The 283,408-nt window shown below is 51.9% G+C and overlaps 4 protein-coding genes and 4 long non-coding RNA genes across 27 annotated transcripts; 4 read left to right on the top strand and 4 right to left on the bottom strand.

Moving 5' to 3' along the window:
* The first annotated feature begins 10,707 nt into the window (after positions 1–10,707).
* On the top strand, positions 10,708–24,520 carry SLC25A29 (solute carrier family 25 member 29). Of its 6 annotated transcripts, XM_012099041.4 has the most exons (5): positions 10,708–11,000; positions 16,805–16,848; positions 19,766–19,835; positions 21,678–21,761; positions 22,470–24,520. In XM_012099041.4, exons 3-5 carry the CDS (start codon positions 19,806–19,808, stop codon positions 23,202–23,204), a joined length of 849 nt encoding a protein of 282 aa, XP_011954431.2. In that variant the 5' UTR covers positions 10,708–11,000; positions 16,805–16,848; positions 19,766–19,805; the 3' UTR covers positions 23,205–24,520. The 6 variants fall into 6 exon arrangements, 5 of the variants coding, with proteins under 5 accessions (XP_011954431.2, XP_011954430.2, XP_042091427.1 ...); XM_012099040.4 differs by lacking the exon at positions 19,766–19,835; XM_042235493.1 differs by having other exon boundaries at positions 18,255–21,761.
* Positions 24,521–34,281: 9,761 nt separating this feature from the next.
* On the bottom strand, positions 34,282–59,665 carry YY1 (YY1 transcription factor). Its single transcript, XM_027957397.3, has 5 exons — positions 58,889–59,665; positions 45,356–45,518; positions 38,224–38,284; positions 36,255–36,413; positions 34,282–35,451 (listed from the first exon to the last, which is right to left on the bottom strand). Exons 1-5 carry the CDS (start codon positions 59,568–59,570, stop codon positions 35,269–35,271), a joined length of 1,248 nt encoding a protein of 415 aa, XP_027813198.1. The 5' UTR covers positions 59,571–59,665; the 3' UTR covers positions 34,282–35,268.
* Positions 59,666–60,391: 726 nt separating this feature from the next.
* LOC121817131 (uncharacterized) lies at positions 60,392–73,957 on the top strand. 2 transcript variants are annotated; one of them, XR_006056922.2, is made up of 2 exons: positions 60,392–62,790; positions 67,979–73,957. It is a non-coding gene; the product is annotated as an uncharacterized LOC121817131 (long non-coding RNA). The 2 variants fall into 2 exon arrangements; XR_006056923.2 differs by having other exon boundaries at positions 60,392–67,068.
* A 2-nt stretch (positions 73,958–73,959) lies between these two features.
* On the bottom strand, positions 73,960–75,475 carry LOC114109078 (uncharacterized). Its single transcript, XR_003585767.3, has 2 exons — positions 74,899–75,475; positions 73,960–74,491 (listed from the first exon to the last, which is right to left on the bottom strand). It is a non-coding gene; the product is annotated as an uncharacterized LOC114109078 (long non-coding RNA).
* Positions 75,476–80,853: 5,378 nt separating this feature from the next.
* Positions 80,854–95,644, bottom strand: LOC132658138 (uncharacterized). The gene is made up of 3 exons (XR_009597275.1): positions 95,560–95,644; positions 92,275–92,611; positions 80,854–88,136 (listed from the first exon to the last, which is right to left on the bottom strand). It is a non-coding gene; the product is annotated as an uncharacterized LOC132658138 (long non-coding RNA).
* Positions 93,167–102,057, top strand: LOC114109134 (uncharacterized). Its single transcript, XR_009597273.1, has 4 exons — positions 93,167–93,779; positions 97,334–99,847; positions 100,883–100,995; positions 101,929–102,057. It is a non-coding gene; the product is annotated as an uncharacterized LOC114109134 (long non-coding RNA).
* Positions 102,058–117,046: 14,989 nt separating this feature from the next.
* DEGS2 (delta 4-desaturase, sphingolipid 2) lies at positions 117,047–138,306 on the top strand. 2 transcript variants are annotated; one of them, XM_015102049.4, is made up of 3 exons: positions 117,047–117,192; positions 133,157–133,899; positions 135,627–138,306. In XM_015102049.4, exons 1-3 carry the CDS (start codon positions 117,111–117,113, stop codon positions 135,771–135,773), a joined length of 972 nt encoding a protein of 323 aa, XP_014957535.3. In that variant the 5' UTR covers positions 117,047–117,110; the 3' UTR covers positions 135,774–138,306. The 2 variants fall into 2 exon arrangements, with proteins under 2 accessions (XP_014957535.3, XP_042091424.1); XM_042235490.2 differs by lacking the exon at positions 117,047–117,192 and adding an exon at positions 117,288–130,255.
* EVL (Enah/Vasp-like) lies at positions 137,659–281,912 on the bottom strand. Of its 13 annotated transcripts, XM_027957393.3 has the most exons (16): positions 281,384–281,912; positions 256,095–256,180; positions 242,016–250,150; positions 185,105–185,273; positions 175,399–175,576; positions 154,773–154,836; positions 152,102–152,166; positions 150,916–151,145; positions 150,154–150,275; positions 147,954–148,014; positions 145,325–145,391; positions 143,743–143,809; positions 143,582–143,647; positions 139,674–139,740; positions 139,275–139,332; positions 137,659–138,132 (listed from the first exon to the last, which is right to left on the bottom strand). In XM_027957393.3, exons 3-16 carry the CDS (start codon positions 242,036–242,038, stop codon positions 138,095–138,097), a joined length of 1,275 nt encoding a protein of 424 aa, XP_027813194.2. In that variant the 5' UTR covers positions 242,039–250,150; positions 256,095–256,180; positions 281,384–281,912; the 3' UTR covers positions 137,659–138,094. The 13 variants fall into 13 exon arrangements, 10 of the variants coding, with proteins under 10 accessions (XP_027813194.2, XP_027813192.2, XP_027813193.2 ...); XM_027957391.2 differs by lacking the exon at positions 242,016–250,150 and having other exon boundaries at positions 256,095–256,215; XM_027957392.2 differs by lacking the exons at positions 143,582–143,647; positions 242,016–250,150 and having other exon boundaries at positions 256,095–256,215.
* Positions 281,913–283,408: the final 1,496 nt, after the last annotated feature.

Genomic DNA, 283,408 nt, shown 5'->3' with positions numbered 1-283,408 from the left:
CCTCACCATCCCCCCATCCCCCAACCACCCCCAACCACCCCCCAACCGTACCCCCCAACCACCCTCCCAACCACCCCCCTAACCACCTCCCAACCATACCCCCCACCATCCCCCCAATCACCCTCGCAACCAACCCCTAACCACCCCCCAACCACACCCCAACCATCCACCCAACCATACCCCCCAACCACACCCCCAACCACCCCCCAACCATACCCCACAAACATGCCCCTCACCATCCCCCCATCCCCCAACCACCCCCATCCACCCTCCCAACCACCCCCAACCACCCCCCAACCATCCCCCCCAATCACCCCCCCAACCACACCCCCAACCACCCTCCCAACCACCCCCCTAACCACCTCCCAACCATACCCCCACCATCCCCCAACCACCCCCTCAACCACCCCCTAACCACCCAACTATACCCCCAACCACCCCCCACCATCCCCCCAATCACCCTCCCAACCAACCCCTAACCACCCCCCAACCACACCCCAACCATCCACCCAACCATACCCCCCAATCATACCCCCAACCACCCTCACAACCACCCCCCTAACCACCCCCCAACCATACCCTCAACCATACCCCCAACCACACCCCAACAACCCCCAACCATACCCCCAACCACCCCCCAACCATATCCCCAACCATACCCCAACCACCCCCCAGCCATACCCCCAACCATACCCCCAACCACCCTCTCAACCACCCCACTAACCACCCCCCAACCATACCCTCAACCACCCCCTAACCACCCCCCAAACATACCCCCAACCACACCCCAACCACCCCCCAGCCATACCCCCCAACCATACCCCCAACCACCCCCCAACCACGCCCCCACCATCCCCCCAAACCACACTCCCCAACCATACCCCTAACCACACCCCCATCCATACCCCCAAACACCTCCCAACCATGCCCCCAACCATCCCAACCACCCCCCAACTATCCCCCCAATCATCCCAAGAATCCCCCCAACCACCCCAACCCCCCCAGCCATCCCCCAACTACCCCCCGCCCGTACCTCCCCCCACGCCACACACACTTTGTGCCTACTGCATGCCACATCCTAGGCACCAGGCCACTTCCATAAACACAGCAGTAAACACAGGCAAAAGTCCCTTCCTTGTGGATCTTATGATTCGGGGGAGGAGACAGACAACCAACACAAAAAATAATCTAAATAATGAGCCTGCCAGAGAGCAGCCTGTGCCAGTCAGAGTCAGAGCCGGCGGGGCTGGGATGGGGCTGTGAGGGCAGCCCTGGAGGCGGCGTTTCAGACGAGCGTGCTTTCTCGGTCACTGTCGCCAAGTTTCACGCGCCCTTTGCCTCCTGAACAAACGTGTCCAAGCTACCTTCGCCTCCTCACTGTAAAGGCTGCCCCGTGCAGGTCTGAACATGCGCCTAGCTCCAAGCTGCTGACAGGCAGGGCTGTGCTGCATCTGTCTCTGAGCCCACAGTGCCCGGCCCGTGGTGGGCACCCTGGGGGGAAGTGGATGAATAAATGCGTGAAAAAAATGAGTCAGTGAGTGGATGGGTGGATGGACAGACAGATGGTCAGAAGGGCTGACGGACAGAACGACAGACAGAGGATGGGAACGTGGATGGATGGGTGGGTGGGTAGATGCTGGATGATGGCTGGACAGACAGATGGATGAGCCCAGGGCAGAGTCATCTGCTGGCACCTGACCCAGGACACAGCAAGGAAGCCCCCTGGTGGCAGGTGGGCAGGGGTTTGGGCTCAGGAGGGGTTGTGGCTCAACCCCCGCATGGTTTGGGGAAGACACTGGGCAGCCGGCTCAGCCTGGACTTGGCTCCTGGCTCCACCCCTCCCAGCTGTGTGCCCTTGGGCCAGTGGTGCGAGCTTTCTGAGTCTTGCGTGCATGGCAGGAGTCAGAGCCCAGGGCACCTGCTGGGGCCACCCCGAAGGGTCACTGTTCCAAGCAGCAAGGTCGGCTTTTCGCTTTCGGCTTCCTCCTCCAACAGCAAGGCCTCACCCCGCGCGGCCCCAGGAGGCCCAAGGAAGGAGTTCTGAGCCATCCTGTAGGGGGAAACAGACAGGGCACAGATACCAGGGGCCCCCGGGACAAGGGGAAGCGGGGCGCAGGCCTCACCGGACATGGTGGCGGGGGTTGGGGGGGAGCTGCAGGCCGAGGTGGTGCGGAGGAACCTGATATCCTAAAAGACGTGCTTATGCTTTATAACAAGAGGGATAACTTCAAGTTACTAAGAAGACAGCCAGACCAAAGAGACGCAGCCGGCATTGAGGCTAAGGCCCTGCCTCCTGGCAGGACGCAGGCAGACACCTCTTTTTTCACTATTTTGTGACTTGCTGCCTTTCCTTCTCAACCCGTCTGGGATGCCGTGCACCTGGGGACTCACTCCCCCTGTGCGTCCACAGTGCCCGTGGGGTGGACCAGGAGGCTGAGCCAGGCTGCCTGGGCATGGCCCTCACCCTGAGGGTCTCTCTGTGAGGTCCCCTGGGGACTTAGTATCCTTGTCTGTAAAATGGCAGCTCTGTTGCCATCCCCCCGTAAGGCTCTGGGAGGTCTAAAGGGTCAGCAGGCCCTGGGGTCCTGGAGCCACACCTGTAGCTCTGAGTATCATCGTTACGGGATTTCACGGGAGGCCCAGGGGTTAAGACTCCCTACGCAGGGTGGGCACAGGTTCTATCCCTGCTTAGGAAACGACCATCCCACATGCCGCATGGCGCAACCGAAATGAATAAATATCACTGTTACGACGTAACTTGCAGGCGATGTCAAGAACAGGCAAGTGGGACGCGCCTGTAAAATACAGAAAGTGCTCTAGGAATTATGCTTCGAGGTCTTTGTGTTTCAGTGGGTACGTTCTCAGAGCGGAGTTCTCTGGGTCAAACACCCCTGAATGATTCACATCTGTTTACTTCTTTTTGGCTGGCCTGGGTCTTTGCTGTTGAGCCCAGGCTTTCTCTAGTTGCGGCCTAGTAGGGGCGGCTCTCTCTGTGGGTGGCTTCTCTTGTTGCAGGGCACCGGCTCCAGGCACACAGGCTCCGTAGGTGTGGCTCACGGGCTTACTGCCCTGTGGCATGCGGGATCTTCCTGGACCAGGAACCTAACTCGGGTCCCCTGCATTGGCAGGCAGATTCTTAGCCACTAGACCACCAGGGAAATCCACCTGAACTATTTTTACCTATCATGCACTTTACCATTTTGGCAGGATTTGGAAGGGAAGGGGTGGGGGCAGTGGGACTTCCAGGCAATGAGTCCAGAGTGGGACACTGGGCCAGCTCCAGAGCGGGGCATTTCCAGAAAATGAGGCTCCTTGGCAAGACTTGGATGAGTTCAGGAGACTCCGGAGTCTTCCTGGCTCACTCTGTGACACTCTAAGCCTCCGTCTCTTCATCTGTAAAATGGGACAGGAGACCAATTTATACACTCAGGGGCTTGGCGCCTGCCACGCTCTACCTGCATCCCACAACCCCCCACTGGGTGCTGCAGACCACACAGCCACAGGCGGGAGCTGAGGCTGCACCCACCTTCAGGTGGGGGAGCATCTCTGGGGTGTGACTGGTTTGCAAGGTGGATGACCGCCCACCTCAGACCTCCCAGACACCCTGGCCTCCCTCTGACATCCTGAGGGGTTAGGGCCCTGGCTCCCAGGGTCTCAGGGTCACAAAGCATACAACAGGGCGTCCCCAGCCTGTGCCTCCACTGGGGCAACGGGGCCAACAGGAAGGGCTGCCCTCAGCTCCCCCGCCCCCATGCCCCCCAGGAGCAGTGTCTTCATCTCTGAGCTCAGCACAGAGCTCCAGGCCCCTGGAGCCATCCCCGTGTTACAGACGAGGATACTGCAGGCCAGAGAGCAGCAGTGACAATTAGGGGAAGACCTGGAATTTGAGCCCAGCGCTGCCACAGGGGCCACTGATTAACATGACCCCGAGACTCAGTTTTCCTATCTGCAAACAGGGACGACAGCCACCTGAAGCAGGGCTAACGCAGGTAAGGACTGTGGGGGCTCCCCGGCACTGGTCGTCTGACGGAGCAGAAGCGACCCTTGGAGTGCCAGCCAGCAGCCTCAGGCCTGGGCCAGCGGTCAGGTGCCTCCAGCCCTGCCCTGTCCCCATGCACTCCCTGGCCTGTCTCTTCCGTTCCCAGATGCCCAAGCCGTAACCTAAGCCCTTCCAGTTACTTCGTGCAGCCCCTCCTGTTTTCCAGGCCCCTGTGACCCCTTCAGCGATGCACAGGAGGCATCCTGGGGGCCCACTGGCTGGGAGGTTCTCCCCAGGACAAGGTAACCTCTGACACCACGAGACCCAAGGCCCCGGAGGGTGGAACTGAGGAATGAGGCTCTGGTCAAGGCAGGGCCCAAGGCCTATCCGACCTGCTGATCTGGGAAGGGGAGCTATTGACCGCTGTCAGTAATTCATTCCCTCATTCCAGCGCACACCTTCCTGTGCAAACCCCACACGGGGATCCAACGAAGATTCCGAGGCTTGCTCAGCCTCCCTGCAGCCCTGGCCTGCCTGGGGAGTACACTCTTTCTCTGGTACTGCCTGAGAAATTATCCCCATGCGGAGAAGCATCTGACACCAAACTCATCGTCTCACAAGTTCTGCGGGTCGGCACTCGGGACCAGCGTAGGCGTGTGGCTCTGGCTCAGGGTCTCTCATGCTGTGGCCATCTGAAGCCACCTGGGGGTGCTGGAGGAAGCCCCCTCCCGAGTGACGCACTCACAGGGCTGTCGGCCGGAGGCCTCAGTTCCTGGCCTCGTGAACCTCCCCACGGGACTACCCGCACATCTGCACAAGAGGCCCAACGTCCCCCACAGTCAGGGGTCCCAGAGAGAGCAAGGGGAAGGCCATCGGGCCTTCATGCAGCCATGGTGCTCCTGAAGGGGGAGACCCCAATCACAGGCAGAACTGGAGCGCCCGCCGGGGGGGTGGGGGGGCATTCCCAGCATGGCCAAGACCCGCAGGCGCGCGGCACCGGGTAAGGCTGAGTAGATTGTCGGGACTGGGGGAGGCGCCTGGAACACCCCGGCTAGAGCATGTGGACCTGGCTCATTGGCGCGGGCACGGCACGTCCAGCGGAAGCAGTGGCCCGGTGGGGCAGAGGCTGGGGAAGGATGGGAGGCTGGGACAAAGTGTCACGGAGCCAACTGGGAAGCAAAGACAGGCACTTCTTTTTTATCTTTTATTTTTTTTGCCACACCGTGCAGCATGAGGAATCTGTTTCCTGACCAGGGAGGGAACCCGGCACACTTTAACAGGAAGTGCCTGAGGGCAGGTTCACCAAGGACCAGCCCCTACACACACACCCACTGAAAGGGTTCATCTGGGAGGTGAGCCTGCCCCCGCCACCGACCCCCGCTGGGGGCAAGGCACAGGAACCAAGGGTCAGGCACCCAAGGGGCCCGAAGATGGGGCTGTGGTGGGGGCTCCAGGGGGCAGAGCCCAAAGCAACAGGACGGGAGATCGTGGCGGGGGCAGAGGGGTCCATGCCCCCTGCTGGGCCGCGGATGACTGCCCGAGGCTGGGCCGTCAGGACTGAGGAAGCCACAGGAGGAAGGAGGAACACAGGGCTAGCTAAGGCTCTGGAAGGGGAAGCTCGGGCTTGGATTCCAAGAACCACAGCAGGCTCCTGGGTTCCAGGAGGCCCTTCTCTCAGCCCTTTCTCTGTCCCCTCCAGCGCTCCCCAGGGCACCCGCCTGCCATCCCAACACACATTCCCTGCCCGGGGCAGCACCCCACCCACTCTCGCCCTGCTGCCAAATGCACCCACACAGCCTCACCCTGCCGCCCCAACCCTGGCCCGGGGCAGGGGCACACTGCCCTGGGTGCCAGCTCACGCTGCCCGACAGCCCCAGAGCATCTGCTGGTCCAGGCATCCCCCCACCATGACAGCGGGTACCCCCAGAGGGCACTGCCCCAGGGGCCTGACTCCATGAGGCCCGTGAGCAGCAAGCACACCCCGTGTCCGCGCTTGGCCAAGCCAACCCCAGCTGGGGTCCACCCCTGTGGCCTTCTGGGTCTGGGGCAGCCCGGGCAGATCCCTTTAACTCTATTTTTACACAGAAGCACTTGCGCATCTATTTTTGTCACGCCCCTTCTTGAGTTTCTGGCCATCTCTCCCTCTGGCTGGAGCCTCCCTCGCTCCGGCCTTTCGGCCCACCCCCTCCACGGCCAAGTGCATGCCGAGCGAGGCCACACCCACCCTGGGGACTCGGCCCCAGGGACCATGGTGACTGCGTCCAGCTGAATGAAGGTGCCAGAAACCCGCACGGCGTGGTGGCCCCTTTGGAGCTGACGAAACTCAACTGAGAGACATGAACTCTGCAAAATCCACCCAACAGGAAAACGCTGAGCATCTCAGACTCGGGAGGGGCCACCAGGACAGGGACTGGCTATCCCCAGGGGTCTCAGGCCCTCCCCGCTTTGAGGCACAGAGCCGACTCACTCACCAGGGAGGCTGAGTCACTCCCAGAGTGGACCATACCTGAGGTCGGAGGGACATCGAGACGGAAGACGTTTATCTGCCGGGAGAAAGACCCGTAGGGTGGAGCCAGCTCATCAGCACCTAGTGCTGGGTCCAAGTGGACCCCCTGGCACAAAGCCCCACCCCACCGTGTTCCTTGCAGGGTCTTCCACACAGCCAGGAGGGCTGCAAGTGGAGACGAAAGCAAAACTGAGCCAGAGATCCCTGAACCTGTCCTGGGAGACGGTCTCCATCCCTGAAGAGGCCAGTTTCAAAGTAGGTTTTACCCCCACCTGCTCCCTGAGACTGAGGTGGGGCCTTGAAATCTGCACTTTTAGCTGTCTCCTGGGAGACTCCAATCCCAGAGGTCTGGGAGGACCCGTGGCCACAGGGCAGGACAGTCCAGAGCCCAGGTCCCCTCACCCAGGGCTGCCTGCTCACCCCCTGCTGTGTGCCAGGCCCTGTTTAGCGTTACTTAAAGATGATAAGGTCCCGGCCTGGTGGAGCAAACATTCGAGAGTAAGAGAGGTTTTAAACATTTAGAGGAACAGGCCAAGTCATTCTAGGAGCTGGGGGAGAACAGGGCATGGGTTGGGGTGGGGGGCTCCGCAGCCAAGCCCCTTTTGAGGAAAAGCTGAGAGTTGAGCAGGTACTTGAGCCCTGGAGAGGACTATACCAGGCTGGGAAGAGGAGCGACCCCCTCCTCAGGGACACAGCCAGGGCAAAGGCCCTGGGGCAGAATGAGCTTGCAGTTGTGAGGGTTTGGCCAGGTACCTCGGGCTCTGAGCCTGGGTTTTATTCCAAGTGGGGGGTGTGGGAGGCAGTTAACAGCCCCACCCTCCCCACCGGTCTGTGCCCAGGAGCTTTGGAACCTGTTCCAGTGGCTCCCATCCTAAAACTACACCTGCCCTGGCGCCCAGGCCCGCCCTGCCCACCCTCCAGCTGAGCCCAACTCCCCACAAGGTCTACACAGTGGGTGCCTCAGACCACCCCCTACCCCACTGGCCCTGAGACATCTCGAACTCCAGCCTTGCTCCCCACCCAACCCCGGGGGCCAAATAACCTCCCACCATTGAATTCAGTAGATTCCAGGGTGAGAGACTGCTGTTACTAATTTTCCCACACCCAATCTGTCTTGTGTCAGGAATTACAAACACCCTGCAAAACAAAATCTCTGCCACATGCTCTCAGTGACCTGGCCTGACCCCTGGTGCCCTGTGGCATATTTCCCCTTCTTGCTGTCCCCCTACTGCTCTGGCCTTGGGCCCCTCCCACTTCTTAAAGGCAGGGGTCTGAGCACCCCCTGCAAGGTGGCCTCCCCTGGGAGGGTAGGAGGGTCCTGGGGCCCTGTGGAACGTGAGAAGTTTAAAAAAGCAGACTACTGTAATCTTCTCAGGAAATGAAGCAGAACAGATATGGACCCCAGCGGCTGATGTAATGACGCAGGCCCATTGCCTACAAACTCATTTCCTTGGCTAAGGCATCTTCACTTCTTTTGGGTCTCCCTGCCAGCTGCGTGGGAGGCCCTGGAGACCAGGGAGGTGGGTCTGCCCTGTGCCCCCTCCAGGTGCAGAGCACCACCCAAGTGAATGAATGATTCTCAGGCAGCAGGAATAACTTTTTTTAAATGCATGATTGTTTTTTTTAAGTTACTTGGTGGTGTCAGGTCCTAGTTGCAACTCTCGGGATCCTTGAGGCACACGGGCTCTCTAATTGCAGCGTGCCAACTTGCTTGGCCGTGGCATGTGGGATCTTAGTTCCCCCATCAGGGATCGAACCTGTGTCCCCTGGGTCACAAGGTGGATTTCTAACCAGTGGAACCACCAAGAAGTCCTTGCATGATTCTTTAGGGAGGGACGGCTTTCAGGGTAGTCTCGTGGTTTAGTAAGCCAGCAGTACACACATCCCAGTGACCCCAGCCCCTAGCAGTGCCTGCCTTCGCCCCTTCCTCACTGCCTCCCAAATGCTGTTTCCAGCAGACTCTGGGATGCACAGGCACCTGCCCTGGGGTGCTCCCGGTTGAAGGTCAACCCCCAGCACCCACCGTGGGCACACCTGCCCCAGAGCCCACCCCTCTACTGCTCACCACTTGCTGGACCTCTGTCCCCAAACCCAACAAGCCTCAGCCTGAACACTGGCTCCCCCAGTCCAGCCCCTCTCCAAGTCCTCCCTGCAGGGTGCACAGCTCACCGCCTGCCTGACCTGCAGGATCCAGGATCCATCCCACCGCTACCTCTGCGGATCCCCCACCTGGATGCCTGCAGTGTCTGCTCAAATGCAGCTTTCCCCAAGGAGCTTTCTAAATACTGAGTGCTTATTGCGTACCAGGCTGTTGGGCTGGCCCAAGGACAGGAGTCAGGGCTCACGCAAGCTGCCCTAAGCACAACATTAACTTAAAGGCACTTGCGTTCTCTTTGTCTCCTTATTAATCTGTCCATAAGAATTTTCTGACTTACTGCCCTGTTAAGGTTCTTGACTCTCCTCTCAAACCTCCAAAGACAGATACGGAGGCTGCAGGCATCTGTGCTTTCCCCCTTGAGGCCTCAGCAACCCAGGGACCCGTTCCTAGAGGTGAGTCACCCGGATGTAGGTTGTCCAGTTTAATCTCCATGACCTCGAGGCCTCTGGCCAACTCCCACCTGTGTTTTGGGTCTGGGCTTCTCCTAGGGCCCACACGCTTTCCTGGCTCATGAGTCTTGTCAGAGACTGGTGATATTCAAACCCAGGCCTCCAGACCCCTAGTTCAGGGCCCACCAGCCATCACAAGCACTGGACTAGGAGTCAGCAGACCTGGGTTTGGGTCTCAGATCAGTGGATGTTCTCTTTAGATTCTAAGAATAAAAGGACACCATGCAGGATCATTGGATTTAGAGTGGCCTCTGCTCACCACGATAGTTAATGCACCTGACAGGTATCCCCTAGTAGCAAGTATATATAATCTTTAAAACCTGTCCGTGAGGTATATATCCATGGTAACCTCCTTGTCGATTTCAGAAATAGTAACATGCAAATAAAAGAACTGTGAGATCTGCAACCCGGAAACACCGGACTGTGTGTCCTGATTGCAAGAGCATGAAGGAAGTTGGGCGAAGGCCTGAAGTTGTCATCTGACTCACGGTGAGGGAGAAAGCGCCCGGCCAAACCGAGTCCCAACCGGACAGTCCGGACTTCACGAGGAGCTGGAGAAGGGCAAGAGGGAGTCTCTGACCCGGACGCTCCCCAGGGAGGGGTCCCTGGACGCGGCCAATCCCAGGGATGGGGGAAAGCGGACGCAGAGCCGAGTTGGATTCTGCTCTTCCTTAATCCACCCCCACCTCCCGCCGCCCAGCTACCTGCGTAAAGCGAAGCCCAGCGCCCTCCCACTTGGCCTTCTCACATTCCCTCCCTTCCGCCAGGCGGACCAGGCCCCGAGGCCTTCCAGAGCCGCGGCTTCGTGACCGCCCCCTCTGGCCACACCGCGCCCGATCTGGCCTCTCGCCCCGCGGTTCCAGGACGAGTCCAGGAACCTCCCCTCCGCACAGCTTTCCACGGCTCCCGCAAGTTTGCGCCCCGAGGTCCTGACCACGCCCTTCGCGCCTTTGGCCAGGAGGCCGGGAGCCCCAGGCCCACCGGTCGGAGGGCGCACAGACAGGGGGCGTGGGGGTGAAGACTCCCCCGAAGGGGCGTTCCACCGCTCGAGGAGTGTTACAATTAGTGTTCCAGCCTGCAGGCCTAGGAGGGTCCCGGCGCTCCACCTCCGTTAACCGCGGCGCGTCCCCATTATGCAAGCAAGGACCCTGAGCTTGGGCGGTGGAGTTGGGATCTGAACCCAGGCCCCAAGGATCCCAGGCTTCCGGTCCAGAGCGAGGGCACGCCACCCGCCGCCCCGCTGATCCGCGTCACGCACGCCGGGAAGTTCCCAGGCCGCGCCGGCCCGGAGCTCCCCGCACGCACCGGTCCCACCGTCCCGCCGCGGCGGCACACGCCCGGCTTCCTCTCCGCCCGGGGCGGCGCGGGCGGGCGCACGAAGCGCATTCTTTGTCTGCAGCGCCTCCGCGCCTCCCCCCGCCGCCGGCCGGCTACGTGGCCCCGCCCCACCCCGCCCGCACCCTAGGTCCGCCCAGGTTCGCCCGGCCAATGAAGCGCCGCGGTGGCGCGCGGAGCCCGGGGCGTTGTCCGCTCCTCGCTCGCCCATTGGCTGAGCTCTGCGCCCCGCCCGAGCCCAGGCCGGCCGGCCCGAGGGGCGGGACGCGCGCCCCGAGGTGAGGGACCACGGGCGGCGCACGGATCGCAAAGGCCGGCGAGCCGGCCAACGAGGGACAAGCGCCCGGCAAGGAGTCGCGCGCTGAGCCGCCGCCGCCGCTGCCGCCAGACCCCAGCCTGCGCGGGGCTCCGTGCCAGAAGGCAGCGGACAGGCCAAGTCCCAGCCCAGCAAAGCAGGGAGGGCCCCCGACGGCGACCAGCCCGGCGAGGGGCCAGCGAAGGGGGACCCGGAGGAAGGCGGCTTCACCGGAGACCCGGCAATGGCGCTCGACTTTCTGGCTGGATGCGCTGGGGGTAAGGAATTGGGCGGGTCCTGCCCGGGCGCGCGCGGGGGCCGGGGACGCCCGGTGCCCGGGGACGAGGCGTCCGGCCTGGGAGGCCGGCTCACCTGCGACCTCTCGGCCCTGTGGCTTGCCCTGTGGCTGAGATTTCCTCCTCTGTAAGATGGGTTAGCTGTGCTCCTGTTTCACGGGATTCTTGTGGGCGTGAATTGACATCAGGCCCGGAGGGCCCCTAGGGCGCTGTCCACCAAGGCAACTGTCTTTTAAGTCTTTCGCAGCACGTTCGGACGAGCAATCTGGGGCTCGGGGATATTACCGTGGCTGCCAGGGGACCGCCAGAAGGATGCCCCACCACCCTCCTCGCCGAGGCCAGCGGACGGCGAGGCTCCGAGCCCATCTCCCTCACGCCGTTCCCCAGCCTGCGCCGACCCGGAGCAGGGTCCCCTCCCCGGGGCCAAGAAGTTTGAAACTGGCTCCACCCCGTCTCCCGCATCCTTGTGGGTGGGGTGGGGCCGGGAGCCACCGGACGACCCCCTAGTGAGATGGCCTAAAAGGCGTGGGCCTGACCCCAAGCGCCTAGTCACGCCTTGGCGCCCCGCCCCCTTCCTGCGCGGTTTTTCTGGGGAACAGACTGAGGCGGGGTGGGGGCGGGGAGCCGTGAAAGTGAAAGTCGCTCAGTCGTGTCCGACTCTTGGCAACCCCATGACCTATACAGTCCATGGGATTCTCCAGACCAGAACACTGGAGTGGGTAGCTTTTCCCTTCTCCAGGGGATCTTCCCAACCCAGGGATCGAACCCAGGTCTCCCACATTGCAGGCGGATTGTTTACCAGCAGCGCCACCAGGAAAGCCCCTGGGAGCGGGCAGAGTAGGCCCGAATCGTTGCAGGATCTAGGTCTTGGGCTCACGCGTGCATGTGCCCGATGTGGGGCACCTTCCCTGAGGCCGGGCTGCCCTGCAGCGCTGAAGCCCTGTGTCCCCCGCTGCGGACCTTGAGTCCGCGTTCTGTCTGGGCTGGCTGTGGCCTGCCTGTGGGCATCGGGCACTGGCACTTCCCTCTTTGGCCTTTAGTGTCTCTGTTTTTTCTTGGAGAGTTAATTTATTCAACAGGTATTCGCTGGGAGCCAGGTTTAGCTGTCAGGGACTCAGCAAGCTGACAGAAGTGCCAGAGGACTGGCTGAGTATCCCCAGGCCCTGCCCAGGCTGACACTGGGCGCTTGTCTCCTCCAGCAGGTCACCTACCCCTCGGTGACTCTAATAAAGCTCTCAGCTATCTGCCTGCCAGCGGCTCCCTGGAGGAAGAGGAGTGTGGAGAGCAGCCTTAGGCACATAAACCCCTGTGGTGCTAGCTTCCTGAGAGGAGGAGGCTGATGCAGAAAGGAGTGTGCTGGGAAGTGACCCAGACGGTTACCCAATCAGGCCTCCAGGCCCCAGAGCTTTCCTCACGTTTCTTCCAAGCCCACGTGCCAGAGGAGACAGGAGGGGCCGACCTCCGTGGACCAAGCTGTCAGTTTCGCCCTGTCCATTCCCCTCTCTGCTATTCCCTCCCCCCACCTCCAGGGACCTCCCCTTGTGTCCTGCCACCAGGCAGTGGGCTCCTCGGGGGTCGGGGGTGGGCAGACCCTTCTCTTCCCCACCCCCAGTGGGTGCTCAGTCCCAGGGCCAAGGCCCCTTCTCAGCTTCTTGAGGAGTGTGGGTTCTTACCCCAGAAAAGCAGGATCCCTTCTGTATTCACACAGGTGTACTGGGAGCCGCGGGGTTTGGGGCGGGAACACTCTTGGTAAAGTCAGACCCATCCCTCCAGACACACACGGTCAAGTCACCCTGGGCTGTTGCTCACCAGGGCCCCTGCCCATCCTCACCACGCCCACCTGGGAGAGATCCTAGCCGGGTCCTGGGTTGGGGAGCAGAGGGTACTCCACGGCCGCCAGACCTGTGGTTCTACCTGGGTCCAGGTGGACGCCTGGGGCTAGAGGTGTCTGTGCTTCCCCCGTGGTGTGCACGGAGATGGGCGAGGGTAGAAGGGACCCTCTCTCCTGGTGTTACTTGACCCAGGAGAAACCTAGGCCCTGAAAAGTGCAAGGGGGCCGCCAGGCTTGTCCCTTCCCCCAGCCTCAAGGCGCTAGGGACAGTGACCTGACTGTGTCCCAGGCTAAGCTTTCAGGGCAGAGGGGCCGTCCAGGAACCACGTCCGGGTGGCACCCTGAGCGTGGGCCCCAGAGGTTGCCTGGTTTCCTTGGGGTTGAGCTCCTCACCGGCTGGAAGCTCGGGGCAGGTGCAGGCTGTTTCTGTCCCTGGGAGTGGCTCTTAATTCAGCGTCCCGGGAGGAAGGAGGATAGAGCCCTTCTGATTGGCTGCGTGTGAACCACGTGTCCAACCTCGCCCTCTGGGAGGCACGGTGGGGTCTTGATTGACAGCAGCCCTGAGGCCTTGCAGGGGACTGGGTTAGAAGGGTCCCAGTACCCACTTCCACTCCCCCAAGAACTAGAATTTCAAATTCAGAAAATTTAAAACGTGAAATGAAAACGGGGGTGGGTCTCAAACGATCAAAACAAAGTGTGTCTTGAAGACCAGAAACACAAAGGTGGGAGAGCTGAGGGAAAAAAAAGACAGGCTTGTGGTATCTTTTCACCCACCTGCGAAAGTCAGGGGTTCCAGAAGGAGGAAGAGGTCTGGAGGCGATGAGTATGATGAATAAATAATAGTGGAAATTTTCTCTGATCAGGAGTCTGCTGAGTGAAAGGGCTGAGGGCGTACCAGGTAGAGTTCTTTAAAGAAAAAAAGACACACACTTGGTATCTCCTGGTGATATTCCCCAAATCTACAGATTAAAATCTCAGCAGCTCTCTGATAGAATAAATTATTGACAAAGGTGAACAGACAGGCTGCCTGGGGATTTCTCATCTGGGGTGCTGGAAACCACAAGATTCATGGCCGTGTCCAGAGGTAATGACCTGGGCTCTGTCCTCGCAAGAGCTCAGGACTGTCTTCCCTGATGGCATTAAAGAAACAGGTTTTGCAGATGAGCGGGAGTTCAGATGTGTTACATCTGAGGGTCATAATCAAGAGAGGCTCCAGCGATGAGTGTAGAGACCCCAAGATGGAATAGCCCTGTTAGGTTTTGGAGGTGAAGGTCAGTGGAAGATGGACAGGGTGGGAATGTGCTTGGGGGTAAGGTGGGGCAGTAGGGGGCAGAGAAGGCCTCCTACTCTCACCTTGTGGTGGGGCGCTGATAGTTCTTAACCCTGTTTCTACATGTGGGTTCCCTGATAGCTCAGTCGGTAAAGAATCTGCCTGCAATACAGGAGACCCTGGTTCAATTCCTGGTTTGGGAAGATCCCCTGGAGACGGGAAAGGCTACCCACTCTAGTATTCTAGCCTGGAAAATTCCATGAACTGTATAGTCCATGCCGTCACAGAGAGTTGGACACGATTGAGCAACTTTCGCTTTCACATGTAGGTTATGAGTGTTCCAAAGGAGAGGTCACTCTTAAACTTACAAGTGAACAAGCAGAAAGGAGATAAATAGTAGTTTGCCTAAACCCACAAAAATGTGCAGAGCAAAGGGGTCGTACCCATAAAATAGGACAGAACGGTGTCAGGTCTCTTGTCTTCTCAAAACCTCAAGCTGCTTCAGACCAGAGTAGAAACCAAAACCCAGCTCTAGTTTGTTTACGGAACGTCTAAAAGTGGTAAGACGGAGTCGAAAATTAGGAACGTCACCAAACTATACCGGATACTCGTGGCCAAAAGTAAAGCAGGATTGGCAAAGCTAGTATCAAATAAGGTGGACTTTAAGGTCTGAGGGCTTCCCTTGTGGCTCAGTTGGTAAAGACTCCGCCACAATGTGGGAGACCTGGGTTTGATCCCTGGGTTGGGAAGATCCCCTGGAGAAGGGAAAGACTACCCACTCTAGTATTCTGGCCTGGACAATTCCATGGACTGTATAGTCCACGAGGTCATAAAGAGTCGGACACGATTGAGTGACTTTCACTTTTAAGGTCTGAAGCATTAAACAAGGTGAAGACGACATTATATAAGGATTGAAAATACAATATGTGAAGGGGCATAATAGCTCCTATGTACTTGTGGACATCCACTAACGGGATAGCCAGCTCTGATGGGGAGCAGGAGATGAGCGGTTAAGAAGGAAGGCTCCAGGCCCAGAAAGTTTGGGTCCAGATCTCGGCTCCACCACTTACTGTGTGGGGTGGACATATATCACTTTTCTGTGCCTCAGTTTCCTCATCTGTAAAATGGGCTAATGGTCCTTTATATACATAAGAGGGAGAGTTGGTACACATACAAAGCTAAGAATAGTAACCAGCAGGTAGAAACATGACTGTGACTCAATGAATATTAGCCTGTTGAATTGCTATATTATACATTGAAATATAGCAATAAACACAGTAATGAATCACCAATGCAATGGACATTAACTCAGGCAAACTTCGGGAGATGGTGAGGGACAGGGAAGCCTGGCATGCTGCAGTCCATGGGGTCACAAAGAGTCAGACACGACTGGGCGACTGAACAACAACTTAGCAACAGAAGCAGCGCTGGCAGACGTACACATGTGCAGTTCCAGGGAGGACAGCGTGGGAGTCAGTGGGGCAGTTCCCTGACCTCTCAGCCTCACTGTCCTTCCGTGAAGTGGTCTAACAAGACTGTGATTCACGGGGATGTTTGTAGCCCACACAGCACACAGGACTCTGACAGGTGCTCGTAAGCCATTCGGGGTGGCGGAGGGGGGAGCTTGTCCGTTTTTGGGAGGGCGAATCTTTACAGGTCCTAGACTGATACATAAGCAAGCAAACAGAGTCATGGGCTGCCATCCTGGGCACAACGTGGCTCCCGTGCAGGGCAGGGGAGCGGTCAGCCAGCAGCTGCGATGCCTCATGTCCGGGTCAGCACTGTGGGACCGGGGGCAGCCCTGGGGAAGTTTAACTCTCAGTCCTGTACAAGTGCGGAGAGTAAGGCTCAGACGCTGTCTTTTGTGAGCTCAGCCAGCTGGTAAATGGCAGAGGGAAGATCCAAAGCTGGGTAAGGGGCTGACCCCAAGTCCAGAACCCCTGGAGCGCCCGACCACGCCAGGCATTTGGAGTGAAGGGAAAATTGAGAAATGGCATCGACAGCCTCCCAGGGGGCACCTTCTCTCTTTTTTTTAACTTTTTATTTTATGTTGGAGTATAGCTGATTAACAGTGTTGTGAGAGTATCACATGGACAGTGAAGGGACTCAGCCATACATATCCAGGTACCCATTCTCCCCCAAACCCCACTCCCATCCACGCTGCCCTATAACATTGAGCAAAGGTCCCTGTGCTCCACGGGCAGTCCTTGTTGGTTATCCATTTAAATACAGCAGTGTGTGTACACATCCACCCCAAACTCCCTAACCATCCCTTCTGCTCACCCTTTCCTCCAGCAACCCTAAGTGCATTCTCTAAGTCTGTGAGTCTGTTTTGTAAGGAAGTTTATTTGTATCATTTCCTTTGAGATTCCACACATAGGGGAAGTCATACAGTATTTTTCCTTCTCTGTCTTACTTCACTCAGTATGACCCTCTCTAGGTCCACCATGTTGCTGCTGCACCAAGGGGCACCTTCTGTTCCCGGCAATGGGCAGCCGGGTGGAGAGAGTCACCAGCTTTGAGTCTGACAGATCCTGTCTTGGCCTTGGGATGGCCACCCTCTCTTCACCCCACCCCAAGGATCAAGGGGCTCCCGGGATGTGGCAGGCACATCCTTGCTGGACCCATGCCCCACCTGGCGGTCTCTGGGGCGTCTGGGTCACAGGCTGTCCTTTCTCCCCCCAGGTGTGGCAGGCGTGCTGGTGGGACACCCGTTTGACACGGTCAAGGTGAGTCTCATCGCCATTTTATCCTCAGGCCGTGGTGGAGGTGCAGACATTGGAGGGAAGCTTGCAGGGTTGGGGTGGCGGCATACCCCTTTCTGGTGACCATCTCAGGAGCCCTTCAAGGTCCTCCCACAGGTCAGAAGGTAGAATCAGGCTTCTCCCTGATGCCCAGGTGAGCAGCGGCCTGTCCAGCCGGCCGGCCCGGCCTTTCCTCCGGGTCTGTTCCTCCGTCTCCCAGCTGGGACTGAACTTGGAGGTCCATCCTGACGCTTGATGGAGGGACCGCCCAGAACAGGGGCATCCACCCTGTCCTCACCCAGAACGCTTCCAGACTGCTTCCTGCAGGCAAGGATTGAGAGAGAATTACAGAGAAATCACACATCAGCCTTTCCCGTGACTGTGATCCCCCCAGAGTGGTGGGCCTCATGGCTGACATGTTGCCCAGGCATTTCCTGGGAGGCTGCAGAGTGCAGCTCCAGGGAGGCGCCCCGCTCCCCGCTCCGCGAGCCCATTCCTCCTCACAGTGTCGGTCCCGGGTTCCCTGATGTCTCAGTGGAAACCAAGAGAGTCCGCATTCCCAGTTAGAAACTCCCAAATAAGATCTGCCCTCTGTTGTTGGGGGTTTTATCCTTAAACTAGCCAAGTCGTGCCCCTTCCTTGCGGGCTTCCCTAGAGCCCGGTGAACTGCAAGCAGTGGGCCCTAGGCCAGACCCTGTAGCCCGCTAAACCCTGAACTTGGCTCCTCTTCCTTCAGGGGCGAAGGTGGAGCAAAGACAAGGATGTCACCTGTAGGCAGGTTTGAGAGACCGCCGTCTCCTCCTTTTTCAGGAACCCAGGTGTCCCTGGGCCGAGAACAGGTCCTGTGAAGTAGGGCTGCGTTTCCTCCAGCACAGGGGTGAGGGCCCTACCCTGAGCACTGTGCCCTGACCTTAGAAAGTTCTGTCCCGGGCACTCCTTGGTTGCCCAGTGGTTAGGACTCTGCGCTTTCACTGCTGTGGGCCGGGGCCCCATCCCTGACTGGGGAACTGAGATCCCCCAAGCCACTCCAAAAGCAAACAAAAAGAGGTCTCTCTCTGGGCCGTGCGCAGCTAGCTCCAGGCTCCCTGGCAGCCCACCTGCCGGTCACTTTACCCCCTGACCTGCACAGTCAGGGACTGGCGAGATTTCCCGAGGCCTTTGGGCCTGGCACTCAGCAGTATGGTTTGTGCTGGATTGAATTGTTAGTTCCGAAGGGCATGGGATTCCTTCTATCCCAGAAGGCAAGGCCAGGCTTTCTTGCCACGCAGTGGCCCCTGAGTCCCTCCAGGGCTGGGGGAGCCTGTCCCCACGGTGCCGTGGTCCTGTGCTGTGCGTGCCTCTCAAAGCTGCATCTAGCCCAGAAGTGTCTCTGATTGACTTCCTCTGCCCAGCTCTGCAGAGGCCTCTCTGAGCCTGGACTCGGCCAGGGCTTCTTGGAGCGCCGCCCCTCCTGTCCCGCCCCAGGTCAGTCCCTCCAGGCTGGGGACCACTTTGTTCTGGTGCCTCCAGCTCCCTCTGAGCTCCTGAGCCATGGCCAGCGCCCCAGGAGTAGCCTGAGCTCAGGAACCTCTCCACCGCCGGATTCCTGCCCTGCCCCACCTTACCTGGACCCTGGAGGTGGTCTTTGAGGAAATCCATTTGTAACTGTTTTTGTTTTTGCCACTGCGGCCCACCAGCCTCACCTCTGCGCAAACCTATCTTTAAAAAGCCCAGCCTTTTATTCCGAAGGGGGAAAAAAAACCACCCCTAGCAAGTCCCCACTGTCACTCAAGCTCCCTTGTGACCCTTCTTGTCCACAGCCCCCCATGCACTCAGACACTGTGACCTTGTTCTGATTGGAGGTAGAGATGCTCAGCTCATTTTCTTTTTCCTGGCTGTTCTGCATTATAAAAGTTAAGCATTCTTGGGACTTCCCCGGTGGTACAGAGGCTAAGCGTCTAACGCAAGGGGCCTGGGTTTGATCCCTGGTCAGGGAACTAGATCCCACATGCCACAACTAAGACCTGGCACAGCCAAATAAATAAATATTGAAAAATAATAATAAGCATTCTCAGTCAAAGAAAACTGGAAAACGCTGTGTTTTTTTTTTAATGTGTTTTAGTTAAAACACATACATACACACTTTTTTTGGTTGGCTTTCTATTACGAAAGTAATGTAGAGTATGAAAGAATGTTCACCATAACAGACACACATAAACAAACAAAACAAAAACAAAACCAGTCCTTTATGTAACCTTCCCCCCGACCCTTGTTAATGATTTCTACCAGAAAACAGACATGCGCACAGGCCCATGTATATTCCTGGTTTTTAGCAAAAGTGGGATTTACCTGCCAGTCTTGCAAGTGGTCCTGCCGCTGAAGCACACGCCTGGGAGGAGAAACGAGGCGCCCCCCACGGGAACCCCCTTCCTCTCCTAACACCTCCGGCCTCCCCTCTTCCAGGCGGCCAGCACCCTAACTCTCATCCACGGTCCAGTTTTCCCTCCTTATAAACCTCATGAACTTGGACCTGGGCTTCCGAACGCGTGAGGGGATGCCCACATTGCAGCTCCATCCACACCATCTCGTGACTGCGACCTTGGCAGTGTGTCCCCCCAGGTCCTTGGAACTGAAATTTGAGTCCAAAGCGTGGCACACCTCCGTGGCGCCCAGAACCGCAGCCACTGCCCTCGGACACAGCGCCTCCACACGCGTTTCTCTGGGCAGGTCGTCTTCTGGCCCGTGGACGACACTGGACGTGGCGGTCCCTAGGGGCGCGGCGTCTGAGCCCTCTCTCACCAGGGAGCAGCCGCCCCGGGCGGGGGCGGGGGCAGGGCGGCCGGGGGCTGGCCTCGGGGGTCCCGGGCCTGGATGTGATGTTGAAATTTTGTGTTGCTTTAACTGCCTTTACTTTCTGAGCTAGGGGCTGTCTCCGTCCATAGCAAAATGTAACTTTGTTGTAGATGAGCGTAAGCCTCATCCCGGAGAGCCTAGTAAGTACAGACCAGGTGAACCCAACACTTCTCTTCTCTGTCCAAACCAGGCCCCTGGCCTGGCCCCGCCCCACCATCCCACCCACCAGACTGCCCCCCGAGACTGGCCCGGGCAGGGAGGGTATGAAATGAACCTGGGTCCAAGCACAGGTCCCGGGGTGGGGGCCTGGGGGCTGGTTGAGAAAAAGTAGCCCCGTCTCGATCAGGGGTTCTTTATGTGGGATCTCCCAGCTCTGGTGGGGGGAAGCTAGGAGCTTCCTGGGGTTGGTGTGTAAATGACCAACTTTTCCAGGGGTGGGTCCGTCAATCCTCCAATGAGATCCTGCTACCCCCAAGTGTTAAAAACCTCAACTCTAGATTCTGTAAGACTCGGGCCACATTTTACCCCAGAATCCCAGATGGCGGGTGCCCATCCCAGCCCCCAGGGGTCAGACACAAAGGGGAGATCCCCTGCAGCCTCTTGTGGGACCCGAGTTGGCCCGAGCCTAGGCGTGAAAACAAGTCCAGCCTGATAAGATGTCACTGGGGTGTCTGAAAGTCTGACCCACAGAGGGCAGGGCCCAGCTCCATTTCACATCATCTCTGCTGACACGGCCTCCTTGATGCCGGTGTCAGGGGCCACAGGAGGAAAAGTCAGTCCTCCAGAGACCCCCGGATGTCGAAGGGGAAGTGGGAAACCTCCCATCACAGAAGCAAGCCGAGGCAGAGCTCATGGTGTTATGATGCCCTCGGTGTTCTTGAGTGGCTCTGCTTTTCTCCTCCGAGCTGGCAGCCAGGGTGGGGAGGGGTGCTGGGGTGGGCAGCAGCCTCTCAGAGTGGTGGCCGCCAGCGTTGAGGTCCCCGTGTCGACGTGAGGTTTCTTTTTTGCTTACATTTTTTTTTTCTGTAAGTGCATTAGCCAGCACCCTCAACCCCACCCTGGCCCTGACCAACACAGCCACTCATGTCCCTGGAGAGGACAGCCTTGACCGAGTTGCAGAATCTCTCTGAGCCTCAGCCTTCCCATCTTTGAAACAGGAGTGACCCCAACCCCACTTTGGCCAGTGATCACAACAGAGCCCCTCTCCACTGCCCTGCACAGAGGGGCGCTCACACCCCATCATGTCTGAGTCAGAGCTGAGCCCAGGGCTGAACCTAGCTCACCCACCTCCCCCAGACACAGGAAGATGCTCCCGCTCTGACCCTGGGGTATGATTATCAAGGACTGAGATAAGCTCTTTGTGGACAAAGAGTGCTTTCACAGTGAGGTTCTGGGCTGCTGGAGTCCGAGGGCCCCCGAGCTGCTGACGTGGTCCCAAGGAGGCGGCCAGCGGCTCTCCAGTCACTGCTTTGCTAACTCATGACCACTGCCCTCCCCAGGGGCCACCGGCAGAAACCAAGGGGAAGGCCCACAAGGCCCAAGGCTCCTCACTGATAGCACCCAGTGGGCATTCCCAGCCCCGACGCGGAGAGTGTGGTGAGGTGTTAAGCCTGGACACCCCGTGGGCATCAGCCAGGACTTGCTTCCGGGACAGTGGGAGGTCTCAGGAGATGCCTTAGGCCCCACTGTCAGTACCTCGTGCGGAGATAGTGAACAGGGGTCTTAAGGACCCCCACCCCTCTGCAGCTGGCTGTCTCCGTGACTATTTGTCCACGGACAGCCCTCCCTAAAAACAGCACAGACACCCAGCCTCCCTCCCTGGGATTCCAAAAGCCACAGAAAGCCCCCTGGCTCCCTGCCTCATGGGTCCAGCCTCAGCCCCCCTGGCGAGAGTCTCCCCGGGGGTTCTGCGTGCCGGCAGCAGAGAGCTGGGCACTCTGACTCCACGCGGCCATCTTACTTACACTGGGCCCTCCTTCCAGGTGCGGCTTCAGGTCCAGAGTGTGGATAAGCCCCAGTACCGAGGGACCTTGCACTGCTTCCAGGCCATCATCAAGCAGGAGAGCGTGAGTGCCTGGGGCCCGTGGAGGTGGGGTGGGGAGCCGGCCTCAGCATTGCCTCTTCCTTGCTGTGGGCCTGGACCACAGGGGGCTTCCCTGACAGCTCAGTTGGTAAAGAATCCGCCTGCAATGCTGGAAACCCCAGTTCGACCCCTGGGTCAGGAAGATCCGCTGGAGAAGGGAAAGGCTACCCACTCCAGGATTCTTGGGCTTCCCTGGTGACTCAGCTGGTAAAGAATCCACCTGCAATGCGGGAGACCTGGGTTTGACCCCTGGGTTGGGAAGATCCCCTGGAAAAGGGAACAGCTACCCACTCCAGTATTCCAGCCTGGAGAATTCCATGGACTGCAGTCCATGGGGTGGAAAAGAGTGGGACACGCCTGAGCCACTTTCACTTTCTTTCACTGGACCACAGGAGGTGGAGCAGGGCACACCGGCTCTGCGATGCTGTGCTCCCTGGAGCACAGAGCCGGGAGAAGCAGCGGTGGGCAACTCCGGGGCACATCCAGACTTTGGGAACAGGAGGGCGGGAGTGCCCGGGCCTCTCAGATTGAGAACCTGGGTTCTGATCAAATTCTGCTTGGTTCTCATGAGCAGCTGAGGTGGGCCCGGGCAGCCACCACCTGCATGGAGGGTCCCCCAGGGAGGTGGGCTTGGGCAGCTCTATAGACTCCAAGCGGGAGCGCACCTGACGCCTCTCTGTGCGCCCCGCAGGTGCTGGGCCTGTACCGAGGCCTGGGGTCGCCGCTCCTGGGGCTGACCTTCATCAACGCGCTGGTGTTCGGCATGCAGGGCAACACCCTGCGGGCGCTGGGCCGGGACTCGCCGCTGAACCAGTTCCTGGCGGGCGCGGCGGCCGGGGCCATCCAGTGCGTCATCTGCTGCCCCATGGAGCTGGCCAAGACGCGGCTACAGCTGCAGGAGGCGGGCCCGGCACGCACCTACCGCGGGCCCCTGGACTGCCTGGCGCAGATCTACCGGCAGGAGGGCCTGCGCGGCGTCAACCGGGGCATGGCGTCCACGCTGCTGCGCGAGACCCCCAGCTTCGGCGTCTACTTCCTCACCTACGACGTACTGACACGCGCACTGGGCTGTGAGCCGGGCGACCGCCTGCTGGTGCCCAAGCTGCTGCTGGCGGGTGGCACGTCAGGCATCGCGTCCTGGCTCTCCACCTACCCCGTGGATGTGATCAAGTCGCGGCTGCAGGCCGACGGGCTGCAGGGCGCGCCGCGCTACCGGGGCATCGTCGACTGCGTGCAGCAGAGCTACCGCGACGAGGGCTGGCGCGTGTTCACGCGGGGGCTGGCCTCCACGCTGCTGCGCGCCTTCCCCGTCAACGCGGCCACCTTCGCCACCGTCACCGTGGTGCTCAGCTACGCACGCGGCGAGGAGGCCCGGCTCGAGGGCGATGCTGGGTCCGCCACCCTGGCCCAGCCCTCCAGCCTGTGATGCCCCCCGCCCCACCTCCCCCGGGGCGGTTTTTCCAAAACGCAGCCCAGGCTCTTCCAGAACTGTAAATGGGTCCCCTGCCGACCGCCCTGCCCCAGACACCCAAGACCCCATGGACTGTGGGCTCAGTCAGACCTGGGTTGAATTTCACTCCTCAGCTGGGTGGGCCTTGGCTACAGTATTTGACCTCCTTGGTTTTTCTCCACTGCAAAATGGGGACCCTGTTCCCTGTGTTGTACTGTCGGGAAGCTCAGAGATGCTACCTGTGGGGCACCCAGCCTGGCACTGTTACTGGCTTCTGGACTCTTCCAGAAGCCCAGCCAACACTCCAACCCTTCCCTGGGATCCTGTCCACACCTGGGGGGGCGGGGCGAAGCGGGGGGCGGTCTCTGAAGACCCACCAATGGGCTTGCCAGGGACTCTTAACTCCGAACTCCTCCACCTGGCAGAGCTCCAGGGATACTTCTAGGCCACTGTCCGGTCTGCGTTAGGGACGGAGGGGCAACTCGGGGGCCTTCTGGGGTCCCAGAACCGAACCCTCTGCCAGCACACCCCAGCTTCTCCGAGCTGCAAGACTGGTAATACCGCTACTCCTGCCACTCCCACTGGAGGATAACCTGGGGACTACTAAAAAGCCATGGAACCTTCTGGAAGTTCCACATTAGCTTAGGAGCTGGGGTGGGGGAGCAGGCACAGGTCAGTGGAAGGGGAGATCTCCACAGTTAAACAGAGCCATGGCAAGGGGGAGTCTTTCCACTCTCTGGGCCTCAGGCTGCCCATCTGTGACGTCATGACGCAGCTGAGGTCTGCGGCTGAGGCCCACTGCCAACAGTCAGGGTTCCCCGAGGTTTGCAGAGGGGTCGGTAGGGAGAACCTGTGGGATCCCTGAGCCCTGGGAAATGGTGTCTTTCCCAGGCAGTCAGTCTCAATGCTGTGTTCCTGTGAGTCCAGGCAGGGCCTGTAAGTGGGCACAAGTCTGACCAGTTTGGGCCCCTCCAGGCCAAAGGACATCTGCACCCACATGACCGGGGCTGTCACTAGAAACCAGCCAATGGTGTGAGCTCTGGCAGCCTGGGTACAGCTGGCACATCTCGGCCGTGAGACCAGACAGGGAAGCGAATACTTTTGCACAAGCTGGAGGTGACTGTGGCCTCCACAGTGACTGGAGGTGACTGGCCCTACTCCCGGGAGGTGGGCTGTGCTCAAGGAAGCCAGGATGACCCTCCCCTCAATCCCTCCACCCCTACCCCACCCCCACGTGGCATCATGGTTGTACAGAAACCTCTGAGGGAATAAAGTGCTCTTTGTTTTTTTAAGAGAGTGAGGTTTCATTTGTGTATCACAGAAGAAGGGGGTTCACCCCCACCCCCTCACTGGAGTCAGAGAGGCCAGTTTGGTGGTTGGCCTGACCTGGGCCAGCGACAGGGCACCTCCAGACCCTCAGTTTCCTCATCTACAAAATGGGGCTAACGGAGGCGTGAGGGGTGGACTGAGTGAAGGCGTGAGGGGCTGGGTGCAGCCTCAGCCAGGCAGTGAGTGCGTCTCCGTGTCTGTTGTGACCCAGGGAGGGGAGGCAGGGCAGGAGCTGTGTGCCTTGAGCTCTCTGGAAGGACTGAGGTGGGAGGGCTCCAGGTACCCTAGCTGAGGGGCCAGAATCCGGAGGAGAGAAGGGTGGAGCAGAGCTCAGCGGGGAGGATGGACTTGTCCTTCTAAGCTTGGACCTAGACTAACCTAAGGATCCCTGAGGGCTTCCTGAAGGAGGCCTCGCTTGCCAGAGGGGTGTCTTCCTGTCCACCCACGCCCACCTCTGCTCAGCCTCCCAGATTCAATCTGGGCCACCCTGGGTCTCCACAGCTCTGAGCCTGGAGACTCCTTCCAACCGCTGAGCCAAAAACCTCTGCCCCCCAGCAGAGGAGAGAAGCGATCTGGAGAGAGAGGCCCAGCTTACCCCCAGGAGCGCTCCAGGGCTCCTTTGCCCTTACACCCCGCCAATCCCCCATACCAGCCTGTGACATCAGGCTCGTCTGCAGTCCCAGGACAGGAGGGCAGGGAGGAGCTGGCTGATGACCCCAGGCCGGGTGTCCTCAGACAGGTTAACCCAGGAGGGCCCCCACGCCCCAGTCCTCAGCAGCGGCTCCTTCCCCAGTGAGGTCCTGCTGCCTCTCATTTTTCTTTCCTCTGAAAGAGACCAGGCAGAGGCTAAAGGCAGGGTCCTCGCTCCCACCCTTGCTGCTGCTGCTACTGCTAAGTCGCTTCAGTCGTGTCCAACTCTGTGCGACCCTGTCGACGGCAGCCCACCAGCCTCCCCCATCTTTGGGATTCTCCAAGCAAGAACACTGGAGTGGGTTGCCATTTCCTTCTCCAATGGATGAAAGTGAGAAGTGAAAGTGAAGTCACTCAGCCGTGTCCGACTCTTAGTGACCTCATGGACTGCAGCCTACCAGACTCCATGGGTTTTTCCAGTACTGGAGTGGGGTGCCACTGCCTTTTCCACCCTTGCTGCCGATGATTAAACAGCAAGTCAGGCGAGAGGAGGGTTTAGGAGAGGTGTTGGGTTTACACCGGTCTTTTGACATTTTGTTTTCTCCCTGATCTGAATTTTATTTATTTCCTTACTAACGTGGTAAAAAGTAAAAAATGCAAGTGGAACCCAGGCTCTGCAGTGAGGAGGAAGACCTGGCTCCTGCCTCTCCCTGGCTGTTCGTCTCTCCCAGGGCATTTCAGGCAAGTCCCAGCACGCGGGAACATCCTCTCTCCTGGGGCAAAGCCTGGCCCAGGTCCTGACGGTTCCGTTCTTCACTGTCTTCAGCCAGCAGTTATCTTGGAGACTGGAGATTGTAGCAGTTTCAGTTTCCATGGCTGCCGTAACAATGGCCCACAGACCACGTGGCTAAAACAACAGGCATTTATTCTCTTAGCTTCTGGAGGCCAGAAGTGTGAAATTCAGGCGTCAGCAGTGTTGGTTGTTTCTGGAGGGCCTGAGCGGGAATCTCTCCTGGCCTCTTCCAGCACCTGGTGGCCGGCAGTCCTTGGCTTGTAGGTACGTTGCTGCAGTCTCCGCCTCCATCCTCAAGTCGCTTTTTCCCCTGTGGGTCTGTTGTCTTTTTTGTTGCTTTTTTGCCTGCACCACCTGGCTTGCAGAATCTTAGTTCCCTGACAGGGATTGAACCTGGGCACCCCAGCAGTGAAAGCCTGAAATCTTAACCAGTGGACTTCCAGAGAATTTCCCTGTCCTCTTTTCAGGAGGACATCAAGCGTTGGCTTAAGGACCCACCTACTCCAGGATGACCTAACTAATAACACCTGCAAAGACCATTGTCAAATAAGGTCACATTCACAGGCACCGGGGGTGAGGAGCTCACTGTGTCTTTCCTGGGGACTCAATTCAACCCACAACAGACATCTTTCCTTATCAGTGTGTTCCAGCTGGCCACGTTTTTGTTAACAGCTGCATGGCGTTTCATCCGGTGACCATTCCTTACTTTATTCTTCAGCTACAACAAAGGTCTGTCTAGTCAAAGCTATGGTTTTTCCAGTAGTCATGTGTGGATGTGAGAGTTGGACTATAAAGAAGGCTGAGCCCCGAAGAGTTGAAGCTTTTGAACTGTGGTGTTGGAGAAGACTCTTGAGAGTCCTTTGGACTGCAAGGAGATCAGTCCTGGGTGTTCACTGGAAGGACTGATGTTGAAGCTGAAACTCCCAATACTGTGGCTACCTGATGTGAAGAGCTGACTCATTTGAAAAGACTCTGATGCTGGGAAAGATTGAGGGCAGGAGGAGAGGGGGACGACAGAGGATGAGATGGTTGGGTGGCATCCTCGACTCAATGGACATGAGTTTGAGCAAGCTCAGAGAGTTGGTGATGGACAGGGAGGCCTGGCGTGCTGCAGTCCATGGGGTCCCAAAGAGTCGGACACCACTGAGCAACTGAACAACATGGGCAAAAGCCCCTTGTCCCACACAGAGCTAGCTGGGGCCCTCACGGCCCTTATGGGTGGGTTCTTGTGACTGCAGGGACAATAGGTCAGCCCTTGGCACACACACCCCCTTTAATGCTCCTAACAGCTCTTGGAAGTTGGCACTGGTGCCCTCATTTTGCAACAGAGGACACCATGTGGGGGGCCTGTCTAGAGTCAGGACACCAGGGGGTGCGGGGCCAGAGCCCCAAGGCCCTACAGGTCCACAGCCCCTACTGCGTCCCTGCCCCTGTCCGGGCCAGCCTCCACCCACCGGCGGGAGCTTCACAGGAGCCAGGAGCAGCCCGGGCTGTGCCCTGGCCTCTGATGGCCGACTCCTCGGTTCCGTGGCTGGAGTGGAGTTCAAGCCACAGAGGCGCCCGGGACAGGGCCAGCTTCACTCTGTGTCAGCCTTGGCCTCAAGTTCTGCCCTGCAGGGGCGCCCAGGCCTGGACCTCCTAACACCCACCTGTGTCCCCGGTCATAGTGTCCGTGATCAGGGCATAGCCCTGAAGGCCGTTGGGAATGGAGCCTAGGCAGACCCTCGCTCAGACCCTGGAACCTACCCTCTCCCCACCCCCACCCCCCACACATATACACACCAGGTTGGGTTTTTCTAGATGATGCAGGAGATAATGAAGCTCAGACATGGGGCTGAGAGGCTGGTGGTGATGGGTGATCTGCTGGGAGCCTGCAGGCTGAGGAAGTGACCATCACAGAGCAGGACCCCCAGGGGACAGCCCGGAGGGGGCAGGTGTCCGTGAAGACAAAGCCACTGGGGGGCAGCCACGGGCAGGGGTGGGGTCATCAGGAGGGAGCAGGCAAGGCACAGGCAGGCCAGATGGCGACAGACAGAGCATCCCGGGGCAGACGCCGAAACACTCGAGGCGGGTGACTGCCGCAGAGCGGGCTCGGGAAGGGATGAGCAGCCCACCCCCTGGCCTGGGGCTTTCTCCGCCCCCCTCACTGAAGCCTCCTCCTCTCCCACCCTCACAGTACCAGGTCCTGACCTCATCCAGGGTGATCTGGCTTCCTGGGGCCGCTGCTCCCCCTGCTGCACTCCATGGGCAGGTGTCCCCCATCCCTGATCTGGGGGCAGCCCCAGGCCTTGGCCCCTCCTGCATGCCTATGCTCCCCTCCAACCCAGGCAGCCCTACATGGGGTGTCCTCCTGGGGGACAGTCCAGCAGCCCCAGCCCCGCCTTTGGCCCCCCATTGGCAAGGGTCTCTTCTTCCTAAATTCTGTCTCTTCCTCCTAAATTCCCCGAGGTTGACTTCCGGCCCTCCTCCTGGCGGAGAGGTCCCCCATCTTCCGCTGAGGACAAGGAGGCTCCCAGGGCCAAGGTCATGTGCCCTTGGTTAGGCAGAATGCCCAGGCCTGTGCAACCAGGCTGCCCTCCCCTTGCGCCAGGCAGGGGTCCTCCTGCAGGCCGGGGGATCGGCCGCCGGCGGGACCGCTGGAGAAAGGGTGAGCACCCACACCCCTCACCCTGGACTTCGTGGGGTCCGCAGGCCGGCCCCGGAGGGCCAGCGCCTGCCCTGAGGCGGAGGGGCCCTAACTTGCTCCACCGTGATTGAGCCCCGGAAACCACCCTGCATCTCCACGGGGCGGTTGGTTTTCGAGGGTCCCAGCATCTCGACGCCGCGCATCTGCACGCACTCAGCCCAACCCTGCCCGCTGGAGTGACGAGGGCAGTGCCCCCCACCCCCTACCGCCCGCGGCTGGGATGCTCCCAGGCGGAGACGTAGAACTGAGCGAAGCCTGCGTGGGATGTGGGCCCAGAGCCGAGCTCTGCCAGAGCAGAGCCAGGAGGTGCGGTTAGTCAGTGAGCTGAACTGCAGCAGACAGGCTCTGGCCACCAGCTCCTGGGATGCTCGCTACACCGCAGGGCGGGAGGTGATGGAAGTGGCGATGTTGGACCAGATGGCAGGCCATTCCTCGGGGGCCTGCTCTGAGGCTGCGTTCCCTCCCGGCCCCTTCCTCTTTTCACAGTACGTCCCAGCTCTCTCTCCTGCCCTTTCCTCTACCAGATGTAATCCAAGTCCCGTTAGTGCCCTGCAGTCAGCACCTGACCCACCACGGTGTTCAGTGGCTGAGTGAGTAAACCTACCAATTTGACAGGGAAGCTTTGGAAACGAGAAACTCCAAGAGGGAGGGGAGGAGAGGGTGGAAAAGTAGGTCGAGGCTGGGGCTTAGGATTTTATCGGATTGGGTAGGAACAGGGAGTCCCAGTAGCTTCTGGTGAGGTGGCAACCCCCACCCTGGAGACTGGCATAGTTGCCCACAGCAGGCCAGAGGGGAGCGGCAGGGGCCAGACCTAGGAGCTGAAACCGCTGGCAGTGAGCCAGACCCAAGACCAGGATCTGCTCTAGAGCCAGAGAGGCTGATGAGCTGGAAGCCAGGAGGCCGTGGCGTCCCACCGCAGACAGGGACCAGGGATTCTTTTGAGAGGTGGGTGAAGATGAACTGTGGCAAGTAGAGTGCAGTGGAAGTCAGGTAGCCTGAGTCACTGACATTGCCAGTGACCCTCATCCATAGCACGAGTGATCTACGGAATTCCTCCAAGGGCAGTCTGGAGGAATTAACTGAAAAGGTGTTCACAGTGCCGGGTGTGGTCCTGAGCCCAGCCCTCAGTGTTATTACAGCCGGGTGGAGGTATGGGCCCAAGCAAAGGAGGGACGCACAGGAAGCAGCTCCAAAGCCCCAGCACCCCCAGGTCTTTCCTACCTCAAACCTGAAGATGCACACACTTTCACATGGCTGCTCCTCCAAACAGCTGGACTCAGACCTTCCCTCGGCAGTTCTGCGCCTCATGCGGGCCTGGACTCTCCCCCTCCAAAGAGGAGGCAAAGTCATGTGAATTAAGGGGTAACAATAAACCCTGATCTGCAGTCCAGCAGTCAACAGGACCCTAGCTGGACGAGGGTAGGGCTGAGTATTTTGTTCCCCTGCCCCCAAAGCCTATCAAGCTCTCTCTGTTTACCAAGCCTTAGAGTCTATCCCAGTTAGGAATAAGGTGGGGTTTTTTTTGTTTTTTGTTTTTTTTTGGCAGGGAGCTTCCAGAACTAACAGTGAAGGTCATGCAAATTTCATTTGGATGTGCTTTCTAAAAAGTGGGTGAGGGGGCTTCCCTGGTGGTCCAATGGTTAAGACGGGACCTTACAGCCACTTGTACTGTGTAATGAAACTCAGCAACAGACGGCTTAGAGATCCAGGAACAAACAAGAACCACAGGCATTGAAAAGCTTAACAACATTATGCGTTTATTATATTTTATAGAGCCATGTTACACATGCTTGGTGCTTCAAACTGAGTTATCATTAAATGTTTTTCTGGATGCAAAGCCATCTGATGCTTGATGCGGATGCCTTAAATACTATAATATTTCTGCATCTATGATCTATGAGCTAAGGAAAAACCAAGGACAATTCCAGAAATGGCAAACAACATTTAAGAAAAGGATGTACATGAGACGCAATGCCAAGTCCTTGAGCCAGGGCCCACAGAAGTTACCGGAAACTGAATAAAAACAGACTTGTTTTATGAAGATAGCTTGACCCATCACCATCTGTAGATAACAGAGCCTCATATCAGTTATGGATGTTATAGAAAAAAGCTGTTTGGTACTGATGCCCTTTCCACCTCCATACTGTATGCAGACAGTGAGCAAGCCCCCAGACAGATCAGCAGTCAGAATATAGCACAGCAGCCGGCCCCTTCCTGTGACATCCCAGTGCTCCTTCGGTCTTTAATGAATGAAAAGCAATCAATCTGATCAAACTTGACATTTTGCGGGAAATCAATCATCTTGCTTTAGATGGATGTGACGCCACCACTCACCTCCCTGCAGACTCCCCGAATGCGGGCTAAAGACACGAGGGCCAGGGCGACAAGTCTGGAGAGTTTGGCTTGCTGCCTGACCTAACGCCCAGGTTCTACTTCAACATTCCCTTCTGGTTGGAGAGGGGCGGATCAAGTGTGTGCATGGTACGCTGCCCGCCCCTCCCTTCAGGTCTCCATCAAACATCCTCTCGCACTCCGGGGGGTACTAGGCCTTCCGCGGAACACGCCCACTCGTGAAGGGCCCGCCCCTCCTGCCTGCTGCCTAAGCTCTTAAGGGCCCCGCACTGACTCGGCCTTCAGGCAACCCAGGAACCTAAGCACAGTCCACATGGTCCAAGCAGTTAACAAATCAAGGTGCATCAAGGTCGGGAAGCTAGGGTGCAGACCTAGCCAGCCATGCAGTCGAATGCTTCTATGCAGGCGCGAAGGTTTCCCTGGGCACGTTCTGGAAAGCGGAAGAGCAGACCGTGGAGCGCGTGACCTCGGCCGCGAGGAAGCACAGCTCCGGGGTTGAGCCTCCTCCGTGACCTCCTGGGGTCAAAGGAGCGCACCCCCGTGGTCCTGAGCTCCGACAGGTGCTGCAACGGGGCACCGAGGCCAAGGGGAGCCGGACAAAGGGCTCTGCGGTCCGACAGGCACCAGGGAAGCTAGGCGAAGGCCGCCCAGAGACGGGCTCGCGCAGTGGACAAGAGGCCTTGCAGGCACCGAGGGGGCCCCGGGGAGCCCTCTCGGCCCTCACCACCGCTCTGACTTCTGGGATCCTTGTTTCTGCGGTGGTCAGATGTCAAGAAGATGGAACTGAGGACCAATAATGTGGCCTTGCTAAGCATGCTGACCCCGAGATAAGAGGAAACAAGGTACAGGGAGCGATCCTCGTTCTCTGCCTGTAGCTGTCCTGGGGTGGATCACCAGGTTTCCAACTCAAAACCGGAGAGGGCCAGATCTTCCTGCGTCGCTGACACACATCCTGGGGCAAAGGTACAGTAGCTAAGTCTGGCTAAGGGCGAGCGGGCCGGAGTAAACCTATCGACAGCGCTTCAACGGCCTCGGTCTCTCGAGGCCTCTTGCTGAAGGACGGACTCTCCTCTGTTAAGGAGAAACCAACTAGAACTCGGCAACATCCACTCCGCAATATCCGCAGACCTCCAGCGGAGCATCCCAATGGTTTTCTTTTTACTCAAGTTTAACAAAATAATCGACATTTAAAAGAATGTACATGATAACCAAATTTAAAAAAAAAATCTCAATTTCCCTCAAATCCACAGGCCTTGAATCTAGGTACAGCACACAAACACCTATGAGACCAACAGTGAGCTCAAGGTCACCTTGGAAAATAGAGGTCACTCTGGGGCGACAGTTCTTCATACAAATACTATGCTTCCCCCTAAACCCCCACCACCAAAAAAGGGGGGAAAATAATATAAGAAATCCAAAAATAGAAAACAACATCTTGTTAAATGTAAACTTACCCTCTGAAGTTTTTATATTACATATGCTAGAAACATGCATTTATTTCAGCTCAGATGTAAGAAAATATGTATCAGAATTACTTATAAATCAGATTAATCAAGACAATCGACTGTTAGAACACCATTTCAAATTCCAGTAAATTACATCTTTAGCAAAACTATAAATTCTAACCACAAGCAGAATGGGTGTTGAGTTATACCCAATGAGAACTACCTCTATAAGCTGTCACTCACTCGTGTCCTACACTACAGTTTTAAATTGAGAGTGCTATGTCAAGGAGGAACTCGGGCGTTAAACTTTCTTTAAACGCCCAGTGAAATTCCTTTCAGAAATTAACTCTGCATCTTGAGAGAAAAACACGTGAAAACAGGGAAGAGTTAGCGGGAGCAATGGCTATTCCACTCAGAGACAGAAAGGGACAGAAGAGATGACGGAAGGCATCCCCAAGGGGTCAAGGCACAGAGGAAGAACCTCCCTCCAACTCAGGGTCACGGCACGGCTCTTGGGGCCGCTGGGAGATTTCCCCACGGCCTAAGTCTTGTCTCGCCGCGGGCCCTTGGGCAGGAGTCCTGAGGATGACGCCAAGACCAGGCTCCAGTGTGGCACAGCGCTGGGTGAGGGCGTGACCCCTAACACAGCCCCTCGGGGGGCTGCTGACCCGATGGTGGGGAGGGACGCACGGGCACTGAGTCGCGGGCAGCGGTGGAGGCCTCTGCCCCAGGCCTAGGCAAAGCAGCACAGGTTCGCGCTGGGGCGCTCAGCTTTGCAGGGACATCCACCGCAGGCTTACCTCTCTCCTGACCGCCAGATACAGCAAAGCCTGGCTTATCCAGAGAACAGCTGGGTCTTCTGATTAACTCAGTTCCATCAAACTACTCAATGGATAACAGATTCTGAACAAAAAAAACAAAAAAAAAAAGTGTCTCAAGTTAAATTTTTCATTTACGGTTCAGAAGGCACTTCAAAATTCCGGAGGGCCACAGGGTCCCTGTCATTAGATCGCCAATCCTCCTGGACAGGACCGATGGAGAAGCTGAGAGAGACAGGGCTGTGTTCTGGACCTGATGGTGTCCTGGACGTCTTGTACCTGAATCACCGGTATTAGCTAGTCTGTCAATTACTCTGCAGAGTCAAGCATACAGCACAAAGACATACAGGATGTTTGCATTTTGAATAAATGGGATTGCTGTATCATGGCAGTTTATAAAATAGTCTCACGAGTCTGATATTTGACTCTAAGTAAATTCCAAAATTATAATTGTACATTTAAGAGGTCACAACATGAGAGGTCAAGTACTCACTGAGTACAGTTTTCTTAATAACCAAATCACCTTGCCAATCTGCACTCACTATCCATTCAGAAGCACGGAAGGAAGGAAGCAGCTGGCGTTCAACTGCTACAATGTGCTGACGCTGGCAGAGCCCACTAGATGGAGGGACCAAGGCTCTCCAACCAAACAGCCAAAAGCCTTAGCGTTTCCTGTGAGACCAGGGAGGACCTGCAGGAGCTGCCCTGAAGGCGGCCTGAGCAGTGGCAATGCCTGGTCTCCCCTCTGCTTGCGCCCCCTGCCAGGTGACACCTTACCTTGAGACCACACACACAGGCCGGGCACAAGTGCTTCAGTCACGTGTTTGCTGGGGGGCTAAGACCAAAATCCTGTTACCAGCGGGCCCGGCGCAGGGTCCTCTGAGGTAGTTCCTTAACTCGGGGTGCCTGCTACCTACTCTTTCAAAATTCAGTACATGTGGGAAGTATTAAAGTATCCATGCATCGCTTTAATCACAAGTCACTGTAATTGAGTGCAAAATAAAGGAAACTTTAGTTGCTTTATTTAGCTTCCAATTTCTGGGAGGCTCAAGAACTGTAATTATTCTGGACAACAAAAGGAAATAAGACTGTGCTTACAGATCTTTTTCTGCCATATTCTTTCTGTAGGACTGCTGTTTATTGTTGCCCTTTCTGTTACATGGGATGTACACATCAGGTGTTAAAAGGTACAATACATTCTACGACTGAGCACCACTTTCTGTAACTGAACAGGCAAAGAAATTACACTGAACATCAGCATCTGGCAGTATTTTTCGGAAAAGAAAAAGTGACTAAAATGGGTTTAAATTGATTAACACTATTAAATCACATCTAATATTTGATACTACATGATTCAATACAGCTATACGATACAATTATACAAAATGTGTTAACATCAAAGAATACAACCAAAATTAAGATAGCAAACAAAACCTATATAACTTTTTTTTTTGTACAGGAAAAATACTTTTGAAGTATGCATGTAACTGCCCATTCTTTTAAAGAAAATCTACTGCAAGCAAAGTTATCAACCTCCAGAAAAATCACACATAGCATTACTAAGCATATCCCCAAAAAGTGTACAATATGCACACTTGGAAAATACAAAATTAAAAAAATTGTAAGCAACAGGTGAGCTTCATATTTATAAGAATGTGAAAAGAAGTCCCATTTTTAGCTGTTGTATAAAGAATTGTCTTTTGATGTGAAGTTCATGAATCGTCCTCCTGCTGGGACCACACTTTACAAAAACACTGTGTTTTTGAAACGAGATTACAGAGCAAGATAGAGCATCTTAGCAATGTCATCTTATTAAAGTTTTTTTTTTTTAATTTTTACTACTTTATCAAAACATGTCCCTTGGGTATGTAGGATTCATTTTTAAAATTCTTTTCTAGAAACAATATACAAAGGAGAGGCGTGTTTATTCCCAATCACACTCCTGGAAGATGCTTCCCGAGGCTGAGGAGGGTCTTCTCTCTTCTTCTCACTGGTTGTTTTTGGCCTTAGCATGTGTTAAGATGTGAGATTTCAGGTTAGTTGACTGAGCAAACTTCTTATTACAACCATCGAAGGGGCACACATAGGGCCTGTCTCCGGTATGGATTCGCACATGTGTGCGCAAATTGAAGTCCAGTGAAAAGCGTTTCCCGCAGCCTTCAAACGTGCACTGTCAAGGAAAAACCAGAGATTACCCGCTTAGCCTCATGGGGCCAGGAAGGGGGCAGCTCAAGGATGTGGGGAGGAGCCTGCTTCTTCTACCTCACTCCCTGCTGCCCTGCGCCAGGGCGGGTGGGGAGCTTTCTAGACACATTCTAGAAATAGGGGCAGGGAGCTCTAAGGCTGCCCGGACAGCTCCTAGAAGACCCGTGGAGAGCCCTCATGAATTGTTTAAATACAAAACATAAGAGAAACATTCAACAAAATAGCAAAAAATCTTTCTAAATCTTACATGAGGGTCCTAACACTTCTGTAAATATTTCAAATCATAAGAGACAAATGGTTAGGAAGGTTTCTGATATCAAGTACTAAAACAAAAAGAACCATGCTAGATTAACGGCATTGCTAATCCATTCACTTGTTCATGGGCTTCTAAAAACAAGGCAGAGAACAACTTTGGAAGTTACTCTCCTGATTAAAATTTCAGAAGCTCCCTGTCAATATTCTACAAAAAATATATTAATCACATCAAGCAAACTGCTTGAATCCCAACACACAGAAAGTGCTGTTTCAGGCTCGCTCTCAAGCAATCCTGTGTTTCTCCAGACATGAAGTCCAACCCAGAAGCACCTGCCATATCCTGTCTCTGGTGCCAGAGATACGAGTGGGTGCAGCTGAGAGCCAGGGCAGCCCCCAACTGAGTCCCCAACTGAGTCCCGGGGACCCCACCGAGAGACCCTGCAGTGGCCTCTCTGGGGGGCCGCCTTGCTTACACCTGCAGGCAGAGCGGAGGGGGAAGGGAACGGGCTCTACCTGAAAGGGCTTCTCTCCAGTATGAACCAGTTGGTGTCGTTTTAGTTTGGAGCTCTCAACAAAAGCTTTGCCACACTCTGCACAGACGTGGACTCTGGGGCCGTGGGTGTGCAGATGTTTTCTCATGGCAGAGTTATCCCTGAACATCTTTGTGCAGCCCTTTGAACAGAGAGAGAAGCTTAGTGGTTCACACTGCAAACTGTTACCCACGATTCGTCCACTTAACAGCCTTCACTTACACAGTACAACAAACCCCCACCCTCCCCACTTAAATGTTGCTTCATATCACAGCAGAAATAACTAAATTATTTAAGACAGAAACCAAAAAAACCCCAGCTGAGAAAGGCCTTATCCTGTAATGCAAACTTCTGTTTTACAGTGAGGAAACTGAGGCTCAGAGATGTCTTTAAGTAGACTTGCCCAAGGTCACGCTACTAACAGGAGCCAGGCTGGGAGTAGCAGCCGACCCCGGCTCCGTGCCGCACGGCTGCCTCTCCCAGCCGCACCCCAGATGGAGAGCAGCAGCCTGGGAGACGGAGCCACGGGGACGGCGGTCCACCGCCAGCTGGGCCGTGCTCTGCGCTTACAGCGGCGGGCTGACCCTCTCCATCGCCTGCCCCACCCCCCTGCCTCTCCCCCCTTCCTGACAGAGAAAGCACCCAGAGGGTCTCCAAGGGAGTGCAGAGGACTACAAGAAGAGAGGGTCTCCAAGGACTACAGAAGAGATGTATTTTGTGAGACACCGGGAAGAGCAGCAGGGCAACTGACAGCTGAGGGCGGGGGTGTGCAGGCTAGGGAAGACGGCCCAACGCCGCTTCTTCTGCAGCCGCTGCCCAACAACGGAGCGGGGGAACGATCAGACAAGGACACAGGGCAACTTCAACGGTAAGGGGTGAGTGGGCGGAGGCCAGCTTCCGAGATCCCTAGGCTGAGTTTCCACTCAGAAAACAGAATTTCAAGAAAACCCTAACTGGGAAAGAAATACACAAAGAAGGTAGAGAGATGATGAGCACTTAAGACAAAACTGTTTTCAAATGCGTATTGGTATTTGGCCTCAACAGAAACACCTTTACGTTTCAAAATTTCCACATTAACAACATTTAAAAAGACAAAGATAAATTTGTGGGAGCACAGTCATCAGAGGTGAGATGGTGAAACTAAATCTATCCTTCTTCAACTGTTGTTGTTTTTTAAAAATTAACTCCATTCAAAACCTCTCACCGTTTTTCTGTACCACCTACGTGATACTTTTGTCAGTTTTACCTCCAATTAATTTTAAAACCGGAGAAGGCAATGACAACCCACTCCAGTACTCTTGCCTGGAAAATCCCATGGGCAGAGGAGCCTGGTAGGCTGCAGTCCATGGGGTCACTAAGAGTCGGACACGTCTGAAGCGACTTAGCAGCAGCAGCAAGTTTAAAACAGACCCAATCCGTATCTCAAAGTACTTTAGGCTATCTTTAGAAACTAATAACTACATTTGAAAACAATTAAGTACCCCCTAGCAACAAAGAGCTAACAGGTAAATTAAAGAAAATGTGGAGGAAATGATGAAGCCTTAATAGGCTTACTCTAGCACTATGCAAAATCAAATTTCCATAAGGAGCCCACAGTCCTATAAAGGTCTGTGGGTGAGACACAGCCCAATGTCGTAAGATTAGACTTGTTTAACAACTCAAAAAGAAGAAGAAAAAAAGAAGAAACAAAATCCTAACAGAGTATATTGAATATACAGTGACAATAAAAACACTGGTGCCCTACAGTAATCCCATTTCAGAGTATGTAAATTTAAGTGGCCTTTAAGGAACAACAAAACTTTCATCACAAAATACAGTCTCTTGAATTTAGAACCCAGATTCTAGTTCCTCAGTGAGTCTCAATTATGAAGATGGAAATAAAAGCGCGACTTCTTACAAGCTCTCTACAGCTTCTTCCACAGAAATGAGCACTTTCCCCTAGCGTTACTTACTTTATGAGGGCAAGCTATTGTTCTTGGAGCGTCATCTTCTTTAATTTTTCTTGGCTTCATTCTTACCAAAGGGGGGAAAAAAGAGAGAGAGAGAAAGATTTGTAGGAATGGGTAGATTCATCTGGCATAAATCATATAGTCCCTAAAATGCTTTCCCTGTAAGTACAAAAACTAAGATTACAACATGCTGCCATGAGGGGGAAGGGAGGAGAAAATGCACGTCCACGGAGGACCTGTGACTGAAGCACTCTCCCACCTACAGGTAAGGATGCTTAAGCACAACACAAGGAAGGTGCTGCCTTCAGTCTCAAAGCTAATAAGCTGGTGCATCGTTAGGGTGGCACTGCGATCTGTGTGATTTAAGTATCTGCTCCTCCTTCCGGACTCTTCAGTAAGATATGGGAGGGTCTTAAGGAGGGTGTGCATCTTATGATGGCAGAAACTACCTGTAATAGACCATTTTTAAAGGGTTACAGAAAAGTCCATTTAAACAGAGAATTATCTATCTATATGTACCTTTTTTCACACTGCTTAATTTTTATCATACTATTAGTTGCGGTGGTGGTGGTGGAAGGGAGATAACAGTTTCAAGCACTTGGGCAGTGAAGGAGAGCCTTTCGTGGAGTGACTACCTGGAGCTTGCTTGGTAACTTACCTACCTGCTATTTTCACTGAACCAACCTTTGGTCTTTTGTCAAAATTTTCTCTCCAAAACTCCCTACAGATCTGTGTGTGGTAGAGGGGTGAGGAAATAAGAGCTTCTAGAAAAACTATATGAGGATGAACATTCAGTGAACAACTAAATGAGGGTGAACTCCTAAATGAGGATGAACATTCAGTGACCACTAAGCTGATGTCCTCTCGAGTAAGCTAGCTGACCCTCACTCTCCAGACGCAAGACTGCAAGACTGCTGCGGCCATCTTCAAGTCAGCAAAGGGCCTAACAATACCAGCCTTCTTCTCTCTTTATCTGAGCTCAGATACTCCCTTCCTCTGTCAAATCTGAACTTCAGAAATCATCTCATGAAACTTGCCACACCCCGGATGAGCAGAGGTGACACAATTTTATCTGCTAGCTATAACTTATCTCTAAGGAGTCTGTTCAAGATCATACACATTTCCTACTTGGAATTCTAAGAGAATGTTTTCAGTCTGGTACCCTCCCCAGGCCAACCCTGCGGATACTTGTTCGTTCTTGTACTTGGAAGATTACCACATCAGTCAGCAAACATTTTCTAAGTGCCCGTTGTTTACAGGGCTCTGAACTAGCCTTTGTTATCTTAAATACTATTAAGTCTTGAAGTCTGGATCTGAGTCACAGAACTAAATAGGGCAAAATTGGTGCCACTGCGCCACCTGGAGGTCACAGTAACAGAAAGTGTACACCAAGAACCAAGCGTCAACCTTCCCAACTGAGGTGTTTCCTCTTTGAAGACTCCACTCAAATGCTGTCCTGGCCGTGAAGGTAAATGCATGATTGTCCAAATTCACAGAACGGTACTAACCTCAGAGAGGACGAATTTCACTGTGTGCAAATTATCTCAAAGATGAACCGCTCTCGGCTCTGTGGGTATGAGCACGGGGACAATGGCAGTGAGACGCCAGCGTCAAAAGGACAGCAGGCGTCACCCAGTTACCTCAGCGGCCCCGACCCCACAAAAATGTTTAATTCCTAGGAACTTTTATTATGGAAAATTTCAAATATACCTAACAGTAGAGAACTCTTGATTTGCCATTCACCCAACTCTTCATCTTTTTTAATGTTATTAAGTGGCATTTTTTTTAAAATGTCATTTTCAAAATGTATGCTAGTATTTAGCAATATAATTAAGTTTAGAATGAGTGTTAAATGTATCTGGGCAAACACCCTTGGACTCAAGGAGGAAGCGAAGGTATTTAATTGCAGCCACTCTTAAGCTTGTTGGCAAGTCACTAGAGAGAGGCAAATGAGGCCGGTACCTTTTACATTATATTCTAATGCAAACACTGAAAAGGTCATTTTTCAAACAAGTATGCTTAGAATTAAAGTGTTCTGTTTTTGTGAGTAAAGACTAAAATTTCTGTGGCAACAACTGGTACATCAACCTACAAAATAAATTCTGAAAAAGATGAATTTTCTTACAAGACTACAAGACTTCTACTTAGAGGATCTTCTTGACCGGCCCAAATGAGCCAGCAACCACTAAGACCTGGGCTTCCCCTTGGCTGACTTGGGCCTGGAGGCACGACAGCAGCAGGCGCCACGAGTGAGCCAGGATGGGGTGTGTGGCTGGTGCCGCAGACCTTGAGCAAATCACTAAAGTCCCCAGCCTCAGTTTCTTATTCTGTAAAAAGGTGAAATGCTACCTGATCAGAGCTGCAAAGGTTAAAAAAGAGATGCTGTGTTAAGCTTTTGAGAAACAATGGCCATTATTACTGCCAGCCTGTGCTAAATGGGCTTAGCTAAAAATGAGTTTATTGCTTTAAAAAAAAATCACAGTTGTAGTCAACAACCCAGAAGGCACTGGGGCCTCCAAACCCCCGTCATCAACTCAAGAGCTGGAGTCTGAGAAACGACAGCAAAGGCAAAGCGGAAAGGGCCTCCATGTACTGGAAGTTTATGAACAAGCCCGGGAGCCATCAAGTCTCCTGTTCAATCAAAACTCTAGTCGTAGCAGCTTTCTCTCTGACGCCTGTGGCGTCCCTGCTGATTTCACACGATGTCATCCTGTGCACACTGTAAAGGCTGGATACCAGGACCACAAACTGCAGGAATTTCCTGGACAATTTTCAGCAGGGCATTAGGTAAACCAAAAGTTCCAACTTAGTTAAACATGCAAATATCCTAGGAGCTAAGAGGAAAGGTTTCTGAAGACTCTTCAGACTGGAGCCACCTGTGCTGACAGGACAGCGGGCCCTATGCAGCGGAGCTGCCATCCGCAAGCGCAGTTCACCTCCCTCTGCGTCAGCTGAGACAGACGAACCAAAGGGTCTAAGCCAGTTCTCTCTTGGGCAATGTACAGTCATTCATGAGATATTTAAGAGTTTCAAGGCACTTTCAGCTCCCCCATCACACCTTTGTATTAACCCAGTGAAAAAACCTCAGGGCGGGGGGCGGGGGAGGGGGTAGTAACTCAGGACTGACTATTGGTTTTTCTGCTCTTCCTGGACAGGTCTCCTAAGGGCTAAGGTTAATGAAAAACACACAAATTTAACCAGGAAACGATTCTCCAGGTCCCACCCACCATGCAATTTTTGAACTATTTACTGAGAGAACATTTCAAGGAAGAACAAAATCACCATAGTCCCACCTCCGCAATACCATGACTTCAAGTTACTATTTCTTATACCTGTCCACACGCTAAGTGACTTCCTAAGCAGTCTAGGCTCAGTGCAGCTGGGACCTGAGCGTTCTCCATTTCAAGTTCAGTCCAGAACCCATCACCCCAGTATATGGAGAAGAGGGAAAAAGCAGCTCACATGGCTCCTTAAGGCAAGAATTGAGCCACACGGTGGAGGTGGGTGGAAAAACGAGGCCAGCAGAACAAGCTCTGTGCATTTTTATCAGCCAAGAAGATGAGCTCTGGTCCCCAACAAGCTCGAAATTCAGTGCTTCTTTGTCCCAGTCACCAATTTTGGGGCCTCTTCTCAAAATGTGAAGACTGAACAGAAACAGGGCACCCCAGGCTCGGCTCTTCCTCCCCACCACTGCCCAACTAGCCACTTCGTTTTACATCATCTTTTCAAGAGCCCAGAGATACTGTGGAAAATGGAGGTGAGGATGAGCCCAACCGCACAGAACCCCAATCCCACGCCTTTACTTTGCGTATGTTGTCAAGAGGAGCAAGGTTTCATTCTATTCCATACACAAAACAAAGTCTTTAACTGATTGACTGTAACAGGAAAGAAACACACACCACATTCAGATAATTACATAAGTAATGCTTACTAAAGAATCTAACTGTGTGTAAAGATCACATTTCCTGCGCTCCAGGGCCAATACAGCAGCTTCAGTACCAAAGAACCAGTTTTATTAGTCAAGTCAAAGGAGTTTTCTCTCTCTAAACAATGTCAAAATAATGTTCCATTTTTAGGTTTTCGTAACCTGCCACCCTTGTCAGGACGTTTCTGATTATCCTTTCTTCTTTAGAAAACTCTTTCGGATACCACCACCATCTTCTATCCTCTTGATCATTCTATCTACTGCTGCATGAAATGGACTTTTCTTAAAGAAATTCTTACTACCCACTGACTGTGTATTCTAAATTGAAAGTTTTCCAGCCTGCTGCGGAGCTGTCTTCTTGATTTTCTTTAGGAAGTCTTCCAGCTGATACTCACCCTCACTCTACCAGAGCACACCCTTAAGTAACCTCTTCAGAGAGGGTGCACGCAACCTAAAACTAATCCTTCAGGCATCTGAAACTGCCATTGTTTTGCCCTTGTGTTGGACAGATAGCTTTGCTGGATCAAGAATCCTATGTTATAATAATTTTCCTCAGAAACTTCAGAACATTGCTCCTCTGTCTTCTAATTATCTATTGCTGTTGAAGAAAATTCTCATTCGGGTTTAATTATCATTCTTTTGTAGGTGACCTATCTTTTCTCCCTGGAAGCCTCAGGTTCATCCTCAGTGTTTCAAAATGTCCCAAATAGATTGATACCTGGTGTCCCTGGGTCCCTGTCCCTGTGGGTGGCCTCTTCCTAAGGAGTAGGGTCCAAGGCAGCCTGACGCAGGATGGAAAGGCCTCATGGGTGCCTCCTGAGCTCAGAGATGAAACATCCTAGAGTTTCTTTCAGAGGACTGAAGACAAGCTTTAAGATCAGCTGCCCCAGTTCTCCAGGAACATGAACACGCAAAAAGTCATCAACACCTAATTACTTCTACTGCTCACTGCCTAAAAGTCCCCGCCTCTCTGAAAACCTTGCCTCAGCCCTCTGCTCTTCCACCAAGGCCGCTTCATAGCATATAATTTAGAGGCATACTTCCCCTTCCCTCTCCTGGCCCGCCTGAATCTCCACTGGCCCTTGCAATGCTGCACTTTCTTCTCTTGAGCATGCTACACCAAACTCTGCCTCCCCTCCTGCACACCAGCACCCTCCCCACTTCCCTATCACCTAAGGAGCAAAGCCTTCAATATGCGTTAACAAAAAATAAGGCACAGCAAAGTGTGCATTTGGATGCCTCTTTTGCCCCCTCCCCAAGACAGTCAAGCTACTTCTCAATCTTCCATCATCTCCTGCCACCTCAGCACACTTCTTTACACCTACAGTCTGACCTCTAGCTCAGGCCTCCGTGAGCTCTTCTCCCACTTCCTGGCTGTGCCTGCACCCATCCAGCCTGGATACAGCTGAAAAGTATCTCTCATCACACAGCCCCCTTTCTCTGCTGCTCAAACCCTTCACCAGATGGCTGCTACATACAAAGAAGCACGGGTCCTGGCCCAGTTTTCAGACTCCAATGGCCTGGCTCACATTTACCTGAACTCAATCACTTCTCTGTTGCTGTTCAGTCGCGCAGTCGCCCCGGACTCTTTGCCGCCTCATGGACCGCAGCACTTCCCTGTAAGCATCCTAATCCACAGCGAAACTCGGCTTTTGTTTCCTGAACAGGTGCTGGACACTGAGTGCGCACCACGTGCAGCCTGCCCCGGCATGGAGGCCTCGCAGACACCCATCCACCCATCAGAACCCTTATGTTCCTCAAGGCCCAAAGCAAATGCTCCCCTCCCCAGGGCTCTCCTTGCCTCCGTGTTCCCCCTGTTTATCACTGGGACTGCAGCCCATGCCCTCAATACATCTGAGTACCATAAGAAAGTTACAACAAACTTTAACAACTCCGTGACAATGTCAAACACAGGTATGATATTTGGCTCAATCTGTCCAAAAACTCTTGGCCTCACTGCTGACTATGTATCCTACAGATTCCATTTTTAGTTGTGCTTTGGGGTGGGGTGGGGGCACAGCAGGGCACTTAGTTATCTAATTCACAGACCTATATTTAAAATATGAATAGCAATAAGAGCTGGAACACGATTCAGTAACAAGAGGATAGGGCTTTACCTTTTTTAAAGCCATGATAAATCAGAAATAAATTAATCTTTGTATTCCCTACCACACTACAGTTTCACTGGAAAGGAGAAAAGGGTACAGACTCTTATCAAAGCATAATAGGATTCTTATACCCACCTGACACGTAGAGAAACTAAGGTTTCAAATGGCTGGAGGCCACCCACCTTGACTCTGGCAGGCAGGGAGAAACCATGACACCCCAGGGTCTCCAGCTTTTCTCTATTCTGCTCTCCAGAAGAGGAGAGGGAAGAAGTGTCTACTGTTAGAACAGGCGTGCACAGACTTCTTTCTTACTCTACAACCCTGTCCTTGCCTCAATCTCCTGGGCTCTTCCAGGCTCTATCCAACCTCAAGCACGTCCAGGGAGACCACCTGCTCCAGACTTTACCAGTTCATTTCACTTAGAATCTTACGTCTCTGCGGGTTTTCTCCTGTCCTTATAAAAACTGCCAAGCAGTACTAGAAAATAATGTAAAAGGGGACCAAGGCTTCTCTAAGGACCCGGCTGGTTTCAGTCAAAACAAATAAACAGTCACTGGGTTCAGACCTGCCTTCCTGCTTCTTACCTTGGACAGTTGAGCACAGGGTCCTAGACCTAAATATGTGATCCCCTCCTGTCATGCCAGCTAAAAATCAACACAACACCAGGAGCCTAACTGATGATACGTCGAAATTGGAGCGTACGAAGTCCTTCCTATTGGTCAGCTGTACAAACCTAGCATAGACTCAGGGCTCCAGCAGCTTCAGACCAGGACAATACCCGCAAACTTAAAATGTAGACAAAGAAGCCAGGATGCAGTGTCAAGACATCCATTTCCAAACAAAATATTAAAAACGTGCAGCAAATGTGTTTATTCATAAGCCACATCAATTACAGAATTTAGAAGTATGTATTTGCTTCATCTCATTCAAATCTAAAACGGTGCCACTTAAAAGCAAAGTTACCACTGAAAATGAAAGCCAACCACTTTTGTTTCAGAAGCTTCCTGGGAGCAAGAACAAACCACTATTGTTATTTAGGCACCAAAAATCACAGCTGGCAACACTCAAGCACTTTCTCTAACCAGAAGGAAGGGTAACTTACCTAGCAAATTCTGCTAGTTGTTTGGGGTCTGAGAGGTCAATGCCAGGTATCCCTCCAGGAGGAAGTTTCTTTCCTGTCATATATTCTGAATAATCGGGCGGTGAGTTCTCTCCAATGATCTGTTCTTCAACCACCGTCTCATGGTCGATATCTTTTTTTTCATCTGAAAAGCATAAGATGGATCGTCTTAGCTGAGTGAAGTTATGTGAGCAAACACATTTTAAAAACTATAAAAAGTGCTTTCATCAGCAGCTTCTTAAACGGGGTGATTTACAGCCACTATCTCTTAACCACTCAGGCCAGTCTCCCCTCAATCTCTTAAAAGCCTGTTGCAGCCTGAAGGTCACCGAAAGTCTCAGGGCCAAAGTCAGCAGCTCTTTCCTGCGTTCCTTCTGAGCCTAGCGGGAAGAGCTGGCCATTATTAGTGGCGTCCTCAGCACCTAGCTCGCTCCTCCTACGCCCGCGCCTCTGGCTTACTCTCCGCTTCCCTGCTTCTCCTCCTCCCTTCTCGGAGTTCTGCTTTCTGTCCACCACACACACTTCCTGTGAACCACCAATTCTGCATGGCTGACTCAAATTCGATTTTCTGGCCTGCACCTCTTAGTGAGCCTCTTGCCTACCTATCCAGCTCCTCATTCTTCACTCCAGCTATACCGGCCTTTACCTCAAATGTACCTTGGACGATGCACCTCATGGCCTTTGCCCGTGCAATTTTTATTGACTACAATGTGCACTCATAGCTGTCTGATTTTCATCATCCACTTCCACTGGACTGCCAACTCTCTGAGGACAGGGATATGTCAGTTTTGATCCCCACGCAGCCTTCACAGCCTGGCTCAGAGCCTGCATACAGGTCTGCACGTGTGCTGAGTCGCTTCAGTCGTGTCTGACTCTTTGTGACCCCATGGACTGTAGCCCGCCAGGCTCCTCTGTCCGTGGGATTCTCCAGGCAAGAATACTGGAGTGGTTGCTATTCCCTTATCCAGAGGATCTTCCCAACCCAGGGATCAAACCCAGGTCTCCCACGCTGCAGGCAGATTCCTTGCTGCCTGAGCCACCAGGGAATGTTGGTTCTCAAATGTGTTCAAAGAATGTAGCACAACTCCACTCATACGTCTCACCACCGCCACATCTAACAGGTTAAAAAAAAAAAAGGAAGACGGACTCCCACAATCAATCTCCTATATTCCAAACACCAAGTCCTAATTATCATTCTAGATCCTAGGCTGTCTGATCTCACTTTACCATATCTAGTCTTCTATTTCTCCTTGGGTCAAATTCTCTCAGGGCTGGTTGATTCTGTCACTCCAGCCTCAAGAGTCTTACCCTGAACTCCTGGATTATTTATGAATAGTAACACTCACAAACTCTAAATCACGCTGTTTTGAACTTTTGTTGGCCTTGTCTCTCAAGTTAGAGTGAAGCACCTGGAGGGCAAAATCCCAGCCTCCTACTACGTCGGTGACTAAAGCAGAAAGCAGACTGTGCCCAACTCTCAGTGCCAACTGAGCTTGTGCTTCTCCATCGAACTGCTTCACCACGAAAACCACCGGAGACAACAGGCTCAGACTCTGCGTGCTTCTCCTTCCCCCACTCTTTACATTAGGGAGCATTTAAGTCATTACAAGGAACCACAGAACATCCCAGCAGCTGACACTTTATTCAGTGTTTACGAGAAGACACTATTTTAATCACCACACATATTACCCTATGAAGTGGGCAAATTAGCAAGTTCAGTTTACAGGAGAGAGACCTGAGGCACAGAGAGCTAAGTGACTTGTTCAGGGTTAACCAGCCACTAAGTGACAGGCTGAACTCGCGAAGTCTAAGACCCTAGCGCTGAGCTGTTAAACTCGGCCCACCTCTTGTTTGGAACTGGAACCAGACCGTGTATCCTGGGTTACCCCATGACATAGGAAGAGACCTAAGAGAAAGCAGCTGGCTGTATTAAGGACAGGAAGTGTAGTTACCGATCACCAGTTCCAAAGCTGGGACTGCACACTAACCAGATTCTTTCATTTCTTTTCTCAGGGCTGTGATAATTCTTATACCCTCTGATCTCTCCAACTGAGGCACAGCTACTAGGACATCAACCTTCTACTGGCACCAGAATGAACTGGTGTGTAGGGAGGCTATTCCCGCCCCCCCCCCCACTGAAGTTATTTTTCTTCTCATGAAGAAACACTCTTGTTTGTATCTTTTTCATACAAGAAAGATGGCAAGGTTGAGAATCACTGCTGCCCTGAGAGCCGCTGATAAGGATTACGGAAGAGTGCCGGGGCAGGATGGCGGCCAGGTGCTTGGCATGACGGAGTCGCAAGCTCAAGCACTATGGTGTTGGTGCAGCACATATGAACTCTCCTGGCACTGTTCTCAGCAACAGAGACAAAGCCAGGTCTCTGCCCTCACGGGACTTGCATTCCAGCGAGGGAAGTTGTCTCAGTTTAGGCTACTGTGAACAAAAATACTCTAGGGACTTCTCTGGCGGTCCAGTGGCTGAGAATCTAAATGGCAACACAGGGGGCATGAGTTCAACCCCTGGTTGGAGAGTTAAGATCCCACAGGCCACGGGGCAGCTAAGCCCTCACTGCAACTGTGAAGTCCGTGTACCATAACTAGAGAGAGGCCATGCGTTACAACCAGAGGCCCCATGGGCTGCAACTAAGGCCCAATGCAGCCGTCAACAATAAAGAAAGGTTTAAGGAACACTCCAGACTGGGCTGCTTAGAAAGAGATGGGTTCCTTACATTCCTGGATGTCAAGGTGCCAGCTCATTCAGTCCCGTCTTCGTCGTTCACCACCAGATGCCTCCTTGTTGTATCTTCACATACACATCGTTGTCTCGTTCCATTACGTAATTTCTGTCTCTTCTTGTAAGAGCACTAACCCATTCATGAAGGTTTCGCCCTCAAACCTAGTAACTTTCTAGAGGCCTCAACTCCTAATAACAGTGTATCAGGGATTGGGGCTTCAACACATGAATTCTGGGGTGACACTGAAGTCCAATGAGGGAATATCAGAGGAGTTATTGGTTCCAACAGTCAGCATAGGGTACCCAGAGAACAGTCAGATAATTAAGAATTAGAATATAAAATATGCATAAAATAAACCTAAAGTAGAGGCTGACAAGATTTTTATGTCTATTTTGGTAACACAGACATTACTTATCTTCTGAATCATCCATACTTCACAACTGAGCAGCATCAAGTATACTCATAATGTTGCGTAACTACTGAGCTTGCGCTTTAGCCACTCAGTCAGGTCTGACTCTTTGGGACCCCATGGACTGCAGCCCGCCAGGCTCCTCTGTCCATGGAATTCTCCAGGTAAGAATACTGGGGTGGGCTGCACTGTATCTCCAGGGCATCTTCCCAACCCAGGGATCAAATCCGAGTCTCCTGCATTGCAGGCATATTCTTTACCATCCGAGCCACCAGGAAGTCCATGTATAACTATTACCACTATCTATTTCCAAAACTTCATCATCCCCAATAGACACTTGCTACTCATTAACCAACCACCCTTCTTCCCCTCAGTCAGTGGTAACCTCTAGTGTACTTTCTGATTTCATGAATTTGCCTACTCCAGATAACTTTCCTAAGTGGAATCATATATTCTTTGTCCATCTGTACCTGGCTTGCCTCACTAAGCATGTTTTCAAGGTCCACTGTGTTGTAGCAAATATCAAAATTTCATTCCTTTTCACAGGTGAATAATATTCCTATACGGCACAATATGGCCTTTAGCCTATCCATTCATCTACTGAGGGCACTTGTGATGTTTCCACCTCTTGGCTACTGTGAACGATGCTGCTATGAATGAGGTTGTGCTCATATGCCATCGATTTTAGAAACACAGTTTTGCTGTAAACACAGCCACGCTCATTTGTGAATATCCTGTCTACGGCTGCTTCCCTGCTGCATGAACACATGGAGGTGCTCAGCTGCATCTGGACCCACAAAACCTGAACTCCTCCTCATCTAGCCCTTTACAGAGGAAGCCTGCTCACCTAAGCCCTTTACAGAGGAAGCCTGCTCATCTAGCCCTTTACAGAGGAAGCCTGCTCATCTCTGGCCTGTATGATGGGATTTCACTCAGAAAATGGGATTAAGCTATAGTGGAATTCCCCTCTTGGAAACAAGGAATGATTCCTGCAATCATCGGCATCAAGGAATCAATGATGGGATTTACTACCAAAAACGACACTTATCAACAGGTCTTTGAAAACTCCACAAAAACAAAGTTCTATTGGTCTAAGTTCTAAAGAACTGCTGTGGTTACTGTATAATTTCACAATATAATGTTTATAAATTTGTATATCTTACTTATTCCCTAACAGTGTATTTCATAGAAGTTAATTTAGAGAACTCCTTGAAGGCCAGTGCACAGAAACCATAAAACAGACAATTGTTAACTATTTAACAGCATTTAAGAAAATCAACTATTCACACAGGAAGAAAACCACATTTCAAAGACTGCTAGAAAAATGACAAAAGATGCTACTGCCAGAAGAAATCAAAGACATCATATGCCTCATTTACAGCAAGAACTGGACATGCACCACAGCAACAGATCACATTATGTCAATGTTTGCTATGATTTGGCCATTTTATCTGATTTTTGCAAAGAAAGTCATCAGATGCTTTTGCCAAACAGAAATTTACGATGCTCTAAAAAGAGAAAAGCTGCATTTACAAACCACATATACGTAAGCTTCCCTCTTCAAAAAGTGTAAGTAAAAGGGAATGAAAAAGAACAACAAGAAAAAAACCCAAAATACAAGTATTAACTCATGGTTTTTTTGTACGATTTTATTTAAATATGTTTTACTGTTATGTATTCAAACAATTTCACTGTTTGCAATGGCCATTATTATACCCCTTCCATTTCATAATTACTGCTGAAATAGATTCACTGTATAGTAGGGGAAGATGTTAACTGATCAGCTCTGAAACACATCTAAGCAAAGCCTGTTCATGAAGTGAAGTATCTAAATCTGCTTTAAAAAGTGTATATATTTATTCTTCTCTGGAGTCTTCCTTGAGGGCAGCACTCAGTCAATTGTCTCACTGTTTCAGGAGACAGGATTAATCCACAGCAGAAGCATCATCAAAGTCAGCTCCTATGCACCTGAATCCAACACAACACTGCAAATTAAAATGGAAACCAAGGCTCAGTGCTCTCGCTTGGAAAAAAGCTGAGAAAACAAGTCAGCGATTCAAAGAAGTGAGGTGGCAGGGGGAAATGTACTGGGAACTTCCAGACAAAACTGCGCGTTACATGATTCTTGTACTCACTAATACTCCTGCCAGAGGCAAATGATCAAAGCTAAATGGCTTAAGATGGAAGGTGTGGAAAAGCCAACTTTAGCCAATATCATCCAGGAATGGGGTGGCACACCTTGAGTTATTTCAGCAGAAACAGCTATTCTTTCATATTTTAAAGACAGTCTTTAGTTTCTAAGTTACCAAAGCGATAGCCCCCCCAGCCTAGTTTGAGAGACAGACTCAAAACATTTAGTCAAAAAGAAATGACTAAGGAGCTAAACCATGCCAGAGGCCCAGAAAACAGAATCAGAAGTCGAGCTTCACGTGCCCTCCATGCTCCAACCAAGCTGCTCTGCTTGCAGTGTTACTCAATGTCTCATAACACAACTTTCCTCTCCTTTCTTGCCCACCTCTCATCCCCAATCTGGCCTTTCCAAAGCCCACGTCAAGCTCTCTTTCCTTTAAGAGGCCTCTCACTCCTATCACTGACCCGTGTTTGGCTTCCTTAATTTATGAAAAGGTAGACCACCTAACTTATGTTGTTCTTCAGTCGCGGAGTCGTGTCTGACTCTTTGCGACCCCACGGACTGCAGCACGCCAGGCTTCTGCTAAAACAAGGTAACGAATTAAATGGCAACCAGTGTGTCTGCAAAGAGGTGTGTACCTTTATTCCAATAAACAAACCTTTATTCCCCTTTGCCCTCCCTCTTGGGCCTAAGGGGAAGAGTAGGTCTTATGGCTTAACAGTTTTTAAAGAATGTTGAATAAGCAAGTAAAGAAGCACCTTCAATTACATTGCTTAAATTTAAGCCTTCTGGCCTTTCAAAGACATGTGAACTCTGACACTACACTAGTTGGAATCGGTGCACTGCTCTCACTCATGGCTCCCTTCATATAGAAGATAGTTTATCTTAGAACTCAGTCTTGACTAAGAAAAGCTTGATTCCCCTAGAAGTCTATCCTGTCTTAGGATCAGCTGTCAGCAGTATGGTTTCCTCTTCTATCTTGATTGCCAAGAAGCTCATTAAGGTTGACACTAAGATTTCCTTTTTTTCTGTGATCCTGATTTTCTGTTTTCATCCATTTCATATATTTACCTATTTCTCTACTATTTGTGGGTCACCTGGGCTAGATTTTGTTTCTCCACATCTTCCATCTTAGGCCTTTAACTTTGGTTTGACCGTTCTAGGTAACCTTTGGCCATTATTTACTCACCACTGCCACCAACCCAAACTCCACCAAAATGCATGTGTGTGTCATGCTAAGGTGCTTCACTCATGTCTGACTCTTTATGACCCTATCAACTGTAGCCTGGCAGGCACTTCCATCCATGGGAATTCTCCAGGCAAGAATACTGCAGTGGGTTGCCACGCCCTCTTCCAGGGGATCTTTCCAACCCGGGGATTGAACCTGGGTCTGGTTCTAAAGAACCCGGCAGCAGGTGGGTTCTTTACCACTACCACCACCTGGGAAGCTCCAAAATGGAGCATAGCTATAACTGAGATTCATTGCCAAGCAACAAGCAAAAATCAGACACAGGCTGTTTTCCACATTTCTCCACTAACAGAGGCCTCAAGTAGGGACACTATCATTTACTGGGTACCTATTTCATGTCAGTAACTGTCACATTAATTCAAACAGAACCTTTATATTAACCTCTTGTTTCTGGCCAAAGAAATCAAGCCTCAGAAACGGGAAGTGGTAGGACTTCCCTGGTGGTCCAGTGGTGAAGACTCTGGCCCTGCCACTACCCGGGGCACAGGTTCGATACCTGGTGGGGGGACAGAGACCCCACATGCTGCCGCACTGCATGGCCAAAAAAAAAAAGGAAAAGAAGGGAAAACCAAAGAAATGCAAAGGAACGTACTCAAAGAAGCACAGTTAAGTGATAGATCCAGGATGTCAACCTAGAATCGATTAACATCCATGCCTTTTCTGACTCCGCGACCCCGTGCACTGTAGCCCGCCAGGTTCCTCCGTCCATGGGATTTTCCAGGCAAGAATACTGGAGTGGGCCGCCACTGCCTTCTCCAATGGCTGTAATAAATGCTACTTTACCCTCGCCTCACCCTCAACTATTCCTTTTCTCAAAGCAGCAATAAGAGGAGAGTGGCACTGTGGGCTCCAGGCCAGGACTCAGCCCGACAGCACAGCTTGCAAGCACTCACGCAGTTCTTTCCTGAGGCTCCTCTATGTGCCCCGGACCATCTGCAGGGTTTCAGCCCGAGACTCAGCACTTTACAGAAAGCAGACAGACAAGCGGCAAGCGAAAAGATAAACGCAAGACAACTTCAGACGGTGCTACAAAGAAAATAAAACGGGGTTAGGAGATAAGAGTCATAAGTGCTAATTTGAAAGGATGCAAGGGCAGGCCTCTCAGAGCTGAGACTTATGGACATCTGGGATCGGAGCACTGGACACAGAGGTGCTGCTTCCAGAGAACAAGTGCGAAGCGACAAGTTCAAGAAACTTAGGAAGGGTGGAGCATAATGGGAGCAGAGGGATAAGAAGCAAGTCTGGAAGGAAAGCAGGGGCCAAATCATGTGTGGCCTGGCAGGTTATGAGAAGTCTGGATTTTACTGAATGCAATAGTGTGCCTCTGGGATGTGTGTGTAGATATAAAACGTTAAGTTTACCAGTCTAAAATCATTTTTAAATTTACAGTTCAGTGGCGTTAAGTATATCCACACCTGCTGTATTTGTAGAATTTTTAGGCAAGGGAGTAAATTCATATAATTTAAATCCTAGAAATAAAATTCAAAAAGGAATACTGTGTGACCCAATCAGATCCCCAAAAGTGAAATCCACAGGTCTGTATTTGGTCCTTGTCAAGTCTATAAAAACGTATTCAGTCTAAGAATCACATGTAATACTACAAATTACAAGTGAGATACCGAAAAAATGCAAAATTCAAAACCAACTGTCAATTCGGAGTTGTGGCAGCAGTGTCCCTCCAGTTTTTTGGTGATGCTTAGAAGCGAGAAGAAAGGGGACAGAAGAGGGCTGAGCTGAGAACCGTAACCCTGTGGAGTGTCTGAAGAGTGTGCGACGCTTTGTGAGGCACTAGAAATTCTACCTGGAGCTTGTGGCTCTCCCAGAAGAGGAGACAGGTCCACCGCACAACAGCTTCCACAAAACACTGCCTCTCTCTCCCTGCCCCTCAGCTCTTACACTCACGGGGAATGATTTACACAATAAAGAAGAGTCCATCACAATCATTTACATTAGCTTAATGTTTAATCCTATCTGAAACCACAGTATAAGACTAAAGTAACTGAATAGTTAACAAAAATTTTGCCCTACAGAGTTCCCATTATCTCACCGTGTCATGTTAAAATTGGGTCGTTTTGCTTTAAGAAATTGAGTATATTGCTTCCTTTCCTCACAAAGGAATTCATAAGGTAGAATGTCTTTGCGGTAAAGGAAATGAAAAATGCCTTCACGGGTCCTCCTACCCCAACAGGGCGTTTTACAAAGACCCCAAGGGCAGAAGCTGAGACATGCCAAGGTCAGCTCTCTGGGCACTGCCCTCTAAAGGGAAATTTGATGCTACTACTAACAAGATTCTCAAAAACCACTGGGCTTGCTGTTATTGATAATTAATCACTAGGCTAAACACAATGGGACCTACTAACACAAGACCCTTCAGACTAAGAAACAGCTCCTCTCCCGACCTGTTCACCATAAACAGGAAGACACAAGTTTACACAATATAGTCAACTAGCTTCCAAGACCTCCCTGCATCTTCCTAACCATCTGCCAACAGTAAAGAAATACTTGTTTTTTTCAACGTCCAAGTGGTGTTGCAGATGCCAAATTTTGAAAATATTGAGTACAGTGAATGGTTAATACTGTAGAATACAACTCACTAGTAAATGTTCCAGATTTAAAAATTACAAACAGTTTTCGCTTTTACGCTTTTCCTATGGAAGTAGTAAGGGCAGTTTATAAACTGGTCACCAAATGTAGATCTTGAGAAATGTTCATTCTTAATTGCTTTTGCTAATAACCTGTTATGCCCTAAGTTTCCCAGCCTTAAAACAAACCGATCTTACTAAAGGAGACTTCAAAACAAATAGAAAGCCTTTTTGTAAATATTCACCCAGGAGTATAGCATATTAAAAAAAAATTATTCTTTATTTTCTCCCAAAAGCCTGAAATGTTAGTTTTAGGTAGGTCAGGAGTCCTGACCTTTCTGATATGGATTTTTCTTTTCCTACTGGAGGAGACAGCTGTTGACTAGGGGTGGGAGGGAGGTTAATAACCAGGAGACAAAAGTCTGACAGCAGAGGCTTGTAAGTAAGCCAGGCTTCCAGAGCCACTAGGTCAGGAAGCAGGATCTATGAGTCAGGCTGTCCTATGTAGGTCATGGGGGTGACTCGATTACTTTGGAGGGTTCTCTGGGCTTGGCTCCATGGGAGTTTACATTTACAGCTTCTTTCCGTAGTGATAAACAGCATGTTAAAAAAGGAAAAATAGCGGGTTGTCAGAACTAGTAATTTCTGGCAAACTTGAAACTTTCTGAATATATGAAAATGAGAAAAAATTTAATACTTTTTGACTCTCTTTCAATTTGCTGCTTTTAGTATCAATGGTTTTCTGGTCTTAGATGTTTTACTCAATCTAGCACAAAGCACTTCCATATTCTAACGGAAGATAATTAAAATACTTACAGCCTTGAGTGAAGGTCACATATTCTAACTACCTGAAACCTCAAGATTCAAAAGCCTTTTTGGTTCCTCTCAAAACTAAATGTTTTAAATACACAGCTTTTACTATTAGCTTTCCTACTCAACCCAGTGATTTTGTTAAGTGGTTTAGTTTTTAATAAATTCTACAAAATAGGATGTCCCTCCTAAACTATCATGATGAACATCTAGGGGGGGAAATACATAATACCATCCCTTAAATTTAGCAATAATTAAATGTTCATTAATTATACACTAGGAAAGATGCAAGAACAAATATGGGCCTTAACCAAAGGATTATGGATATTCAAAACACAGCTAAACTGTGATTAAATGCTAAAACAAGTTCGGTTGTAACTAGACCTTAATTTTCTCATCTGCAAAAATAAGCAGCTTCTGTGGCATAGTATTCAGCTGTAAAAAGTAACGAAGTACACTCTACAACTTGGAAGAACCTTGAAAACAGACTAAGAAAAAACAATATAGTGTATGATTTCACGTAAATGAAACGTCCAGAATAGGCAAATCCAGGGAAAAGGCAGATTAATGGCTGGGTGGGGGGAGTGGGGGAGAGGGAAATAGCAGCCAGTTTTTCTGGGGTGACAAAAATGTTCTAGAATTAGACAGTGGTGATGATTCCACAACCTGGTGAACAAACTAAAAAGCCACTGAACCAGGTACATGTGATGTTAATTAGTTAAAAAAGAAGGGGGGGCAGGTCTCTAGGGACCCTTTCAGAGCTAAAACCACTCTACTACAGGAATACTAGACTCCCCTCTGCCATCCCATTCAAAAGATGCCAACCACACAGTTCAGTTACTCTGTGGGAAATTTAAATGAAGATGGCATACAAGCAAAAGCAGCCCATAAAATCCAAGTGCTTTGTTTCTCATTACTTTTTTTTTTTAGCCAAGAGGTACTACCAATTAATAGAGCCCTGATATACCCTACGTGTATTGTTATTTTTTAAAAGCACTTTAGGTTAACTAAACTTGAGCTTAGACCAAGGGACTGTTTTAAAAATTCTCTTGCCTAGGATCAGATGTAATCAAGGACATGAAAGCACTGTGCATAATGCCTACCAGTCAACACACACAGAAATTAAGCCTAACAATTAACCTGCTTTGATTTCTTCATCTGTTATCAGTTATCCTATTTCATTTCTGAAGATGAAACTAAACACAGAATTTGAACTTGGGACATGTAGAGTTAATCACAAACTATTTCACTTCTCTTAGGTAAAAATTCCAAACCACAAGGACAAAGAAGAGGAATAGTTTACCACAAAACATGTAAGAGAAAACAAGCAATTCTATGTTAATCCCATCAAATGTTTATAACCACCTTTATGCTGGAGCAGGCAATGGCACCCCCACTCCAGTACTCTTGCCTGGAAAATCCCATGGACGGAGGAGCCTGGTAAGCTGCAGTCTATGGGGTCGCTAAGAGTCGGACACAACTGAGCGTCTTCACTTATGCAGGGTACTGCAACATGCCAAACAACTCTTTAAAGAAGGGGACTTTAAAATATCCCTGAAACTGTACAAGCCTGGAGCAATCACTTGCAGAGGAAGTAATGACTTTTAAGCTAACTTGATACATACCACTTCAAGTAAAGTCTACATTATCAAGCGTTCCTTCGGGTATGGAGAAGTGGGTTAGCAATTTGGTAAGATCAAATGCAGAATACATAAAGTATCCTGGTTTGCTAAATTACTTAAAGCCAACATGATTGTACTGTGAGAAAAAGTAAATATAGCTTCATGTGGTTAATGTTATCTTTACCTAAATACCTAATAATATCCTGAATTCAGCAAGTGGTGGTTTAAAACGTAACAATCGTGTCCAACTCTTTGCGACCCCATGGACTGTAACCTGCCAGGCTCTTCTATCCTTGGGGTTTATCCGTAGAATACTGGGATGGATTGCCATTTCGTTCTCCAGGGGAATCTTCCCCACCCAGGGATCGAGCCTGGGTCTCCTGCATTGCGATTGCAGGCGGATTCTTTACCAGCTGAGCCACCGGGGGAAGCTCTGAATTCAGCAAATTCATCAGTAACCAGCACAGCCTCCCATAATCCACTATTAATAATGGAAAAGTATGGCTTCTAGTTCCTACATGACCACTGTGCAATCATTCTGCACTACCAGAAGGTATACCGAAGGTATCTTTGGATAGCCTCTTAAATACTAAGATATGTCTCACTTAAATATACGGCTCCTGCGAAACTCTGAGAGTTCCACAAGGCCCTCAGAAACCCAGAGCAGCAGAGCTGTGAGCAAGTGCTATTACTGAGGGCACCTCCGCTCCGCTGCCAGTCCTGAGTCACAGATCCACAGAAACCTGGAGCTTTCACAGCAGATAGAACCAGACCTGCTTCAACCCAGTCTTTTTGCCTATTTCACTCGTTCTCGTGAATTTTAACAACCCTAAACACGCAACGTTCAGATTTCGAGGCTTCATCCAATTCTGAGAATATATATTAAACAGAGTGGGAGCAACTGTGGTGAAAAGGATTCTACCACTTTAATTATCCACGTACCAGATTATCTCGTTATGGCAGGATTATTCTCAACCTATTTACCATTTCAACCTAAATTTAACATGATAGCCTGTGGACAAGGTAATAAGATACAGACAGGAAAACACTACTTACAAAGTAAAATCAAAACAGATTACACATGCAGACAAGCCTTTTCTGCCCTTTTTTTCCTGGTCCTCGTTCAGAGCAGTGTTGAAGAGCAGAAAAGACCCTTTTCTAGAACCCCTTCTTTTCACTGGAAGTTTTCTAGCAAGACACGTGGAAACTTAAAAAAGACTCGATTTTACCAATTTAACGGCAAGCGCGCAGAACAAATAACTTAAGAAAACAAAACTCCCTCAAGGGCGAAGGAGTCGGTCCTCTGCAAAAACCCGAGACTCCTCACCAGGCGCCGCGGGGGGGAGCAGAGGCGAAGGCCCCGCCGCCGCGCGGTGACAGAAGCCCCGCCGCCGCCGAGCCCGCACACGCGAGCCCGACGCGCCGCCGAAGTCCCGCCCCGCGAGGCGAAGGGAGGCGAGCCGAGGGAGCGCCGCGCGGCCGGAGGGCGAGCGCAAGGCCGCGGAGCGCGCCTCCCGGGAGCCGCGGCGGCCCCGGGGCAGGAGCGGGGGGAGGCGGAGTCGGGCGCGCGCCGCCCCCCAGAGGAAGGCCGGGGAAGGGCGGCCCGGGCCGGGCGCGAGGGCCAGGCCGCGCCGCCCCGCCGCCGCCCCCGGGGGCCTCGAGGCGGGCGGGCGCCGCGGACAACGGGCCCCGGGCCGGCCGTTGGCCGAGCGCGCCCCGCCCCGCGCGCCCCGCCCCGCGCCGCGCCGCGCCGCGCAGAGCGGCCGCCCCGCCCGGGGAAACTACGCCATTGCGGCCTAGCGGGCGGCGCCGCGCCGCCGCCGCCATCTTCGCCGCGCCGCCGCCCGCCGCCCCCGCCATCTTTTGGGGCCGCCATACTTGCCCCGCGAAGAAGATGGCGGCGCCCATCACACACATAAAACATGGCTTCCCTTCAAAACAAAAACATCCCCGGGGCCGGCGCGCGCCGGCGCTCACCTGAGGACCACATGGTGACCGAGAACTCGCCCTCCAGGGTCTTGATCTGCACCTGCTTCTGCTCCCACTTCTTGTTGCCCGCGTCCGCGCCGCCCGCCGCCCCGGCCCCGCCGCCGAGGTAGCCCTTCTTGCCGCTCTTCTTGCCGCCGCCCTTCTTGACGCGGCCGCCGCCCGACGACGACGAGCCGCCGCCGCCGCCGCCGCTCTTGCCGGCCGCCGCCACGGTGACCAGCGTCTGCTCGATGTAGTCGTCGTCGCCGCCGGCCGGCGCGGGCACCGGGATGAGGATCTGGTCCTCGAAGCCGTCCTCGGCGCGCAGCCCGTCCGAGTCGTCGCCGCCCACCACCTCCTCGCGCGTCTGCACCAGGATCACCTCCTGGTGGTGGTGCACCTGGGTCGGGTCGTCGGTGACGAGCGGCTGCAGCGCGATCATGGGCGGGTGGTGGTGGTGGTGGTGATGGTGGTGGTGGTGGTGGCCCGCGTGCCCGTGGCCGCCCCCGCCGCCGTGGTCGCCGCCGCCGCCGTCCTCGTCGTCGTCGTCCTCCTCCTCCTCCTCGCCCACCACCGTGGTCTCGATGGTCTCTACGGGGATGGTCTCCACCTCGATCTCGTGCAGCTCCACGATCTCGGCCGGCATCTCCGAGCCGTCCGTGGCGATGTAGAGGGTGTCGCCCGAGGCCATGACTGAGGGCTCGGCCGCCACGGCCGCGGCGGCCTCAGCTCCGGGGCTGCGAGGAGGCGGCCGGCCGTGGGGAAGGAAGGCTGAGGGAGGAAGGCGGCGGGCGGGCGGGCGGGCGGGGGGGAGAGGGGGCGGGCGGCGGGGGGAAGGGGCGGGCGCGGCGGCGGCGGCGGCGGGCTTCCCCGCCTCCTCGCCTCGGTGCGCCCCGCGCTCGCTCGGCCGCTGCTCGCCCCGGCGCCCCGCCGCGCCGCGCCTCGGCCTCCCGCTCTGGCCGCGCCTCCTCCCGCCCTCCGGGGCCGGCGCTCTCCGCTTCCCCCTTTTCCTCCTGCGCCTCCGCCTCCTTCCACACAAATACCAACTCCTCACCCCGAGCCCAGATCTCGCCGCCGCCGCCGCCGCCACACTCCGCTCAGGCTCGGCCTCGCGAGACTTCCGTGCTGCCTTGGCCCGCCCCGCCGCCTCGTCCCTACTCGCCTGCTCGCCTGCTCGCTCCTCCTCCTGGGCCAATCGAACGGCCCGTGAGCCGCAGCGGCCCCGCCCACCCAGCCCGAGTTCCTCCCGGATTGGGGGCCGCCGGGACGGCTTCCCCCTCCCCTCCCCCCCCGCGCGCGCGCGCGCTGGATGGCCGCTGCGCGTGACGTCAGCGCGCCGCCGCCGCCGCCGCCTTCGCCGCTAGTCGTGCGGCTCCCGCCCTCCGCGGTGCAACGGCAGCGAAGCCCGCCGCCCCGGGGGGCCCCGGGCCGCCCTCTGGAGCGGGGTGTCGACGCTGCAGCCGCCGCCGCCGCCGCCTCGGGAGCCGGTGAGCCGTCCGCGCGGCCCCCCCGGCGCCGCGGGGGAGGGGGCCTGCGGGGCAGGGCCGGCCGAGCCGAACGCGGCGTCCCTGCCGGCGGGCCACGCGGGGGTAGATGGAGGCGCGCACGGGGCGCCCCCCAATAAAGTCTGGTTTGACGAGTAGCGCCTGTGCCTCGTTTCTCGCGTCAGGCGGCGTTTGCTCTTGACACCCGGCTCCGGGCCGGCGACGGCGGTCGAGTGAGGGGAGAACAGGGCCAGGCGAACAAAGGCGGGCGGCCAAGGGGAACGCCGGTGGGCGGCCGCGGGCCCACATTCTCGCCGCGAGCTCCGCGGTCGCGCGCCCTGCCGGGTCCCGGGCGGCTCGGGCGGGCGGAAGCGGCGCGCCGCGCCCCCGGGCCCGCCGTTGAGAGGATGTCCGTTATCCTTTCGTGACCCGCGGAAACCTGCGACTTAGCCGTTGGGTGCCTGCTTCCCCGTAGATCTTAGAACTGGCTGAAGGGTCCCGGCCGCCGGGCCGGTAGCTTGGCTTGTTGTGGCTTCAGAGCATTTCCTTCTCAGCTTCCCTTTCTTCGCTCTCCAGCCAGTCGTCGTTTCCCCTCGACCACCGTCTTCACCTCTTTCTCACCCGTGTAGACGCTTCTCACGCTCGCCAGGCTTTGCATTTATCTCCTTGTTGAAAATGCCGCAAATTTTCCCGCCCAGTTTTCCTTTATACCTGAAGCAGAGGTCCCCCCTCCTGGTTTTTTTTTCTTTTCCTGGCGCGAATTCTAGGCAAGTTAAACCTTCCTAAATAGCTATCTATGTTGCAGCGATGTGGTCCTGTCCTTGTTCGTTGTTTTGGTCGACCTGACTTTGGGTTTGAAGCAATAGAAATAAAAACTAGTTTTTAAGAAAGAAACTCACGAGAAACAGAGTGTCTTTTTTGTACTCCTTTTGCGGTGTGAATTTCTCAAATGTACATTCACTTTTACCTTGTCTTTCGGAGCGGTATTCTCGCAGTTGAACACCATGGTTATTCTGAACTGTAATACATCAACCTTAGATCCAACTTGTTAAAACAAGCAGGTGTCTTTTTAAAGAACCTTTAGAGGAAAGTTAGTGTATTCTGATTAAAAAGTGATTTTGTCAGTCTCATTTAGTCCCCAGTTATTTTGAAATGGCATGGACTTGAAAATGTTAGTGTGGGGAGTGAAAAATTAGATCATTCTGTTTTTGCATCTGAGTTTTAAATCCTGAGTAATTCCCTTTGGAGTGTTGCACCCACACAGTTTGAGAAAGTCATGTCTGTTGAAATAACTCATTTCTGGCTTCATAGCATATAAATTCCGCATAAATGGTTCATAAGTGAAAAACCAGTTGTGGGAGAATTTGTATGTGGCTTAATTAATTTCACTTTCCCCGCTCTCTAGTAATTGATGGAAGGGTGTCTTTGCAAGTAGTTGATAGTTCCCCATAGATACCAGAAATGGGGGAAGTACCCAGTTAGGTCACTTAGCTTCTGAGTCATGGGTCTGCAGAGTTCACAGTCAAGTGGAGGAGGCTGGAAGGGTTTAACTGTCAGGAATGGTGGTAGGTAGGAGACAACACCGAGAGGGCCCAGCTGTTCCCCTGCTGCATGAATAACTTTTAAAAATTGCCCTAGAGTATTAGTTTTCCTTGATGGGAGAGACTCTTGTTTTCTGCTCTTTAACTTATGAGTGGGCGTGCGGAGACGTGGCGCTGTGTTTGCTCTCGCCTGCTTCCATTGGCTGCTGAAGGTGAAAAACCCATTTAAAAGGACACGTTAAAGTGCAGTTCCAGAGCCACAGGCCTCTAAAGGTAGGGCTAATTTTATTGCTTTGCTTTTGTTCTGTTTGGGCAGAGTAAACTGAACCAGTAAGTGTTCTCTCTGAACGGCTGTGTGCTTAGTTGCTCAGTCATGTCCAGCTCTTTGCGACCCTATGAACTGTAGCCCACCAGGCCCCTTCTGTCCATGGGGATTCTCCAGGCAGGAATACTGGAGTGGGTTGCCATGCCCTTCTCCGGGGAATCTTCCTGACCGAGGGGTCAAACCCAGGTCTCCCACATTGCAGGCAGATTCTTTACCGTCTGAGCCAGAGTCCTGTTCTGTTGACGGCAAGAAAACTAGCTAGTGCCCCTAATTAAACTGGGTATTTTACAGCCACGTTTGCCTGCCTTTATTCTTCGGCTCGTGAGGACAAGACACCGTGGCTGGGTCCGTCGACAGCTTAATGCCTTGTGCGTGGAATGGTGGTTTGCTTTTTGGTTCATCGAAAGACGAAGGCACCGTGACAGAGGACTTGGGTGTGAAAATGCTTGACTATTTTCGTGTCTTAAGAACTCCAATGAAACTTCCTGTCCACCGTGAAAATGAGTGTCAGCAGCTACATAAGAAGGCAGAAGACTGGAACACTCACGAGAGGCGTGTGAAGTGAGTCCGAGCTCACCAGTGGCCAAGGAGGTGTGGCAACAGACAGCCTGCCGGGAGTGTGTGTCCCTTGGCGGGACGGCACCAGACAAAAAGTGCGAGTGTGACACCCAGCCCTGTGGATGTCACCGCCCCTCCCTCGGCCTCATGGCTCCCTTCCCGCAACCTCCATTAGGTCTCCAACTGGGCCGCAAAACCACGGGGGTTAGGGACACGTGCGGAGAGGGTAGAGGGTGGGAGAACAAAGGATATGACTCGAAAGACACCGATATCTCTTTTTCTCTTTTTTTCAGAGTATCTTCTCATTTATTAATTATAGGGAGCCTAACAAATCTGATTTTACCTTATTTCTATTTCTAAAAGATCGGAAACAGTTCAGGCAGTGAACTCATGCTAAGTTAACCTCCCTTACCGCAAGCTAGTTTGGCTGCCCCATGAAGTTGCTCTTTGGTTACGTCTAACGTTAGTTCTTTTGGAGTTGGCATTCTGCATCAGTAACAGTATCATTGTTAAGTTGTCCTACTCTTCAGTTCAGTTCAGTCGCTCAGTCGTGCCCGACTCTTTGCGACCCCGTGAATCGCAGCACGCCAGGCCTCCCTGTCCATCACCAACTCCCGGAGATCACTCAGACTCACATCCATCGAGTCGGTGATGCCATCCAGCCATCTCATCCTCTGTCGTCCCCTTCTCCTCCTGCCCCCAATCCCTCCCAGCATCAGAATCTTTTCCAGTGAGTCAACTCTGCATGAGATGGCCAAAGTACCTACTCTTAGGACCCGATAAACTGCAGCATTCCAAATCCCCTGTCCTTCTTTATCTCCCGGAGCCTGCTCAAACTCACGTCCATTGAGTCAGTGATGCCATCCAACCATCTCATCCTCTGTCGTCCCCTTCTTCTCCTGCCTTCAGTCTTTCCCAACGTCAGGGTCTTTTCCTGTGAGTTGGCTTTTCACATCAGGTGACCAGAGTATCGGAGCTTCAGCTTCAGCATCAGTCCTTAAGTGAATATTCAGGTGACAGTGTGGAGAACACTAGCTCTGAGCACTGCTAGCCCAGTCCCTTTTGCCCCTAAGGAAACTAGCCAAGAGAGGAGCTGTTGAAGGTCGCGTTGCAAGGTGTGGTGATAGGGCTGTAGCCAGAGCTGGAATGTTTGCCTTTTGTTAGGCCGCGGAGCCTTTGTAAATTTGGGGGTCGAACCCTGTTTCAGCCAAACTAAGTTGCCAATGAAATATTTAGAAAAAAATCAGGATGAAAGTTTGTATTTAAGCATCTAGTTAGGCCTAGCTTGTTTGTTGTGGGGTTTTATGTTTTTGGAGAAGGAAGGAGTGGCTTTATTACTTTGCCGCACAAAGGGGGACCACAGTAGGCTAGTACCTCAAGTACTGTGCCCCCCTTTCTGGTGAGCAGGGGGAGGTCATATAGTCAGGCAGAGGTACGGGACAGTAACAGTCTGTTCCTTCTGCAAAGTTGCTAAAGGGTGGGTTGCTGGCAAGACTAGGGTGTGTGCAGGGTCTTAGATGGTACCAGGAGCTTCTCTGGTCCCCTGCCTGCGGTGGGTCACCCCTCGTGTGAATCAGTGCAAGTTAAATAAAACTGTCGGTGTATACGGGCTTCCCTGGGGGCTCGGCGGTAAAGAGTCCGCCTGCCAATGCTAGAGACACAGGTTTGGGAAGATACCCCCTGGAGAAGGAAATGGCAACCCCCTCCAGTATTCACGCCTGGGAAATCCCATGGACAGAGGAGCCTGGTGGGCTACAGTCCATGGGGTTGCAGAGTCAGACACGACTTAGGGACTAAAGCAACAACGTAGGTAACGTACATGTTTTTCTTAATCATCAAATGTACAGTGTATTCTTGATTGTGGAATCTTTGAAACTGGGCCTGTTCAAGGGACCCTCCTCCCTATACCCAAAATCAGTGCATATATTAGATTTGGAGCTTAAACTGTGGTGATAGATCCTAATTGCCCACATCTATAAAGCTGACACCATTGATGCAACATTTTATGTTCTAGAGTTTTATAAGGTCTTAGACTTTTTCTGGGGCTTCCCAGGTGGCGCTAGTGGTAAAGAACCTGCCTGCCAGTGCAGGAGACATAGGAGAAGCGGGTTCGATCCCTGGGTCTGGAAGATCCCCTGGAGGAGGTCATGGCAGCCCACTCCAGTATTCTTGCCTGAAGAATCCCATGGACGTCAGAGAAGCCTGGTGGGCTACAGTCCGTGGGGTCGCAAAGAGTCGGTCACGACTGAGTGACTTCACTTACTTACTTACTTAGACTTTTTCTGAGGCTAAGTGGTTTAGTCCAGAAACGAATCTGGTTATTGCCCATGAATCTAAGGAAGGTTGAAGTCGCTAGTGATGGTAGCTCTGATAGGCACACTTGTCGCACAGCACACTTACTGCAGGGTAGAAATACAAGAAGCCAGCCCCCTCCTGCATCAGTGTGAGAGGCCCGTCAGTGCTGGAACGAGGAGCTCGGTGAGAGTGGGCTGAGCTGCCGTGTCTGAGCAGGACTTTCTCCCTTCGCTAAAAGGCAGTGACGTAGCAGATGAGATGAGCCCAGCTGTTCATCCCCCTTTGTCAAGCACCTGCTCTATGAGGCCAGAAGACAAGATGATGTGCCCAGACAGGAGGCAGGCCATGACTAGCGAGCTCAAGATACTGGTCTCACTTCCTCTTGGCCATCCTGGCAGCAAGTGGAGAGTCTGGGGATAAGAGGACCCTAGCCCAAGCTGGTCAGATAATGGCCTTCCTGGGGAGGGGACATTTCACCTGGGTCTTGAGAGTTAACCACCCAGTGCCCAGGACAGCATTTGGTTTCAAACTAGCCTTTAAAAAAAAAAAAAAAAAGTTAATTTCTAAGTGAAAAGGCAGTAGATAAAATAAATTGGATGATAAATTTGTAAATATTTGTGATAAAGTCATACCGAGTATTCAGGGGGCTTCCCAGGTGGCGCTAGTGGTAAAGAACCTGCCTGCCAGTGCAGGAGACATAGGAGAAGCGGGTTCGATCCCTGGGTCTGGAAGATCCCCTGGAGGAGGTCGTGGCAGCCCACTCCAGTATTCTTGCCTGGAGAATCCCAGAGGAGCTTGGTGGGCTACAGTCCATGGGGTCACAAAGAGTCAGACCCAAGTGAAGCAGCTTAGCTTGCACTCACAGCACTCAGTGTAAAAGAGCTATAATTTTGCCTTGGGAATTCATCAAATTACCAAATGAATCCCCTGGAACTGCTATTGAGATGCCTGAGGTTTTTCTCAGTACTTCGCTACTGACATCATGTCCTACTTTTTTCTTTTTATCGTTTTTCATGAGCCATTCCTTGTTCAGAGTTTCCACTTGAACTTAATAGCAGAAATGGGTTTGGAGTTCCAGGCTTTGGAAGGTACACCAGCTATAAAGGTACTTAGGCCGGCAGAACTGAGGCGTGGCAAGAGTCATCCTAACTGGTGAGGGCCTGACCGTGCCCTTTGTCATGCAGGAGACCTCCTGAGGCCTTGAAGCCTTTTAACTCTTCATTTCCTTGGCTGTAAATCAGGCTTAGCAATGCCAGTCTTCAGACAAACAGGAATCAACTGTGGTGATAGGTGAACCGCGTGAAGTGTTGACGCTCCCCAGGACTGTTACACGTCCGTCCTGCCCACTCATTCTAAGTGAACACGCCTCCTCCACTCATCTCTCCGATTCTGGGCTGGTTTGGGTTATTGTTCAGTCGCTCAGTCACGTCTGACTCTGCAACCCCGTGGGCTGCAGCACGCCAGGCTCCCTTGTCCATCACTATCTTTGCTTAAACTCATGTGCATTGAGTCTGTGATGCCATCCAGCCGTCTTATCCTCTGTCGTCCCCTTCTCCTGACCCCACCGTGACCACACAGTCCACGAGCCCTGCTCGGTTTACCCTTCCCAGCCAAAGCATCTCTGTGTCCCAAGAGGAAACGTGACGACGGTAAGACACGAGCAGCTGGGCTCCAACGTAGACACACTTCCAAGAGGAGCTCCTGTGTTGAAAACCTGAGTTCTGGTTGACAGAAAACACAAAAAGAGTTGCTTTATCCTACTTTTAACGGACAGTAATCCACTCCGGAGAGACTCAAAACTTAACCGCTGATAATGGCAGATGTCTTTAAGAAAAGTCTGGCTAACAAATGAATTCTTACGTGTGCAGGTAAGCACGGGGTCTGGCTACCTGATGCGAAGAGCCGCTTCACTGGAAAAGACCCTGATGCCGGGAAAGATTGAAGGCTGGAGGAGAAGGGGACTACAAAGCATAAGATGGTTGAATGGTATTACCAACTCAGTGGACATGAGTTCGAGCAAGCTGTGGTGGGGTCAGCAGCTCCCACTCGGAAATGGCTGTCCCGGGGGGCCCCTGCCTCCACATCCCAGGATAAAGTTGCCTGCGAACTCCCTTAGCGCTCACAGACAGCTTTAAGGGGTGACGCAGAGGAAGGACTAGCGTGTTCTAAACCGTCCCTTCCTCTTACTCCCCGAGGAATGGGCTGGGTGTGTCCTTGCACTGTTGTGAGTAAACAGAGGCGCCCTTGTGGCAAGAATGCAGTTGAGGATTGCCTGCCTCCTTCCTTAGTGACCGTCTGACCAAGTCCTACCTAAGGCAGCGCTGGCTCTGAGGCTGAAGCCATCACCCCATGATGGTCTCTGCTCACCCTGCCCCGTGCTCATTGAAGGCTCGGCTCTTAAACTCCTCTCTCCCACCCAGGCCGCTCCAACCTGCATCATCTCAGTCGCGGCAGCCTCTTTATACCTTGGCCTCCAAAACCCCAGTCACCTTCCCTCCCACCTCTTCAGCCACCACATCCGGGTCCACGTTATCCCTGGGAAGCGGGGCCACCCTTGGCATCTCAGACTCCCAGCATCCTCTTGTCTCCAGCTCTCGCCCCCTCTTCCCTGTCACCCCTTTGTTTCAGCCTCAGCCCTCCTGTTCTCTAACCCCTCTTTTCCATCCCAGCCCAGAACCCCACGAGCAGTTACCAGTGTCCTCTGGTTCCCCTGGCTTCCCCGGTGGCCCAGACGGTAAAGCGTCGGCCTGCGCTGCAGGAGACCCGGGTTCAGCCCCTGGGTCGAGAAGATCCCCTGGCGAATTCCATGGACTGAGGAGCCTGGTGGGCTACAGTCCATGGGGTCGCAAAGAGTCAGACACGACTGAGCGGTTTTCACCTTGACTTTTTCTTCCAGGTTCCCTTACTGCTTACGGCCCATGGAACGTCCCTGTTGGGTCCACTCACTTCCAACCCTGTGCTTCTGAGATGCTGGGATCTTCCGGGGACAACACCGCTCACGAGTGTAGATTTCTGCCATGACTTGCAGTCCCAGCATAGCCTGAGCGTTCGATGCCACTTGACCCTTCTTTTCCCTTGCTCTGGCCCTGCACCACCATTTTGCTCAGCAGATTCTCGAAATGACTTTTCTCAAAGCTCATAAGAAACCTGCCTGTGTCCTCTCCATTCCCTCGCCTCCCCACAGTGGCCCAGGTTTGTTCGCTCAGACGCCTGGGGTGCCCTCGTGGCTGCTCCTGGCTGAGCCCGCGTTCCCGTCTCCACCTGCGCTCCCCCTCCCCCCATCCTGGGGACCTGCCCTGAGCCCCGGGCTCTCTTCCCGTGGCAACGTCTCTCCCTGTCTTTAGAAACAGGGCTGTCTCTTGACCCCATGTCCCCCAGGAGTCGCTGCTCGTCTCCTTGCAGTCCCAGCCAAGCCGTGAGAGCAGGTGTGCGCTGACCGTCTCCCCGCAGGTACCGCATCATCGCCTGCAGTGGAGCGCGCACAGGTGAGGCCTTTCTGACCTCGCTTTCTCATCCCCACGCTCAGGAGGTTCCCAGACCCCCTCCTCAGCTCTGCCACCCTGTTCATCCACCTGGTCCGTCTTCTGGCCTCTGGCTTTCCCTCCTCTGGCCCGTCCCCTCCTCCTGCCTGCTGCCCTGTGTCCCCCTGAGCGGCCCGTCCTCGTGGCCTCCACAGCCGCGGGCAGCCAACAATTCTCAGCTGCCTGTGGCTCTCCCTGGAGCTCTAGATCCGCATGCTCCGTCCCGCGGGGTCCGTCCCTGCGCCTGCCCGCTCACCCGTCACACCCACGTGCCCGGGACCGACACCTGGAAAGCATCTTCGACTGCCCTGGCTCCGTAACCCGACCGACAGCCATCAGGTTCTGCTAAATCTTTCTCACACCAGCTTTTCTCTTTCCGCACCGTCCCTGCTATGCTGCGGGCCCTTTGCAACCAGCTGCGCTACCTGCTCCAGCCCTCCTTTCCCAAGGCTCTCCGGAGGTTTCCTAACCTGCAGCTGGAACCACATCATTCCAGTCGAAACTCAGGTTTGGAGCCGCTCCTCCACCAGGCGTTTCAAACACGCAGCCTCGTTTTTCCACCCCTTCCGCCTCCCCCAGCTCCAGTGGTTCAGACCTTTGTTTTCAGGCTGGCCATTCTCTGCATAGAGACCCTTTCTCCCCACCTTCGACGTTCCTCCTCTTCCAAAGCAGCTCAGGTGGCATCTCGAAGAAGCCTTCCTTGGAAGGGCATTTCCGTAGCATTCCACCCAAATTGCTGTCATCCTCCTCACCATGAAAGTGACCTGTTAACCTTCCTGCTTGTCCACCAAGCTGCGCCTTCTCGGAGGGCAGGGACAGTTTCTCTTCTGCCTCCAGCCTCAGAGTGGACCAGGGCCAGCCCAATGCAGGACGCACAGTCGGCCCCGTCCGAGCAGAAACGCGCGGCACTGCCCCTCCCGGCGTTGTCCTCCACCCCCACCGCCTATGGAGCGCAGAATAGTTGCATGCCGCGTATAACTGAATCACCTTGCTGTACACCTGGAAACTGCCTCCACACTGTTAACCAGCTATCCTCCAGGATGAAATAAAAAGTTCTCTAAAAAGGCCTAGCTCTTTAGCTGGGCTAAAAGGGAAATGTGGCATAATAGGGGGAGAAAAAAAGAAGTTTCCATGAGACAGACCCAGATTTTAATATCGGTTCCACCACTCAATGGTTCAGTGACCTCAGGTGAGTTTTTTCACTCTCTGGGTCAGTTTCTTTTAAGTCTTCCTTGTTTATCCGAAATTCTAATTTAACTAGGTGTCCTATATTTTGTCTGGCAGCCTCATCGTGGAATAATACCCCACTTTTCAGTCCTCTTCTTTTTTCCTCTGTTACGTTTCTTTTTTTCCTTGTTTTTAAATTTCTTTTTTCAGAGGGTGGGGGTTGGGGGAGAAGGGGCCACGTTGCTCAGTTTCCCCAGCAGGTTTTGGCCCTGGCATTGAAAGCCCAGAATCCTAACCACTAGGCTACCAGGAAACTCCTTCTGGGCCAGTATCTTGATCTGTAAGATCAGAATATTACTATTCAGGATTGTTGGAATGTTTGAAATAGTACGTACAGTGCTCCTGGCGTGTGTGTGTTAGTCACTTAGTCGTGTCGGACTCTTTGCGACCCTATGAACTGTAGCCTGCCAGGCTCCTCTGTCCATGAGATTCTCCAGGCATGAATCCTGGAGTGGGCTGCCATTTCCTTCTCCAGGGGATCTTCGCAACCAGGGATTGAACCCAGGTCTTTTGAGTTGCAGGCAGCTTCTTTACCTTCTCAGCCACCAGGGAAGCCCCCTGGCATGTGATAGGCACTAACTAAATCTCATCTATGACTGCTTTTCTCTCTCCCTTCTGCTCCATCCCGAGCCCCTCCCCCACACAGCCTCACAGGTGTGTCTTTGCTGATGAAAATGCCCCTTCATTTTCCACACTTTCGTTCACTCTCACTTCATTGAGGAGTGCCTTCCTACATCTCCCAACCTCTCTGCTCAGTTCCAATCTTGCCTCCAGGCCTCCCAGGCCCTCCAGTTGCAAATGACCCCCTCCCTGCTCTTCTGTTTCCCCAGAGCACGCAAAAGTCCCAGCCTGGTGTGCTGTTCAGTTAGCTGGCTTTCACTTTAATTCCTCGTAGACAGTTCCTGAGTTGGAAGCTTCTGGAAGGCAACGATGTTTCTTTTGCTTTTTTGTGGCTGTTCATGCTCAGAGTGCTCAGAGCCTGGAACATCCTAAGTGTTAGATAAACAGTGGTTTACTCGGATGGGAGATGGGAGGGGACAGGAAAATGCTGCTTCATGGGCTCAGCAGTGTGGCAGAGTCTTAGCGTAATCAAACTCTCAGGGAGAGTTAGCGTAATCAAACTCCTTCTCTTGCCCTTAATCTTTCCCAGCATCAGGGTCCTTTCCAGTGACTTGGCTCTTTGCATCAGGTGGCCAAAGTATTGGAGCTTCAGCATCAGTCATTCCAGTGAATATTCAGGCTTAATTTCCTTTAGGATTGACTGGTTTGATCTCCTTGCAGTCCAAGGGACTCTAAAGAATCTTCTCCAGCACCACAGTTTGAAAGCATCAGTTTTTTGGCTCTCAGCCTTCTTTATGGTCCAGCTCTCACATCCGTACACGACTACTGGAAAAACCATAGCTTTTACTATACAGACCTTTGTTAGCTAACTTGTCCTTGAGATTTTTTGAGTACTATGAATTTCCATACATGGAAGCAAGTAAAAACAGTGTCTGGAAATTAGATGTTCTTGGAAGTTCAACCCATGAAAAATCATTAGTTTATTATGTGAAAAAAGTAAAGACTATATATAGCTTGTCCCAAACTGTTGATTCAGCAAAAACAATTGTTCAGGTTTTTCTGTAACACCTTAACAGAAGACCAGAACGAACTTTTTCGCCAACCCAATACCCGAAAGTGTATATTTCTAGTTATTTCTCAAAAGCATATTCAAACATGAAACCCTTTAAGGAGACTGTGCTTTGGGAAAAAATAGCCTTATTTTGACCTGCCGGGTGGAAGCTCATACAATCTTTCCTCCAGCCCTCTCAAAGCAAAGCCCTGGTGCAACTGCCACAACAAGGAATCCACACAGACCATTTCCTGTCGAAGTAAATGCCTTATTGATTTGTGTATTAACTCAGCGGTCAGCAAGTGACAATGCTGCATGCATCACAGGCGGACAGAGGTGTTTTATAGATCTGCTCACATGCCTCTCTCCAGCCGTTGAGTAGTAGCTTCCCTTGGATGCAATGCTGCTCATCTTTTTTCTTTCCCCTCCAAACCACTGAATTCTAGATGCAGAGGCTACTGGATGGGAGACTCAAGCCCGACCACTTCCGGCTCCACCCAAAGTGGGCGCAGCCACGTTCAGCTGTGACTTCACGGTGTCAAGCGTTACCAGGACTCCTCCCTGTCTGTGTTCAGAGCTGCCAGCCAGCCCCTGTTTGCTTGCACGTGTGTGCATCTCTTAAGTCGCCTTTCCCCACCCCCTGTTCAAACTGGGTGTTTTTTAGGATCCAAATGTAGTCACTTACCTATTACGGACCAAAAGTAATAGTTAAGTCTTCATCTGATCGGCTGTGTCTGTCACAGGAGCCTATGGAGATGGGAGGCGTCTGGACTGTTATCCATCACGTTATTGCGCCAGCTCGATATTAGCAGCTGACTCACGTAGGCTTTACATAAACTGGGGTTGTACATCGGAAATCCCTTCCAGAAACATCCTCGAGGAGTACTTGAACACGTGGCTGTATGTCACACAAACGTACCGGTGTGCATTTGTTTAGCAGAAGACATTGGGTTCCCCTGGCGTCCACTCTGGTGAGGGCTGGCAGCCAGCCTCCTCCCAGACCCCGTGCCCTGCCCTTTCAGAGCCCCAGTAGCTTCCTTCAGGTAACAGAAATCTGATCTTTTGGGATAAGGGGGTGGAACGACCTTAGCTTGGGGGTTAAGTTATGATCGGCTAAACAGTTTTACTTCCTGTAGCCTGTGATGGGTCTGAGGCATTGGGGAGAGGGAGAATGTGTCCCAGGTCTGGCCGATGAAATGTCTGGGGAAATATGTGTCATTAGAGAGGCTCCTCTTCCCTAATAGAAAGGCAAAGCCCCAAGAAACAGCCCCTCTTCTTCCTGCCTGCCCCAAAACTGGCGTGATGGCTGGGACTGTGTCTTCATTTCATGGCTGTGAAGAAAAGGCGAAGGGGATTGCAGAGTCAGTGGTCAGGAGGCCCTGTGGAGCCCTGAACCCACAGCGCTCACTGGACTTCTTGTGTAAACCCTTGTCCTGGGGTTCGAGGACCTTGCAGGGGCCTGTTCCTGACCTGCTGTCGCCAAGGAGACTAAGTCATTCCCTTGGGGAGCAAGAGACGGGGAATGGGATCAAAGGAGGTGTTACTCTCTGGGTGTCTAAATTGTTATCTCTAGCGGGAGGTGGGAGGAATTGGGAGATTGGGGTTGACAAGCATACACTATCGATATACCATGTACAAAATGGATAAGTAATGAGAACCTGCTATATGTGTTATTCTTTTAGTGATTTCAAGGTCCATCCGTGTGGAGCCCACGGAATATTATTAAACCACAGATTTTGTATGGATGGATTTTTTAAATTTTATAGATGCTTTTAATATGAAAAATGCTATGATATAATAATCAAAAACGTAGCACATTTATGTACATACTATAACCCGAACTTTTAGAAAAAGTGGCAAGTAAACATGTCAAAACAGTGTCGTTTGCTTCTGGGAAGGAGGATTTTGGCCCGTTTTTATTGTGTTTGTGTTTTGTTTTTTTTTTTACTTGGTGTGCCGTCATCACGTATGTGTTTGTACTTTTAGACTGTTTCTTTACTGTGGTAAAAAGGCACAGAATTTACCGTCTTCGCCGTTTTTATGTGTGCGGTTCACTGTGCAGCCACGCATCCATCACCGCTGTCCTTCCCCCAGGCTCTTTTTCATCTTGCCAAACTGAAGCTCTCCTCCTGTTGAACAGTAACCCCCGACTCGGACTCCCCACAGCCCGCCCCTGACACCCGCCATCCCCTTTCCGTCTCTGTGACCTTGCCTGTTCCAGACAACGTCATTCGTGTAAGTGAATCGTGCAGTGTTCGTCCTTTTATGTCTGGCTTGTTTCAGTTCACAGAGTGTCCTCAGTATCCATCCACGTCATAATGCATGTCAGAATTCCCTTCCTCTCTAAGGCTGAATAATGACCCATTGTGTCCATACATACATACACATACACACATCACATTTTACTAATCCATTCATCCCCTCAGTGGAGAATCGAGTTTCTTCCACATTTTAGGTGTTGTGAATAATGCTGCTGTGAACATGGGTGTTCAAATAAACACGTATTTTATAAGCATGTTTTGTTTTTCCTTTTTTAATAGCAGATGAAGGAAAGCTTATGAGAGCCAAATCATCTATTGAATTTATGCTTGAATTTTTCACTTGGTATCAGATCTCTTGAATATTTTAGCCAGCCATAACTTTTCCCTATCAGGAGGAAAAGTGATGGCTGGGAGCTTTCTCCTCATTTAAAAACCAAAGAATAGTGAAGTGGTTAACCATTTTCAAGCATTCTACCTACGACCTCCTTCCGTCGTAGTTGAAGAGTAAGTCCTTTGACTTCTCACCACCTGAAAATGCTCCCCTAATGCATGCTAGCCCCCCGCCCCCCCCAGACTGTCCCTGGAGAGTCACTCGCTGTCCCCACACCCCTGGGTGTTGCTCTGGCTGTTCACCAGGCACAGTGGGGTCATCAGTTCCCCAGCAGACTACACAGAAGACGAGAAAACAGCAAGTCCAGGTCACTAGGAGGTCCTGGGTTCCATCCGCAGTGGAGTGTCCGCAGGGTGTGTCTTAGGCTTCCCTGGTAGCTCAGCAGTAAAGAATCGGCCTGCAATGCAGGAGACCCCGCTTCATTTCCTGGCTCTGGACCCCTGGAGAAGGGATACCCCCTCCATATTCTTGGACTTCCCCAGTGGCTCAGCTGGTAAAAAATCTGCCTCCAATGCAGGATACCTGGGTTCGATCCCTGGGTTGGGAAGATCCCCTGGAGAAGGGAATGGCTACCCACTCCAGTATTCCGGCCTGGAGAACTCCATGGACTGCATGGTCCAGGGTGGGTCCCAAAGAATCGGACATGACTGAGCAACTTTCACTTTCAGGTCACTAGATCAAATGCTCCCACGTGGCAGCCACCCACCCTGTTAAGCACCAGGGGGTCAGGGAAGGACAGGCCCAGAGGGTACCAGATGCTGTCCGGGGACCCTCTCATTTCAGGCGGTGTTAGAATTCACTCACTTGGTCAGAGTTGCAGAATTTGAGTCCAGAGAGGACGTCCTGGAGGCTATTGATTAGAGTTCCAGGCTTCAGTCGCTGGTCCTCAGGCATCTAAGATCCTGCAAGCTTCATGGAGCAACCAAAACAAACAAAAAAAGACTTTGAGTCCAGAGACCCTAGAACTGATTTCGTCCAACTACTTGAGGCATTCAGGCAGTAGAAAGGGCTTTTTCAGCGCTCGTCCTGGTTAATGGCCATCCTCCGTGAGCTCTGATCATCAGGCCGACCCAAGTCACCCCCGGCCCTGACCTCCTCTACACACAACCCTCCCCTCAGCCCCACACCTCTGCTCCAAGAAGCTCTGCAGTTATGTCAGAGGTGCCCTGCCCCTCCCCAAGCTCCATCTCTGCGCCCTGGACCCTTCAACCTCCCCTCAAAGGCCAGCGCCAGCAATCCAGCAGGAGGGAACCCCTCCACTCTGATCAGCGTGCTGTTTAGGTTAAGTGCAGCCGCAGGCTCGGGGTTGTGTATCTGTGGAATGCTCCCCTTCCTCCCTCCCTCCTGCTCTCCGTCCCATCCCCCCCACCACATCGACAGAGACAATCTCTGTTATGTGAGCATGAAGAGGAACAGGGAGTACACATTAGTGATGGTTACCTTAGGCGAGGCAAGGGAGAGCCTAAAGAATTGGAAACAAGCTTATCTACTGAACTCTGAGCAAGTGGGAAGATAAGAGGCAACACACATCTAGGGCACCGGGAAGCGGGGTGAGAAGCCAGTGCTTCCAGGCTCTTCCCGCCGGATATGGGTTACATCAGCCACTCGGAGCTGAGTGGGAGCCTGCTTCCAGAAGCTTGGCCTATCTCTTATATTCACTGCAAAGGAAATAGAGTTCTTATTTATGGGAGAACGAACCCAGCCCTCCCTTTCGCACTCCGGCCGCTCGCTGCCCGAGCAGGGCTATGACCCCATCGCCCGCCGCTCCGACTCGGCACCAGCTTTCCATCCTCGGTCCCTTCCTCTCTGCCTCTGTCTCCCTGGCTTCTTCCCCTGCTTTCCTCTCCTCGTTTGCCATCTTCCCTTTTCCTGTCCCCATATGTTGTCCCCTCACCCTCCCCTGCTTCACTCCTTTCCCCACTCCTCAGCATAATGTACACACTTCACACTTGTCCTATTTATCGGCTGTGGCTTTGTGTGTTATTAATAGAGCAGTAGATGAGCTATGGCTTGGAGCTTTTCTTCTCACTAGAAAAATTCCAGCCCAAGTTATTTTTTCAGTCAATGGGCTTTAATTGATTTTTCTCCCCTGGATCAATGGTCTACAGGAAAGCTCCCCACCGCCCTGGGAGATACAGGCCTGGGAAGGGGACCCAGAAGCTCTGAGCTCTGCAGGAGCTGAACTCTGCCCCCACTGCCCACCCTTGGCACCAACGGGTCTTCTCCCTCCCCACCCAGCCCCTAGACCAGCAGCAGTGGGTCTTTGGGGAGCCTTTCTCCTCCCTCCAGCCTCGGTGCTGGAAGGGAGGATGGACTGGGAGCCTCCTTTCTTGCTTCCCAGACTCCCTGGGGGCTGGGCTTCTGAGTGATAACTGATGCTCAAGTTTGGAAGGCGGAAGTGTCAGCTTCGGTGTGTGCAGCCATATGCAATGTGTGAATGACACGCTGAGTTTAAAGTAGGAGGGGGCAGTGCAGTTAGGTGGTTAGTGGGCTTGTCCTTTTGTTTATTCTACCCCCTCCATGACGCTGAGGGCCGTTTTGCTCTGGGAGTTGGAAAGACAGGTTCCGGATGGAGATCATGTCCAGTCTGCTTCCCATATTAAGCACTCCCTCCCCCGTGTCCCTCCAGCACCACCCTCCCACCCCCTCCTCCGCTCAGTGGAAGCCTTCCAGGAGTTGGTTTCCTGGCACCCAGATCACAGAGACACCAGCGAGTCTGGGTCCTTGTCTCCATTTCCTTGGTGCTGGAGGCAGCAGTCACCGTGCTTCCCGACCCCTGGGTCACCTCCCTGCTAGGTCACCTCCCCGATGCACACCCTTGAACAGTGCCGGTGGTGGCCTCCCAACTCCCCACGGTCCTGGTCTGGGCCCTTGTTGGTGGGTCCCCCAGTCATGGATTTCTGGTCCATTGCTTTCGGTCCATCAAGTGATTTTGTAAACTAATTCCCTGTATCAAGCCCTGTCAGTTTAAAATGCCACCACTGCAGAGAACCTGCTAAGGAATAACTATTTCCCTGAACAAAATCCATGTGCTGAAATCTGGTCTCCAGTGTGCTGGGAAAGCCTGAGGGCAGGAGGAGAAGGGGACGACGGAGGACAAGATGGTTGGAGGGCATCATGGAGTTTCAGCAGGCTCTAAGACATGGTGAAGGACAGGGACGCCTGGTATGCTGCAGTCCATGGGGTCGCAAAGACTCAGACGTGACTGAGGGACTGAACAACAACGCGCTGGTGTTAAGACTTCGGGGAGGTGATTAGGCGAGGAGGGTGGAGCCCTCCCGAATGGGATTAGTGTCCTAATGGGCCCCAGGGAGCCCCTCTGCCCCTTCCTCACCTTCTGCCCTTCTAGGACAGAGAGGAAACAGGCATCTATCTGCAGCTTGGAAGAGAGCTCTCAGAACCCGACCACGCCAGCACCCTGATCTCAGACTTCCGGCTTCCAGAACTGTGGGAAACGAGTATCTGTTGTTTACAAGCCACCGGCCTACGGGACTGTCAAAGTGGCCAGGACTGATGGAAACACTAACTGTCCACGTGGGGCAGCCCTCGCCTCCCCAGTACTCCTCTCCCCTCCCCCAGGGTCACAGGGTGCAGTTCTGTGCCGCCTTGGGTACCGGCTGTTTCTCTTTCCTCCTTCCATTGTTAGCAGACGGTGAGTTTCCCATGCTTTGCACTGGGCCCTCAGCATCGGGGAAGAGGGAGAACTAACTAACCAGTTGGTCACTTACCGCTTTAAACTCAGCCGATCAGTTACATGCTGCACATGACGGTGGGTGGTTGAAGCTGGCCGGGCCCCTCCCTTGAGCCTACTTGCTGGTTGGTTTTATGAGGCTCTGATCCCACTTGCACCCAAGCCCTTGGAGGAATTCTAGCAGGACCTGAGTCACAGGTGTGGCTCTGTCCTCAGGGCAGGTTTTAGGTCAACCTCGGACAAACAAACTCCTCCTTTGCCTTAAATGAGGCTGGAATCTGTATCAGCCCCAAAGCTGTCAAACAAACAGGAGCTATTTCTGGAACGGAACAACTGCCTCGAGATGCAGGTGAGGGATGCTCTCCCAGATTTACAGGAGAGCCAAGTGGGGCCAACGGGGAGGGAGGCGACTTCCTGGAGCTACTTCACCAGGCAGCCCTTCCACTGGGAACCTGCACAGTTTTGAGCTTTGAAACCACCTTACAGCCTGTGATCCAGGCACAGGAGTTAACTGGGACAGAGGGTGGGAGGGCCAGGGGAAAAGAGGCCGAGGGGGCCAAGCTGCCAGTCTGAGTGGGCTCGGGCCTGCCTGACTTCTGGTGGGGGAGGGGAGTGCTGCACCAGCTGTGCTTTTCTTTTAGTTGAACAAAAAAGCATAAATATTAACATGGGCTTTGGGGATCTTAGTTCCCCAACCACGGATCAAACTAGGCTCTTGGCAGTGAAAGCGCTGAGTCCTAACCACTGAAACTCCAGGGAAGTTGTTCAGTCACTAAATTATGTCCAGCTCTTTGTGACCCACATGAACCCCAGGCTCCTTCACTATCTTCCAGTGTTTGCTCAATTCATGTCCATCGAGCGGGTGATGCCATCCAATCATCTCCTCCTCTGCTGCCCCCTCCTCCTGCCTTCAATCTTGCCCAGCATCAGTGTCTTTTCCAGTGAGTCGGCTCTTCACATCAGGTGGCCAAAATATTTGAGCTTCAACTTCAGCATCCGTCCTTCCAATGAATATTTAGGGTCGATTTCCTTTAGGATTGACAGGTATGATCTTCTTGTTGTCCAAACTTTATTAATAGATACCTAAATATAGTATGTTTTTTTTTAATGAAATGTGTATGGTGTTGTATTCCTAAAGCACCCTCATCAAAAGCTACACATTAAGAGCAAATCCCCATACAAATGGAGATAGTCCTCTGAACTCCACATTGTATCACCCATCAGAAACTGAAGCTCTTTACCTTAGATTGGGACTTGAACCCACATGGCTGGGACTTGAACCTAGCCAAAACCCAGCTTGGGATCTAACCCACATGACTTAGACTCAAACCCAGCCAAAACCCACAGTACCTGGTTTTAGGACCTAATGAGGCCCAGGTTCTTGAGGTCTCATTGCAGAAAGAATTCAATGAGAAACAAAGTGATAGGTTAGAAGTGGACTCATCTAGAGAGAAACAGACTCCACAAACAAGAGTGTGGGCCAACACAGAGGGCAGGTCTGGTGGCCTCAGTATCTGGTGTGGTTAGCTTTTATGGGCTGGGTGATTTCACAGGCTAATGAGTGGGAGGATTGTTCCAACTATTTTGGGGAAGGGGTGGAGATTTCCAGGAACTGGGCTACCACCCACTTTTTGGTCTTTTGATGGTGCCTTGGAACTGTCATGGTGCCTCTGGGTGTCTCATTTAGCTTGCTGATTGAGGATTAAGGTCTAGTGAAGTTGACTTGCTTTTTCCATGATCCAGCGGATGTTGGCAATTTGATCTCTGGTTCCTCTGCCTTTTCTAAAACCAGCTTGAACATCAGGAAGTTCACGGTTCATGTATAGCTGAAGCCTGGCTTGGAGAATTTTGAGCATTACTTTACTAGCTGGTGAGATGAGTGCAATTGTGCGGTAGTTAAGAGATGGGAATAGCAGACCACTGACCTGTCTCTTGAGAAATCTGTATGCAGGTCAGGAAGCAACAGTTAGACCTGGACATGGAACAACAGACTGGTTCCAAATAGGAAAAGGAGTATGTCAAGGCTGTATATTGTCACCCTGCTTATTTAACTTCTATGCAGAGTACATCATGAGAAACGCTGGGCTGGAAGAAACACAAGCTGGAATCAAGACTGCCGGGAGAAATATCAATAACTTCAGATGTGCAGATGACACCACCCTTATGGCAGAAAGTGAAGAGGAACTAAAAGCCTCTTGATGAAAGTGAAAGAGGAGAGTGAAAAAGTTGGCTTAAAGCTCAACATTCAGAAAACGAAGATCATGGCATCCGGTCCCATCACTTCATGGGAAATAGATGGGAAACAGTGGAAACAGTGTCAGACTTTATTTTTTGGGGCTCCAAAATCACTGCAGATGGTGATTGCAGCCATGAAATTAAAAGACGCTTAGTCCTTGGAAGAAAAGTTATGACCAACCTAGATAGCATATTCAAAAGCAGAGACATTACTTTGCCGACTAAGGTCTAGTCAAGGCTATGGTTTTTCCAGTAGTCATGTATGGATGTGAGAGTTGGACTGTGAAGAAGGCTGAGGGCCAAAGAATTGATGCTTTTGAACTGTGGTGTTAGAGAAGACTCTTGAGAGTCCCTTGGACTGCAAGGAGATCCAACCAGTCCATTCTGAAAGAGATCAGCCCTGGGATTTCTTTTGGAAGGAATGATGCTAAAGCTGAAACTCCAGTACTTTGGCCACCTCATGCGAAGAGTTGACTCATTGGAAAAGACTCTGATGCTGGGAGGGATTGGGGGCAGGAGGAGAAGGGGACGACCGAGGATGAGATGGCTGGATGGCATCACGGACTCGATGGACATGAGTCTGAGTGAACTCCAGGAGTTGGTTATGGACAGGGAGGCCTGGCATGCTGCGACTCATGGGGTCGCAAAGAGTCAGACACGACTGAGCGACTGAACTGAACTGAACTGAAGTTGACTTTTCTGTCATCTTGCACCCATTTGATTATAACTGGTTTATGTTGTATCCTTGGGCTATATCATTCTCTCAAAAGTTGTGCCCTGCCCCCTTCCTTCCTGTTTCAAAACCACCAATCTTTTAGTCCTTCTCTTGTACATTATTCTTTTTTTTTTTTTTTTTTTTACTGCTCTGCATGGCTTGGATGGCATCACCGATTCCAAGAACATGAATTTGAGCAAGCTCTGGGAGATGGTAAAGGACAGGGAAGCCTGGCATGCTGCAGTCCACGGGGTAATAGAGTCGGACACGACTGAGCGACTGAACAACGATGGCTTGTGGGATCCTAGTTCCCCAAGCAGGACTGAACTTGGGCCTCAGCAGTGAGAGCTTGGAGTCTTAACCCACTGGACCACGAGGGAAGTCCCTTGGATAATTCTGTATTGATACACCCATTCAGCCTCCAGCTCCTCAGACAGTTTTGAAGTGAGTATTAAGTCGTATATTATCTCACATTTGTTGTTGATTGGGTGCTCAGTCATGTCTGATTCTGTGACCCCCACAGACTGTGTTACGCCAGGCTGCCATGTCTGTCACCATCTCCCAGAGCTTGCTCAAACTCATGTCCATCAAGTCGATGATGCCAGCCAACCATCTCACCTCTGTCATCCCCTTCTCCTGTGTTGAATCTTTCCCAGCCTCAGGGTCTTTTCTAATGAGTCAGCTCTTCGCATCAGGTGGACAAAGTATTGGAGCTTCAGCTTTAGCATCAGTCCTTCAAGGAATATTCAGGATTGATTACCTTTAGGATTGACTGGTTTGATCTCCTTGCAGTCCAAGGGACTCTCCAGAGTCTTCTCCAATACCACAGTTCAAAAGCATCAATTCTTCAGCACTCAGCCTTCTTTACGGTCCCAACTCTCACATCCGTACATGACTACTGAAAAAACCACAGCTTTGTTGGCAAAGTAACGTCTCTGCTTTTTAATACACTGTCTAGGTTTTTTATTGTATTAAAATGTTTCTGCTTTTTAAGACACTGTCATAGCTTTTCTTCCAAGGAGCAAGTGTCTTTTAATTTCATGGCTGTGGTCACCATCTGCAGTGACTTTGGAGCCCAAGAAAATAGTTTCTCACTGTTTCCATTGTTTTCCCACCTCTTTGCCATGAACTGATGGGACCAGATGCCATGATCTTCATTTTTTGAATGTTGAGTTTTAAGCCAGGTTTTCACTCTCCTCTTTCACCTTCATCAAGAGACTCTTTAGTTCCTCTTCGCTTTCTGCCATAAGGGTGGTGTCACCTGCATATCTGAGGTTATTGATCTTTCTCCTGGCAATCTTGATTCCAGCTTGTGCTTCATCTAGCCTGGCATTTCCCATGATGTACTCTGCATATAAATGATTATCTCATATAATCATTTCTAAAAACTTACTCCCACTGCTCTGTAGAGACTAGATTGCTGAGGGGTTCAAATGGTAGTGAAACGGGAAGGGGGCAGGGCGCAATTTTTGAAAGAATAACATAGCCCAAGAACACAGCATAAACCAGTTGCAATCAAATGGGTCCAGGATGGCAGACAAGTCACCTTCGACTAGGCCTTGATCCACAATCAGCAAGCTAAATGACACACCCAGAAGTGCCATGACAGTTCCAAGGCACCATCAAAAGACCAAAAAGTGGCTGGTGGCCCAGTTCCTGGAAATTTCCAGCCCTTCCCCAAAATAGCTAGAAAAATCTTCCCACTCATTACCCTATGAAATTACCCGCCCATAAAAACGAACCAGGCCACATTTCACATGTACTAGCCCTCTGCAATGGCCCACACTGCGTCTATGGAGTGTGTTCTCTCTGAATACATCCATGTCTTACCTATCACTTCTGTCTCTTTCTGAATTCTTTCTAGGATGAGACGTCAAGAACCTGAGATTCATTGGCTCTTGAAACCAGGACTGGGATCTCAGTTGGTAGACTGTGGGTTTTGGCTGGGTTCGAGTTCCAGCACATTGGTTCAAGTCCCAATCTAAGATAATCAGTTTCAGAAGCAGGGAATGGAGGGGCACGCTACTGCAGTAGTCCACAGAGGGAAGATGAGCTGCCCCGCTGAGGGAGTGGAAATGGTGAAGAGTAGTCAAATTGGGGACTTCCTAGGTGGCTCAGTACTAAGGAATCCACCTGCCAGTGTAGGAGATGCAGGAGACGGAGACACAGGTTCGATCCCTGAGTCAGGAAGACCCCCTGAGGAGGAAATGGCAACCCACTCCAGTATTCTTGCCTGGAAATCCCACGGACAGAGGAGCCTAGTGGGCTACAGTTCATGGGGTCGCCAAGAATCAGACAGGACTGAGTGAGCACCATGAGTCAAATCAGTGTATTTCAGACATAGGACTCACAGGACTGCTGACAAATTGGATATGAAAGATGAGGGAAAGTGAGGCCTACCAGATTTTTGGTACTAGCAGCTGGGCGTTTGGGGCGCCTTTCCGCAAGGCGGGGGAGGCCAGCGGGAGGTGCTGGGCGTGCAGCCGAGGGCGCAGCTCTCCCTTGTCCATTCTCCCGTGTCCAGGTTCTCTGCTGGACTTCACTCCGTCTTCTGCGGGACGTTCTCAGCAGACGTCTCTCACGGGCTGCTGCTTTGAGGACTGAACGTTCTGGGTGTCCACTGTTGTCCCCTTGTAGCATGGAGGACCTTGTCTGTGCCTCCCAACAGATTCCAGCTCGCCTCTGCATCCTGCTGGGCTTTGACCACAGACGAGCTGGACTTCTCCAGAGTCCGCCCCATCCAGCTCAGAACTGCTGTACTTCTGTGGCTGAGTCCTAAATGCAACCCAAGCTAGAAACTAAAGAAGAACAGAGCAGCCCTTGCTTCGTCACTCCTTACTGAGTAGCTGTGTGACCTTGGACAAGGGACAGAACCTCTCTGAGCCCAGTGGGAAAATAGTCCTGGCTTTCAGGGCAGTTGTAAGAATGAAGTGAAGTTCCTTATGTAAAGCACCTTAGCTTGGAGCTAGGGGGCAGAGGGGGTGAGCCCTAGCCCACAGTCAGATACCAGGCTTCTATTTATCTCTGCTGGTAACTCCATGTGACCTTGGGTAAGTCTCCTCTGAGTTGAAATGGACTTATTCTGTGATATCTAGGGAAAATATCCAAAAAAGAAAAGTCCCAGTGTGACCCATTCTGCTAGTTCCTACATGGCCTTCTGTCACTTCGCAATAGCATCCAGGGGCTCAGCATGCAGGGCGTGGAGACTGCAGACCAAGGAGCAGTCCTCAGCAGGGCCAGGCCCGGCTCTTAGACCGGGGGCCTCTGTGGTGGGTGGGCCCAGCTGTCCATGGAGGCCATCCTCGTGGCAGACAGACACCAGCCCGGAGGCTGCTCACTGACTTACCCAGGAATTCACGAGCCCAGAGGCCAGGGGTCACCTCTCTGTCACCAAGTCGGCCAGAGCACAGGAAATGCCCAAAATGGTAGTTGATCCAAACAGACATGAGTGACAGTGGGCGGGCGGGCAGCTGCGCCAAAGCCAGAGCTAGCCCAGGGCCAGCAGGTGTGTGAGCAGGTGCTGAGCTGTGGCCAGGTGCTGCCGTCTGCTTGGGCAAGCTGTGGCAGCTGGATCTGGCTGGAGCACATAGGTGAGTGCTTGGGAATCGGAAGTGGATGGTAGAACAGAGCTAGGGTGCAGGAAGCTGGGTCGGGGGTTGAAGGGGGGAGAGAAGCACGGAGCAGAGCAAAATGGGGATGGAGGGGCTTTGGGGCCATGGGGACATTGTCTCCAGGGCACCTGGGCTGGCTGCCCAGCCCACCTGGTGGCATCAACCTCTGGAGAGCCATTCCCCAGGAGCACAAAACGTGCTTACTCTAAAAAGGCTTCAGGGGGCTGCTGGCTGGGTGCCAGGTATCTTGCAGTCATCCCAAGGGCTGGGCACCATTTCCTCCACTGCATGCAGGAGGGAACGGAAAGCCAGAGAAGAGGGGTTTGCCTGATGTCAAGTAGCTAGTAAGTGGCAGAGCCAGAAATCCAACCGCATGGTTGGATATTGAGGGGCTTTTTCCTCCCAGTTTTCAGTATTATTAATAAAAATAACATTAGAAAGAAAGAAAGTGAAGTTGCTCAGTCATGTCCAACTCTTTGCCACCCCATGGACTGTAGCCTACCAGGCTCCTCTGTCGATGGAATTTTCCAGGCAAGAGTACTAGAGTGGGTTGCCTTTTCCTTCTCCAGGGGGTCTTCCCGACCCAGGGATCAAACCTGGGTCTTCAGCATTGCAGGCAGATGCTTAACATTGGTAAGGAATAAATTACATTTTTTTCTTTTGGATTATTCTCAGGAGAGCAATTACAGGGTCAAAGAATTAGAGCGTTTTCATAGAGCATGATATATGAAATTTTACCCGCAAAGAGATGCATCAATTTACAAGCCCAATAGCAATGGACCAGTTTCACCTGAAAATGATCCCAGAGCCCCTCCCCACTCAAACACTGCTGAATCCCAGAAGCTGTGACCTGTCCTGACCACAACCCTCCCTTCTCCCAGGAGTAAGCCCAGTGCAGAGTTCTGTGATACAGCCCATTGAGGTTTTAACTGGGATGGCATTGAACTCATATATCACGAGGGGAGAGCAGACCTCTTTATAATGTTGTTTTCCAATCTATGGACATGGTATAGCTCACCACTTACTGAAGCCTTTTTATCTGAGTCTTATGATTTCCTCCAAAGAGAAAGCCTGCGTGCAGCAGTGAAGACCCAGCACAACCATAAGTAAATAAACAAAATTTTTTAAAATTAAAAGGTTAGGGGTATACAAATCCATTTTCAATTATGTTAGAAAGAAATGATGGAGGAAAAACTCATTAAGTGGGTGCCCTTAGGCTTGTGGGTTGACGTAGCTGTAGCTGATTCATCAGACTGTTGAGTTCTCTCTACTTTTGTGGATGTTTGAAACTGCTTATAATAAAAATTTTAAAATATACCTGAACCATTCAATGGTATTTATCAACGAAGGCCTGTCCTTCGTTATTGAGCACCCGCCATGGGCCACGCACTGTGTGAGTGTTTCTAGGATCCAGGAGGTCATACTAGGCTCACACCAGGCCTGAGGAGACAGCACCTGTTACAGGTGAGAGAGACCCAAAGGGCCATGATCGCCTTGGGAGGACAGAGCAGGGGAACAAGCGTGGGCGTGTCAGGGTCTAACAGAAACAGGTCCTCATCTTTCAGCAGCAGGCAGTCATTGGATTCTATCTGCTGCTGCTGCTAGGTCGCTTCAGTTGTGTCCGACTCTGTGCGACCCCACAGACGGCAGCCCACTAGGCTCCTCTGTCCCTGGGATTCTCCAGGCAAGAATACTGGAGTGGGTTGCCATTTCCTTCTCCAATGCCGCATGCGTGCTGAGTCGCTTCAGTCGTGTCCGACTCTTTGCGACCCCAAGGACAGCAGCCCACCAGGCTCCTCTGTCCACGGGATTCTCTAGGCAAGAATACTGGAGTGGGTTGCCATTGGATTCTATCTAAAAGTGAAAAATCAATCATTGTCAGTACAAGCCTATCACACAGAAAGAGGTGAGAGTCAGAAAAAACAGCTAGCTCATACATCTGCCTCTAAGGGGAGGACCTGGGGTGGGATGGGGTCAGGAAACTGCCATTTTTTCATTATAAGCCTTGTAGTTCTGTTTGTCCTTAAAAAATGTGTACCTGTTACTAACTTCATTGAAAATAAAACTTAAAAGGAGAAACAAAACAGAGGATCAAAGAGTTGAAATCAGTTTCCCAAGGTCACACAGGATGCAGAGCTGAGCCAGAGTTCAGACTTGAGATGGTGGTGAGCCCCACGGCCCCCGGGGCTGCTGCTGAGGATAGGCAGAAGGCCATGTGGTCAGGGCGACCCGACTCACGCTGAAGACTGGTTCTTTTCACTATCAGATGGTGCTGAAGTTTGAGCCTAACAGAGAATGTTAATAAGTCCCTAATGAACCTCTTTTCACGTGTCTGACCTTGCAGGGAGGGCAGCGGAGGTTCAACGTCCACCAAGCAGCCCCAGCTCATGCTGGCAAATCAGCAGCGTTCTCCCAAAGCAGGCTGCACTGTTTTGCAAGCACACCGATGGGCTGATCTCCCAGGGCGGCCACAGATGTGTCCGTTAGAGGGCTGGGTTTGAACTCAAGGCTCCGCATCTGGGGTTCCTCAGGGCAGTGGTGGGGGTCAGATCTGAGCCACTGGAGTCCGGGGAAGTAAGGCCTGTTCTTGATCACATGACGGGGGGTGGGGCTGTGGACCCCGGAGGCGGCGGCGAGCGCCAAATTCCCCCCGGGGCCTTGATCTGGGAGTTGGCCGGCTGCGCGGAGCTGGGGAGGGTGGGGTGGGGAGGGCAGCTGCAGCAGAGGAGAGACGGGGGCTGGAGAAGGCGGAGGGGGAGTGGCGGGGGAGGACTGCCTAGGCCCGGGGCGCAGGCTGGGCCAAAGCCCGGGGCAAGGGGGCGGAGCGGCAGAAGGCCAGGATGGCTGGGGCGGAGGGGCGGGAGGGGAAGAGGAGGGGTGAGGCCGGGAGGCCGCAGGGCTCGGGTCCCAGCGAGGATTTGTGTCCTTATCCCCCCAAAAAAGCCACTGATGAGTCTGGAAAGCTTGCTCCGTCGCCAAGTGAGGAAGAAAAGGCGGGAGCTGCAGCTCCAGGGTGCCGGCGTCTGAAACCCGGGGGCGCAGGGAGGGGCGGAACTAACTGCTGCGTCGCCCCGCCCACAGCCCCGCCCAGCCTGAGGCGCAACGCGAGACCCCGCCTCCTCCGCTGGTTGGCTTGGGATGTGGGCACGTGACCCGGAGCGGCCAATCCCCGAGCTGGCCGCGCCCCGGGACCCGGGCGGTTCGCGAGTTCTGCCGTGAGGAGAGGCGCGGACAGATCGGCCGGCAGGGGGCGGCAAAGGGGCGGCTCGGGACTTCGGGGAACTCACTAGTGTGGCCGGTCGCGGGTTGACCGTCAGCCATTCTCCGGACGTCCACTTGGCCAGATGACCCATTTCTGTGAACTTACTCTGACTCGTGTGTTGGCCGAGGCGGCCCGGCGTCCACGGACAGTGGTCGTCTCTCGTGTGGTCTATCAGGGTGTCCCTTATGCAACCCTGCTCTGCTGGGCCCGAGTTCCAAGGCGCTGAGGGTGGGAGTGTAGGGTTCTATGGGGGCCTTTGGAATTACAAGTCCTCTGTCCTCTCCCTTAACACTCACCCTGCGCCTTTGCGAGGTCTGGGACTTCTGAGTCTCAGCGTCGTGCTCGCCGCCTCCTCTAGGAAGCCTTCCCTGAAGCCCCATGGCTAGACTCCCTGGGGCTCCCCAGGTCTCTGCGCTTTCCTCTTCTGGAAGCATCCTTATTTGGGGAGGTTTCTTCCGGCTCAGCTGGTAAAGAATCCGCCTGCAATGCGGGGAGACCTGGGTCCGATCCCTGGGTTGGGAAGATCCCCTGGAAAAAGGAAAGGCTACTCACTCCAGTATTCTGGCCTGGAGAATTCCATGGACTGAACAGTTGGAAAGAGTCGGACTTGACTGAGCGACTGTCACATTTTCATTTACAGGGAAAATGAAAATGAAGGGGTCCTTCCCCAGCCAGGGCCTCAGGCTGGTTGAGGGGGAGGGGGGCTCCTTGAAGGCGAAGTAAAGGGCTAAAGTTTTGCTGTTCAGTTGCTCAGTCGTGTCTGACTCTTTGCAACCCCATGAACTGCAGACGCCCGGCCTCCCTGTCCATCACCAACTGCCAGAGTCTACCCAAACCCATATCCATTGAGTCGGTGATGCCAATCCAACCATCTCATCGTGTGTCCCCTTCTCCTCCCGCCTTCAATCTTTCCCAGCATCAGGGTCTTCTCAAATGAGTCAGCTCTTCGCATCACGTGGCCAAAGTATTGGAGTTTCAGCTTCAGCATCAGTCCTTCCAATGAACACCCAGGACTGATCTCCTTTAGGTTGGATCTCCTTGTAGTCCAAGGGACTCTCAAGAGTCTTAAGGGCTGAAGTTGGCCCACTGGCAACTGACTGGGAGGAGATGCAGACAGGGAAGCCCCTTCCAGGGGAGTGGTGTCTTGTGAGGGCTGGGAAAACGGCTGTCTCCTCTGACCCCTCTGAACCCCCATCCGGACCAATGACTGGTTACGCAGGGGGACCAGTGACTGGCCTCAACCTGTCAGGCGGCCCCAGGGTAAGGAAGATGTTCCTTAGAAAGCATCCAAGGGAGGATTCTCTGTACTCAGTATTCATCCTGTGAAAACGGCAGGCAGCGTTTGAGAATCAAAACTAAGGAAAGCGCAAGGCAAAGCTTGGCTTGTTCTGCTGCAGAGGCCACTCACCCCAGTGGGAGCAACGCCTTTGCCAAAACACAACACAAAAATTGATCGTTGCTGAGTTGTCTCACTGTGGCCTGTCTCCAGGCAAAAGGGTAGCTCTGAAGTCGCCAAGGTGGCCCTAGTGTAAAGAACCACCTGCAGATGTAGGAGACGTAAGAGACGCAGGTTACAACCCTGGGTCAGGAAGATCCCCTGGAGGAGGGCATGGCAACCACGCCAGTACTCTTGCCTGGAGAATCCCATGGACAGAGGAGCCTGGTGGGCTGCAGTCCATGGGGTCGCAGAGTCTGACACGACTGAGATGGACTTAGCACACACGCAAAGGCACCAGAACATGTGCAGTGAACAATTTATCTCCACTTAATCACCCTCTGTAGTGCTTTTGTGCTTTATTCCTATCTTTTCTTGACTAGATCAACTACTGATTTAAGCTGTTTTCGCTCATGTGGGATCTTAGTTCCCTGATCAGGACTTAAACCTCGGGCCCTCTGCAGTGACAGCCTCCATTTCTAACCCCTGGACTGCCAGGGAATTCCTATTTTCAATTAAGAAAAAATTATTTCTACTGGATTTATTTTACTTGAAGTAGTTCTACTGGTTTTTTTTTCTTCAAAATCATTTTACACTTTTATCTTTATTTCTGTCCTTCTATTTCTATTGGGACTTTGTTGGTAGTGGTGTTTTTTAACCTCTAGCGTGAGTTAGATGCTTAGTTCATTAATTTCTGTTCATCTTTCTTAATAGAAATATTTAAACATATGTATACCTATGGCTGATTCATGTTGCTGTATGGCAGAAACCAACACAATATTGTAAAGCAATTATTTTTCCATTAAAAATAAGTTTAAAATATAAAAAGAAGTATTTAAAGCTATGAGTTTCCCTCTGAGTACTCATTTAGCTGTAGGTTCTTAGGTTCTCATAGGCAGTGTTTCAATTATAATTGTTTTCTAGATATTCCAAAATTTTGACCTGATTTTATTTTGTAAGAACAATTTGAGGGTTTTAAATTTTATAGGTAGTAACACCTTTTTGTTTTGTAGTTTGGTTATAATTTCTACTTCTATTTACATTGTGATTGGAGAATGTTGTCTGGTTTATATTTACTTTTTGGACTGTATTGTTTTTTTCAGAAATGTGGTCTAACATGTGGTCAGGCTTTGTGAATGTTCAGATGTCCATTTGCAAAGCAGCAGCCTGGTTTTAAAGCACAGTTTTATATAAATTAAATCTTTCTTAATAATTACATTATTGTCTTCTTTAGTCTTAATTTTTTGTCATGTATCTGTGTGAGATGAATTAAAATTTCCTGCTACTGGTGTTCATTTTACTCTTTCCCCTTTTATTTCTTTTATTGTATGAATGCGGACTCTGTGTTGCTTGATGCCGGATTATTCATGAATGCAGTTTTGTGCCTATTAGATATGTGGTATCTTCACTGGGACTCGCACTCTTTCTCATTATAAGATGCGCCTCTTGACCCATTTAACATTTTGCCTTGAACTTGACCCCTGCTTTCTGTTTGTTTGCATTTGCTTGTTATGCCTTGCACCTTCCTTTTATTTGCATTCTTTCTGAGTCTTCCAGTTTGGGAGTCACTTTTACCTCCAGCTTAGAGTTGAATGTGAACTATCTTGACAGCCATGTCCCTTTCCAGATGAGTTTATATATTGATGTGATGCATCTTAGATTCAATGAAGTCATCTTATTTTATGTTTTCTATTTTTGTAGTTTATAAAATATTTGCTTAATTTAAGTGCAAGCGTTTCTTCTGATATTTTGGAAATTTTGTAGCTGTGTACATGTGATTACCTCTGTAAATGTATATAACACACTAATCCTTTATTTCTCTAAGGAGATCTATTGACTCCCAGCTATGAATAATGATGACATTTACAATTTTTATTTAGTTAGTTATTTGGCTTCGCCAGGTCTAAGTTGCCGCATGTAGGGTTTTTCAGTTGCAGCATTCAAACTCTTCCCTGATAGCTCAGTTGGTAAAGAATCTGCCTGCAGTGCAGGAGACGTGGGTTCGATCCCTGGGTTGGGAAGATCCCCTGGAGAAGGGAAAGGCTACCCACTCCAGTATTCTGGCCTAGATAATTCAATGGACTGTATAGTCCTTGGGGTTGAAAAGAGTCAGACATGACTGAGCGACTTTCACTCATGCAAGCTGTTACTTGCAGCATGTGGGATCTCGTTCCCTGACCAGGGATCAAACCCAGGCACCCTGTTGGGAGTTTGGAGTCTTAGCCACTGGACCATCAGGAAAGTCCAGCGATGACACTATTATGTCTTTCCTTTCTCCTTCCTTCTCTCCCCATCCTTATCACAATATAATTTTAAATGAAAACAAATATCAGGATAAACACTTCAATTTATACCATATACAGGTGTAGAATGGGCTTCCCTAGTGGCTCAGATGGTACAGAATCTGCCGGCAATGCAGGAGACCAGGGTTCGATCCTTGGGTAGGGAAGAATTCCTGGAGAAGGAAATGGCAAGCCACTCCAGTATTTTTGCCTGGAGAATTGCATGGACAGAGGAGCCTGTTGGGCTACAGTCCATGGGGTCACAAAGAGTAGGAACATGACTGAATGACTAACACAACAGCAACAACACTGTGTCGAACGTGTCATGGATCTTAAATCAAAACAAAAGCTTTCAGATCAAAACAAAACTCTTTCCTATCCCACAGTCCCAGTGGTCACGCCCCAGATGGACTTCAAGGGCATCTTGATTTTTTTTCAATTTTCCCTCTGAACCATAAGTCCTTGCTGGGGCTGCCAACAGACTCCCTGTCCTCTCTGGGGCCTGTTGGAGGAGGTGTCCCGTGTCCTTGCCAGTGATCACAGCAGGAGCCGCTTGGGTGGAGCAGTGCTGGTGTGTCGCCTGGATTCCAGGCACACAAAGCTCCGTGTCGGTGTGGGGCTGGGGGGGTGGGGTAGTGGAGAGAGGGGGTAACATCATCCTGCCTTGGTGCCCCTCTTTCTCCAACCTCTTCTGTGCATCTGGGTGTGGCTGACACTAGCTCCAAACAAATCCCGTTTGATAACATCTTATTAAGGCCTTCTGGAAGGTTCTCAGGACCCCGGATTTCCCAGAAGTTCCCAATGCAGGGGCCCCGGGTTCAATCCCTGGTCAGCGTCCTCGGTCAGGGACCTAGATCCCACATGCAGCAAGTAAGACCTGTGCCACCAACTAAGTAAATAAATAAAAATAAATATTAACCATAAAATAAAAATGGAAAATAAACCTCACCACTGGTCTGAACGCTCAGCCTGAACATCACCTCCTCCTGGAAGCATGAGTCCTCCTCTCCTCTGGGCCCCTGCAGCCTGACCGGGCAGGCGGGGGTACCAGGCCACTGGAAGCCCAGACTCCATCGTCGGACCCGGGTCTCTGCCACCCTTCCTAGGGCGGCAGTGGCCACAGAGCTTCCTGAGAAGAGCGCTGGACTCAGACAAGGCCCACGTCCACCCAACTGCAGTCTCCATGGTTGTAGAAGTTGTGAAGACGAACGGAGAGTCGTTGCCAGGCAGCTCCCCTATGCTGGGTAGCGAGGAGTCATTGGTGGAGACAGTCCTGCCTGCCAGCCCTGGAAGGGGCTCAAAAACGGAAACGAGCATCAGTGTTTTCTATACTGTTATTATGTTAGCTTTATTGGTGTATTTAGATTAAAGTGTAAAATCTTAAGTGAGCGGTCAGATGAATTCTCCCACATGTCCACGCTGTGATTCCACACCAATCAAGTTAAAGTACATTTCAGCCCCAAAAGTCCAGCAAGAGCAAATGCTATTCTGACTTTTACCACCATAGATTAATTTCCCCTGCTTTTTGCACTTTATATCAATGGAATCACACAGTCAGTGCTCTCTTGGGTCGGGCTTCTTTCACTCAACATTATTATGTTATCCATATGTTATTATGGGGCTTCCCTGGTGACTCAGATGGTAAAGAATTTGCCTGCAATACCGGAGGCCCAGGTTCGATCCCTGGGTCAGGAAGATTCCCTGGAGAAGGGAATGGCAACCCACTCCAGTATTCTTGCCTGGAGAATCCCATGGACAGAGGAGCCTGGCGGGCTACAGTCCATGGGGTCCCAAAGGGTCGGACGCGACTGAGCGACTCATACTTTCAAACTTATGTTATTGTACTAATAACAATAACAACAACAGGGGGGCTTCCCTGGTGGTCCAGCGGCTAGAGGACTCTAGAGCTCCCAATGCAGGGGGCCCTAGTTCGATCCCTGGTCGGGGAACTAGAGCTCACAGGCCACAACTAAGACTCAGAGCAGCCAAAAAATATATATTTTTAAAACAACAACACCAACAATAAGGATTGTACCCGCCTCCCCTGGGGCCTGGCACATGGCATGTGATTAGTTAATAGTGAGTCTTGGTTGAGGGAACTTGACCCATTCTGGGTTTGTTTTTATTTTTTATTTTTTGTAGGAGAAGGTGACCTGACTCAACTCCATTGTTGGCAGCTGCTCTGAAAGTGGAAATCAGGACAGCAGAGGACGTCAGGGAGTTCATCTCACTGGTCGCTGGTGTCTGCGGCTTGGCTTGGCTGTTTATAAATGCCCCTAGCAGCATCCTCGGCTCTCCCCACACCCGTGCCTTCTGTTGCCTCCTGGAGTCCCAGGGCCCTGCCCCGCCACACCCGCTCCTGTTCCGCCCAGGTCACCGAGTCTGCTCCCTGCCTGCCCTTGGTGTCCAGGACTCTGCTCTCCTCCCCTGCGGTTCGGGGTAGATGCTCAGGAGGTGAGACGTGCAAGGTGCCCCTGGGCTTGGCTTTTTTTTTATTAATAATAGTTTTGTTCATTTATCCATGGCCATGCCGGGCCTCCATGCTGCGTGGGCTCTTCTCTGGTTGCGGCGAGCGGGAGCTCCTTTCTCATGTAGTGTGCAGGCTTCTCGTTGCGGTGGCCCCTTTTTGTTGTGGAGCGTGGGCTCTAGGCTGCGCGGGATTCGGTAACAGCGGGGCACGGGCTCGGTCGTTGTGACGCACAGGCTCAGTTGCCCCTCAGCACGTGGGATCTTCCCGGATCAGGGATCAAACCCGTGTCTCCTGCCTTGGCAGGTGGATTCTTTACCACTGACCCTTTACCAGGGCAGCCCTGGGCTTTGTTTTGATGTGGGGAAACATTCCGCCGTTCTACTCTAGAGTCCCCACGTCGAAATCTCCGGGCTGGTGTCTCAGCCCCTGGGCTTCTTGGTAGTCCTGAAGTCTCTCCTGGAGGGACAGACCATGCCTCTTTTTCCCAAGATCCCTTCCACAGATGGGAGACTGAGGCTCCAAGTGCAGACCAAGTCTTCATTCAGGTAGTGGATGAGAAATGCACTCAGCCAGCACCTATTAGGCAACTGCTGTATACCCCATGTAGGCACTGAGGACCCAGAGATGAGCTGACCTGTCCAGGCCAAGGAGAGCCCGGCTCCAGGTAGGGGTCTAGGGAAGCTTCAACAAGGGATTGGCCTCAGACAGGTCAAGGGGACTTTGACCGGATCGAAGTGAGGGTATTCTAGGCAAAGGGAACCGCCAGAGCAAAGGCTTGGCATTGGAGGGTGTTCAGGGCCCGCCATGGGCGGCGGCTGGATGATAGAGGCAGTCTGCTATCGAGCCCTGGAGACTCCTTTTGGAGCAGGTGCAGGACGTGAGCTCTGGGCCTTCCGTCCACCACAGCGAGACCCTGTGCTGACTCCTGAGTAAATCTCTCCAAGTCTCTCCCTGTGGCAGAGAGATGAACAGAGCAAGGGTCAGCAAATCCGGGAATGGGGCTTGAGACCCACAGTCCATGCCAGGGAGGCAGGGAGGGCTGAGTGAGCCAGGGCCCAGGGCTGACGAACTCAGCACAACTCTTGGTTCTACTAGTCATGCTTGCTGCTCTTGCCTCCTCAAGCAGGCCATTCCTGTGCTCCGCTGGTGACGGGGCAAACTCAGCTTCTCTGGCAGGGCCACCCGGAGGCTTGACCACCTCCCCTGATTCAGCCATTGACGGGCTTGCTGGGTGCGCTTGTCTCCTTCAAGGTCCCAGGTGCCGCCCCCTTTGCTCTTTGCTGAAGTGCGGGTGTCCCTGTTTCAGCCCCTACGGAGCTGGCCCCGGGAGCAGGGGCCCAAGAAGAAACGGTGATGGGGGATTCACTCTTGAATGGATTCCTGTTGTGATTCAGTCGCTAAGCTGCACCCGACTCTTTGGGACCTCGCGGACTGCAGCACGCCAGGGTTCCCTGCCCTTCACTGTCTCCTGGAGTTTGCTCAAACTCGTGGCCATTGTTTTGACATTCCTGTTTTCACCACTTTTCTGCCGGCCCATCTGTCCTCACGTGGGGGAAGGGGACCAGAGGCCCCTCCCTGGGACATGCTCAGGGCCCTCAGCTCTCCAGGCCCCAGTCAAGCAGATGGGGAGAGGGGCCCCCAAAGCAAATTTTCTCTCTTCCTGCAGCACCCTCCTCCCCCACCAGTACCCCTACCCTTCTACCCCTTCGCCTACTCCCCAGCTATGCACCACACCAGGGACTCTGCCCTCTGGAGCCTTCTTACCTCTGGCTGCTTGCCTGTGGGAAGGTAGGATGGGGGGCCCTCCCCGCAGGGAAGACCCCAGGTGAGGAGCCGGCGAGGAAAGGACAAAGGTTCCAGGCAGGGCCAGGGCTGGGTTGCCTCGGTGCAGGGGCAAAGGCCAGGGTCCATGATGACCCAGCGAGAGCAGGGGAGGCCGGTTGCCTTTCCGACCAGTGTGGGGGTGCAGGCGGGCCTTGGGGGTGAAGAAGGGCGAGCCTCAGCCCTGGCTTTTTTTTTTTTTTTTTTCAGCCCTGGCTTTGAAACATTCAATTAGATGACAGCTGAAAAAAATACAAAACCTAAAGGTTGAGGATTATGTTTTATAGCATGGGAGATAACTCAGTGCCTCTCAATTATACGATATAATTATATATAAAAATATATATAATAAATGTATTGTGCATATAACGAATATAAATAATATATGTAATTATGCATTATAGCCTCAGATAGCCCCAAGGAACTGTTCCAAAGGGGTAAGGGAGAAGCCAGGCTATATAGGAGTTTTTAAAATAAAATAGAAATAAAAGAAATAAAAATGAAAATTTTTAATGTGAAAATTTTATTTTCAGATTTTATTTGTGAAAATAAAAATGTAGTCGAACATCAAAAGATTACTGCTAGTAACAAAAACCAGGCATCCCAAGTTAATGATTTTAGTGCCTTTCTGTGTATAGGAAGGTGCAGCAGTCTGGGCCCAATGAGATTATTCCTTTGATACGCATCTTGACTACCTCAGGCCAGTATCCAGTTTTCTCTATCTTGAATCCCCTCAAGGTGCATTGGATGGCGGCTGCCTGGGTGGATCGCTTAACGGTGGGCAACATCCCTTGTCAGGGGCTTCTCAGTTGGCACTAGTTGGAAAGAATCTACCTGACAACAGAGGAGACATTAGAGACATGGGTTCCATTCCTGGTCTGGGAAGATCCCCTGGAAGAGGAAATGGCCACCCGCTCCAGGAGAATCCCATGAATAGAAAGAGCCAGACATGACCAAGCACTGAGATTCTTTGTTTACTGAAAAGGCTGGCAACATTTAGCCCATATAGATTTTTTTAAATGTTTTATTTCAATTGTATTGAGATATAACTGACATACAGTATTGTATAATGATTTGACTTACATCATGAAATAAACATCTATTCTCTCATAAAGATGCAAAATTAAAGAAATAGAAAAAAATCTTTCCCTTGTGATGAGAACTCTTAGGATTTATTCTTAAAAACTTTCATATATAACATGTTGTTGTTTAGTCCCTAAGCTGTGTCCAATTCTGGGATCCCATGGATTGTAGCCAACCAGGCTCCTCTGTCCACGGGATTTTCCAGGCAAGAATACTGGAATGGGTTGCCCTTTCCTTCTCCAAGGCATATAGATACTTTTTATCGTTTCACCTGATCTGCTTTTGTAAAATTCAGGGCAGAAGCATTAAAATAACAATCCTGGAACCACAGCCCCTCCTCCCGGAAGTGATCCCAGCCCTCTGCTCTTGGAGAACATCCTTCCAGCCCTTCTCCAGAGCATTCGCTTATGCAAGGACATAGACACAGACACAGACACACACACACACACACCCCCAGCAAGATGCCAGGCTCCCAGATGCACTCAGAGATACACATTCACCAGGACACGCAGGGACACACCGACACGGGAACTCTTGGCACACGTAGAGAGGTTGATCAGAACACTCTCTGGTGTGGGCGTATTTAGGCAGACACGTCTCTAGCAATGAATCTAAATACGTTTTATTTTTACAGGTTTGGCATAAGAAACTTCGCCTCCTTTTCCGGTCCTCTTCCTGCCACGCCGACAACAGGCATTTCACGTTTCCAGCCCATCTTCACACTGTGGGTGAGGCCAGCTGCTAGGCGCAAGGTGGCCCATGTCTAAACTCTTCACAGCTGATGACACATTGCCTGGGCTGTTTGGGTGGTGGTGATGGGGTGCCCTGGGTGTGGGCATGGGGTTCAGATTCAGGAGGATGTCCTGGGAGTGAGGGCAATGTCAGAGGCCAATGGCTGGCCTGTAGGTCTTGACCTTTTTTAGGGACATGTCTGAGGCCTTGGGGACTCTTTGGATTTGTGTGGGCCGCAAACATTGATTGACCTCTGAAAACCAACCATGTTGAGCTGCAGATAGGCCCTGGAGAAACCCCTAAGGAGAGTGCTCTCCCACACTCAGGGTTTGAGGTCTGCCTGTGTGCATGGGGGCCCAGCCACTCTGCCTCCAATTCCACCGTTACCCCCACTCTGTTGAATGCTAGAAAGTTCTCTTCAAAGCCACTCTACCCCAGTGGGGGTGGTCCCAGCCTCAGCAGAGCCTGCGGGGGCCTGACTGGTTGACACTGACTTCTGCAGTCTGCAGGTGGGTGTGTTGTTGGGGGGAAGCATCGCGACCCCCAGCTGCAGGCCCAGCTCGGAAGGTGTTCCTGTTGGGTGGCGCTGGCAGTGGACCTCGCGGCTCATCTTGGAGTTTGCATCCAGCCAAAGCCCAGAGAGGGGCTTGAGCCCACAGTCCTTTAGTTAAAATCGCATACCTGGTATCAGGACTGAATGAAGCCCAGCGTCTTTATGTTTTGTCACGGAAAGAATTCAGTGTGAGACAAAGTGGTAAGTGCATTTAGAGAGATACACATTCCATAGACAGAAAGCGATCCGTCTCAAAGAGCAAGATGGGCCTTGGGAGAAACACAAACCACGGAGTGTGGGCCATCTCAGAAGGCAAGAGGCCCCGGAAAGTGGGCTGGTTAGTTTTTTATAAGCTGGATAATTAGCAGGAAGCTTCCCAGGTGGCTCAGTGGTAAAGAATCTACCTGTCAATGCAGGAGACCTGGGTTTGATCCCTGGGTTGGGAAGACCCCCTGGAGAAGGAAATGGCAACCCACTACAGTGTCCTTGTCTAGGAAATCTCATGGACAGAGGAGCCTGGTGGGCTTCAGGCCATGGGGTCGCAAGAGTCGGACACGACTTAGTGACTAAACAACAACAGCGAGTCGGAGGTTTATTCCAACTATTTTGGAAAGGGGACAGAGACTTTTAGGAATTGGGCCACTGCTCACTTTTTGGCCTTTTATGCCCGGCCTCTGGACCGTCAGGATGCCCCTGGCCATGCCGTGTAGATAAGAGCCACAATAAGCGTATAAGGAGGCTCAAGGTCCTCTGGAAGTTGAATCTTCCACCATCTTGGACCCAGTTGGTTCTAACCGGTTTATGTCCTATCATCAAGGGCTCTGTCGTTGTCTCAGAGGCTGGGCCCTGCCCCCTTCTCTCCTTTTCAAAGGCATTTAGAGGCCTCAGGCCCTGAATAAGATCTGACCTTCAGAGCTACCAGCTTCCCTGGTAGCTTGGACGGTAAAGCGTCTGCCTACGATGTGGGAGACCTGGGCCCGATCCCTGGGTCGGGAAGACCCCCTGGAGAAGGAAATGGCAACCCACTCCAGTATTCATGCCTGGAAAATCCCGTGGACCAAGGAGCCTGGTGGGCTACAGTCCATGGGGTCGCAAAGAGTCGGACACGACTGAGCGAATTCTCTTCTCTTCTCTCTTCTCTTCAGAAGGCATCTCTGCAGGCTGTCAGCTCCGAGAGCAGGTGAGCCCTGCAGAGAGACCCAAACAGGACACACAGACAGGTGTGGATGGAGACAGGAGAGGACTCCCTGGGCTGCCCCCGCACCTGGCTGCCAACCTGTCACAACTGAGCCTGGGCTGAGGATCTGGCCCTGGAGATCAAGAACCTTCCAGACCTTCGATTAGAAGCCTCATCCCCGTGGAGCGTACACAAGCCGTACAGGCGTGGGCCAGAGCTCATGTCTCTGCTGCACCAAGCCCATTTCCTCAGCTGTCCCGAGGTGGCAAGGTGTTTGTTATCGGCTCCTGGGAGGCACCGCCGTGGCCTGGGGCAGACTCTGACTTCTGGTTCTGAGTTGACTCAGGCCGGAGGGACTGGCACTCCCTCCCAAGTCCCAAGCATCTGTCCACCCTGATAGGGCTCGTTTGTGTGTCTGATGGGGCTGGTTTGTGTGTGGTTGGAACCCTCCCCCTGCTGAATCAGGGCAGACGTCTCCAAGGGTTTTATTTTTATCCTTCAGCCGCATGTGTCTGAAACCACCGAATCAGGAAGGTGTCATAAATTAAATCTCTACAGCAGTCCCTGCGGCCTGGCTCCCTGCCCAGAATGCCGAGGGCCCCAGGAGGAGGCTTCTGCCAGTTCCGTGAGCAGCCTGGCTCTCCCAGCTGACGGGTGCTGCCCACGGAGGGTCTACGAGGTGCCAGGTGAGGTCTTGGGTGCTTCCCACACAGGTTCCCACCTATAGCCATGGAGTAGCTATCCCCACTTTACAGATGGGGAAACCGAGGCTGGGAGGTGAGGCTTGTCCCAGGTCACCCTGCAGGTGAGAGGCAGAGCTGCCACCCCAGCTGGGTCTGCCTGTGTCCAGAGGCTGTGCCGCCCCTTGCGCAGAGCGGAAAAGACAGAGACCCCAAAGGTCACTGTTGCTGAGTCTTACTCCCTGCTGCAGGACAGGCCAATAAATGGGAGATGAGCTGCTGGGGCAAAGAATAGCAATTACTTTGGACAGCCAGCACACCAAGAAGGTGGTGGATTTGTGTCCCAGAGAACCATCTTCCCTGAGCTAGAGTTCAGGCTTCTTTTCCTTCTTTTTTATTTTCTGGCTGTGTTGGGTCTTAGGGGCAGCATGTGGGATTCTCGTGGCATCCTACAGACCTTTCATTAAGGCCCATGGACTCTCTAGTTCAGGCACAAGTGCTCAGTTGTTCCGCGTTCCGTGCAATCTTAGTTCCCTGACCAGGGATCAAGCCCACGTCCCCTGCATTGCAAGGTGGATTCTTAACCACTGGACCACCAGGAAGGTCCCTTCAGGCTTCTCTCATACTGAAACAGGAGAGCTAAAGTCCTGGTTTCCGCCAGATGCTGGAGGGGACGTGTTCCTTTCTTCCCTCCTGCAGCCATTCACTGGTGGGCCTGATCAGGAGGTTTCCTGTGAGCTGAGCAAAAGTCTTTTAGCTTAACTCGCATTACCTTGGAAGCAGGGTTCCTAGAGATGGGCCGTCGTGTATCATTTAAGCGGACAGGTATCATCCCTTTTGTGGTTAACTTGTGCACGCGTGCGTGCTAAGTCAGTTCAGTCGTGCCCGACTCTGTGACCCTATGGGCTGTAACCCACCAGGCTCCTCTGTCCATGAGATTTTCCCGACAAGAATATTGGGGTGGGTTGCTAATTTCTCCTCCAGGGGATCTTCCTGACCCAGGGACTGAAACTGCACCTCTTATATCTCCTGCCTTGGCAGGCGGGTTCTTGACCTCTAGCGCCACCTGAGAAGACCCAGTTAACTTGTAATCAGATACAAAGTTCTTTTCTACTCTATCGTGACCACTGCTGCGGGAGGAGAGTGCAAGAGAGGTGAGCCTCCAGCTCAGGCTCACAGATCCAGCAGCTTCTGGAGGAGGTGATGCTTGGGCTTGGCATGAGGGGTTTGGAGAGAGATGGGGAAGGCACGTAAGGTGAGGGATGTGGCGGGGGGGGGCAGGATATGGCTGGGGCGGGTATTGTGGGGCAGGCATTGTGGGGCGGCCGGAGGAGGGGCTCAGACTTAGCTGTGTGGGCAAAGCTGGCCTGGTCTGAGCACGCTGGGTGGGTGAGGAGTGCCCTGAGGTGGGAGAGGCCCAAAGGGGTGGGCACAGCAGCTGCTCTAGGACTTCCTCTGCAGTGTTGCTGAGCAGTCTGTGGCCAGGCTGACTCGGGTTCTTTTATAGGCAGTATCTTTTCTGTCTCTTCTTGGACGCTTTTGGCATTTTTCTCTTCATCGTGACTGTTCAGAAATTTCTTGATGGTGATGTCTGGCTTTTCTGTTGTAACTATTTCCTCTTGTGTTCACTTTTTAATTCAAATGTGACATATATTAAATGCAAACATTTTCAGAGTACAGCCCCAGGAATTTTCACAGTCGTCTACACTTGTGTGACCCCCCACCTGGTCCAAATGCTGACCACTCACTTCCGGCCTCCACTGGGCTTCTTAGCACCCCCAAAGGAAGCCGCTATTCTGACCACCAGCCCCACTGATTGTTTCTGCCTATTCTTTTTTTTAAATCTATGATTTTATGTATTTGTGTTTGGTGGTGCTGGGTCTGCTGCGGTGCACAGGCTTTTCTCTAGTTGTGGCGAATGGGGGCTGCTCTTCATTGTGCTGCATGAGCTTCTCGTTTCCGGGGCTCCTCTTGTTGGGGAGCATGGGCTCGAGGGCCCTTGGCTCAGTGGTTCTGGCGCATGGGCTTAGTTGCCCCACAGCATCTTCCCAGATCAGGGATCAAACCCGTGTCTGCTTCATCGGCAGGTGGAGTCTTAATCCCTGGACCACCTGGGAAGCCCAGTTTTGCCTATTGAACGTCACATCAGTGGAAACATATAGTCTGTATGCTTTTGTGTATTTTCTTCTAAATAAACTTTAAAAATTTTAGAACAATTTTGGATTTACAGTTACTGGGAGGAGAGCCCAGAGAGTTCTCCTGTAGTCGTGCTCATTAATGTGGTAGATTCGTTACAGTTAGTGATCACACAGAGAAATTTTATTACTAACTAGAATGCATACCTTGGAGAAGGCAATGGCACCCCACTCCAGTGCTCTTGCCTGGAAAATCCCATGGATGGAGGAGCCTGGCAGGCTGCAGTCCATGGGGTCGCTGAGGTCGGACACAACTGAGCGACTTCACTTTCACTTTTCACTTTCCTGCATTGGAGAAGGAAATGGCAACCCACTCCAGTGTTCTTGCCTGGAGAATCCCAGGGACGGGGGAGCCTGGCGGGCTGCCGTCTATGGGGTCGCACAGAGTCGGACACGACTGACGCGACTTAGCAGCAGCAGCAGCATGCATATCTTATGCGGATTTCCTCTATTTCTCCCTGATGTCATTTAAACAATTTATTTATTTGGCTGCACTGGGTCTTAGTTACAGCAGGTGACTGCTCAGCTGTTGCATCTGGGGTCTAGTTCCCTGACCAGGGATGGAACCAGACCCCCTGCGTTGGGAGCCTGGAGTCTTAGCCACTGGACCACCAGGGAAGTCCCCCGATGTCATTTTTTCTGTCCCAGAAGTCCTCCCAGGACACCACGTTATGTTCAGTTGTCGTGTCTCTTTAGGCTCCTCTTGGCCAAGACAGTTTCTTAGACTTTCCTTGTTTTTGATGGCCTCGGCAATTTTTTTAAAATGTGGACCATTTCTAAAGTCTTTATTGAAGTTGTCACAATATTGTTTCAGTTTTATGTCTGACTTTTTTGGCCGTGGGGCATGTGAAATCTAACCTCTCCAACCAGGGATTGAACCTGCGCCCTCTGTATTGGAGGGCAAAGTCTTAACTACTGGACCACCAGACAAGTCCCCTTGGCAGTTTTAAGTAAAGTCAGGCATTTTGTACTTATATCATATTTCTCAGTTGGGGTTTATCCGACATTTTTCTCATGATTAGACTCAAGTTATAGGTTTGGGAGGAAGACCACAGAGGTGAAATGTCATTTCCTCACATCAAGGGCACATGTAACCAGCGAGGGTCATCGCTGCTGATTTGACCTTGATCACCCGGCCAGGGTGTGTCTGCCGGGGGTCTCTTCCGTGAAGTGACTCTTCCCCTCCCCTCCATACTGTCCTCTCTGGAAGGAATTCATGGAACAGCCGACGCTTGAGGAGTGCGGGGTCCCTGACGGTGGGGCATCCTTAAGGAATTCTAAACTCCTCGGAATTCTTCCCCATGGGAGATTTGTCTCTTCTCCTCCATTTAGTTACTTCCTTAATCATTTATTCATATCAATATGGATGCATGGATATTTATTTAATGCTCTGGGCTATAATCCAATGCCATTTTGTTTTTCTTTCTTCTTCTGAAATATAGTTGATTTACAAGGTTTATTAGTTTCTGGTGTATAGCACGGTGAAAAAGAATGGATACATATTCTTTTTAAGATTCTCTTCCATAATTGTTTATTACAGGATATTGAATAAAGTGCCTGGTGCTATACAATAGGACATTGTTCCTTGTTTTATGTATAGTAGTCTGTGTCTGCTAATCCCAAACTTCTAACTTTTCTCTCCCTCACTGGCTTCCCCCTTTGGCAACCATAGGTTTATTTTCTATGTCTCTGGGTCTGTTTCTGTTCTGTAAATAAGTCCATTTATCTCATATTTTAGATTCCACGTATAAGCGGTACCATATGTAGTTTGTCTTTCTCTGACTTAGTGTGATCATCTCTCGGTCCACGCATGTTGCTGCAGATGGCATTGTTTTCTTCTGTTTTATGACAGAGTAATGCTCTTTATCCACTCGTCCGTCAATGGACAGTTAGCTTGCCCCCATGTCCTGGCAACTGTGAACAGTGATGCTGTGAATACTGGGGTGCAATTAGAATTTTCATCTTTTCTGGATCTATGGCCCGGAGTGGGATTGCTGGGTCATATGGTAACTCCAAGTTTAATTTTTTAAGGAGCTTCCATACCGTTTTCCACAGTGGCTGCACCAATTTGCATTCCCACTAACAGTGTAGGGGGGTTTCCTTTCCTCTGAACCCTCTCCAGCATTTGTTATTTGTGGAATTTCTGATGATGGCCATTCTGAACAGTGTGAGGTGATACCTCATTGTAGTTTTGATTTGGATTTTTGCATTTCTCTAATATTCAATGCTCCTTTATTTTGTTGCTCAAATTGTCTGCGCTTTGGCCATTGGGAACTCTTGCAGTGGCTCCTGGGTCTCTGTCATGCCCCATCGCGGTGTTGTGTGTGTGTTGAGCACTTCCTTACTTTCTGTAACTTCAGGACGCTCCCGGTTCATCTTGTATAGTTCTTACCCTAGTCTTGCTGCTGCTGCTAAGTCGCTTCAGTCGTGTCCAACTCTGTGCAACCCCAGAGACGGCAGCCCACCAGGCTCCCCCGTCCCTGGGATTCTCCAGGCAAGAACACTGGAGTGGGTTGCCATTTCCTTCTCCAATGCATGTAAGTGAGAAGTGAAAGTGAAGTCGCTCAGTCGTGTCCGACCCTCAGAGACCCCATGGACTGCAGCCCACCAGGCTCCTCCATCCATGGCTCCTCCTCCCTCCAGGCAAGAGCACTAGAGTGGGGTGCCATTGCCCTCTCCGCACCCTAGTCTTACCATCTGCCATTTCTCCAAAGAGCACCAATTATTTTACTGAAGAAGGATATTAGAAATCAAAATCAATTGTGATCGTAGTTACTGCCGTGTCCTTGTTCATACTAGGTGTTCTCAGCTAACAAAGCAAGCCGATCTATTTGTGTATAAGTTAAGCTAAACGTAAGTTTAGCCTGATCAGAATCAGTTACTGCATGGAATGTTTCAGCCTCTTGCCCTTGTTTATCTCAACCTCCCTCCCCAACAGCAAGAAACCTGGCTCTCACCATCGGCCGCCTGTTTTCCTGCCTGTTCAGTTCTGGGATACCTCTAGAGTGGTTCTAGAACTGTTAGCACCTGTCCCCGTGGGAAACTGTTAACTAGACCACAGTCCTTTTTTTTTTAAAATCTTATTGTTGGCTGCACTGGGTCTAGTTATGGCATTCGGGACCCTCGTTGTGGTCTGCAAGATCTTTCCTTGTGGTCTGGGGGCTTCTCTCTAGTTGCAGCGCAGGCTCAGTCATTGTGGCTTGTGGGCTGAGTAGTCCCGAGAAGTGTGGGATCCTAGTACCCGACCTGGGATCGAACCCTCCTGCTCCACAGCCTTGTCTAACTTAGTGAAATTGGCCATGCTGTGTGGGGCCACCCAAGATGGACGGGTCACGGTGGAGAGGTCTGACAGAATGTGGTCCACTGGAGAAGGGAATGGCAAACCACTTTAGTATTCTTGCTTTGAAAACCCCACGAACAGTGTGGAAAGGCAAAAAGATAGCACACTGACAGACGACATGAGTCTCGGTAGGCTCCGGGAGTTGGTGATGGACAGGGAGGCCTGGCGGGCTGCAGTCCATGGGGTCGCAGAGAGTCGGACACGACGGAGCGACTGAACTGAACTGTATGGATGTAGCAGTTTCTGTTGCCCCACATCCTTGCCCAGTTTATTATCTCCAGGAACTGGCTTCCCAGGTAGTGCTAGTGGTAAAGTACTCATCTGCTAATGAGGAGACGTGAGAGATGCTGGTTCAATCCCTAGGTCAGGAAGATCCCCTGGAGGAGGGCATGGCAACCTGCTCCAGTATTCCTGCCTGGAGAATTCCGTGGACAGAGGAGCCTGGTGGCCTACGGCCCATGGGGTTGCAAAGAGTCGGACATGACTGAAGCAAGTCAGCACAGGAACTGGCTGCCATGGCAGGAGTAGTCTCTTCAATGTCAACAGGACCCCAAGATGTCAGAGCATCAGAAGTATGGAAAACAAATAGCTGTGAATAATACAACTGGCCCTGTGATGTTGTGACGTCATTTTAAGGACTCCTTGGGAGTAATGATAGAGGAGGCTTTTAGAGTAGGGCATACGTTTCCCTAAAGAGCATGGAAAACATTTTATTGTGAGAATAGGAAGGAAAGGGCATAGGTAGCAAGTATTAGGTGTCCTGAAACCGTGTACTCCTGACTGGGACTTGAACTTGAACATGGCCTTTTAACTGAGGTCATACACCTGGCCTTAGTACTTAATGAAGTTCAAGTTCTCGATGTCTCATCGCAGAAAGAATCCAGTGAAAGACAAAGTGATAGGTAAGAAGTGGATTTATGTAGAGGGAAACACACTCCACAGAGAGAGTGTGGGCCATTCCAGAAGGTGAGAACAGCCCTGGGATGTGGGGTTAGCTTTTAATAGGGGTGGGTAATTCCTTAGGCTAATGAGTGGAGGGAATATTCCAGCTACTTTGGGGAAGGGGAGGGGATAGCATGGGCTTCCCAGGTGGCACTAGCAGGAGACGTAAGAGACTTGGGTTCCATCCCTGGGTCGGGAAGATCTCCTGGAAGAGGGCCTGGCAACCTACTCTAGTATTCTTGCCTGGAGATTCCCGTGGACAGAGGAGCCTGGTGGGCTGCAGTCCATGCGGTCACAAAAAGTCAGACACGACTTGGCGACTGAACAACAGTAACACCCAGTAAACCAGATCTGAAATTTCCAGTGTCTCTAACAGTATCTCCGTGGAATTCCACAGTGTGTCAAAAATCCGAGAGATGCATATGTTTTTGCTGCTGCTGTTGTCTGTTTTTTAATGATACAATCTCGGTGTGTTTTGGGGGCAGTTACCTTACCAGGGGCACGAGCTGATGGTCAGATAAAGTCTGTGTGAAGGAGGTGAGCGGGACTGGTGTTATGTGTAATCAAGAGAAGAGGCAGTCGTCATGGTCCTGCTCGGCAGCTGGAGGGCATAGAAGTGTTGCAGGGAGAAGCCCGTTCTGACTCCATGCTGGAACTCTTTCTTTCTTTCTTTTTTAATATTTGTTTATTTATTTGGCTGGATCTCTTTGCAGTCCAAGGGACTCTCAAGAGTCTTCTCCAACACCACAGTTCAGAAGCATCAATTCTTCAGCGCTCAGCTTTCTTTATGGTCCAACTCTCATATTCGTACAAGACTCCTGGAAAAACCATAGCTTTGACTAGATGGACCTTTGTTGGCCAAGTAATGTCTCTGCTTTTTAATATGCTGTCTAGGTTGGTCATAGCTTTTCCTCCAAGGAGCAACCGTCTTTTAATTTCATGGCTGCAGTCACCATCTGCAGCGATTTTGGAGCTGCCTCTTGAGAAACCTATATGCAGGTCAGGAAGCAACAGTTAGAACTGGACCTGGAAAAACAGACTTGTTCCAAATAGGGAAAGAAGTACGTCAAGGCTGTATATTGTCACCCTGCTTATTTAACTTATATGCCGAGTACATCATGAGAAACCCTGGGCTGGAGGAAGCACAAGCTTTAATGATTGCCTGTCTACCTTCTCATTAATTTAAATTATTTTCAAACAAAGTTCAGTTTAAAAGGCTGTTAGGAATGTTTTATATGTGCCATAAATAAAAGAGGTAATATAATTTGAGCTCATTTATCATAATTATGAGCTGACACTTGTCCATGACTTGCTTAAGTACATGAGATATCAGATATGCAGATGACACCACCCCTATGGCAGAAAGTGAGGAAGGACTAAAGAGCGTCTTGATGAAAGTGAAAGAGGAGAGTGAAAAGTTGGCTTAAAGCTCAACATTCAGAAAATGAAGATCATGGCATCTGGTCCCATCACTTCATGGCAAATAGATGGGGAAACAGTGGAAACAGTGGCTGACTTTATTTTTCTGGGCTCCAAAATCATTGCAGATGGTGATTGCAGCCATGAAATTAAAAGATGCTTACTCCTTGGAAGGAAAGTTATGACCAACCTAGACAGCATATTAAAAAGCAGAGACATTACTTTGTCAACAAAGGTCCATCTGGTCAAGCCTATGGTTTTTCCAGTGGTCATGTATGGATTTGAGAGTTGGACTATAAAGAAAGCTGAGCACCGAAGAATTGATGCTTTTGGACTGTGGTGTTGGAGAAGACTCTTGAGAGTCCCTTGGACTGCAAGGAGATCCAACCAGTCCATGCTAAAGGAGATCAGTCCTGGGTGTTCATTGGAAGGACTGAGGTTGAAGCTGAAACTCCAATACTTTGGCCACCTGATGCAAAGAGCTGACTCATTGGAAAAGACCCTGATGCTGGGAAAGATTGAGGGCAGGAGAAGAGGGAGACAACAGAGGATAAGATGGTTGGATGGCATGACTGACTCAATGGACATGAGTTTGGGTGGACTGCCGGAGTTGGTGATGGACAGGGAGGCTTGGCATGCTGCGGTTCATGGGGTCGCAAATAGTCAGACACGACTGAGCGACTGAACTGAACTGAAGAAATAGTCTGCTCCAACTTGCATTGGGTCATATTAACTATTTTAATTGAGGGTCTGTGGGTTCCCATTTTATCAAATCAGTTTGTAGATGAAAAAGACTTATTTTAATTTAATTTTATTATTAATAATGTTAGAGCATCTTTGCCCAATATGGGATATTTTAGGGCAAAGAGTACTATGACCATGGGAAATTTACATAAGGCTAATGTTAAAGTGAATTATATCTGTCTCCTCTCTATTTTATATTCAGTTTCTTCCCTAAGATTATAGGGGTCACAGTGCTCAAAGTTGGTGGGATTCCCAGGTATGACAATCTTTTGAGCCCCAGTAGTAAGTCCCATGAAGTTTTGTCAGGGGATGATGTTATTAATAGCAAATACTAAAGCTAATTTAGAACCTGGGGCTTCTCTGGAAGCTCAACTGGTAAAGACTCTGCCTGCAGTACGGAGACCCAGGTTCAATTCCTGGGTCAGGAAGATCTGCTAGAGAAGGGATGGGCTACCCGCTCCAGTGTTCTTGGGTGTCCATGGTGGCTCAGACAGTAAAGAATCTGCCTGCAGTGCGGGACGCCTGAGTTCGATCCCTGGGTTGGGAAGATCCCCTGGAGAAGGGAATGGCTACCCACTCCAGCAATTTAGAACATATGTAATGGAATCATGCATGCATGCTTAGTCCTTAAGTCATGTCCGACTCTTTGTGACCCTGTGGGCTATAGCCCTCCAGGCTCCTCTGTCCATGGGATTTCCCAGGGAAGAATACGGGATTATAGCAGCACAAAAGCTAACTGGTGCGTTTTAAATCTTTTTGTTAGATAAATTCTATGGTGTTTTGTTAGTATAGTTTTATATATATATATATATATATATATATAAAATTTATTACTTTCTAAATTTTGTACCTCCAATTGGGTGAAACTATGACTTTTAATTAAATTATATATGTAAAAGTTATTATATATTTTATAAATTATTAAAATATTTTAAATATACACTTTATGTAAATTTATCACATTTTATGGATATGTATAGACTATATAATCTATTATTCACCTTTTGCTTTCTCCCCCTGTATCTAGGGCTTTGGTGTTTCTTCCTTTTTTTCCCTCTTCTCTACCCTCCTCTTTTTCTTTTCCTTGAGGCTTTTATTCTGGTTCACTCTGTGATTTTTAGTTTCTGGTTTGGGCTGATAGGAATAAGGAGGGGCAGCAACAAGGGCCCAGTGGTCACCATCAAGGCTGCAGCCCCTACCTCGGGTGGTTCTTTAGGGCCCCCCCTCCCCTTCCTCCCATGTCTCCACCAGTGTGGGCTTCTCCTATTCTGCTGAGTCGGTGGGCGGGGGAGGGGGGGAGGGGGTGTGGAAATAGGACTGCAGCAAGGCCAACCACACAGCTACGGCCCTGCCCCCAGGCCCTGCTGGCTGTCGTGGTCACTGGGGTGGGTGCGCTGGTAGGGCGATTCTGAAGAGGCCTCCCCTGCTCGGAGGGCCAGGCTGAAAGGCAGAGGACCTTCCAGGGCACCTCGGTCTGCCCACATGCATCAGGGCTGCCAGGTTGGGCCCGCGGCCACAGCACTTGGAGGGAAGTCACATCTCTATATTTTAGGCCACAGCCCTTGGGGGCTTTTGGAAACTTAGCTGGTTAACCAAGAATAAGGGAGACCCCAGGGAACGTCCTCTGGCCTCTGGGCAAGAGTTCAGACTCAAAACAGCAGCGACACCGACGCACGTTTGCCAGCAGGTGGCGCCACGTTCCCGGACAGCCAGTGCCCTCTGGTGGGACCAGTGAGTCCGCGAAGAGCACCTCCTTCCGTCGGAGGCCCAACCACCCGCTTCAAAATGTAGGTTTTATCATCATTCAGGTTCGGTGAAGCCAGCAGATCAGGGAGCCACTGTCCTGAATGAGACAGTCGTCCCGCGTAGTTTGCAAGAGCAGGGGCAGGCCACCAGGGCAGGTTCAAGAGCAAAGGGTGTGAGCGCGGAGCAGGGCCGGAGCCTTTATTGTGGTTTCCAGGAAGGAACGGGTGAGGCATGGTCCTCATGCTTAGGATTAGTTAGTTTGAATAATTTTTTAAAAGTGTTTGTATTTGTTTCCTTTTGGCTGCGCTGGGTCTTCCTCGCCGCACGCCTGCTCTCACTAGCTGGGCGAACAGGGGCTCCGCTTCCCTGGGGTGTGAAGGCTTCTCGTTGCGGTGACTTCTCTTGTTGCCGAGCGCGGGCTCGACGTGTGCTGGCTTCGCAGTCGTGGCTCCTGGGCTTTGGAGCACAGGCTCAGTAGCTGTGGCTCTGGGGTTTGGTTGCTCCGGGGCATGTGGAATCTTCCCAGACCAGGGATCGAACCTGTTTCCCCTGCATTGGCAGGAGGATTCTCATTGGCTGTACCACCAGGGAAGTCCACTTTGAATAACTTCTAAGCTATTTTAAATTTTATTTTATTTTTTATTTATTTTTATTATTTGGCTGTGCCAGGCAGCGTGTGAGATCTTAGTTCCCCAGCCAGGAACTGAATCCGTGCACTGGAAGCCTGGAGTCTAAACCATCGGACCGCCAGGGAAGTCCTCCTTTGAAGAGTTTTATTCAGGCTGTTATGTCGAGTGGTCTGGTATCTGGCCTTGGGGTGATCCGGGCAGGGGAACGCTGGCCCTGAGGACAGAGCAGGCAGGCCCCATATACCTGAGTTTGCCCTATAGGAAGGGGGCTCCCCTGGTGGTTCAGACCATAGAGTCTGTCTGCAATGCGGGAGACCGGGGTTCAATCCCTGGGTTAGGAAGATCCCCTGGAGGAGGAAATGGCAACCCACTCCAGTATTCTTGCCGGGAGAATCCCATGGACAGAGGAGCCTGGCGGGCTACAGTCCATGGGTTGCAAAGAGTCGGCCACGACTGAGCGACTCACATTGGCCCTATAGGAAAGGCATGCTCCTGGGCTAGGCTTTCACCATCTTTAGGAACTGGCTAGCCCTGGAGGGTGGTCTCTTCAGGGTCAGCAATGCCCCAGGATGTCAAAACATCAGAAATACAGAAAATCGGGACCCCCCCCCCACCCCCCGCCCCCGCGGTGGTACAGTGGATAAGAATCCACCTGCTAGTGTAGGGGACAGAGGCTTGATCCCTGGTCTGGGAAGATCTCACATGCCTCGGAGTAACGAAGCCGCTGCACCACAGTGAACCCGCCCGTGAGCCGAAATGACTACATCGGCGCTTAGAGCCCGTGCTCTACAGCAAGAACTGCCACTGCCATGAGACGCCCACATACGGCAATGAAGAGTAGCCCCCGCTCGCTGTGATGGGAGAATAATCCGCGCAGCCGCAAAGACCCAGTGCAACCGAAACATAAAAAGAATTGCCACGGCCACGAAACGCCCGGACACGGCAATGAAGAGTAGCCCCCCGCTCATATTAAGTAAGCCCCCCGAAACATATTAAGTAAATCAAATATAAAATAAAAAGCGTTATAAAAAAGAAAAACAAAAAATACAAAGCTCGGGTGAGACACACGTTGGTGTAAGTCTCGGTGCTGTGGTTTCATCTCCTCACACCTTCCAGCAGGTGAATTGGCCCTGAGCCCTCTGTCTGTTCTCCCGTGGTTGGAGGCTGGGGTTGTCTGCAGGACTGGGCTCCTGCCGGTAAAGCTGCTATGAACATCCCAGCACCCGTCTTTGGTGAATGTCATTTCCGTTTCTTTGCACGATGTCCCCAGGCGTGAAAGTCCCCCCATCAGGATGGTGGTTGAACTTCGGTAGATTTTGCGGCAGAGTTTGCCAAACTGGCTGAACCAAGCTTTCCTCTTGTCGACACCCTCTTCAGTCTGAAAACTCACGTCTTTCCTTGGTTCTGGGGAAATTTATCACATGTTTGATGTGACTCATTCATTCTTTCATTTAACAAATTGTTATTAAGGTCATCTCCTATGCTAGAAACTCTTTTGGGCATTAGGGGTGAAGAGTTGCACCACAGGGAGCAAGACGCTCTAGAGGAGGGAGCAGATAATAAGCAAATCTGCACAGGATGTAACAATGTATGTCAGGCTGGCAGAACCGTCCATACATACAATCACGTTACAATTGCAGTGGGAGGTTATTTCTTCCAAGAAGAAAAGGCAGGGGAAGAGTCAATGTCACCTCTCCTTCATTCTCGCTCTCCTTCTAGAAATCTCATTAGGAGGATGTGGGGTTTCTATTCCTGCTCTTCAGTTCTCTTCTTTTACATGCCTTCATTTCAACAGAGGTTTCCCTCCGCACATGTGGCTGTGCTGTTGGGCATGTGAGGTTTTAGTTCCCCAGCCAGGGCTGGAACTCTGCAGTAGAAGCACAGATTCTTAACCCCTGGCCTGTGGGGGAGGGCCTGAGATTGGCTGCTGCTTGCTTTTTTCTTCTTAAAGAAGCAATTTGCACCTACCCATCTCCTGTGTGTTTATTTATTTTAACAGGTTGGAATAGACCTTTATGTTTCCTGGGAGACATTACTCTCATTCCTCAATCCAGTTCTCTTCCCCCACCTGGCTCTGTTTCCCCAGGTGTGAAGTTCCTCCCATTCTTGGGGTGAAAAGGGAAAGTGTTAGTCGCTCAGTCCTGTCGACTCTTTGTGACCCAATGGACTGTAGCCCAGTTTTCTCTGTCCATGGAATTCTCCAGGCAAGAATATTTGAGTGGGTAGTCATTCCCTTCTCTAGGGGATCTTCCTGCCCCAGGAATCCAATCTGGGTCTCCTGGATTACAGGCAGATTCCTTACCATCTGAGCCACCAGGAAAGCCCCTGGTTGCCCTTTTTTCATGGGGTTATTTCCCTCCGGTGTTGGCTGGCTCCGTGTCACAGGCTGATAGACTGCTGGCTTTGGGGAGGGCGGGGAGGTGCAGTGTGGAATGCATTCTGGCCTGTTTTTTGCAAACATGGGGTGGGAGAGGACTTCTGCTGGGGCAGCAAGCACTGTGTTAAGACTTATGGGCACAGGTGCTTCCTGCTTCTCACAGGCAGCTGAAGATGCCAGAGCACCCTGACTAAGCCTCTGGTCAGGGTCCCTCCTGGGGGTCAGTGAGCCCCCCTACTGGGGCTGGCGCCCAGCTTAGAGGAAGTGGGGGCTGAAGGAGGTGCAGGAGTCCTGGAAGAGTGGCTGGCCTTGTTGGCTTCCTTTCAGTTACCATCCGCAAAAGTCTCTGTTTTCCAATGCTGTTAGGGATTTAACAACAACAATTACATATATATGCATATGTATGTGCGTATCTGTATATGTAGGTATGTATAGGTATATGTGTATATGTATATTTTATATACTTCATTTTTATTTTAATTAACTATCTAATTTTTTCCCCACACTGTGTGCCATGCAATCTCTTAGTTCCCCAGCCAAGGGCTGAACCTGTTTTCCCTGCAGAGGAAGAGAGGAGTCCTAACCACTAGCACCAGCAAGGTCCCTATGCTTCATTTTTAAATAAACTTTAACACCTGGTTTAGATTTACAGAAAACTGTGAAGATAGTATTGATGGTTCCATAGCCTCTACACCCAATTCTATTTATAAGATATTAATATAATCTAATGAATAAGAAAAATGAACATTTTTAATGTTAATACATTATCATCAACTGAAGTCCATACTTTATTCAGATTCCTTTAGTTTTTACCTAATTCCCATTTTCTGGTTCAGGATCCCACGTAGGATACCACATTGCAAGCAGATATGCAGTTTCTTTCATTTCCAGGACCTGAGACGTGGTGGGGAGGCTAGGGCATGTGTTCTGAGTGGGTTCACTGTCTTGAAGCTGAGTCTCTGTGGTCCAAGCTGACCTTGGGGAACTGGGGATTACTCAGGAATGGAAAAACCTGGTTTAAAATTCAACATTCAGAAAATAAAGATCATGTCATCTGGTCCCATCACTTCATCACAAATAGATGGGGGAAAAGTGGAAAGAGTGGTAGATTTTATATTTGGGGGCTCCAAAATCACTGCAGACTGTGACTGCAGCCAGCCACGAAATTAAAAGATGCTTGCTCCTTGGCAGAAAAACTATACAAACCTAGACAGCATATTAAAAAGCAGAGACATCACTTTGCCAACAAAGATCCATATAGTCAAAGCTATGGTTTTTCCAGTAGTCATGTAGGGATGTAAGAGTTGGATCATAAAGAAGGCTGAGTGATGCAGAACTGATGCTTTTGTGGTGTTGGAGAAGACTCTTGAGAGTCTCTAACAGCAAGGAGATCAAACTAGTCAATCCTAAAGGAAATCAACCCTGAATATTCATTGGAAGGACTGATGCTGAAGCTGAAGCTCTAATCCTTTGTCCACCTGATGCGAAGAACTGACTCATTGGAAAAGACCCTGATTCTGGGAAAGACTGAAGGCAGGAGGAGAAGGGGACGACAGAGGATGAGATGGCTGGATGGCATCACTGACTCAATAGACATGAGTTTGAACAAGATGGTGAAGGACAGGGAAGCCTGGCGTGCTGCAGCCCATGGGATCACAAAGAGTTGGACATGACTTAGCAACTGAACAAGATTGAAAGTCATGAACTTTTATTACACTCCCAGGTGTCTCTCCAGTCTGTCCTTTGACTTGTCCCCTTTTCGGCCTCAATTTTCTCATCTGTAAAATGAAGCCATTGGGCAAGTGTCAACTGGACAGGCGGAGTCCTGGGGTCCATCTGTGAGTGGTTTTCTGATCTCTGTCCTGGGAATAGGGAGCTGGCAGGCATGGTGGTGCCCAGAGGGCAGAGCTGGGACCCAGATCTCACTGGTTGTAACATGGGGCCGACATTCTGACTTTGGCCTTTAAAGTCGAAGGTCAGGGGCGTGTCCCAGCTTTCCTGCTTATTCTGAAAAGTGCAAGAAAGTAAAAGTGTTCATTGCTCACTGGTGTCCGAGTCTTTGCGATCCCCATGAACTGCAGCCCACCAGACTACTCGGTCCATGGAATTGTCCAGGCAAGAACACTGGAGTGTGTTGACATTCCCTTCTCCAGGGGATCTTCCCCACCCAGGGGTTGAACCTAGTCTCCTGCATTGCAAGAAGATTCTTTACTGTCTGAGTCATCAGGGAAGCTTATTTTGAGGGTCTCTTTATCTCTGAACCTCAGTTTACCCATCTGAAAGTGGCCGCTGTTGGGATGACTGCTATGGCTCCCTCTGGCTGTGAGCAGAGCAGGTTGCCCTGGGAGATGCCGAGCTCTCCGTTTCCAGAGGCGTGCAAGCCAAGAAGATGACACTGTTGGGTGGTGCAGGGGGTGGTGGTGACCCAAGGCTCTAAGCATGTCCCTTTTGGACAGGGAAGCCAGCCTCCGCACTGGCCCATTTTCCTACCCTTGACTCTGGGGCAGGTGGCTGGCTGCCACGGTGTGCCCACATATTTGCTTCCCGTGTCATCTCATGCCAGGACTGCCTCTGGCCCTAGGCTGAGGGTGGTCTGCCAAATGTACCACACCCGTGGCCACAGACTTGCAGGAGAATGGGGGCGATGCTCACCATCATTTCCTGCCTGCCTTGTGGTACCTCTGACTTCCAGGTCAGTCTGCTTCCCCAGGCAGCTCCTGCAGGTCGGGCTCTAATACACAGGGCACACCATGCAAAGCCCCAAAGGAGCAAGAGGAGGATGGGGGGGGACCCCTGGGAAGGAGGAAAATGAGGAGCCCTGTGCCCCGACTCCCCCCAAACCAGACTCTATTCTGACAAGGTTTGGGTTCTTCCAAGTCCCAGCCTTTGCATCTTCCATTGGCTCTACCGCCGATGCCCTTGGCCTTCTTCAGCTGTTGAACTCCTACTCACCCTTTGAGACCTAAGACAAAAACCCCTGGACTGTGCCCTGGCTGTCCCAGGACCTACCTGTGTCCGGGCACGTATCATCCTGAGTCGTAACCAGCCTCTTCCGTGCCCATGTTCCTGTCCCTGGCCTTCCCTGAAGGCGGGGATGGGGCTGACTCATCTCCCTGAAGCTGCAGACGCCTCATCCCCTGCCCTCTGCTAATCGCAAGAAAGGAGTGGGTAGGGGCAGGGCGGATCGCTGTGACGAATCTTTCCCCAGCTCCTTCTGTTTTTGTTTGTTCGTTCTGGCTGCAAGGCGGGGCATGCGGGCATGCGGGATTGCCTCCACGCCTTCTGCAGTGGAACCGCGGAGTCTTAACCGCTGGACCGCCAGGGAAGCCTCCCCTTCTTTTCATCTGCACAACGCAGCCGTCTAATCCCTACCCTCCAACCCCTGCTCCGGGCCGCGGGGCGGGGCGAGGGGGGACGCACCTCACTGGCGGGTCCGTCGGGGCAGGGGCGGCGCGAGCGCGAGTGGCTCTGGGCCGCTGAGAGAACAGGCGCCCCGCCGCGATGGGGCCTCCGGGAAGCCGGGGGCACGGGCGTCCCCGCACACCCCGCGGCCCAGGGACTCTCCCGGGGTCACACTGACAGTCCATTTTCCAACCCGAGGCAACTGAGGCGCCCGGAGGCCCGGGGACTCACCTCCGCCCAGCCCGAGGCCCCGCCCCCGAGGGCCTGCCCCTCCGACTGGCACCGGCGCCCCGGCCCCGCCCTGAGGCTCCGCCCCCAAGACCCCGCCCCTCCCGGTGGCCCAGGCGCTCGAAGCCCCGCCCCCGCCCCGCCCCCGAGCCCCGAACTGGTCCTCGTGCGGCGCAGGACGACAGGTGCCGCGGAGCCGAGCCCTGCGCAGCAGCTGGGCGCTCAGAGCCGCGCTCCCAGCCCCACCATGGGCAACAGCGCGGGCCGCAGCGACTTCGAGTGGGTCTACACGGACCAGCCTCACACGCAGCGGCGCAAAGAGATGCTCGGTGAGCGCGGGCCCCAAGTGGGGACAGCCCTGGGGCCGTGTGGTGTCCCAGGTCAGCCCGAGCCCGGGGAGGCGTCGCTCCTGCGCGGCCCGGATGCCCAGCAGGCCTTCCCCGACCTCTGCTTCGAGGGTGGGGGCTCCACTCCCCGTCCGGCAGCTTCCCCGGCCCAGGGTCCCCAGCTCCGGTCTGAGACTCCCTTCGCGTCTCTGCCTCTGTCCCGGGACTGGGGACCCGAGGACCCGAGCCCAGATCCGTACGTCGGGGGAGCGCGTCTCGGCTACTCCATCCCGGCTGTGGGACAGGAGCCCCTCCCGGGACTCGAGGCGCACAGGTCAGCCCCAAGGACTGTCTTTGTGAGGGATGCGCCGCCCCCGCCCCGCGAAGGCAGCTCCGTGGGTACCTGTCGTCCGCCGCACCCTGGGCTCCCCTGTGCGCCAAGCGCCAGGTCCCAGCGGCCCCGCCCGAGAGGCCCCAAGCCCAGCCCCAAAACCGGGCTTTAGGGCAGAATGAACGCCTGGAAGGAAGCAAAGCTGAACGAGAGACAACTTATCTGAAAACAAACAACAAACAGAGGTTTACCAGAGTCTGTCCTTTAATTTTGTAGCCCAGTGTCTGGTGGCCCCTCTCTGTTATGTAGTGTCCTGGAAAGTCATTTTTACTTACACGGTCACCCGTCCTGTGGACTCACCCACCCTGCGGGCTCCATCAGCCTCTCAGAAGGACCCAGAATGTACGGTTCCTTCTCCCACGATAAGGGGTTCAAGGACTCGCACCTGCAGAGCAGCTTCTGCTCGGTGCCACCAAGTCGCCTTTGCAGCCGGCTTCCAGGTGAACACGGTCCCCCTCCCTAAAGTCGGTCACCATTCCACACTCTCACCCACACCTGCAGTTGGCAAAAGTCTTTAATCTTTGCCAAACAGGTTGACAAAACAATACTATTTCATTACGACTTTAACGTTTGATTTGATGATTGCTTTCAATGTCTAATTGGTCATTTAAATTTGTGTTTTGCTTTCTTTTGGGTTGGAGTTTTGCTTGTTGGGTTGTTAGAACTCTTTGTATCGAAGTTTTTAACCCTTAGTCGTAAATACAATGCATTGCAAATCTTTTTCCCTTTATAATCACAAGAGCTTTTTTTTTTTTTAATGCATTTGAATAGATTGGATTTTTTTCTTCAGATTTTTCTCTTTTGTGTCTTCCTGCTCCACCCCAAGACTAGGGAAGTATCTTCCTATTCCTTTTAAACCTTTCAGACACCGGATGCACTGAGTGGTTAATGCAGGGCTCTGCCCTGCTGTTGCTGGGGTTCCAGGGCCTGGAGACCCCTGGGTGGGTCTGTGGGTCTGTGGTTTTCTCCTGTGAGGTGAGCGATAACCCTGCACTGTGTGTGGCCTCAGCGGGGGCAGCATCGTCTGCTGCACTTGCGAACTTCCTGCAGGTGGCTCAGAGGGTCCTGCTGGGCTGTGTCTCCTTCCCCTTCCTGGGCTCTCCCCGCTGCCCACCCCCCTTACAGGACTCAATGCACACCTGGCCCCAGGTGGAGAAGGCTGGGAGATGTAGCCTGGCCCACAGAGCTGCTTGTAGGGATGCAGACACTCTGGACTACAGCCTTACTTCCCCAGTCTGCATAATGGGCACAGTCATCCTTTCTGGCAGAGTGGGTATGAGGATAAAAGGAGATGTTGAGTGAGAAGGTGCTCCAGTGTGTTACCCAGCAAGCCAGGACGTGGAGAAGAACTCCTCTCTGAAGAGAGAAGCCACAGGCCCTGGAACCAATCCAGGAAGCATCCTGGACAGGATGGCTGGGAACCCTGGAAGACCTAGAGAAGAGGGCGGCCACTTGGGCCAGGGCGGGGACAGCACAAGTTCTCAAGGGCTGACTCTCCAGGGCGCTTTGCAGATTCCCATTCTGCAGTAGGTGCTGCGGGTTCCTCCCCACAGAGCCAGTTTTGAGCTAACGAACTTGGAATGTGTCTTCCTCCCTCCCTCCCAGGCATTGCACTCACGGTTCCTGCCTGCCCTATTCGCTCAAGCTCAGCTCTCCCTCCTGCAGGAACAGCCCCCTCCCGGCCTGGGTTGGGGGAGGGTGTTCCCGTGGGATTCCCCTTCCAGCCCATCAGGTCTTTATCTCTTGGAGGCAGGTTTCCAGACCTAGAAGGTTTGTAGACCTTGATTTTGAGCCAGGACCACACCCAGTCATCAGCTTTGTGTCGCTGGGTGGGTCAATAAGCAGATGAAGAAACTGAGGTCTGATTGAGTTAAACGGGTTCATCATAGTGCTTCCTTTGTGGAGATGTTGTGCAGATTACATGAGGTGGGGGGAAGTGTTTTGCCACCACTCAATCAGAAAGGCTCCGTGATTTCCCCAAGGACCGGGAGTGAGTGCTCTTCCTTCTCTGTTTTCCTCTTTTCTTCCATCTGCTGTTTCCCAGCCTGAGAAAAACCCTACATTTAACTGTCAGCCTGTCTTTACAGGGGAGGCCCCAGAGTGGGGCTCAGAGAGGGGAAGTGACTTGCCCAGGGCTACACAGCTTAGAGGCCACAGAGGCCAAATTGGTGTTCAGGCAGGGATGTGCCCCAGGCCTAGCCAGCTCCCTGGGGGCCACTGGATGCTCCTAAAGAGCCTCACCTCTTGGAGTCAGTAGTGCGTGCATGCTAAGTCACTTCAGTCTGTCTGACTCTTGGCAACCCCATGGACTGTGGCCCACCAGGCTCCTTGGTCCATGGGATTCTCCAGGCAAGAATACTGGGATGAGTTGCAGTTTCCTCCTCTAAGGGATCTTCCCAACTCAGACGTCTCTTATATCTACTTGCATTGGCGGGCGGGTTCTTTCCCACTAGGGAAGCTCAATCCTGGAGTCGGAACCCAGGAAGTCCCTGCGTAGAACTTTGTGCAGTACCAAAGTCCACCTCCAGATCCTGCCTGGACGAAGGAGACATGCCTCTCAGGTCAGGGCTGAGGTTCCACGAGCTTCGAGGGCAGGAGCAGAGAGCCAGTGGGGTTCTGTCCTGTTGGAGATCAGAGCCCAAGCCAGGCACGCCCAGAGGAGTAAGAGGCAGCGTTTGAATTTGTCTTTTCCAAAACAAATAGCTTTGTGATTTTTTTTTTGTTTTTGAGTTTTATTTATGAAAGTGCACACACATAGTTAAAAAAAATCAAATAATCAAAAAATAATCCAAGGAAGTAAGGCTCCGGCAATTGTTGGCTTATTTGCTTAGGAAAAGCCTTTGCTGGGGCTCTCTCAGTGGCAAGTGGCTAAGCCCAAAACTGAACTGGCTGACAAGCTCAAGGGAATTCATGGAGACCACAAGAGAGGAGGGCAGGCTGGCCACAGGGCTCTTCTCTCTGCCCTAATCCTGCCTGACCCGGGCTGCAGCCTGCGTCCACCCAGCTCCGAGATCCCACAGAGGGAGCAGGTGCCTCCCTCCCATTCTGCCCTGAGCAGTGCGTCCTCCCCTTGAGCCAGCTCACCTCTGGCCAGAGCTGTGAGTCCTCTGATCAGCCAGTGGGCAGGGGCTGTGATGATGGGCAAGCCACACAGCATCACATTGTGAGGGCGGAGGGAAGGGGTGTTGCGCTCCAGCGAAGTTGGCTGGGGAGGGAGGGGCGCTTGGGTACAGGACCACACAGACAGTGAGTGATCCCTAGGGCCCTGTTTGACCTAACTGTGTCCTTCCTGGCTCGAATCCTCCAAGGCAGCGGTCCCCAACCTTTTCAGTACCAGGGAACGAGTTTCGTGAAAGACAGTTTGTGGTTGTACCTGGGGTGGGGTGGGGTTTGGGGATGATTCACGCGCGTGACATTTCTTGTGCACTTCAGTGCTTTTATTATGACATCAGCTCCACCTCAGATCATCAGGCATTAGATCCTAGAGGTTGGGGGCCTCTGCTCCAAGGGTTTCCCTTCCTAAAAATCTCATCTCTGCGTCGACACCCCAGTACTCTGGTACCCTTTCTCCCTAGCCCCTGCTCTCTGACCACTCAGTGGAATAGAGCTAGCCCTCCATCTGCCCGTCTCGTGGTTTTTGCAAACGCTGCGTCCTCTGCTTGAATTCTCTTTCCTACTCCACCTACTTCTAGGATTCCTTCAAGTCTCAGACTAGACGTCCCTTTCTCAGAAACAGTGGCTGATAGTACGTGTGCACACACATTTCGTTTGGAAATAAATCATCAGTTAACTGGGGGAAACGAAAGTCCCTGATTTGCGAATTGGCACTTGTCAGTGTTTGTAACTATTTCCATCATGGCCAGTTTCAAACTGCCAACAGGCATCGCTGCCCACGTTGCTGGGGAGACAGGAGCTTACTTTGGGTGTGACAGAGTCAGGCGTGGGCTGGTGGTCTACAGCACAGTCTACCCCACCCTTGCTTCCCAGCTACCCCTCCCTTGTCCTGCCTTGGAGTACTGTGCACTCTTACCTCAGGACCTTTGCTCCCATCTGTAAATCTGCTTTGGCTTGTGGGGTGATAGCTTTAATTGTCCCACTCTTCCACTCAACTCTGAGCTTCCCGAGGGCAGGGCAGGGTCAGCCCACCTCCCCCTGTGCCTGTCCCAGCGAGGCTGCAGGAGGCAACAGGGACCTACGAAATCTTGAGCCATCTCTAGTCCCACCTGCCAGGACCATCCGGGGGCTTTATCCCCTTTCCAGCAATGCCCAGGTGGCGCTGTGGTAGAGAACCCACCTGCCAGTGCAGGAGACATAAGAGACACTGGTTCGGTCCCTGGGTTGGGAAGATCCCCTGGAGGAGAGCTTGGCAACCCACTCCAGTGTTCTTGCCTGGAGAATCCCATGGACAGAGGAGCCTGGCGAGCTACACAGTCCATAGAGTCTCAAAGAGTCAGACAGGGCTGAAGGGACTTAGCCCACAGCTGTGCCAGGGAACACAGGGCATACAGCTTAATCCTTGCCCCTGGGGAGCAGGAAGCCCTGTCTTTTCCCTTAGGACATTTTTTTCATTCTTTTCTCTCCTCCTCCCCACTTTTTAAAATTTAATCTTACAGACATTTGCATCTTTTTTGCATTTTTTTTTTTTTTTATGCAGGGCGGGACCCTGGGAGGTTAGGCACCCTGCCCAAGGTCTCCCAGCCAGCCAGGGCTGGGCTTAGGACAAGCCTCTAGCCTGGGGACACAGCCCACATCTCTGTCCCACCCTCTTCTCCACCCAGGACCTGAGAAGAGGCTGTCCCCCGTCCAGTCCCTGGCACGTGACTCGTGGGCAGGCTCCAGCTCACGTGGCCCCTTCCTCTCATTCTTTGACCTCTGTACCGATGTATGTGCTGTGCCTTCCTGCCTGGCCTGCTTCTAACCCGCATTCTTTAATTTGTACCCACTTTTATGAGGCATGATTTACATGCCATAAAATTCGCTCATTATAAAGACACAGTCCAGCTATTTTTAGTGAGGTTACAGAGAGCTGATCGAGTTTAGAGCGCTCCCCTCACCCCGGAGGGCCCAGGACCACTTGCAGTCACTATCCTGGACCCAAATCCCAATTCCTGTCCTTCGAGTTCCCGCCTGAGGGTCACGGGGCCTGGTGTGCGTCCTCTCCTGGCACACCCTCCTCGGGACACACTGTGCCCCCCGACGTGCGACGCCTAGCCTGGCTCAGCCCAGGAGCCTCTCCTGCCTCGGGATCTGGGGCCTGGCTCATCCCGGAGCTTTGGCAAATATTTGTCAATGAATCAGGAGCAGGTTCAGCGGGAGGCAGGTGAGGGGGTGGGGTCGTGACTCAATGGAGTTGCTCTGGGCCCCTGTCCTCCCCCCGACCCCCAGTGCCTCCCACACTGACCAGACCAGACAGGCCTGGCTTTGCCTTTTGGCTCCGAAACCGAAACCCAGGTGGGAGAGACAGGGCTGGGGGTGGGGGGATGGCTTAACAGAGCTGCAGAGAAGCCGTGCAGGAGGGAGAGGTGGAGAGGGCTGGGGCACCTTTGTCTGAGAAGCCTTCAGAAGCAGGACCGCTTGGCTCTGTGTGTGTGTGTGTGTGTGTGTGTGTGTGTGTGTGTGTGTGTGTGTGGAGTGGGGGAGGGAAGGCACCACTCCCGGAGCAGCGTGTTGGGGGGCAGCAGGGAATTGACAGACATCAGGGAATGTTCGAGACCCGGTGGGGAAGGGACCCCTCCACCCCGAGCTAGTGGGACCGTCGTGGCACTTGACATCCCTGGGGGAAGCGGTCTGTCAGGGAGAAGACCTCTCAGCCGGCCAGTCAGCAGGGCCGAGGTGGGGGCCTGGGGACCACCCTCGTTGCCCACCCCCGGTGCCCACAGAGGGTGAGGACCTGGCAGCCTTCCCTGCCCGCCCGCTGCCACCTGGCACAGCAGGGTTCGTCAGGAAAGCTTCTGGGAACAGCCAGGTGGGTATCCACGGGAGACTGCTCTGTGGGGTTGCAGTGGACCCCGGGCCCAACTGGGCCCTCCCTTCCCACAGGCTGCTCCTCCGCTGGGCCCTCGGGGCCTTGTGAACAAGTCCGCCATGCATGTACACGTATGTAACACGTGCAAGTTCCCATCACCGGCTCCCCGACACCTCAGGGCCTGCGGCCTCCTCCCTCTTGCACACTTGTGGCCCCTTTGCCGCGGGGAAGACCCCCACCCCTGGGTGCTTATAGCCCGGGACTGTCAGAGCAGGCACCTTAGGGATGGAGAGTGAGGAAGCTGGCCCAGAGAGGGACAGGGGCTTGCCCCAGGGCGCACAGCAGCTGGGCTGAGTCAGGCTGCTGTGCTGCTCTCCTGAATGCGGACCTGGGTTTATCTCTGGGCACTGGGTCCTGATGACTGCAGCCCAGCTTCAGAAAACAGCTCCTCTGGGACTGAGGGGTCCTTGGGGACAATGAAGGAGACAGAGAAAATCAGCTGTGGTGGAACCTCTGTGTGCCCGTCTCTAAGGTGGGGGCCCGGTGCCCTCCGCGGCGGACTGGTGAGGCCCGAGTGAGTAAGTGTGTGTCGGACGCTGAGCACGGTTCACCTGCCGAGGTCCGGTTCCACACCCAGGCCCTGGCTCGCATCCAGCAGGTCCAAAGTCAGGGGTCCTGAGGTCAAGTCTCACTCTGTTGGTCTTGCCCCGCCTTGCCCGGACCCTTCCCTGGGCCCCCATCCCTCCTCCTGTGTCGTGCCTGGACAGTGTGACTTCCAGCAGTGACTGCTGTTCGTGGCCCACCGCCTTGGGCCCCGCCTGAGCCGCTGCTGGAAAGCCATTGCATGGGTCTGGTTCCAGGTGGCAGTCCGTGCCCAGCTCCAGGCTGCCCGACTGGACCAGAGAACCCTGAGGCACGTGTGTCCTTAGCCAGCTTCTGCAGTGCTCCGCGCTGGAGGCCCGGGTGGGCAGGTTTCCCCTGCTGTCAGCTGAGATCGCCCGGGGTGGTGGGGGCGGGCAAAGCCTGGTCAGGCTGGGCCAGGGCTCTGCTTTGGGGGCTGCTGGACGCTGTTGTCCTCCTCCTCAGGCTTCACTCCTCTCCTGGGACCTGGAGAGATGGAGCCAGTGTCTCTCCCCTCCCCAGCCGCACCCCTGAGCCCTGGAAGAGGAACCCCTCGGTCAAGCCAGCTCCCCTACCCCAGCCTTCTCCATGACCTCGCCCCGCACCTCCATCCCCTCTTTCGGCCATCACCCCGCCCCCCTCTCCCCCATCTCAACCCCGCAGCCAGCCCTCTCCCCCCTTGCCCTCACTCGGCCTCACCTTCTCACCTTGCTTCCTGCCCACACAGCTCCTGCTGTGGTCCCCAGGGGGCCTTGCTAAGTCCAGCAGGCGGCTGTCCTGCCTTCCTTTCTCTGACCGTCTTTGACCCCCACAGTGGGACACCCCAAGCCCACAGCTACAGCTATCCAGAATCTGACTGTGCCCAGTGACCTCGTTAGGCCTGCGTGGCTGGAGGTCCCCAGAACATCTTCTCGGGGAGGACTCCAAGCCTCCCAAGCTCCCCTGGGGCCCAGAAGCCCTGGCATTGAACAAGTTTAATGTTTGCCGTTCCACCTGTCCAGCAGGCAGTAGATGGTGAGTGAACCAGCGTGACCCGCTCACCAGTGCTCTGCAGGTTGGTCCAGAGTTGCTGCAGTTCAGTTGCTCAGCTGTGTCCGACTCTGTGACTCCATGGACTGCAGCACGTCAGGCTTCCCTGTACATCACCAACTCCCGGAGCTTGCTCACACTCATGTCCATCGAGTCAGTGATGCCATCCAACCATCTCATCCTCTGTTGTCCCTTTCTTCTCCCGCCTTCAATCTTTCCCAGCATCAGGGTCTTTTCCAATGAGTCAGTTCTTCGCATCAGGTGGCCAAAGTATTGGAGCTTCAGCTTCAACATCAGTCCTCCCAGTGAATATTCAGGATTGATTTCCTTTAGGACGGACTTGTTGGATGTCCTTGTTGTCCAAGGGACTCTCCAGAGTGGCCCCACTTAGATGGTGACTTTCTGGGGTCTTTACTGAAGGCTGAGTCTGTTCAGTGAGGCCTCCCAACTGTGCCACCCTTGGAATCTGCTGCCCGCCCGCCCCCAGCCGCTCTGAACCCTCACAGGGTCTCGCAGGGTCCCCCTTGGGCTGGAGCATTTGCTCCGCCCATCCCCCCATCTCTGTGGTCTGGGTGGGGCTCTGGGCAGCGGGAGGTGATCTGGAGCTTGGCCCCTTCCCAGATTGCCCCTGAGCTGCCCAGCATCTAGCTTGTGCATTGACCCTTTTCCATCACTTCCGGCAGGACGGCCAGGCCCAGTGGTGCAGTGGCCTGGGAGGCTGCGGCCTGTTCTCACAGGTTAAAGCAAGTCTGGGGCCAGATCGGCTTCCACCATCAGCCCATGGCCCTAAGGGTCAGAAATGGGACGTTTTTACTCAGGTCTGGAAACTGTTTAATAACAACAGTAGTAACAGCTCCTGGGACTCTGAGCTGTCATCCCGGGCTCGCCTCAGTCTGGATGCGGGGGGCGGTGGGGAGCAGGCATCACCCCCATTTCCTGGATGCGGAGACCTAGGCCGGGGCAGTGTGCGTCCAGGACTTGGTTGGCCAGGGTCGGGGGCTGGGGACCGGGCACTCCCGCCCATGTTGGGGCCGCGGCCAAGCTGAGGGCAGCTGGGTCCTTGGAGAACTGTCAGGAAAGCAAGAAGAGGGTGCTAGGCCGGGCTGGGGGGACCCCCAGGGCGCTCCCCTTTGTTCCACCCATGCAGGACTTACTGGCCTTGTTTGACAGACGGGGCACTGGAGGCTCCCCATTCAAGGTCACAGCCCTGGCCTCTGAGCGGCACAGGAGTGGCCTGTTCGTGGGCCTGGATCCCTGAGCTGGGGTTTTGGTCCCTGCTGGCCCAGAACTTGCCAGGCTGTGCTTACCTGGAACAGGTGTGGCCTGCCCCGCCCTGCCCCGGGCCTGGCCTCCTTCCAAGGGGAACAGCGGCCGGGGGCGGGGGGGGGGGGGCGGCCCTGTAGAGGCTGGTGGCCTCTGGCTACCTGAGTCAGCTCCCAGGTGTGCGCAGGCAGGTAAGGGCCCAGTCCCTGCTTGCTCAAGGAGGGAGGCTGGTGCCCAGAGACCCACCCCTGCTGGTCGGGAGACTGAGGGAGCCCAGCGGGGCCTGTGGTCCAAGCCTGACATCCGGGTACGCAAAGGCCGGGGACCTTGCATTTGATGAAATGCAGGCCTGGCTGCAGGTGAGAGGTCGCGGGCGTGTCCTTCTGGCCCCGCCTGTCACGCAGATGCCTCTTCCTCCCCTGCTCCACCCCGCCGTGGCTGCTGGGTCCCCTCCCCAGGCCTCTCACCGGAGGCACTCATCTTCCTGGGGAACACTGAGGCCCACCCTCTGACATGTCCCTGCTCACCCTGACCCCCTCTCAGGGCTGGAACGAGCTGGAACGAGGCCTGCCCCCTGTACCCCCTCCTGAGTGGGTCTCACACCCCAGCTCCCACCCCCTGGCCGGGTCCTTGGTCTCACTGGCCCTGCTTGGCAGGGTGATGCTGGGCCCATGCCATGCTGGCTGGTCCGCCTTGGCCAAGGCGGGCGGGCCGTGCAGCCCTCAGTGGACAGGGGCAAGCGTGCATGGCCGCTGTGCCCAGCGCCAGGCCGGGCAAAGGTGGGCCCCCAGGCCGTGAGGGCTGCTGGAGCCCCGGGCTTTCTTCATCCGCCGTCCAGCTGCTGCGAGTCTCCTAGGGCTGCAGACACACTTGTCCTCTCAAGGTCCTGGAGGTCCGACGCCTGACCCGGGCCTCGTGGGGCTGCAGTTTCCTCCGTGGTCGCTGGTCAGGGAATCTGTCTCCCAGCCTTTTGAGCTCCCAGAGCCGCCTGTTTCCCTTGACTCACGGCCCCTCCGTCGTCACAGCTAGAGAGGGAGATGGAGACCTTGAGCATCCCCGAACCTCCTCTCCTGAAGGCTTCCCCGCTGTCCCTAGCCTGGCGTGACGTTGAGCCGCTGGGATAACCCAGACGCTCCTTGCTGTCGTGAGGTCCACAGACCTCACGTGGAAGTGGGGAGTAGGAGGTGGGCATCTTTGGGGGCGCTGTTCTCTGCCCTCCCAGTTGCCAGTCTCCCCCTCCACCTTGGGAGCTGGTTTCAGGCGGCAGGGCCTTGCTCTCCTGTGCTGCCCCTTCTTCTGCCCGCCCGGGACAGCAGGCATCACATGGGGGCCTCTGGCCTTCCTGGGGAAGCCAAGTGGCCTCCCACAACAGGGGGACGACTCATGTGGCTGCCGCTGGGCCACGTGGGCAGGCCTGGGAGGAAGGGCCCACTGGCCTAATCCCACCAACCCCATCCCCGGCATCCCCGTCTGCGGGCAGCACCCTGGTTGTTGGCCTGTTAAACCTGCCGGGTCTCCACGTGTTGGCTGCACGTCACACAGATTAATCTGGGTGCCTGCTCCCAGCCAGTCAGCCCAAGCCTCCGTGCCTTATCTATCCATCCTCCCAGTGGCCTGTTTATGGTTCAGAAACAAACCCTTGGAGCTGAGGTAACCTGCTTGGAGCTGGGATTTTTTTTTTTTTAACTTTTTTTATATTGTGGAAAGCTATAACACAGAATTCGCCATTCTAGCCACGTGTGCTTGCTTAGTAACTCAGTCGTGTCCGACTCTTTGTGACCCCATGGACTGTAGCCGGCCAGGCTCCTCTGTCCATGGGATTCTCCAGGCAAGAACACTGCAGTGGGGAGTCCATCTCTTCTCCAGGGGATCTTCCTGATCCAGGAATGGAACGAGGGTCTCCTGCATCACAGGCGGATTCTTTACCAGCTGAGCCACCAGGGAAGCCCCGCTTTAACTCTGTGTAACGCGTGTGATTTGGTGGCGTGAATTCACAGTGTGGTGTTGCCATCACTCCTATTTCCAAACCTTTTTCCTGACTCCAGACAGAGACACTACACCCCTTCCCGGTCACGGCCCGTCCCCCTGCGCCCACCCGCCCTGGCAGCCTCTGCTTTCTGGCTCTGTGAACTTGCCTATTCTATTTCACTTAGGTGGAATCATACAGTTTGTGGCCTTTGGTTGCTTTCACTCTGCGTAATGTCTTCAAAGTTTATCCATGTTGTAAGTCGCCTGGGTCAGTCCTTTATTCCTGTGTTTGGAGGAGGACGTGGTGGTAGTTTATTCGGGAATCAATTCCCAGGAGCAGGATTCAGGACGCTGACATTGTGAAGTGGGGAAGTGGGAAAGTCAATATAAGGACTTTTTATTTTCCCGTAGCCCCCAACTTTACTATTTGAATATTTGCAACTCTGACTCTATACATAAGTTTTAATTTCTTACAAAACTCTACATTCCATATTGCTAGGCCACTTTGCTCTCCATCTTCCATCACATTTTCATCAAGAGGTATTTCCCCAAATGACAACCAGCCTGACTGTTGTTGTTCACTTGCTAAGTTGTGTCTGACTCTTTCGACCCCATGGACGGTCACCCACCAGGCTCCTCTGTCCATGGGATCTCCCAGGCAAGAATACTGGAGTGGGTTGCCATTTCCTTCTCCATGTAAGGATTTTTTAAATTGAAGTATAACTGACCTATAACATTATATTAGCTTCAGGTGTACAACATAATGATTAAAAAAACTTTCTAAATGGAAATATAGTTGATTTATAATGTGTTAGTTTCATGGATACAGTAAAATGGTTCAGTTCTATACATATACATGTATATAAATATATACATATTATTTTTTTACATTCTCTTCCATTATAGATTATTACAAGATATTGAGTATAGTTCCTTGTGCTGCACAGTAGGTCCTTGTTGATTATCTATTTTATATATAGTAATGTGGATATTTTAATCCTAAACACCTAATTTATCCCTCCCCCGAACACAATGATTTCGTATATTCCAAAATGACTCCCATAAGTCTAGTTAACATCTGTCATTTTATAGTGTTACAATTTTTTATCTTGATGAGTTCTTGGATAACAAGTTCTTTTTTTCCAGTTTTGAGATGTAATTCACAGATAGCATCTTATAAGTCTAAAGTGTGCAACATGATGGTTTGATATGTGTTTATAGTGCAAAATGATTACCATAGTAAGTTTAGTCACATGGGATGACAAGTTCTTGATGAGAACTTTCAAGACCTGCTTCTGTGACAGCTTAGAAGGCTGTAATGCAGTATGACTAACTGTAATCAGCATTCTGGGGGTTACATTCCTACGTCCTGCTTGTTTTAGAACTGGAAGTTTCATTCCGCCCTGAGGCCGAATAATACTATCGTGTGGCTGGACCTCGTTTTTGTTTATCTGCTCGTCAGTTAATGGACACTTGGGTTGTTCTTACTCTCTGGCTGTTGTGAACAGTTCTCTGAACATGGGTGTGCAAGTATCTATTTGTGTCCCTGAATTTGAATTCTTTAGGAGTGGAACTGCTTGGTCGTATGGTTAATTCCATTTTTTTTTATTAAAAAAAAAATTTTGTTTTTGACCGAGTTATGCAGCATGTGGGATCTTAATCTCCAGCCAGGGACTGAACCTGGGCCCCTGCAATGGGAGCGTAGAGTCCCAGCCACTGGAGCACCGGGGAAGTCCCTGGTTGATTCCATTTTCGACCGCACTGAGGTGCTGGCGGCACCCCTGGTGACTGACGATGTTGAGCATCTTCTCGCGTGCTTAGAGGACCAGGTACACATCTTTGGAGAAATGTCTGTTCAGGTTCCTTTGCCCATTTTTCACTGGGGCTGTTTGTCTTTTTGTTTGGGGTTGAATGAGACCTTTATATATTCTGGTTATTAAGGCCTCTTTCCAGAGCTGGAATTTGAATGTGTTATGAACACTGCTCCCTTCCAACCCTACCTGGGGATGCTGCGGTCCTTGGGGGCCCGTTAAGCAGGGCTGAGATTTATCGTCCGTCCTGGGCTTGCTTGTGCTTTCCCAGGTTCAGCTTGGACACTGGGCTGTGACCACCATTCTTTTGGACCTGATGAGGTGGTGTCCTTGGCGGATTCAGGGAGAGCTCTCTGGGTCAAAGGACCCAGGCAGTAGTGCAAGGTTTGGAAGCGGCCAGAATAAGAACAGGGGTTGGGGCAGGAGGGCTTCCCTGGGGCTCAGTGGTAAAAAAGTAAGTGAAGGCCCCGCAGTAGTGTCCAACTCTGCGATTCCGTGCACCATAGCCCGCCAGGCTCCCCTGTCCATGGGATTCTCCAGGCCAGAATACTGGAGTGGGTAGCCGTTCCCTTCTCCAGGGGATCTTCTCAGCCCAGGGATCGAACCCAGGTCTCTCACACTGCAGGTGGGTTCTCTTAGCATCTGAGCCACCAGGGAAGCCCAAGAACACTGGAGTGAGCAGCTTATGCCTTCTCCAGGGGATCTTCCTGACCCAGTGATCGGACTGGGGTCTCCTGCACTGCAGGCGGACTTTTTATCAGCTGAGCTATCGGGGAAGCCCCAGTGGTAAAGACTCTGCCTGCCAATACAAGAGATATGAGTTCAGTCCCTGGTCCCGGAAGATGGTACACGCCGTGGAGCAACTAAGGCTGCGCACCCCAAGTACTGGACCTCTGCTCTAGAGCGCACAAACCGCAACCACGGAGCCCGCGCTCTGCAAAGAGAAGCCGCCGCAATGAGAAGCCTGGCACCACGACCAGAGGGCAGCCCCTGTTGATCCAATTAGAGAAAAGGCCTCGTAGCAACGAAGACCCAGCACAGCCCCAAATAAGTAGAATTGTATATTAAAAAAAATAACAGGGGGCAAGGGTATGATATTCAGACCCCACCCTGGCCCCCGGCCAGCTGTCTTGAGGCCGAGTGTAGCGTGACTGCTCACTTGCCTGGAGCCCAAACCACTAGTTGCTGGGTGAGGTGACAGCTCGGTGGGAGTGTTGCTGTGTAGGCAGCGGGGGTATAAGTGCTGCCAGGGGGATTCTGTGGGCTTCCTGGGCAGACGTTCCAGGACATGGGGACCCCAACAGCCCCCCTCAGCATCTCCAGCCAATGCGAGCTGGCCTGCCATCAGGAGCCAGGACCAGTCTGGGGGATACATACCCTGCAAGGCACATCCGGCCCATGCGTGTCCCTCTGAGACTCGGAGGCCTAGGGAGGGTGGCACCATGGCCACCCAGCGAGATCAGGGCCGATCTCGAGACGGGCTTGTGGCGCCACTGCAGCTCGGGCAGGGTGACTTGGAGCGAGCTTCCCCCTTGATTGGACAGAATTCCTTGGCTCTTGTGTGTTTCACCTTGCATACCCCCAGGCACAGGCAGCTCACCGCCTCTAAAACAGTTGATTCCATTGCTGAGTGGCTCTGACAGGAAGTGCTCAAGGAAGGAGGAGCTGTCACCTGCTTCCCATTCTGAGCGCAAAAGGGAAGCGACTACCTGGGTCACTCGGAGGGATGAGCAGGCCAGGATCTGACACTGGCCTGGCCAGTTCGAGTCAGGGCCCGGCCTCTGCTGCAGCATCTACTGCAGCCTGAGGCCGCCCAGCTGCTGGCTGGGCAGGCGGGGTGGACACTGGGCACGCGGGAGTCGGGCACTGACTGTCGGAAGGGCGCCTGCGTCCTCACTGGCCTCAATCCCCACCCGTGTGCCCCGGCACTAGCCCCACCTGAGGAACCCAGGGACAGAGCAGACCTGTGGGAGAGTGACTGTCCCCTCGAGCGCGTGTCGCCCCTCCCGTCCCTCCCGGACTCTGGACACAGCGCCAGGCAGCTCGGCAGCCTTGCGCCTGGCCCTGCCCGCCCTCCAGCCAAGCAGAGGTTTCCAGCAGGCGCTGCCCTCTAGACCTAAGGGCCCCGACTCCACCCTTTTCTCTCCCGGCTACTCCTGAAGGCCCTCCCCTGCTTGGGCAACCCCCACTGCATTGTGTTTTCCCTTTTCTGTTAAACAAAATACAGAAAAGTATAAATGGCATGGTAACAAACACCCACCACCCCACCCCAATAGGCATATCCAGCGCTTTATCATGTTTCCTTCAGATCTTGTTTAAAAGGACTGAAGCACAAAGCCAGAGCCCTCCACGTTCCCCTCCCCCAGCTCCCCCAGCTCCGCTGCCCCTTCCCAGGGCCCAGACAGTCTGCTGGTGGCCCCCCCTTGAAGACCCAACCACGCACAGCACCGCAGCTCCTGGCAGCTGCTTTGATATCGGGTATCACGTTTCTGTGACCCAGGCTGACACCTGCTCTTTACTGAGGCTGGTGACCAAGACCCGCCACTCTGGGAAGTCTCCCCAGAGCCCCCTTGGGGTGGGGGGTGGAGGTGGATCTGCAGGTGCACAGAGCTTGCAGGACGCTCTGCGTCACTGCCTGGGGGCATGATGGTGGAGGGGAGAGGTGGGGGGGCGGGGCTAGGAAGGGGGCAGGAAAAATGGGAGGAAGAAGGGGGCGGGGGAGGGAGAAGGGGGAGGGGAGGGGGAGGAGAGGAAGGACGGGGAGAGGGGAGAGTGGAAGGAGGGGAAGGGGAGGAGGGAGAGAGGAAGCAGGGGGAGGGGAGGGCCGGCGGGGGGAGGGGAAGCAGGGGGAGGGGAAGCACAGGTTTGGGACCCAGGCGGCCAGTGCCCACCTCACCTTCTCCCCTGTCCCCCCTGCAGCCAAGTACCCGGCCATCAAGGCTCTGATGCGGCCGGACCCCCACATCAAGTGGACGGTAACGGGAATGGTGCTGGTGCAGCTGCTGGCCTGCTGGCTGGCTCGGGGGCTGGCATGGCGCTGGCTCTTCTTCTGGGCCTACGCCTTCGGGGGCTGTGTGAACCACTCGCTGACGCTGGCCATCCATGACATCTCGCACAACACCGCCTTTGGCACGGGCCGTGCTGCCTGCAACCGCTGGTTTGCCATCTTCGCCAACCTGCCCATAGGCCTGCCCTACGCCGCCTCCTTCAAGAAGTATCACGTGGACCACCACCGCTACCTGGGCGGCGACGGGCTGGATGTGGATGTGCCCACGCGCTTCGAGGGCTGGCTCTTCTGCACGCCGGCCCGCAAGCTGCTCTGGCTGGTCCTGCAGCCATTCTTCTACTCACTGCGGCCGCTCTGCGTGCACCCCAAGGCCGTGACCCGCATGGAGCTGTGCAACGCCCTGGTGCAGCTGGCGGCTGACGCCACCATCTATGCCCTCTGGGGGCTCAAGCCCATGGTCTACCTGCTGGCCAGCTCCCTGCTGGGCCTGGGCCTGCACCCCATCTCGGGCCACTTTGTGGCTGAGCACTACATGTTCCTCAAGGGCCATGAGACCTACTCCTACTACGGGCCCCTCAACTGGATCACCTTCAACGTGGGCTACCACATGGAACATCATGACTTCCCCAGCATCCCCGGCTGCAACCTGCCCCTGGTAGGTGGGGTCAGGGCAACGGCAGGCACCGGTGGGTGCGGGGGGCGCGAGGCGGGGAGGTGCAGGGAGGGTTTGGGGCTGCATTGTGGCCTCTTTTTCTCTCTTGCCGATCACGGGATGGCCACATTCTCCCTTGTGGTCTCCAGGGCAGGAGGAAAGGCCACAAGGCACACGGAGTGCCTGGCTGGAGAACAAGAAGGTGAATTCACGGTGGGCAGGGGCTTGAGGGGCATGTTACAGTTCAGGCCTCTTGGTTTACTGCAACCCTGTTTGAGCACAGCGGTGACGGTCACGGGCTGGCTGTGTGTCTTGGGCCCACCCGCTGGCCCTCTCTGTGCCTCAGAGGGTGCCTGCAGCAGTGGCACTGGTTCGAGTGAAGCAACCCGCCTTTTGACCCCCTCCCTTCTCAGTTCTTGTCCCTGCCCTGTGACCCTCCAGGGCCCCCTCATGGCACAAAGAGGACAGAGAGCCTTGCCCTTTGTGACCCAAGGGGTCTGACCTGAGCTGTCTCAGAGCGAAGCCTCCGGCCTGGGCTGGTGCCTCTGTCCTGGAGACCTGGGGCTGGAGAATGTCTAAAGGAGCAAGAGGGAGGCGGGAGGGGGAGGCCTTCTGCTCTGCTGCTGGCTGGTTAGAGCAGAGATGCCGGTGCCCAGGGAGGCTGGAGGTTGCTGTGGTGGGAAGAGTGAGTGTGCGAGTCTGTGTGTGTGTCCCTGTGTGTTCACGTGGTTAGGTGTGCCTGTCTGGGTGTGCAGGTGTTTGGACCGTGCCCACCCAGTGGCTCCTCCACGGCACCGAGGTCCTGCTCTGTGCTGAGCACTGTCTCACCACAAGCCTGTGAGACATTTCAAGGTCATCATGCCCATTTCGTGGATGAGAAGGCAGAGGCTCAGGTTGGGGGGTGGTTCCCTGCTCCCAGGAAGCAGCAGAGCCAGACTCTCGACCCAAGACGCTCACAGGAGCATCTGGTGTCAGCTGTGACCCTTTACTCCTCCCAAACAAAGTCAAGGGCTCCCAGCTCCCGCCTTGCGGGTCCCCTCATACCCCGGAGGGCGCCCTCCTCCCCGCTCCCGTCCCATCTTGGGCTCTAAAGCAGGTCCTGCGCACCTGGCGCGTCCTAGGTGGGGGAAGGGGAGGCCTTTCCCGTGGTTGGCAAGCAGGGGAGGTGCTGGTGTGGCTGTAGCTGCTGAGGCTGGAGCACTTCCTGGAGGAGGCTGGCTGAGGGTGTCAGATGCAGAGATGGGTAGGGAGCTGGAGTGGGAAATGACAGGTACTGAGGCCAGAGAGGAGGGTGATGGGGGGAGGGCGTGGTGGGAGCCGAGGTCAGAGGAGAATCTGCAGGTTCACGAGGGCATCTTGTGCCGGCACGGAGGCGCGGGGACAGACCGTGGTTCAGCAGGACTCAGAACTCCGGCCCACCCCGGGGCTCCTGGATCGGAGACTTTGTGTGTGGGCCCCCGGGAAGGAGGGGAGTATGCATTTTAATTCCTCACCCTACTTGGGGCCGGGGGCTGGGAGAGGTCGGAGCTCAGCGCCTCCTGGTGCCAATGGCCCCTTCGCCTTCGTGCAGCGCCTGAGGCCTGCTGCTTGACTCAGCTGGAGGACACGGGTACCCTCAGCGTTGACAGGGCTGTGCGCGCGTGCATGTGCTCACGTGGTCTGTGTGCTCGCTCGTGTCTGCGTGCGTGCGTGCGTGCGCGCGGCCTGACCCGCCCGTCCCTCCCCTGCAGGTACGGAAGATCGCGCCCGAGTACTACGACCACCTGCCCCAGCACCACTCGTGGGTGAAGGTGCTCTGGGATTTTGTGTTCGACGACTCCCTGGGGCCCTTCGCGCGGGTGAAGCGGGTGTGCAAGCTGGCGGAGAACCGCCTGTGAGCCCGACGGCCGGCCGGCGCCCTGGGGCCGTGCGCTCCGCTGCTGCCCCGCCCCGGCCGCTGGATGCAGGGCTGGGGTCACCATCCCACGGCCTAGCGCCCAGAACTGGTTTGGCTGCATTTGGTTCCCGCGCCCTGAGCCACTGCTCTTTTCCCCCGGGGCCCAGAGACAACACCTGGCGGCAGCGGGCATGGATGGCGGCTCGGGTTGTACGTGGACTGGTGACCTCAGGTCGGCCCTCCTTTTCAGGGCTGGGCCTGACCCTGCCCTGGGCACTCTGTGTCTAGGGAGCAGTACTCCGGCGTCCCCATGCCCTAAATTAAATCCAGCAGTGGTTTTCAAGTCCCCAGAGCCTGCTTCCCTGGGCAGGGCCTGCTCTGTGCCCCCTGGTGGGGACCACACTGAGGCAGCATCCTGGCTGGCCCCAGGCATGGGCCAAGGTCCATGTGGTCCTTGGCCCATGCTCTTGCCTCAACCCGTCCCCCGCCCAGGTCCGCCTCATTCCTGCTCCAGCCTGAGCCCACACCCTCACCAGCTCAGGTGTGAAGCTGGAGAAGGGGTACCACGGGCTGGGGAGATGGCGGGTGGACTGGTGGCCAGACCGAGGGGTGACAGCCCACGTGAAGGGCAGCTCTGATGGTATCTCTAGGACGTGGGGCACAGCCTGTCCTGGCTAAGCCAAGGGCTGATGGCACAGGTGACGGGGGAGGTGTCAGCAGCCCCTGGCCCAGGGAGGGGCTGTGTTGGGATAGGGGTCTGGGTCTCCCAGAGGCAGGCAGGCAGCAGGAGGGTGCCTGGGTGAGGGAAATACAGCCCCCCTTGGAGATGTGAGGCTGGGGAGGCCGAGGACCACCCTGGGGGCAGGTGTGGTGGGGCTGGGAGTGGCACCGAGTGGCCTGACCACTGGGATGGCTCCGGGGAGGAGACCCCTGCGCTCAATGCCAGAGAGGAGCGCCAATCGGCAAGCTCCGAGCCCAGCTTAGCCCTCCCAGTTGCCAGGCGTATATCTGACCCCGCCCTGAGCCCAGGGTTGTTAACCTTCCTGGGAGGCGGCAGCCCAGCAACTGGGAACACCCTGTGGACACCTGCCAGCCCCCCTCCCCATGGCCCCAGGATTCCTGGACTGTGGGAGGTGGGAGGAGCTGCAGAGTGCCTCTTGGAACTGTGGGTTAAAGCCACTCCCCTTGTGACATGCAGAGCAGGCTTCCTGTCTCTCAGTTGCTGGGAGAATGCATGGAGATGGACTATGTCCAGCCTGGCCAGCAAGTGGTCCCGTTTCCTGAGCCAGACTGGGGGGTTGTAGTGGGGGGCTCCTCCCACAGCCCCCAGAGTACGGCTGGGCCAGGGCCAGGGCACACTGCTGTCCTGGAGGCTGGTCACAGGATTTAAAAGCTTTCCTACTAGCTGGGGCCACTCTGGGCACTGGGGCAGCAGTGGGCAGCGCTGAGGGCCAGGCCCTTTGTGGTTTAGTCCTGCATGGTCTGAGACGTGGCCTCTGATGGGCACAGGGGCTGCAGGGCAGAGGCCACGCCTGCTTGCCTTGCCTTCCTGTCTGGCTGAGCCCAAGTCACAGGGCCCCATCTGGGAGGTGGGGATGGGGATTTGAGCAGGTACACCCTCCTGGTCCCCTTTGATGCTCCTCCTGCGTGGGCCCCACACAGGGCCCAGCTCCCTGGAGGGGGCTGGCCTGGGAGCAGCCCCAGGACTCCCGCTGGAAGTGCCTGAGCTGGCGGCTCACACCCCGTCCTTTCTTGCTTCACTCCCAAGGGCCCTGTCTTGGCCCCCCCTACTCCTGGCACCACTCTGCAGGCCCTCCCCCAAGAAGAGGCCTCCCCAGCCAGGCACGACCAGGAGCTGGTGCTGAGTGAACAAGCCGGAGCCAGAGTGTAGACAGTAAGCGTTTATTACCACGTGGACACAGACGGCTTGGTGTGTGGACGGACCCTCGCCGCCAGGATGCAGGGAGGAGCCGTGTGGTAGCGGCCGCCGCTCCCGGGGGCACCTAGAAGAAAACTTGAGACCTTCTAACGAGGCGCGTGACTTGGGGTGTCTTCTCTATGAACCCAAAGAAACGTACACTTAAATAGGCATATATAAAATACAAAAAAAGGCGGCAGGCCTGGTGTTCTGTCAGGTTGAATCTAAAAAAATCGAGGAACTGAACTTTTCTCATTTTAATATTTTATCACAGGTTAAGACTTTTAAACGAAGCACGTCCTAGCTTCAGCGCGTGCTGAGTGTGCCAGAGGCCTGGGCGCTGGGCTCCGTGGGGTCCCCGCCGTCAGGTGGCCCGGGTTGTGGGCGGCGTCGGGGGTTCTGGCCTACGACGTGCTGATCCCGCTCAGCTCCTGCCTGATGGCTGGGGGACAGGGCGGGAAAGAGGCTCAGTCCCAGCTGCCCACCAGAGGGGCCGCGTCCACTGCGGCTGCCACAGCAGGTGGAGACCAAGGTGCCCCCTGCCCCCGCCCCGACCCCTCTGGCCCATGGCCTCCCGAGGCAGGGGCACCCAGCAATAAAGTGGGGTTAACAGCTGGCCTCTGTCTTTTTTTTGGCTCCCGCTCTGTCTCCCCTCTTCATTCATTAACTCCTTATCTGCCCATCCCAGCCTGGTAGGGGACTGGACCAACAGGAAGTTGAGCGCTCTCTGTTGGATCAAGGACAGGGCGTGGCTGATCACCCAGCCCTGGGCAGGAGTCCGGCTCCGCTGGCTCCCAGCCGCTCTCCTCTCTCTAGAGTCCCCCAGGAGTGATGGCGAGGGAAGGGGGGGCGCCTGGACTGCGCCTCCCTGCTCTGTGGGCTTAGCTAGCTCGGCCCACGCCTTTCCTTTTCCTCTGGCCCCAGATCTGAGCCGGCCGTTTCAAAGGCTCCGGTGGGGAGTGGACGGATGGATGTGATTCACTGCGACGAGGCCCTGCTCTCTGGAGCCGCACACAGCTCCCCAGGCCAGCAGCGCCCAGCAGGCTGTGGACTCGGTCAGGCCCTTAGGTAGTTCTGTGGCTTCTGGGGCCCTCTAGCCTCTGGGAAGGTAGCAGCTGCCCTTGTAGCCCCAAGCTCGGGGATCGGAAGCAGCAGAATAAAGACAGTGATCTAAGTCCATGGGATACTAAGATAAAGAACAGATGGTTCAAAGCTGCTCTGGACTGGTGAAAGTACCCTTCCCACCACCGGCTCACCCAGGAGGGAGCCTGGGGAGGTCAGACCGAGGTGCAGACCACGAGCACGTGCTCCCACTTGGACAAGCTCCTTAATCTGTCTGAGCCGCCTCACTCTGCCCAACCAGAGAACTGGGAGGCTGGTGTGGGCTGCGGGGAGGAAGAACGAACCCCCTGAGCGCAAACCCTCAGCCTCCCGGCCCAGAACGGCCTCACTGGCTGGGCCCTCCTGGCCCCTGGCTTGCAGCCCTGGGCACAGGCACCGGTGCCCTCCCCGAGGACCCTTGGCGTGAGCCTGGCTGGGCGCCGCCCCGTGGAGGGGGTCGGGGTGGGGGTCCCTGCCACTCACCGTCGATGATTTCGTCCTTCACTCTGTGAAGCTCCCGGACCACCTCCTCCAGGATCTCCTGTTGGGAGCAGGGCCTCGGGGTGAGGGTGGCCGTGGTCACGGGCAGGGAGGCCGGGCTCCCTTCAGAGCCACGTCCCTCTGTGTTCTCAGCGGCCTGCCACCCCGCACTGGGGAAGGGTGTGTGTGACGGGGGATGGGACACCCTGTGATGCCTCAGAAATACTTGGGAGAAGCCAGGGCGGCCCCCCCAAGAGGCAGGCTGGGAGGGCCCGGGGCCCTTTCCTGGTGAAGATGCATGTGGCTTCCTGCCCCCTTCCTCCCCGCCAGCTGCCACCCTCGCAGCCCCGAGAAGCCCCCAGGCCCGGCTCCTTCACAGCCCCTCTGGACAGACACACTCACCTGTTTCATCCGGTCCAAATCTAAGGCATCCAGGGCCACATCGTTGACACTCCCTGCCGGCTTCATCCTGGGGAGAGGGTGGCGCGGTGTGGTTGGGTGGGCATTGGGGGGCCGAGCTCGACAGGCAAGTGGGTGCCCAGTGCTTGCCCGCTGAGGGCCTGGCTCTGCCCTCTTCAAATGCTGCTGCTTTGGCACTTCAGAAAGGACTCTCACGCCCTGTCTCCACCTTGAGCGGGCCTCCTGGATACCATGACTGTATTTCCCAACCCAAGCGTCAGGACCTGGGGTCTCCCGACTTGACAGTGCTCACACGGAAGCGCCCATGCATGTGGATGGCATTCTGAGCCACACGCTCCTCCCCTGCCCAACCCTGGGAAGAGGATGCTGATAAGCTGGTTCTCAGAGTGAGGGCTCTGATCCCGGCTAGACCACGGCCTGGGGAGAACCCGTGATGCTGGCATTAAACAGGAGACAACTGCTCAGCCCAGAGGCACCCATGTCTGACAAGAGCCAGCGGCCCTGGTGCTGGGGACCAGCTCTGCGTGTGGTTTTGGGTTTTGTTCTTCTCAGGCAGAGGGTTCAGTTTTGGGGACTGTCCTTCTCTGACGTTTCTGAACTAAGCTTAGTTGGCTTGAAATTTAATGTTTCCTGCACATGAATCCTCCCTGGGAAGTCTCGACAGAGGCTTCCCTGGAGGTCCGGTGGTTAGGACTCAGTGTTTTCACTGCCAGGGCCCAGGTTCGATCCCTGGTCAGGGAACTAAGATCCCACAAGTGGCACAGCGTGGTCAAAAAAAAGAAAATTTTGACAGATGCTTTCACCTGGCCTTTCAAAGGAGAATCATGGTGCCGAGGGAGCACTATCTGGATTCAGTTTCTCTCCCCACATGGAGAGAGAGGCAGGTTCAGGGAAATGATGTGGTCAGAGCCGCCTACAGGGATCATGGACGTGACAGCTGGTGGACACACACCTGAAGCCAGTGGACACGTGAGAGCTGGCGGACACACGCGGACTGGGGGAGTGGACATGTGACAACCAGCAGACACACACCGGGGGGACTGGCACGATGCCAGGCGTCACCATACAGATCAGGTCCGGCTGGCGTCCTCCGCAGCGGAGAACCGGCAGGACGCTGAAGCGCTGGTGCGGCTGAGACGGAGAACAGAGTGGAGGAGCCTCCACGTGGGCCAGCAATCCCCCTTCTGGGGATGCAGCCAGAGGGAACAAGCTCGCTGCTCCCCGCAGACGGCCGCACCCCACGTCCGCCGTGGCGCTGTTCACAACTGCCACGACACGGAGACCCCCTGAGTGTCCACTGGCCGATGAGTGGATGAAGATGACGTCCTATCTGTATCTACGTGGGTGTGTATGCACACACGTGTACGTGTATAGGTACACGTCACACACACTTATATAATGAAGTATTCCACGATGAGAACGAAGGAAGTCCTGCTGTTTGTGACAACATGGACATGGTGCTGAGTGAATAAGCCAGAGAAAGATAAATGCTGCGTGATCTCACTTATACGTAAAATCCAGAGAAGCCCGTATTTAAAATGGGTGAACAACAGGGTCCTCCTGTGCAGCACAGGGAACTCTGCTCAGGGCCATGTGGTAGCCTGGATGAGAGGGGAGTTTGGGGGAGAATGGATACAAGCAAAGGTATGGCTGAGTCCCCTTGCTGTGCAGCTGAAACTGTCACAACGTTTCTTGTTAATCGGCTATACTCCAACACAAAATAAACAAATCTCGAAAAGCCAAACTTATGGAAACAGACTGGCCTGGTGGCTGCCAGGGGTGGGGGTGGGGGTGGCTGGTGAGGCTGCCGAGGGGCGCGAGGCTGCAGTAGCAAGGCGGGCAGGCCGCGGGGCTGAGTGCACAGCATGGTGGCCGTGGCTGGAGGTGCTGCGTTGCGCACTTGGGAGGAGCGCAGCAAGGAGGTCTGCGAGTTCTCACCGCATACACAGAGGAAGGTGCCTGTGCGAGGTCACGGATGTTTTAACCTGCCTGCCCGAGGTAATCATTTACAGCATCTAACACATGAAGTCACCGTGCCAGGCACCTTGAACTCACACAACGTTAGATGTCAATTATATCTCAGGAAAGCTGGGTTGAAAAACCACGGAATGCCATGTAAATAAAATTTTAGTGGTCCAGTGCACATACCCGGATTAAAAAAGAAAAAAATAAAAAAGAAAAAAATAAAGTGCTCCTGCACATCTCTGGACGAACTCAGTAAAGAGGCCAAACGTGGTCCTGAGTAAGTAATTTTGGATCCTGGTGGGGAAAGAGGTCCCCTGCCCTGCTGTAGGTTCATAGTCCTTGTTTCAAGAGCAATTTTCCGGGGCACCCGGACAAACCACGTCACCTCTCTGGGCCCAGGTCCTCCCCTCTGGACAGCCCCCCAACCCCGACAGTGACCCCGACATCTCTGTGGGCCCTGTGAGTCTAGGAAGCACTCCAGCTCGGAGCTGGAGAACTTGCTTTCCCAGTGAGAACACCCTGGACAGTGTTCTCACCCTGAGAGGGACGCTTGGCTGCTTGGAACTTGGCAGTCTGTCCTTGCTCCACCAGCAGGAAGCAGCCAGCTCTGCCGAGGGCTGCAGGCCGGCCCTGCCCGCCTCGCCTCCTGGGCCCTGATCTGGCTCCCGCCTGACGGGTTCACCTCCTGCCTCCAGCCAGGCGAGCGGCCCAGAGGCACTGCATTATGGCGCCCTGGCCCAGGGTGCATGGACCGCGGCCTGTGCGCGGGACAAACCCACGCCTTTCCCCTCAGTGTGCCTTGCTCCGCCCTCCCCACGTCCTACGCTTGTCAGCCATGCTGCTCTGCTTTCTGCTCTGAGTTCACCAGGCTGGCAGCAGGCTCGGGGCCTCAGCACTCGCTGCTCCTTCAGACCGCAAGTCCGCTCCCCCTACTTTCTGTAGGGCAGGCTCCCCTCCTCTGTGTCTGTTCAAACACCGCCTCTGAGAAGCCCCCTTGCTGAAGCCCCTCTGTGCCCGGCACTGCCCACCACAGAACCCTTGGTGTCTTCCCCTGAGCACCCATGGGAACGCATGGTTGTCTTGTCTGTGGGTCTTTGCACGCGGAGACGAGCTCTGTGCAGGCAGGGACCTCACGCCTGGCCGAAAAGCTGGCCGACTCGGGACCCCCACAAGCCCTGGCTGACACCGGGACAGCCCTCCCTGAGCACCCGTGTCTGTCCTCACCGCTCCTGCGGAGCTGGCCAGAGCTCTCTCTTGGCTGACTCAGCCAGACCAGGACCAAGCGCCACCTGCTCTGGGCTGTTTCCCTCCGATTGGTGACGGGCGTTGGAGACACCCCTTAGTGCGGGCTCTAGAACCCTGCACATTCAGGCCACGCTCGGCCTGTGGTTACTATCTGATTGCCTGAGGTTTTTTTTTGAGCAACCTCCGTTGCAAACAACCCATCCTGTTATCACCTCAGCTTTTGGTTTCGGAAACGTGGCCAGCATCTCCCTGGGAAGACGCAGAGGAAGCGGAGGAGGGCAGTGAGGGGCCAGCCCCGGGACTGTAGGCCGCGGGGCACAGCGAGCGCTGGTGAGGGGTACCTGCTGTGTGCGGCTGCCGTCCACACTCCACCACGCTGCGGGGGGGTGGGGGGGGTGGGGGAGGCTGCAGAGGGCCCCTGGCTAGCCCGGTGTCCTGGCTGGCGAGCCCAGAGCTGGGACTGCACCTCCGCAGCTCCCCAAGGCCTCTCTGGACAGTCACACCCCCCGGGCCTCAGGGCCCCCCATCGATGAGGGTGAGGAGGACCCGGCCTGCCCTGTCCCTCACGACGCACAGCCCGCCCTCTCCCAGAGATAGCGGTTAGATGACAACGCGGCAGGGGCCGAGGTGTTAGTTGCGGGAGGGGACAGAGGCGGCCCCAGAGGCGGGCAGTGCGGTACCTAGTAGAGTGAGGCTGCGCCTGCAGGGGGTTCTTAGCTTCCGGGCTCTTGGCCACAGACGGGGTTCTACGCGGTGGGTGGAATGGAGCAGAGGTGAGTTGGCACCGAGGCCCGCCTGGGCCCCCGCCCCGGGTGCAGCGTGGGCTTCTGGGGCGGCTCACCTGGACAGCGAGGAGGACATGGGCTTCTCTGCTGAGCCGCTCCGCTCCCAGGGCTTCCGGCTGGCCTCTGTCGGTGGATGAAGCGCCTCAGGGCTGGGAGTGTGCCGTGGCCCAGCGCCCCGCAGCATCCCAGGCAGACGGCCCCGCCCCGCCTCCCGTGGCCCAGGCGGCCCTTGCAGGCCTGCCACTTGCGTCTCCCCAACTCAGGACGGGAGCCCCCGCTCCCGCAACTCGGTTGACCTGGTTTCAAGTCCTCTCCCCATGGCTAGGGCTTTCCTGGGAATGCGCCGGCTGGGCAGGGAAGCTCTGAACCAGGACCTCCAGAAGCAGCCTGTGCCCCCAGCAGTGGGCCGGGGGGGCACAGGAAGCCCCCCGCCTGCACCCTCAGCGCACCCCACACCCGCCTTTGGGAGCCAGTGCCCCCGCCGTCCCCGGCTCCGTGGCTCTCCCCACACAATGCTGCTGGCTCTTTCCCGACCTGGCCTTGGAAGCTGATTAGTCTTTCCTTTTCCAAGTGCTCTTTAACCGCATTTCACGTTACTACGAGAGGTCCACTGAACTGAGTGAGTTCCCTGACTTGGCAGGATGAGCAGAGAGGCAGAAGGGAAAGCTCCCTGGGGCAGCAGGCGCCAGCTGCTCTGAGCTGAGCCTGGAGGCCGCGGGCTGACCCTCGCTGAGCCTGCAGGGTGGACCCGGGAGCAGTGGCCCGGGGCACACTGCTTACAAGCACTGAGCTTCTAACTAGCAACTTGCAGCCCCTCTGCTGGGACGTGAGGCGTTCACGCGGTCACTCACCAAGAATCGTGGCACTGCCTGAGGAGAGGCCACAGACCCCAGCCTCATAGGGAGGCTGACAAGCCAGCAGAAGGGCAGGACGTGAGGCCCAGGTGGCCACAGAGCCGTGCCCCAGCGAGCTGCCAAGAGCGGGCATGAGCCTCTCGCCACAGGCTTCCTGTTTTCTCTCTGTCCCCCCCGGCCCACCACACGCTCAGGAGCACAGGCCTGGCTCAGAGCAGACCCCGAGACGTTTGCTGAATGACTGAGGGACCAGATGCCGTGGCGTCTTCCCACCACACAGCCTGAAGGCGCTCTTCTGACCACACCCGTTCAGAGCTCGGACCAGGTTAGGTTAGGGGCCGTCTGCTTTGCAGGCCTCATCTGGCTGACTGCTCAGCGAGCAAGGCTCCCTGGTGGTGACCATAACATCCTGGTGTTTCACAAGGAGCACCCTGGCGTTTTGACTGCGGTATTTACATGCTCCTGTTCAGAGCAGGGCCCAAGGCCAGGAAGCTGAGCCTCCGGTCCCATCTTCCCCACCCCTCCTAGGTGTGGGCAGGCCCGCTGGGGAAACAGCTGGACGGGGGCGCTCTCTCCCCCAGGATGCCCTGCACATGTTCAGGCTCCGACTGCAGGCGGTCGCTAACAGGGGTCGGGGGAGCTTCCTTGTAAGACGGCAGGGAGCCCCGCCAGTGCAGCCTCTGCTCATCCACCAAGTGAGGCCATGGGGGTCAGATCATCTTCCTGTGAGAGCCCCTCCCACTCTAGGACCCCATGCCTGGTGCAGGCAGGGTGGGCTCCTTACCTGATGGGTTGGGGGGCTGCTGGCTGGCTGCTCGGGTCCCCGGAGATGGAGAGGTGCTGGGCTCCTCCTGAAACGGAAGAGAAAGGCTCTGCTGCTGATCTGGTTAGGAAGGCCGGCTGGGTGGGGACTTTTGGGCCAGGTCATCTAGGAGACTGCAGTTTTCCAAATTATCCAGTGAACGAGTGTTCCTTTTACAGTGAGACCACCATGGTGTTTCACTAATGAAAACCCCAGGTTTCCACCCCATGGCAGTTGGGGAAGAAGGCTGCAGGGAGACACAGCGGAGAGCCAGGACAATTGCTCACCCCTGGCCTCCGCACCGAGCACTGACCTCGTGACTGTCAGGAACCCCCACCCCGTATTTGTGGGGTGCGTGAAGAGAGTTCTCGGAGTCGCTGATTCAGGGGCAAAAGAATGTGCTAGGCTGTGGGTCTCCAGAGGAAGACCCACAGGAAGACCCTAGGAAGATCTCCTGAGGCCTCTCGCTGTGAGAGAGTGGAGTTAATGAAATTATGGAAATCAACACGTGTGCCTGGGGACCAGGACCCAAAGGAAACAGGCCAGAGTGGGAGATATTATGGGTGAAATTAGAGTAACTGGAAAATAAACCAGAAAAATTTTTTAACATCATCCTATTATTTCAAAAATAACTAATAAGACTGCTCCCTATATAAAGGGAAGTCCGGCTTCAGCTGCAAGCCGGGAAGAGCCTCCCTACCCCCGCAGACCCCTTCGCCAGCCGCCTCGCAGCCTGGGGGCTGTGCTCTTCATGCCTGGGACACATCCTTAGAGCCCCGTGGCCAGCAAGGGGCAGTAGCCCTGCCCAAGCCACCTGACTTCACATTCGGGAGTGTGGAGTTCTCCCGAATGTGGAGGGCTCCACATTTCCTTCTTGAAACTTTGTACATGTTTGGTGAAGATCTGGAAAACACTGAAAAGTATAGAAATGAAAAAGCCAGGGACTCCCCTGGAGGTCTAGCGGTTAGGACTGACTGCTTTCACTGCTGAGGGCCCAGGTTCGATCCCTGGTTGGGGAACTACGATCCCCAAGCTGCGCAGTACAGCCAAATAAAAGAAAAAAGAAAGGCCAGCCGCCAGTGTCCCTGGCCACATTGTACTCGCTGTGCTGTGCGGGACTGTCCCAGCCCTGGAAGAGGCTGCTCCCATGTGGGCGGGGCCTCCCGGCCGCATGCAACCAAGCCTAGAGACCTACAGAGAAAGGGGAGTCAGAGGAGGAAAACTCTACCCTTGGGGTCAAAGATTTCTCCTGGGTCCCTACTCTTTTCCTAGTGGCTCAGACAGTAAAGCATCTGCCTATAATGCCAGAGACCTAGGTTCAGTTCCTGGCTTGGGAAGATCTCCTGGAGAAGGGCATGGCAACCCACTCCAGTGTTCTCGCCTGGAGAATCCCATGGACACAGGGGCCTGGTGGGCTACAGTCCATGGGGTCGCGAAGAGTCGGACACGACGGAACACTTCCACTCCTTCTCTTCCAAGAGCCCAGGGAGCTGGGGCTGGCAGTGCTGGCTGGAACCCGCCAGCCTTTGGAAGCCTGTGACTACCCCAGGCTCCTGGCCACACAGGCCTCTGCACTTGGAGGCATTCAGGCAGAGCCAGCTGGATGGGCTCCACACCTGGTGCAAGGCATGCGGGCAGGGGAACGTGCACGCGTGGTCCTCGCAGGGCTCACATTCCGGCAGCAAGGGGCGAGGAGACGAGACACATGTGTGTGCTGAGAGCCGAGCAGAAGCACAGCAGGGAGAGGCGCCCGGGGACCAAGCTGCAGGGAGCCTTACCTAGTCTGGGGTCTGGGAGCCCATTTCTCAGGGAGCAATGCTTATGCAGAGACGTCCAGACTGGGGAGGAGTCAGCTGTGGGGGCCGAGGGGGCTGCACGTGCCTAGGCTGGGGTGAGGGGGTGGGAGGGCAGCTGGCAGGGCCGGAGCCCTGGGCTTCGCCTGGCGAGCCTCACCCAGTGGCACGGAAGTGCGCGTGCCCTGGCATTTCTGTCACTGAGATGCAACCTGTATGCTGTCTGCAATTAAGGTCTAAACTTAGTGGTTTTAGCAGGAATCTGTTTTTACAGGGAAAGCTTAACACACAGGACAAAAGCATTAGCCGCACTAGGTGGAGGCAGGCACGTGGAGTTCTGGGTGGACAGACGGGACTCCAGGATCCTGATCCGGACAAGCGCCTGAGGCTCGGGGTCCTTTGCCCAGCTCATCCGAGGCTCTGCTGGAATCGATGGACTCGAGTGACATCTTTCAGGAGTAGAAATAAATAGGAACGGCCCTGGTCTTGAAGCAGACACCCCCTACCGTGATTGCACCCGAGTCTGTCGAGGAGACCTGTTCGTGTGTCTGAGCTCCCCAGGCTCCAGGTCCTCTCGTCGCGACACTCCCGACTGGACCCTGCTTCTGCCTCCCACCTGCCTCTCCCACGAGGCTGCCAGACGCTCAGTGAGTGCAGACCTGCCCCGTGGTGCAGGGGGATGGACAGGAGTGCCCCTGCCCTCCTACAATCACCCAGTGAAGGATCTATCATGTGATTGTCCAACCCCCGGCACCGCGGGGCCTGGTGTGTCCACACGGCACGGGAAGCCGGGGCAGGCTGGCGGTGGGTGCACTTACTGTTTGGCTTTCGTCTTCCTTCTTGTCAGCCGGCTTGTCTGTCTGGGAGGCTGCTTTTCTCCTAACACAGAAGGGAGAAGACACACCATCAGCCCCGGAGGTTTCCACACTGACCGGATGCCTCTTCTGTGCAGACGTGGTCCTAAGAAGCCCCTTGCTGGGGTCTAACCCGTTTTGTGTGGAGGAGGTAACTTGTCCAGGCACCTATCTGGCCTGGGGTGATGCCTGAGTGAGTGTGCAGGCCTTCTGTGCTGGTCCCAGGACCCTGGATGCCAAATTGGTCTGGCAGGGGAAATGGGGACACTCGCATCTGTCTGCAGCACCTGAGGGGCAGGAGGCTGGTCCACACCCCGCCCCAGTCAGAAGAGCTGGGTACAGCTATGGCCTCAGAACACCCAGGCCTGGCTGCGAGGGGCAAGACAGCCCCCAGCCCACAGGTCACGCTGCGGACATCCCACCTGCGGGCCACCTGCAGGAGAAGGAAGCCTGCCTGTCTCCCTGAAGTCCCCTGCCTCGGAGCTCAGCAGCCACGCCCTCTCAACCCGGATGCCGCCAAGAGCTGCTCAGGAAGGAAAGGCTCCAACAGACGCCTCTGGTCACTGACAGCACCCCCCAGGGATGAGCCCCTGCTCAAACACACTGAAAACCCCCTGCTCTCTGCTGGCCACACTGGGCACCGACATTTGGCTAATTCTCAAACCCACACACAGCAGCCTCTCTGAAGCTGCCAGAACACACAGTGCTCAAGAGCTCACAAGTGAACTGCCCATCAAGGGGGAAACTGGCCTGATGGGGGGGAACGGCCACCAGTGGGCTGTCCCCGTCGAGGGACCAGCCCACGCTGCAGCCTTCTCAGTCACACTGGGGCCCCTTCTTCGTTGGCTCATCCCGGGAAGGATGGGTCCTCCCAGAAACCTGGGAATCGTCCCCGACATCTTCTTCCTGACACCATGCCCGCTCAGTCCTGCCTCTGCATTTGTTTCTGGGCTGGCTGTCCTGTCTTTATTTCCAAAGCTGGGTGCAAGCACCCCGGCTCCTCCCTGGCCAGCCACTGTGCCCATGACATTGCGCCTGCCCAGAGCCAGGTTCAGTCTTCCAAGAAAACACAGCAGACCAGGCCCCTCCAGTTCCGTGGAGACTTCCTGCGCCGGGCACCTGTGGACAAGATGCCCCCGCCTGGGAAAGGGTGTGGGGCAGCCCTTCGAGGGAGGAGCCAGCAACTCTGCCAGGACCTTCATTCAAAGAAACAGCCCATGAGGGCATCTCATTGGCTCCACTTGACAGCCAATGTCGAGCGGGGCTTCATGGGGCAGTGTGACGGCTCCTTGCCGGTCGTGTGGGGTTTGTGTTAACTGCGGGCCCAGCTCTGCCACAAGCCATCTGGCGTCTCCCTGGCTCCTGGCTCACTGGCCTTTTCCTGTTCTCAGAAACTTCCTCTCCGTTTGGTCTAAACCATCAAGGCAAAGCTGTTACTATGAATGCACTGGCGTCGGACTTGGAGTGACTGTGCATGTATTGTTTTTAAAGAAAATCTTCTATTTTTAACGTGGGGCTCCCCTGGAATGGAATCCAACCTGCCTGCATGACGAGGCTTGCTCCCCGGTCCTCCGGTGCTCGGGTGAGCCAGGGCGCAGGGCCCCGTCAGCGTACCCCTGCGACCCTCCTCCAGAGGAGGCTGACTGATCGCTCCACCTGCTTGGGATTCAGCTGGGGACCAAACAAGTGTGGATGGGAGTGGAGGCCCGGGCCCCGGAACCGACCAGGACATGGGGGCACTACTGCTCCGTCCCTGGGGGCTCCGGCCACCCGGTCACTCCTCCTGGGGGCCCTGTAACCACCCCCAAAGGACACGCCCCATCATCACCCATTCCCCAGGGGGAATAGTTTTCTTTTTCCCTGAGAATTTATCTCCGAAATTATCTTCAAGTTTCTCTCTGCTCAGGACAAGGCTGGGACATGGCAGATACTTTGAGACGAACACTTGTTAAACATAAATGAGGCAGGCTTTAGACTTGAGAGGACTCCTTTTGGCTCGAGAAGGGAAAACCTGAGTGACAGTGCCCCTGCTTGGCTAAAGCCAGGGGCACAGTGGCTGCTGGTTGGGGAGGGTGGTGCTGTCCACCTCCTGCACCCCCAGGCCAGGCACTGGGAGCGGGAGCCTGAGGCAAGTGGCTGAGCTGGGGTCAGTCGACACACCCACCTCTTGGCCAACAGCTTGTTCATCTCTTCCATGAGGCCTCCTCCGCCACCCCCACTGCTGGCCCGGTTGGCGTCAGACTTCGAGGACCCGCTGGGACTGGAGCCTCCGGATGCATCTTCTGGCTAAGGGGAGAGGGCGCTTCAGGCCGGTGACTTGAGGGAAAAGGGGCTGGGTGTGACAGCAGAGCGTGAGAGGCCAGGCCAGGCCAGGCCCTCTGGTCCCATCTCCCCAGCCCCACCCACTGGCGACAGAGTCCAGAGGGCGCCGTCGACTGGAGGTCACTGTTCGCAGACACGCCCTGGTCCACTGGCTCACGGTCAGCGGCCTTGACGAGGCCGGTGTGACCTGAGGGGCGAGGGGGCACTACTCTGTATCAGAGGTGCCCTTTAGCACGCACGCACGGCCTTCTTCCAGAAGCTCCTCCTGCCAGGACACTGGGGAAGGCTGGGGAGCACCCGCTGAGCCTGAGGAAGCTGATGGATAGAAACTCAGCAGACCCAGGGCCTGAGTCCAAGCTGCCGCTGGTGACCTGCGTGCTCCGGACGAGCTGTTCACAAGCCCGGCCCTGGGTTTCCTCGTCTAGGAGGGTGGCAGCTCCAGCCTCACGCAGTGCCACCCCAGCTCTCTCGAGAACCAGGGAGCCGGGACCGAGGTGGCAGGAGGTGCTGTCTGGTTGGGGAGGGTGGTGCTGCTCCCCCCGGCAGGGAAGGGTCCCCCAGCCTCGTCCTCCCCCAACCCGCCCCTGGGGCCCACGACGCTCACCCGCTGGACTCGTCTCAGCTTGGCCCCAGCCAGGGCGGCGGCCAGGCCGGACACGGAGCTCTCGTCGTGGCTGGTGCCCTGGGCTCCTCCGGCCGGCAGTGGGGGCGGGGGCGGGGGTGTGGCTCCCGTGGGTGGCGGTGGGACAGGGGGTGGGGGTGGGGGTGGAGGGCCGCTACATGAGAGGGGGGCGCAGGCTGCAGAGGACGGGTGCCCTGGCTGGAGGCTGGGTCCTGAAACACAAGAGGTGAGCTCAGTGAGTGCCCAGGCCCAGCTGGAGCCTCCTGGGGCGCTCTTCTGCGTACGAGGAATGGCTCAGGGTCACCTCTTCCAAGAAGCCCCTCAGGAGGCGCCTGCTACTGTCAGTCTCTCCCGACACCTGGGGCCTGGCTGGACCCAGTGTCACATGTTGGCTTTGCACCTGCGCGCTCCACTGACTTCCTGTTGCTCAGCGGTGGTCTTCCAGGGGAGAGGAAGCCCTCTGGTGCCCAAATGGTATCTCTTTTTCCCCCTCTGTTCCCCCTCGGTACTCAGCACCCTCCTAGGCACTGGCAGCAGTCAGTCCCCGAGATGCAACGGGGACCCGCCCCCTTGGCCTCGGGGGATGGCGGCAGGGCCGATGGGGGCATGTGTCCAGGAGCGGCGCCGTGGGCTGGGCAGTCCTGTCCCCGACCCCCGTCCACCACCCAAGTCTCTGTTGCCTGCCGGGCCCTGTGCAGGGCGCTGGGGACCAGTAACCGCGGGCTCCGTGCTCTCAGAGCTCACGGCCTGGTGGGCAGCAGTGAGCCAATCACACGACTACACGTCGGTCACTGCGGAGGGTGACAAGTGCCGCCAGGAGCAGGCACACAGTCCTACCCTGGCTTCTGAGGAGGGGCTCCAGCTGGCCAGGAGCCCACGGAAAGCTTCCTTAGGGAAGGAACAACCATGCTGGGACAGCAGTGAGGTCTGGTGAAGGGGGCACGGGTGCGAGGGAGGCGGCGGCCCCGGAGGAAGTGAAGGAGCTGCAGGAGGGCTGATGGGCCTGCAGGGACCGGGCCTGCGCACCTGGAGGCCGGGCAGGGAGCCCGGGTTGTTCAGCGTGAAGGGGAAGAGCTGACACGGCGACAGGGTCAGATCCGAGTTAGAAATGCGGGGTGTGGTCGGCACCGTCCGGGGCGGGGTGGCCCTGTAGAGAGGATGCTCTCACCTGGGGCCGAGGCTCTTCTCTCGAGAGACTCCTGGCGCTGCTGGTGCTGGTGCTCCATCACTTGTCTGAGAAGCGGCCACAGCGGAAGGAGAACAAGTCTGAGTCAGAGCCTGGGCTGCAGAGTCAGGCTTCCTGGTGCCCCCGGGGCTCAGCAGCAAGCCCGCCTCGTCCCACCCTGGGCTCTGGCTGCCGGGCCTGCAGTCCCCGCTTACACAGGCTGAGCTGTGACCAGCCCAGGTCCCCACCCAGGGCAGTGCCAGCAGCCCATGGACGCTGACACCTGGGCAGGGAGCCCCTCACGAGGCTGAAGTGACCATCTGGTTGAGTGACCAAGCTTCCCCCAGGCTGGACGAGCTTGCCTGGTGTCTGGAGGCCTCAGCAGACACGACCTCAGGGCCACCCACGCCCACTGCACCTGGCTTAGCTCCCTAAGCCCACGGGAGGATGTGTGGCTGTGCCGGGTGACCTCAGCAGGGACAACCTCCTGGCTCCTGACAGGAGGGGCCCTGGGTTGCTCTTCAAGGCTGGCTGAGTGAAGACACGGGCCCACAAGCACGTGCACAGTCTGGGGCTGCCACGCCAGTGCGGGAGGGGCTCAGGAGTCATGTGGGCTGTGGGTGGCAGCACGGCTTGAACTGCCGACGCTGAAGGCCCGTCTCAGGGCGCGGGGCCCAGGACTGCTCTGAGGGCTACTGTGCTCCTGGGCGGGAGGCAGCAGGGCACCCGCAGAGAGAGGCCGCGGCCATGCCTCTGCACCACCGGTTCCCAGCGCGCGGGCGTTGGGCTGGCTGCTCCGGGTGTGCTTGGTGGGGACTAAGCACGTGGGGCTGCCAGCGCGTTCACCTTGGAGGAAGGACAGGCGACACGCGGGTGCTCACTGCGCAGCCACTGAGCAGCAGAATGCTTTCCGGTCCCCACTCTGGGAGTCGTCACGGGAGAGCTTTTCCCCTTTCTTGGGCCTAGATGCCTCTCCATAAATAACACGTGTCATGGGTTCTTGGAAGGATTGTGCCCAATATCTAACAAATATTGAAAAAGGCCCTTCTGACACTAAAGATGTTTGAAAAACTCCCAGCAGCATCTGCATTAAGCTTCTCCATCCAAACTGCCTAAACATCACCCCCAACTCCAGCCGCTCCAGCAGGATCCACGTGCCCCAAATCCCTCCACGAGAGGAATCGGTCTTCTGTGGACATAGGCTGCTGGTGGTGAGAAGACAGGATGGCTCCGTGCTGGGCTCACTGCGTCTCTCGTGGGCACCACGCAACCTCTCCTGGCCTCCCTCCGTCCTGACCAGCAGGTCCCTGCTCTAGAGTCTGATGCCTGCGGTCACAGGATGACCTCCAGGGGTCAGACAAAAGTGAACCGCCCTCTGCAGCCAGTGGCCCTGGACGCTGGACTTGGCAGTGGTGATTCTCCAGCTCTGAGAGCCCGAGTGCAGGCCGTGTGGGACCTCCGTCCCTCTCAAGGAGGCGGCCTGGGAGCTGGCAGAGGGCTGGGCCGGGGCCAGTCCTGGTTCTGCTCCTAACTTCTGCTCCCCTTCTCTTCTCTCGCCTTCAGTGGCTCACATGAGAAACAGCAGGGTAATGATAACCCCTGAGGGCTAACGTGAGCGTTAAAATGAGACAAGGTATGCAAAAGCCCTAGTAAGCCACACAGTATTCTTCTGAGAAGCTAGGGATGAATAAATGGGAGCCTCTGTGACCTGAGTCTAGGAGGCATGTGCCCGTCTTTCCCTGGCTAACGCTGCCATCTGCCAACAGGAGGCTAAGGCCCAGGGTCACGAAGTCCACTGTGGGGGCCGAAGGCTCTCAGGGCAGCGGACAGGCTCCAGGCGAGGACCCCGACGCCTCAGCCAGGGGAGGGCCTCCCAGCCCGGACCTCGGGCTCTGCCTGAGCCTGGCCACAGGCCCAGCAGTCAAGTCCTCTTCCTCTCCCCTTGAGAGGATGTGGCCCAAGCCTGCCTCCTGGCACGGCTCCACAGAGCTGGGGTGCCAGGCCCTTAAGATGCAGAGCCCCTGCCCAGCAGGACAGGCTCACGGCCTGGCCCTGTTCTCTGGCACAGGGACTGGGGAGGCGGTGGCTCCTTAGCCACCGCGACGTCTCCTGTAACTTCACAACAACAGCGCTGCCCGAGACACTCAAGACGCCCCGCCCTACCCCACGGGAGCGGCCTCCTCCGCAGGCCGGCCCCACGAGGATGAGGACACAGCCTGGCCTGACCACCCATGGGCAGCTGTAGCCCAGAGCGCCCTCGCGGCCTCTGTCTGCTTCAACCCCCGCTGCAGAGGCCATGCAGGGCACCAGCCAAGGCCTCCAACGAGAGACCAGGGCTCACAAGGCCTCCAGACAGATACGAGATGGGGGCCTAGCACGAGCTCAGTCAGACTGGCCCGGCAGGTCGCATGCGGCCCTGGCCACATCCCCAGGTCCTGGATGACAACCTCCTAATACACCTGGGAGGGAGATCATAAGTGGATGGGCCGGGACTCTTGCCAGGCTGACGGTGAGGCTCCAGAGTCAGCCGGTGCCCTTGCTCTGTGGAACCACATGCTCATGTTGTCGCTGGCAAAGTGGCAACCAGCTGCCTCCTCTTCCTCTCTGGTCAGGCCTGTGCTCACGCCCCTCGCCTGGGTGTGCCCTCCACGCCGGCCCTGCTGGGGGGAGTTACCTCCTCTGGATGTCCATCTCGTCGGGAGAGGGGCCATTCTGCACCTGACGCTGGCTGGAGGGGCCTGTGGGGAAGAGAAGCACAGAGGCACGGGGGTTACCGGGGAGAGAACCCCGGGGGCTGGCCCCGCCTCTGCCCCCTACCCCCCAGGAGACGGTTTCAGGCTGGCTCTCGGCCTCGCGACGCCCCGGCCCACCCCATCCTCTCATCAGCCCTCTGTCCCCTTTCTTGTGGGTCTTCCCGTGGAGCCACTTCACAGGGTTCAAGGTCATCCCTTCTCGTGTTGACCCCTCTCTCCTTCCCCTCAAACGGCACGTGCGGCTGCCACTTCGCCCTCAATCCCCTAACCTCGAACTACAGTCCCTCCACTTCCCACAAGGCCGTTCCAACTTGGAATTGCCAACCCAGTGGGTCCATTTTATTCCGCCTTGTGAGCAGGGGAGCGACCTCCCAGCAGGAAGAGTCGGGGCGGGGATTTCAGCCCGTTGCCCTCCCCACGGCGGGATGCCCTCCTGCCTGCACCCAGGAGCCTGGAGGTGACGGGGGCGGCAGAGGACGAGTGAGCGGCCTTGACCCTGAAGGCAGGGGCCCGGCAAGGGCTGCCACGCATGCCTCGTGTTCAGACAGGGGCTGCTGCTGTGTTACATTTACAACAAAATCGGGCTTTGGCTCCAATCTGAGAAAGAGCCGACTCTTCCTTCTTTCGGCCGGCTCAGGTGTCACCGGGGAACTGCAGGCAGTCAGAGCAGCGGGGGAGGGACCAAGGCAAGCTGGCCTCACGCCTCGCTGCCGAGATGGGGAAGGGGCGTCATCTCCAACCTAGGATGAGGGGCCAGCAACGCTCAAGAGCAAGACAAAATCCACAATGGGCAGAAGGCCTGTCCCACAAGGCGCTTCAAGCAGCTGGGAGGTTAGCCGTGTGTCCCCTGGAGCGGGGCACGGCAGGACACAGGGTAACAGAATCCCCAAGCTGAAACAGGTCACCCCCTGCCCCACACCAGAGCCCTTGGTGCCTCCAGGCCGCTCTCTCGGGGACGGAGGCCTGACCTGCCAAGGGAGCGGGTTCCTTCCGACACGGAGGCCCCACCCTACCCACACCCACGAAGGCCTGATTCCCACCCCTAGGGGTGATGACACGGGTGGAATCTTGTTCTGTTTTTCTATACTTGACAGCCCGTTCTGTGCCGGAAGCTTGCTTCCATACTCGGCAATACCCAGCCCTGGGCCCTGCCATGTGCTTCTGTCAAGTTTTCTGCAAGCCTTGTCTACTGCTTCCTGGACCGTGTGGATGCTTTGGCTGCAAAAGAGGAGGGTCCAGGCAGAGGGCAGTGGGCCAGCTGCCTGATGGCAGGAAGCCCACCCAGCACTGTGGGAACATTCCTCCCCGGGAGACCCTGCCTTGCTGGGCACCCACTGCTGCACCCGCTCGGGCAGGAGATAAGACGCCTGAGGGCTCTCTACAGAGGTGACTGCGTACACGTGCATATCTGGTGACACACAGAAGTGAAAGAAACACTAGTTTTCTCTGTCTTTAAACACCCTTTTCCTGCTCTATTTATTCAACATTCAATAATTTTGCTCCTTTTAAAAACCAGTTTGTCAATATGTTCAGTATAGGTGTTGGGAGAATTTTTAAAGATTAATAAAGAAAGAAACAGTCCCAATTAAAAAAAAAAATCTGCGGTGGAGAGGAGGTCTTTTTCTCTCCTATTCCATGAGTCCCAGGCCTGAGGGCTCCTCTCCTCCTTGTTCTCAGGAAACCAGAGCCAGAATATGAGAACAGTGCTTTACCGTGGCATCAAGGCACTTTTCTTAATTTAACTTACATTTACTTTAATTCTCACAATCCCAGCAGACAGTTCCCAAGATTTGTAACAGGTGTGGGAACGGCCCAGCAAAGGTTAAGTGACAGAGCTGTCAGCAGCAGAGCCTGGCCCAGACTATCTGAGAAATGCCACTTCCTTTCTTAAATTCAGCTGCAGAATGTCTACTGAGACTGGCCTCAAGGATGAGGCGTGCAGAGGGCAGCCTGGCCGGAAGGGCCCTGGGCGAGGGGTGCAGCCCCCAGACAGTGCCCGGGCGCTGCCTGGCGTCCACGTGGCGGGCAGTGCTGCCCACTCAGCCTGGTGTTTGGGGATCAGGGCTGATGCCCGGGCTCCTGCCGAGTCCTGGCCTCAGCTGCCGGGCCTGGATCGGCCCGTGTCTGAGCCCGTGCTCTGGAGACCCTGCCTGGCTGGGGCCAGCCCCGCCACGCCAGGACCCCGGCTGGCAGCGAGATGCCGTGGAGGTTCGGGGCGTGCACCCCTCGCTCTCACGGCGCCACAGCTGGGCCTTTAGACACTACGGAGCAGGGAGCGATGCCTCTGGCTGGGTACGGCCTTCGTTCCTCTTAACCGCTGGACACGTAGGTTGGTTCTGAGCTGCGAGGGTCCTTTGCATTGGGACGCACACGCCCTGTCTCAGGGCGAGGGGTCTGTCCAGGGTCACACGGGGCGCGTCTCCGTCTTGCGGGTCCATTCCACTCGCTGGCCACGTGCCCTGCGGCAGAGGCGCGAGGATGGGGAGGAGGCGCTGCCCTCCAGAAGGTCTAGGGCCCTTGGGACGCTCGGGCAGAGCCGCCCGCAGTGCTTCCTGCTTTGAAACCTCAGGGTGGGAGTGCTCGGTGGCTGTCACCACTTCCGACTGGCCAGGGTCCTGTGTCACTTCCCGGTGGTGCAATTAGAAGCCAGGGTGCAGGCCCGCGTGAGTCTCCCCTGCCCCAGAGCCGTCTCAGGCCAGCCATGCCCCTGCCTCTGGGATCCAGGTGGGGACACTCCCCCCTCAGATCCCAGCAGGGCCCACACACCCCTCCCTCCCCTCGTGGCTGCCTCAGCCTCTCTCCTGGACCCTTGCCACTGTCAACCGAGGGGCCCTCAGCCTCTACCCTCTTCCCTTTCTCCACGTTCATCTTCCACCCGACACAGGAAGACACAAGCCTGACCCTTACGGGTCCAGGTCAAGCCCATCCCCACGGTCACTGCTCCTGGAGAGCACCCCCCGCCCCCAGTAGGCCCTGGGTACCCGCTCACTAAGCCCGCACCGCCTTCGGTGCGCCCCTCTCCGACTCTGTCGGCCCCCCGTTACCCCCAGGCACCTTCCTCACTGCCAAGTGTTCAAGGCCCAGCTTTGCAGCTGCCCATCCAGGAAGCCTGTCAAGATCCGCCTGTCCCCCACCGCTTGATGCCCAGGGCCTATCTTACAACACCGCTTTCTAACTGATACCACCCGGACCAGACGGCCAGTCTCCTCTCCCTCCGAGACCCTGAGCTTCCTGAGGGCAGGGCGAGTGTGCCTCTCACTTGGTGCTCAAGGCCGGCTCACGTCAGGTGCTTGGTGTGCTTTATTGAACTGAGTTGGGGAGGTCCCGGGGAACGTGTGCTCACCAAGCCCAGGGAGAAAGCCCAGGGGAAGGAACGGGGCTGAGCTTCTCGGATGAAAATAAGACCGACCGAGAGGTGAGCCACAGGAACACAGGGCTCCCCACAGCCATGCCTGCTCAGAGAAGACGCCAACCGAGGTGCGGGGCCCAGGCTCACCACTCCCCGCTGGGAGTGGGTGCTGGCGGCTCTGAGGGGCAGGGGACCTGCCCCAGGCCGCGGGGCTCAGGCAGCTGGCCAAGTCTGGGAGCTCCAGATGGCCCTCGCCCTTCTCTCTCACTTTAAACAAGTTTTGCGAAGTCATAATCAAGACCCTGACTCGCACTGCAGACACGTGAGAGGAAAGTGTGACGGGGGACAGGGACCCAGCGTCGGGAGAGGCAGGGGCCTGTTTCTGGCGTCCTGTGGGTCCCGCCCACGGCAGCAGGGCTCACACCCTGATGAGCCCAGGCGGTGGCGACTGCACACAGAGCAGGGCCGGCTCGGCCTAAGTCCTGAGGACAGAGGGAAGCAGTGGACTTCCGGCCCAGAGGCCCACGTTCCAGCCTCAGGTGGAAGGCACGTCAGACGCCCACTCCTGCAAGCTGCTGGCCTGGACGACACCCTTCCACCCCTGGGTCACGAGCTGTGGGAACACGGAGGAGAAGCAGAGCTGGAGGCGGGGAGGCTGGCCAGTCTCGGGGCACCAGCCCGCCCAGGAAGCGGCCACAGGGGAGTGGAGGCGCCGGAGGGGTGGGAGCTGATGGCTCTACAGCGAGTCGTGTGAGTGACCGAGGGTCCTGCCGCAGGCTAGACTGGCGGGGAGGGCGAGGCCGGAGGTCTGAGGTCAGACGTCAGACTTGGGGAAGGCCCTCAGCCCCTCACCTGTGAGCAGGGTGAGCGACCCCCGCCCTCCACAGGGAGCAGGGCAGCTGGCGGGTCGGGTGAGAGCGCCTGGTGTGGTGTCCCTGGCCTTGTGGCTGATACTCCAGGGTGAGGTGTGACCGCCAGGGACGCTGCCCCGGTTCAGCAGAAAGGCGCAGGGGGAGCAGATGGCTGAAAAGCTGGATGCACAGGATCAGGCTTCCGGGAGAAGGAACAAAGGGGCTGACCCTGCAGCCCGCCCCAGCCTTGCTGAGGGGGCAGGGGACAGGCAGGGCAGAGGTCACGCTCCATGGTGCAGGGGGTACAGCCCGGGCCCCTTGTCCCCGAGGACATGGAGACATGACATGCGCCTGCATGTGCAGGACCCTGGCGCACAGCCGTCGAACTTCACCTCCAGGAACGTAACTGTCGGGTTCTCGTTCCCAGTGCTTACTGCAGTTCTTGGCACCCGGTCGACACTCGACAAATATTTATTGAATAAATGAAAGACTGGGCCCCAGGCAAACTGTCTCACGATCAACAACTAGAGACAGAGTGGGTGGCTCCTTCTAGAGCCCTCCCTCCGGCTAGAAAACTGTTCTGGGCCAAGCTGGGGGCACGCCGCTCACGAGGCAAACACGCGACCGACCAGGGGGCCTGTGGTCACCAGCAGCGGAGGCACTGGGCATGCACGAGGTGGTGGGACACAGGGAGACAGGACTCGGGCATATGCAGCAGCCGCCAGGGTGCTAAGCCAGCCACCCAGATGCCACTCACGTCACCCTCAGCTCATCCCCGGAGCCGGGCACGCTTCCGCATCCTACCCTAAGCAAGCTGAGAGGAGAGGACGCCAGGACTGCCCTCCGTCCGCAGGGACTTAGTGCCCGCAGACATTCGCCACCTCCCGGGGAAAGGAGGGTGGGGGACCAGACAGGAGGAGGGGGCAGAGGGTCCTGAAGAGTGTGGGACGCGCTGAGCAGAGAAACAGCCTGGGCAGGAGCGTGAGCGGGCCAAGAGGCAGGGTGGTGGCCAGGCGGGCAGAGGGGCCTGCCCTGGTGCCCTGGTCGCCCTTCTCAGCAGGCACCTGCCCTGCGCAGCCTCTCAGCACCAGTGTCCTCGGGGAGGGAGACAGCGGGTCGGCCTGCCTGCTGCCATCCTCCCGACCACGCGCAGGTGCCCTGCACACGCAGTACTTGGGCAAGGTGTGGGCAAACCAGCCCACCTGACCCAGCAGGCAAATGTGGACCCCAGGCTCTCAGGTGTGCAGACCCTGAAGGGATCGAGGGAGGAGAAACCCCAGAGGCAGCCCTGGGTTCCCCTGCAGCGAGCACTGCTCCCGGCAATCCTGGTTGGAACCAGACACTGGCCTGGATGGTGGACAGCGAGGCTCTGCTTCCCCCGCAGCCCCTCTCGGCCCCCACTCCTGTTTTCCAGCCCCTTCCCATTCCTGGCTGGCCTCTCTGGACCGTTTCAAATCGTACAATCCCCTCTGGAGCGAACCTGGAGCCGGGAGACCCAGCTTCCTGCCGGAGTGCAGTGCTCTCTAGTTAAGCCTCTCACCTTCCAGGATTCTACAGGTGAGAAGGATGGGACCGAGGATCGCCCCGCTCTTGTTCGCTGCAGTTTCAAAGGACAGGATGTTCACAGAGGCCATCCCGGGGCTGTGGGATCCTCTCCCTCCTTCTGAACTTCTATGTACCAGCAGGCCGCACCACCTCGTAATAGAGTCCCCACAGGGGGGACAAGTGCTCAGCTGCGACTCCTCTCCGAGTCTGGCTGTGCAGAGCAAGGCAGGCCTCACGGCTCCTGCCCCAGGTACTGCACTTCTGGTTGCCCAGCCAAGGTGGGCGGACGAACCGAGGCAACGCTGACGTGCCTCCTCCCGAGAAGGATCATCCTCCAGAGACCTGTTAACATGCGTGGGGCCCCAGGACACCCACCCAGCTGCTGGGACACAGGGAGGGGCTAGGTTCCAGGCGGCCTCTACTTGCAATCCCCTGGGCCTCCAGAGAGGATGGAACCCGAGACCCCAGCAGCGCCAGGAACCACGGACGCAGCACCTGCTCAGTGGCGCTGATGGAATTCCTGGCCAGCGAGCAACAGCCACCTGGCCCGCATTGGGCAGAGACCCAAGCCCCCCCAGACTCCCCACCTCTCTGCAGGCTCATTCTCTTGTTTCCCGAGGCACCTCTGTCCTGCACGGGCCCAGAGCCAGTGAGCTCTGAGATGGGGTGCAGCCTTCCCCTCTGGTGTTGAGGCTCCTCCTGCCAAGCAAGTGGGAGTCCTCGCTGGAGCGGGGCCTTGATCTGGGCTGGCCATGGTCTTCAGAGCCACCCTGCCAAGGCCCCACAGAGCTGGGACCAGCGCCTAGCACAAGTGTCAGCAGCCCAGGGCTCTGTGCACACCAGCACGCTGATGCCCAGCCCTGCTTAGACCGACAGACAGACAGACAGCTAGCTGCCTTGTCCCCTGTGCTCACGAAGCCTGGGGGGTGGGAGGCTTGCCCCACTTCCCGAGCTTGGCTCAACAGCAGACAAATCCTGACTGCCGCCACCCTGCCACTCTGCTTCTTGCTTAAAGTCAGCCTGGTGTACTTTTCAGCCCACTCCTTACCAGTGAAATTAGGCTCGGAGGAGCAGCTGATACGTGGGGCAGCTGGCTTTGTTTTCCTTAGGTCACAGAGCCAGACGATTTATCACTGCATTGATAAATTAATGGTTTATCACAGACGATAATGACCCCTCCTCTGGGTCATTTTCCACTGCAAGCCTCTAGCATGCCCTCAACCCTTGGCCCGCCAGTTACGGCTTGACCCCAGGGTAACCAGCAGTTAAAGCTATGTCTAAGCGGCCAGTGTCAAAACGACCTGTAGACCCAGAAGGTCAGCGTGGGCAGATACACAGGCTGCAGCTCAGAGAGGGGCAGGCTGCCCAGGACCACACAGTGAGAAGCAACCCCTAGCCTCGCAACTAAGCACCAGTAAGTACCCCCGCCCCGGAGGGGACAGGCCCCTTCACTCTGACTGTGATGGCAGGAGGCCCGTGTGCCAGCGAGGAATGTCCCCTCTCCTGGTGTAGAAGGGTCCTGAGGTGGGGCAAAGGGAGAGACCTGCTTGAGAACACATCTGAACTGGGACAAATGGAGCTGGAACCCAGGCCTCCCAGCTTCCAGGCCAGGACGCCGTCAACCAGCCTGCTCAGTCCCACTCAGCGCGGTGCTCGGGACAATTACTGCCCGAGTAAGACATTTTTTTTCTCCTTTTCTTAATAAGCTCCATTCAGGACTTCAACAAACCTCGAAAAGAATCTCAAACAGGATAACGTGCAATAAAATTGGTCAGGTTTATCATGCAAAGGACCTCTGCGCCATTTCCGTGATTAAGCTGCTCAACTGTTCAGGGCGGAGCCTGCCGGACCTGTGTCACAGATGGAGGGAAACTGAGGCTTGGAAATGGTGAGTGACTTCCTAAGGCCACAGGTGCCCCATGCAGACGGGGCTGCTGGGACAGGAGCCCACACTGACCACCGCCGAGCCTGCTACCTGCCGTGGTGGCCCGCCCCTCCTGCAAGGCCTTAGCCAGAACAGCACCTCAACCCTCCAACCGTGGGTGAAGGGACTTGGTCCCAGGACCCAGGGCTCTGCCCCTGCCCCCACCCCCACCCCAGCAGCCGGGAGTGAAGCGGGAGGGCCGGGGAGGGGCTCCCGTCACCTACAGTGCACTCTGCAGAGGATGGTGCAGCGGCAGTGGCAGAGGCAGGAGCAGTGGAAGGTCCACTCCCTGCTGACCATTTCGGGGCCCCGGGGAGCCGTCCGGGAGGCGCCGCTCGCCTCCTGCCCACTCACCTCTCCTTCCTCCGCCGCTGGCCTGGGCTCTGGGAAACCGATACGCCGGCAGCCGTCTGATGGGCTTCACCGCGTCAATCTTTAATGAGGCTTCCCAGCCAACCTATCAGAACCCTCCTGTCCACCTGATTCCAGAAAGCTCGGGGGCCCATGGAGGAGGGGCCCGACCCCTGGTGGGGCCAGCCCGCGGACCCCGCTGACACCACGTGTCTTCCAGAAGCCTCTCCTGTCTCCTGGGGACTGTGGGGAGGGACTGGGTGGGTGTGGATCCAGAGAGATCAGGTGACCGACCGAAGGACGAGCCCTGGGCACTGCTCTGCGTGGCCGCCCACTCCCCTCAGGTGCCTCTCGCGGTCACTCCCCTCGGGTCCCAGCCAGCCTGCCTGTCCTGTCTTCTGTTGCGGCCCAACCAACAGCCTGGACTCTTCCACTGCTCGGACCCCTTTCTGGGCACCTATGGCACAGGGGCTGTTCCTTCCGCCGTGAAGGCTCCTTTGCCCTCCCCGGCTGACAGAGGCCCGGGGCCCTCCAAGCCCTGGCTGAGAAGGTCTCTGACCCCATGCCGCCTCCCCCAGCTCCTTGGCTGGCAGGAGGGCTGGTTCCTCCCCTCTCTTGGTCTCAGACTCTTCCCTTGAGTTTCCACATGAAACAGCAGAAAGCTGAGCCCTTCTCTGCTGGTCCCTGCGCAAGCAGCACCGTTTCCGCAGGTCCTGTGGGAAATGCTTCCTTTGGGACACGAGCGAGGCCTCTTACAGGCTAACCTGCTTCCCCAGCCTCCTCTCTCCCCACCGGCGACCTGTGCAGCTCAGGCACCACCTCCCTTACCACATTCCCTCGTGGATAAGACGCAGATATGTATGAATCTGTGAAGCACCACGCTAGACTTTGAAGGAATCTCAGATCCCCCAGACTTGCTGCCTAGGAGGGGCTTAAGGCTGGCGCCTCCCCAGCCCCACCCGTTTCCTCCTTGACCCGGGGCTCACAAAGCCTTGCCTTTCAAATCTTTCCCTGGATGATGAACACGTGGATTCTACCGGGCTTTGGGGCCTGGGGCGGCAGGTCGTCTTCCCTCTTTGGGACTTAATCTTCCCATCTGAAGGGCTGAGCCAGAGGAGGTGTCAAGGGGCTGGGAGCAGTACCCCACTTCTCAAAGCGTTTACCACATGCCTGGCACTGTTCTGAGAGCACGGGCCTGGAGCTACCTGGAGCTAAATTTGAGTCCTGGCTCTGTCCTCTGACCCTGGGCATGCTCCTGAAGGGCTTGCCAGGTGGCGCAGTGGTAAAGAATCCGCCTGCCAATGCAGGAGTCAGGGGTTCAGCCCCTGGGTGGGGAAGAATCCCTGGAGGAGGAAAAGGCAACCCACTCCAGTATTCTTCGCTGGAGAATCCCATGGACAGAGGAGCCTGGGAGGATACAGTCCATGGGGTCTCACAGAGCCGGACACGACTGAAGCTCTTCGACCCCGGTTTCCGGTCTGAAATGCCCGAGAGCATCGCTTGTCTGGGCTGTGGATTTTCAACGCGGCCTAGAGTCTGACACAGCGCAACTCAGCCCTGCCAGAGCCCCCTCCTCTTAGGTAATCCTGAGTGACCATCATTTCATGTCGGTGTTAAATTCTCATAACACATCCCAGGAGCGGAACTGTCATTACCCCATCAGGCCAGGGATGCCCAGAGAGATGAGAAGCTTGCCTGCGGCGAGTGAGTGACACAGTCAGAACCAGAACCCAAACAACCCGCAACCAAACCCCCACCCCCACGGCTTATAAGCCCGGGCGGTGCCTGTCCACACGTTGTCTCTTCTCTCTTCAACAAGGATTTATTCCAAGTTTTCTGCTCCCACGGAGAGAAGGTATTTCTAGATGACATCAGGTAAGTTATCCGCCAGTTATCTGCGGTCTGGCTGGCCTTCAGCCGTGCCTGAGTCCCTGAGATCACAAGGCAGGGCCGCTCCTGCACTCTGTGGCGGAGGCCAAGCCACGCTGCACAGCCGACCTGGAGAGGCCCCGTGCCCTTGGCAGACCCTTCCACCGCTCGGTGGTACTGAGATATATGCAGAAACAAGAGGGCACGGATCACCCTCTGGAGCATCGGTTTTACTGAAGGGGAAGTAACTCCAAACAGGCAAGGAGGGACGGATATGTAAAATGGGCATGGGCTTTTACGACACACGGGCCAAGACTTGAAGGACTGAGACTGCAAGTCGCCTGCGGCTCCACCGTGCACCAGCCCAGGACAGGGGCATCCTGACCGCACCCAAGGCCCTGTGACCGGCTCTCCTAACCTCTGCTCTACCACAGAGGTCCTGCGTCCTCCAGATGTGCCTTGTCTTTCCCACCTTTCTCTGGCGCTTCCTCTGCCTGTGGTGTGGCCCGTTCCCGCCTCTGCCCCACCGGCCTGCCACCCCGAGGCCTGCCCGGGGCCCTGGTGAAGCCCTGGCTGCCAGGCCCCAGGCCGCTTTTTAGAACATTTGGTAGGTGTCTGTGTGCACCCCTGCTGGAGGGCGAGCACTTTGAGCAGGGACATACCCCACGTTTATGCCTCTGCATCGCTGCGTGTACTTCCCCAGAACACCTGACAGGCTCTTATCAGTACCTCATGCAACAGGTCAGGACACAGTTGGAGGCCCGAAGTCGCCCACCTTGGCGGTGGCTGAGCTGAATTTCTTCAGCAATGCCTGTCTGCGTTGTGCTCCCCTGAAGCTGGGAGACAGACAGGGGGCACCCAGGCCGGCCGGCCGGGCAAACCATTGCTAAGTCTACTTAGGAGCCGCGGGCGGCAGCCACTACTGCATAGTAGCTGAGAGGCAGCGCCTGAGGCCCTCGGGTCCCAGCAGGCAGCTAGGAACCTGCAAGGACCCTCCCCCTAAGCCCTGGAAAGAGACAGGCTCCAGGGCAGGGTATCAGGATGCAATATTTCACCTCTGAAGTTACCTGATGCCAAGAGCTGACTCACTGAAAAAGATCCTGATGCTGGGAAAGATCGAGGGCAGGAGGAGAAGTGGGTGGCAAAGGATGAGACAGCTGGATGGCATCATTGACTCAATGGACACAAGTTTGAGAAAACTCTGGGAAATGGTGAAGGACAAGGAAGCCTGGTGTGTTGCAGTCCATGGGGTCACAAAGAGTCGGACACAACTGAGTGACTAGACTGACCAACTTTCGTAAACCTCACCGATAGATTCCCCCTACACCCACCTGGATGGGAACTGCTCTTGTGAGCTCAATGCAGAGAAGTTTCTGTGTCTCTGCTGGGCAGCTTCTCTCAACTGCCCTCTCTCTCCTCCACCTGGTAAACTCCTCGCCATCCTTTAAGCTCTGGAAAGGTCCCCACGGGCCAGGCCTCTTCCCTCTCTGCCCCGGCACTGGCCATGCTGTGCCTTCTAGGCTCTCCTCCCCGCCTGACTGAGCTCTGAAGTCCCCTCTGGGTGCTGGTGCACGGCCCGGAACGGTACAGGCCCGATGCACGCCTGTACTGGTTCTTCCTCCATCACAAAAGCGGCACTGGGGAGGCAGCCGTGGACACGACGGTTGCCCTGGACCCAGGTTCTCTAGAGGAGAGACAGGCAACATGTAACAGGCAGACCGCAGCAGGAAAGAGCTGACAGGCCAGGTGTGGCGGTGCCGCCTCCCTGATGGGGTGTCGCGAGCAGAGGCACCAGGGAAGGAGCCACAGCTACCTGGAGGGAAGAGCGGTCTGGGCGGAGGGCCTGCAGGGTAAAGAAGCACGTAGCACAATCAGGGCGGAGGCCAGGAGGCCCCTGCAATTGGAAGTAGGTCCGTGGGAGAGGGAATGGGGTGGAAGTGCTTGAGCAACGCAGCCAGGGCCAGCGAGGCCCAGGCTAGCCTCAGTCAGGGTTTGGATTTGATGCTGGGTAAGACTGTAAGTCCCTGTAGAGGCCTGAGCAAGGCTGAACCGGCCTGACCGAAATGTGCAAAGATCAATCTGCTTGTGTGTGGAGAACAGACTTTCTCAGCTAAGTGCAGAAGCAGGTAAATCACGTTGGTGTCCGCTGTGAGAACCCAGGTGTCTGCTGAATGAATAAGTCATGAATGAAGGCAGGCAGCTGACAAGCAAGCAGGGGGCGGGGCCTCCAGTGCTCACACCCTGTCTACTCTAGGAGCCGCAGGTTGCATCCAAGTTCTGAGCTCCGGTTCATGAGTCTCTGGGATGGTCACTTACGAAAATATCTGAGCTGGCTCTTATCCAATGTGAGCTAAAGTTGGTAGAACACTGACCTGTGAAATCATCATTCTTTAGGGAAGGTATTAAGCATGCCAGGTGAGAAAAAAGAAAACGGATGCTATCTAATTTTTAACTTATATCAGAAGATGTAAGTATCTGGCTATAAAGATAGGCCAGGTTAAATGTCCATAATAACCCACGGGGACATCCCTCGTGGTCCAGAGGGTCAAGAATCCGCCTTCCAATGCAGGAGACGAGGATCTGATCCCTGGTCCAGGAACTAAGATCCCACATGCTACAGGGCACCTAAGCCTGTGCACTGCAACCAGAGAGAAGCCTGCGCGCTGCCAAGGAAGTTCCACACACTGCAACCAAGGTCCAGTGACTCAGTCTACAGTCGAGCTGGGTTATGACTCAGAAAACACGGAGGCCACCAGCTCACTGGGGTCTCTGTCACTCACGAGGGTGGCCTCGGGCGCATCACTGCTGTGAACCTTCAACCTGCAGGCAGGGACAAGAATTCCTAAGGTGTCCCTGACAGTCCCGAGGCTGCCGTGGGGACCCAGTGAGATGGGGTGGGGCAGGCACAAAAGAGGACATGTGGGCCGGCCCCACGGTGCCCCGGCTTCTTCCCGCCCCAGCGAGGGCTGAGACCTAGGAGGATGTCTTGGGACAGGGCTGCTCCAGGAACAAGCATGACAATTTGTATTCTCAGGCTGCGTCACAGCTTACAAATCACATTCCGTCTACGCCACAATTCAAGTCTTACAGCAACTTTGCAGGCAGTTCCACATCTACTTTGAAGATCAGGAAACTGAATCTTGGGGTGATGAAATGACTTGCTCAAGTTTTCACAGGCTCTTTGTGTGACAGGGGATCAGGGCATGGGACTGGCACCTCATCCCTGCCCCCGGAGTCTGTGTCACTTATCAGTCACCACACCTCAACTCAACAAGTACTAGGCGGGTGGGCACCTATGAGGCAGCCTCTGTAATGGACCCTTTTCGAGTCCTAACTGGGCTTGTGGTACCCAGGCCAGATCTATGAAAAAACGAAAAGCCCCAAAGAAACCCCTCCAGTGGTGTCAGGGAGACAACCCCGGGGCTGGTGGAATGGGTCCTCCTCCTCCAAGGTGGGAGCTGTGCACAGACAGGAATTCCTAACAGGAAAGAGATGGCCACTGGGGGCTCAGACATGGGGGGCCTGCGAGGGCAATGAAGTCCTGCCTGGAGCAGAGGGAGACCCTGGGGTCAGACGAGCTTCTCCTCGGACCCTTGAGTGGACTCACCACCCCAGCCCGTGCTGCCCCGCCCCACCCCGTACCTCCCAAGGCATCACTACAGACCTTGATACATTGGTTAGTGAGCTTTTCAAACATTAAAAAAAGAATGAAGAGTGACTTCAAGTTGTTAGTCATCGTCAAGTGACAAGAAACTTGCACAGACAACACCTCAGGCCATTCTCTCAACAGCCCTGTGAGGTGGGCGCCGTAAACCCATCGTACAGACGGACAACCTGAGTCTCAGGGAGGCCCAACGACTTGCCCGAGGGTTACCTGCAGCACAGTGCTGGAACCCAGCCCCATCTGACTCCACGTCCGATGCGCGGGCACAGGCCACAGGCCACAGCAGCTGGAGGTCGGTGAGGACGTGGCTGCCGGCTGGGAAGATGCCTCCGCCGTCCGTCTGCGTGGTGCAAGGCGGGCCGAGGAGATGGGTGCGATTTCTGTGTGAGACAGTTCCATTTGCCGTGTCCTCAACCACAGATAGCACCCCTCGCCTCGTGCCCGGTTCCACAGGCTGCTGGTCCAGCGATGGCGTCTAGTTCGGCAGAGGATGGCGTGGCGGCAGGAAGGGCCCGTGGGGCACAGACAGGCAGGCAGACAGACAGGTGCCACAAGCCCACCCTCCTCTGGGACCCATCGGCCCTGCTTCAGGGCTCCTGCCCTTGATGGGCTCACAGTCTACATGAACCAATCTCGGGCTCAAAACAAGCACACCAATGCAGGTCAACAAGCGGGAGGCAGCCCCAGGAAGAGAGGGGAGGGGAGGGGAAGTGAGAGAACTCACGGAAGCCTGGGGGTCTCTAGACCAGCAAGACCCCGGGTGTGCTCACCTAACCTGGTGGGTGCAGCCACAGCCTGTCAGCTAAGACGGTGGGCTGGGTTTGAGGGTCAGAGACAAACAGGACACGGCAGGGGGCGCTACCTATCACGACGGAGTGCAGGGGAGGACAGGGAACCCTGCCATGATGGCTGGAAACAGCTCTGTCAGCAGAGCAAGGTTCCCAGAGGACGGGTGGGGCTGGATGTGTGGGGACAGGAGGGGACGCCAGGCGGGGATCTGGGGAAGGCGCCCCGCTGAGTCACTGTGGGTGTGGGCGGTAGGACGCCCTGGGTGGCTGGTGCGCGGGAGGTGGCCGCCAGGGGGCAGTAAGGAGCAGGCATGGGGAGCTGCCAGGAGGGAGTGGGTGTCCCCAGCGATCCTTGGGGTAGGGTGCGGATAGAAAGTGCCCACGGCTTCCGCAGGAAGGAGAGAAAGAGAGCTCAGTATTTCTTTTACTTTAGATAATTTTCAGAAGAAAAGAGGTTTATAAAAAGCAGGATCCAGCCCCACTCCAAGAAGCTAAGAGGTGGGACACAGGAGGAAGGGGCTCTGGGCCTCACTCTTTGGGAGAGGCCCCGGCCTGGGCGCTTGCCCACTGGGAGTGATGCCACGCTGGGCATCAGTTAAGGACACGGACATTGGAAAGACTAAGAGAATGTCCATCACCAGCTTGAAAGGTACCAGTGACGTCACATGGAGCAAACCAGGTAAGAAAAGGCTGCAGCGCTAGGTTCTGAGAGATGTGCTTAAACTCAGCCAACGTGGAGGTACACCATGCCCCCAGGGGTTTCTCTTCCTTTTCTGCAGAGGCCCAAGAGATAAAGTGGAGCTGTTCTGGCTATGTCAGGCAAGGGCCGGGACGTGCCTGGTGAGCCCCGGAACTTCACAACATACCCTGTTTGAGAGTGCCTGTGCTCAACCCTTAACTGGAAACAGCTGCCTCCAACAGGGAAGCTCCTGCCCCTCAACAGCAGCAGCCACCAACCCCACGAGGCACCCCTGCGTCTCAGCCTGCGCCAAGGCCCTCAGGATGCTCTTCTCTCACCCTGAGCCGGGGGGTGCCAAGGTGCCACCTCCTGCTCGAGACAGGCCAGCCAGTGTTCACAACTCCTGCCACGCACACCACGCTTTGCTGTGCACCCCCGTGTGGGCTTCCCTGATGGCTCAGAGGTCTGCCTGCAATGCAGGAGACCTGGGTTTGATCCCAGGGTCGGGAAGATCCCCTGGAGAAGAAAATGGCAACCCACTCCAGTACTCTTACTTGGAAAATCCCATGGATGGAGAAGCTTGGTAGGCTACAGTCCATGGGGTCGCAAAGAGTCGCAGACGACTAAGCAACTTCACTTCTCAGGATCCCATCTAAGACCAGCCTGGCCGCCTATTTTACAGGCGGAGAAGCTAAGGCTAGGGGAGTCCTAACTGAGGTCTGATGGCCTATCTGTGGGGGGAGCTGCTCCTGACCTCTCCCCTGTGAACACAACTCCAAGTGTGGAATTTTTTGTGTGCTCGTTGGCATTTTCTATTTTTCAATAATAAACAAGGACTGTGGGTGATGAGGGAACCTGTCTCTCGAGGTGCTAGGTCCTCCGGGAGGTAGAGAGGGACATTTCGTCATTCCAGTTTCTTCTCCGGGCTCTCCCTGCTCTGAGCATCGGCCACGGGGACACATCTGTAAGGAGTGAGCTGGCATGCACTCTGTCCAGATAGTGCGCCTAAAACCTAAACCAGGAGCGTGAGAAGGACTTGCAGAGATCTTAACCAAGTCGGTACCCCTATTTTCAGAGATGGGGAGACCGGGGTCCCCGAGAAGTGGCCTGTTTAAGGTCAGAAACAGGCTCACATGGACGCACACAGAAGCAGTTGCCTTTATCAGGGTTGTAACTCTAACCCTAAACTGATGTCTGCACAGAGAATGAACTGAGAAAGGAAGGGAAGCCCAGACTGGCGGCCAAGTACAGCCCCAAAACATGGCTCCCCTGGCTGATAACAGGCAGCTTTAAGCAGACGGTGGTGGGCGCCCACGGAGGGTGGCAGCAGAGGAAGCCAGGTAAGGGTACTGGCACTGTGGGACGATGAAGACCCCCGACACTGAGACCCACGACCGTGGTCCTTTGTCTGCAGTGGCGGGAACGTGCCACGAGCCAGGCTGACCACCCTGCCCAAGCCCTTGTGGTCCCCAAAGGGAGACCACCGCCCAGAGCTGCAGGGTCAGGCTGGGCCCACGGCTGGCTGACCCTCCTCTCTGACCTCCTGAGGCAGCGCCGAGTTGTAGAAAAAACACTGGATTTCAAATCAGGGGCCCTAAATACGAGTGTCAGTTTCACCGCAGGGCTGCTGCAGACATGTCCCCCGTTAGCCCCCACTCGCCGTCTTGGTAAACGTGTGTCACAGAAGCTGGCCTGACACCTGCAGGGAAAAAAAAGGGGGGCATTCGGGAGCATCTCCTCGGGCAGCGAAGGCCTGCCCCCAGGCTGCCCGGTTAGCGGGAGTCTGTGCCCAAGTAGCGGCTGGAAGGAGCACGCGGGACACGATTCTGGGCTGTGAGGAGAAAGTGCAGATGCTCTTACTACCATAATCATTATCTCCGCCATCCGCCAGTCACAAGGAGCCCCGCTCTGAACCCCCCAGCACACCCGTCACACGGAAACCCAGAAACACTGAGCCCGGCACCACGCGAGGGCGCGCTGGCGGCGCCGCTCACGCACAGGGCCACGCCTCACGCACAAGGGCACGCCGGCGTCCCTCACGCACAGGGCCACGCCTCACGCACAAGGGCACGCCGGCGTCCCTCACGCACAGGGCCGCGCCTCACGCAAAAGGGCACGCCGGCGTCACTCACGCTCGCGCAGTGGCGCCCCTCACGCACAAGCGTGGGGGTGGGAGATGCTGCTGGACCCTGAGGCTCAGAGAGTCCACGGTCTAAGAGCCCGGGCCCCGGACGCCCGGCTCGTAATAGGACACACCAGTGAGGACTGGAAGGGGCAGAGGTGGTTGATTACCAGATGCCCGGCCCTGCGCTAGGCAACTGAATCCTCTCCTCCACCCTCTTAAGTGGGACTTCTGACCCCATTTTACAAACAAGGATGCGGAAACCTAAAGACAAGCAAATTCAGCAAGACCGGAGGTGGAAAGAAGAATCAGTATTATTCACACTCTTATCACATATGAGCCACTCCATGCTAAGTGCTTTATAAACACTTACACTGAATCTTCATGTCAGTCCTAGGAAGTAGGGTTTATTATCCGAGGGCCACAGGTGGTAGAGTGAAGACTCGATACAAGACCTTGGGGCCTCCAAGCATACGCTTTTCTCACCACGGCTGACCCCTGAGCACAATGGGGGTCGGGCTCTGGTCTGCAGAGGTCAGAACCTGCGTGTAACCAACCACACAGTCGGCTCCACACCTGCAGAGAGGACCAGCCGCGGATGACGCAGAGCCGGAGATGTACTCCTGGAAAAGCAGCCGCGCGTCAGTGGACACCCAGTTCAGAACTGTGCTGTTCAAGGGTCCCCAGCACTGCGAACGGCACCCACCGAGGACGACGGAACAGCACTTCCCAATGCAGGGCATTTGATAGAAACGTCGCAATTATCTGCAGCGGGAGGCTGCCTGGGTCCTGCCCGGGCTCCAGGGGCTGCACGACTAGGCAGGGAGGCACAGCCACACCCCGGAGCACGCTCCACAGGGACAGGGCTGGCCGCGGACACACATGGGTCAGGGGGCGGGTGCCTCAGATGTGAGGTCAAAGATAAGAATCAGACCCCGACGTCCGCACTGTACGATCCATTTACATTAAGTTCAAACACAGGTAAAGGTGCTCTGTTGTCACAGAACCTGAAGCCCTGGTTGGGCTGGGAGGGGTGGACGGGTGTGGTCTCTGTCGGGGTCCTTTGTACAAGCTCATGGAGCTCACGCTTCAGGCGTCTGTAAGGTACAGCAGGCTCTGTCTGCAGGGGCCCAGCTCTCAGCCTCCAAAGGCCAGTGAGCCAGGAGGGACGACTACTCACGGGCAGAGTCTCAGGTTAGGCCCCCATCAAGTGAGCACATACCCACCCACCCTGGCAAGGACAGCGTTCCACCCAGGGGGACTGGGGTTCCAAGGTGACTTACTACCTGACAACAGTTATTTTTTTATACTGGTCACAGATCTCTATCTGAAAATGAGGCTCGGATTAGCTGATTTCTTTGTGATTCTACCATGAGGTTAATAAAGTCAATAGTAGTTGCTTTGAGCCAGCCATCTGATTAAATGAAAACCTTTTCCCCACCTTAATGTATCTATATATATAGATAAAGCTAAACTCTCTCGTCCTGGGGCAAGTGAGGAGGCTCAGATCGGAAACCTTAAACTCAGCTCCTTCCTTGAGGCTCAAGGCTCTTGGGTGGAAAAAAGACAGTTTAATGAATGTTTATTTGGGGCCTCCAATGTTTCAGGCGCTGCACTCCTCACTCAGCAACGCTGTGGTCCCTCACCATGCAGCCCCCGGTTCTCAGCAGAGGATCCACAAACCTTGCAGTCTTTTCACAGTGGGGAAAGAACTCTACAAGTGCTGGTTCTGCGTATGACCTGCAGGAAGCATGCTCTAAACACGTTCACTATTTAAAAAACAAACAAACAAACTTCTCTGAGGGTTTAAGTTAGGTCTCAAAGCTTGGATCTATAAGGCAAAACAGTTATTTAAAAGGCATCTCCCTGCAGCTTCTAAGTACCATGGCTCCCCACTTCCTGCCTTAATTCTGGCAGCAGCAGCAGCAGCAATGACAGAAACAATACTCACAAACAGTGATACTGGGAGATTAACACATGTCAGGCGGCCCACTAACATCTTATATTTGAATTCATTTAAACATAGAATCAGGCTTCCCAGGTTGCTCAATGGGTAAAGAATCTGCCTGCAATGCAGGAGATGCCAGAGACAAGGGTTCAATCCCTGAGTTGGGAAGATCCCCTGGAGGAGGAAATGGGAACCCACTCATTTTCTTGCCTGGAGAATCCCATGGACAGAGGAGCCTGGCGGACTACAGTCCCTGGGGTCGCAAAGAGACACGACCGAAGGTTCTGAGCACACACACATAAAAGCAACTCCTCACCCACCTTACAGAAAAGAAACCCAGACACAGAGAGACTAAGTGACGTGCGCTGGCCTCAAGGCCAGCAGGGCGCCTCGGGCCCAGCCCCACGCCGCCATGCCCACCGAGGCTGAGTCCTCCAGCCAAGCGCTGGACGTCGCTGGCCTCCAAGATGCTGACACCCTGGAAGGCCCCGTCCTTCTGCGGAAGCGGACGCTGCAGACTGCCCGAAGAGCCACCTGTGCTTCTGCGTCTCTGCTTTGCCCGCCCTGCAAACGCTCCTGCTGGCCCCTCTCCCCGCCCCCACCCCGCTGTCTACACCACGAGTCTCCCAGGTTAGCTGAAGCCTCTCCTTGTGCGATCCCTGCCACCTTCCAGTTCCACGTCCAGCCTCCTTCCTTTGGCACGGTGGGCCCCAGAGACACTGCTCGCTCTCCTGCACGCACAGGTTGGGCTTTCAGGCCCAGGAGCCTTTGTATCTGCCGTTCCCTCTGCCTGGGATGCCCACTCCCCCATCTCATGAGCTCCCTGCAGGTCAAAACTCCAGCTCAAGTGTTGCCACCGCTTGAAGTCCAGCTGGGCAGTCCCTCCTTTTCCTTTCCATGCTCCTGAAGCCCCTGCCCTGCTCAAACCTTATCAAAGCCCTTATTGCAACACGTTATCACTAGCAGTTCACAGGCCCATCCTTCTTCTCTTGGATACCAAATGCCATGAGTCAATGGGCTCCATCGATTCACTTCCGACCTATTTTGCCCCAGACAGTTTGCAACACGCAGAAGTGTTCAGGAACAGTATGTTAAACTTGGGAATAACTGAATCCAAGAATACAGTTTTGTTTGTTCCCTCAAAACTCTGCCAAATATGTGCTGAGAAAGTGGAAAGAAGGACGACACAGGCAACACACATCTGGACGCCCCATTTCAGGCACACAGTACAGCTCTCTCCAGCTCACAAAGGGCGGAAACGATGCCAAGGTCTCTCTTCTCGCTTAAACTGCTAATAGTGCTTTCTATCTAGAGTTAGGCAGCAGTTTTCTCTGTGAATCCAACAGACGTCAGCTCAGCACAGCTGCAGTCGAGGACGCCCCGGGGGCCAGAGCCGTGGAAGGGCGGAGGGAGGGGAGGGAGGGTCTGGGCGCCAGGCCAGACAAAGCCCCACTTACCGCCTTCCTGGGAATTCATGATGTTCAGGGCAAACAGCATGGCATTGGAGAACGTGGTTGCCTCTTCCTTACTTGCAAAGTTTAAACCGTAGACCTGGCGGGCATCTCGCCACTGGTGGAAGGTTGGCGTTGCCTGATTGTACTTCAGCCCTTTCACGATTGAATAATTGATCACAACCTGAAAGGGAAAAGAGAGAGAAATACGCGTAAATAAATAAAAGGTAAGTGAGCTGGAGAGAGCTGCTCTGGGGCAAGGACTCTGGGGCAAGGACACCGTGTCCCTGGGGCTACCAGGGGACAGGGGGATGTGGATGCATCAGAAGAAGGGGTAGCTTGGCCAGGCAGCTCTTCAACAGGACCAGCGGAACAGTGAGGGTCTGAAAACCAGTTACTTCATTTAACTGATAAAGCTGTGTGGTCACGGCCTGAGCTGGGAGTCGGGTTCCCGGGTCCTGGCCCTGTCACCCCAGGCAGCACCCCCGGGCTCAGTTTCTCCAGCTGTGAAACGGGGATAGTCATCCTGGCTCGACCGACCTAATGGGGTTACTGCAGAGGTCACGGTGTGACACATATCTCATCAAGACTTCTAGATATAAAGATTCTTAAGGGCGAGTCTTTTCTAATTCGTATTTATGCTCCCGTAGTTCTCTGCAGAGTCTAGAATGCGTTAACCAAAGGGTTGTTAGTTGAAAGGACGACTCCTCACTCTTTCCCATTTGGCTATTCAGCTTTCTCGGCACCGTTAATTGAACAGGATGCCCTTTCCCCGCTGTATGTTCTTGACTCCTTTTGTCATAAACTAATAAACCGTATCTGTGTGGGTTTATGACCGGGTTCTCTATACTGCTCCACTGATTTCTGCTTTAATGTCAATCTCATGCTGTTTAAATTACTACAGTTTTGTAATATAGTTTGAAATGAGGGCTTGTGATGCCTCCAGCTTTGTTGTTCTTTCTCAAGATCGCTTTTGCCATGGGGGTCTTCTGTGGTTCCGTATAAACTGTAGTATTATCGTGCTAGTCCTATGGAAAATGCCATTGGAATTCTGATAAGGATTGCACTGAGTCTCTTGACTGCTCTGAGTAAGTATGGACATTCTAACCTGAACACAGAGTCCTCTCTCTTTTTCTTTGGTGAGTCTGGCTAAAGGCTGGTCAGTTTTATCTTTTGAAAGAACCAGTTCTTAGTCTCACTGCTCTTCTCTATGGTCTTTTTAGTCTCTCTTTCTGCTCTAATCATCGTCGCTCCCTTCATTCTACCAACTTCGGGCTTGTTTTGCTCATCTTTTCCCGGTGCCCTGAGTGTAGAGCAAGGCTGTTTGAGACTTTCCTTGCTTCTTGAGGGAGGCCTTTACCGCTAAGAACTTAGCAGTAGCACTGAGAACTGCCTCTGCTGCATCTCACAAGTTCTGTTAGGTTATGCTCCCATTTCTGCTTGTGTCCAGGCGTTTAAAAGTCTCTCTCGATCTGTCCTTCAATTCACCTTAGCAGCATGTTGTATACTCTCCATATTCCTGTGATCTGAAACCATAAGGCTCCTAGAAGAGAATCTAAGTGATAAGCTCCTTGACACGGGTCTTGATGGTGATTTTTTTGAATCTGATACCAAAAACAAGAGCAACAAAAGCAAAGCAAAACAAGTGGGACTATATCAAACTAAAAAGCTACATGCAAAGGACGCCATCGACAGAATGAGAAGGCAATCTGCTGAGTGGGAGAAAGTGATTCAACTCATATATCTGATAAGGGACTAATATGGCTAACAGATACATAAAAAGATGTTAAACACTAGCAGTGATCAGGGAAATACAAATCAAAACCACAGGGGTTATCATCTCACACACGTCAGATTGGCTATCATCTAAGAGATAAGAAATAGAGTTTGGCGAGGACGCGGAGCAGAAGGAAGCCTTGCTCACTGATGGTAGGAACGCGATTGGTACAGCCACTATTAGAGGGCAGCACAGAGGTTCCGCAGAAAGTTAACAATAGAACTATCACATGATCCTGCCATTTCACTTTTGGGTATTTACCCCAAGAAAACGAAAATACTATTCTCACCTGGGAAATGCCACGGACAGAGGAGCCCGGCAGCTACAATCCATGGAGTCACAAGAGTCGGACACGACTTAGCGACCGAGCCGCCACCACCAAGTCAAACACACAGACGTGCCCCTCGTTCACAGGAGCAGCATTTAAAACTAGCCAAGATGCAGAATAACCCAAGCGTCCACTGACGCACGGACAGATGCAGAACTGTGGTATACTGTATACACAATGAAATATTATTTAGCCATAGAAAGAAACCTCGCCATTTATGACAACATGGATGGGTCTCACGGGCATTATGCTAAGGAAAAGAAGTCAGAGAAAGACAAATACCATACGCTCTATCTCGTACGTTCTCATGGATACAGAGAACAGATGGATGGTTGCCAGAGGAGGGCCGTAGGAAGTGGGGGGCAATTATGCACATGAAGCCGCTTAACACAGCTGCTACCACACAGCAAGCTGCCAGCAAGTGTTAACTGAGAAATATTCAGTCCTGAGAGATGGAAGCATGCAAGTGGCGTCTGGATGGGGCTGAACGGCCTGCTGTCAGTGATGCGATGGAAAGGATCCCGCTTTAGGAGGGATACGAGATGGCTCCTCTGGCTGTGAGGCTCCAGAGTCTGTGATCTGAGACTGGAGGCAGCTCAGTCTACTGTCGCTCAGTCGTGCCCAGCTCTGCAGGATTCTCCAGGCCGGAATACTGCAGTGGGCAGCCTTTCCCTTCTCCAGGGGATCTTCCCAACCCAGGGATCGAACCCAGGTCTCCAGCATTGCAGGCGGATTCTTTACCTGCTAAGCCACAAGGGAAGCCTGCCTCTGGTCAGGAAGGTGAGCTCAGGAAGATTCAGAGATGTGAAGGGACACCCTGCACGTTGCTGGGGCGCTAAGATGAGAGCTCGGGTTTAGTGCCCCACCCTGCTGTGCTGCTGGGTAAAGCAAGGCCAGGGCACAGTGGGCGATACCGTTTTCCTCTAAGCCTTAGCCACGTGGAAGGCAGGTTGGGTTGTCCTACAGCGAAAAGACAGGGTAAGCGAGAGAGAGAGAGGGTGCGAGAGAGGCATGTGTACTAAATGAGCTAAGGAAACACAACTTAGTTGTTACACACTGACAGTGCAGCGTGGGCCAACCTCTATACCCAGGTTCCTGGGGTGGTTCTCTCTCTGGGTTCAGCTTTAGATCGTCAGAAAAAGGGCTGGAGGTTTTGTGGTTACACGCGTGATAAGATGCACAGTGACTTGTGGTTAACATGGCTCTTCAGAGGGCACGTTAATCGCAGTGCAGTGGCCAGCACGAGGGAGACAGGATCCTCACCCTCTCCACATAGGCAAGTCCATCCCAGAAAGCCTGTGCTCAAGCGGCGTTGGTGCTGCACCGTTAGGGGACACAGAGGGCCACGTTTTAAATGGAAGGAGGTCTGGAAACCACATCGTATCAAGAATGGCTGTGGGATACTGAAGCAGATTAAAAAAAAAAAAAGACTCTTCAGTGTATCTATCAGGTACCCAAGGGGAGGACGTGGGAAAGTGAGATTTAGAACCTATGGTTTAAAATCTCTGGTTGTCTACGTTCTTGGAGGGGGACTTAGAGGCAGTGGAAATTGGGGGTGGTGGATGCCTATCCTGAATATAGGAACAGTGTGACCAAAAGTACTGGCTTAAGGAACTCAGAGACCAGAGGGAATATCTAGTTCAGTTCAGTTCAGCTGCTCAATCGTGTCCGACTCTTTGCGACCCCATGAACCTCAGTACGCCAGGCCTCTCTGTCCATCATCAACTCCCAGAGTCCACCCAAACCCATGTCCATTGTGTCGGTGATGCCATCCAACCATCTCACCCTGTCGTCTCCTTCTCCTGCCCTCAATCTTTCCCAGCAACAGGGTCTTTTAACCTTGGAAAAGTTACTGACATTACCTTCTTCATATGTAAAATGAAAATATTATAAATTATGCTGGACTGAATATCCTTGTGGATATATCAGTGTGAACATTCCTATAAACAGAATTTCTGGATCAATGGACATGGTCATTGAAACATCTGGTATTTTCTACTTGAAATGATCTATTCTAAACATCCCAATTGCCTTCTAAAAAACGAGAGTCCATGCAATGTGTTTTGGACAGATGACACACAGCCGACTCACTTGACCATCTGCTGAGAGGTGGTCAGTGTTCATTAACTGACGGACAGGCCTCATGGGCTGATGTTTAAAACGCTCTGTGCCTAGAGTGGCTCCATTCCTTTGTTCACCTCCTTACAGCATGCGCATTACTGCAAGTCCACCTAGGGGTGTGGATCAGCTTCATCTCACACACTCCTCCCCAGAGATGCCCACATTTCTGAGTGCCAGCATCAGTTACTTTCTCCTGTTCTGGAACGACACAGAAGTAAATTCACGCAGCACACACTCTTTTTTGATGTTCTTTCATTCAATGTGGCGTCTATGAGATTCACCTGTGCCACTGCGTTGGTAAGAATTCAGGCTTTCTTGATTGCTAATACCATTCTCTTTTTTGATATACCATAAATTACTTATCCATTCTCCTGCCCATCATTTCTAGCTGTTGGCTATTAGGAGTAAAACTGCCGTGAGTCTTTTCACACAGGTCTTTTGGTGCACACAGGTGCTCATTTCTCGTGGGTATGCTACCCAAGAGTAGGTGTATATGGAGTTTTACTAGGATTTGGCAAACCATTCTTCAAAGAGGCTGTATTGACTGACGCCTCCACCAGCTCCAGTGGGAACTCCAGCTGCTCTGCATCCTCACCACATGTGGCGTCCTTTCCATTTCAGCCTTTACGTTTTGGTTGCTTGGTATGTGTGTAAGTGCCTGGTGTGTGTGTAAGTGCTTGGTATGTGTGTAAGTGCCTGGTGTGTGTGTAAGTGCTCGGCAGTTCTCATCTGCATCTCCCTGATATCATATCATTGATATCTCTGCATCTCCCTGATGATGCGGAACAACTTCCATGGGCTCATTTGCATGTCTTGTTGCCACTGTTTTTTTATTTTTTTCTTCTGTGAAACTCTTGTTCAGGTCTTTTTGCTCATTTTTAAGAGGCTATCTGCCTATTTCAGTTTAGGTTGTAGGAGTTCTGAATATATTCTTCATGAGCTCTCTGTCATATTCACACACACACAACCCTTCTCCTAGTCTGACCTCTTTTAATAAAGAAAACTCCTTAACTTTAAAGAAGTCCAACTTCATTTTTTTTTTACAGTTAATGTTTTTTGTGTCCCGTTCCAGGTTATAAAGATGCTTTCCTGTATTTTCCCCTCAATATGATGAAGATATTTTCATGAATCTTCTTGTAGATACTTTACTGATTCACTTTTCATATTTAGGTTGACTTCGAATTAATTTGGGGGTACAGCATGAGATGGGGTAAAGTTTTCTTTTTTTTTTTTTTTCTTTTGGTATTGATATCTGATTGTTCTGGTATCATCCATTGAAACGACCATCTTTAGCCCACGAAGTACAATGGTACTTTTGTCATAAATCATGTGACCATATACATACAGGTCTACCTAGACTCTTTAAAAAGATAAAAACAAAAACATTTTGCTTTTTCTCTATTGTGTATCTGCTTTCTATTTCATTAAATTTTACGCTTTACTTTTTCCTTCTATTTTTGCTGGTTAATGTTTTTTTTCTAGCTTCTTGAGATAGAAGCTGGGGTCACTGACTTTTCATTCTTTTTCCAATATGCATTTCTAACTATACATTTCCCTATATGCTGGTTCATCCCACAAGTTTTGCTACATTGCAGTTTCACTATTGTTCTGTCCAAAATACTTTTAAATTTATATTGTGAATTCTTTTTTCTTTTGGTATCATGGATTATTTAATTATATACTGTTTAATTCCTCTGTGATCAAAGGAAACCTCTGTATGATTTTTATCCTGTTACACGTGTTGAGATTGGCTTTGTGGCCTAGAATGCAGTCTATTTTGGTTAATGCTCAATGTGCACTTGAAAAGATTGTATATTCTACTGTGACAGCTTATAGCTTCTATAAATGTAAATTAGGTCAAGTTGGTCAATCATGCTCTTCAAATTTTCTGTGTCTGCTTATTCAGTTTCTTGCAGGTGTCATCAGAATCGCCAACAAGGCTTCTGGATGCTTCTATTTCTTCCTTTAGAACTGCCCATTTTTGCTTTAGCCTACAAATTTAAGATTGTTATATTTTTTTCAGCTGATGCTTTTTATCATTAAATAGGTCCTTTATCTTCAGTAATACTTCTTTGCCTTGAAGTCTATTCTGTATAATATTAACACAGTCACACCATTTTCCTTGGTCAGTGTCTGTAAGGTTTATGCTTTTCCCTCTGTTACTTTTCAACCTGTGTCCTTATATGCTTTATTTTAAAACTAATTCTCCGAGCTTTGGCAGGACTAATCTAGACAATTACTGAAGGTTAAACTTATTTTAAAAGGTCACTTTTTGTGTGTGTGTATCAGAGTCCACAATTACATTTGCACATGTTTTATTTTGAGGAGCGCAGGAACAAGTGGGAGTGACTTCCTGTCCTCTTCAAGGAAGGCTGTGCAACTCCAAATACTGTCTAACATGTTTCTGAGGCCTCTGAGTAAGAACAGTCAAGAGCCCTTTACAGAGAAAGAAGCTGATGGTGGGCAACAATCTTCCTGGCTCACGGGCTCATCTGGGCCTGAAACCTGCAGGGTCTACAGGCTGGCCAAGGCCTCATGTGAGGTCTCACCGCATCCAAACCTCTACCCAGTGACAGGATGTCCTTCCCAGGACGCTTACCAAATGGCCAGCTGGCTCGTGGGCTCACAAAGCAATACACTCTTCCATAGGATCCTTGTTAAACAGTTCTTTCTTTTATGGAGTTTAAACCTTCTTGATTGTAGTATCCATGCAGTATTCCTAGTTCTGTTCTCCGGGCTTCACAGAGGAAGTAAGATTTCCCTTCCATACAGAGAAGGAGCCCTTCAGAGATTTGAAAACTGTGTTCATGTCCCTTTCGGTTTTTCTCTCCCCAGGTATGTATCTCTCGCTACTTCTTCAACGGTTCCACATATTAGCGCTGCTTTCAGACTTCTCACCAGTCTGGCTGCTGTCCTCATTACAGATGCCACGTGGCACTCCGATCTAGTCCTGACGTTCACGGTGAAGTACGACCAGTTCACAGTGGAGCCGAGCAGGACTATAACCTCCCTCCGTCCGCACCTCTACTTCTATTAATGTAGTCTGAGAACTACATTTGGTAGCTAACACTTCCAGTGGACATAATGAACTATCATTCTCCACTAAGCTTTTTTTGGTTTCTTCCCCTCATTCAGGTTAGACCTTGGCTAATGATACTGTCTTACCACTCCTTTTCCCCCACATACAGTCACCTGGTTTTATGTCCACCTATTTTAGCAAAATGGGGGCAAGAATTCTTACAGCATTCTCCTTTTTGGTGTTATTGGGGGAATGAAATAATAGACGTGAAGGGTGCTCCATGAGCCAAAAGGAGCATTAAACACATAAGATATCCCTATCTGGGTATATAAGACCAGGAATCTCTGTTTCTCTGAAGATGCTTGACCTTGTAATCCATATTGCTGGAAAACAGACCTGAGGAAAATAAACTTTTTCTCCTCTGTCCATAAAAGTTATTACAGACCAGGCCTCCTGCCACTCTCTAATGCCTTGGTTTACTGAGAACCTCTTTTGTGTTTCTGACTAACATGCCTGCCCCCACCCCCAGATGCAGGAAAGGCCTCCTCCCAAATGAGCCCCGATATGTGCTTTCCTCTGAAGGAGGCTGAGGCTCCTGAGAACAAGGTTTATGCTGGTTTCAGGGAATCTGGTTCTCCAGTCCCAAGCCCTTCCCACACACCATGGTATCTTCCCAGTGTGCCCTGCAGGGCAACCGAGAGACATGAAGGGAATGGAAAACCTGTCCACTTAGGGACACCCACTGTGATTTAGGAACTGCACGAGGCTGTGGGCTGTATATCGACAGTGAGCACCAGAGTGGAACCGCCTTGGCCCCCACCCATAGGTGTTAGGGAAACGTGTGAGATGTTTTGGTTGTCACTGCAGCTGGGGCTAAAGGTGTCATATGTCCCCGCAGCGTATGGTGTGGTGTGCCTCTAAAAAGCAGAGCAAGAATCGATGAACTTTAAGAACAGGGAAACAGCTTCTAGAAGCTTCCTAGAATAACCTTCCTGCCAGTAAGGCTCAACCCCAAGGGATGGAGATTGACCTGGAGGTGGCCAGGGCTCCAGGTCAGACAGACTCCCTCGGACCAGGGATTCTGAAGTGAGGTTTCGCTCTTCAGCCACAAGAATCTGAAATTCTATCGGACTGTTCTGGCCAAAGCAGAAACCCATTCAACAAGCGACACGCTTTAAAAATAGAGTCTTGGTTTCTGTTCTCTTTTCTATTTGCGAACATGATGATTCTTGCAGAGATAGCAGCTAACCTGCTGCTCAGCTCAGCCGAGGACTGACCGACACGGGCTGCCAGAAGGTGCTATTTAAGGTTTTCACAAATGCTAAACTACAGATCTGTTTATTTCGCTGCTGAAAATGTCCTCGTCAATCTCTGAGAAGAGAGCTGAAGCCCTGACCAAAGTCGCTGTGGTTGCGCCACACGAGCCCTTCGTCTATGTCTGTGTTTCAGCCCGTGTCACATCAGACCACTCTGTCGAGTTATATTACACGACTACCCCGGCACAGGCAGACTTGCCGTGTATTTATTTGCACACGTGCTTATCAGACACACTTATGAACTCGATCATCTGATTTGCCCAGGATGCACTGCTAAGGAGATAAATGATCCCAGAATCTTCAAATCTTCTTGAAGATTTAAGTACCTTCTTGCCTTTCAAAGTAAGACTCAGGGAGTTGGTGGACCAAAAACTCTTCACAGCTATAGGATTGGTTTGGCCAAAAAGTTCACTTGGGTTTTTCCTTAACATCTTTTCTGCAAGATGTTACAGAAAAATCCGAACAAACTTTCTGGCCAGGCCAATATTTATAGGTATGTAGGCAGAGAATGTTGTTGTTTTATTCGCGACAACCCTGACTATTCACTGGAAGGACTGATGCAGAAGCTGAAGCTCCAATACTGTGGCCCTATGATATGAAGAGCTGACTCACTGGAAAAGACCCTGATGCTGGGAAAGATTGAAGGCAAAAGGAGAAGAGGGTGGCAGAGGATAAGACGGTTGGATGGCATCACCAACTCAATGGACATGAATTTGCACAAACTCTGGGAGATAGTGGACGACAGAGGACCCTGGCAGGCTGCAGTCCATGGGGTTGCAAAGAGTCGGACATGACTTAGCAGCTGAACAACAGTAACAAGGCAGAGAGTAATGCTAACACAGTGGCACATTTGTAAAAGCCGTTTCCCACCTACTGTTTTTATTCTAATATGATATCACAACGAGGGAGGCACGGTGCGGATTACTGTCTCTGAGAAAAGAAGCTTAGAAGACAGTGTGCTCAGGGTCTAACACCTTGGAGTATGAAAATATGTAGTCAGGACTTTGAAGCCAGGCCTCTGACTAAACCGTGACCGTGCTGTTCTGGCTGCGCTCCACCACGTCACCACGTCACCATGTCACGTGCGTGTGTATGTGCGCGTGCATGTGTGGCGCAGGCTCGCGGGCATGGCCTGTCCCTCCAGCACTTACCTGCTGATCCTGAAGCTTGACTCCGACGACTCTGAAGGTGTTGCTGGCAGTGTTGTGGTAGATGTTGATCCGGCTGAAGCCCTGCTGGCCAGGTTTGATTGGTACCCATTTCTTACTGGTGTCATCGTAGACCATCACGGAAGCCCGGGCTTGGCAGATACTCTGTTCACTGCAGAGCGAGAGAGAACGTTAAGTGTCGGCCTCAGCCACAAGGGATGGATGCTGGCTTTGTCCTTTTCTGAAATGGAGGCCAGCTGCCACAGAGGAACTCCCTGGTCGCCAGAGCGTCCAACTCCCTACGGAAGGGCTGCTGGGTGAGGTGATGGGTTCTGAGAATTCACAGACCAGGGGAGTGGAGAGGAGCTCCTGGGTCAACGTTTCCATGGAGGTACGTGGAAGAGACTCAGAGCTCTGCCTTCAGGGGAAAAGTGATTGAACGGAAAAAGGAATTTCAGCCATAACGTGCTGTCTACAATATTCCAGGCACAGTGTTAGGTAAGAAAACGCGCTAAAGCACCTAAGCTTCACAACTTAGGAAGCAGCCACTTCTCCTCCCCATTCTGTAGTTGAGAAAAAGCATGGCTTGGAGACTCGGAAAGATTTATACAAATTCACACAGGTATTGGGTGATTTTATCTGGGACCTCCAACCAGTTCTGTCTGACTCTAGAGTACACAGCATCGATAACATTCTTCACAACAGCCGACAAAATGCTCAACTGGTGATGTTACGAGAGTGTAGCTTCACACGAGCTATGCAGACAGTAACATGACTAGGTGAGTGTCTAAAGAACAGAGTGATGGAAATCAAAACAAGCAGATGGCTGCACCCCGTTCACTGGAGACATTTCCAAGCAATTTCCCCTGCTCAGAATATGACAGAAAGCAAGGGAAAAAGCGAAAGAAGCGCCTGGAGAGAGAAGACAGTCATCAGGGAAGTCAGCGTACTACCACGCCTGCCACCAGCTCGGGGCCAGCCTCCCGGGCCTGCCGCCTCTTCACCTTCATCACCTTGAGCATCCACGCTCTCGTCTCTAGTCTGCTGGAAGCCCCTAGTTCAGAAGGTGAGACGTGGCTGTACAGGAAGGCACACCAGCAGCGGTGGGGAGCGGCTGCTAGTGGGAAGGGAGGCCGGAGGAGCACAGCTCAAGAATCCGGAGTGGAAAGCGAAGCCCAGCAGGTCAGGGCCGGTGTCTGAGGAAGTGAAAGTGTGTGCTGTGGGCACAGTCATGAGGAGACGGAGCAGGCAGGACAGTCAGTCAGTCCCGTTACCATATTTAAGGGGCAGGGAGACCGACCACTTGAGGAGGTTCCCTCGGCCCCTTCCTGGTGGTCACCAGGCGGCAAACTTGTGGTTTTATGCGACTGGCCCTCAGCGGCCTGGAACAACCTCAGCTTGGCCTCAGCAGTCAGTGCCCGAGCCTCCCCAGGACCCACTCCCCTAAGACTCCTAGAAGGTGGACGACCACGTGCAGACTACGATTATCTTTAACGGTAATCTGGGCATGTGCACAGACACCCATGCACACATACTGCCTCAACGCACATTCCAAAGCAGTCCAGCCAATGACTTCACGTTCAGAGCCCCCAGACCCCCAGCCCCCAAATACCTCCTCCGCTCCATCTCAGCTGGGCTGCCGCCCCCTCAGCTCCGCCCCGGGGAGCAGCAGTCGGGTCCACCTGATGCCAGCTGTCCCAGCCCTGTGTCGAGGGCTGCCTGTGGTCACACGTATTGGGAGTGCATGATATGGGTTTTGCTCTTCTGAGATCGTGCTACACCTTTTTTTTCATGATTCATTATTCATTCAACAAACAAATAAGGGGAAATCAGTGATGAGCCAAACAGGCAGGGGTTTTCCCAGGAGACAGTCATATCATATTGGCAGGAAGAAGAAAGCAAAACAAAAAGATAACCAGGGACTTCTCTGGGGGTCCAGTGGCTAAGACTCTGCGCTTCCAATGCAGGGGGCCCAGGTCTGACCCCTCGTCAGGGAACTAGATCCCACATGCTACAACTAAGACCCAGCACAGCCAAATAAATACACACCTAAAAATAATTTTTCTTTTTTAAAAAACAAAGCCAAACACAGCACTATGCCCTGCCTTCTCTGAGTTCTGGAGCCTGAAACTTTGTCTCTTTTAGGAGAATATTAGCAAGTTATTCTTGCCTGGAGAATCCTAGGGACAGAGGAGACTGGCGGGCTGCTGTCTATGGAGCTGCACAGAGTCGGACATGACTGAAGTGACTGAGCAGCTAGCTGAGCCCTGTCCTAACGAAGTCTGCTAGGAATCAGAGTGAACTGTACACAGAATCAGCAGACCTTGGTCCAGGTCAAGTCAGAATCCCCCCTGATGGGAACTACTAGTCAGGGTCTGGGCTGAGTGTGTTAACTCACTGCCGCAGCTGTGCTCTGGCCCACGGGGAAGGGAGCCAGCAGGCGCACGCATGCCGGCTCAGGCGCTGGGAGGGACCCTGAGAGCAAGGCACAGGTGCGATCAAGTCAGGGGATCTGAGCCGAAGCCCCAGCTGCGGCACTCACTGGCATGGGATGCAAAAGCCCCAAGATGCCCCTGGGGGAGCAACCAGGAAGGGCGCATGTGGCGGAGACCCTGTACGATGGCCGTGGAGGAGCGCCCTTCAGTTCACCTGCAAAGAGCCTGGCTCCACCAGAGGTCCCAGCTGCTGTCCCTGGACACCCACCACGTCTGCACAGAGGTCATGTTCTCTGCCAACGACTAAATGGTGACAAGGTGACCTGGTCCCTGGTGGGGGCAGGGGTCATCCCCAGGGGAAACCTCCTCCTCTGCCAGGGCCGAACCCGAGATGCTTCCTCCTCAGTCCTTCCTGCCCCCTCTCCTCCTGCAGACCTGCCTCGTGGCCTGAGGCTCTGCGGGCCTCTCCGCTCCCTCCATCCTTCACTGACCTCTAGTAACTAACCTTCCTTGGGGTCTTGGGGCCTGCCTCTTAGGAGACCCAAAGAGACAGCCTGCATGGTACAGGCTCCCCGCAGGCAGGGACACGTAGGTCTCATTCTCTGCAGTCTCAGGACCCTGGCACAGAGCAGGGCCTGATAACTGGCCCCTGTGAAGAGAGCTCTGGAGGGGACCCCACTCTCTCCCGCACAACACGACCCATCTTCTAAAGCAGCCCTAGCCCCCACCGAGCCTCTGATGGATTTGCCAGCCACAGGGACTCCCTGCTTTACACACCAGCCCGTTATGCTACAAAGCAGCTTGAGTTTTCCTTGTCCTCAGGGACAGTCCACTCCGCACCCTCGAGGTGCAGAGGTGTTCCAACAGTTCTGTCTGATCCAGTGGACAAGTGAACAAATGTCTTGGCTCTGGTATCCATCGTTCACATGACAAAGCCACCCCACTCTGCTCTAGGGAGTCCCCCTGGTCACGTGCTCGTTGGGGTCTGGGTCCCACTTCTGGCATGACCCTCTTGTCTTCATCTGACAAGCACAGATGCCAGTGAGGAGTCAAGACACATTCAGTGATGCAGAGATGCCCTCAGTGAGCTCAGAGCTATTCAGGAAAGATGATGAATGATCACACACCTTCTCAGCCTGGAGGGCTTTGGGGAACTGGGGAGACTTTCTGAAGAAACTGCGGTGTGGGTTTAAAGATGCAGAGCTGTCAGCCCCAGGCGGGTTCAGGAAGGGGATGTGGGATTTCAGGCGGGGGAGGCCAGCAGAGGTGGGGGTGAAGGGGGGCGAGGACGGTGTGCTGCACGCGGAGCCAACCCAGCGGCCCCCCACACACCTCCGGGGCTGCTCAGTGGAGATGGTAAGGCATGGGTCCACCACTGTGCTTGCCCCTGGGAGATGCTGAAACATAAACCACTATTTTTAAAGATGTAATTATAGTCACAGGCCCCTCCCCACCGCCCCTCTCTTTTTCAGAACTTCAGGTTCAAATTTAACTTGTAGATTAAAAAAAGAAAAAAAAAAAATCCCTCTTTTTGGACTTCCCTGGTGGTCTAGTGCTTAAGACTCTGCATTTCCAGTACAGGGACACAGGTTCAATCCCTGGTCAGGGAACTAAGATCCCACACACTGCACAGCATGGCCAAATATCCCTAATTCCCCCCCCCCCCCCCGGCCCCATTTGACCAGTGTTTATCTGTCTCTGCTTATTTTATTACCACTAACAAAACCTAAATGCAAGGAAGTACTTCTTTACTTAAGATATGTCTTATTATCCCACTGGGACTTTTGTTTTGTGTTATAGGAGTCAGCATTTTATTTATTATTTTTATTGAGATACAACTGATATATAACATTATACTAGTTTCAGGTGTATGAAATGTTTCACTTTGTTCATATTGCAAAATGATCACCACGGTAAGTCTTATCATCCATCATCATATCTAGTTATAAATTTTTTTTCTTGTTTTAATAACTCTTGATTACTACTCAGCCTAGACACTGTCTCTGAGCGCCATATATTCCCTGTGCCTACTTAACAGCTCCACTTGGGTGAATATGAAACTCTACTACACACACATTTCACATGCACCAGACACTTCACTTGTCCCAATCAGTGTTTTTGAGGAAAGTTAATTTGGTAAATGGGGCCTCCCTGGTGGTGCTGTGGTAAAGAATGTGCCTGCCGATGCAGGAGACGCAGGTTCGAACCGTGGGTCAGGAAGATCCCCTGGAGCAGGGAGTGGCAACACACTCCCTTGTTCTCGCCTGGGAAAATCCCATGGACGGAGCCTGGCGGGCTACAGCGCACGGGGTCCTGAAAGAGCCAGACACCACTTAGCAACTGAACAACAATTTGGTGAACGAGTACTTTCAAAAATGGTTTATTGAGAACAAGTATTTTCAAGTACAGTTTATACTGAATTGTATTTTAAACACATTGATACACGATTCCCTTTAATAAACTGAAAAAGACTATTGCTACCTGCCCAGCCCTAGCCGCCCCTCACTGTGCACCAAGGCTGGTCCTCCTGGTGCTCATCTCAGACATGCTACCTTCACAAGAGCAAACCACCACTGACCAGTGGGGTCCGTCCACCAGGCCCCGTTCACATGGGGCTGCGTTCACATGGACCGCCAGGCTGATGGACTTTCCCCCTGGGACCTGACAGGCTGTTCTGAGCTGGAGGTACAAGCAGAGCTTCTCTCCCAGGAGAAGGCTCTTACAGAGTGAGCGGTCCAAGTCCAGTCTCATTTTGTGCTTTTGTATGGGTATTTGTGGGCCCTGCAAAAAACCCCAGCCTGTAATTCCCTCCCAGGGCTGTGTGAGACGGACAATAACAAAGCCGTGGACGGCTCTCTGGTCAGGGCGTGCTCTGGGCCTCAGTTTCCTCATGGACACCAAGCTGGTTGACCTCAGGGCTCCTCAGACAGCTGAGTTCACGCTGAGCTCTGCCCAGAAGCCCAGCCCCTGGCCAGCAGAGTCAGAGTCTTGTTATTGGTTCAGCAGTTAACTCTTCAGAGACCACTACTGAAATCTCCACTTAAAAGCGGCAAACACACCACAAACTTTCTGCAGACAACTGTGCAATCTACTCAGGGATCTTCCTGGACTTGACCTAAGAAGCCACTGATGCGCTTGTGGATAAAACCAATGCATGGGAAGACGTGGAGAGGGCAGCCTGAAGTCAGTCTCCGCCTCCCCACACCCCCGTCTAGTCCTGGGAAAGCACAGCTTCCATGTCCACCAGCAGCTGGACTCCTGCCCCACCACCCCCTGCATGACCGAGAATGAGCCCTCTGGACCCTGCATGGGCTGGCACTGACACCCCATCCCAGCCACACTCTTTCCTGTGCAGTCCATGTGGAATCCTTTCCACTCTACAAATACCTTTCGGGACCTATTCAGGCATTTACTACGATTTGAAGGACAGAGGATGATGTCCTAAAGTTAGGGTGTGTGCTGCGTCCGACTCTGTGATCCCATGGACTGTATCCCGCCAGACTCCTCTGTCCATTGGATTTTCCTGGCAAGAATACTGGAGTGGGTTGCCATTTCCTCTTCCAGGAGGTCTTTCTGACCCAGGGATCGAACCTGTGTCTCCTGGGTCTCCTGCACTGGCAGGTGGATTCTTTACCACTGCACCACCTGGGAAGCCCTAAAATGATGCAAACCAAGAGGGAACAGACAGCAATAAGGCCACCCCAAGAGGCTTGCCAGAAAACCAAGCCCAGGGGTGAGCCTGGACACTGTCCAGCACTTGGACCTGTAAGGACCAGCCCCTCGGCGCTGTGCTCATCTCTGCCTCTCACCAGGGCTCTAACCCATCTGTCCTGCTTCTCGGCATCTGTGTTAAGCACCGTCGGCCCCACTAGATGACGAGCTCCTTGAGGGCAGGGGGCCTTCCCCTTTGTAAACGTGGTCCCTCGTGTGCTGCAAACTGCTCTGACTGTGCACAAGTGCCCTCATGGTCGTGTGCCCGTGGGAACATTCCACCTACAATCCTACTCTGTTTATTCTCAGAGAGGCAGTAAGTAACTGCCAAACAGAAGCATCTGCTGCAGATTACCATCAGTGCTGTGGGTCTCACTGCGGCCTGGGATCTTGAGTCAGGAAACCGCAAGGCTGAGGTGGGCCTGCTGCAGAGTGAGGCTCCCTGGAGGCCAGTGGGGGAGAGATCTGCTGCTCTGGGAAGGCGCGCGCTGGCCCCCGGGTCCCCTAGGAGCGCACTCAGGTCCAGTCACACCTCACCCTCCCCACCGGCCCTGCTCAGCCTGACCCAGGGGGTCCACCCCCTCTAGACTGAACACCTCACACTGTCCCGACCAACAACCTGGCTTTGCCTGGGACTGAGGGGCTTCCTGGGAGGCGGGGCAGGACGCTCAGCACTAAGACCAGGACAGTCCCAGGCACAGAGGGGTAAGTGGTTAGACCACCGGGAGGGCCCTCTTCCTCTCCCTCTCCCATGAAAACACGCCGAGCCTGAGCCTGACTGCTGTAAGCTGATAGGAGCTGGCACCCGCTTCCGACTCCCAGCTGCTGCCTCCAGCTCTCATTTCTCTTCCGTCAAGCTGAGATATATGATACCTGGGAAGACAGACCCGCACAACAGTGGCAGGTACAGTAGGTGGTGTGAAGAAAGGTCACCCAGAGGCTCTTCAGTGGGGCTGTGGCATCGCCCTCTCAGGAGGTGACACAGGAGGGCACATGGGCACAGCAGGGCTCAGAGGCCCAGCGTGGGGGATGCCCCTGCAGCACGGCCCAAGCCTCTGGCGGTGAGCCTCCACCTGGGGGCTCAGGGCACAGGCAGGACCCGACGGCCCGTGTCCTGCCAGGATGCTCAGGGTGACTCTCCAGGCTATCTCAGGTCTCACCTCATGCCGATGTGCCATCTGCTTAAGCCAGCACCTCCCTCGTCCGGGACGGTTTCTCTTCCCTACACAAACAGTTTGCATCCCACCGTCTCAGCTCAGGTCGGTGCTACTGCCTCCAGGAAACCCCTACCCTGCTTACTGCCACTGTCCTGAAGGTCTGTTGATTTTCTCTGTCTTGCATGAGGCAGGTTTTTTGTGGTTTGTTTCAAAAATACTGTTCATCTCTGGAGCCCCAGTGACTGCTCAATAATAATCTTTGCATAAATGCTTGCTTTTGGGTGTCCCTAGTTTTGCCAGGTATCATATTTCTCAGCCTCTTTAGGGATTCTTTGGGGTGGACGTGAGGGGTAGGGGACGGGACCAAGACTCCCGTAAGACTGGGTCACTACTGCTTTCTCTTCCTGCATCAATCTGACAAACCACGAGAACATCCCTTTTCCTGAGTACTGACTATGCACCAAGTATATGCCCATGCCTGGTACCTAGAAACTGGATGTCTGAACAGAGGCCGTGGTTTGCGTCCTCAAGGGGAGGCGCATGGCCCACCGCACTCCAGGGGTGCAGAGGGGGGCGGGGTGAACAGGAAGAACACGACATACAGGTGGGAGTGGGTAGCCGTTTTTTAACACCACATCAGGAAGCACATTCAGCTGCCTTCTCTCTGAGACACAAACTTGATGACTGGAGTGGATGCCAGATCTTCCCAGTGGGAAGGGACATTCCCCTTGTTAACAAGTAAATCCCCTCTGCTGCTGCTGCTACGTCACTTCAGTCGTGTCCGACTCTGTGCGACCCCAGAGCCGGCAGCCCACCAGACTCCCCCTGTCCCTGGGATTCTCCAGGCAAGAACACTGGAGTGGGTTGCCATTTCCTTCTCCAATGCATGAAAGTGAAAAGTGAAAGTGAAGTCGCTCAGTCGTGTCCGACTTTTAGCGACCCCATGGATTGCAGCCTACCCGGCTCCTCCATCTGTGGGATTTTCCAAGAGAGAGTACTGGAGTGGGGTGCCATTGCCTTCTCCCCTCTAGGGTGACCTTTTTTCTCTTAATGTGAACGGACCTGGAACAGATTTGATACTTTGTTCTAAACTTAAAAATGTTCATTCTGAAACAGTTGATGACTGTGAGAAGCAGGCTTGGGTTCCCATGATGCCGCCACCCCACTTGGCCCAGGAACTGCGATGTCACCTCAGAAAGCTACTGAGCTCAAGAGGCCCCGGCACCCCAGCCCTCTCCTTGGCCAGTGGGAGCTGCCAGCCTAGATTCTTGCTTGCCTTTTGTAGTTCAGTCATACAACCATTTTACAGAAGTGGTCCTCAAATGTTTTTTGGTCTCAGGGCCCCTTTACACCCATATAAATACTTGAAGATGGTAGCTAATTATTACAGAAATGCAAATCAAAACTACAATGAGGTATCGCCTCACACCAGTCAGAATGGCCATCATTAAAAAGTCTATGAACAAATGCTGGAGAGGGTGTGGAGAAAATGGAGCCCTCCTACACTGCCGGTGGGAACATAAATTGGCGCAGCCACTATGGAGAACAGTATGGAAATATCTCAAAAAACTAAAAACAAAGTTCCCATATGACCCAGCAATCCTACTCCTGGGCAGACATCCGAAAAAAACTATAATTAAAAAAGATACGTGCACCCCTATGTCCAGAGTAGCACTATTCACAATAGCCAAGACACGGAAACACCCTCCACGTCCACTGACAGTGGAGTGGATGAAGAAGAGGTGGTACATAGATGCCGTGGAATATTACTGAGCCACACAGAAGGATACATAATGCCATTTGCAGCAACACAGAGGCACCTAGCGATGATCAGCCTAAGTGAAGACAGGGAGAGACTGATACCATGTAATATCGCTTACATGCGGAATCTGAAATGTGACACGAATGTACTTATCCATGACACAGAGACAGACTCAGACACAGAGAGCAGACTCGGGCTTGCCAGCGGGGGCTGCAAGGGGCCACTGGAGGGGTGGACTGTGCTCTGGGATGGGCAGAGGCAAACTCTCCCATGTGGAATGGACAGACGAGGCCCTGCTGTGCAGCACAGGGAGCTAGACTCAGCATCCTGTGATAAACCATACTGGGAAAGAAGATGAAAAAGAATGCATATGTGCGTGTGATCACTCTTGTGTGTGGCAGAAATTAACACAGCATTGTGAATCAGCTACACTTCAATAAAGTAAGTTTTAAAAAATTACTGAGGGAGCCAAAAAGCTTCTGTTTATGGAGATTAAGTCTATCTATATTTATCGTATCTGAAATTAAACCTAAGAATTTGAAAAAACGCAAGCACACATTTCCTTGGCTGGCGCAGTGACAATGTCAACTCATGTCATAGAGCCTCTGGAAAATTCTACCGTGCACTCATGAGATGAGACTGGAAAAGGAGAATAACGTCTCAGTATTATTACAAACACAGTTTTGACTCAGAGCCCGAAGAGGGTAGGTCTTCTGAGCACATTTTGGGAACTGCTGCGCCACAGGAATGAAAATAATAAATCAGACATCACCGAGCAACACGCAGAATCTCAAATGGTGACTAAGGCCCAGTTTTGTGAGTGTGCCAATTAAAGAAAGGCTTTGGGTAAACGAGGAATAAATTCAGTGTCAAGCCCCCAAATCCTTTCTGCCATCCAAGCTGGTCGGGAGGGCCAGACTGCCAGGCCACGTGTGGCCAAGGCTGCCGGTCTCTCCTCACTCCGCCGCCAGAGTCCCAGATGCCTGGACAGCTGGCTCTGCTTCTCTGGGAAGCCCGGTAGAATCCGGAACACACACTCTGACCAACTGTTGAGAGTCTGACACCCTCAGCCTGAGCCCGTCTCAAGCCTTCCCACTCTGCCTCTCGAGGCCACCCAGCTGACAGGCCAGGTGGACACAAGGGCGGCTCCAACCTCAGAGACACTTTCTAGTTCCAATATATGCCTGTGTCCCCGAGTCTGTGTGGAAGGGAAGCAGGGGTCCACAGGCTCGGGGGCCTCTGAGGGGATCTGGCCGGGCCAAGGAACGGGGCAGTACATGCATCTCCGAGGGTAAGCTTAAAGCCTGGCGACGAGACCAGGCTGAGCCCAGCTGAGCCCCTGATCACAGGCTCGGGCTGACACCTGAGTGAGTGTGTGCCATCCCGGGGCACGCGGGCAGGCCCAGACCCCGCGCCCGAGCAGCTCTAGGCTGGGAGGGGAGGGGCGAAGGAAGGATGACCGCCAGCAACGTGGGCACTGCAGGAGGGCTGAGGCGTGGTCTGACCAGTGGGAACTGGAGACGACACAGAGTAACAGAGACTAGCAGCCTTGATTCAAACTCGGATTCCGGGCAAGTTCCTTTGAGAGGTTACAGACGAGCTTGCTGCTGCTGCTGCTAAGTCACTTCAGTCGTGTCCGACTCTGTGAGACCCCTCAGCTTTTGAAAACACGAGAGGCCTGGCTTTAGACCCCACCTCTCCCAACAGTGTGCCCTGGAGCTGGTAAGCTGTTAAGCTGACTCTGCTGACCCCTGTCCTTACCAGCGAGATGGAATAGCAGCGGGAACCACAGAGGACGAGGTTAAATACAACATACATCAGACCACGTGATGAGCACAATGCCTGGCAGAGAACTGGAAACTGGGTACCGCTGTTATTTTCTCTTTTAAGGGGTCAGCTGTCAAAGTCTAGCCCGGCTCTCGGGCACTTCCTGCCTCAGGACATCCCAGGAGATGCTCTGGAGATCAGAACAGGACAGCAAAGTCTCAAGACGCTCTTCAGTGGCCGGGCCCCACAGCCCTGCTGCAGGGGCAGCCCCCTGACAGCCTGAGGGCCGGGGCCTCGCGGGGCGGGGGCCCCAGAAAACCCGGCCTGCGCTTTGGCTGGACCACTAACTCACTCACACAGAAGCTCTGCCCTGACTCTGGGCCTCAGTTTCCCCATCCGTGCACCTCAGAGCTGGACTAAATCAGTAGTTTTCAGATTTCAAGGTATTATCACCAGCAACAACTTTTTCCCCCCTTAAACAAATATGGAGGAATACTTAAAACAAGATAAGAGAGGGCGAATCTGGCTGACGAGGAGGCTAACGTGCCTGAAGCACCACTCCCCTGGGCGCCCTACTGCAGGTGGAGGGCCTCGAGTTGCTTGCAAGATGGAGACTTACAAGCCTGCTCCGGTTTTAACGGTTTAGGAGTGGCTCTGCTCCCTCCTCGTTTCCTTCTGATATTGTTTTCTGCCTTCAGCAGCAGACAGGATGGAGTACACTGAGCTTCCCACAGTGTAGCTTTCGGCTGATGATGACTTTGGTCCCTGCCCTCTGTGGAAGCTGACGTGCCTTTAAAGAGGCAAGTCTTGTTTGCCACAGCTCTACTCACAAATCCCGCAAAGCTCAGGGGAATGACTGAAATGATATAAAACTGGCTGCAGGGACTTCCGGGATGGTCCAGTATGAGACTCTGCGCTTTCAACGTAGGGGGCCTGGGTTCAATCCCTGGTCAGAGAACTAGATTCTACATGGCGCAACTAAAGATCCCACGTACTGCAACGAAGACCGCAGATCCTGAATGCTGCAGCTAAGACCCGGCGCAGCCAACTAAGTAAATGTTAAAGGAAAGGAAAACCAGCTGCAAAGGAGCAGGAGAGGCCAACTGCGTCCCTGGGCTTTGTGAGCCGCTGGGCCTGGAGGAAGGGGCTCTTGGCAGCCTGGCTGAGGCCCTCAGGGTACGGTGGGGTATGCTGCGATGGCCAAAGCTCCCCTGCTGACCAGGAGCGTTGGACGGGCCCCCTTACTGTTCTGTCCCTGTCGTAACTCCCCGCAGACCGCCTACAGAGAGCCCACTCGGCATCCCGGGAGAACCTCCTAACATGGCTGTCCTGTGCTGGGTAGGCTCTCCTGGCCCTCAACCAGCCATGCGGCCCTGAGCAAAGCTCCAAGGCTGGTCAGAGGCCAGGCCTCCTTGCCCCCTGAACAGCAGTGATGACCCTTCCCGAGCCGACCACCCGACATGGTTGAAAGAATCAAACGAGAACACTGGTCAAACAGCAGTCTGGGAACTGAGAAGGAATCTTTAAAGGGGAAGGAGTATAACTTATGCTGAGACGAAGGGCTGCCATGAGTCGATGAAGTTCAGTGCCCCAGATCCCAGAGGATAAAGCTCTGTCTTATGATCCAGTCTCCCATGGGATCTCAGGGTGGGGGAGAATCAAGTCTGAGTCGCAATCTCACCTTCGCAAAGAGTAGCTCACAACTACCAGGGCAGGACGCGGACTGGCTGGTGCCCACACACGTGCCAAACCACCGCAGCCCAGGCCATCCGCTGCCTACACTCAGCTCCAAGGGCCTTGGGTAGGTCGGGGCTCTGCTGAGATAGCCCATGCGGTCTCCACCTGTACAAAAGGCACCCCAGTCCCTCCCTCTGTGCCCAGGATTCAGAGAACACCCCTGAGTATTCTCAGGCCATTCTAGACAGAAGAGCACCTCTGAGCCAAATCCCAGACCCTGAGATAGCTCGGAGCCCCCCACCAACCGAGCCAGGAGTCTGACTTCTGAGGAAGTGCTTCTGCCACACACACACACACACACTCATATACACACAGCGCCACTAACAGCAACTGGCAACCAGAGGCACAGGCTGGTGCAGTGGATGGACCACGGACGGAGCGGGCGGCTCCATCGTAACCATAACTGTCTAGTGGTCATGAGTCCTCCTGCCCTCTGGCCTCGGTCTCCCTATCAGTGCAACCGGGGGACCTGGGGAGGCTGCCATGTTCCCTCGGGCTGTACACCGCTACGGCTGCAGGTCTGCTCCTGAGGTCCCCCTGTCCCCTGCGGTCCCCGTACTCACACAGTGGTCATGGCTGCAAGTCTGCAGGACAGGGAGCCCGAGGAGATGAGTCCCGAGTTCCCGCCAGGCCAGCTGACCTGAGCGCACAGACTCTGGGAAGGCAGCAACTCAAGTTTTAGACTCTACTTGAAACCAAACAGGAAAAGGAAGCTGAACCAGAGACAAAGGGGAAACAAGCCCCAGTTGAGAACTGAAACCTAGGCAGAAAACAGAGAAACAGAGCTTGTGGCACAGAACCCCCAGTGTGGGCGGCCCGTGTGCCAGGCTGCAGCCTCGCACTCCGGCACTTTCTGCAGGGGCCGGGCAGGTGGGCGCGGTGCAGAGAAGGCCAAGGCCCTGGCTCCCCACCTGTCCCGACTCGGGGGCCCAGCATCGATGGCTCCCTAGACACTTTCGGAAAGGCACCTGGCCCATCCTCCAGCGTGCACACACGCCATGATGGCATTACAGCTGGGGACGGCCTCACGGTTTACTCGCTAATGAACTCCGTACTTCTGTTAGGGAGACGCTTCTCATGAATGGTGACACTTCTGTCATCGGTGGCCTGAAAGGAAAATATCTGAGGGGTGATGGAAGCCTGGCCTTGTCACCGGCTTGTTAAGGGAACCTGGGCTTGTGTTTCCTCTGCTGAAAAATGGGGTTAATCATCCTCGGTCCGCCTGTCTCCACTGGGTTCTCAGGAAGGTAAGATCCACTCCCCAGCTTTCATTCAGAACTGACTGAGAACCCTCCAAGCGTCATGCGTTGTGCCAGAAACTGGAGACAAAACACCGACCTGAATGGCAACTCTTGTCCTTGAAGGGCTTTGACTGTTGAGAAAGGAAGCGACTGACAGGTTAGCAAATTGATGTGTTAAGATGTTATTACCAATAGAGCAGAAAACAGCTGTTCCGAGTATGGTACAATAGAAAGAGTGCTTCTAACTGGAGAGCTGAGAGCACAGTCAGTGAGAGCCGAGTGCCGAAAATGCATTTTCAAAGGGTTTCAAAGATACGCATCTCCCTTTAAAAGCAGCTTTAGGTTGCAAACCACAAACTTTGACATATTGTGGCTTTTTTTCTTAGTTCAAAATATTTTCTATTTTACCCTGTGACTCTTTTATATACAGATTCTTGAGAAATACTTTAATTCCCAAACGTTCGGTGCTATCCTACTTCTGTTATTATTGTTTATTTCTAACTTAATACTCGGAGAAGGCAATGGCAACCCACTCCAGTGTTCTTGCCTGGAGAATCCCAGGGACGGGGGAGCCTGATGGGCTACCATCTATGGGGTCGCACAGAGTCGGACTCGACTGAGTGACTTCACTTTCACGCATTGGAGAAGGCAATGGCAACCCACTCCAGTGTTCTTGCCTGGAAAATCCCATGGACAGGGGAGCCTGGTAGGCTGCAGTCCATGGGGTCGCTGAGTCGGACTCGACTGAGCGACTTCACTTTCACTTTTCACTTTCATGCATTGGAGAAGGCAATGGCAACCCACTCCAGTGTTCTTGCCTGAAGAACCCCAGGGATGGGGGAGCCTGGTAGGCTGCAGTCCATGGGGTCGCTGAGTCGGACACGACTGAGCGACTTCACTTTCACTTTTTACTTGCATGCATTGGAGAAGGAAATGGCAACCCACTCCAGTGTTCTTACCTGGAGAATCCCAGGGACGGGGGAGCCTGACGGGCTACCATCTATGGGGTCGCACAGAGTCGGACACGACTGACGTGAATCAGCAGAACTTAATTCTACTGTGGTCAAAGAACGTACACAGGAGTCTTTCTTCATTTTCCCTGTATGACTTCAATCCTTATAAATTTATGGAGGCTTGCTCAACGGCCCAGGAGGTGGTTGATCTTGGTGACCATACTACATGCACAAGATGGTGTGTTCTGACGTTGGGTGCAGGGGTCAAAAAACGTCCAGCAAGTGAAGGTGCTTAACAGTTTGGTTCAGATCTTATGTCCGTATTGGTCTGCTGTCATTGCTGACTATTTCTGTCTAACTGCTGTTACCAACTGCTGACACAAGAGTGTTACAACCTTCGACCCTGATTGGGGGTTTGTCTATTTCTGTCAAATGGTTTTCCTCCACGTATTTTGAAGCTCTTGTTAGGTACATATATTTTTAAGGCTATTCTATCTTCTGGATGAATGGCCCTTTTGATCAGTATAAAATGCCCCTCTTCATTGCTGCTAACACTGTCTTTAAGGTTACTCTATCTGATATTAATGCAACCATTCAAACTTCCTTCTGCTCACTGTTTGCCTGGTGTATCTTTTTCTGTCCTTATAAATTTTTTTACTGCTAAAACAAGTCACCACAAACTTATGCCTTGTAACAGCACAAATTTATTACCTTAGTTTTATAAGATAATAGTAGGCCAGCCATCTGACACTGATCTCATGGCCTCACTGGGCTTGACCAAGGTGTTGGAAAGTTCAACAGGCTCTTCTGGAGGCTCAAAAGGAGAACAATTTCCTGGCCTTTTTACAGCTTCCACCTGAAGCTTCCACCTGCACTCCTTGGCTAATGCTAAACATATATATTATGAAATAATCACCACAATCAAGCTAATGAGCATACCCACCTCTACCTGTTAATTGGAGTATTTAGTCCATTTACATTTATTGATGTGTTTGGGTAGAAGCCTATCGTTTTGCTATTTTTTCTGTTTATCTAATTTGTTTTTGGTTTCCCTGTTACTCCTTTTCTGCATTCTTTCGGGTAAACTAAATACTCTTTAAAACTCCATTTTAACTTTTCTATACTGTTGACTTTTTTAGCTATTCCTCTTCACATTATTTTTTAGAGATCTTTCTAGGCATTTAAATATACATTCTTAACTTTGCACAGTATATTTAGAATATTACACTAATGTAAAACATAAGAACTTTACAGAGTGCATAAATCCACTCCCATCCTTAATGGTATAGTTCAGTCGCTCAGTTGTGTCCGACTCTTTGTGACCCCATGGACTGCAGCACGCCAGGACTCCCTGTCCATCACCAACTCCTGGAATCCACCCAAATCCATGTCCATTAACTCAGTGATGCCATCCAACTGTCTCAGTACAATGTCATATGTGCCTGTCTTTTTTAAATACGAAAGTCTTTTATAGTTCAGTTCAGTTCAATGGCTCAGTCGTGTCCGACTCTTTGCGACCCCATGAATCGCAGCACACCAGGCCTCCCTGTCCATCACCAACTCCCGGAGTTCACTCAGACTCACGTCTATCAAGTCCGTGATGTCATCCAGCCATCTCATTCTCTGTTGTCCCCTTCTCCTCCTGCCCCAATCCCTCTCAGCATCAGAGTCTTTTCTAATGAGTCAACTCTTCCCATGAGGTGACCAAAGTACTGGATTTTCAGCTTTAGCATCATTCCTTCCAAAGTAATCCCCAGGGCTGATCTCCTTCAGAAAGGACTGGTTGGATCTCCTTGGAGTCCAAGGGACTCTCAAGAGTCTTCTCCAACACCACAGTTCAAAAGCATCAATTCTTCGGCCCTCAGCCTTCTTCACAGTCCAACTCTCACATCCATACATGACCAAAGGAAAAACCACAGCCTTGACTAGACAGACCTTAGTCGGCAAAGTAATGTCTCTGCTTTTGAATATGCTGTCTAGGTTGGTCATAACTTTTCTTCCAAGGAGTAAGTGTGTTTTAATTTCATGGCTGCAATCACCATCTGCAGTGATTTTGGAGCCCCCAAAAATAAAGTCTGACACTGTTTACACTGTTTCTCCATCTATTTCCCATGAAGTGATGGGACTGGATGCCATGATCTTCATTTTCTGAATGTTGAACTTTAGGCCAACTTTTTCACTCTCCACTTTCACTTTCATCAAGAGGCTTTTAGTTCCTCTTCACTTTCTGCCATAAGGGTGGTGTCATCTGCACATCTGAGGTTATTGATATTTCTCCCGGCAGTCTTGATTGTAGCTTGTGTTTCTTCCAGTCCGGCGTTTCATTTTTCTTCAGACTGAGGAACTGCAATTAGCATTTCTTATACATCAGGGATGCTGGCAATAAAATCTCTTACCCTTCTTTTATTGGAATATCTTTGTTTTGCTTAACATACTCAAAGGCATTTTTTTTTTTCTGAATAGAGAATGTTGAGTTTTTTTTTTTTTTTTTTCTATCAGCACCTCAAAAATGTTCTACTGTCTGCTGGCATCCACAGCATCTGACGGAAGTCAGCCATCATTCACATCATCATCCTCTCTACGTAATCCTTCTTCTGGCCACCTTTAATATTTTCTCTCTTTCTTTGGTTTCCAGCAGTTGTGACTGTGATGGCCTCCGGCGTGGTTCTCTTTATATTTATCCTGCTAGGGTTTACTGGAATTCTTGGATGTTTAAGTTCAGGCTTTTCACCAAACATGGGACATTTTGATAATTATTTCTTTAAACAATTTTTTCCTGTCCCATTGTTCCCTTTTCCCTCCAGAATTCTGATTCTACACATGTAGACCTCTTTTACTATCTCACAAGTCACCAAGGCTGCTAATTTTTTTCAGTACTATTTTCCTGTTTCTTAGATTAGATGATTCCTATTGGTTCATTTCCAAGTCCACCAACACTTCCTGGTGCTGTCTCTGATCCACCTGTAATCTAGTCCAGTGAATTTTCCGGCTGGGCCACACAGCTTGCAGAGTCTCAGTCCCCTGACTAGGGACTGAATCCGTGCCCCCTGCTGTGGGAGCATGCAGTCCCAACTACTCGACCACCAGGGAATATTCCATCATCCAGTGAATTTTAAACCTTTATTTCTAGGGCTATAGTTTCCATTTGGCAAATTTTTAATAATTTCCATTTCTCTTTCTCCATCTGTTTGGTCTTTTTATCCATCATTCCCTTTAAGTCTTTGAACATATTTTTATACCAGCAACTTTGAAGTACTTGTCTGCTAGTTCCAACTTCAGAGCCACCTGTCTACTGATTTTTCCCCTTATGTATATAGGTCACATCTTCTGACTGTACGTCCAGGAATTTATACATCTGACACTGTTATGATACACTCAGAGTCTGGATTATGGTGTCTTCCTTTAAAGATACTGAGCTTGTCTCGGCTCTTAGGTCCATTATTGGCAGGTCCTTTCCATGCTCTCAAGCTTGGATTAATTCTTTCTCAGGTTCTGGTTCCACTTTGAATTCAGTCCTAGGGTGTGTCCCTTTCTCAAGGGCATAGTCCTTATTCCTAAAGTGCAGCTGTTCTGGGGTCTCACCTGAATGCCGAGGTGCTCAGTGAGGTCTCTTCATTTGGGCTGACAGGCATCTCCAGCATCTCCCAGCACTGCCTGACCTTGGACATCATTCAGCTCCCAGCCCTACAGAAGGCCATCTGTGTGGAGTCTCATGGAGAGTCTCACTCTACTCATTCACAGCAGCCCTCAGCCAGCAACCTGAAGTGAATCCCTACACAAAACTCAAGCTGGCTTCCGCTTCCCTATTTCCTTGCCCTTGCAATGTCCAGCTATTTCAGAAGCTTGGAATCCCAACATCTGACTGCTGAGCTCACTAAGATCAACTTTTAGCTTGGGTTCCACCATTCTGTGCCAGGACCAGAAGCAAACTGCAGGTAGAAAGCTAGACCAATGGTGGGGCTTATCTCGGGGGCATCTCCACTCAGAGTACTGTGCTGCCTGTTCAGTGCTTGAAAACTGTTAAGAATTTAGTATTTCGGATGAGTTTCAATATCCTCCATCAATTCAGGAATCTTGAATGCTTTGTTCAGTTTCAAAGTTGTTTCTGTCAAGATGACAAGTCTATAACAATTACTCTGTCACAGCCAGAAGCAGAAGTTCATTATGATTATTAAAGTATCAACAGGCACTATTTTTCATTTCCTGAGCATTTCCTAAAGATACCAGTCTGAGTTTAAAGATCATTATTATGGAAATGTGCCTTTTACTTTCATCCTTCATTTCGTCTGCTCTCCAAACATGTTTCTACTCTCTTTTTTTTGCTTCAATAAACAGGTTAACAGGTAAGAGTGAATTTTGGGGGGCATTAAAAAAAAAAAACCCTCTACCATCTGGCTTTAATACAGCACTTGAGTGGAAGAATTCTGAGATGGAGCAAGGAACGTGGAAAGATCTATGGCCAGAGATTTTGAGATACGGAGTCTAGCCCATGCTTCATTACTGGCATGCTGTTTGTCCTTAGGCATTCACTTCCTCCATGTTTGACCTAGCTGCCTCATGTTCAACTATGGGTTGCAGGTGCAGCACCAGTTTCTAAGTCGACTGTGTCAGGGAAATAGAAAATGTTGGAAAAGTAGGATAGGGGCTGTTGACACTTGAAGAGCAATTTAGTGAGACAGTTAAAAAAATGTTCTGTTTAAGGAAGCACCTTATAATGTGTTACTACGAATTGAGTTCAGCATCTAGTAAGCTGTTCTGAATATACTAGGTACAGGGTAGATGCTGACTGCATCAATAAATATACCAATAAAGAAATGAAGCCAAGGGGCACCAAATCTCACATAGGATATTAAATTAAATGCTAAGGCACAGCTCTTGATCATGCTCAATAAATGACAACTATACTGACTTGAATTGAAAGAGGTATTTTCCACGTGGCTAGATCCCAAAAGGAAGCAGAATGGTTGAAAATAAATTAGGGAGCTATACTAAAAGATAGCTTACTTGGGAAATGTAGTTAAGATCCAGTTGCCATGAGGCTTAAGTCACCGGTTGATTTTAGTTTCCTTTTCTCTAAACAGACTAATCTCTCTTCTACTTAGTCTTGGTGGGATATTTGAGCATAAAAGCATCTTTGTTTATATAATCATGCTTATATAATACTGGCTTTTCATGAGAATTTGTGTTAAAAAGAAGGCAGAGTGTTCTGAGTAGAAGGTCCTTCTGAGTAGAAGATCCGTGTGTTCTAGGAGCAGAGAAAAAGAGGACAGAGAAATGACTACACAGAATTAGTGACCATCACTGGTTCCCTTCTCCTTCATTTCTTTATTCATATATTTATTCATGAGCTCAACATCTACCCTGCACCGACTATACCCTGAACAGCGTTACTAGGTGCTGAGCTCAATTCGCAGTAACACATTATAGGGTGCTTCCTTAAACAGAATTTCATAACTGTCTCACTGATTTACTCTTCAAGTGTCCAGAGCAATTAGCAAGCTTCATGACCAACTGCAGTCAGACTTTTGTCCTCTAAGACCCAATTTACATATTGCCTCTTCAAGGAGGCACTTAGTGGCCCCCACACCCCCAGAAAAAGTCATTCCTGCTGCTGTGTTTCTTCAGCACTTAACAACATTATCAGTTCAGTTGTCATAGATGACTTCCTTTAGGTAGGAGCTACCATGTTTTATTCATCCGTTATAACCACCTGTGCCCAGCATAATTCTTGGTACATAGTGGGTGTTCAGAACTGTTCTCCTGCAGAGACTGGGATTAAAAAGATACGAACTATTGGTGGTACAGAGAGGATATAGATACGGTCTTGCTTTTCAAACCTAAGCATTTGGAAAGGGAAGAGATGGGCTTTGTCCATATTATTATCGTGATCTCCCCGAGGAACTTCCATCTCAACTAAAGTGAAAGCGTTAGTCGCTCAGTTGTGTTTGACTCTTTTCGACCCCACAGACTGTACCTCTGTCCATGGAAGTCTCCAGGCAAGAATACTGGAGTGGGTTGCCATTCCCTTCTACAGAGGGTCTTCCTGACCTAGGGATCAAACTTGGGTCTCCACATTGCAGCAGATTCTTTACTATCTGAGCCACCAGGGGAGCTTATCTCAACTAAGCTCCTGCCCAAACTCATATGCAGCACAAACCCACACAGGACTAGCGGGGCAACTGAACGTTCCGAGAAAACAATGAACTCACAGGGAGAACCGTAGTACCTCTAAGAAGTACAAGCACTACAGAACAAAGATTTAAAAGAAAGGCGTCATTTAAACGACGAAAACTGTGACACACACTAAGAAACACATATTTCCTCTTTGTCCCTGTCTCTGGCTCTGAGGTCTCCAAACGCTTGGAATTTCCAAAGTATAAGAGCAAGGGAAGCATTCCTTGTTTTAATACTTGGTCTTTTAGTCTTCACTTCCTGAAATAGCTTTGTGTGAAAGCTATAAAAGTGAACCGTGTCTTTTGTTATTGATAACAAGCACCTTTCAACCACCCCTGAGTTTATGTTAATGAAGTGACTTTTGGAAATCCCCTAAGGGAACCCCCTTAGGTTGTAATTTACAATCCAAAGCCTCTGCTTCCAAGAAGGTTGAGTTCAGTAATCATTGGCTACACTGTACTCAATCACGCCTATTTAACGGAGCCTCCATAAAATCCCCAAAGGGCAGGGTCTGGAGAGCTTCCAGGTTGGTGAAGAGAATGCATCCAGAGCTGGCAGGGCAAGACAACCTCAACACGAGGACAGAAGCCCCTGTGCTCAGGACCATTCTGGACTCTGCCTTTTATATCTTTACATCTGACTTCATCTGTATCCTTTCATCTCCTTTGTAATAAACTGGTTTCCTGAGTTCTATAAGCTCTTCCAAGCAAATTAATTGAACCCCACCAAAGAGGGTATGGGAGCCTCCCATTAATAGCCAGTTGGTGGGAAGCCCAGGTAATAACCTGGATTTGTGACTGATATCTGAAGCAAAGGTGGGGGTGGGCTGGGTGGTGACAGCCTTGTGGGACAGAGCCCTTAGCCTACGGGATCTGACGCTATCTCCAGATCATTGCAGGATACCCAGTTAGTGTCGCGGAAATGCTTCACGTGTGAAAACCTCACACATCTGGGGTCAGAAGTGAAGCAATGGCGGTCTACAAATAACAAATGTTGGACAGGGTGTGGAATAAAGAGAAGCCTCCTACACTTGGTGGAAATTCAAACTGGTGCAGCCACCATGGAGGACTGCATGGAGCTTCCTTAGAAAATTAGAGTTACAAAAAAAAAAAAAGAAAAGAAAATTAGAGTTACCAATATGACATGTGATCCGGCAATCCCACTCCTTGGCATGTATCTGGAGAAAACTCTAAGTTGAAAAAATACATGCACCTCAGTGTTCAAAGCAGCACTATTTACAGTAGGCAAGACATGGAAGCAACCTAAGTGTTCATCAACAGATGAACAGATGAAGAACATGTGGCCCATATACACAATGAATCCTGCTGCTGCCGCCGCCGCTCAGGTGCAATGGAACCCTGCTGCTGCTGCCGCCACGGCTCAGGTGCTTCAGTCGTGTCCGACTCAGTGCGACCCCAGAGACGGCAGCCCACCAGGCTCCCCCATCCCTGGGATCCTCCAGGCAAGAACACTGGAGTGGGTTGCCATTTCCTTCTCCAATGCATGAAAGTGAAAGGGCAGTCTCTCAGTCACATCTGACGTCTTACTCTTAGTGACCCCATGGACTGCAGCCCACCAGGCTCCTCCGTCCATGGGATTTTCCAGGCAAGAGTACTGGAGTGGGGTGCCATTGCCTTCTCCAACAATGGAATACTACTCGGCCATAAGAAAGAATGAACTAATGTCATTTGCAGCAACATGGTTGGACCTAGAGATTATCCTACTGTGTGAAGTAAGTCAGAGAAAGACAAATATTGTGTGATGTCATTTACATGTGGAATCTAAACCATGACACAGATGAATTTATTTAGGAAACGGAAACAGACTCACAGACACCAAAAATAAACTTATGGCTACCAAAAGGGAAAGAGAGGGGAGGGGTAAATTAGGAGTTTGGGATTAAGAGATACAAAATAGATAAACAATAAGGTCCTATATAGCACAGGGAACTATGTACTCTGTATCTTGTAATAAATTATAACGGAAAATGATCTAAAAAAAAAAAAAAACCTCCCACACATACATATTTATATATTTTTATAGAACTGAATCACTTTGCTTTACACCAGAAACTAACACGGCATTGTAAATAAACTATACTTAATAAAAATAAATAAAAATTTAAAAAGTGAAGCAGTGTTGTAGTAGAGTAGTGTGATAGTAAATGAAACACACAGAAGCTTTTCTTATGGATAAACTATACCATGGGAAACACTTTGAAAATTTAACCAGCATAATTATACCATTGGAGATATAAGGGAAGATCCAATTATAAGGTGGGAATAAGCTGTGAGAAAGAAGAACCAAGTAATTTTTTAGTGTAAAAATATAACTGTTGAAATAAAGAACTCAATGAGCAGCCTCAGTGGAAGAGCTGAAAAACACAAAATCAGGTCACACAACTGTCCTGGGCTCCCCTGGTGGCTTAGATGGTAAAGAAACTGCCTGCAGTGTGGGAGACCCGGGCTGGGAAGATCCGCTGGAGAAGCAAATGGCGGCCTGCTCCACAACTCCTGCCTGGAGAATCCCAGGGACGGAGGAGCCTGGCGGGCTGCAGTGCAGGGCGCCGCAAAGAGTCGGACACGAATGAGCGACGGACACGACACAACAGAAGGCCCATCAGGAAGGAAGAGCAAGGAAAGGAGAGAAATACCAACTCCTGTGAGAGAAGGGAAGAGAAAGAGATGAAACATCTGGAGAAACAATGACGGAATCTCTCAGAATCCAAGAAAGACCTAACAGCTTAGACTGAAAAGGCTCACAGGGTGACAAACAGAATCGATTAATGAAACACGTAAGTGTGCACGTCCACGCACCCAGATTATAATATTTACAAACATCAGACACAGAGGAAACTCTAAAAAGCTTCCAAGGGTGAAATCAGATCACCAATAGAAAAATGAAAGTCAGACCAGACTTCTACATCCTAGCTGCAAAAAGACAATAGAATGTTATCTTCAGAATTCTAGTGGGAAAACCTTCGATACTTGCATTTCATACCAAACTAAATTATTATTTAAATATGAGGGGGAAATGCATTTTCAGGTATATAAGGTCTTAGTTTACTAGGTACAGCTCTTACTTTGAAAAACTTTTACTGGATATATTTAAGCACAAAAGAACATTTATGAAGGAAGAAATAACTAGTTACAAAAAAGCGGGAGCATATCATTTAACACTGTTCAGCCATAAAAAGGAGGTAGGTACTGATACACGCCGCAGCATAGGTAAGCCTTGAAATCATTACGATAAGTGAAGGAAGCCAGATATGAAGGCCACACACTGTATGATTCCATTTAAACAAGAAATGTAGAATTCAGAGAGAGACAGGACACAGATCACCACCGTCACACTGGTGCTAATTTGTGTCTGAATCTTAATCCATAAAGGTGACTGAGTGGCAGCAGTGCCACTGAAAGAAAAGTTAATGTTACTCACCGTCCCCCTGAAACAAAAGGTCTGTGCTGCAGAGGCGCCAGTGCTGGTCCGCAGGCAGGAAGGAGCGAGCGGAAGGCCAGGGGCTGCAGCCTTTCTCGGAATTTCCGTGGGGAAAGCAGGGCGGGATAAACAGACTAGGATTGGCTGGTTTGAATAATTCCAGCAGGCTGTGGGGCCCGGAGAAGCTTTAGGGCAGGAGGAAATACTGGCTTGGTATGTGAGCCAGACAGAGAAGGTTAAGAGTATGGACTGCAGACTGGCTGGTGTGTTTACGAAAAGTGAACTCACCAACAGATTTACTGTCTACAGTAAATTTACTGCCCTGGGAAAGGCAGTCTCTCCTCAACCAGCAAGAGCCCCCAAAGATGGCAAAACATTAAAAAAAAAAAAACCCACTAAAAATATAATGAATATGGGGGGGATGGTAGGGAGGTATGGGAAGAGATGACTTAATAAGCATGGAGTTTTCTTTTGAAGTGATATAAAAAGGTTTTGAAACGACAGAGTAACGACGGTTGCACAGTGTTGTCAAAAAATATCACTGAACTGCAAACTGCAAAATGATTTAAATGGTTAGAAAAATGGGCGGGGGGTGGAGCAAAAATCTGATAAAGTTTCTTACAGCCAGAGGTTTAATTATGCTTGAGTAAGCAATGATAGTCAGAAACCATTTTTTAAGGGAGTACATTTCTAACTCTGAACAAAAGTTCCTTGTGTGTGTGTTGGGGGGGGGGGGGGGGGGCGGTGTTACTCTACGAGGAAGAGAGGTCAGAGCACACTGGAGACCCAGGGAAGCCAGACCCTGACCAGACTCCAAACACTGATGATGAAAAAGATGAGTGAGCACGGGCACAGTGAGCTAGGAGGAGCAGCTAGGAGAGTGAAACGAGAATCTTCAGTTTTCAACCCAATTTAAGAAAATTCAGCCTGTATATCAGAATGGGGATGGCGGTGGGAGGGGGGAAAAAAAACAAGGAAAAAAAAAGTGTTAAAAATAGAAAATACAGACTAAGAAGAAATATGTATATTATTCTAGTCCCCCAGTTTTTCTGCTTATGTACCCTCTAGAAATATTTAGAAAAATTATATACCCTGCTGCATATTTTTAAGGCAACATCTATAATTTTTCATGGTGAGCCAAGGACGAGAGAGCAGATAAAGCCAAGGAGGGTCTGGGAACACAGGGGCAGAAAGCCCAGACCCTTATCATCCCTCCCGCCCCCAAGTTGTGACTGTCAATGGAATAGTATAACCCGTTCCCCCTCCCACCCCAGAGGGAGAAGGCACATGCCCTACCCTTCCCCTACCCAGTGTACATGAGGCATTCAACCAGCAAACGACTCGCAAGACCCCTAGCCCATTCCTTGTTCCCTGGGGACCCCTGGTCAGCGTCGGTTCTCCCTTGAGCTGGCCCGCTGTTCTAACAGCGTCTCCCACTCTGCTGCTGCTGCTGCTAAGTCACTTCAGTCGTGTCAGACTCTGTGTGACCCCATAGACAGCAGCCCACCAGGCTCCCCCTGTTCCTGGGATTCTCCAGGCAAGAACACTGGAGTGGGTTGCCATTTCCTTCTCCAATGCATGAAAGCGAAAAGTGAAAGGGAAGTCGCTCAGGCGTGTCCGACCCTCAGCGACCCCATGGACTGCAGCCTTCCAGGCTCCTCCATCTTGGGATTTTCCAGGCAGGAGTACTGGAGTGGGGTGCCATTGTCTTCTCCGCTCCCACTCTAATAAACTTTATTTCCCTCTCATTCTGTCTCATGTCTGGAAATTCTTTTCCAACCTGCACTCGGACCACGACAGGAAGTTCAGATGATTGCAAACGATTTAATACTTACAAACATCATACATGGTATGCATGGATTAAATATGCTAATATTTATAAATGCAACTTAAGATGTGAGCTTAAGTTTTCAGTTTATGAAAAAGGTCTGCCCTACAACTTCACTGGTAGAGCCTGTCTGCTCTATCAAACTGTCCAGCCACATTAGTTTCACTTTCTACTCAGAAAAAACCTAATTTTCCAACTCTAACATGCTTATCCACACCACAGTGAGAAAATTCTTATTTTTAGAACAGACAACTAGACAGGTAGGGGCGCGGCCCTCTGCACAAAACCGGCAGCCTGGATGAAACAAGAGCTGCCCCCTTCGCTATTTCCTGCAGATGCTGTCTTTACTTGGCTCACGGAGGCTCCTTCAGGACCAACGCATTCTCAAATTACTCCTGTTTGGTCCACTGAAGGTTACTGTATCCTGCAGCAAGGGATCTTTGTAAGATTTGGGAAGGGCAAACGAGATGCCTGCCTCTCTCCACGCAGTGAGAAAAGTGGGACCTCGAGGGGTCACGTGACGAAGGGAAGCCAGCACACCCCAGACACATGGAACCGGGAGCTCCGGAACCTGACCCCCTTCAGGCTACCTCTGCCAGTGCAGCTCTGGGAAGGACCGACACCCCCCCAGAATGACCGTGCCCCAGTCTGAAAACAGCTGCGCTAACAATCATGGCCTACTGTAAAGGGGTTGAAATCAATGGTCAACAGACAGGGAATATAACACGTTGGAATGGACCAAAAAAAAAAAAAAAGAACCCGAGTTATCCAATCAACACAAGCCAGTTGAAACAAAAGGATACTTTGGGACTGAAAATAAATGAAAAGTTATAAGGCAAATACAAATAAAAAGAACACTTGTTAGCAATTTTAATATCAAACAACAATTTAAGGAGAAAAAGCATGATGAGGGATCCAGGGGAATATTAAACATGAAAAAATAATCGTGAGTACAAACGAATGTAGTTTCAACTACGTAATGGAAAAATGATGGGGAGAAATAATTAAATAAACCATCCCAGGGAAATTTTAGAAATATATGATTTACTAGATCTTTCTTAAAACAGACAGATACAAAGTAAAAAAAAAAAGTGGGAGGCATTAGTTCCCCACTCAGATATTCCTTGCTTTAAAGTTCTGTTTATTTCAAGTTAGAAAACTCAAAACCACAGAAAGATACCAAAGCTCAATTAAGGCCCCGCCCCTCTCCTCTCCTCTGGTCCGCTCTCCCCAGAATGTCTGTATGCAGTCAGTTTAGTCCAGTCGCTCAGTCGTGTCCGACTCTTTGCGACCCCATGGACCGTAGCATGCCAGGCCTCCCTGTCCATCACCAACTTTCAGAGACTACTCAAACTCATGTCCACTGAGTCAGTGATGCCATCCAACCATCTCATCCTCTGTTGTCCCCTTCTCCTCCTGCCCTCAATCTTGTCCAGCATCAGGGTCTTTTCCAATGAGTCAGTTCTTCGCATGAGGTGGCCAAAGGATTGGAGTTTCAGCATCATCAGTCCTTCCAATGAATATTAAGGACTGATCTCCTTTAGGATGGACTGGTTGGATCTCCTTGCAGTCCAAGGGACTCTCAAGAGTCTTCTCCAACACCACAGTTCAAAAGCATCAATTCTTTGGTGCTCAGCTTTCTTTATAGTCCAACTCTCACATCCATACATGACTGCTAGAAAAACCATAGCCTTGACTAGACAGACCTTTGTTGGCAAAGTAATGTCTCTGTTTTTTAATATTTTGGAGCCCCCCAAAATAAAGTCAGTCACTGTTTCCACTGTTTCCCCATCTATTTGCCACGAAATGATGGGACCAGATGCCATGATCTTAGTTTTCTGAATGTTGAGCTTTAAGTCAACTTTTTCACTCTCTTCTTTCACTTTCAGCAAGAGGCTCTTTAGTTCTTCTTCACTTTCTCCCATAAGGGTGGTGTTATCTGCATGCTGCTGCTGCTGCTAAGTCTCTTCATAGCTGAGGTTATTGATATTTTTCCCGGCAATCTTGACTCCAGCTTGTGCTTCATCCAGCCCAGTGTTTCTCATGATGTACTCTGCATAGAAGTTAAAGAAGCAGGGTGACAATATACAGCCTTGATGTACTCCTTTTCCTATTTGGAACCAGTCTGTTGTTCCATGTCCAGTTCTAACTGTTGCTTCCTGACCTGCATACAGGTTTCTCAGGAGGCAGGTCAGGTGGTCTGGTATTCCCATCTCTTTCAGAATTTTCCAGTTTATTGTGATCCACACAGTCAAAGGCTTTGGCATAGTCAATAAAGCAGAAATAGATGTTTTTCTGGAACTCACTTGCTTTTTCCATGATCCAGCAGATATTGGCAATTTGATCTCTGGTTCCTCTGCCTTTTCTAAAACCAGCTTGAACATCTGGAATTTCACGGTTCATGTACTACTGAAGCCTGGCTTGGAGAATTTTGAGCATGACTTTACTAGCGTGTGAGATGAGTGCAATTGTGTGGTAGTTTGAGCATTCTTTGGCACTGCCTTTCCAGTCCTGTGGACACTGCTGAGTTTTCCAAATTTGCTGACATGCTGAGTGCAGCACGTTCACAGCATCATCTTTTAGGACTCGAAATAGCTCAACTGGAATTCCATCACCTCACAAACCTCACTTATCACAGGGATGCCTCCACTACACCTCTGTCCCCTTGAGGGGAGGGACGAGACGAAGTGCTGCTTCTTGCATGGACTTGTGTAATTCAGCATCTCCAAGAGTGACACACGGACAACGTGCGGGCACCCTGCAAACATCAGGCTAGGAGAGAGAAGCACACATTACAAGATTCCATTTACTGAAATGCTCGGCTTAGGCAGATCCACAGAGACAGCGGTAGCTCGGTGGTTGCTGGGGGAAGAGACTGGGGGGAAATGGAAAGGACGGCTAAGCGGTACAGAGTTTCTCTTTTGGTGACAAAAATATTCCAAAATTCACTGCAGTAACATCGGCAAAACAGAATATATTAAAGTGTACTGAACAGCACACTTTAACTGGATGAATTTAATGGTATGTAAATTATGTCTGAATAAAGCTATGATTTAAAAAATATCCCCAATATAGCAACTGCAATGCTTCCAAATGGGTTGGTTATGAATTGGTGGGACTTGGAGGCTGTTGAGGAAAATCACCTCACCATTTTGGCTCACATCAGAAATAATCCCAGTAGAAAGGACCTCTTTCTCGACAACTCTCAAGTTATGTCAGCCTTTTAGAGAATGAAATGAAAATAGAACGAAATAGGATTTCTGACTAAAAAGGCCTTCCCGGAATCCAGCTGTTGCAGTGTACGTGCTCTGTGACTTCAAGGCAATGTCCATGAACTTGAATTATGCTCAGGCTTTAAGGGAAGTCTAGGAACTTGGCCCAAGAACATTTAACTTCTCAAGCTGTAAGTTGAGTATTTGTATGTTTCCAAGCCTTCTGCCTCCTTTCAGTGACACCCAACGGCTTTAACAAGCATTTGAAGATAAAAGGACAATTAGCTAGTTATGGAGAAGGCAATGGCACCCAACTCCAGTACTCTTGCCTGGAAAATCCCATGGATGGAGGAGGAGCCTGGTAGGCTGCAGTCCATGGGGTTGCTAAGAATCGGACATGCCTGAGCGACTTCCCTTTCACTTTTCACTTGCATGCATTGGAGAAGGAAATGGCAACCCACTCCAATGTTCTTGCCTGGAGAATCCCAGGGACGGGGGAGCCTGGTGGGCTGTTGTCTATGAGGTCACACAGAGTCGGATACGACTGAAGTGACTTAGCAGCAGCAGCAGCAGCTAGTTATGGTTAATTAGTAATCATAACTATAAATCCAAAGGAGCAGGATACTGAGAAACCATTTTTCATCATTCCAACTCCCGGTGCTTTTTGTCTGTTCCTCAGAACTCGTTTTGCTTTGGTTTTGATTTTTACTTCATTTGGAATGAGCTTAATGCCTGTCTGGATATGAGTAACCATCACCACAACCAGACTGAGTTCCCGTACCCCCAAAACTCCCTCCACTACTCTTTGGGCTCACTCCTCCCCCCGCCACTTTCTCCCACTGATCTGTTCTCCATCGCCGCCGTTTCCTTTCACACAATGTTCTACTAATGCAGTCTCTAGGACTGAGATTACTGGGTTACACGCTTAACTGCATAAGCAGCTGCCAACGGCACTGTCTTCCAGAGTAGCCGGTCCGTTTCTACTCCTACCAGCAACGCCAGAGAGCCGTCCTCGAACCCGCACGTGGCACCGTCGGGGTCTTCTTTATTTCAGCCATTTTAGTAACTGTGTTGTCATAGCTCACTGAATTCTAACTTGCATTTCTCTGACGACTGATGATGCTGGGTGTCTTTTCCTGTGCTCGTCTGCCATCTGTACATCCTCTTTGGTGAAGTGTCTATGCGATCTTTTGCCCCCTTTTTAAACACTGGGCTGTTCCATTGCTGTTAAGCTTTGAGAGTCTCTCTGCGCGTTCTAAAGACGAGCCCTTTGACGCGATTATTTTCCCAAGTCTGTCTTGTGCCTTTACGTTGCTCCCCAGTGTCTTTTCACAGAGTTAACAGTTTTTAATTTTGAGAAAACCAAAATTATTTTAATTTGACTAAGTCCATTTCATCTCTCTTTTTTTCTCTTATGGATGGTTGCTTTTGGTCAAATCCTTTGCCTAACCCTAGGTCCTCAAGGTTGTCTCCGGTTTTCTCCCAGAATGTTTATAGTTTCATATTTTACATTTGGATTTAGCATCCACTTTGAGCTAACTTTTGTACCATGTGTAGGAGTTAGGTCAAAGCTCATTTTTTGGGCATATTCACATCTAATTGTTCCAACTTGAACATCTGCTGAAAAGACACTGGTTTCTTCATTGAACTACCTTTGCACCTTTGCCAAACATCAGTCCAACATCTCCCCAAGTCATCTTGAAAAATCATGAGGTACTCAGCTTATTGGTATCGTACACACATCTCATTACTGGAACACAGAATTTGAACCAGGAACGCTGAATGGGTGTTTGACTCCGTTATTTCGGGATACAGGCCGTGGAGTATGCAGCCAGGCCCTGTCGGGCCGGAGCACAGAGGGAATGATGAGACCAGGTTTTGGCATCACAGCATGAGAGGTACTGGCCCCTGGAAACATTCTGAGAGGGTGACTAAGACAGTGAGGCAAGCAGCCATCAGAACGCATAACGGCTGGCTGAGGGATGAAAGGAAGCGAGAGCGCGCGCTCTGGGCCTGCGAAATGGCGCTCGCTGGAGAGGCGGAGCACTGCCTTCATGGGGTCCCGAGGGAGGCGATCAGGGCCAGTGGTGCAAGCAGGGAGTGTGCGTGACGCTGGAGTTCAGAGACGGACAGGCCGTGCTTCCTGCTTTAGAGCGGGAAAACAGTTTGGGTTTGACACAGGCCATCCGGTCAGTTTTAAGTGTAGCGGCCATCTGTTTACAGGGGGCTGGACGGAATGATTTGTTTGAGTTTGATTCTGTGTGACTGCCAAAGCTGGCCCAACGGACTCTGTTTTGAACAGATGACTTGTTTCTGTCTTTGGGTTTAATGGCCTCGTGAAGAGGCTCAGGTCACGTGAAAGAGATCTGACCCCGGTCTCAAAACAGTGGGTGAAAAACTGAATTTGGAAGCCAAGCCTCCTGATGCTTAAGTCCAGGACTTCTTACTGTTTATCAAAATTTTTAATCAACACTGTGTTTGCTAAAGACTCGCTGGGAAAGATTAGAGGGCAGGAGGAGAAGAGGATGATAGGTTGAGCTGCCTGGATGGTATCACAGACTCAAAGGGCATGAGTCTGAGCAAGCTCCAGGAGACGGTGAAGGACAGGCATGCTGCGGTCTGCGGGGCAGCGAAGAGTCAGGCATGACTGTGACTGACCAGCAGCAAATACCCCAATGCCTCCTTTTTGTTCACAGTGTCTCCTGGGTTCTGACCCTCTGCGTTTTCAGTCTTGCAGGCTCACTGTCTCAGAAGCCTTTAAAGAGAATGGAATCCTACATCTGAAATTTCAACACTTTTGTTTTCAATGACAAGATGGAGGGAAAATATCACATCACATCAGAGAGGTCTCTTCTCAAGATTTTAGCTCTGCTCTAAGCTGCTTCTGGGTGACCTACTGCTCTAATTAGGCTGGAAGTCAACTTGGCTTTCATGGGATTCAGGAAAAAGTTGTCAAGACTGCTTAACATCGCCAGGGCTCACAGTGGCCTCAGAGCATTCCAGGAATTCATCGATTCATTCCATAATTTTATTCTGCCGGTTAGCCATAAACAGAGACACACAGGGAGAACAAACATCACGGAGTGATTTAGTCTTAATTAATATACTCGGGACAGAATAAAGCAGACAAAGAGTAACACCTGAACTTATTGCCAGTCCCCTCCCCAAGCTCCCCAAGCAGGGGCGCGGCACAGGAGGAAGCCAGGAGGACCCAGGCTGGCTGTCCCACCTCCTCCTCCTCACGTGTGCTCAGCCACGAGAGGCGAGAGAAGTAACCCCAGCCCGTTCTGGCTGACAGAGCTCTGGTGAGGGTCAAAGCGGATGATGGGTGGGGAAACGTGAAAAAGCATTGCTCCCAAGGGAGAGAGGTATTCACTCAACAAGCATGAGTGGGGCACCTCTGACAGGGCATGCGCTGTGAAACATCAGGGATGTAAAGTGAAACGAAACACCCCCCTGTACTCAGGACGGGCAGACGCAACACGCTGCTGGCTGCAAGGACACTGCTGAGACAGCACGGGGCGACCTGAGCGCACAGGAGATGCTGTTCCCAGGCGGGGCAATTAGGAGCCACGACTGTGCACATTCAGCCTGAACAGGGGATCAAGGCAGCAGAAGACTGTGCTAGATTTTAGAAAATGCCTCACTCTATTTCATACGATGCTCAAGATAATCTGCAAAGTGGGTCCTGGTTTTATGATTACCCTTACTCTATTAAAAATCAGTGAGGATGCCCTGGTGTCCCAGAGGTAAAGAATCTGTCTGCCAATGCAGGGGACATGGGTTTAATCCCTGGGTCAGGAAGGTCCCCTGGAGAAGGAAATGGTAACATACTCCAGTATTCTTGCCTGGAAAATGCTATGGACAGCGGAGCCTGGTTGTCAGAGAGTTGGACAAGACTTAGCGACTGAACAACAACATTATAAAGCAGAGGCTCCAAACCAGGGAGGTTACCGGTATGTACTAGGTAAGACCGACGATGCTGTAAACATCCTGAGATACGCAGGGCAGCCCCCACAACAAAGGATCACCTGGGCCCAAATGTCAACTGTGCCAATGTGGAGCAGGCCTCCTGTAAAGGAGACAGGCCCACAGAGAAGCAGCAGCTCATTTAAAAAGCCACAGCGAGTTAGTGGAAACGCTGGAACCTGAACGCAGGTCTCCTGTGACCTGGCACCTCAGACAGGTGTCCCAGGTCATACAGCCTGCACCGCTCTACACCTGGGCAGCAAAGGAAACGAGCCTGAAGGACAGGGGCCAGGGCAGGAACTTGACTGATGCTGGAGACCTAGAGTCAGAGCAGCACCGACAGGGAGAGACGAGGGGAAAGAGAAAAGCAGAGGAGGAGGCAGGCAGTGGAGGTCTATTTCTGACTCCTAGCTGGAACAGCCTTTAACATTTCTACAGTGATCTGCATTTAAAGAGGCTGGTTTCACACTCTCAGTCGTCACAACAGCCTCATCAGTGCAATCGGTCGGTCGGTGGAAGAGGCCAAGATAAAAACATATTTTCTTAAGCTCAGAAGGATGAAATGCTTTCTTTACCCAGTGTTCCCAAGCTTGCAGAGCAGGGCAGGCCTCGGTCAGCACCCTCTCGGGCAGCGAACAGGCGCCTCGCCCCAGCCCTGCTCCTCAGCCTGCTGCAGCCCACAAAGGGGGTGAGGAGATGAGGGGAGGTCCCTCTGATAGGGCTGTACTGTGAGGGCAAGCACGCAGGCCCCCGGTGGTGGAGGCGGAGGCCCTGACTGGAGGCCTCCCGCCTAACTGCAAGGCGCCCCCGCCTCTCTGCGCATCGCTGCCTGTCCTCACAGTGAGAGAACTGCCAGCTCACCTTGAGGAGCCCTCCCTGCTCTGCAAACCAAGTCCAGTCTATTTTTAAATCCTCTATTCCACAAAAGCCAATGATGCTGCTTCTGAGGGTAGCCAATAAAACCTGTTACTAGGGAGGCAGGCAGCTGCTATAGCTGAGCTCCTTAGCCTCAGCCGACAGGAGACAGAATTACTTTGTTAATGAACTAATTAAAAAAAAAAAAAAGTCTTCTTAAAAAATATCTTTGTCCAAAATGCCTGGCTGCTGTTTCAGGCAGTTCTGCTGCTGACGGCTTAGCCCCCGCTAACGTTTCTCCTGTGACTGATGCCCTCACCGGGCTTCAAGGATGCAGGGGCAGGTGTGCTGGATGGGGGACGCACAGGCTACAGCTGCCGGGCTCCGGGTCTCAGGGAAACGAGTCACCTTCCAGGACTGTCATCTCAGCTTTCAAATGAGGGAGCGGGATGAGCAGGCCCCCTGAGTACAGTCGGCACTGAGGCTCAAACCATTTTGAATCTGGTCTGAGTCAGCTTCTTCGTTTCCACTCTGCTTGTGAAGATTAAATAAAACAATGAATGGGGAAAAACTCCTGAAAAACAGGATATGTCACTGTCAGAGAAGCTTGTCAGAGGGGTGTGGACCTCTAGAAATACAGGGAAGGCCAATTTATCCGGGTGCCAGTTTATCTGTTCACAGGGGTCTCCAGCAGTAGCTCTCAACTAAGGAATGCAGTTCATTCAGTGCAATGGGAAAAATTCGAGAGAAAGTTCCACCGCAAGTTATTACTATGAAGTAGCAACATTTGCAAGAATTACCGTTTTCCCCATCACCAAGCCAAATCAAAGTCACCCCACAACATCATATTTGCTACCTTACAATACAATGTGATCTTTCTGGCAGAGCAGTGGAATCACATTCCATACAACCCTGGGTGGGTACTTCCTAGTTTGCGGGACTCTTCAACTTCCACTGAATTGCACTTCAATTTCATCAGTCTAGATCTAGCTAATAACAGAGTTCACGATTTAAAAATTAAAAAACAAAAACAAAAAACCCCCTATCATCCTGGCCTGCAATCTGTGAACTAATGTATCTGTGTTTGACACATGCCGCTAACATCTCTGCATTCTGACAACAGGCATATTTGGCCACGGAGCTCCGCCTCCTCTGGCTGCAGCGGAGTGTCTTCAAAGTCGCTGCCTTGAGGTCATCTATGCGACAGTGACTAGATCCAGCTGCTCCAGCCGTCGGGCCCTCCGGAGATCACCTCCAGCCCTTCACAAAGCCTTTCAGCTCTAAAATTTTAATAATCTTGATTTCCCACCAATACCAGCCTCTTTTTCAACTTTGAGTTCATAGCTGGGAAATGATTAATCAAGGTCCTGCCCAAACTGATTGAGAACAAACAGACCTATCTGTGAACCCGCAAGGGAACAGGCAGGGCAGACAACAACCTGCTCCATCCAGCTGTGTCTACTGCAGCGCTGCGTCCTCTGGGGAACCACCACCTAACTGAGCCACTGGGCGGGACACCGCTTTGAGCATCTCTGCAGCCCCAGGCCCCGACGCAGGACCAGACACAGGCAGTTGTTTAAACGGAGGACTACTGGATGGAGGAAGAACAGTCTGTGACCGTGAAATGGCCTGACCCTGGGACCACGAGATGCAGACCAGTGCAAGCTCTGTCCTTGAGCGGCAGTGGGACCCCAGGCAAATCTCTTCACCTCTCTACCCTGTCCTATTTCATCCCCTGCCGGAAGCCAGCGTGAGGAATTCCACCCGTGAAAAGGTCATGCGGCAGAGATCTGATGGGCAGGGTCGAGTCAGATCTCAGGTTTTCCCCCTGGCATTTCCTGAGCATGTACCCCCAAAAATAAGAATCTGCCTGCTTTTCCACTCTTCTGACATTCTCTGGGAAAAAATTCAGGGCTTTAGTCTTCTGCATTTGAAAGAGTGTTTCAATCCAAAAAACCCCTCTGATGGCTTTCTAGCCTGCCTGCAGGACTTACAGCTGCGCCTCTGATTGTTTGAGGCTCCTGACTGCAGGAGGCACAGGAAGCTTAAAACATCCTAGGAATGTAGGGGCTTCCGAGGAGTCAAAATCATTAGAATAGGACTGATTAAAAGTTTCATTTGTTGAGCCAATACTTGCTGCCAAGTTTTCATATCCTTTATTTTTAGATATAGTTGGTATATAGAAAAACAAGTAGTAGACCTGGTATTAGCAACATTAGATCTTTGAGTTAAGCACCTTCTTTGTTATAACCCACTGCACCTTTGTTCTATAGAGATGTAACTTTAGTGCTTTAAGGAGATGCAGATTAAAGAAAAACACTTCAGGGGAAACAAGATTAACGTTCATTAAGAAAGAGAGCCAAAAAATTGTTAGCGAGCCTCCTGGCCAGAAGATAATGTAAATCACCTGAGACCTTTTGTATACAAAAAAGATATACAGAAAGGGTCAGGACTGCTGCCCCTGGGTAACTCTGTATCTTCCATTATGCAAAATTTAGGGTATATAAACACCTTTTAAATAATAAAGTTGGAGGGTCTTTTTGCACAAGCCTGGCCTCCCCTGTGTCGATTCTTTCTCTTGCTCCCTCCCTCTCCTTTTTCAGGCTGATCCTTTGGAACGTGGAGGCTCACTGTGTCTACTTACTTGTCCCGGCTTCTAAGGCTTCTAAGATCCGTAAGAGAGCGCCCAAGGCGGGGCACTCTCCGATATTCAAACGGGCGCCGGCGGACTAACGTAGACGGTGCAAGTTCCTTGTCCGGAACTTTATTGGTTTTCCACATAAGCCAAGCTAATCAGCCTCTTTTCTCCACTAAATTTTCCTACTACACTATTTCTTCCTGATCTAATCTTATATTAATAAATAAATAAGTCTTTCCTCGCCAGCGCCGTCCCCGCTTCGAATTCCCTGGATCCACCGGGGCTGGACCCCGGCAATCCCCTGTAAGATGATTTAATAAGGTGGCTGATCCTGACGCTGCCTGGGACTGATGAGGCAACAGCAGACCTATAAGCCATGGGCATCCTGCAAAGCAAGTACAAAGCAATGGGCTGCTTTTCTACATATATGTAAAGAAACCTCTGCCAGCCTGGCCTTTGGGATAGTAACTGTCACTCAGAACTTTTCCTAGATGCTCCCTGCCCTGTAAACACAAAGGACGCCACGCTAATCCCATGTGCTAGCAGCCTCCATAAAATCCTAAACTCAAGAGACACTCCCCTTGGGGCACAGAGGAAAGAGCCCAGGAGGCACGGGATTTGGGCAGCTGGTCCTGAGTCTCCCATCCGTCCTCCACTGGCCTTGGACAAGCGAGTCCCCTCTCTGCCTCAGTGTCCCAACGAGAAGATATCCCCTCAGAGCTTCCTCGTCTGGCTCCTGCCTCTCAGTGGTCCCCCACTTTCCATAGCCCTTTCCCACCCACAGTTCACAGGAGGCTCTAACTCCATCAACCCCATGCAGGAGGCTCACCACCCTGGGATGGGGTCGTATCAACACACCAGCTGGAACGAGCTCCTCTGTCAACGTCTCTGTGCCCAGCTTTTCTTCGAACAGTTTCTGCCTTTTTTACCCCCTTAGGGGAAAGCATAAATGCAGTCCCCACGACCACAAATTATGCAAATTATGTGGGAGGACTGCTTTCAGGCTCCATCTCTGCCGGAACCTTTTCAGCACACACCCAGCAGCACATGCGTGTCAGGTCCCCCAACCCCAGCTCTGCAGCTCGGATGCCACTACACTGTCTGTTTCTGGGTCTGTCACTGTGGGCTCCGGGAGGGCAATCACCAGGTTTGACTTTATCTTCCCCAGCGCCCGGCAGCCTGGGAGTGCTCAGCCCATGTTTATTTTCCTATGGCTTTGTATGAAGCTTTCTCAACAGTTCTTTCTTTTTTAATAGAAAGTACATCCTCTTTTTTTTTTTTAATATTTATTTGAGGCACACAGGATCTTCAATCTTCCTCCTGGGCATCCGTGACCTAGTTCCCAGACTAGGGATTGAACCCAGACCCCCTGCATTGAACCCAGACAGCACAGAGTCTTACCACTGTGCCCCTAGGGAAGTCTCTGGACAGTTCTAACATGGGATTCTGGATAGAGGGGTTGCTGCTACGTGTGTGTGTTTAAGCAAAACCTCTGTGTTTAAGAAATGTCGTGTGGCATGAAGAATTAAAAGATTTTAAATTAGAAGGCTCTGTCCGGGGGCAACTGCAGGTGCCAACTGTGTGTCTGTTCTCTGCCGCCAGCCCTGTCCAGCGTGCTGTGAGCTCCCCAACTCTCCCCTCCCTCACAAATGGGGGCCGGCCACACGCCTCACTCAACGCTGGAGGTACGCAGCCTGGCTCCTGGATCCATATTCCCCCGAAACTGCACACAACGTTGTGGCTTAAGCACGTCAGACTTTCTCAGTGACTGTAGCAATAATTTCCATTAATTTTTCAAAAGGGCTCCAAGTCACCAAAAAGAGCATCCCCACTCCCCCAACAGAAAGCACAGGGGCTGCCTCGAGCTCAGGGGCTGCTGCTGAAGCCCTGTCACGGTGTGCTCCTGCTCGGGGGCCGCTGCCCACAGACATGGGGGTTAAAGAGGCAGAGTCTCCGTGGTGCTCTCGTCAGGAACAGAGAAATCAGAAGCAATTCACGAAGTGTTTGGAAACCTCCAAAAGCAGCGAAACCCCAATACAGAGCAAGGAATACTGCACAAATCTGGAGATTCTATTTGGCCCAGCAATTTCGAGTCCATTTGCTAAAGGCAATAATGTAACAGAGGTCTGAGTTACTTTTCCTTCTCAGTTCAGGGGGACTCAGGAGCTGCAGGGTCCAAAGCCATGCCTTGAGGCACGTGTGACCAGGAGCAGCAGAAACGGGCTGGTCTGAGGAGCGATACTAGTGTAAAAGACACACCAGACCTCAAAGACTTAGAACCAAAAGTCATCCAATAATAGCTCATCAATAGTTTCTCTGCTGATTACGTGTTGCAATTATAATATTTTAGATGCAGTACTTTTAGATAAAGAGATTGTTGAAATTAATTTTATCTGTTCCTTTTACTTAACAGGGCGATTGAATATTTAAAATGCTGCACATGGCTCCCACTTGCAGCTTGGGTTCTATTTCCGTCCGTGAGGGCTGCTCGAGAGGACACAGCACCACTATCCACTAGTCTCTGATTCGATTCACTCTGTCTGTGCTCGGGTAATTAATTCCCGCCTTAGAAATGTTCTACTCTCTGCAAATCAAAAGCAAAACTTTCAGAGAGAGTTTTCTAAGACAGACATCAGCATTTTCACAAAAATAAAAAACTGTTCGCCAAAGAGTATCTGGAAAAATACACTAAGACAAATTTATCCATCGGGTCCAAATCCATGGTGCAAGCCATTTGGTGATATACTATTGAAAATGTCATATCCAGGGTATACGTCTAGTAACACACTCTCTCTAAAGACATTTACTGAGCACCTATAGCACACTGGACTCTTCACATCTATTATCATTCTTTCCACTTTAGATACGAGTGAACTGAAAAAGCCAGGAGTGGCTCAAGGCCACTAGCAGGTGGCAAGTCGCCCTGAAGCCAGGCCACGGCACACGGCGCGCTCTACTCCCCCTCCTTTCCCCGCACCGTAATGAAGGCACAAACATCACGCCTCCAATTAAGGAAGCTGTCCTGTGAGGCAGATGTGGGAGGTTATCCATCACCACATTGAAGGAGGGCATTCAAAGCCTGCGTGAGGGACTTGCCCACATCTCACAGCTTGCTAGAGCTCAGTCTCACACCCAGGAGTTCTCGTAGCTTTTCAGATGCATCCTCTCCATGCTGCTAAACACCACTTCCTCCTGTAATTAATACTGTGTTCCTGAAGGTCTTGGAATTAAAGGGGACAACAGAAGGTGGACCATTATTGCCAATAATAGTCATATTCATATTCAAAGACAAAACATATACGACTATACATTATATATTCCTACATTATGAACGTAATAATGATACCATGACTTTTTAGTGTGAGACTTTACGTATTCATCAGCTCTTCATGCTCACTTTGCCATCTGAAAAAAGAAGAAACTGAGGCACAAGACAGTTGAGTGACTTTGATGAACGGAGCTACTCATGGACCAAATGAGAATTAAACATGAGGCCAACAAAGAGTTAACCGGGGAAGCCTTTCCTCTTGGTCTCTAACTCCAGGGAAGGTCTGACTGACTGATGTATAAATTTGGGCGTAGGTAGGAAAATGTCAGAGCAAAAAGAGCGGGAAGATCCATAGAAAGGGTTAACTTCTTGCGAGGGAGTACATTCGAGGGAAGTGCCTTCACCCTGCCTTCACCCTGCGTGTAGGAGTCGGGTCTGGCTTTGTTCTGCCTCGTCTGGCCTCGGGTCCTCAGCCTTCCCAGGTCTGCACTTCCCGTCCTTACAGGGCACAGGGAGAAAGGCAACAGAATAGGAGTCATCAGACTTGAGTCCTAGACCGGGCTCTGCTGAGAGCTACCCTGGCAATCATGCCCAAGTTCAGGCTCTTCCCCGCTTGGTTTCCTCATCCGTAAGAGGGAGGTAATTCCTAACTTGCTGAGTGTGGTGTTAATTAAATAATGTATTAAAATAGAGCTCTTGGCACTTAGTAGCGGAATTTACAGAAGCTGTCCCATCTGTATCCTATGGTCTAGCTCTGAATGATAAACGAGGATATAATAACTATAAATTGCCAGAGACACAGAGGGTGTTCAGTAAATATTACTTCCCTTTCCCGCTGGAAACGCCTCAAGGGACCCTGTTGAAAAAGAAAAGTATTTAAATACTGGGTCCAAAAAAGTGGCTCGTAGTGCGATGAGCCAGAGGAGAACTCAAGAGCTTTTTCAGTTCTAAAGGTGCCCTTTCTTCTTCTGAAAGTACCCCCCAAACCCTTCACAGACTGTCTTCAGACGACATCCTGAGTTGCCTGAGCATCCTATTCTCTGTTTTAAATGTGTCTGCTTGGGCGGCCGTAATGAAATACCATGGACTGGGTGTCCCAGCAGTCGCAACGCCCTTCCTCATAGGAGGAGGAGGCCGGAGTCCAGCTCGAGGTGTGGGCAGGCGGCTTCCTCGCGAGGCCTCTCCCCTGGGCTGTGGACGCCGCCCCTCCCTGCGCCTCACACAGCCTTCCTCTGTGCCAGAGGTCTCCTGGAGACTCTGCTATTCTTTTTTTTCTTTTTCTGCTATTCTTAAAGGAACAAGTCCCAGTGGACGAAGCCTCCAGCCTTACGACAGGTTTGACCTTCAGTACCTCCTTAAAGGCCCCATCTCCAAATACAGTCACAATGGGGCTGAGAGCTTCGACCCACAAATTTAGGGGGACACAATTCAGTCCACAAGTGTCCCAGACCACAATCCTCTGTTGGAAGCCCGATGGATACAATCCAGTGGACGTGGTCTGACAGTTCAGAAGATTACCGGGGCACTCATCTCCTCTGGAGGTAAAAACGGTACAGGTTTTACTGTTTTTATTTGTCTTACATGGTTTTGAATTATTTGGGATTCCTTAGGTTGTAAGTGACAGACACTAATGGGGAAAAATGGAATTAGTTCATACAGTACAAAAAAGATAAGGCACTTAGCTAAGTCTGGATTAAGCAGGACGGCACGCAGGACACACAGGCTCAACGATGCCAGGAGAATTCCATTTCTTTGGCCTTTGCTGAACCCTACCACCCTCTCTGGCTTCATTTTCAGACGGTCTTTACCCACACGGTGGGAAAGAGGGCTACAATGACTTGAGGCTTTCTTGATCCCGACACGACGGCACCTTTCCTAACAGCTCTAGCCCAGCAGGGGTCCCAGGGAGGACTCAGATGTCACCCTGCACCTGAGCCAATCACCAAGGCAGGGGGCTGGGTCATGGCTGGCCCACACAAACTGCATGACCAGGTCAGGTGACTGGGGGCAGACTGCTGGTTCCCCTCTACCTAACCCCCCTCTCCAGAAACGGCTGGTGTGTACAACACAGCCTCTCTTGAGGAATAACAGCGCTAGTCCGGGAAGCAAACAGGTGTGCTAAAACGTAATTTGGTTGTCTCTCTTTAAAAAATCTCCTTGAACTTCCCCAGTGGAGCAGTTGATGGGAATCCACTTGCTAAGGCAGGGGCCATGGGTTTGATCCCTGGTCCGGAAAAACTCCACAAGCTGCGGAGCAACTAGGCCCATAAGTCACAACTCCTGAGCCTGAGCTCCAGAGGCCGTGCTCCGCGACAAGGGAAGCCATTGCAATGAGAAGGCCATGCGCTGCCAAGAACAGCCCCCGCCAGCCGCAACTAGAGAGCCCAAGCACAGCAACAAAGACCCAGCACAGCCAAAAATAATCAAACAAAAACACCCAGACCCTCGATCTTTGTGCCACATCAGACCCACTGAAATACCCTTAAGCTCATCCCTGTCTCTCTGGCCGGGTGCTGAAACACAACTCCCCTTCATGGACCACAGACCTGTTACAGCGAAGGGGCTTGCGTAACTCAAAGAAGCCATGAGCCACGCCACACAGGGCCACTCAAAAGGGATGGGTCCTAGCGGAGAGTTCTGACAGAACATGACCCACTGGAGGAGGGAATGGCAATCCATTCCGGTATTCTTGCCCCGAGAACCCCGTGAACAGTATGAAAAGGCAGAAAAATATGACGCAGAAGATGAGGCCTCCAGGTCAGAAAGTATCCAATATGTTACTGGGGAAGAGCAGAGAAATAGCTCCAGAAAGAATGAAAGGCTGGGCCAAAAGTGGAAATGACACTCAGTTGTGGATGTGTCTGGGGGGTGAAAGTAAAGCCAATGCTGTAAATAACATTGCCTAGGAACCTGGAATGTTAGGTCCACGAATCAAGGTAAATTGGAAGTGGTCAAGCAGGAGATGGCAAGACATTGACATCTTAGAAACCAGTGAACTAAATGGACAGGAAAGGGCAAATTTCATTCAGATGACCATTATACCCCCTACTATGAGCAAGAATCCCTTAGAAGAAACGGAGTAGCCCTCATAGTCAACAAAATGCAGTACTTGGGTGCAATCTCAAAAATGACTGAATGATCCCAGTTCATTTCCAAGGCAAACCATTTAACGTCACAGTAATCCAAGTCTATGCCACAACCACTAATGTCAAAGAGGAGACCGAATGGTTCTATGAAGACCTACAAGACCTTCTAGAACTAACATCAAAAAAAGATGTCCTTTTCCGACTTCCCTGGGGGTCCAGTGGCTAAGATCCTGTGCTCCCAATGCAGGGGGCCCAGGTTCAACCCCTGGGTCGGGGAACTAGATCGCACATGCTGCAACTAAGATCCAGCGCAGCCAAATTTTTTAAAAAGTAAATATTAAAAAGAAAAGTCCTTCTCATCACAGGGGATCGGAAAGCAAAAGCACAAAGTCAAGAGAGCCTGGTGTGCTGCAATCCATGGAGTAGCAAAGAGCTGGACACGACTTGGTGACTGAATAAAAACAGAAGAAACCACAAGCGACTTATCTGAAGTTGCCAAAGAGCGCTCTGACACGGCAGCACTCCCCCACCTGCGCTGGTGCGCAGAAGTGCAGCAAGTGTCTCCTCCTGACAGTCCTTTAAAACAGCTAGACTTCAGCACGGAAACACCAAGAGTAATTACATCGAGAGGGTGATATATTAGAAATTCCTTAAAAAATAAACCACAGATGGGTGGGCACATCTGAGACTCAGCCGTGCTATTAAAGAAAAAAAAAAAAAAAAGCCACCACACGCACACTGTTGAATGCAATTTACCGTTTTGGAACTGTCCAAAAATTTCTAGTTGCCAGGGACATATCAGAAAAACACAAAATAAACTGCCTCAGCAGTCCAAATTGGAATACAACAAAGTGAGTGAGTCTTGATTTTCCACTTGGGTGACTTCATTAAATTCCAAAAACAGAAAACCTAGCAAAAATACAATTTAGGGGGACGTCCCTGCTGGCCCAGTGGTTAAGAATCTGCCTTCTAAGGCAGAGGACACGGGTTCGATCCCTGGTCGGGGAACTAAGATCCCGCATGCGGCAACAATCAAGCCCACCCGCCACAACGACTGAGCCCACACACCACACCAGAATCCATGAGCCACAAGTAAAGATCCCATGTGCTCCGATACCCAATGCAGCCAGATAAATAAACATCTTTAACACACACAAAACACAATTTAGAAAGAAAATCCAAGAAGCAAAGCCTCATTGTAAAACATTTCTCAGTTGTAACATACCAGCTACAGAACCCTGAGACCTAAAAGATGAAAGCCACTCATTCATCCAACAACTGTTAACTGATCTTCAAATAGCTGGTAGACGTTGTGTTGGGTACTAGAGTGGAAATGAACTTGGTAAACACCAACTGAAAAAAGAAAAAAAACTTACATGAGTTTTACTGTTAACAAAGCATTTTTGCATATACAATCACACTTTTCCTCACAATAATATTTTACAGGTAAGGCAAGTGAGACCCAAAAAGAATAAAAAATGATTTGTCCCCCAAATTACAATACATAGCCAGTAAGAGCAGAAGCCTGAACTCATACCTAAATGAGACTTCAAATCTCAGGCCTTATTATCTTCCTCCATTTATGTACTTCCCCCTGAATATTCTCTTCTCCTGGCATACTGCAATCCATGGGTTTGCAAAGAGTAGGACATGACTTAGTGACTGAACAATTCTCTTTCCTCCCTCTTCTAATTCCTAGGCTCAGATTCTCCTTCCTGTACAGCAGAATTTTTCCAGAGTTTGAACTAAAAATTTAGTGTTAGGCGCTATTGGTGGGGAACCTGCCTGACAGTGCGGGAGATGCAGAAATACTCGGGTTCAATCCCGGGGTGGGGAAGAGTCCCTTGGAGGAGGAAATGGCAACCCACTCCAGTATTCTTGCCTGGAGAATGCTATGGACGGAGGAGCCTGGTGGGCTACAGTCCATGGGGTCGCAAAGAGTCAGGCATGACTGAAGCGACTTAGCATGCATGCAAATGTTAAGACAGTAAAGGCACAGGTCCCAGAGTCAGACGGCGCGGGTTCAAGTGCCGGCTCGTGTGAAGCTGGACAAGCTGCGGAACAGACAGGACAATGCCAGCAGCTCCGTCACAGGACTCTGATGAGGAAAGTACTGCACGTGTTCAGGCGAATGAAGTTCTCAGCAGGCTGTCACTGACCACAGTCAGGGCTCAACAGTGCGATAGAGTCAGTTACCAACGAAACATTACGTAAAGCACATGGAGCCAGAACACCTCACAGACTCTGTTTCACAAAATTAGGGGCAGAATGATAAAAACAAGCATTGACGTTTTAATTAGAAGACATAGGTCAGATTTTCAGCTTTACCAATTAGGCAGATGTGTGAGAAAGGGATCTAACCTCTCTGAAACTTAGGTGCCCCTTAGATAAAATAGTAGATATAATGCCGAGCTTTGAGGATTGCTGGGAAAATTAGAGATGATAACAAAAGTGCCTGGAATATAGTGGGTACAATTGCACACGTGTTATCTTGTTTGCATTTGAATCCAGAACAATCAGAATATTTTCATTAAAATATATAAGGACTCTTTAAATTTCACATGCATTTTTACTAGCTCAAACCCTTTTAACTCCCTACAGATTCGAAAATCTACCACCTGGTCCTTTCAGGCCTTTCTCCTGATCTCCCCGGGCACAAGAGGGCCTGCTCCCCAGATTCAGGACCTCTCTCGAAATTTCAATCTTGCCTTCATGCTCAGAAGTAAACAGACGTCAAAAAGGCAGCAAATTGGCCTTTTTCCTGCCACTTCCCCTTCTCAGCCTATAACAATGACTGGCATATGGCAGGAGGTTTGAAATAAGTAATAAAAATGAGTAAATAAAAAGTGCTGAGAAGCTGGGCTGCATCCACTCTGCTCAAGTGTGACAGATGGAACGAAGAAGATACTGCTCTGCCTTCAAGTATCCTCAACCAAGTCAGGAAGCTGAGAATGAGAAGCACGAGCTATTAGACTGGGTGCTCGACAGCCTGAGTGCCGCATGGGAGTTTCGTCAAAAAGGGAAAATGTGTTTCGGCCACAGTGGTCAGAAAAGGCTCTAAAGGAAGCGTGTGCAGTGCTGGGTTTGGAAGGGTTTCATAGGAAGAAAACAATGGTTCTGACAGGGACGCAGTAAAGGGACAGAGAGGGTGATTAAACAGTTAATCCCACTAGGGAATCCTAAGTAAAGAAAAAGGTATGGGAGACCTGGTGTTAATAATCACTCAACAAAGCAAGTTTGCTCACCCGTCAAAGCAAGCAGGCTCGTGCAGCAACAAAACCATGCAACAGAATATTGAGATGAGCCCTAAACAGGAAATAACTGACGGAATGAGACGCAGCTCCTTCCCCGGGAGGGGTCAGGGAGTTAACGATTCCTGGGATATGCTCCTCGGCACACAGGAGAAAGAAAAACCATAAGGAGGGGGTGGCATTCCACCGAAACCCGAGGCGGGCGCCACCCTCCGGAGTGCGTGCTTCTCACTGCGCGCACACCCATACGCCACCGCAGTCCAGTCTTGCCATCTGGGGACAAGAACATTCCTTGCCCGACGAGGAGGAGCTGACGGTGGAAGTGTGAGGTCTACCCAAGAGTGAGGGAGAAGGTGGTCCTCTCCCCCGCCCCACTTTTCCTGTGATGATAAACCCGTGGCTCACGAAGTTCTGGGCAGTGCTCCCTGGCCCGCCTGCTTCTCTCTCACACAAGTGTCCTCCACTCACTAATAAACCCTTTCCTTACCTGTCACCCTGCCTCTCGCCAAATTCTCGCTGTGCGGAGCCAGAAGAACCTACAACACTCTCCTAAGTCCCAAAACACGCTCTGCAGTTTCAGTTCAGAGACGGGGAAGCAGAGCAGAACATGCAGATCTGTGACTAAACCCGTTTCAGGAGCAGAGGGAAGACTCCTGGGAGTCCAGGGTTAAGGGAGCGCACGCGGTCAGGCCACAGAGGGCTGCAGCTGCAGAACGAGCTGGACTGGCTGTGGACGGAGTGCTCGGTAAAGGACCGGCCCCCAAACACCAGGCCGTGTTCCTTGGATCGCCCACCTTTCTGCGAGGCAAGGCTGTGTTCACATTTTTCTGCCAGGCAGAGTGAGCTTCATTCACAACAGGGACCTGATTATCGTAACGCCCCAACCAAGACGAGGAAAACACACAGTTTTATCAAGAGCAGCACAGCAGATCTGCCTCCGTCCACTTCAGGACTCTACTGCTCTCGCTACTCAGTAAGTTGGTGGATAAGGAAAACACAGTCTTCACTCTGGCTCCAAGGTTCATTTGACTGTGAAAGCATCCTCTCTCTAGGAAAATTTCACCCCTGAGCCCAAACACGCCTTTAAAGCGTACAGTCTGCTTGGTGTCCTGTATATCCAACCACACAGTTTTACTCGTCTCTCTCTTCTCCAAGGGATCTTCCCCACCCAGAGATCGAACCCGCAGGGTCTCCTGCACTGCAGGCAGGTTTGCACAAAGGGCAACAGGAAGGACACAGCTTTGAACAGCGGGAGTGGGGTCTGGAGGGACACCCACCTTCCGCTCCAGGTTCTTTTTCCTTTGAGCCTGTGCTCCAGGCAGCCCAGGGGTGCTCTCGGAGCTGGAAGCGCTCCCAGTTTCCGGTTTCCTCCTGGGCCTCCACAAGTAAACACGCCTGTCTCTGCTCTCTTCCAGCCCTCGTGCTGATGAAGATGGAGGCTGGGCTAGTCACAAAGACACAGGGTGGGATCAATCCTGGCATATGGCAGGCCCTGAGCTGACGGGACTGGACTGAAAACACTTCCTCTCATCTCTAACTGGGTCTGGGATGACCTCCTGACAGCCACATGACCAGTTACCAAACCCCACACAGCCCACAAATCAGCAGGAGGTCAGTTCCAGACTCAGGGTTGTGTCTGTATGAGCCACGCACACTCAAGACATGTGGTTCAATCTGTAGCCGGAGGCGCCAGGCAAACCTGAAAGCACATGTTAACAGCACCTGTAATTATCCAGGGCTCCTGATTTCCCCAAGCTCCTGCATGGCCGTAATCTTGTTCTTTCTGAACCATTTCTATTTTCCAGGTGGACAAACTACATCCCAGTGAAGTTAAACGGCGTATCTAAGGCAACACAGTGTCACCAAGATGTAGGGTCTGCAGGTTCCCGAGGTTCAGGCTCTCCCCAAACTCAGTTAGGGTTGAGGTGCACTGGTGGGCTTGTGCTTGAGCTCCACTTCTGAGCACCTGGACTTGCTGGGTGTGAGGACCGACCTGGGCTCTGTTTCAATTTCGGTGGGCCCTCCCAGGAAGGGACTGTTACGGAGGACCCCCAACTTGAAGTCTCCAGTGGCTTTTGATGCCCAACAGAACTACCCCGGGATGGACCCCATCACATCCACCTCTGCCCCTCCACCAAGTTCCCACCCATTAACTCCCTCTGCCCTCCCCTAGAAGGGAGCTCACACCCTGAACCTGTCCGTGTCAGCTCAGCAGACAGCCACTGCGTGTGTCAGTCTCGGCGGATGCAGCGGCGTGACCTGGAGGAACGTCCATCACGGAGTCCCGGGCTGGGGATGAGTCGGCGGGCCCTGGTGCAGCACTGACACGGGCGGTGGGGTCTGGCTGCGTTGCTATACTCAGTCAGGGAGCACGCAGGCCCAGCATGTCAACTGCAGGGAGCGTAATCAATCTCTCAGCCCACTGAATCTGTGCGTCACCAAGCCAGGATCCAGGCTCTCAGCTGATCAGTCACATCACGGTCGGTTCACTGTGCCATAAGCATTTCGGCAGCAGACAGGACTATCGTCCAAGGACTGACTGCTGGCACTCTGAGTCTGAATGCCAAGGAGACGGGGGCATGAGAGGAGCTCCTCGTCCTCAGCGGGGTCAGGCCTCTTTCCTGGCTCCTACGTGATTTCTCATCCAGGACGAGGGTCTGAATTAAATGCTCTGCTGCTTAAGGTAAGTTGAAGGAATGAATTTATTGAAGATCTACTAAGTGCCAGCGTGCGTGTGTGCTAAGTTGCTTCAGCCATGTCCGCCTCTTTGTGACCCCGTGGACTGTAGCCTGCCAGGCTCCTCTGTCCATGGGATTCTCCAGGCAAGAATACTGGAGTGGGCTGCCATGCCCTCCTCCAAGGGATCTTCCCGACCCAGAGACTGAATCTGAGTTTCTTGCATCTCCTGCACTGGCAGGTGGGTTCTATACCACCAGTGCCACCTGGGAAGCCCACCAAGTGCCAGAAACCCTGCCAAACGCTTTATATAAATAATCTCGTTTAATTAACACAGCCACTCTAGGAGGTAGGTAATACCCCCATCTTAGAGACTGGCAAAGTAAAGCCAGAAGAACTGAAGTAACTTGTGCAAAGTGACAAGCCAGCACTGCAAAACGCGCGGCCTCCACAAACAAGACACACACTCCCTCAAGGCGAGAAGGGTTTACCTGGCAAAGCAGTGGCCCAGGGCACTTCTCAGGGCAGAGAGAAGCGACCATCACGAGAGAAAGACAACCAGACTGGGTTACCCTGAAAAGAATGAGGAAAAGCCTTCTCCACAGGTTTCATCAGCCACCACTGAGCTAAGAGCACACCGCCCTGGCTCCCGGGCCTCAGCTCCAGCACGGCTGCCAGCAGCCCCTCCTTTCCTTCCGCCACCTGCCCTCCAAACCCGAAGCTGCTCTAAGACGTGCCCCGAGAGATGCCTCCGCCTGCAAGACTCCCTGGTGTTCGCCGCGGCCAAGCCTCGCCTCGCCCTCCTCCCGGCCCACAGCGCCCTATCTGGAGCCGTCTGGAATCTCTCCTGGTCTCCCTGGGTTCATTTTGTCTTTGGCTACCCTCACCCCATGCTTTTGGTGTTGGTTCAGCACGTTCCCAGGACTCAGGATGACACAGACTTGCATCTTCTACTCAATAACCTCAGATACACAGGTGACACCACCCTTATGGGAGAAAGCGAAGAGGAACTGAAGAGCCTCTTGATGAAGGTGAAAGAGGAGAGTGAAAAAACTGCCTCAAAACTCAACATTCAAAACATTAAGATCATGGCATCCGGTCCCATCACTTCATGGCAAATAGATGGGAAAACAACGGAAACAGTGAGACTTTATTTCCTTGGGCTCCAAAATCATTGCAGATGGTGACTGCAGCTGTGAAATTAGAAGACGCTTGCTCCTTGGAAGAAAAGCTATGACCAATCTAGACAGTATATTAAAAAGCAGAGACATTACCTTACCAACAAAGATCTAGTCAAAGCTATGGTTTTCCCAGTGGTCACGTATGGATGTGAGAGCTGACCATAAAGAAGGCTGAGTGTCGAACAACTGATGCTTTTGAACTGTGGTGTTGGAGATTACTCTTGGGAGTCCCTTGGACTGCAAGGAGATCAAACCAGTCAATCCTTAAGGAAATCAGTCCTGAATACTTATTGGAAGGACTGACGTGGAAGCTCCAATATTTGGCCACCTGATGTGAAGAGCCAATTCATTAGACTAGACCCTGATGCTGGGAAAGATTGAAGGTGGGAGGAGAAGGGACAACAGAGGATGAGGTGGTTGGAGGGCATCACTAACTCAATGGACATGAGTTTGAGCAAGCTGTGGGAGACAGTGAAGGACAAGGAAGCCTGGTGTGCTGCAGTCCATGGGGTCACAAAGAGTCGGACACGACCGAGTGACTCAACAACAACAACAACTCATGCTCAGCAAGTGGTTTGTTGGGTGAACGGTTATCCTAACAGCAAAAAGGCCCTCCCGCCTCCAACAAGGCACCACACAGGTCTCTGAACCTACATAGCTGGAGCCTCTTTTGCAATATCCTAAGTAACTAGCAAGAGTCACCCAGACCCAAGGTGGTCTCCTGTTCTAGGGCTCCTTCCTCTGGGTAATGAGTGCAGTTAAACCTTTTCCCTAGTTCAGTTTTATTTTGTCATTTTCCATATAAGAGCCCACAATGCTAAGCAAAGAGAAATGGGGGATGGAAACTGTTTAACAAAGCAGCACCTTAACCAGGTAACTTTCCAGTACAAACATTTATCGCAGCGTTTCATAATTTACACACTGCTTTCCAGTAGGTTATCCTCAAAACAGCCCTCTTCTTCTCTGTGAGGTAGCTAAGAGATGAGATGGAGTGACTTCCGCAAGGTCTCGGCCTTTACATCCACACTGGACTGGACTGGAGTCTGGTTCCACAACACCGCTTCTCTTTGAGTGAAACTCAGCAGCTGTGACATTTATTTAACAATGGAGGATAGGCTGGCATTTTTACATATATCTGCGTTGCCATTCTACAGCTAAATTATTTGTCTCCCAAAATAACTTTTGCTTGTGGCTAGTCAGACCAGCACCAGGTGAGACTGTCAAGTCAGTGAGACTCGTCTCTTTTCATCTCTGCTGCTCTACTTTCCCCTCCCTCCGCCCTCACTGTCCACCCACATCCTCCAACCACGTGCCCCCACCGCCCCCTACTAGGGGCCTGTGTGCTAGGAGGCCCTGGGGAGTTGGACAGCCCGCCTCCCCCAGTTAGAGACTATGACTTAATTCAGTTAAAGTTACTCTAATATAAGTACTGGGGCCTCCCGGGTGGCTCAGTGGTAAAGAATCCGCCTGCCAATGCAGGATACACAGGTTCAATCCCTGGGTTGGGAAGATCCCCTAGAGAAGGAAATGGCAACCCGCTCCAGTATTCTCACCTGGAGAATCCCCATGGACAGAGGAGCCTGGCGGGCAACAGACCATGCGGTCACAAAGAGTCGGACATGAACAGCACCTGAACACACACAAGCCTGATTCACACGAGAGCTGATTCCAGGCTGACAGCTGGTGGTGCTGTATTAAGATATGCCTCCTGGCCTCAGACAGCGCACACTTTAGTAGGGGAGAGAGGCGGGAAAGGAACTGTTACACAATTACACTGCACTAAGGACCACTCTGGAGAAGGCAGTGGCGCCCACTCCAGTGCTCTCGCCTGGAAAATCCCATGGACAGAGGAGCCTGGTGGGCTGCAGTTCACAGGGTCGCTGAGAGTTGCACACGACTCAGTGACTTCACTTTGACTTTTCACTTTCATGCATTGGAGAAGGCGATGGCACCCACTCCAGTGCTCTTGCCTGGAGAATCCCAGGGACAGCAGAGCCTGGTGGGCTGCCATTTATGGGGTCGCACAAAGTCGGACACGACTGAAGTGACTTAGCAGCAGCAAGTACCACACAGACAGGTAAGGAGGAGTGAGGAGCCATGGGAGCTGGGAGGTCGGGTTGAGGGTCAGTCGGTCCTGCCCTCCGAGCGACCCTCTGCTCCTCTTCTGTTCCCCACCCTCCCCACACCTGGGGAGGTGAGCCGAGTGCCTGGAGCTACCGCGGGCTCTGGGCCCAGAGGAGAGACTCGGAAAGGCTGTGCTGGCTGGGAGACACGAGGTCAAGTTGCAGGACGGCGTTCTCGGCACAGGGTATCTGAGAAAGGAGGACTGAAGTGAAGCTGAGCAGACCTCACAGCTGGGTGACTTCAGGTGGCTCTCAGAGCTGCTGTGCCCATTTCCTTCATTCACTTAGCAAACACTGTTTCTGGGTTGGAGGTATGTGTTTGGGACTGTCCGTGTCTCCATAAAGTGATACTCGGGTTCAAGTTACGAGGGGCAAAGCAGCTAGTGGTGTCTGATGCACAGTGGGTATGAAATGATCTAGTTTCTCCACTCCCCGCCCCCTGCCCAGCATCGACTCAATGGACATGAGTTTGAACAAACTCCAGTAGACAGTGAAGGACGGGGAAGCCTGGCGTGCTACAGTCCATGGGCCTGCAGAGCTGGACGTGACTTAGTGACTGAACACGGCAACAGTGTGAAAGTCGCTGTACCCAAATATCTGTTTTTTCAAGAGATTACAGGACCCTGGGAAAAGAGAGGCACTAAGCTGGCTTGGGCTCTGGACACCGGGCCGTCTTCTTGGTTCATGAACTTCACGGCGTCCCTGATACCACTCATTTAAATTCATTTCAATATTCCAGGGAAAGGGCAAGAAAAGTTGTAACACTTCCTAAGACTAGATATAAATTTGAATTATCAAAGAACGAGTCTGAGTTGGAATCCCATCCTTCCACAATAATGTTTTATTTAAAAAATAAGACACAACAGACCCAAAATAGTAACTTCCCATTTTTACGTGATTGACACATTCCAACTGTGGATTATAAATCCTGAAGCTGGTATTGGAAATAAACCACAAGGAGCAGGGATTCTAAGAAACAGGCACTTCTGATTTGGGTTCCATTCTCATTTGGGGGACCATGAAGCTGAAAGTCACATTTCAGCCTCTTTCTTCTGGGGTCGGTAAGGGCAGGCGGTCCCTGCTCAGGATCTAGGGATGGAAGGAAACCAGACTGTGTTCTACAAACCCATCTCCAGAGGGGCTCAGAGGACAGTCTCTGCAGGGTGCAGGGACAGGTAAATGCTGACTTAAACTATTATTTCAGTACATGTCTCACCTACGAAGGTTTGTTTTTTTTTTTTCTTTAAAGCAAAAACTCAAATGCAGTGTGTCTCCCAGCACAGCCAGGTAGAGCGGCTGGCCCGGTGTGAGGACAACATGGTCTTGCAGTCAGGGAAAGCCAGGGAAAGCCCCTAAGCAGCAGGGAAATGCTGGCCCAGCCTCACGTCTCCATGTCCCTGCAGCCCTCCAGGCTTGCACCCCGGACCTGGGGAGTCCTGACCACTGCCACCACGGTCTAGAGTGAGGTTATCACAGAGACTCCTTATGAAACAAGGTCAGAGTTCTCTAGTGCTCCATCATTGGGGGTGTGCTGAGGATACTTCTCATTTTTCTCAGGAGGTCAGATGTCCACTTTTCGACATGCTCTTCTGAACCAGCACCAGCAGGCACCCAACAGGCATGCCAGGCTGGCACTGAGCGAGCCAGACGGCTTGCTTGCTTTTTCATCTGTCTTAAGTCGTCCTGAAAATTACTCTGTCCACCACTTACTAAGGCCTTACTGTTTCTCCAGTAGCTTTAGGCCCTAAGGAATCAAAGTTAAAAGCACCTGGATTGACAGACTGGATTAACTCACGGTCCAGCAGGGAAACGCATCTGTCAACCAGACTTCCTGCTCAAACAAACGTGGCCTTGGCACTCTCTATGGAGGGCTGTGTCCGCAGGTGACCTGACGGCGCCCCCACGGTCCCCTCCTCCTTTTACCCTCACAGAGCAGTCCACGGCAGCGCCAGCATCAGGAACCAAGCTTCATGGGTGCTCAGCCCAGTGTTCCTTTCCACGGTTCTCAGGCCTCCCCAGGAGGAGGGCAGCTGAGATCGCATGGCCCGAGTGTGACCTCCCCACGACTGCCCCCATCCCCACCCCACCCCACCCACCTGCCTGTACCTGAACTGCTGTTTCTGATTCCAGCTATACCTCTGACTTCCCATCTCAATGACAGTCTGTCTGCTTTCCCTAAGCCAATGGTTCTCAAAGTCTGGTCTCCAGAAAACCTGAGAACTTATTGGATGCACACAAGTCCTCAGGCCCCACCCTAGACCTATTGGATCTAAAACTCTGGGGGTGGGTTTTTGTGAGCCCTCTGGGTGAATCTGCTGCATGCTACATCTTGAGAACCAAGCTGCTGCTGCTGCTAAGTCACTTCAGTCGTGTACGACTCTGTGCGACCCCAGAGATGGCAGCCTACCAGGCTCTTCTGTCCCTGGGATTCTCCAGGCAAGAACACCAGAGTGGGTTGCCATTTCCTTCTCCAAGGCATGAGAGTGAAAAGTAAAAGTGAAGTTGCTCAGTTGTGTCCAACTTCGCGATCCCATGGACTGCAGCCCACCAGGCTCCTCCATCCATGGGATTTTCCAAGCAAGCATACTGGAGTGGCGTGCCATTGCCTTCTCCGTGAGAACCAAGCTGACCGAAACTAAAAAGATAAGTGAGTTCCTCTTGAGCCCCGAGCCCCACAATGCCCTGGACCTCACACAAGTCCCCTGACTACAGAAGAAAGCCATCTGTCTAGCCCCATGCAGCTGTCACAAAATGCAACCATGCTCAGCAAAACTCTTCAGGGCTGGCTGAAGCCGAAGCTTGAAGCAGGGCTACGAACCTCCCTCTTTTGCTCCATCTTCCCACTCCTCAGCTCGGCAGAGCGGTGGCCTTGAACTGGAGGCCTCCCAACTCGTCAGACCCGCTCCAGGACCAGGTACCACCGCAGTGGGGGTGGGTCTCCCCATCCCTCTGTTCTCACTCCGAAAGGCAAGGAAAGGCTCCACGTCTGCTCAAGGCCGAAGCCAAGGCTTACTCCGTCTAGAACAAGTGCTAGCCGTAAAACATGAACCTCACCCTTGTGCTACTTTCTACAATTTACGATGCTCTTGCTGATTCTCACAAGGGTCAGGAAACCTGGAGCAGAACCTGTGACCCCTGACTCATTCCCCATGGCCTGTCAACTCTTACCTGCCAGGCATTAAACAAATTCCCGTTGGTCACCTGACAGAGCCACCACGAGCAGGAGTTCTGGTCACGGTGTAACTTCACGTCATCAGAGCAGGTTGCCACATGGAAACCTGCACAAACCTGCCCATCAGGAATGATGCCAAGGCGCACTCTTCAACAAAGGGTAACTTCTGGAGGCAAAGCCCCACGTTTACAGGAAGGGTGGGAGCAACCTCTGCAGCCCTGCTTTCCCTTATAGAAAGCTGAAGAATCTCTCTTCTCCTCCCTCAATTTTGATGAAAAGGTCTCCAGTTTCCTCTTACAAGCAACGAGAGGTGGTAATTCTATTCTTATTTTAATGCCTACTGCAGCTACATTTGGAGGGAACAAAAACCGCCTAAAAGGTTGCCACACAGTCACTTCTCTGCCCGTCAATATGGTATTTATGTTCAGTTCTAAACACACAGAAATTCCATCTGAGAAATGAGAAGCTGTCAGAGGTTACACACAGACACGCTGTCCTCCATATGCTCTGAAGAGGTGGAGACCCACGGCAGAACGAGCCGGAAACCCCCCTCATCCCACCTCCTTTAGCCTCATTTCTGAGAAACTCTCTTTTCTGGAGCCCTCTTCCCACATTCATACCAGGGACAGATTCCCAGAAGAGAGATGAAGGATACAGAGGGAATAAGATTCACAAAAGACTCTAATTTGGAGCATTCATAATCATAGCAGCTGAAAAGCTTACGAAAGCAAAGAAGGAGCCTGTTCACAAAACACCATGAGGGCGCTTGCCAGAAAACTGCCCAGCCGCAACGAGACCACCGTCCACAACGAGCAAAATCAGAGCCGAGATCAAATCGCGACCCAGCAGACACACACACTTGCGGGGTTTCCACCTTCACCGCTGCAATTAGTGCTTTTTTAAAGAGCAGTAAGGCTGCAGGAGTTTGACAAAGGAAGAAAAACAAAAGGCAGCAAGAGGCTCCATCTGGATAAGCAGTTCCTAGTCGGTATTCAGAACTCCACACCAGCACCAGCACAGCTCGGATGAGGCGCAAGGTGGGGTCCTCACCACCTTCACACACCATCAAACCGATTACCACGCTGCCTGGGTGCCTGCAGTCGACACCCTGGACCGGCACCGCCTCCGCATGCCCACCCCCACGACTGGGAGAAGCCCCACCATGGGAAAGAACCCTTCTTTTGTGAGGACCAGCCGGAGCCTGGGCTATCATTACACAGCAAAAACCTAGCGAGAACAAAAACCCAGCAGCAGGCTGATGGAGAAAACCCAGGACATACCTGAATTCTTCAAGTGCAAACATGACCTAGTCGGAGACAATTTCCTCAGACTGTCTGGGGGCCTTTCTGGTTTGGAGGACCACCATTTAGTCAGTCAGATGGTGCAAAGGTGCAGAAAAAAGAGGCGGGGTTTGCACACCCCCCAATATTCTGAAGTGAAAGGCTTTCTGCAGACAGGGGCCTGCAGCCTCCAGCTCTGCCAGCTGCTGACGAGCGGCAGCTAACAGGGGAGGCAGCTAAGGACCATGTGATCATTCCAGCAAGGCTGATTAATGCAGTGAGCGCCGAGCCTCCAGGCTGGGAGCTGGATTAGCCACGAGAAACAAGTGGAACCCCGGGCACGCCTGGGATCCTGCGGGAATCACAGAACACGCACGCCCCCACCAAGCTGTATGGGGCTGGGGCGGGGGCCGGGGAGCAAGAGCTGAAAGGAATGAGAGTGTGCCCTGCTCCTTTGAGCTCAGCCCGCTCACGTCACCTGCCCGTGGCCACTGCTGTGCTCGGGTTCAGATATGAGGACCACCGTGGGCAGCGAACCTAGTGGAGATGGATCCCAGGCTGCATTTTACTGAAAACTCTTCAGGACTCTGCATTTCACCCTTCCACTATGAAACGTTTTTTTAGCACAAACACAGAGGCCGCTCTGGAATCCCAGGAGTCATGGTTTCCGGCCAGCGCTCTGCCACAAGTATCACCCTATAGGTCAGCCGCAAAGCGTGACCTCATTTATTTCAGTCATTGTTTACTGAGTATTTATCTCGGTATTTGTTTCCATACATAATATGGACCAGGCTTCAGTTCCTTGAAGTACAAAAGCTGCTGTAACAGTTTCAGAACAGAAGTTAAGAAAAAGGAAACGAGATGTCAGCCAAAGAAAGAGGAATGTTTACTGGAGGGCAGGGCTCGAGCTGCTGAGATCTGGCACGTGAGCTGAGGCTGTGTTCTGAAACTTGCCATCAAGGAGAGTCGTTAACATTTGCAGATCTTTATAAAACAAGGAAGATAGATCTCAAAGGAAAACTTGTGAGTCACTCTTGATGGTTTTTCTCTCCCTCACACCACAAACAGAATCAGGCACCAACTCTGATTCTGCTCAGGAAGGTTTCCTGGGGTCTGACCTCCCTACTCCCAGCCCCGCTGCTTGGCTCTCACGCTCGGCATTCCCCACTCCTCCTCTCATGTTAGTAACTGGTCTTCCTCCGTCTGTCCCTTTTCTAACAATCTGCCAGTGCCATTTCTCTAGTCTGATTTTGTTGTTGTTCTTGTTCGGTCACTCAGTTGTGTCTGACTCTGTGACCCCTCAGACTGCAGCATGCCAGGCTTCCCTGTCCACCACTATCTCCTGGAGTTTGCTCAAATTCATGTCCACTGAGTCAGTGATGCTGTCTAACCATGTCATCCTCTGCTGCCCCCTTCTCCTTTTGTCTTCAATCTTTCCCAGCATCAGGGTCTTTTTTAATGAGTCGGCTCTTCACATAAGGCCAAAGTATTCGAGCTTCAGCATCAGTCCTTTCAATGAATATTCAGGATTGATTTCCTTTAGGATTGACTGGTTTGATCTCCTTGCAAATTCACAGGATTCTCAAGAGTCTTCTCCAGCACCACAATCCAAAAGAATCAATTCTTTGGTGCTCAGCCTTCTTTATGGTTCAACTCTCACATCTGTGCATGACTACTAGGAAAACAAGAGCTTTGACTATACAGACCTTTGTTGATAAAGTGATGTCTCTGCTTTTTAATATGCTGTATAGGTTTGTCATAGCTTTCCTTCCAAGGAGCAAGTGTCTTTTAATTTCATGGCTGCAGTCACCATCTGCAGTGATTTAAGTCCAAGAGAATAAAATCTATCACTACTTCCATTTCCCCATGTATTTCCCATAAAGTGATGGGACCAGATACCATGATCTCAAGTTTTCTGAATGGTGAGTTTTAGGGCAGCTTTTTCACTCTCCTCTTTCACCTTCATCAAGAGGCCTTTTAGCTGCTCTTCACTTTGTGCCATTAGAGTGGTATCGCCTGCATATCGGAGGTTGTTGATATTTCTCCCGGCAGTCTTGATTCCAGCTTGGGATTCATCCAGCCCAGCATCTCCCATGATGTACTCTGCATATAAGTTAAATAAGCAGAGTGACAATATACAGCCTTGTCATACTCTTTCCCGCTTTGGAACCACTCAGTTGTTCCACGTCCAGTTCTAACTGTTGTTTCTTGACCTGCATACAGGTTTCTCAGGAGATAGGTAAGGTTGTCTGGCAGTCCTGTCTCGTTAAGAATTTTTCACAGTTTGTTGTGATTCACACAGTCAAAGGCTTTAGTGTGGTCAATGAAGAAGATGTTTTTCTGGAATCCCCTTGCTTTCTCTATGATCCAGTGAATGCTGGCAACTTGATCTCTGGTTCCTCTGCCTTTTCTAAATCCAGCTTGTACATCTCAAGTTCCCTGTTCACATACTGCTGAAGCCTGGCCTGAAGGATTTTGAGCATTACTGTAGTTGCGTGACATGAGTGCAACTGTCCAATAGTCTGAACATTCTCTGCCATCACCCTTCTTTGGGACTGGAATGAAAACTGACCTTTTTAGTATGCCATCTAGGTTGGTCATAGCTTTGCTTCCAAGGAGCAAGCGTCTTTTAATTTCATGGCTGCAGTCACCATCTGCAGTGAGGAGTCCAAAAAAATAAAGTCTCTCACTGTTTCCACTGTTGCCCCATCTATCTGCCATGAAGTGATGGGACCAGATGCCATGATCTTAGTTTACTGAATGTTGAGTTTCAAGCCAGCTTTCTCACTCTCTTCTTTCACTTTCATCATGGTGAAAAATTGCCAAAACCTAGCACCAAGTGTATGTGAGACAATTTTACGTGAGTCCTCAATTTACTAATAAGAGAACAGAGGCCACGGCGGTGAAGTAACTTGCCCATGATCATATGGCTACCAAGTGCAGAGCAATGAGCTTGGCTAAGGTAGGTTTAATGCCAACGTTTTCAACCCTTGTGCCCACTTGGGGTCCCAACACCAAAGAGCCAAGCGCCTCAGGCCACCTCCAGAAGAGGATGTGTTCTGTTGACTGGCAGGCAGCCTGTGGTCCTGAGACCAGGTTGGGATGTGGTACCCTTCCGGCCGGCCCTGGCGAACCCCAATTCTACAGCCAGACAGGAGACCACTAAGGGCTGACAGAGGGGTTTGGCTGCCCCAGGAGGAAGGCTGAGAACCCGAGGTGACAGGCCTTGGGAACAGACCGGGAAGGAGTCTGCCTCAAAGGCTGGATACCTCACTTGACAACCGGTGACCCCATGGATCAGGAACAGGGACTCCCAACTGCTGCACTGCTCTCCAGAGGGCACTTCTGAGAGCACACGACTCATAAGAACAAGGTCTCCTAGGCTACCCGCCAACAACTCAAGGCTCGGACGAAGCATGCTCCTGCTCTGGGACTTCCGTTCCCTCTTCAGCCTTTGTTTTTCTGTATCACGTAACTGGGACACGGAACTGATATGAACACAGAACGGATGAAAACAGAAGAGCCCCAAACTCCCTGCTACCTGGCTTGGCCCTCCCTCCACCAGGACCAGCCCTGACTCCGCCTGGAAACACCAGGCCTAAGAGACCCGGGAGGCCCATCTGCACTGGACTTTGGGGGGGGCAGGGGGCTCCCCAAGCTACACGCTGTCAAGCTCACCCTCGACACTCTGAACTCCCTTCTTCTTTCCAGGCTTACTGTAAGGACAAAGCCTCCTGACCGGGCCTGGCTGTCCCAGCAGAGCGCTGACCTGCTGCACTTACTGGCCGTGCCAGCCGCCTCAGGTGTCCCCAGAGAAACTGACGCAGAGATACAGGCTAAAAACACGGTCATTAAGAGGAGGTGTCCCCAGGCCCCCAACAATCTTGGAAAGCTACATGAGCAGGATGTCTGAAACCCGTGTCTGTGGCGTGCGCATGCTCAGAGTGCCCGCAGCCTGCCTCTCCCTGTGAAACGGCCCAGTTCCCAAGAAGGGAACTCACAATATACTCGCTGGCACTGAATCCGCATCCCAGCTCCTGTACAGACAAGCTGGGGTTTCAGGCCTGGAGGCCCCGTGAGCCTGCGACCTCACACCGATATTTCCTCTCCCGCTTGTCTTAGGATGTGAGGCTTCAGGCTTACGGAGCCATGACGAACGTGCGGCAACATAAACAGGGCATCTGAACAGAGGCTAGCATCTCCGCCATGTGAGCAGGAACGCTCTGACACCCTCGGGCCTGCTCAGCTGCTGCTGAGCTCTGCACACACCAAGCAGGAGGGGACGTACAGGGAAGTCAGCTACGGGCAAGACTGCAAATGCAGCTCCGGTCTCAAGGCCTGGCCGCACGTGCTCCTCTGAGCAGGGGGCTGAGCGTAACAAGCTCCGTGGCCTTTCCGGTCTCCCCCAGCTTCCTAAGACTCCCCTCCCCATTCCTCATCTCCCGGCCATCCGACCCCTTCCTGCAGTCACCCTAGCACCTTCCAGTTGAACCCCATAACCCTTCCTCACTGTCTGCAGGATGGAGTCAGCACCCAGCCCCACCTGCCTCGCCCACCCACCTCGCCAACCCGGGACCCTGATGCAGGGGGTCTCCCCGCCTCTGCCCCACAGAGGTTATGGACAGTGGGGTTCCGAGCCCAGTTCTATGACTACCTGCCTGGGGAGCCTTGGGAAGACAGGACTCTTCCCCGTCTGAGCCTCAGCCCCCTGACCTGAGGATGGGGACGACAGCGAGTGTGGGGATGCTACAGAAAGGAGGTGATGGCACACTCAACCCCTCCACGCTGGTGACATGACTGCGCATTCCGCTCCTGACCACAGCCAGCCTGGAGGAAGCGCAAAACTGCAACTCCTATGACAACCAAGAGCTACGTTCTAAATGCCTCACATGCCATCTAGTGCTGAGAAGTACCCTCTGTGCCCCTGGGTCTTAGGTCTCTGACCAGGTGAGAGCCCCTGGGGACGGGGGGGAAGGGGGCTGGCAAGAGGAGACCAGAGGAGGCTGGCGCCTCACCACCTCCATCAGGAACGTGTGGACAGTGCAAGCGAAACAACACACTTGCTGTGTGAACACAGCTTCAAGAGAAACTTGTCACAACCTGGGGCCACCAGCTCTGAACTCTCCTACTCTGCGCTGGTGGGGAGCCCACGGGCGCTGACCCTGTTTTTAGGCCTTCTAAGTCGTCACAAGGCAGGACACATTCCTAGCCACAGAGCATGTCTTTAGTCAGAAGTGTTTTGAATGCACTTTTGTTCCAGTTGAATTAACCTTTCAAAAAAATTAAAAACAAACAAAACCCCCACTTTCTTGAACCAATAGGAAATGTGAGTCCCACACTCTGAACTAATTCCTCCTCCCCAAATCATGTCAGTCACCTGAATTCCTACAGTGACACTTAACTTTAAAAAACAAAGCTTTAAATAAAACCATCCCTTACCTCCATTTCAAGAATTCTATTTAAAGTTCTTAAAAAAAAAAAAAAAAAAAGGCACTCTGCCATTAAGCAAATACAATCACAATCCATTTTCACCTGCCACGGCTCACGAGCAGCTCGCCGGTAATCACTTCTGCACTCCCATCTTCATCAACCTCTCGACCAATTGGTACTCCTCTCTAAGCACCTGTGCCAGGCCACTGAACACTATCCTTGCATCCCTCCACAACTTTCTCAGGGAAAAGCTAAAGCCCCTAGCTACACATTCTAATGAAAAAAGTCAGACGATAAATGAGTTAAGATAAAGACGATAAAACAGGGTTAAGTATCAGAGTGACGGAAGGGCTGCTGAACTTAAAAGAGGTGACAGGAAAGGCCCCTCTCAGGGAGGGAGACTTAAGCTGAGATCCAAATGACCAGTGGGGACAGTTACGAAAATACTAGGGACGATCAGCATCAGCAGACAACACAGCCGGCACAGAGGCCCAAGGCGGGAGGAGACTGGCTTGGTTTCTGCCCCTTTCCCCAGTGTGGCTGGACCAGGAAGGAAGGGAGAAGAGGGAGATGGAGACAGAGGGGAAGTACGGTTTTATGACAGGGAAGCTGCCGGAGAGCTTTAGACAATGGCCTAACAGGAGCTGATTGTCGTTTTTAGGGGGAAATGGGAGAGGCTTCCCAGGCAGCTCAATGGTAAAGAATCAGCCTGCTCAAGTAGGAGATGCAGATTCTATCCCTGGGTTGGGAAGATCCCCTGGAGAAGGAAATGGCAACCCACTCCAGTATTCCTGCCTGGAGAATCCCATGGACAGAGGAGCCTGGCAGGCTTCAGTCGACACTCACAGAGTCGATACGACTGAGCAAAGAAGCATGAGGAAGTGGGAGAAGCTGCAGGCCCTGTGCAAGCAAGAGAGGGCAGGGTGTGGACATGGGGCAGGGACCAGGACAGGCAGTGGACCAGAGAGAAGAAATGGGTGGGTCTGGAGCACGTTTTAGAGTCTTTTTAGAGTTTGAGTAAGCTCCAGGAGTTGGTGATGGACACGGAAGCCTGGCGTGCTGCAGTCCATGGAGTCGCAAAGAGTCGGACACAACTGAGCGACTGAACTGAAGTTAGAGCCTTTAAAAAATATTTTTTATTTACGTAGCTTTTGGCTGTGCTTGGTCTTTGCTGCTTTGCTTGGGCCTTCTTTAGTAGTGGCGACTGGGGACGACGCTTCGTGCGGCGTACAGGCTTCTCATGGCGGTGGCTTCCCTTACTGCAGCACAGACTCTGGGTGCGTGTGCTTCCGGAGCCGCAGCACTCGGGCTCAGGAGTGGTGGCGCAAGGGCTTCGCCGCATGTGGGATCTTCCCGGACTAGGGATCCAACTCACAGCCCCTGTGCTGGCAGGCGGATTCTTACCCACTGTGCCACCAGGGAATTCCTAAGTCTTCTTCACAACTCAGTTGTTTCATGCTATTTTGTGAATTACTAATGAAGCAAAGACTGAAAGTATTTCAACAGAAATACTAAGACACCACCAGGACCATGAACTGAAGGAAGAGAGGTGGCCTGGCCTAGTCTTCACCGCAGGGCCTGGCACAGAGTTAGTCAATAAGTATCTGTAGAATTAATGAATCAGCAGCTCGCAGATTTAGAGACGATTTCATAAAAAAAGACGGAATTGGGTCAAGTCAGCAGTCCTCTTTCTGGTGCAAGCACCAAATCAAAGGGCAGATTATTCTTTTGAATGAATAAGTGCAGCTGCGCCAATGTCACCCAGATAGGCAGAAATTTGCCAAGAGTGTCTTACCAGGAATAGAAGGAGATCAAATATACATACGTGTAAAACAAATGTCCCCATTCAATCAGGAAGTGTCTCCTGGGTACCTGCTGTGTGTCCAGCACTGATCAATCCCTGAGTGGGGGGGGCGGGGCGGGGCGGGCAGGGCAGTGAGGGGAGATTCAGACACATTTCAGGTCTCTCCAACAGTCAGGAACAGGGCACACAGACTCCAAGACTGCAGCCTCAGAGTCGCACCGGTCAGTCAATATGACGACAGTCTGGAGCCGGGGTGCACGTCTTTTTCCTACTCAGTTCACTGTTCTTACCAAAGTCCTCTTGAATCTGAGTTCCGTCATGTAGCTGCTGACGAGCGTGGAGTGGGAAGGGCTGGGCTGTGGTCCCAGCGCCACTCCTCAGCAGCCAAGTGCCCGTGACTTTACTGGAGTCTCGACGTGCTTACCTGTCAAGTGGGGGCAGCCGTTCCTGCCCCGCTCCCTCACAAGGAAACAGAGAGGATCAGATATGACAGTCGCTGTGCCAGTGTTCGGCAACTGTGCGTGCTATATAAATCAGTAATGGTGCTGGTCTTCACAACAAAAGAAATGATCCCTCTCTGCTCTGTGTCATCTGAGATCTTGATAAAGCAGGAGTTTTAAGTTTTCATCCAGGGCAAAGAGTTAGAGGATCCATAAATGCAATGTACTATCTGGGTGACCAAGAGAATTTAGATGAACACCAGTGTTCAGGGCTGAAAGGGCCTGGAACCCCACTCCTGGGTGAGCTACCAGAGATGCTCATCTCCTCCACACGCACTCACTTCTGTCAAAGTATAATTTTTAAAAAGCTAAAAAGGGAACTCTTGTGCCAATATACAGTATGCACGTATCAAGTAAGTCCTTCATGAAGGAAAAAGCAGGATGGCAAAGCTGGTCCAAATCTAACAAAAGAAACACATATGAACTTGGTGGAAAAGGAAAGAATGCTGTAATAATCTTGCCAAGTTGATACAAAACTGGCTAATGTCCTACAGAGCAATTAAACTATAACCTTTGAGGTTATCTTTCCTACTGAACAGAAATCATTAAGAGCTCTACTGGACAATAAAATTCACTTTTCACTTATCGATTTTTTTACAAGTTAAAATCTAACTTTACAAAAGTCAGATACTCTTTAGATCGGCTTACCAGATTACGCTCTCGAGTGACCTTGGAAAGGCACACAATAATCATTTTGCCTTTTCTCCAAATTTCAGGTAATTTTCCTGAAGTATCTCTACACTATCTAAAGCTAGCTTATCATCCAATCCAATGGACTGGTTGCAGTGGATAAGAAACTGTTCTTTCCCATCTGGTCCATTGTTGCCTCTGCCGCATTTACCTCCTCTTAATTGGTAAAAAAATAAAGTAACAATAATCCTTCAAGTAACTGAAGTCAATTCTAAATTATTGCTTAGTCTTCCTAGGTCAAATGATCCTGAAATTTGGAGGGCCTTGTTTTCTAGAATTTCCAGTCTTCGGTGCTTCTCTGAATTCTCTCCACTACCGCCTCGTGAGTCCTCTTTAAAGACAAAAAGGGAAATGTGATTCATCGGAGCTGATTCAGAGCCCCCTCCCCCAGGCTCTGGCTATTCTGAGGCAGTTACCATAATTAACTCTAATTTCCTAACTTCACAAACCTACCCCATCACTCCTTTCTTTCCAATATAACAGTGCTTGGAAGTCACAAACCAAGCCCACTCCAGAGAGGCACAGATAAACCCACCCCACACGAACTGGCACAACAATATGAAGTAAAAAAAAAAAAAAAAAAAATGGAATGAATCAGGGAACGTCTTGTTCATATCTGTATTTTCCACAGAGGCTAGGGAATTAGCATGAATAAACAAACAGATTAATTAATTAACTGTTCTAAAGAGCTGAAAGAATGAATGGATTCCAAAGGCTTTGGCATGTTAAGCGAGTGTCTCTAAGAGCCTAAGTGAGGAAGGGCATCTCTGGGGACTGGTCTAGTGGGAACCTTCAGAAATGGAGACGTTCCTAGTGCCTTCCGGCTGGCTTACAGACAGATGGGGTGGCGTATAAACTGTGTGTATCCCCCAGTTCTAGAGGCTGGAAGTCTGAGAGCAGAGGGCCAGTGTGGTCAGGCGAGGGCCCTCTTCTGGCTCAGGCACATTTCACTGTGCTTGGTCCTCACAGAGTGGACAGAACCAGGGGGCTCTGTGAGGCCCCTCACAAGGGCACGGACCCCACTTCTGAGGGCTCCACCCTGAGGCCCCACCTCCCTGACACCCTCACATAATGTGAATCTTGGAAAGAAAGTGGAAGTGTTAGTCACTCAGTCGTGTCTGACTCTTTGTGACCCCATGGACTGTAGGTCACCAGGCTCCTCTGTCCATGGGATTCTCCAGGCAAGGCTACTGGAGTGGGTTGCCATTTCCTTCTCCAGGGGATCTTCCCGACCCAGGGATGGAAGATGGTTCTCCCGCACCGCAGGCAGACTCTTTATCCACTGGGCCACCAGGGAAGCCCTGGGGAATCTTGAGGGGAACACGAACATTCACGTCACAGCAGAGACCCATTGAGTGAGCACCAGGGGTTTCCAGCGCCTGGCAAGGCAGGGATGAAGTATCTTGCCAGGAAGCAGGGAAGCAACAGAGAGGGGTAAACGCGTATATGTGAAACACCGCCACGCAGGTCTGAAGGGACCCATGCTGGCGTCGTCTCTATGTTGTGAACACCTACCCTGGCCCTACGAATACTTCCTAATCTACAAGGACGAAAAAGGAAAACCTTCATTTAACAAACGTCTGATGATGACAATGAAATCGCATGGACATACGCCTGAGAGAGGTGTCACCTGAAAAGTCCTGCGTTAGATAAATATATTTTTTCCCCTCTAAAAGCCAGTCTTTCTTTCTCATGTATTATTTCTGATAAGCTTTCCCTATCTCTGATTTCCCACTCTCATGTACAGGGTGGTATTTTTCCTCATCCAAAACAGCACTGCTTCTTAGTTTCCCAAAGAGCTTCACTGGCATGGATCTTGCAGTGGTGTTTATGCTCCTTCACACAAAGAGCTCCGACGCTCAGCATAAAACCCTGCTGTTTAAATTAATAGGTATGCGGACAAACTGATTAAGGGCCTTCCCTTGGATTGCTGATGCTGAGCTAGGATTTGTTAGGCAGCTGACTAACTTTGGAACTGTAGTTCTTTCTCAAAAGATGTATTCTTGCTAACATGAAAAAAAAAAAATGAGCACTTCATCATTTTCTAAGCCTCACTCTCAAACCATTCATCTCTCTTATGACACTACCGTCCATGGACCCCACAGTAAATACTGAATAAAAGAAAGAAAAGAGAGGGCAGAAAGAACACAGGCATTAAACGAACCAAATCTCAAGAGCCACTGTATGCCACGAGCAGAAGAACACACATGTTGATGGATCTCATAGTTCTCACTGGCGAGGTGAACGGTCTAAGATCTCATAGTTCTCACTGACGAGGTGAACGGTCTAAGAAAAACGTCAGTCCGATCCTCTCACTTTGACCAAAGAGAAAAACACAGCACCCCATCTAGGGTCGGGCTTCCCCGGTGGCTCAGATGGTAAAGAATCTGCCTGCCAAGGCAAGAGGCCCAGGTTTGATCCCTGGGTCGGGAAGATCCCCTGGGAAAGGGAATGACTCCCCACTCCAGTATCACCTGGGAGCTTGTCAAAGAGGAAAACCCTCAGCCCTCTCCCCAGACTAAATGAGTCGGAGACTTTGGGAGGGCAGAACCCAGCAAGCTGCATTTTTAACAAGCTCTCCAGGGGAGTCTGATGCGTGGTCAGGTTGCAGAACCTGACTGCTCTAACACCAGTGATTCTCACCTGGAGGGTGGGGAGGGGGCATTCTGTCCTCCTCCTCTAAAGAACAAGTTAGGACCCAAAGGGCAGGAAGATGTTGATTCCTTTATTAATTAAAATAGCAAAAAAACCTAGAAATAAACTAAGCATCCTCAACAAGGGACTGGTGAAACAAAGCACAGTATACACAGAGACAGACCGACATTAACTGCCGAGACATTGCTACTGTTGAGTAAAAACACTACAGAGGACTGCTACAAATTGTGAATTACGGTTGTATGATAAACACCTCCTCAGTCAAACAATAAAGCAAGCTACAGGAAGGCATGCAGTGTACTCTCCCTTATGCACCACCGTATACAGGCACACCCCAGAGACACCGGGTGTTCAGCCCCAGATCACCGCAGTAAAGGGAATATCCGAATAAAGCGAATCGCCCAAATCCTTTGGTTTCTCAGTGTACATAAAAGCCACATTTACATTACAGCCTACGAAGTGTACAACAGCACTGTCTTAAGAAAATGTACATACTTTAGCTTAGAAATACTTTATGACTTAAAAAAACGCTAGCCATTATCTGAGACTTCAGTGAGTCGTAGGAGAACAAAGATCGCTGATCAAATAACAAATACGGTAATGATAAAAAAAAAGTGTGAGATATTGCGAGAATTACCGAAATGAGGCACAGAGACATGAAGGGAGCAAAGGCTGCTGGGAAAATGGCGCCAACAGATCTGCTTGGCCCAGGGTGGCCACAAACCTTCCGTTTGTTTTAAAAAAAAAAAAAAAAAAAAAAGGCAGTATCTGCAAATTGCAGTAAAACAAGGTCAGCTTGTCCATCACATACAACTCAGCACAGGACTCACAGCTTGGCCTTCAGATGCAGAGCTCCCCTCCAGGGGCAGGTCACCACACTACCATCAACGCCAGCTCCCTTCTGGGTGGGGTGACACTGTCACCTCACGGGCTTAGGTGAGAATCCACGCGGTGTGCGTGACGCTGCTAGGAAGCAGCTCTTAGGCAGGGCTGCCGCGTTATTACTGCACTTCTTTCTGCATATATGGGCCTAGAGAAATGTTTAGAAGTGTGTTGGCCAAAATGCTAACAACTGTTTATCTCCAGGGGATTGACATGCTCTGGTCATCTGCACTTCATTTTTCAATTTCATTGAATTTTTACAATGAATAGGTATGGTTTTTATAAAAACAACAATACTATTTTATATGTATCCTCCTCAGTTCAGTTGCTTCATCGTGTCAGCCTCTTTGAGACCCCATGGATTGCAGCACACCAGGCCTCCCTGTCCATCACCAACTCCCAGAGAGTGCTCAAACTCACATCCATCGAGTCGGTGATACCATCCAGCCATCTCATCCTCTGTCGTCCCCCTCTCCTCCTGCCTTCAATCTTTGCCAGCATCAGGGTCTTTTCGAGTAAGTCAGTTCTTTGGATCAGGTGGCCAAAGTATTGGAGCTTCGGCGTTAGTCCTTCCAATGAATATTTAGGACTGATTTCCTTTAGGTTGGATCTCCTCGCAGTCCAAGGGACTCTCAAGAGTCCTCTCCAACACCACTGTTCAAAAGCATCAATTCTTTGGCGCTCAGCTTTATGATCCAACTGTCACATCTATACATGACTACTGGAAAAACCATAGCCTCATACAGACAATGCTCTCAATTCTAACAGATTTCATGAGACAGGCAATCTCAAATGAGAGCAAGCTGTGGAGCCTGAGACTCTAGGCCTGAAACACTACCAGGTACAGAATAAACACCTGTTGAATGAATGAAAGAACAGATGAGTTGACAGGCAAGAGAGGGCAGCAGTGCTGAGTTCTGGAGCCAAACAGCAGCTGAATTTAAATACCAGTTCTGGGGACTTCCCTGGTAGTCCAGTGGCTAAGACTCCGCACTGCCAACACAGGGGGCCTGGGTTCGATCCCAAGTCAGGGAACTAGATTCCCGCATGATGCAACTAAGCACTCACAAGCTGCAAAGACTCGGCACAGCTAAGAAAGGGCTTCCTTTGTGGCTCAGCAGGTACAGAATCCACCTGCAGTGCAGGAGACCTGGGTAGGGAAGATCCTCTGGAGAAAGGACAGGCTACCCACTCCAGTATTCTGGTCTGGAGAATGCCATGGACTGCACAGACCATGGGGTCACAAAGAGTTGGACACGACTGAGCAACTTTCACAGCTAAATAAATTGTAAATACTTTTAAAAATCCAGATTTTCAAATACCAGTTCTGTTACTTCCTAGTTGTTAAGCTTGAACAACTTATTTTAGCCCCTTTGATCCTCAGTTTCTTCATCTATATAAGGGGATTATACCAACTCAAGACTACATGTGGATTAAATAGTGAAGGACAGGGAAGCCTGGCATGCAGCAGTTCACGGAGTCGCAAAGAGTCGGACACGGCTTAGCAATGGAACAAGTGAGACAGTGAACGGGAAAGCAGTTCGCATTTAGCAGAAGTTCAGTGAAAGTGAGCTCTTCTCTCGCCTAGCGCCAGGTCTGCTGATGGCCAACTGTGTGGCACTGGACAGGCTTCTCTGGGTCTGTTTTTACAGCTATAAAATGAGCATGATGTTCACTTACCCTGTGGGATGCTGTGATCATCACGGAAAAGTTTTCTGTACAGTGTGAGGCACTATAACCGGAAAGACTTACTACTATGATTATTATGGGAGTTTTCGGGTCGATTTATTTTATAGCCTCTTGGCTCCAATAAACCTTTTTTAAAACCTGAGAACCATGTGGATTTTATTAATTAGTACTAATTTGCTGACCTTCATGAGCTTTCCTAGAATACCCTAATCCCTATCTACCTGAAAATAAAATCTGCCTTGATCTGCCTGCAGTCACTGTCTCTCGAGAAACCCTGGTCTAGGTCAGCCTGTACAGCCCGGAACCGAGGAGCCGTCCTCAGTGCTGGGTGCTTGTGGTTCTGGGCTCCTGATGCTGACCATGGGAACCCTTGCTTCTTCCCACTGTTTAAGAGGAAGGACTAAGCTGGCACCTCCAGCGAACCCTTACCTCACGGACGCGCTCAGTCTCCAGCTGGGAAGCACCTCAGTGACTGCCGATGTCCACAGGACCTTCAGAGGCGGCCAAAGGAGCCCCTGCCACGGTAAGCAAGGTGGGGCTGTCATCCTGACTGTACAGAGGGGGAAGCCACAGACCCGGGGGTTAGGAGGTTTGTCGTGACCAGAGTCGAGCCTCATCCTGCCAGCCCTGCTTACTAACAGAAAGGGACCTCACACGGTACTTCCGTTTGGGAAAGGTGCAGACGGAGGGAGAAGAAAGCACGCCTCAGTCCTGCTTCATCAGGGGCCAGGCCAGAGGCTGACCCCAGGAGCAGAGCCTGCAGCTTCCTTCACCTTTCCCATGGATCACCTCACGCTGACTTACGCTGCCCTGACCGTGGACGTCTGGCATCCTGAAGAGTTCTGTTCTGAGTCAGGAAGCTCCACAGAACCACAGAAACCACACCGTATTGGGCCTGGACATCATTTGGTTCGATCCTCTCCTTCATCCCTGCTCCCTATACCCTCCCTGTCCTAAGCCTTTCTTTCCTCTCCCAGAATCCAGGTCAGTGGACACTGAGAATACACCATATGCCCAACTGTGGCAGCAAACCCCCCAACCTCCAGACCATGACTATTACACGTAAGGGATGAGCCTACGCGCTGATTAATATGTGCAGGACACCATCACCCTGCCCTTTAGGCAAGAACAGCAACCGATACAAGAAACGGAACTGTCTTTTCCTTCCGCTTCTCAACTCCCTCAAAGGTTGAAATTACTCAAAGAGAAGCCAGTCTGTTATACATTAGCCACACAAGATATGCTGGCAGAGCCACATCTGGGTAAACAATTATGTTTACAACCAATTTTTAAAAATGAATGTTTAAAGACCATGGGGGCTATCGAGTCCTAACTGAAGGCGAGGATCACAGGTTAAACAGCGTCTGGAGCTCCAGCACTGTCGGTTCTGAGCTGCACCGTGCTGGGACTCTCAAACCTGGGGCCTGCTGGGGCCCGTGCAGTCTACCAGGTGGGCAGCTCACTGGTCTCTCTGTGCCCCAGGCTCCTCAGCATGAAAAGAGACTGTGGCAGCACCTCAGCGACCTTCTGTGAGAACCGTAAAGATAAAGAGACAATGTATGTTCAGTGTTGGAACACGGAGGGCATGTCAAAAGTACTCATTAATATGAGCTACCGCTATCCTTTACTATTATTCCTATTTTTAACACTTTACTTACTTATTTGGCTGCAGTGGGTCATAGCTGTGGCCCACAGGATTTTCATCACAGCACGGGGCTCTCTAGCTATGGCTCACGGAATTAGCTCCCCAGTGGTATGCAGAATCTTAGTTCCCTGACTAGGGATCGAATCTGAGGCCCTGCACCGGAGGGTGGATTCTTAACCACTGGACCACTGGGGAAGTCCCTGCTATCCTTATTATTACTAAGTACATTAATGGTGAAGCAGAGTTCAAGTCTTTCTAAGCTGCACTTTTACATTTAATCGTATTTGCACAAACTATAAAACAGGATTAGATGACTGCCCTGAGAAAGCTGACTTCAAAAGACAGAGTAGTAGAGCAAACTTTTAGTCCTAAGAAAGGTTTCTGAAATTTGCTGATATCCTAGCACATGCCAGACGACATTTTCTCCACAGTTAAAGCATCTATTCAATCATCGTTCTTATGAAATTTTCACCAGTTAGGCACTCTTTAACAGTTATCACTTATTTTCCCAAGCAAATAACCAACCTTGGTGGATAGGAGAAAGGGTAAAAAGCGGGGCCGCCCCCCCTCCGATTCTTTACACACCCTCACGCCTCTACTACCTGCCACCAGTAGCTGAGATGGGAGCCGCCATGGCAAGGGCACTATTTCCAAAACGCTTGGTGAGTGAAGCGGAAAGGAGCAGAGGCAGAAAAGAAAAAAGCAGATGGTCTCCCTCGGCGCCACAACCGTGAGAAGCAGACGCCTGCTGCTCAAGCCACCAAAAAAAAAAAGGAATAAAATAAAAACGAGGAATTTATTTTATGTCGTAGCAAATGATGAGAGAGTACACAAATGACTTGCAACAAAGGCGCTATGGCAACTCAACGGGGAGAGGACAGTCTCTCCAACAGACGATGCAGAAACTGTGGAGAATCTCTACAAACAATGAGAGACCCTTACTTCATGCAACACTTACGCAGGACCGCATCGATACTGAAGTGGGTCACAGATCTAGTCTAAGAGTTAAAACTATAAACCTCTAGAGGAAAACACAGGAGGAAATCTCCCTGGTCTTGAGTTGGGCAGAGAAGGATCCACAGAAGAAAGTGTTGGTGGGCTGGACTTCATCTAAATAAAAGATGTACGTGCTTCAAGACGCCACCAAGAAGATGAAAGGGCAAGCTACAGATGGGGGTAAATCACAAAACTGATAAATGGCTTATGTTCGGAATGAGTAATCAGAAGGGAGATTTCTGGCTTATATCCAGAAATCTCAAAACTCAACAATGAGAGAACACCCATAATATAAATGGAGAAGAACCTAAATACCCAACAGTGAGGGCTGGTTAGATAATCTAGATACCTCCAGTCAACAACATACTAGCAAACTGCTACAAGGTAAACTCTTCTGAAAGAAATAATGTGCACCACCAGGAGGCGGGGTGGGTAAACGGACAGAGAAGTGACAAAGCTCATGCAGTGGGATGGTGGTGGGGATATATACATTTACTGGATAATTTGATTTTTTGAAGTCTGAAAATTTTCATAATAAAATGTTGAAAAAAGCTAAGCAGTAGACTGTTTCACAAATATGCCATTAAACAGGATGCACTGGCAAATAAAAAAGACCACAGAGCTGTATGAAGAGAACAAATCCACAAGATATACATCTTTCTTTAACGTGTGGTCCCAAGAAAAGGACCCAGAGCAGAAAGTCGACAGTGGCCCTCCTGGGTGATGTGATGAGGCTGCTTTTCCTCTTATTTTTGCTGACCCATTGCCTTTAAATTTTCTACTATGATCAACTATTTTTGTGACTTAAAAAGAGAGGTGCCTTAATAGTAATGAAGCAAGAAATACTTTCAGACAAGAATTTACTTGTCACAAACTTGGTGACAGAAAATGCTCCCCTCCAAAAAAAGCTTGAAGAGTCTTGAGCTTATTCAACATACTTTTGGTGAATAATTCTTTCAGCCTGCTACTGCCTACCCACTGGACTTTGTGCCAGATTCTGAAACTCGCAGCAATCAGGGCTGCACAACTGAAAACATACCTATCAGAATTCTGCACCGGTCTCACCACAGCCACATCGTATCTGGAGTCAACAATGTGTGAGAACCTCGGACAAACTAGAGCCTGTTCTACACAGCTCCAGAGAGCAGGGTGTTCCACCCAGGGCAAAGTCGAGGAAATGACCGCCACAGTCTAATAATTTGGGTGCTGTGATGGACGATGCAGGACCTGGATCAATTAGTAGACATTTTTCAGAGAAGCAAATACATACTGAATATAAGAAGAAGGGAGAGACACCTAGGGCTGGGTTAGTAACCTAATAACCCAGGGAGCATCTAACCACCAAAATTGTAAGAGCAGACGCTGGGTGAGCTCCTGTCACAGATAATGGCTATGATCACACTCATTCACTCAGGAAATGTTTACTGAGTGAAGATTCATTCATTTAGTGAGTGCTTACAACACAGTAATAGAAACTCCATAATCTGCGCTGTCCCACATGGCGCCACATGTGCCGGCTGACCACTTGAAACCAGCATCACCATCAGGAAGGCTATCATATACAAAGAACACGTGAGGGTAGGTTCCTTACAAACATGCAGAACAGAGGAAACCAACACGAAGAGGCAGAGAGAGCCTGCTTCACCCAAGGCTTCGTAAACTGTGCTAAGAAGTTATAACTTTATCCAGAAAGACAGAAATATTCTGAAGAAACTTAGGAAGAGAATATTAACTCAGAGTTGAGTATTGACAATTTAACAAAATACCGAGGAGACAATGAAAGAGGTAAAGAAGGAAAGTGGAATGTGACTATGGCACTTAAATAATGATGAAGACCTATTCATGTCAGTATCACAGCTCCAGAAAAAGGGGGACAGACAAAATAGAGTTTAGGGAAGAAGAAATGATAATGACGCCTCCGCCTGGATCTGGGGGGAGGGAATGAATGACTTCATCAAGCCTCCAGGTTTCAGTTCAGGCCACAGCTCACTGAGAATGAGGATTCGGGAAGAAAAGTCTGGGAAAGAGAGCAGTGTGTTCAGTTGTTGGTTTTTTTTTTTTTTTAGCAGATTTATTTAGAAAGAGATTTTTATTCCATAGAAGTAACCCATTTAAAATACACAATTCAAAAAAAATAAAATAAAATAAAATACACAATTCAATAACTGTTTAGTATACTTACAAGGGCAGTGTGACCATCCCTGCAATCTAAGTTTACATTGTTTTTATCACCCCCCAAACAAAAACCTCACACCCACCAGCAGCCACTCCCCATTCTCACCCCTTAACCTCAGCACCTACTAATCTACTTCCTGTCCCTACAAACTTGCTTCTTCTGGACATTTCATATGAATGGAATCACACAGTATGTGGTCTTTTGTAACTGGCTTCTTTCTCACAGCATAATATTCTCAAGGTTCACCCATGTCTTATCAGGATGGGCACCTCATTCCTTGTTTATTGCTGAATGATACCCCACTGTACCGCATTTTATTGATCCATTCATAAGGATGTAGACATTTGGGTCGTTTTCACTGTTTGACTACTACAAGTAAAGCTCCTATAAACATTTATGTAAAGTTTTGTACGGAGGTACATTTCATTTCTCTTGGGTATATGCCTCAACGTGGAAACACTCAGACATAAGGAAACTCTATGTTTAACATTTTGAAGAACTACCAGACTGTTTTCCAAAGGAACTGTACATTCTCCCCAGGCAATGTTTGAGGTTTCCAATATGAGATTTATCGACACAGTCACTTAACCAATGTGTGAAGATTAACTACCCACATCCTCATCAACATTTGTTATTACCTGTGCTTTTATTAAAAAAAAAATATCATTTTTGGCTGTGCTGGGTCTTCACTGTTGTGAGCAGGCTTTCTCTAGGTGCAGAGAGCGGGGGGCTACCCTTCCCTGAGGGCCCCGAGCTTCTCTTTGCAGTGGCTTCTCTTGCTGCTGAGCACAGGCTCTAGAACCAGGGCTCAGCAGTTGCGGCTTACAGGCTAAGCTGCTCTGAGGCATGTGGAATCTTCCCAGACCAGGGATCGAACCTGCATCCCTGCACTGGCAGGGAGATTCTTTACCCCTGGACCACTGGGGAAGCCCTCGCCCAGCCTTCTGAGTCCAGTGAGAAGAAAGTGGTACCTCACTGTGGTCTGGTTTGTACTTCCTCATATCTAGTGATGCTGAGCACCTATTCATTCGTGTATTTATTGGCCGTGTGTATCTCTTCTCTGGAGAAGCGTCCATTTGAATATTTGCCCCCTTTAAGGTGGGCTGTCTTTTTATTACTGAGTTGGAAGACTTCGTTGTGTATTTTAGATGTAAATCCCTTATCAGGTACTTTCTTCCACTGTGTGAGTTGTCTTCTCACTTTTTCTTAACAGTATGATTTGCAGCTCACGTTTTTAATTTAGATGAAACCCTATTTTTTTTCTTTTATGATTTGTGTTTTGGTGTTACATCTAAAAAAACATTGCTGAATTCAAGATTTACTCTTATATTTTCTTCTGTAAGAAAGTTTTAGCAGGCTTCCCTGGTGGTCCAGTGGTTAAGAATCTGCCTGCCAATGCAAGGGACGCTGGTCCGGGAAGATCCCACATGCCGAGGGGCAACCGAGTCCACGTGCCACAAGCAAGGAGCCCGTGTTCTGGAGCACCCAGGCTGCAGCGACTCTGGGGAAGCCCCCGCGACAAAAGGCCCCAGCACCGCAACTGGAGTGGAGAGAGCCCTCCCGCAGCAACGGGGACCCAGCACAGCCAAAAATACAGATAAGTAAAGAAAGACGTATTTATTAAAAAAAAAAAAAAAAAAAAGGGTTTAGCTTCAACATTTAAGGTCATAATCTAAAAGTTGACTTCTGTATACGGAAGTAGGGGATTCAACTTCTGTATGTTGATAATCAGGTGTCCCAGCATTTGCTGAAAGGCTGTTTTCCCCCTTGAATTTTCTTGGCATGTTTGTCAAAAACCAGCTGCTCATAAAGACAGCAGTAGTGGGTCTCGGTTTAGGCTCACCGAGTGTGAGGCACCTGCGCTCTAGCTTCTTGGCGGTAAGCTACGTGTGGCCAATCATGGCTTCCACCCACAGCCCAGCAGTCGGCACCAGGGACTCGATACACCCAGAGAGCGGTCCTGTCCGCCTGCGTGGTCCCCCGTGATGCGGCCTGCCGCACCACCCACGGGTGCAGCCACCCTGGGGCGCCGCGCTCTCCCCAGGTGGCTCTCTCTGCTGCTGCTTTTCTAGCTGGAGTCGTCTTCAGTGTCCTGCTCACACTCACAGTGACATAGATCCAGGAGGGCGCGTCCCTTCTTCCTAGGATAGGAGTCCCTAGAGACGCTCAGGCAGAAATCTCAGCGGGGACAAGAAAGCGTACATTTGATTTTCATCTGTGTACAGGCACAGAGGCTCCAAGTGTGGTGTTTCTGTTTTGTATCAAGGGTTTCAACTGAGTGCCAGGCCCAACATTTTTCTGTGTTCAGGCTAATGCTAGAGAATTTAAATTTTTAAATGCTAATAATGTCCCTTGTGGCTCAGCTGGTAAAGAATCCGCCTGCAATTCAGGAGACCTGGGTTCGATCTCTGGATTGGGACGATCCCCTGGAGAGGGGAAAGGCTACCCACTTCAGTATTCTGGCCTGGAGAATTCCATGGATGGTCCATGGGGTCTCAAAGAGTCTGACACGACTAAGGGACTTTCACTAATGACATCAGTGGGTCAGAGCTCAGTGAAAGGGAAGCCCTCAAAAGGACCACTAATTAGAGATAAATCATGAATAACTTGAAGAACTGAGGACATTAAACTAAATTAATGAAAGACGTCCTGCAGACCATTGTCTTCAAGCGATAATAAAGCGGTACAAAGAACCGCAAAAGGGAAGAACCAACACAGAGGATGAAAGACCCTAGTCAAGCCCATTACAAATGCAATAAATGAATAAATAAACACTGCGTTGACCAGACCTGTTTTCTGGCACTTTCACCTCAGATGCCCCATCCCCCTCTTCCTGGCTACATCGTAACACACAAGGCCCAACTCTCAATGCCTGATCCCTAGTGCTTTTCAAGTACTCAAAATCTACCTTTCAAGTAAATTTTTAAGCAGATATGCTACACAAAAATAGATAAAGAGTAGTTATGTATTTATAAGAGAGGTCTATACTTTTAAAAAAAAAACCTCACATTTACTGCAGTAATAAATTTAAAATTCTGAAGTATTTTTAAAGTAGTCACATTTAGGGAACTGCCTGACTGTACAATGGTTAGAACTTGGTACCGTACCTGACTGCTGGGGGCCCAGGTTCAATCCTTGGTTGGGAAACCTAAGATACCACAAGCTGTGTGGTGTGGCCAAGAAAAGGGTATTCACATTTACTGAAATTATGTTTCCATTAAGTGTTTAACATCAGCTCTACCATGTACAATAACATCCATGTGTGTTCACATTGCCTAAGCCAAGCTCAACAATGTACATGTCTCTCAAAGGTAAAAACAAGAATCAAAATACTGACCTCCAGGGGCTCTTCTAGTTCTAAGATCTAAATGCCTATGATTATTATTCTAATTTCTCTCCTGTCCTTATCTCAAAGCTACATAGTAGGGGATTAAGCAAAGATGATTCAGTTCAGTTGCTCAGTCATGTCCAACTCTTTGCAACACCATGAATCACAGCACATCAGGCCTCCCTGTCCATCACCAACTCCCGGAGTTCACTCAGACTCACGTCCATCGAGTCCGTGATGCCATCCAGCCATCTCATCCTCTGTCGTCCCCTTCTCCTCCTGCCCCCAATCCCTCCCAGCATGAGAGTCTTTTCCAATGAGTCAACTCTTCGCATGAGGTGGCCAAAGTACTGGAGTCTCAGCTTTAGCATCATTCCTTCCAAAGAAATCCCAGGACTGATCTCCTTTAGGATGGACTGGTTGGATCTCCTTGCAGTCCAAGGGACTCTCAAGAGTCTTCTCCAACACCACAGTTCAAAAGCATCAATTCTTCGGTGCTCAGCTTTCTTCAGAGTCTAACTCTCACATCCATACATGACTAATGGAAAAACCATAGCCTTGACTAGACGGACCTTTGTTGGTAAAGTAATGTCTCAACCATGCAAATATGCCCAAGGACAACTGGCAGCCACACACAGCCACACTTGTTCACACTGGCCTGCCACTGACAACTATAAACACTCTTGTCCAGGAGTCTGAGTTAGCCTCTAAGCTGAAATGACCATGGTGAACAAGGAAAGGTTAAACACAACTTATCTCCTTAGATATACTAATCACATTTCTTTTAAAATCCAAGTCTGATTATTTTATTATGTCTGTTTTCCCTTCGTTTTGGGTTAAGTCTTCTCGTATATCTGATATTTCTTGATTGAATCCCAGTCACTGCGTATGAGAAGTGCACAGATAATTCCAGGCTCCTACAGGATTTGCTTTTGTTTCTGACATGCAGGTAGGTCAGAGGCACAAGCTACTCCAGACCATCTTAGTCCACTTAGGCACAGAGATGAGACAAAGCAGTGCTCCAGCTCCTGAGAGGGCCAGTCTGTGTCCAGTTCACTCTTGTCCCCAAGAAGAGCCCTTAGGAAAACTGGGGTGTTTATTAGGGCTTCTCCTCCTCAGCAAGGGTGTGCACCAACTTTTAAAAAAATTTCCAGTCCCATGAACCTGCCTAAAGCTGTAATCATCTTCTCAGTTGACACTTTCAGCACTGACAATTGCTTCAAGAAAAGAAATGGTGCCAAATGTAGGGTTACCTGACATCTCTACCTACACCTCGGCTCTGAAAATTCCTTCTGCCTTGTGGTTCTCCTATGCCCTCAAACTGACAATTCTTTCTCAACTTTTCACCTTGTCTTGTTCTTAGTAGGTCTTAGGCCCAAGTGATCCGATAGAACACCGCCAGAAGTGGAATCCCCAATCTAGTACAAAAGCCTTGTTCAAAACTGAACCAGACGGCAACTCTCTAACATAAAATACTCATCGTGTAATTCGAGTCTTCTCTAGTTGACTTCTACAACTTCTGCAGTTCTGAAATTTGAGTTTTTCCCAGGGAACTAACCAAATCAGGCGATGAAGCAATCTGGAGTGTGAGAAAACAGAGCTGGCACTGCTGTTTACTAACAGAAAACTATAAAGCCCTAATTAAAACAAAGCATCAATCAAAACTAATTTAATCAAGCCCTGTAATCTGAAATCTAACAGGCCTCGCGGCTGGAATGGGAGGCATGGAGCTCCCTTCAAAAAATGAGACCGCTAGAACCTAGGTGCAGTAAACCCCTAGACCTGGAGCCCAACACACAACAGACACACGGGAAAGCCGGTCCGTGGGCCCTTGCTCCTCCTCCCCGCCCCTCCTTGATCCCCACCGATAGGCGGGCGGACACTGAACACAGGCTGAAATTTCAGCACAGTCCAATTCTCTCACTACAAAGTCTAAGGCTCATTCTCAAGTTTCTGCTGTACTGAACAGGAGGAACTGGGATTGAGGTCATAAAAATGAACTCGTGAACCATAGAGCAAATGCTCTTGCCTACTTTGGCCTGTAACTAAAGAGGAAACCATGGGTGAAGAAGAGTGAAAAAATAAGAAAAATGAGCTTCATGTCCCTGGCTCAGATGGTAAAGAATCTGCCTGCAATGCAGGAGACCTAGGTTCAATCCTTGGGGTGGGAAGATCCCCTGGAAGAGGGCTTGACAATCCACTCCAGTATTCTTGGCTGGAGAATCCGCATGGACAGAGGAGCCTGGCGGGCTACAGTCCATGGGGCTGCAAAGAGCCGGACACTACCAAGCAACTCAGCACACAATCTATGTGGCCTAGGCAAGGCCTCTGGAGTCTGAGAAATGGGCTATTTCTCATCTGAGACATAGGGGGCTCATGCGCCAGTCAACAAACATTTACTGAGCATGTGCTACCTTTCAGAGAAACCAGACCCAGTCTTGATCTCAGGACTAGATCAGCACTTCTCAACTCTGGCTGCATATTTAACTAGAGATTTTAAATAAAGTAAAAACAACAAAACACTTTATTTCAGATTAATGGACTCTAAGGCAGGGCCCTCGCACTGGAAGGGGGGGTGGGGAAGAAGGCCTTTTCAACTGTTTCTGATGCCCAGTGAGGGTTAAAAACCACTGGACTTAGAGAATTTCTAAGTTTCTGAATCTAATTTTCTATGGTTTGACAAATGAGTATTTTTTACAGGTAAAACCCTCCAAAATAAGCCAGCTTCACTCACACTTTGGAGAGAGGGTGACTGAGGTGAAGGGTGCCTTGACTGTGCTGACAATCCTATCCTGAGGGGTCACACTGACTGTTGAGTGTCCTCCAGCCTCACAGATGCCTCCTCGGATGCATATTCAAAAGCCAAACATATCACGCTACAAGTGAGAACTTGTCCCAGGGGGCATTCAGATGCCTGAATCAGACCATTCTGGACTTGTTCCTTTGGCTTAAAGCACTATTTAGCCATGACTTTTGTCACATCTGTTTAACACGAGCGCTATTAATTGATCATTTTCTTTAAAATCAACTCGCTAAAGCAGTAAGAGAGGATTAGCCCTCCTAAATATTAAAACAAATGATAGAGCCTCTTTAATCAAATGAGATATTGGCACACAAATAAATACAGACCAACGGAACCTAAGATTGAGGGCAGGAGAAGAAGGGGACGACAGAAGATGAGATGGTTGGATGGCATCACCGACTCAATGGACATGGCTTTGGGTGGACTCCGAGAGTTGGTGATGGACAGGGAGGCCTGGCGTGCTGCGGTTCATGGGATGGCAAAGAGTTGGACACAACTGAGCAACTGAACTGAAACGGAACATAACAGAAACTCCAGAAATGGGTCAAACTGATTAAATATGACAAAGGACAGAATCTAAAAACACTGGGAGAAAATGGAATTTTTAATAAGCCGTACTGAGATAACTGAAAAATGAGATGGAAAAGGCTAAAATTGGATCTGGCTCTCAAACCTATATATTCAATTCCAAGCGGATCAAAGACGTAAAAGTTTTAAAAGAAAACAGAAATGATACAGGCACTAGAAAAAAAAAAACACAGGTGAATTCAACCTGGGGACGTAGAAAACTTTCTAGCCATGACTGAAAATCAAGACGCAGTAAAGCAAAAAAAAAACTAAAAAAGAAATACCCACAAAGTCACATGCGTTAAGCACCTCGCGTCGGCATCATTTCAGCTCCTCCCGCCTTAACTGTTTTTATTCCGGCCATCCCTGAGGCAACCAGTTTTGCCTGGGCGCAGGCCTGTGTCCAGTGCCTGCCTGGGGGTTGGGTGGGGGGGTCTGCTGTGGCCCCAGAGAGCTGCCATCCATGTGTGCCCTCTCGGGATCCACTGAGAGCACCAGCAGGGGCAATATACGGCATGTGGGCCACTCCTTTGCCAAATGAAGACGGGACCTAATGGATCTATCACCCTTCTTCCCCCAAATATCAGTCCTATGCCCTCCTCCAAACACACACGAGCCTTCATCTTGGGTAGTTTTCTAAAGAACCCAGTTAAAATACCACTAATACCACTAGTCTGATGCAGAGCTTTCCTGGTGGCTCAGATGGTAAAGCATCTACCTACAATGCGGGAGACCCGGGTTCGATTCCTGGGTTGGGAAGATCTCCTGGAGAAGGATATGGCAACCCACTCCAGTATTCTTGCCTGGAGAATCCCACAGACGGAGGAGCATGGTAGGCTACAGGCCATGGGGTCACAAAGAGTCAGACACGACTGAGCGAGCTTCACAATCGTATGCGGTGATTTTTTCCTAATACACATAGAAATAAACATTTAATTATTAAAATTTAAAAACCATTCATCAGAAGGATCATTAATTCCCTCCCCTTTAAGCATGGGCTATGCAACAGTACTGGGCTTCCCTGGTGGCTCAGTGGTAAAGAGTTCAGGAGATGCACGTTCGACCTCTGGGTCAGGAAGATCCCCTGGAATAGGAAACGGCAACCCACTCCAGTATTCTTGTCTGGGAAATCCCATGGACAGAGGAGCCTGGTGGGCTACAGTCCCTGGGGTTGCAAAAGTCAGACACGACTTGGTGAATGAACAACGACAACGTGGACAAGGACTGTTTTGAAAAGACCACAGCATTAAAAGGGGAATGCGAGAATAACTTTACAAGGATGAAACCTGACGAACGCCGCTTCAGCCAGGTGATCAAGGCCAACATCCACAGTGATAAAGCTCGCTGCAGGTACGCACCCTCTGTAATGGAATGGAATGTCACTCTCTCCATGATCTTCCCGCCCCAAACTAACAACCCCAGGCTGACCACGAGCAAACATGAAACAAATCCCAACAGAAGGGCATCCTGCAACCTATCTAAGTAAGTACATCTCAAAATAGCCAAGATCATCAAAAAATAGAGACAATCTGAAGAATTATCACAACCAAGGAGCCTAAGGAGATTTAAGAACTAAATGTGATGTGGTATTCAGGATCAGAACATGGAAGAGAAAAAGGACATTAGGTCCAACAAACTATGGACTCCAGCTATTAATACTGTTATCAATAGTAGTTCACTAAATACAACAAATGGACCATGTAAGATGCTAACCGTGGAAACGGTACCAGTGGAGATATGTGTATGGGAACTCTCCGTACTCTCTGCTTATTTTTCCGTAAGTCTAAAGTTGCTTTAACACGTAAATTCTATTAATAAAAAGAAAAAAAAAAAGGCTTATGAAAAGCATTCCTCCGTCCCCAGCAATGGGGCCTGGGGGTCTGCATTTTGGAAGGACACATGGTGATTCCTACGCACATTAAAGTCTGAGAAGCACCAGGGACACTGAGAGTCACAGTGTTCTTACAAAGAAAAAAAAAAAAAACAACAGGAAAAAAGAACCCACCACACATCAATAAACAAAGCCTGCCTCCTGGCAGTGGTATGGAAACGCACCATATCAGCACTGTCACCCCAGGAATTCATCAAGCACATAGTGAACGTTTTCATCTTGCATGCCAGCATCTCCCATTTGGGAGCTGCCTGGAATGTTGTACTTGGAAGGACCCATGACATGGAAGAAGGAATGTCATGATTTATTGCCCATTTCGGGTACAAGTGGCAGCATCGATTTTCATGAAGCATCTACCAAGCACCAGGCACACTGCTAGGCTCTTGGGACCCAACAGAGATCGAAATAGGTGTAACTCTCGATGAGGCTTGGGCCGAGAAAGTTAAGTATAATAATTATGAAAAGAGTAACAGCAGAGGAAATATGGAATCCCACAGAGCAAACAAGAAAGGGCCCTCAGTCAGGGTAGGGGTCAAGGACTGCCTCCCTGAGGAAGTGACACTGCAGCTAAGATTTGAAGTCTAGGCACCAAGCAAGCTGAAGACGAAAAGGAAGCAGCTGACCTCAGGTTAACTCGTGAGCTGGTCCCTCAGACCTCTGCTTATTTAAGGATCCTTTGAGAGAGAATGGGAACTAGATGACAGAGACAGACACAGTGCGGGGAGCCAGCGTGACGAACCCCGCCCATGGCAAAGGTCATGAGGAAGGAGGCTTCAGCATACGCAAAGGAGGATTGAGCCTCAGGAAACCCCCTGTTCCAGAGCACCTACCCCCAAACCAGAGTCTACCTACTTTACTGTTTCACGCTTTCACCTATACCTCTGACTTTATGGGGGGCTGACCCCCATTACCTCTCTCTGAGAAGGTGTTAACTTACAGCTCCAAGTCAATAAAAATTCTTGGGCGTGACAAGGGTGTTTCAACTTACGAACTCCTCTGAAGGTTATCTAGCCTGCCAATACAGGTTCATCCGGCCACATGTGATTGTTTATAGCCTCCCAATCATGAGAGTTCTGAATGCAGAGTTCCAAAGAATAGCAAGAAGAGATAAGAAAGCCTCTTCAGTGATCAATGCAAAGAAATAGAGGAAAACAACAGAATGGAAAAGACCAGAGATGTCTTCAAGAAAATTAGAGATACCAAGGGAACATTTCATGCAAAGATGGGCTCGATAAAGGACAGAAATGATATGGACCTAACACAAGCAGAAGATATTAAGAAGAGATGGCAAGAATACACAGAAGAACTGTACAAAAAAGATCTTCATGACCCAGATAATCATGATGATGTGATCACTCATCTAGAGCCAGACATCCTGGAATGTGAAGTCAAGTGGGCCTTAGAAAGCATCACTATGAACAAAGCTAGTGGAGGTGATGGAATTCCAGTTGAGCTGTTTCAAATCCTGAAAGATGATGCTGTGAAAGTGCTGCACTCAATATGCCAGCATATTTGGAAAACTCAGCAGTGGCCACTGGACTGGAAAAGGTCAGTTTTCATTCCAATCCCAAAGAAAGGCAATGCCAAAGAATACTCAAACTATCGCACAACTGCACTCATCTCACATGCTAGTAAAGTAATGCTCAAAATTCTCCAAGCCAGGCTTCAGCAATACGTGAACCGTGAACTCCCTGATGTTCAAGCTGGTTTTAGAAGAGGCAGAGGAACCAGAGATCAAATTGCCAACATCTGCTGGATCATGGAAAAAGCAAGAGAGTTCCAGAAAACATCTATTTCTGCTTTATTGACTATGCTAAAGCCTTTGACTGTGTGGACCACATTAAACTGTGGAAAATTCTCAAAGAGATGGGAATACCAGACCACCTGACCTGCCTCTTGAGAAACCTGTATGCAGGTCAGGAAGCAACAGTTAGAACTGGACATGGAACAACACACTGGTTCCAAACAAGAAAACGAGTACATCAAGGCTGTATATTGTCACCTTGCTTATTTAACTTCTATGCAGAGTACATCATGAGAAATGCTGGACTGGAAGAAACACAAGCTGGAATCAAGATTGCCGGGAGAAATATCAATAACCTCAGATATGCAGATGACACCATCCTTATGGCAGAAAGTGAAGAGGAGCTAAAAAGCCTCTTGATGAAAGTGAAAGAGGAGAGTGAAAAAGTTGGCTTAAAGCTCAACATTCAGAAAACGAAGATCATGGCATCCGGTCCCATCACTTCATGGGAAATAGATGGGAAACAGTGGAAACAGTGTCAGACTTTATTTTTTGGGGCTCCAAAATCACTGCAGATGGTGACTGCAGCCATGAAATTAAAAGACGCTTACTCCTTGCAAGAAAAGTTATGACCAACCTAGATAGCATATTCAAAAGCAGAGACATTACTTTGCCGACTAAGGTCCGTCTAGTCAAGGCTATGGTTTTTCCTGTGGTCACGTATGGATGTGAGAGTTGGACTGTGAAGAAGGCTGAGGGCCAAAGAATTGATGCTTTTGAACTGTGGTGTTGGAGAAGACTCTTGAGAGTTCCTTGGAGTGCAAGGAGATCAACCCTGGGATTTCTTTGGAAGGAATGATGCTAAAGCTGAAACTCCAGTACTTTGGCCACCTCATGTGAAGAGTTGACTCATTGGAAAAGACCCTGATGCTGGGAGGGATTGGGGGCAGGAGAAGGGGACGACAGAGGATGAGATGGCTGGTTGGTATCACGGACTCGATGGACGTGAGTCTGAGTGAACTCCGGGAGTTGGTGATGGACAGGGAGGCCTGGCGTGCTGCGGTTCATGGGGTCACAGAGTCGGACACGACTGAGCGACTGAACTGAACTGAACTGAATCATGAGAGGGACGAGATGTTTTAGACTTACTAAAGGCAGATTCTTTTGGGAAGCTAGAAATTATTAGTATAGTGGGTTGGTTAGGAATTATATTGGTGAAGGGTTTTTCATTTGTTGTGCCAATAATTGCTGCTAATTCCCTGCCCTGGGTGTGACAAGGGTGTCTCAGGTCAAACCTCTCTGCAGGCAAACTAGCTTATGTGACAAGATTATCCATACTCCACATGATTGTTTACTACCTCTCAACCTTAAACAGCACAGAGAGTTTGGAGTATCTTGAAAGTCTTAATTAGCATAGGGCTTTTCTCATTGTGGAGTCAATTATTGCCGCCAGGCCTCCATATCCTTAGGCACCTGGGAATATATTAATGTATTTGGAATATAGAAAAGGAAATATAGTAGTTTTTGATGTTAGCAATACTAGACCTTTTGAGTTAATGAATTTTCTCTTTTGTTATAGATCACTGTACTTTGTTATAAATCAGTGTCCTTGCTATGCAAAAATGTAACTTTATCACTATCTTAAGACTAAATAGATCTTAAGGGGAATATTGGTGAAGGGTTTTCATTTGTTGGGCTGATGTTCGCTGCTTAATCTCCATATTCCCTGCCCTTATAATGAATATAACTAGCATATAGGAGAAGTATTAACCTTTAAGATTGATCATGTTAACCTTAGGTTAAATAAATTCCTGTCTTAGTTGTACCCCACTACACCCTCACCCTATAGGAATACAACTTTATTTAGAGGGTGGTGCCTGGTTTAAGAAAAAAACACCCTTGGAAAAATAAGTTTTTTGGTTACCAGAAAGAAAGGATCATAAAATGTCAGCAGGCCTCATGGCCAGAAGATGATGTAAAACCCCTAAGACCTTTTTCTATACATTTGTGTGAAGCACCTGATTTTGATAAAGGTCAGGACTGCTGACTGCCGCGTGATTCTGTATTCATCCCTATGTATAACAAAAAGTATATAAGCAAACCTGAAAAATAAAGAAATGGGATCAGTTTCTGGAAAGACTGATTCCATGTCGCTTCTTTCTTGCTCTCTGTCTTTCTGGCTGAATTCCCATCTGGTATGTGGGTACTCACCAAGCCTGCTAATTTTGCCTGGGCTTCTAAGATCGGACCGGGGAGGCCTCAGTGCCTCCTCTCCTTTAGGAGAACGGAAAGACGTCTGTGGCCTACGTAGGTGGTGATTGGTATTCCACGTAAACCAAGTTATTCAGCCTCTTTTTCTCCACTAATTTTCCTACTACACTATCCGTTTCTAATCTCTCTATATATCTGTAATTAAATAAGTTTTTTCCTAGGACGCCGATTCCGTCCCCACCTTCAAATTACCCTAGATCCGCAGGGGCTGGACCCCGGCAACACAGCTCCACAGAGAGCCCAGGATGGAGCACAGCGCCCAGAGTGTGAGGTGCCGGAAGCTGCACAGGGCGCGCACCCGGGAAATATGTGTGGCAAGGGGAAGGCTGCAGAAGGTAAGAGGCTCCCCGAGCCGGCCCTGTAAGGGACAGTGTCCATCTCTGAGACACTCAGGACACGCGTCCCAGTGGCTCCCACTGTGCTTCCTGCCACCACGTCTGTCAATTCCACAGTCAACTGCTCAGCTGCAGTAACTATTTCTGCATCTAAATTTTCTTAGTACAATCATCTTCTCTACCCCAAAATAACATGCCTGTTTTGTCTTTATTTCAGTAGTTATATTTTGTGTCTTTTATAGAGAATGTCCCTGAATCATTTTTAGAAGCTAAAGTATCAAAGCAACTGTGGTTTCTAAAGCAAAAAGTCATCACCTATGGTAGATAAAGTTAGGCAGCAATCTGACAAAAGGGCAGAAAATCTGAAATCAGAAAACTGTCCCAGATCGTCCAGGATTTATCTTCCTCACAGACATAACAAGGTGAGCTGGGGGAGGTAAACAGCTAACTTTTATTGAACATCATACACTGAGAACTTTTTATGTATTATTGTTTGAGCCTTGCAAACCTAAGAAGGAAGCAGGATTATCCTCATTTATAGTTGAGAAAAGTGGAGGGTCATAAAGGTTAAGCAATTTGCACCAAGTTAGTCAGCTGGTAAAGAGTGGCTCTGGGGCAGAATCCAGGTCTATTAGACTCTAAAACCCAGGCTGCTTAGAATACGAGGGACAAAAGGTGGCCTAAATCAATATCAAAAAAAAGTTCATTCACATTCCTAGTTTAAGTCCAAACCCAAGAATAGATGTCTTTCACACAGCCTTAAAGACAAAGACAGATAATCCATCTTCATACACAGTTGTTTCAGGGGACTCAGGACCAGGGCTCCCCCCACTGGCGAACAGGTGCAACCACACCATTTATTTCTAATTCCTTTTCTAATCCTCAAACTTCTGGGGAGAGGAACCTCCAAGTTAAGACCAGGAATATAAACTTCCTTTCATTAACATTATCTTTCTCTCTTTCCTGCTTAAAATTTACATTCTCATATATATATCAACAGATTTTGGTGCCAGTAATACTATTTTGCTACCTTATTTTAAGGAAATAATCAGAGATGCACTCTAAGACTTAACATGCAGTCATTATCATGTTGTTTACAATGACGATATTCTAAAAAGAAGCCAACTGTCCCAAACTTGGGGTACTGGTAAATAAATTATGGTATATCATCTGAAACACTGTTATTCAGCCATTTTACATGTTTTCAAAGAACATTCATAAAAAAGGGGAAATGCATACATGTTGACTGCAAAAATGCCCAATACAAATACACAGTACACTATCAATTTTGTGAAAATGTCACTCTCACACATGGAAAAGATAAAGGAACTATACCCCGTGTTTAATGGGTTATCCTTCCTTCAATAGTAGGATCAATGCTGATTCTTATTGTCTTCTTTATACTTTCTATGTTTTCAAATTCTCCACATTCAATATAATTGCATTTAAAAAATATATTTATTTGGCTGTGCCGGGTCTTAGCTGCACGTGGTGTCTGGGATCTAGTTCGCTGATCAGAGATTGAACCCGGGTGCCCTGCATTGTGAACACAGAATCTCAGCCACTACACCACCACGGAAGTCCCACTTAGAGCAGAAAAAATGAGAACTGCTGCTAGAAGTCATTTCTGTAAGGTCTTCTCCATTCAGGATGGGAAAAGAAAACAGCGGTTCGCTGAGGGGACCACTGTCCTTCCCAGCTCGCCCAGCTGCAAGCTGGAGGCCCTCTTCTTTAAGTTGTTATTGCACTACCCTAGCACTTGTGATCCTCAATTAACAACCAACAGTCATCAAGCTTACAGTCTACTGCAAGGTTCAAACTTGGCAGACGACAGATTCCCTTTAGAGGGAAAAAAATCTTGTGAAACAGTGCTGGTTTACTTTATTTTCATGTAGCTTATTCGGGTGCAACTTAAAAAACTAAGTTGAAAATTTCTTGTATTTATATGACTAGATACAAACAAAACTGCCAAACCAGCAAAATTCAAGATGACATTACTTCCAATAAAAAGATGACATTGCTTATATTAAAAATCATACAGCATGCTTGGGGCTGGTGCATGGGGATGACCCACAGAGATGTTATGGGGAGGGAGGTGGGAGGGGGTGCATGTTTGGGAACGCATATAAGAATTAAAGATTTTAAAATTAAAAAAATAAAAACTAAAATAAATAAATAAATAAATAAAAATCATCACTCAGGGACTTCTCTGGCAGTCCAGTGGTTAAGACTCTGAGTTTCCACTGCAGGGGGCGCGAGTTCAATTCCTGATAAGGGAAGTAAGATCTCACATGCTGCACAGCCAAAATGTAAGTACTTAAAAAAAAAAATTTACCCACAAGATATATATGGTAATGACACAGGTCTAAAAATAAGCAGACAGGACGAGAGAGAAGAGCCAAAGATACGCACACAGCGGCGCCATGGCTCCACAGCTGGTCTCCCTAGACGACTTCCAGAGACACCTGGAGGTGTGCTGTCTATTCCGCAGCAGCGAGCTCAGAGACGTGCCTGGACTTCCGTGTGTTAGCCAGTGCAGACTCACTGTGATACGAAGACCATGTTTGTGCCTGCACACGCACACACACACACACACACACAGCTGGCCCTGGTGATGAGAGGCTGATACACAGCTGGCCCTGGTGATGAGACACACACACACACCCTGGCCCTGGTGATGACAGGCTGACACACACACACACAGCTGGCCCTGGTGATGAGAGGCTCACACACACACAGAGCTGGCTCTGGTGATGAGAGGGAAAATGTTCACAGAAGAGAATCTTCCCAAGAGATAAATGATTAAAGTATATAAACAAAAATATTTTGAATACTGTATATGTGGGTGTCTTGTTTTTAGTATAAAAAGGATTCAGAAAGGGGTCCATAAGGGTCTATAAATCTTTTAGGGATGGGAACTATTTGGGGGAGGGGGTTTGGTTCCTTCTTCCCATCGAACCCAGTACCAATGAGAAGGCCTCCAAAGATGACTTCTGAATAAAGATATGAGAATACATAAGGTCTGTTAGAAAAAAAGAAATAAGAATTCAGGCAACAGTCTAGAAAATTAAGAAAAACTCAATGTACTAAGTCACTTCAGTCGTGTCTGACTCTTTGCAACCCTACAGACCTGCCAGGCTCCCCTGTCCATGGAACTCTCCAGGTAAGAATACTAGAGTGGGTTGCCGTGCCCTCCTCCAGAGGATTTCCCTGACCCAAGGATCAAACGCACGTCTCTTATATCTCCTGCACTGACAGGTGGGTTTCTACCACCAGTGCCACCTGAGAAGCCCAAGAAAAAACTCAGCCACAGCTTTAATCATCCAAGTCGTCTAATTCAACAGAACTTTTTACTACAAAATGTGGACATGTGCCTCAGACGTTCAGTTTATTTGTTAGAATGCATCCCCAGCCCTATGCCTTTCTAAGACACTCCTGGATAGGGCCAGTTCAGAGGTTTCATTTCTGACCCTTTTCAATCTATGCACTCCCATGAGATTATCTAGCAAGAAAAATATGATATTTTCATTTTAAAAATTTCAGCATTGAACAAAAGGATTTTCACAGGTGAGTGATACTGCTTATAAATATCTAAATTAAATAAGTTGACAACAAAGGTAAAGAAAAGAACACCCCTCGACTCATTTAGGTCCATTTGCAAAAGCCTAGTATTTGAGGTACATGTAAATACACACGTATGGATGTTTAACTACAAACAGCCTGCAACAGAGAACCATGTCAAACTGTTAGCAGCATTTTAAAAGAAAAAAAAAAATCCATAAAGAAAAAGGGTAAAAAAAAAAAAAAAAAGAAAAAGGGTAACTGGATGACTCATTTTGGAAAAAGTATTTAAAAACTTTCACTTCTATATCCATGACTTGTCATCTGATCCCCCAAAATGGGATCTGAGAACTCTATTATAGATCAAAAACTAAAATGTTCTAGTCAAGTGGATTTATCAAACAATGAAGGAAATCAAGACAGAAAAAAGAAATGAATATTAAAAGAGAGAAAAAGCAACTGCTTCCTTTGCTTTACAGTAATGATCTACCATTTTTTCCAATTAATTACTTGCTAAAAGGAAATAAAGATTTATTCTTAAAGCTAAGCGTATTTCACAAAATGAAATGCTCTAATATAGTTATAACACAAGAAAATACGTGGTGGTATTCTCCATAGCTTCTGTAACCTGATAGTTTAAGTCTCCTCCAAAACTGGATGCTGACTCAAACTGTCCCTAATATCAGGGACTTTTTTCGTGCGTGCTGTTTCTTCAGTCACGTCTGACTCTGCAACTCCATGGACTACAGCCCACCAGGCTCCTCTTCGGAGAAGGCAATGGCACCCCACTCCAGTACTCTTGCCTGGAAAATCCCATGGACGGAAGAGCCTGGTAGGCTGCAGTCCAAGGGGTCGCTGTGAGTCGGACACAACTGAGTGACTTCCCTTTCACTTTTCACTTTCAGGCATTGGAGAAGGAAATGGCAACCCACTCCAGTGTTCTTGCCTGGAGAATCCCAGGGACAGGGGAGCCTAGCGGGCTGCCGTCTATGGGGTCGCACAGAGTCAGACACGACTGAACCAACTTAGCAGCAGCAGCAGGCTCCTCTGTCCATGTGATTTTCCAGGCAAGAGTACTGGAGTGGGTAGCCATTTCCTCCTCCAGGGATCTTCCCACTCCAGGGACTGAACTCCAGTCTCTTAGGTCTCCTGCACTGGCAGGTGGGTCCTTTACTACTAGCAGCCCCATATCAGGGACTATTACTTCCAGTAAACATGAACTTAGAAAACTGAGAACAATCCTCCAGCTGGAAAGAACTAGACAAGCAGGGGGGAAATAGAGTAAAAATCTGCCTGGAGGCTTGAAGGAAGAAGGGACATCAGATGCTCAGGGAGATGAGATCAGAACTTGGGGCTACTTTTCCTTGGGGGTGTTTGCCAACTCTAGGGGGAATCCTAAAAGCATGGCGTTGGGTTGGGGGATAACAGGGCTAGAGAAGAGATGAGCACTAGCACTAAAGGCCAACAGAACAGGTAGAAACATCCCGATCCTTGAGGCTGCATCGAAGAGACTCCAGGTTATACGTGCCCCGTTTCTCTGGCAAAAGCAAATGTGAATTATCTCTGGAAGAGAAAAACATCGTCTTGGGCAAATGACTTTCTACAATTTGGCAAATCTGATGTCCAGCAGAATTAAAACAAATTAAAAAGCAAAAACAATTAGACACATAAGGAGACAAGACAATATGAATGACAAACAAGGAAAACAGACTTTGGAAATGACTTACAAATACTGCCATAATGGGATAAACTTCAAGCATTATGCATACTATGTTCAAGGAGTTGAAAGACAATACTGATAATTTTGGCAGATAGCTGGAAACTACAAAGAAACTATAAAAAGAAACCCAAATCGAAATTAAAGAACCAAAAACCATAGAATAACTGAAATTAAAAACTCAAGTGATAGGAAAAAGAAGAGAGGGGAGATCCAGAGTGAAGGAAAAAGAGGCAGAAAACAGAAGGAAGGTTAAGAGACACAGAAGATACAGTGAAATAGTCTAACGCGCATAATTGTAGTGCTAGAAGGAAAGGAGAGAGAGAATGGGAGAGAAGCAAAATATGCAGTCCCAATGGCACAAGACTTCCAAAAACTAATGAAAGACATGAAGCCAAAGATTCAAGAAGCCCTAAGTTATGTTCATCTTAAAAAAAAAAAAAAAAAAAATCCATACAGCAAAGAAAATACTGCTGAAAACCAAAGACAGAGAACACTTCACAAGCAGCCAGATGAACTTCCCAGGTGGTCCAGTGGCTAAGACTCCAGCTCCCAGTGTGGGGTGCCCAGGTTTGATCCCTGGTCAGAGAACTGGATCCCACATGCCACAACAAAGAGCTCTGCATGCTGCGAGCATGCCTCAGCTAAGACCCAGTAAAGCCAAATAAATAAATCTTTTTTAAAATTAGTAAGTTTTAAAAAAATTTAAATGGAGAAAAAATTACTTTCAAAGAACGACAGACAAATGACTTCTCAACAGAAAACAATCGATGTTAGAAACCATGAGGTATCTTTGAGGTGTTAGAAGAAAATAATGTCAAACCAAGAATTTTACTACTACTGAAAAGACCCTTCTAAAATGGAGGAAACTGTTCTAAAATTAGACTGTGGCAATGGTTTCCTAAGTCTGTGAAAATACTGCGTGTGTGTATATGAAAATACTAAAAATTACCCAACTGTATACTTTAAATGGGTATATTTTAAGATATGGGAATGATATCTCAAGAAATGTTTTTCAATGAAGAATAAATAAGGAAATCTGTGAACACTAAGAATTTGTCACCACAGACTTGCACTAAAGAAATTCTAAAGGGAATTCCTCAGATGGAAAGAAATGATTCCAAATGGAAGACTGGAAGATGACGAAGGTGGCACAGCAAAGCGATGGGGAAAAGATGATGTTTTTTTATAAACAGTGCGGAATAAATGGTTCTGGTAAAAAAGAAAAATTTGACCCCCTTTTCACAAGTTACACAAAAGTCACTTCCAAGTGGACTGTGGATCTTGTACTTTGAAAGGCAGGGCAGTAAGATGTTACAGGAAACTATCTTCTTGACTTTGACAGAGAACTCCCACAGATTAGGAAGAAAAAGATGTGTAAACCCCAAAGACTTCTGAACAGATGCTTCGTAAAAGATATCAAATAAACATAAAAAGATGTTCGGCCTCATCTGTCTGCAACAAACCATAATCCAAAACCACACTGGGACACCTCACCAGGCTGCCTGCACAATCACCAGGATGGCTAAAATTGAAGACTGACAATACCACGTGCTGACAAGGAAGCAGAGCACAAGAAGTCTCATACCCTTGCTGGAAGGAGTGTAAACCAGTACAGGCACTTCAGAAATTTGGTGTTACCTCTCAAAGTTGGAAGATACAGGTATCTTCTGACCCAGAAGTTCTACTGCTCAGACGGTGAAGAATCAGCCTACGATGCAGGAGACCCTGGTTTGATCCCTGGGTTGGGAAGATCCCCTGGAGAAGGGAATGGCAACCCACTCCAGTACACTTGCCTGGAGAATCCCAAAGACAGAGGAGCCTGGCAGGCTACAGTCCATAGAATCGCAGAGTCGGACACGACTGAGCGGCTGACGTTTAAGAAACAAATGTCCTCAAATAGCGGAATGATTAAGATGTAGTATCTTCATATAATGGAATACGACAGATTAATAAAAATGAGCAGCAGTTGAAGTAAAGGATGCATTTCAGAAACACCTTGAGTGAAAGAAGCCAGACACACAAAAGACTATATATTGCATGAGTATTTCATTTATATAAAGATCACAAAACGGGCAAAAACGAAAGACACTATAGTGTTTATGGGATATTATGTTTGGAAGGTACACTTACACAGACAAAAGGCAAGGAAGTGATTATCCGCACAAGTCAGCTGACCTCTGGAGAAAGAGAATTTCGAGTTCCTGGTGCTGGCAATGTTTTTTTCTCGAACTGATAACCATCAATCCCCCCTGGCTGGGTAATGAACCACGGAATGGTACGTTGTGGGTCTTGCACTTTAGTGGCGTGCAAGAAGAAAGGAAATGGGGACGAGAAAAAGGGAGCAGAGGCAGGCGAGCAGCTCCAGGTGGAAGGACACGACCCCTTAACGTGCGAGCTCGGGGCGGCGGCACAGGGCGGCCGAGGCCGAGGGCACGAAGTCCGGGGGAGGGCGGCCAGAGTGCGGGTGCTGCTCGCGGCCGGGCGCGGCCACACACGCCCGCGGGGTCGCCTCCCCACCGGGCCCCCAGCCCCCCGCGAGCTGCACAGGCGGGCGCCGCCCGCGTCGACTCCCCCAGACCCTCCCAGCGTCCCCGAAGGCCCCCCACCGCCGGTGCTCCTGAGGCCCTCCCCGCGCTCCGCACGCCGCCCGCCGGGTCGCCCCACGCGCCAGCCAGACTCACCTCATTGTCGCTGCCGGGGCGGGCGGGCGCGCGGGCCGGGGGGCGCGGCGCGGGGCGCGGGGCGTTAGCGGGGCAGCCGGCCCCGGGCGCGGCGGCTCCGCGTCTCGCTGGGCTGCGGGGGGCAGCGGGGGCTCATCTTCTCCGTGCGGGCGTCCGGGCCGCTAGCTGCGGGGACGGGCTGAGGCGGCGGCGCCTGACAGCCGGGCCCCGGCCCCTGCCATCTTGGCGGGCGCGTGCCCGGGCCGCTGTGTGCGCGCGCCGCCGGGGGTTAGGGGGAAGGGGAGAGCGCCGTCCGGGTCCCGCCGGCCCGGGGGGAGCGCGCGCGCCCGCCCGAGACTCGGGGCGCAGTCCCCGGGCGGGCGCGGGCGTCTGCGACGCCGTCGACGGAGAGACGGGCAGGCGCGCGGGTGCGCGCGCGCGCGCGCGGGCGAACTCAGCCCAGGAGTCGAGACTGAGGGGAAAGCGCGCGCGACGGCCCAAGCACCACACAAAAGGCGCGGGGCCCCAGAGCCCGCGCCTCCGGCAGAACGGAGCCCGAGGCTGCGAGGGGCGGCGCGGGGCCTAGGGGGCGGGACTTGAGGCGAGGCCCGGCCTGGAGGGGCGGGGCTTCGAAGGAACAGAGCCTTCGAGCGGCGAGAAGGAGCTCGGTAGTGACCTGACCGGGACGGGCGGATGTGGCGGGGGCGGGGCTTAGAAGAACGCGCGAGCCTTGAGAGGCGGGACCGAGGAGGAGGGCCGGGGCGGGCTTAGGGGGCGGGCCGGGGCGGGCTTAGAGGGCGGGGATAGGGAGCAAGGCCTGGCCGCGAGGGGCGGGGCTTAGGGCGAGGCCTGATTGTGAGGGGCGGGGCTTCGAAGAAATGGTGCCTTGAGCGGCGAGAAGGAGCTCGGTAGGGGCCTGGCCGGGATGGGTGGATGTGGCGGGGGCGGGGCTTAGAAGTAAGCGTGAGCCTTGAGAGGCGGGGCTGAGGAGGAGGGCCGGGGCTAAAGTGGGCGGGGCGGCCGCGCGGCACCTGGAGCGCGGCGCCCCCTCCCTGCGCCCGGCGCCTCCCCCAACCACAAAGGAAGCGTAGAGCTTCGGCGTCCTTGGCCTTGGTGGGAGAATTCCATCTTCTCCGCGCCCTGCGGTGGGCTCCGCCTGCTCGAAGCCAGTGAGCCACCTGGATTCTCAGGGCGTCGAACGACCTCCTGTCTTTGTAAATACAGAGTCAAGGCTGGGATGGGGAGTCGTAGCTTGGAGCCAGTATCAACAACAGCTGAAGGATCTCAATCCATAAAGCCCCACCTGGCGCCCCCAAACCAAACACTTGAGAACAATCACATCGGCTGCGCTAGGTTGTCCAGGTTTTCTCTGACTGTTAAATCCCCAGCCCTTCCTGAAGGTTAGCCATTCTCGTTGCTGGAAGTACTAAACCCTCCAAGTCTGACTTTCTGCATCTAATTAGACACCATGCGTTGCGCTTTCGCACTATCGCCACTAATGCTCCCATTCTCCTCTCACAGCAACAATGAAATTTGTCTTCTAAACAATTGCATCCGAGCAAGAGCACGTGAAACGTTTAGCGGTGTCTGGCATGCATTAGGAGGGCAGCAAAGGGGTCGCTATTTACCCCTGGCTGGCAGTGAGGACCGAGTGGTTTTGCCCAAGATACAGGAAGTAGTGGCGCCAGTTCTCAAGCTAAGGTTTTTTTTGATTCAGAATCCCAGTGCCTGTCCATTCTCATCTGCTTCGTCCATTCTCATCTGCTGTGGTGATTGTCCCCTCCCTCAGCATCCACCTGTACTCAGACTTCTTAACCCTTGGCCGTCACACCTCCACTTTCCTTCCCCCATTTGTTTGAGCCGATGTCTTCAGACTCAAAGTGCACCTTGGTCCTCCACAGTTCTGTCTGAGCCTCAGAGATTTTAAGCCCTTCCTAACCTTATTTGTGTCTCTCTTACTGGGGCCAAGACTGGCTATAGAAGAGACTTATTAGACCCTAAAAATTCCTAAATGGACAAGCCCCAGGTCCCCTGGAGATGTCCCAG

The sequence above is a fragment of the Ovis aries genome, chromosome 18, assembly GCF_016772045.2.
Source record: "Ovis aries strain OAR_USU_Benz2616 breed Rambouillet chromosome 18, ARS-UI_Ramb_v3.0, whole genome shotgun sequence".
Lineage (NCBI taxonomy): Eukaryota > Metazoa > Chordata > Mammalia > Artiodactyla > Bovidae > Ovis > Ovis aries.
Note: the sequence above shows the minus strand (reverse complement) of the source record. Positions and strands in the feature narration are given on the sequence as shown.

What these genes read in the sequence shown, in the direction of transcription:
- SLC25A29 (XM_042235493.1), top strand. Translation starts at nt 21,558, where the DNA reads ATGGGTCCAGCCTCAGCCCCCCTGGCGAGAGTCTCCCCGGGGGTTCTG. An exon ending in CCATCATCAAGCAGGAGAGC is followed by an intron (nt 21,762 to 22,469) that starts GTGAGTGCCTGG and finishes TGCGCCCCGCAG; the next exon opens with GTGCTGGGCCTGTACCGAGG.
- YY1 (XM_027957397.3), bottom strand. Translation starts at nt 59,570, where the DNA reads ATGGCCTCGGGCGACACCCTCTACATCGCCACGGACGGCTCGGAGATG. An exon ending in CAATAGCTTGCCCTCATAAA is followed by an intron (nt 36,414 to 38,223) that starts GTAAGTAACGCT and finishes CTCTGTTCAAAG; the next exon opens with GGCTGCACAAAGATGTTCAG. An exon ending in CTGGAGAGAAGCCCTTTCAG is followed by an intron (nt 35,452 to 36,254) that starts GTAGAGCCCGTT and finishes TTTCCTTGACAG; the next exon opens with TGCACGTTTGAAGGCTGCGG.
- DEGS2 (XM_015102049.4), top strand. Translation starts at nt 117,111, where the DNA reads ATGGGCAACAGCGCGGGCCGCAGCGACTTCGAGTGGGTCTACACGGAC. An exon ending in GCGGCGCAAAGAGATGCTCG is followed by an intron (nt 117,193 to 133,156) that starts GTGAGCGCGGGC and finishes TCCCCCCTGCAG; the next exon opens with CCAAGTACCCGGCCATCAAG. An exon ending in CCGGCTGCAACCTGCCCCTG is followed by an intron (nt 133,900 to 135,626) that starts GTAGGTGGGGTC and finishes CCTCCCCTGCAG; the next exon opens with GTACGGAAGATCGCGCCCGA.
- EVL (XM_042235483.2), bottom strand. An exon ending in CATGAATTCCCAGGAAGGCG is followed by an intron (nt 154,837 to 175,398) that starts GTAAGTGGGGCT and finishes TCTTCCCCACAG; the next exon opens with GCCCCTCCAGCCAGCGTCAG. An exon ending in AGGAAGACGAAAGCCAAACA is followed by an intron (nt 145,392 to 147,953) that starts GTAAGTGCACCC and finishes CTTCCGTTTCAG; the next exon opens with GAGGAGCCCAGCACCTCTCC.